Source organism: Phyllobates terribilis, unplaced genomic scaffold, assembly GCF_046119375.1.
Source record: "Phyllobates terribilis strain yellow unplaced genomic scaffold, ASM4611937v1 Scaffold_12__6_contigs__length_324123572, whole genome shotgun sequence".
Taxonomy (NCBI): Eukaryota; Metazoa; Chordata; class Amphibia; order Anura; family Dendrobatidae; genus Phyllobates; species Phyllobates terribilis.
In genome coordinates, this window is record NW_027362772.1 from 42,365,410 (window position 1) to 42,653,767 (window position 288,358).

Sequence of the window (288,358 nt, forward strand, 5' to 3'; positions counted from 1 at the left end):
GTATCAGTTCCCGTGTCTGAGCTGAGTCCTGTCTTTGTCTCCTGCCTTGCGGTATCAGTTCCCGTGTCTGAACTGAGTCCTGTCTGTGTACTCTTGCCTGCTGCCTTTCCTGGAGGCTGTATTTCCAGGCCTGTCTGAACACGCTCCTAGCCTGTTCCTCCCGCCTTCTAGGGGCCGATTACCTAGATCCGTTCCTGTATCTTGTCTGTCCTGTCTGAACACGCTCCTAGCCTGTTCCTCCCGCCTTCTAGGGGCCGATTACCTAGATCCGTTCCTGTATCTTGTCTGTCCTGTCTGAACACGCTCCTTGCCTGTTCGTCCCGCCTCTCTGGGGGCCGATTACCCAGACCTGCTCCTGTATCTTGTCTGTTCTGTCTGAACACGCTCCTTGCCTGTTCGTCCCGCCTCTCTGGGGGCCGTATTCCCAGACCCGCTCCTGTGTCCCGCTCCTGTGTCGGTCTCGTCCGTACACTCAGTTCCAGTCTGTACTCTCTCCTATCTTTCATCTGTCTTTTCTCTATGTCCGTTCCTTTCCTTTTTCTGCAGAGTCTGAACTCGTACCTAACTCCTGCCTGTTGTCTCTGTACTCCCGTTTGTGAGTTTGTGGTCCACTCGCTACTTCACTGCAAGTACCCTGTGGGTGTCTGGCTCTGCCTTTCCCTTCCTGTCTGTTCCGTGTGAACAGAGCCCTGTCCCCCCTACTCAGCCTTGCCTGCTCTGACTCCTTTGCTCACCGCTCCGGCGGTTCTAGCCTGCTCTGACTCATTTGCTCATCGCTCCGGCGGTTCTAGCCTGCTCTGACTCCTTTGCTTACCGCTCCGGCGGTTCTAGTCTGCTCTGACCCTTTTGCTCGCTGCTCCGGCAGTCTCGCTCCACTCTTGCTCACCGCTCCAGGCGGCCTCGTCCTGCTTTACTCTTGCTCACTGCTCCAGCAGTCTCGCTCAGCTTTGATCCTTTGTTCACCGCTCCTGGCGGCCTTGTCCTGCTCTACTCTTGCTCACCACTCCAGGCGGCCTTGTCCTGCCCTGTTCTCGCTCACCTCTCTGGGCGGCCTCACTCTGCTGTGTTTGTCCGCCACATCTGTGGCTCTGTTCCTGAGTCCCAGTGTGTACTGGGTCCTATCCCGCCAGTGTCCCTACCTGCTAGTGCCTCCCTGTCTGCACTCTAGCTGTGCTTGCCTGTACCCCTCTGCCTGTATTGTTCCTGAGTCCCAGTGTGTACTGGGTCCTATCCCGCCTGTGTTCCTACCTGCTAGTGCCTCCCTGTCTGCACTCTAGCTGTGCTTGCCTATACCCCCCTGCCTGCTTACCCGCCTGCCTGCATACCAGTCGTGCCTGCCTATACCCACCAGTCTGTGTGCCAGCCTACCAGTCTGTTCCTGTATTCCCCTGTGTGGGTCAACAGCCGTGTCCGGGGTCTGTCCTGGAGTAGCACCTGGTCCCTTTGCTCGGTTCCTCCTTGGTGCACTGGCGTCGTATGCCGTCGTGCGACCCTGGTCGGATCGGGTGAATACCTAGTTAAGCCCCTCCAGGCATTCACTCTCCGGCACGGTCCAGTGGAATCACTACAATCACACGCACACGCCGCTCAGCCCGGGCGTGTGCATAACAGCATGCTCAGGCCATGGTTCCCGTTGAGCCCCACGGCCTTCGCTCTCTGAGAAGTTTTCCAGCGAATACATGCATTAAAAATAAATAAATAAAATTTATTTTTTTTCTCAGCTGAGTTCCAGGCGAATTACGCACCCGTCCAGATGGATCTATCTGATCTCGTTCCTGCGGATCCGCCACGTTACTATGGGGATCCAAGACAAAGTCGTGCATTTGTGGAGCAATGCATGCTACACTTCAAGTTCTACCCTCTATGTTTTCCCACCGATCGGGTTAAGGTGGCATTCATTATGTCTTACCTGGCGGGTGATGCCTTGGAATGGATCAACCCCCTATATGAAACACAGGATCCGATCCTCCTGGACCTAATGGCCTTCCTGGTGGCCTTTCTAATGGTCTTCGATGATCCTAACCCGGAGGCTCCTGCTGAAGCTTCACCTCCCAATATCCCGGAGCAGCCCCGATGGGTAATGTGTGTGGGTAGCGCAATAGTCCTCCAGCCCAATGAGACTACTGTCCACCCAGAATCTTCACAGGGTGACTACGCTTTCCGGAATACATCTCCCAACCTCAAGAGGCAGTCCAGACGTGCTAGACGTAGAGGCAAGCCGTCACGCCAGGGTCTGTCCTCCCTGAGACCTCCTCACCCCAACCTTGAAGTCCCTACTGAAGCTTCATCTCCCTGTATCCCGGAGAAGCCCCAACGGGTAATGTGCGTGGGTAGTGCTCCGGTTCTCCTGCCCGAAGAGACTTCTGCCCATCCAGACTCCACACAGGAGAACTTCCTGCACCCGGCATCAGATGCTTCACCCACTTTAACCGGTGTGCATGTCCAAGGATGCTCCAAAGCTGTGGTTACCTCTGAGTCTGTGCACCTCTACTACCTGGCGGAGGACCCCCTGTTGCCTCCTGAATCCTCCGGGATACCACTCGATGACAAATGGAGAGAGACTTCTCTACACTCGGTACTCGATACTTTGTCCGCTTCGTCCTGTGAGCCTGACAATCGGTACCCCAAAGTGGTAGTTACCCCCAGTCTCTACACCCCTCCGACCAGGCGGAGGACCTCCAGTTGTCTCCAGAACCCTTCGGGGTGCTACCTGGTAACGAAAGGACAGAGACTCTCCTATACTCTGTACCTGATACCTCGCTCGCTTCGTCCAGTAAGTCCAACCTAGTGTACTCCGAAGCAGAGGTTACTCCCGAGTCTCTACACCCCTCCGACCAGGCGGAGGACCTCCAGTTGTCTCCAGAACCCTTCGGGGTGCTACCTGGTAGCGAAAGGATAGAGACTCTCCTATACTCTGTACCTGATACCTCGCTCGCTTCGTCCAGTGAGTCCAACCTAGTGTACTCCGAAGCAGAGGTTACTCCCGAGTCTCTACACCCCTCCGACCAGGCGCAGGACCTCCAGTTGTCTCCAGAACCCTTCGGGGTGCTACCTGGTAGCGAAAGGACAGAGACTCTCCTTTACTCTGTACCTGATACCTCGCTCGCTTCGTCCAGTGAGTCCAACCTAGTATACTCCGAAGCAGAGGTTAATCCCGAGTCTCTACACCCCTCCGACCAGGCGGAGGACCTCCAGTTGTCTCCAGAACCCTTCGGGGTGCCACCTGGTGGTGAATGGACAGAGACTTTCCTATATCCTGGATCTGATACCTCGCTTGCTTCGTCCAGTGAGTCCGACCTTGTGTACTCTGAAGCAGAGGTTACCCTTGAGTCTCTACACCCCTCTGACCAGGTGGAGGACCTCCAGTTGTCTCCAGAACCCTTCGGGGTGCCACCTGGTGGTGAATGGACAGAGACTTTCCTATACTCGGTACCCGATACCTCGCCTGCTTCCTCCAGTGAGTCCGACCTAGTGTACTCTGAAGCAGATGTTTTCTCTGAGCCTCTGCACTCTTCTGACCCGGCGGAGGACCTCCAGTTGTTTCCTGAATTACCACCAGATAACAAAGAGACAGTGACTTTTCCTCATTATGTACCTGATAACCCGTCTATTTCTTCCTGTGAGCTTGACAAGATGTACCTCGAAGCAGAGATTACCCCCAAGTCTCTGTCCCCCTCCAACCCGGTGAAGGACTTCCAGTTGTCTCCTGTACCCTCTGGGGTGCCACCTGAAAATATGTGGAGAGAGACTTTCTTGTGTGCTGTTCCTGGTACTCCACCCGTTTCGTCTGTTGCTGAGGATGGCTGGATAGGAGGTAGCATCCTAGCTAACCAGATGAGATCAGTTTTTCCTGTGGACAGTGGAAGTGATCTCCTTGAAGTGAACGACTGGTCCTCGAATTCCCTGCGGAAGATTCTGGCAGGCCTGAAGAAGAGGGGGCGTAAGGGGGGGGGTACTGTAACATACCTGGCGGCGTCCTTGCATGGTGGTCCATCTCCCACTGTGCAAGAGCGCGCACTTGATCTCCAGTCCAGAATGTCTCTCTGGCTTCCCTCCATGCTGTCTGTTTGTGTCTGTTTCTGCTGCTTAAGGGCGGCGCCCGATCACTTCCTGCTTTTTGTACCTGCTGTGGGTCACACCCCTTGTGCGTCCTCAGCCTATTGCTGTCTGTCACCTGGTATATAGCTCAGCTGCTCCCATCTATTCCTGCCTGAGCATAGTGTTTCATTCAGTGTGTGCTTTCACTCTGAAGATGCCAGGTCCCGTTCTTTGTCTCCTGTCTTGCGGTATCAGTTCCCGTGTCTGAACTGAGTCCTGTCTATGTCTCCTGCCTTGCGGTATCAGTTCCCGTGTCTGAGCTGAGTCCTGTCTTTGTCTCCTGCCTTGCGGTATCAGTTCCCGTGTCTGAACTGAGTCCTGTCTGTGTACTCTTGCCTGCTGCCTTTCCTGGAGGCTGTATTTCCAGGCCTGTCTGAACACGCTCCTAGCCTGTTCCTCCCGCCTTCTAGGGGCCGATTACCTAGATCCGTTCCTGTATCTTGTCTGTCCTGTCTGAACACGCTCCTAGCCTGTTCCTCCCGCCTTCTAGGGGCCGATTACCTAGATCCGTTCCTGTATCTTGTCTGTCCTGTCTGAACACGCTCCTTGCCTGTTCGTCCCGCCTCTCTGGGGGCCGATTACCCAGACCTGCTCCTGTATCTTGTCTGTTCTGTCTGAACACGCTCCTTGCCTGTTCGTCCCGCCTCTCTGGGGGCCGTATTCCCAGACCCGCTCCTGTGTCCCGCTCCTGTGTCGGTCTCGTCCGTACACTCAGTTCCAGTCTGTACTCTCTCCTATCTTTCATCTGTCTTTTCTCTATGTCCGTTCCTTTCCTTTTTCTGCAGAGTCTGAACTCGTACCTAACTCCTGCCTGTTGTCTCTGTACTCCCGTTTGTGAGTTTGTGGTCCACTCGCTACTTCACTGCAAGTACCCTGTGGGTGTCTGGCTCTGCCTTTCCCTTCCTGTCTGTTCCGTGTGAACAGAGCCCTGTCCCCCCTACTCAGCCTTGCCTGCTCTGACTCCTTTGCTCACCGCTCCGGCGGTTCTAGCCTGCTCTGACTCCTTTGCTCATCGCTCCGGCGGTTCTAGCCTGCTCTGACTCCTTTGCTTACCGCTCCGGCGGTTCTAGTCTGCTCTGACCCTTTTGCTCGCTGCTCCGGCAGTCTCGCTCCACTCTTGCTCACCGCTCCAGGCGGCCTCGTCCTGCTTTACTCTTGCTCACTGCTCCAGCAGTCTCGCTCAGCTTTGATCCTTTGTTCACCGCTCCTGGCGGCCTTGTCCTGCTCTACTCTTGCTCACCACTCCAGGCGGCCTTGTCCTGCCCTGTTCTCGCTCACCTCTCTGGGCGGCCTCACTCTGCTGTGTTTATCCGCCACATCTGTGGCTCTGTTCCTGAGTCCCAGTGTGTACTGGGTCCTATCCCGCCAGTGTCCCTATCTGCTAGTGCCTCCCTGTCTGCACTCTAGCTGTGCTTGCCTGTACCCCTCTGCCTGTATTGTTCCTGAGTCCCAGTGTGTACTGGGTCCTATCCCGCCTGTGTTCCTACCTGCTAGTGCCTCCCTGTCTGCACTCTAGCTGTGCTTGCCTATACCCCCCTGCCTGCTTACCCGCCTGCCTGCATACCAGTCGTGCCTGCCTATACCCACCAGTCTGTGTGCCAGCCTACCAGTCTGTTCCTGTATTCCCCTGTGTGGGTCAACAGCCGTGTCCGGGGTCTGTCCTGGAGTAGCACCTGGCCCCTTTGCTCGGTTCCTCCTTGGTGCACTGGCGTCGTATGCCGTCGTGCGACCCTGGTCGGATCGGGTGAATACCTAGTTAAGCCCCTCCAGGCATTCACTCTCCGGCACGGTCCAGTGTAATCACTACAATCACACGCACACGCCGCTCAGCCCGGGCGTGTGCATAACAGATTTCAGTTTCTAATAACCTGCTAATGCTTATAATTTCAAAAATGACCATTCTTTTGGTCTTTATTAAAATGAAAAGGTTGATCGAAAAGTTTGGGGGATCTAAGAGTGTGGCAACCCAGTAGTCATGATTACTTCGAATTCTGACAATATGAGGGTCATCTTGCAGGTAGTGCAGCAAGAAGGCACTTATGTGTCTTGCGCATCTCGGAGCCCCAAAATTATTTTCGGGCTAGATGCAGCTAAAAATTATTATTAATTTTAAATCTGGTGGAGCTTAGTATAGATGACCTAATAGGATCAGTGCTGCACACTGCTACAAAGCCCAAATTATTTTCCAGTCAAGATACAGATGAACATGATTAGTAATTTTAAATCTTTTGAAGCTTATTATAGATGGCCTAATAGAATCAGTGCTGCACACTGCTACAAAGCCCAAATTATTTTCCAGCCAAGATACAGATAAACATGATTAGTAATTTGAAAGCTTAAAACGGTTGGTAGGGTGATTTTAATCAATCATTAAGCTTTTACTCTCCCCAGGATGACACAGGGGTAGAAAAGTCGTTTCGGATCCATGATTTGTTCATCTTTATGAACGTGAGTCTGTCTACATTATCAGTGGAGAGCCGCGTGCGCTTATCTGTCAGCACACCACCAGCAGCGCTGAACAAACGTTCAGACAGAACGCTGGCTGCGGGGCATGACAAGATCTCCAAGGCGTAAGTGGCTAGCTCCGGCCATTTATCCAGATTGGAAGCCCAAAAAGAGCAAGGGTCCAGTGACACAGTCATGGCTTCAATGTTTACTTGGAGATACTCCTGTACCATCGTCTCTAGGCGTTGACTATGTGTCAGACTTCTTGTCTCCTGTGGCCTTGCAAAGAATGGGCTAAAAAAGTGGTGAAATGATTCCGCAAAATTGATGTTACCAGCAGATACTGTGGTTCTGTTACGGTTTGAGTGCTGAACACTTGACGGTCCCACGGTTGGCAAGTTGGAACTGTGAGATTCACTACGTGCACCACTGGTGTTTTGTGGAAAAGCACATGTAAGATTCTGCAACAGTCTCTGCTGATACTCCTGCATGCGTGCATCCCTTTCTATGGCAGGAATAATTTCTGCAAATTTACTTTTGTACCGCGGATCTAACAGTGTGGCAACCCAGTAGTCAGGATTATTTCTAATTCTCACAATTCGAGGGTCATGTTGCAGGTAGTGCAGCAAGAAGGCACTCATGTGTGTTGCTCATCCAGGAGCACCAAGTCCCTGTTGTGTTGGTGGCGAGGTAACAATCATGCTTCCTTCCTCTGTCCTCTCCCCCCAACCTCGCACAACAGAAATGTGATCAAGGTCTCCCTCATCTGATTAGTCTTCCATCAGTTCGTCCTCCACTTCTTCCTGGGCTCCTGCACCTTCCTCACTAGTTTGGCTGCTACCATGCGCCCTGGTAAAACCATCTCCCCCACCCTCACATGCCTGCCGCCTTGGTGCTGCCGACCGTCTGGACCTTGCAGATGTTAGCCCTTCCGCATACAACTCCTCCTCCTCTACTTCCTCCACCTCCTCTTGTGCCACCACCTGACTCCGAATTCTGTTTAACATGTGCTCCAGCATGTAAATCACTGGAATAGTCATGCTGATAATGGCATCGTCAGCACTAAACATCTTCGTCGCCATTTCAAAACTGTGCAGAAGGGTGCATAGGTCCCTGATCTGAGACCACTCCTCCAGCGTGATTTGCCCCACCTCTGGATCTCGTTGGCCCAGGCTATACGTCAGAACGTATTGCACCAGGGCTTGTCGGTGCTGCCACAGTCGCTGCAACATGTGCAGAGTTGAATTCCACCGGGTAGGCACATCGCATTTTAGACGGTGAAGTGGCAGGCCCAACGACTTCTGTAGAGACGTAAGTCGCTGAGCTGCGGGATGCGAACGGCGGAAGTGAGCACACAGCGACCGTGCCCTCTGCAGAAGGCCATCTAGTCTGGGATAGTGGGCTAAAAATTGCTGGACAACCAGGTTCAACACGTGAGCCATACAAGGCACGTGTGTGACATTGCCCCGGCAAAGGGCCGCACCAAGGTTTGCAGCATTGTCGCACACGGCCTTCCCTGGTTTCAGGTCCAGTGGAGACAACCATTCATGAAATTGGTTCTCCAGAGCTGACCACAACTCCTCAGCTGTGTGACTCACATTTCCCAGACATTTCAAAGTAAAAACCGCCTGATGACGTTGAGCCCTACTGCCAGCATAGTAAGGAGGTGTGCAGGATCCCTTCTGCGCAGTTCGAAAGCTTGTGGCATGACCAGACAGGCTTTGGGTGCAGGTGGAAGACCGAGAGGAGGTTGAGGAGGCAGAAGCAGTGGAGGAACTTTGACATAAAGAGGATTGACGCACAACTCGTGTGGACGGCAAGACTTGGAAAGCAGCCCCTTGTCCTGCTGTCACCATAATTACCCAGTGCCCAGTCAGCGACATGTAACGCCCCTGTCCATGCCTACTCGTCCAAGTGTCTGTGGTGAAATGCATCCTGTCACACACAGAGTTCCTCAAAGAAGCGGTGATGTTGTGTGCGACATGCTGGTGGAGCGCAGGCACACCTTTCTTTGAGAAGTAGTGCCGACTGGGCATCTGGTACTGGGGCACTGCGACGGACATAAGGTCTCGAAAATCCTCTGTGTCCACCAGGCGGAAAGGCAGCATTTCTGTAGCCAAGAGCTTGCAGATGGTGAAATTCAACCTCTTAGCTTTCTCATGGCTAGGAGGAAATGGTCTTTTACTTGTCCACATCTGAGGGACCGAGGGCTGACTATTGTGCTTAGACGGGGTTGATAAGGGTGTCCCCGGCAAACTGCCGGTCTGTGAGGAAGATGCAGGCGGACATGTTAGGTTGCCTTGATCCAAAGGTGGTGCTATCGATGTCGGACAGCGCTTAACACCAGCTGGTGTTACCACCTCCAAAGAAAATGATGACCTGCCAATCACGCTGGCTGTTGCGGGTAAAGAGTTGGCAGGTCTGTGCCCCAAAACAGGTGTGACTGCTGTCCCCCCAGTCACAGAGGATGAAGAGGCCGCGGATGCACAAGATATGGCAGACGGTGGTTGGCCCGGCCGCCTAGGCCGCATTGTAGCACACTGAGCTTCCCACTGCAACTTATGCTTCATGTCCATGTGCTGGTTCATGCATGAAGTACTCAAACTATGTATTTTTTGGCCTCTACTTAGCTTTTGCTGACAAATGTTACAGATAACACGAGTTGGGTCATCTTTATCGATCTGAAAAAAAGCCCAGGTTATGCAAGGCTTAGCACCCATGCGACCTGAAGAGCCACCACGACTTGTGGTGAGAGGCAGAGTTGTGTTTGAGGATGCAGTTGTTGACGTGCTTCCAGTACTACGTCTCTGTCCAGGAAGGCGCAACCTGACCTCGTCATCACTAGCATCTTCCTCCACCTCCTCTGCTGACCTCATCTCTTGGCTGACTGTGGGTTGACAGTAAGTGGGATCTCCAACCTCTTCATCATCACCCTGTGCGTTATCACACCCGTCGTCCTCAGAGCCAACCTGTTCCTGCCCTGACAAAAAACTAAATTTGTCGCTCCAATCAGGTATTTGAGTCTCATCATCGTCTTCCTCATTGTCTCCACCAACAGGAGTTACAGTTTGGGAACGAGGGTCTACATTATGGTCAGAACCTTCTGCGTCTGGTCCTGGATACCACTCATAAAGATTCTGGGCATCAGTGCAGATCATTTCCTCGTCTGGATTCACAGAAGCGCTGGAGTTGACCTCTGATTCCCAGGCTATAGTATGAGTAAACAGCTCTGCAGACTCAACCATCTGTTCTACCTCATACTCAGACGGGCAGCTGGAGATTTGGGAGCTGTGAGGAAGCAAGTGCGATTGGGGTGACACCTTTGAGGACTGGAGTATTTGTGATGTTGAAGTTGATGTGGAGGAGAGCCCACTTAAAGGAGCACTTGATATCCGTTGAAGCACCTGCTGTTTATGTGCCTCATCTGGAATTTGTAGCGATTGCCGTGGCCGTAAGAAAGGGATCTTATCACATTGTCCGCTAAAAGAAGTAGACATTTTAGTTTGGCTGGAAGATGGTCTTTCTTCTGCAGATGTTACTGTTGCTTTAACACCTACCCCACGGACACAACCTTTTTTCCCCTTCCCAACACACCTATTCCCCTTTCCACCAGCAGCAGGCCTTTTTCCACTCATTTTGGTGGTTAACTAATTCACAACTCTGGAGTTGTTTGCACAAAAAAACAATGGATGGGAACCGAGCAGAGCTCAGTGGCCAAACTGTGGTATTAGGCCAAAACTATTGGCTGGGTTAGATGCAGAAAAAAATTATATTCAATTTGCAACCTGATGGAGGTCAGTATAGATGGACTAATAGAACAAGTCCCACACACAGCTAGAAGCCCAAATATTTTTTCAGAGGTAGATGCAGAAAAAAATTGTATTCAGTTTGCAACCTGATGGAGGTCAGTATAGATGGACTAATAGAACAAGTCCTACACACAGCTAGAAACCCAAATATTTTTTCAGAGGTAGATGCAGAAAAAAAATATATTCAGTTTTCAACCTGATGGAGGTCAGTATAGATGGACTAATAGAGAAAGTCCCACACACTGCTAGAAGGCCAAATATTTTTTCAGAGCTAGATGCAGACAAAAAATTATTTTGAATTTGCAACCTGATGGAGGTCAGTATAGATGGACTAATAGAGAAAGTCCCACACACTGCTAGAAGGCCAAATATTTTTTCAGAGCTAGATGCAGAAAAAAATTATATTCAGTTTGCAACCTGATGGAGGTCAGTATAGATGGACAAATAAAAACAAGTCCCACACACAGCTAGAAGCCCAAATATTTTTTCAGAGGTAGATGCAGATAAAAATTATTTTTAATTTGCAACCTGATGGAGGTCAGTATAGATGGACTAATAGAGAAAGTCCCACACACTGCTAGAAGGCCATATATTTTTTCAGAGCTAGATGCAGATATAAATTATTTTTAATTTGCAGCCTGATGGAGGTCAGTATAGATGGACGAATAGAGAAAGTCCCACACACTGCTAGAAGGCCAAATATTTTTTCAGAGCTAGATGCAGATAAAAAATATTTTTAATTTGCAACCTGATGGAGGTCAGTATAGATGGACTAATAGAGAAAGTCCCACACACTGCTAGAAGGCCAAATATTTTTTCAGAGCTAGATGCAGAAAAAAATTATATTCAGTTTGCAACCTGATGGAGGTCAGTATAGATGGACTAATAGAACAAGTCCCACACACAGCTAGAAGCCCAAATATTTTTTCAGAGGTAGATGCAGAAAAAAATTATATTCAGTTTGCAACCTGATGGAGGTCTGTATAGATGAATTAATAGAACAAGTCCCACACACAGCTAGAAGCCCAATATTTTTTCAGAGGTAGATGCAGAAAAAAATTATATTCAGTTTGCAACCTGATGGAGGTCAGTATAGATGGACTAATAGAACAAGTCCCACACACTGCTAGAAGCCCAAATATTTTTTCAGAGCTAGATGCAGAAAAAAATTATATTCAATTTGCAACCTGATGGAGGTCAGTATAGATGGACTAGTAGAATGATGCTATGCCCAAAAGATTTTACTTCACTAGGTGCAGTAAAAAAATTGGTATTCTATACACATGTGGTATATCTTGCAACACAGATAGGCTACTCCACTGACTAACACACTCTGCAATAGGCCAAAAAGGATTAGCTTTGCTAGATTCAGCCAAATGCTGTGAAAAAAACTTGCACAGCACTGGCACAGACCTGCCTGGCAAAAACTGATAGGAACTGATGTAACCTAGTCCTGAAAAGGACTGCAATTACAATTAGTCTTTACTCCCACAATCTATCTATTTAAGAGCACAGACCTGCCTGATAAAAGTCGTAGGAAATGCTGTAACTTAGTCCTTAGTAGGACTGCAATCACAACTATTCCCTACTCCCAAGCTATCTGTAGATTTGTGCGAAAATTGGCTTGAAATTAACAAGGTATAGCGCACACAGCAACAGCGGTGCCGTCTAACACGCAGCTGCAGCAGTGAGAAAATGGTGGCGACGGGGAAAATGGCTTGGTCTTATAGGGCAAGGACATGTGACATACACTGCCAATGACACATGCCCTTGCTTGTGTGAAAAAAAGCACTTCGCTCCGTGTGTGCGCTGCTGATAGGCTGACAGATTGCACCTCCCCACTGTAAATGCAGGAAAGAGAAAAAAAAATGGAGATCTTCATTATTCCTGCAGAGATCCATCCCCTGCCCCTCCCCCCACCCCGCTGTACACTCTAACTAGAGATGAGCGTTGTTCTACTCGAACTGTTCGCCAATCTCAAATTCGAGCTGTTTTGGGCGGTGTTCGAGCCGGTCGGCGAACACGAACAATTTGAGAAAAATTCGGCTGTTCGAGGTTATGTTCGATAACTGTTCGTGCACCAAAATCATAACTGGATTTTTTCTCAGTAATGATGAAAATTAATGTTAATACGCAGTTTGAGTGTACAGCGGGGCGGGGGGAGGGGCAGGGGATGGATCTCTGCAGGAACAATGAAGATCTCCATTTTTTTTCTCTTTCCCGCATTTGCAGTGGGGAGGTGCAATCTGTCAGCCTATCAGCAGCGCACACAAGGAGCGAAGTGCTTTTTTTCACACAAGCAAGGGCATGTGTGATTGGCAGTGTATGTCACATGTCCTTGCCCTATAAGACCAAGCCATTTTCCCCGTCGCCACCATTTTCTCACTGCTGCAGCTGCGTGTTAGACGGCACCGATGTTGCTGTGTGCGCTATACCTTGTTAATTTCAAGCCAATTTTCGCACAAATATACAGATAGCTTGGGAGTAGGGAATAGTTGTGATTGCAGTCCTTTTAAGGACTAGGTTACAGCATTTCCTACGACTTTTATCAGGCAGGTCTGTGCTCTTAAATAGATAGATTGTGGGAGTAAAGACTAATTGTAATTGGAGTCCTTTTCAGGACTAGGTTACATCAGTTCCTATCAGTTTTTGCCAGGCAGGTCTGTGCCAGTGCTGTGCAAGTTTTTTTCACAGCATTTGGCTGAATCTAGCAAAGCTAATCCTTTTTGGCCTATTGCAGAGTGTGTTAGTCAGTGGAGTAGCCTATCTGTGTTGCAAGATATACCACCTGTGTATAGAATACCATTTTTTTTACTGCACCTAGTGAAGTAAAATCTTTTGGGCATAGCATCATTCTATTAGTCCATCTATACTGACCTCCATCAGGTTGCAAACTGAATATAATTTTTTTCTGCATCTAGCTCTGAAAAAATATTTGGGCTTCTAGCAGTGTGTGGGACTTGGTCTATTAGTCCATCTATACTGACCTCCATCAGGTTGCAAATTAAAAATAATTTTTTTCTTCATTTATCTCTGAAAAAATATTTGGGCTTCTAGCAGCGTGTGGGACTTGTTCTATTAGTCCATCTATACTGACCTCCATCAGGTTGCAAATTAAAAATAATTTTTTTCTGCATCTAGCTCTGAAAAAATATTTGGGCTTCTAGCAGTGTGTGGGACTTGGTCTATTAGTCCATCTATACTGACCTCCATCAGGTTGCAAATTGAATAAAAAAATTTTCTGCATCTAGCTCTGAAAAAATATTTGGGCTTCTAGCGGTGTGTGGGACTTGGTCTATTAGTCCATCTATACTGACCTCCATCAGGTTGCAAATTAAAAATAATTTTTTTCTGCATCTAGCTCTGAAAAAATATTTGGGCTTCTAGCAGTGTGTGGGACTTGGTCTATTAGTCCATCTATACTGACCTCCATTAGGTTGCAAATTAAAAATAATTTTTTTCTTCATTTAGCTCTGAAAAAATATTTGGGCTTCTAGCAGTGTGTGGGACTTGTTCTATTAGTCCTTCTATACTGACGTCCAGCAGGTTGCAAATTGAATATAATTTTTTTCTGCATCTAGCTCTGAAAAGATATTTGGGCTTCTAGCGGTGTGTGGGACTTGGTCTATTAGTCCATCTATACTGACCTCCATCAGGTTGCAAATTAAAAATAATTTTTTCGGCATCTAGCTCTGAAAAAATATTTGGGCTTCTAGCAGTGTGTGGGACTTGGTCTATTAGTCCATCTATACTGACCTCCATCAGGTTGCAAATTAAAAATAATTTTTTTCTGCATCTAACCCAGCCAATAGTTTTGGCCTAATACCACAGTTTGGCCACTCAGCTCTGCTCGGTTACCATCCATTGTTTTTTTGTGCAAACAACTCCAGAGTTGTGAATTAGTTAACCACCAAAATGAGTGGAAAAAGGCCTGCTGCTGGTGGAAAGGGGAATAGGCGTGTTGGGAAGGGGAAAAAAGGTTGTGTCCGTTGGGGTAGGTGCAGAAGAAAGACCATCTTCCAGCCAAACTAAAAAGTCTACTTCTTTTAGCGGACAATGTGATAAGATCCTTTTCTTACGGCCACGCCAATCGCTACAAATTCCAGATGAGGCACAAAAACAGCAGGTGCTTCAACGGATATCAAGTGCTCCTTTAAGTGGGCTCTCCTCCACATCAACTTCAACATCACAAATACTCCAGTCCTCAAAGGTGTCACCCAAATCGCACTTGCTTCCTCACAGCTCCCAAATCTCCAGCTGCCCGTCTGAGTATGAGGTAGAACAGATGGTTGAGTCTGCAGAGCTGTTTACTCATACTATAGCCTGGGAATCAGAGGTCGACTCCAGCGCTTCTGTGAATCCAGACGAGGAAATGATCTGCACTGATGCCCAGAATCTTTATGAGTCGGATCAAGGACCAGACGCAGAAGGTTCTGACCATAATGTAGACCCTCATTCCCAAACTGTGACTCCTGTTGGTGGAGACAATGAGGAAGACGATGATAAGACTCAAATACCTGATTGGAGCGACAACTTTAGTTTTTTGTCAGGGCAGGAACAGGTTGGCTCTGAGGACGACGGGTGTGATAACGCACAGGGTGATGATGATGAGGTCGGAGATCCCACTTACTGTCAACCCACAGTCAGCCAAGAGATGAGGTCAGCAGAGGAGGTGGAGGAAGATGCTAGTGACGACGAGGTCAGGTTGCGCCTTCCTGGACAGAGACGTAGTACTGGAAGCACGTCAACAACTGCATCCTCAAACACAACTCTGCCTCTCACCACAAGTCGTGGTGGCTCTTCAGGTCGCATGGGTGCTAAGCCTTGCATAGCCTGGGCATTTTTTCAGATCGATAAAGATGACCCAACTCGTGTTATCTGTAACATTTGTCAGCAAAAGCTAAGTAGAGGCCAAAAAATACATAGTTTGAGTACTTCATGCATGAACCGGCACATGGACATGAAGCATAAGTTGCAGTGGGAAGCTCAGTGTGCTACAATGCGGTCTAGCCGGCCGGGCCAACCACCGTCTGCCATATCTTGTGCATCCGCGGCCTCTTCATCCTCTGTGACTGGGGGGACAGCAGTCACACCTGTTTTGGGGCGCAGACCTGCCACCTCTTTACCCGCAACAGCCAGCGTGATTGGCAGGTCATCATTTTCTTTGGAGGTGGTAACACCAGCTGGTGTTGAGCGCTGTCCGACATCGATAGCACCACCTTTGGATCAAGGCAACCTAACATGTCCGCCTGCATCTTCCTCACAGACCGGCAGTTTGCCGGGGACACCCTTAACAACCCCGTCTAAGCACAATAGCCAGCCCTCGGTCCCTCAGATGTGGACAAGTAAAAGACCATTTCCTCCTAGCCATGAGAAAGCTAAGAGGTTGAATTTCACCATCTGCAAGCTCTTGGCTACAGAAATGCTGCCTTTCCGCCTGGTGGACACAGAGGATTTTCGAGACCTTATGTCCGTCGCAGTGCCCCAGTACCAGATGCCCAGTCGGCACTACTTCTCAAAGAAAGGTGTGCCTGCGCTCCACCAGCATGTCGCACACAACATCACCGCTTCTTTGAGAAACTCTGTGTGTGACAGGGTGCATTTCACCACAGACACTTGGACGAGTAGGCATGGACAGGGGCGTTACATGTCGCTGACTGGGCACTGGGTAACTATGGTGACAGCAGGACAAGGGGCTGCTGTCCAAGTCTTGCCGTCCCCACGAGTTGTGCGTCAATCCTCTTTATGTCAAAGTTCCTCCACTGCTTCTGCCTCCTCAACCTCCTCTCGGTCTTCCACCTGCACCCAAAGCCTGTCTGGTCATGCCACAAGCTTTCTAACTGTGCAGAAGGGATCCTGCACACCTCCTTACTATGCTGGCAGTAGGGCTCAACGTCATCAGGCGGTTTTTACATTGAAATGTCTGGGAAATGTGAGTCACACAGCTGAGGAGTTGTGGTCAGCTCTGGAGAACCAATTTCATGAATGGTTGTCTCCACTGGACCTGAAACCAGGGAAGGCCGTGTGCGACAATGCTGCAAACCTGGGTGCGGCCCTTCGCCGGGGCAATGTCACACACGTGCCTTGTATGGCTCATGTGTTGAACCTGGTTGTCCAGCAATTTTTAGCCCACTATCCCAGACTAGATGGCCTTCTGCAGAGGGCACGGTCGCTGTGTGCTCACTTTCGCCGTTCGCATCCCGCAGCTCAGCGACTTACATCTCTACAGAAGTCGTTGGGCCTGCCACTTCACCGGCTAAAATGCGATGTGCCTACCCGGTGGAATTCAACTCTGCACATGTTGCAGCGACTGTGGCAGCACCGACAAGCCCTGGTGCAATACGTTCTGACATATAGCCTGGGCCAACGAGATTCAGAGGTGGGGCAAATCACGCTGGAGGAGTGGTCTCAGATCAGGGACCTATGCACCCTTCTGCACAGTTTTGAAATGGCGACGAAGATGTTTAGTGCTGACGATGCCATTATCAGCATGACTATTCCGGTGATTTACATGCTGGAGCACATGTTAAACAGAATTCGGAGTCAGGTGGTGGCACAAGAGGAGGTGGAGGAAGTAGAGGAGGAGGAGTTGTATGCGGAAGGGCTAACATCTGCAAGGTCCAGACGGTCGGCAGCACCAAGGCGGCAGGCATGTGAGGGTGGGGGAGATGATTTTACCAGGGCGCATGGTAGCAGCCAAACTAGTGAGGAAGGTGCAGGAGCCCAGGAAGAAGTGGAGGACGAACTGATGGAAGACTCAACAGATGAGGGAGACCTTGATCACATTTCTGTTGTGCGAGGTTGGGGGGAGAGGACAGAGGAAGGAAGCATGATTGTTACCTCGCCACCAACACAACAGGGACTTGGTGCTCCTGGATGCGCAACACACATGAGTGCCTTCTTGCTGCACTACCTGCAACATGACCCTCGAATTGTGAGAATTAGAAATAATCCTGACTACTGGGTTGCCACACTGTTAGATCCCCGGTACAAAAGTAAATTTGCAGAAATTATTCCTGCCATAGAAAGGGATGCACGCATGCAGGAGTATCAGCAGAGACTGTTGCAGAATCTTACATGTGCTTTTCCACAAAATACCAGTGGTGCACGTAGTGAATCTCACAGTTCCAACTTGCCAACCGTGGGACCGTCAAGTGTTCAGCACTCAAACCGTAACAGAACCACAGTATCTGCTGGTAACATCAATTTTGCGGAATCATTTCACCACTTTTTTAGCCCATCCTTTGCAAGGCCACAGGAGACAAGAAGTCTGACACATAGTCAACGCCTAGAGACGATGGTACAGGAGTATCTCCAAGTAAACATTGAAGCCACGACTGTGTCACTGGACCCTTGCTCTTTTTGGGCTTCCAATCTGGATAAATGGCCGGAGCTAGCCACTTACGCCTTGGAGATCTTGTCATGCCCCGCAGCCAGCGTTCTGTCTGAACGTGTGTTCAGCGCTGCTGGTGGTGTGCTGACAGATAAGCGCACGCGGCTCTCCACTGATAATGTAGACAGACTCACGTTCATAAAGATGAACAAATCATGGATCCGAAACGACTTTTCTACCCCTGTGTCATCCTGGGGAGAGTAAAAGCTTGATGATTGGTTAAAATCACCCTACCAACCGTTTTAAGCTTTCAAATTACTAATCATGTTTATCTGTATCTTGACTGGAAAATAATTTGGGCTTTGTAGCAGTGTGCAGCACTGATCCTATTAGGCCATCTATAATAAGCTTCACCAGATTTAAAATTAAAAATAATTTTTAGCTGCATCTAGCCCGGAAAATAATTTTGGGGCTCCGAGATGCGCAAGACACATAAGTGCCTTATTGCTGCACTACCTGCAGCATGACCCTCATATTGTCAGAATTCGAAGTAATCATGACTACTGGGTTGCCACACTCTAAGATCCCCCAAACTTTTCGATCAACCTTTTCATTTTAATAAAGACCAAAAAAATGGTCATTTTTGAAATTATAAGCATTAGCAGGTTGTTAGAAACTGAAATCAAACAGTTTTCAACTCAAAACTTTATTCTAGGTGATGTTACATTTTCACATAGGACCCCTTGTTCGAAAGGAGCTTCTGAACTCTCTCGTCCATTGAATTTGTCAGGTTTTGGATGGTTTCTGCTTCAATTGTTTTGCATGAGGACAGAATACCCTCCCAGAGCTGTTGCTTAGATGTGAACTGCCTCCCGCCATCGTAGACACTCCTTTTAATGATGCTCCAAAGGTTCTGAATGGGGTAGAGGTCAGGGGAGCATGGGGGTCACACCATAAGTTTGTCCCCTTTTATGCCCATATCAGCCAGAGATGCAGATGTTTTATGTGCAGCATGAGATGGTGCATTATCATGCAGAAAAATGATCTTGCTGTGAAATACACGGTTCTTCTTCTTGAACCATGGCAGGAAGTGCTGTTTGAGAAAATCCACATACATTATGGAGTTCATCTTTAGCGCCTTCAGGGATCCTAAAGGGGCCGACAATCTCTCTCCCCATGATTCCAGCCCAAAACATTACTCCACCTCCTCCTTGTTGGCGCTGTAGCCGTGTTTGCGTGGGGTGTCCATCAACCAGCCATCCTCCACTCCATTCATCTGGACCATCGAGCGCTGCACGGCACTCATCCGTGAACAAAACTGTTTTGAAATCAGTCTTCATGTAATGTTTGGCCCACTGGAGCCGTTTCTGCTTGTGTGAAGTGGATAGAGGAGGTCGACAGGATGGCGTATGCACAGCTGCAAACCTCTGAAGGACCCTGCATCTTGTTGTTCGGGGGACGTTGGAGGCACAAGCAGCTTCAAAAACTTGTCTGCTGCTATGACAAGGCTTTTTTGCTGCTGCTCTTTCAACCTGACGTAATTGCCTGTAGGAAAGAGTCCTCAATTTGCCCTTATCAGCACGCACACGTGTGTACTGTGAATCAGCTACATACTTCTTGATTGCCAAGACACTTCATCCTGATCATCGCACAATGTTGATTGTAGTCATGCCTTGACCTAAACACTCCACAATTTGTTGCTTCTCAGCAGCCGACACATCCTTTTTCTTTCCCATTTTGGCAGAAAATGTAGGCTGCTTAATAATGTGAGAGAGCCTTCTTAAGTAGTCTTGCCTTTCATTGGACACACCTGCCAAACTAATTAGCACAGGTGTCTGCAATTGCTTACAGTGATATAAAGAGCCCTGACACACATCACCATCAATGAGTTTAACTGACAAACAAACAAATTCTTCCCTTATCACTCCTAAACACTTTTTGCATAATAATTTGGAACGCGGTGTACATGTGCTTTTCCACAAAACACCAGTGGTTCACGTAGTGAATCTTACAGTTCTAACCTGCCAACCGTGGTCTGTATGGAATTGTTCAATAAAGGGCCCAAAATTAAGATAACATAGATGGGAGAGGTCTCTATGAATAGGAATTCCTAAGTATTTGATACCCTGTGAGGGCCAGGCAAAGGGAAAGTTGGACTGGATGGAATCCTATATGGATTTAGGGAGGGAGACATCGAGGGCCTCAGACTTCGCTGCATTGATTTTAAAATTTTACCATGTAACAAAGTGATCTATTTCAGCCATAACAGCAGGGATGGATATATGTGATTGAGTGATATATACTAGGACATCATCAGCAAATAGAGAGCACTTGTACTCGGTGCCTCCCACCTCAATCCACCTAATATTGGGGTTATGGCGAATTGATGAGAGCAGGTGCTCCGTCACTAGGATGTATAAGAGAGGGGACAGAGGACATCCCTGCCTTGTCCCATTGGTGATTGTGAAAGGTGATGAAAATGTTCTGACGCCCCCCCTGGGCCTTGGGACACCCGGAGCCGGACCCTTTTTGGTGGATGCTGGTGGTTGTAGTCTTCGTGGCGGCGATCCGGTTCCGTGGCTCAGGGCGGTCAAACCAGTGGCGGAACTATTTATGTGGTTTTGATGTTTAAATGTCCGACTACGCCACCCGTGGATTGCGGTCAGAGTGAACCGCCGCTACAGGGCAGACCGCTAAGGCTGGTGTTGTGGGTGCAGCAGAGCGTAGCATAACTCCCCACGGGAGGAGTATAGCCTCAGGGCAGTGTATGCGGAGGATGGGGATGATGGTGCAGGGCAGCAGCAGTAACAACACGGAGTCAGTGATGCAGTTCAGGGCCTTTACTCACAGTTCTTATTATCCAGACTACGTCTGCAGGTAACGGCTGCCCACGTCGTACTGTGCTCACCAGGTGAGGGGCTCAGACAACTCCCAGATAACTTTGGAGCGCTTCACAGGACCCCCTTTGTGTGTCCTTTGTCTGGCCTTTCTTACCAACACTTCTGTCCGGCTGCCTCGGGCCTCCTCTTGGTAAACTTGGCGCCAGTTTCCCTGACCCTATGTGGTGCCTTCCTAGCGGGTGGAGCAAGGGGCTGCGCCACATAAAATGTCAGAGCCTCCGGTTTCTAGCTGAGGGTCGTTTCCTGCCTCCACTAGTTCGGGGACCGGTCTCCCCCTTTGGCCTGACCCCTCCACGCAGGTGGATTCGGGCGTGCGGTGGCGACTCGCCCGTCCGCACCCCTGGGATCCCTTCATTCCTCGTTCCTGGAGCCTTCTCCGCTCCTCTTCCTTCCTTCTCCCTCTTGCAGGCCTGGGCCTCTGTTACTAGGCCCGCCTCCGGAGCAGAGCTCATGCAGAGCCCCTGCTCCCTGCCACTTCTGCTCAGACTTCTCTGCACTGAACTAAGATGGTGCCCACCTTTTATACTCCCTTCTCAATGCACCCAGGAACTGCTTCCTCCCTGCTCCTGCACTGCAGGGTTCCCCTTCCTCAGTGTTCCCTCCCCCCACTCCAGCCAGGGACAGGGACTGTTGTGCCCATCTCAGGGGCATATTGGTCGCCCTGCCCCACGGCAATGTGGTGTAATGCATGCAGGTGTCGGGTCCTGATCCACACTCCATCCTTATCTGAGAGTGAGATATCACACCTCTGGGTGAGGTGCAATACGTCTGTAGCAACCGAGCCCTCGGTGCTACAGTTCCATTTATCTTCAACCTAGGTGACGTATTGTGATACAGGGCCGTGATTTTGGCTATAAAAGGGTCCCCTAGACCCCTAAGCCAAGCTTTTTAAGAGAATCATATATGGCGTGCCAGGAGACTCTATGGAATGCTTTCTCAGCATCCAACGAGAGTATCTACTTACAAATTTTTAACTGCATCTAGCCCAGGAAATACTTTGTGCCTAGTAGCAGTGTCTGCTAGTCAGCGGATTATCCCGGCTGTTAAGCAAGCTACACCACCTGTAGTTTGGACACTTAATTTTTTCAAAGGAAATGCTTCGGGACCACGGGATACTTAGTGAAGAGCATCAGGAGGCACCCCAAGGCATAGGGGCTGGGACTGGCACTAGGATGCCTTTCGGTGGACAGCCGAGCTCGATCCTTATAAAAGCTTTTTAACTGCAGCAGCTTTAGTGGACGCTACTGGAGCTGGAATTACGCGGCTGCTGGCATGAGACTTGCCCTCCAATAGATCCTTGTAAATGGATTTAAAGTGTATTCATTCAAATTAGAGGGACAATTTAAATTAAAAAGCTTAGAGCTGCCTCCACCACAGGGGGGCTCTCTCGACCCACCAGCGGACAGGCACCAGTATTGGGAGAGGGGGGCTGGCCGTCAGGGTTCACCGCGGCTCTGGCACAAACCCGGCGACACGGAGGTGGCACGGGCAGGAGCGGACTGGCCGTCTCGGCTTCTCACTTTTTGGATTTTAGAAGGGCATGACATGCCTATATCTGTGTCTCCCCCTCCTTTTACTCCTCCACCTCTTTTCTTTTCGCATGACTATATGTACTTGTCACTTTTCCATGTGTTAGTTGTGTCTTCTGAGCAGTTTGTCAGCTTTTGGACACCTTTGAAGGTGTTTTCTATGTGTTTCTATGTGTTTTTGTTTGCCTGCCATTGGTTTTAACGGTGTTCGAAGGTGTTCGACGAACAGTTCGACGAACAGTTCGGCGAACACACGGGTGTTCGACGAACCGAACCGAACTCGAACACTACGGGGGTGGCTCAACACTAACTCTAACTGCGTATTAACATTAATTTTCATCATAACTGAGAAAAAATCCAGTTATGATTTTGGTGCACGAACAGTTATCGAACATCACCTCGAACAGCCGAATTTTTCTCAAATCGTTCGTGTTCGCCGAACGGCTCGAACACCGCCCAAAACAGCTCGAATTTGAGATTGGCGAACAGTTCGAGTCGAACAACGCTCATCTCTAATTGCCACTTTTAGAAGAAATTGTGTGACACATTTCGGCACCATTTTTACCCATTGCCCTGTGTGAAAATGTAAAATCTGAGGGTAAAACATTTTTTTGTGGTAAAAATTTAATTATGCTTTTTTCACTGTCCAATGGTACAAATTTAAAAATTAAAAAATACTCACTACTTCCCTAGATGAATTCCTTGAGAGGTGTAGTTTCCAAAATGGGGTCACTTGTGGGGGTTTCGGCATGTCAGCGACTCTTCAAATGTGACATGGTGTCTGCTGCCTATCCCAGCCAACATAGCGCTCCTTTCTCTTCCGAACCCTGCCGTACACCAAAGCAGTGGTTTTCCCCCACATATGGGGTATCGGCGTGTTCATGAGAAATTGCACAACAAATTTCATGGTGCAATTTATCCTGTTACCCTTATGATAATGCAAAATTCGGGAATGAAAAACATTTTTGTGGGAAAAATGTGAAAATTTTATTTTTATGGCTCAATATTATAAACTTCTGTGAAGCAGTTAGGGGTGCAAGGTGCTCACCACAAATCTAGATAAGTTCACTAAGGAGTCTAGTTTCCAAAATGGTGTCAATTGTGGGGGGTTTCTACTGTTTAGGAACATCAGGGGCTCTCCAAACGCAACATGGCGTCTGCTAATTATTCAGACAAATTTTGAATTCAAAAAGTCTAATGGCGCTCCTTCCCTTCCGAACCCTGCAGTGCGCCCAAACAGTGGTTTTCCCTCACATATGGGGTATCAGCGCGCTCAAGAGAAATTGCACAAAAAATTTAAGGGTCCATTTTTTCCTGTTAACCCTGTGAAAATAAAAAAAATTGGGTCTAAAGTAACATTTTTGTGAAAAAAGTTAAATGTTAATTTTTTTCTTCCACATTCCAAAAATTCCTGTGAAGCACCTGAAGGGTTAATAAAGTTCTTGAATGTGGTTTTGAGCACCTTGAGGGGTGCAGTTTTTAGAATGGTGTCACTTTTGGGTATTTTCTGTCATAAAGACCCCTCAAAGTGACTTCAAATATGTTGTGGTCCCTAAAAAAATGTTTTTGTAAATTTTGTTGGAAAAATGAGAAATCGCTGGTCAACTTTTAACCCTTATAGCTCCCTAACAAAAAAAAATTTTGGTTCCAAAATTGTGCTGATGTAAAGTATCATGAAGTACAATATGTCATGAAAAAACAGTCTCAGAATCAGGGGAATCCGTTGAAGCGTTCCAGAGTAATTGCTTCATAAAGTGACAGTGGTCAGAATTGAAAAAATTGGCCCGGTCACGAAGGCAAAAATAGGCTCTGGCGCGAAGTGGTTAAAGTATACTCTGCACCCCATCTTGACTGAAAAAAACAGAAATGTAGAAATGTTTGCAAATTTATTAAAAAAGAAAAACTGAAATATCACATGGTCATAAGTATTCAGAACCTTTGCTCAGACACTCATTTTTTAGTCACATGCTGTTCATTTCCTTGTGATCCTCCTTGAGATGATTTTACTCCTTCATTGGAGTCCAGCTGTCTTTAATTAAACTGATAGGACTTGATTTGGAAAGGCACACACCTGTCTGTATAAGACCTCACAGATCACAGTGCATGTCAGACCAAATGAGATTCATGAAACTGCCCAAAGAGCTCAGAGATAGAATTGTGGCAAAGCACATATCTGGCCAAGGTTTCAAAATAATTTCTGCATTGCTCAAGGTTCCTAAGAGCACAGTGGCCTCCATAATCCTTAAATGGAAGAAGTTTGGGTCCACCAGAAGTCTTCCTAGACCGGGCCGTCCAGCCAAACTGAGCAATCATGGGAGAAGAGCCTTGGTGAGAGAGGTAAAGAAAAACCCCAAGATCACTGTGGCTGAGCTCTAGAGATGCAGTAGAGAGATGGGAGAAAGTTCCACAAAGTCAACTATCACTGCAGCCCTCCACCAGTCGGGCCTTTATGGCAGAATAGCCCAATGGAAGCCTCTCCTCAGTGCAAGACATACAGTAAGAAAGCATAGTGTTTGCTCAAAAACACATGAAGAACTCCCACACTATGAGAAATAAGATTCTCTGGTCTGATGAGACAAAGATAGAACTTTTTGGTGATAATTCTAAGCGGTATGTGTGGTGAAAACCAGGCACTGCTCATCACTTGCCCAATACAATCCCAACAGTGAAACATGGTGGTGGCAGCATCATGATATGGGGGTGTTTTTCAGCTACAGGGACAGGATGACTGGTTGCAATTGAAGTGAACATGAATGCAGCCAAGTACAGATATATACTGGATGAAAACCTACTCCAGAGTGCTATGGACCTCAAACTTGGTGGAAGATTCACCTTACAACAAGACAATGACCCTAAGCACACAGCTAAAATAACAAAGGAGTGGTTTCAGAACAACTCTGTGACCTTTCTTGACTGGCTCAGCCAGAGCTCTAACCTAAACCCAATCAAGCAACTCTGGAGGCACCTGAAAATGTCTGTCCACCAATGTTCTCCGTCTAACCTGACGGAACTGGAGAGGATCTGCAAGGAAGAATGGCAGAGGATCCCCAAATCCAGGTATGAAAAACTTGTTGCATCATTCCCAAGAAGACTCATGGCTGTACTAGCTCAAAAGGGAGCTTCTACTCAATACTAAGCAAAGGGTCTGAATACTTATGACCATGTGATAATATGGTTTTTCTTCTTTAATAAATTTGTAAACATTTCTCATACTTTGCACTGATGAGGGCGAGCAGCCCGAAACACCGTGTCTGCAAATTGAGATTCTGATTAGGCTTTTATCCTAAGTCATATTGCACGACTCGTTAAAGGGTTGATTGTGACATGTAGGATTGCTACTTCCAATAGGTGGCGCTATAGAGAACAAGTCCTCTTTTTCTCTGAAGAGGCAATTTGCATATTAAATTTCCCAGAGGAGCACTGCATGGCGAATAAGCCTCCTTACCTTGTCGTGCCAGAGCTCGTGTGTCACTCTCCATAAGGAGAAACGCTACCCCTTAGACCTCAGTCCAGAGCCTCTCACCTAGCCAAATCAGTTCTCATACTTTGCACTGATGAGGGCCAACAGCCCAAACACCATGTCTGCAAATTGAGATTCTGATTTGGCTTTTATCCTAAGTCATATTGCACGACTCGTAAAAGGTTGATTGTGACTTGTAGGATTGCTACTTCCAATAGGTGGCGCTATAGACTATAAGTCCTCTTTTTCTCTGAAGAGGCAATTTGCATATGAACATTTCTACATTTCTGTGTTTTTTTCCAGTCAAGATGGGGTGCAGAGTGTACTTTAATGAGAAAAAAAATTAACTTTTTAGAATTTACCAAATGGCTGCAATAAAACAAAGAGTGAAAAATTTAAAGGGGTCTAAATACCCACTGTATTATAGTATCCCAGTATACAGAAAAAGTGCAAGAGTGCTTAATTATACAGGTATATACCAGGTGAAAAGATCACAATATTTAAATATAGCTCAGATGACTCATCCTAAAGCTCAGAGGAAAATCTGTATAACAAAACTGCCGTAATCAGCATCCTAATTATCCCACTACACATGTCAGAACAAAAGGCAGGTGAGCAATGTGATTTTGCACATGCACAGTGATGATTGAAGTCACCGTTGCCATCTTGGAAAAGGTTAGTAAGCGCTTTGCCCACGCCTGAACTTATTCAATAGTATGAGACAGATGTGAAATGACATCTCAGTGTGTGAAGGAAGCCAGATATGGATTGCTGCACATTAGATGTTGTTGAAAATGCCATTTTGCTAAAGGGCAAATGTACTGGCATTAGCAGCACCACTCTATAGATAGGCAGGAACGATCCCAAGCTGCAAGGCAAATATTGGAATAACCCAAGAGAATACCTGGGAACCCCCAAGTAGCTTTGACTTATACAACTGAGATTAAAGTATATATGATGAGGGCTGGCTGGATCTAATTAAAGACATAGCACTCAACTCAAAATCCATAAAGGGTACACATTATCTAGAGAAACTGAGCATATAGGGATCAATTCTACAACCCCTGGCAAAAATAATGGAATCAGAGGGCTCAGAGGATGTTCATTCATTGTTTAGTGTTGTTGAAAAAAGGCAGATCACAGACATGGCACAAAACTAAAGTCATTTCAAATGGCAACTTTAGGGCTTTAAGAAACACTAAAAGAAATCAAGATTAAAAATGTGGTACTCAGTAAGGGTAATTTTTTTCAGACCAAGCAGAGGGAAAAAAATATGGAATCACTCAATTCTGAGGAAAGAATTATGGAATCACCCTGTAAATTTTCATTTCCAAAACTAACGCTTGCATCAAATTAGATCTGCTTGATAGTCTGCATCTAAAAAGGAGTGATCACACCCTGGAGAGCTGTTGCACCAAGTGGACTGACATGAATCATGGCTCCAACACGAGAGAAGTCAATTGAAACAAAGGAGAGGATTATCAAACTCTTAAAAGAAGGTAAATCATAACGCAATGTTGCAAAAGATGTTGGTTGTTCACAGTCACCTGTGTCTAAAATCTGTACCAAATACAAACAAGATGGGAAGGTTGTTAATGTCAAACATACTGGTAGACCAAGGAAGATATCAAAGCATCAAGACCGGAAACTTAAAGCAATATGTCTCTAAAACAGGAAATGCACAACAAAACAAATGAGGAACGAATAGGAGGAAACTGTGACCGAACTGTAAGAAACCGCCTAAAGGAAAAGGGATTTACATACAGAAAAGCTAAACATAAGCCATCATTAACACCTAAAAAGAGAAAAACAAGGTTACAATGGGCTAAGGAAAAGCAATCGTGGACTGTGGATGACTGGATGAAAGTCATATTTAATGATGAATTGCAAATCTTCTTTAAGCAAAGTGATGATGCTGGAACTTTTGTTTGGTGCCGTTCCAATGAGATTTATAAAGATGACTGCATGAAGAGAACATGCACATTTCCACAGTCAATGATGATATGGGGCTGTGCATGTCATGTAAAGGCACTGGGGAGATGGCTGTCATTACATCTGCAATAAATGCCCAAGTTTACATTGATATTTTGGACAGTTTTCTTATCCCATCAATTGAAAGGGTGTTTAGGGATGATGACAACATTTTTCAAGATGATAATGCATCCTGCCATAGAGCAAAAAACTGTGAAAACATTCCTTGAAAGAAGACACACAAGGTCAATGTCATGGCCTGCAAATAGTCCAGATCTCAATCCAATTGAAAATCTTTGGTGGAAGTTGAAGAAAATGGTCCATGACAAGGCTGCAACCTGCAAAGCTGATCTGGCAATAGTAATCAGAGAAAGTTGGAGCCAGATTGATGAAGAGTACTGTTTGTCACTCATTAAGTCCATGCCTCAGAGACTGCAAGCTGTTATTAAAGACAAAGGTGGTGCAACAAAATACTAGTGATGTATTGGAGTGTTCTTTTGTGTGTTTGTTTTTCATGATTCCATATTTTTTTCCTCAGAATTGAGTGATTCCATATTTTTTTCCCTCTGCTTGGTGTGAAAAAAATTACCCTTACTGAGTACCACATTTTTAATCTTGATTTCTTTTAGTGTTTCTTAAAGCCTTAAAGTTGCCATTTGAAATGACTTGAGTTTTGTGCCATGCCTGTGATCTGCTTTTTTTCAACAATGTTAAACAACTGAATGAACATCCTCCGAGCCCAGTGATTCCATATTTTTTGCCAGGGGTTGTAATAGCCAAAAGTGAAAACAGTGATATACACGGTGGCTCAGCGGTTAGCTCTGCAGCCTTGCAGCGCTGGGGTCCCAGGTTGAAATCCCACCATGGACACCATCTGCAAGGAGTTTGTATGTTCTCCCTGTGTTTGTGTGGGTTTTCTCTGGGTTCTGCAGTTTCCTCCCACATTCCAAAGACATACTGATAGGGAATCTAGATTGCGAACCCCAATGGGGACAATACACATAATGTCTGTAAAGCGCTGTGGAATTAATGGCGCTATATAAGTAAGTAAAATAAATAAATAAATATACATCCAAAACAGCACTTGCCAGTCCAATCCAAGTATTAACCTGGCCCAAACCTCCTTAGCTTCCTAGATCAGATGAGATCGGGCATTTTCAAGGTGATGTGGCCATAAATAAAATATATTACATAGAATATTTTATTGACAAGCAGTACATTTTGAAAGAATAATGTTCCTTGTATAAGTTGAGTCATCAGAATAATATGTGATGTCCAGTGTACAATAAATATTTATAGAGAAGAATAGATAATTAATAATTTTTAGGGTTATTATAATCACTTAACATACACTGCAGCACTCACAATAAGGGATACTAGTGTGATAAGGACAGGAAAGCATTTCATTATAGGATACAATTAATTTTACACTCCACATTGAGGCCATTGGATCTCAAAGTACTCAATTTCAAAAATACACAACAAATTGCACTTTTATCTCATTTTGGCTGCTTACGCCGTTTTTCTGGAGGATATGTTTAATTGTGGAATGGCTTTATACTTACCCCATTGATTGATTGTCTGAAAACTTATCAGAGTTTCAGTCACAGGAGCGGCGCCGGTTCAGTCCCCCATCTGAGAATACAGAGTGGTGCTCTAGCTGCGACGGGGGCGCGGTTACACACATAGTACAAAATACCCCAAAAGCATAATGCTGGCTGGCACATCAGCACCACAGCCAAGTGTGTGCCGCCACTAGGAAATCACTCCAGTCAACATGAAAAAAGCAAAAGATGAGGAGTTTTAAGGTTTTTTGATAAAATTAAATAACTTTATTAAATACGTGAAAAATCTACAATACAAACAAATATAAAAAGGACACTTTTAGGTGTAAAGGAGAGCTAGGACAGCAGTAGTAACAAGGTCGTCAGAATTCAGGGGGCTGGTCAGGCTAAATGGAAGATAGTAATGACAAATGTAAAGTTTCACAAAAGAAAACACTGAACCCAGACATTAACGGATGGCCGAGGGCTCCTTAGACCAAGTGGTATACATATATCAGAGAAGGAATTGGGGGAGCAAATGGCCAAATAAGTAAAAAGAACCAGTGAAACAGCATCCAATAGATAATAGAGCTCAGTTACATTAGCTCAGACCAGAAACACTCACCCTGAAAAAACAGGACGCCCAAGGAGTGCTAAGTAGAAAAGGCACCACTTCCCAACGCGCGTTTCGCGTGGAGCGTATTCGGCTTTATCCCTTGATAAAGCTGAATGCACTTCACGCGAAACGCGTTTTGAGAGGAGCCTTTTCTACTTAGCACTGCTTAGGCTTCCTGTTTTTTCAGGGTGAGTGTTTCTGGTCTGAGCTAATGTAACTGAGTTCTATTATCTATTGGATTCTGTTTCACAGGTCCTTTTTACTTATTTGGCCATTTGCTCCCCCAATTCCTTCTCTGATATATGTATAACACTTGGTCTAAGGAGCCCTCGGCCATCTGTTAATGTCTGGATTCTGTATTCTCTTTTGTGAATCTTTACATTTGCAACTACTACCTTCCATTTAACCTGACCAGCCCCCTGAATTCTGGCGCCCTTCTTACTACTGCTGTCCTGTCTTAGCTCTCCTTTACACATAAAAGTGTCCTTATTATACTTGTTTGTATTGTAGATTTTTCATGTATTTAATAAAGTTGTTTAATTTTATAAAAAAAACTTAAAACTCCTCATCTTTTGCTCTTTTCATGTGGTAACACACACAATTTCTCAAAACATTATATACATTTCAAAATATTCAAAATCATGGGAAAACCTAAGCTTTAGGAAATTGGATTCACACTCGATCCGCCTCAGATTAATACACTCATCTTTCATTTACATAGTTGCAATGACCAGAAAGACCATGTCTGGTCACTTTTATTTCTCAATGAATGAGAAATATGGTGGAATTGTAATTTTTTTTTTCACCCATTTCACTTTGCTTCGATTTTTTTCACCCAGTTTTAAAGCACATTACTTGGTAATATGAAGGGTGTCTTTCAAAACTAAAACTCATCCTGCAAAAATCAATCCCTTATCAGGCTGTGTTGATGGAAAAATTAAAATGTTATGGATCTTGGAATGAGAGGAAAAAGGAAGAAAGCAAAAAAAAAAAAAATGGCCAAGTCTCCATAGTCTCACAATAGATAGCAGGAATATGATGCACATCTTCTTATCTTCACAGCATAGACAATTGCCTTCAGATGACCCCAAAGATAAAAGTCTAAGGGGGTCAGATCGAGAGACCTTGGTGGCCATTCAACTGGCCCATGATGACCAATCCACTTTCCAGGAAACTGTTCATGTAGGAATGCTTGGACCTGACACCGATAATGTGGTGGTGCACCATCTTGTTGGAAAAAGTCAGGGAACGTTCCATCTTCAGTGCATAAAGAGGGCAATACATCATCATGTAGCAATTTCAGATACCAGTCGCATTGAGGTTTTCATTGATCATGAATGACCCCACTATCTTTGTACCCCATATACCACACCATACCATCAAGATACGAGATGTGCAGCATCTGAAACAACGGATACTGGAAGCCTGTTCTAGCATTTCTTCTGCGGTGTTGCTATCAGTGTGTCAAGAGTGGGAGAAGAAGGTTGCATTGACAGTCCAACACAATGGGCAGCACTTTGAACCAATTTTATAAGTGGTCATAATCTTGTTAAAAACTCATGAAAGAATAAAGTTACGTTAAAACCAAGCACACCATTGTTTTTCTTATTAAATTCTCAATAACGTTGATGTGTCTCATGACCCTCTTCCCATTGAAAAAATGGGTTGGATCCAAAATGGCCGACTTCAAAATGGCCGCCATGGTCATCACCTATCTGGAAAAGTTTCCCCCTCCCATATACTAATGTGCCACAAATAGGAAGTTGAAATCACCAACCATTCCCTTTTAATTTAGGTGTATCCATATAAATGGCCCACCCTATACATTACACATCAGTTGTGCGAGTATTTCCTGTATCTTCTCGTTCTCTGCTCAGGTCATTAGGATGTTCACCTAAGGCTCTTTCTAGTCTTGAGGGGATGGATCTGAAGAAACCTTGTTGGAAATCAGGTGACATAAAAACATAAATGATTGGATTCATGCAACTGTTAACAAAGGCCAGGATGATAACAATAGTGTGTACTATATAATATTGAAAGTCATGCAGTTTATCCCGGCCTGTTAGTGGCCAAATATAATATGGAAACCAGCAGATGAAGAAACACAATATAACAGCAGTGATGATCCTGGAGGATCTCTGAGATCTCAGGGATCTCTTACTTTTTCTAAGTTTGTAGAAAATGGTAACATAACTGGTGAAGATGATGAGAAAAGGGATCACACACATTATGACTAGTCTGATCATTTGAATTGGCTGATATAAGTAAGGGTTATAATGATTAATGGAAAATGAAAATAAACACCATTCATCTATACCACCTACATGGAATCCATATACATAAAACACTAAACCAGCTACAATTAAGCTCAATCCCCAAATGATCGCTGCAGAGATTCTTACCAGTTTACAAGTTCTATGAACTTTGGCCCAAATTGGCCACAGGACGGATACACAGCGGTCAATACTCATGGCCGTCAGGAGAAGAACACTAGAGCTCATGTTAAGATTAAACAGAAACATGTTCAAAATGCAATGTGATACATTTAAGTATAATACATTCCAGTTAATAATTCTCAGAGGGAGAGAAGCACAACACAGGAAGTCCGCGATGGCTAGGTGGAGAAACCACATGGCACTGATTGTGTTCTTCATCCTGAATCCGGCAATCCAGATGACTAATCCATTTCCGATAATCCCCAAAGCAAAAACAATGCTGAATAAGGTAATAACTGTCTTCTGTGTAATGCTATCGCCATAATGGTCATAGAAATTGTCATGTGACCTGAGAAGACAGGAAAGTTTAGACATTATGGAAATGAAGGATTTGTTTGATATATTTCTACCATGTCTAAAGGAGACTTCCAGGTTTTTTCTTTGTAGATCAGTGTGCTTTAGTGAATATAAAGGGGTGTGGCTGCCCTTTGTCTGAGCTGAAAGGTTCATTCTGCCTCACGTCTATGCTTATACTAGGGATTCAGTCTCTCTGCCCTTATCCATATGTATGTCACTTGACAAATGATAAGGTTTTTAATATTAGAGTTAGGACTGTCCCATAAGGGTTGCCTTGATGTGGCAGGATAGCTTTTACATTATTTTGATCAAAATTATGTTAACTAAATACCATTTATTATTTATTGTTATTTTTGCACTGTGCAATCTATCCATTTACTTCCAGTTATTTGGGTATTTTGCTTGTATTTGGTTTTTCTCTGTCTAGTGGCCTTGTGTGAACATGCATTTACATTTTTGCATGCACATCAATTTACGTTTCAGTTCAGACTTCCAGGTTTTTTCCATGTCTAAAGTAGAGTACATTGCTGACATAAAACTAGGAACACCCTAAGAAGCTAGAGGTCAAACCATCATGTTCCTCCATTCTAGAACAGGAGGTCACTGAACTCATTTCTTCTTTTCTTTTATTTCTTTTACTCACTTATACAGCACCATTAATTCAACAGCACATTACAGACACTATAGGCTCTGTCCCCATTGGGGCTCACAATCTAAATTCCCTAAGAGTATATCTTAGAAAAATGTGGGAGGAAACCTGAGGACCCAGAAGAATCCCACACAAACACAGGGAGAACATACAAACTCCTTGCAGATGTTGTCCTTTGTCGTATTTGAACCCAGGAACCTAGCGCTGCAAGGCTGCAGGGCTATCTAGTGATGGGCGAACCCGTGACTGTTTGGGTTCGGCTAATTGAGCCAAAAGCCGAACAGTTTTTTAAAAGTTCAGGTTCGGGTACCAGAGCAGTGCCCGAACCCTGAACACTGACCCCATTCATGTGAATCGGGAACCGAATATCCCTTGTTTCCCACGCTGCCACTTGCGTGACAGCGCAGGAAACACAGGCTCTGTGTAACGGGTCTGGGAGGCGGAACCTCTGAGCTACTATACAAGGGGGCAGTCCTTGTAAGGGAGCGGGTGGCGACCAGGGAAGACGGGCAGGAGGTCACAGCAGGTGACCGGGACAGTCTCTGAGTGAACGGGCTGGAGGTCACGGCAAGTGACCGGGGCAGTCTCTGAATGTACGGGCAGATGGTCACGGCAAGTGACCGGGGCAGTCTCTGGATGAACGGGCAGATGGTCACGGCAAGTGACCGGGGCAGTCTCTGGATGAACGGGCAGATGAGCGCTCCCAGGTGAGCGGGCAGAAGTCTCTGGACAGGAGGGTGGTCACAGCACGTGACGGCAGAGCCTCCAGGTAGGCTAGCAGACTGGCAACAGATGAGTGCTCCCAGGTGAGCGAGCAGGAGTCACTGGACAGGCAGGTGGTCACAGCACGTGACGGCGGAGCCTCCAGGTAGACTAGCAGGCAGGTAGCTGGTGTGTGCTCCCAGGTGAGCGGGCAAGCTGGTCCATAGACAGACTGACAGGAGATGGAAGGCAGACCGTCAGACCTCAGGCAAGCAGGCAGGTGGCTGATGTGCGCTCCCAGGTGAGCAGGCAGGCTGGTCCTTAGACAGACTGACAGGAGTAGTAAGGCAGACCATCGGACCTCAGACTAGCAGGCAGGTAGCAGATAATCAGGCAGGAATCTGGCAGGTAACTGGCAGGTAACTGGCAACGGGACCTGAGGGCTGAAGCAGAGTAGTGAACAGTGCAACAACATTGCTCGGGCACCTCCATTTTGGAGGAGGTGCCTTAAATATCGTGAAGTCCTCCGGCCATTGGCTGGGGACTCCTTAGGACGGCGCGCGCGGCCCCTTTAAGAGGGAGGGAGAGCGCGCGCGCGCGCCCTAAGCACAGTGGACGGGAAGGAGCACGCGATGCCAGCAGAGCGGGAGGAGGACGCCGGGCACGGAACAGGGAGGTGAGGGGAACAGCGTCCCTGCCTAGCAGAGGGCAGGGACGCCGGCGCTACAGTACCCCCCCTTTAGGCCCCCCCTTTTTTAGGCCAGACAGAAATTTAGCTAGGATAAGAGGGGCATGGATGTTCTCCCGGGGCTCCCACGTTCTCTCCTCAGGACCAAACCCCCTCCAATCTACTAGAAAAAAGGTCTTTCCTCTTACCATTTTGGTGGCAAGAATGTTCTCTACCTCAAACTCGTCCTCAGCAGAAACCGGAGCAGGAGGCGTACCTGTAGACTTGGAAAAAGAGTTAAGTACCACAGGTTTGAGGAGAGATACATGGAAGGAGTTAGGGATCCGTAAGTTGGCCGGGAGTTTTAATTTATAGGCCACCGGTTTGATCTGACTGATGACCTCCAGAGGACCGATGAACCGAGGCCCTAACTTGTAAGAAGGTATCTTGAGTCGGACATATTTAGACAAGAGCCAGACTTTATCTCCAGGATGAAATTGTGGAGGATCCAGGCGTTTTTTGTCAGCGTGTCTTTTCATCCGTTCGGACGACTGGAGGAGTGCGGATCGGGTACTCTCCCAAATGGAGGAAAATTTGCTAACGAGAGATTCCGCAGCCGGGTTGTCCACAGAGGTGGAGACAGGAAAAGGAATCTGAGGATGCTGACCGAAGACTACAAAAAACGGGGATTTGGAAGAGGCTTCGCTCTCGTGATTGTTATAGGAGAACTCGGCCCATGGTAGGAGATCCACCCAGTCAGAATGATGGGCATTAACGAAGTGCCGGAGGTAACTGGTCAGGTTCTGATTGATCCGCTCCACTTGACCATTAGACTGAGGGTGGTAAGCGGAAGAGAAGTCCAGGGTGACGTCTAGCAGTTTACAAGTGGCTCTCCAGAAACGTGAGGTGAACTGTACCCCACGATCCGACACGATGTGGAGGGGCAGGCCATGAAGACGGAAGATGTGGCGGATAAAGTCTTTAGCCAGCTCGGGTGCAGACGGGAGACCAGGCAGGGGAATAAAGTGAGCCATCTTGGAAAAGCGGTCAGCGACCACCCAAATGACCGTACAACCAGCAGAGACGGGGAGATCAGTTATGAAGTCCATAGCAATATGCTGCCAGGGGGCAGCAGGCACAGGAAGCGGAAGAAGGCGACCGGCTGGCAGGTGTCTCGGGACTTTGTTGCGGGCGCAGGACACACAGGCAGAAACAAAGTCTATTACGTCCTTGTGCAGGGTAGGCCACCAGTAGTGCCGGGCAATAAGCTGGAGGGTCTTTTTCTGACCGGCGTGGCCAGCTAGTTTAGACGAGTGACCCCAGTGTAGGATCTTCTCCCGATCAGGTACTGATACGAACGTCTTACCGGGAGGGAGACGATTTAGGCTCACGGGAGCCACCTGCATTACTCTGGCGGGATGGATGATATGTTTAGGTTCTTCCTCGAGATCGGACACCAGAAAGGATCGGGACAAGGCATCTGCTTTGACGTTTTTGTCAGCCGGGCGAAAATGAAGAACAAAATCAAAGCGAGCAAAAAACAAGGACCACCGGGCTTGGCGCGGGTTAAGTCTCTGGGCATGCTGGAGGTAAGACAAGTTCTTGTGGTCTGTGTAAATTATTACCAGGTGAAGAGCCCCCTCGAGTAGGTAACGCCACTCCTCCAATGCCAGTTTGATGGCCAATAACTCTCAGTCTCCTATGGAGTAGTTGCGCTCAGAAGAGGAGAAGAGTTTGGAGAAGAAGCCACAAGTTACCATTCTCCCGGAAGATGATTTTTGAGTAAGTACCGCTCCGGCTCCAGAGGAGGAGGCGTCAACTTCCAGGAAGAACTGCTTGTTGCCTTCCGGGCGATGCAGCACCGGGGCGGAAGAGAAGGCCTGTTTTAGGGAAAGAAAGGCCTCCTCTGCTTCGGGCGGCCACTCTTTGGGATTAGTGCCCTTACGGGTGAGCGCGGAAATTGGGGCAGTCCGGGAAGAGAAGTGTGGTATGAAGAGGCGGTAGTAGTTGGCAAAGCCCAGGAATCGCTGAATGGCCTTCAACCCCTCCGGTCGAGGCCATTTCTCGATGGCAGACAGTTTCTCTGGATCCATTCGTAGGCCGGTCTGAGAAATAATGTAGCCCAAAAACGGAAGCGAGGTCTGCTCAAAGAGGCATTTCTCATATTTAGCGAAGAGGTGATTCTGCCTGAGCCTGAGCAGAACCTGACGAACGTCCCTCCGGTGAGTCTGGAGATCCGGAGAGAAGACCAAGATGTCATCCAGGTACACCACTACGCAGGAGTAGAGAAGGTCCCGGAAGATGTCATTGACCAACTCTTGAAAGACGGCAGGAGCGTTACAGAGACCAAAGGGCATTACCAGATATTCATAGTGGCCGTCCCGGGTGTTGAATGCCGTCTTCGATTCATCCCCCTGACGGATACGAACCAGGTTGTACGCCCCACGGAGGTCCAGTTTGGTGAAGATTCTAGCCCCCCTCAGACGATCAAATAACTCCGGAATGAGCGGAAGGGGGTACTTATTCTTCACCGTGATCTGGTTAAGGCCTCTATAGTCTATACAGGGACGGAGAGAGCCGTCCTTCTTTTTGACGAAAAAGAAGCCTGCTCCCGCCGGGGAGGTAGATTTCCGGATGAATCCCCTGGCCAGATTCTCCTCAATATATTCGGACATCGACCGGGTCTCAGCAGTGGATAAAGGATAAATACGCCCACGGGGAGGAGTAGTACCAGGTAACAGGTCGATAGGGCAGTCGTATGGTCTATGAGGAGGTAGTGTCTCTGCTTCCTTTTTATTAAAGACATCAGCATAAGACCAATAAGGAATCGGAAGTCCAGGTAGATTAGCTGGGGTAGGAGAAGGACGGACGGGATGGACGGGAACCAGACAGGTATTATGGCAGTCCTGTCCCCAGCGAAGGACTTCTCCGGTCTGCCAGTCAAGCACGGGTGCATGTCTCTGGAGCCAAGGTAGGCCTAGCAAGAGGGCGTGAGAGAGTCCAGGCAGAACATGAAAGGAGATACTCTCAGAATGCAGCATTCCCACCTGCAGAGTAATGGATTCGGTGATGAGTTGGATGGGGCGTGGTAAGAGACCCCCATCCACGGCAGCAACAGACAAGGGCACAGCCAGAGGTTTCGTGGGGATGCGGTATTTCTCTACCAGGGACTGTGAAATAAGATTCCCGGCTGCTCCAGAGTCAAGTTGGGCTAGTTCGAAATAACGGTTCTCCCCGCAGACGATTGAGACTGACAGCAGCAGAGATGGAGAGGATTTATTCTTGTCTAGGTTGACCTCTCTGAGCGAACCTAGACACAGGCGTTTCCCGACCTCTCCGGGCAGGCACGGATCCGGTGCTCCCTACTGCCACAGTAGAAGCAGCTCCCTTCGGCACGGCGTAAGTCCTGACGGGTTTTGACCATCTTGGTCTGGTCAACCTGCATAGACTCAGGAGAGTGTACCTGGGTAGAGACGGAGGGAGTGACGGGTTTCTGAAAAGTAGGAGCTAGACGTGGAAACCTCCTCTCACGGGTGACCTCTTTGGCACGCTCCTGGAACCGTAGGTCAATCCGGGTGGCAAGAGTTATTAGGTCATCGAGAGTGGTAGGAATTTCCCGACCGGCAAGTTCATCTTTAATACGGCCGGACAGACCCTCCCAGAAGACGGATACCAGAGCGTCGTTATCCCAGACCAGCTCCGAGGCAAGGGTACGGAACCGTATGGCATATTGGCCCACGGTGAGACTTCCCTGACGGAGGCGTAGCAGTGATGATGCGGATGAGGTCTTCCGTCCGGGTTCGTCGAAGACTTTCCGGAAAGCCGTGAGAAAAGCAGGCAAGTTGGACACCAGGGGGTCTCCTCTCTCCCATAGAGGATTTAGCCAGGCCAGGGCCTCCCTGGTGAGATGGGACATGATGAATGCAATTTTGGCCCGGTCGGAGTTAAACTGGTGGGACAATAGTTCAAAGTGCAGGGTGCACTGATTTATGAAGCCCCGAGCCTGGGCGGAGTCGCCTCCGAAGCGAGGAGGTGCAGAAAGCCGGGGTCCGGGGTAGGATACCATGGTATTAGTGGGCAGCGGAGCTGCCGGATTGCGAGACATGGCACTGGCGGAGGTTGCTGGTGGAGCAGTCAGAGTGTCCAGGCGAGTATTGACATTCCGCAGGTGACCCAGGATGGACTCCTGTTGGGACCTTTGACGGGACAGTTCATGACACAGGTCCGAGAGCGAGGGAGCTTGGGTGCCACCGGGTTCCATGGCCCGAGCAAACTGTAACGGGTCTGGGAGGCGGAACCTCTGAGCTACTATACAAGGGGGCAGTCCTTGTAAGGGAGCGGGTGGCGACCAGGGAAGATGGGCAGGAGGTCACAGCAGGTGACCGGGACAGTCTCTGAGTGAACGGGCTGGAGGTCACGGCAATTGACCGGGGCAGTCTCTGAATGTACAGGCAGATGGTCACGGCAAGTGACCGGGGCAGTCTCTGGATGAACGGGCAGATGGTCACGGCAAGTGACCGGGGCAGTCTCTGGATGAACGGGCAGATGAGCGCTCCCAGGTGAGCGGGCAGAAGTCTCTGGACAGGAGGGTGGTCACAGCACGTGACGGCAGAGCCTCCAGGTAGGCTAGCAGACTGGCAACAGATGAGCGCTCCCAGGTGAGCGAGCAGGAGTCACTGGACAGGCAGGTGGTCACAGCACGTGACGGCGGAGCCTCCAGGTAGACTAGCAGGCAGGTAGCTGGTGTGTGCTCCCAGGTGAGCGGGCAAGCTGGTCCATAGACAGACTGACAGGAGATGGAAGGCAGACCGTCGGACCTCAGTCAAGCAGGCAGGTGGCTGATGTGCGCTCCCAGGTGAGCGGGCAGGCTGGTCCTTAGACAGACTGACAGGAGTAGTAAGGCAGACCGTCGGACCTCAGACTAGCAGGCAGGTAGCAGATAATCAGGCAGGAATCTGGCAGGTAACTGGCAGGTAACTGGCAACGGGACCTGAGGGCTGAAGCAGAGTAGTGAACAGTGCAACAACATTGCTCGGGCACCTCCATTTTGGAGGAGGTGCCTTAAATATGGTGAAGTCCTCCGGCCATTGGCCGGGGACTCCTTAGGACGGCGCGTGCGGCCCCTTTAAGAGGGAGGGAGAGCGCGCGCGCGCGCCCTAAGCACAGTGGACGGGAAGGAGCGTGCGCTGCCAGCAGAGCGGGAGGAGGACGCCGGGCACGGAACAGGGAGGTGAGGGGAACAGCGTCCCTGCCTAGCAGAGGGCAGGGACGCCGGCGCTACACTCTGATTGGCGGTAATAGCATTCTTGTGGTCAGAGCGCTGTGGCATTATGCTGACAGGTGTCACCATGATCCCTCAACTGTGACAGTGACCCACGGTAAATAGCTTACAGCGAGTCACAGGCACCGGCTGATGGTACTACTACCACAAATAAAAAATGAAAAAACACCATATACTCACCTTACAGCTAATCCCAGAAGCCCATGATCACCTATAATAAAGTTAAAATAATAAAGAAACCTCATCCACACCTGTTCGCCGCAGTCCAAATAGCGAGGGTCCCACAAAGATCACATGAATAGAATGGCCACATCAGAAAATGTCACCGCTCTATTCAGCAACCGGCAATACACTGACTCAGTGTATTGCCGGCAAATGAGGTCAGCACAAGTCCAGTGATTATTTTCCCATGCTTGCAATGAGTTGAAATGAGTGTTTGCGTGGGTTTCTTCTGGGTTCTCCAGTTTGTCTGATTTATACGCTAGTGTGAGCGAACCCTAAATTTAAAAAAATATTGCCAGCAGATCCTTGACATGAGAAGACACATGCCAGGACTTTGCATGCCACTCCTGCTTTGTGTCATTGCTTTTCACTATCTAATAGATTAAGATCAGAAATGGAACAGTCTCCTCCACTAATCCTCTAATAACATTTAAAATTCACTTATTTTTATTTATGTGTTAATAATAATCACAAAAGCACAATAAATTATAATGTAATTGACTTCTTCTTAATAATGTTCTCAAAATAAAAAAATATATACTATATATGTATGTACAGTACGCGATTGTATGTGTGCAGTGTATACAGTATGCGATTGTATGGGTGCCGTATGTGTACAGTATGTGATTGTATGGATGCACTGTGTACAGTGTGTAATATATAAATATACTCGTAGAAATATATTATACAATCCGTATTTGTGCTGAATGTGTACATCATAGTTAAGAACCAGTTTCCGCTCTTTGAGGTATATTTTTATCATTATAATCTCGTGTGTGATGTCAGTGCATTAAGCAGCCCAGCCATAACTGCAAGAATCAAATAAAACTAAAAATATGTTTAAAAAATCTTCATAAAAAGATCTCCCCATACTAAATATATAATATATAAATAATTAAGGCATCTATTACAAAAAAAAGTTTTTTTGTTTTTTTTAAATCTGTCAAATATGATAACACAATGACCTGTATTAAGTAGGATAAAACTAAAAATGTTGTGCATGATTTTTAAAAAAAAGATTTGTGGTTTTATGGGAATGATGTAGAGATGGGAGGGAAGTCATTCCCCATACCTCCACCTCGGGGAGTGGCTAAGCAAGCTTTAAATGTTCAGTCCTCTTTTTTTTTCTCTGTGCTGTGTTTGGAGAGGCAAGTTCTCCAGACTGGACAGCCATAGCTCAGGAAGGAGCTGAAGGCTGGACATAGCCTGTGTGGGTGAACCACTCACACAAATATGGACTGTGCTATTGTTTATCTTTTGTTTTGCTGTTTTGCCAGTAAGGCCATGTTTATTTTTGCTGGAGTGAGTCATCTTGCCACAGTTGGTGGAGAATGCTGGCAAGATTCCAGGAACACGTGTGCCTGCTATAAGAAACGGTGGATGTCCTGGGTGAAGGCCGCCACTCAGTCAGAGAAGGCTGGCAGCATGGAGGAGCTCATTTAGCATCTGCTGCAGAGCCAACAACAGATGCACCAGCAGCACTTGCAAAGCCAGCAGCAGCACCAGGAGATGGTCAAACTGTTGCTTCAACAGATCCAGTTGCAGCAAAATGTGCAGCAGCAGCAGGAGCAGCAACAGCAGATACAGCTTCTGGCGGATGACATCCAGGACAGGGCAACCGCCTCACCCCCAGGGCCGACTGATGATTCCCATGTCAGGAAGGCGGTAAGATGTGCCATGCAGAAGATAACCCTCGGGGATGATGTGGAAGCATTTTCAGACTGTCTTTCAGAGGGTGGGAGATCGGGAGAGACTTTCACCAGAACAGTGGGCAGAGGTTCTGGCGCCATATTTGTCTGATGAACCCCAAAAGGCATATTATGACTTGTCACTGCAGGATGCCAAGGAATATGCCAAGCTAAAGACACAGCTCTTAGCATGCCTGGGAGTGAATATGGCGGTGATAGCCCAACGAGTCCACCACTGGGCGTATTTCAGCGACAAACCCCCTTGTTCAGAAGTGGTTGCAACGAGAGTCCTCCACTCCAGCCCAGATGGTTAAGTGGGTGGTGATTGAAAGATTTGTGCATTCCCTTCCCAAACCAGGTGGTTGAGAAATCCCTCGGGAAGCCGGATATAGTCACTTTTCCGTACTGGGATACTCAAAAGGGGACAGGTTCACCACTGAATGGGTCTAGAGCCACCACTAGGGGGGTGTCCCACTCCCACTGAAGGTGCCACAAGGACTAGAGTTAAGGATATAGTCTGTTGGCGGTGTCACAACCCTGGACACGTAGCCGCCAGGTGTCATATGTCCCCTGAGCCCATGGACTGCAGCCTATTATGCTTACCCAGCCTGCAGTGTGGACTGTCAACCCAGGAGGTCCATGGTAATCCTCTCAAAGGGAACACTATCACAGGTAGTGGAACTAAAGGGCTACAGAAGTGGGAGGAGGGAGCGGTTATTTGGCAGGTGGGGCAGGACCTACAATAGTTGAGAATTTCCCAGCAACATCCAGGCCAATTAAACCTTCTTAAAATACTCTCCTGAGTTTTCTTGACCCCTAGGTATCCCCCCCAGAACATGTGAACGGGAAATATCCAGTACCCTCCCTCTGTATGGCCCTGGCACTAACAGTTGTTCCACTGCGTTTCTGCCAGCATGTTATATGCTGGGGGTTACCTCTTTTAAAGGGTGTAGTTTTAAGGGAATGACGTAGAGATGGGAGGGAAGTCATTCCCCATACCTCCACCTCAGGGAGAGGCTGAGCAAGCTTTAAATTTTCAGTCCTGTTTTTTTTCTCTGAGTTGTGTTTGGAGAGGCAAGGTTTCCAGACTGGACAACCACAGTTCTGGAAGGAGCTGAAGGCTGGACATAACCTGTGTGGGCGAACCGCAGTCACAAATATGGACTGTGCTATAATTTATCTTTTGTTTTGTTGTTTTGCCAGTAAGGCCATGTTTATTTTTACTGGAGTGCAGAACTTTATGCCGTTGAATAAAGCCTGCAGAGAAAACCCGGATTCCTGAGTCTACTTCCGGAAGCGGCCGAGCGAGTCGTCTTGCCACTTTATATATATATATATATATATATATATATATATATACACTGTGCTCCAAATTATTATGCAAATAATATTTTCTCAGATTTTCCCAATTTACCTATATGAATTGCAGTCATTGTAATTTTCCAGTCAAATAACTATTAGAGTACAATTGAAAGGTTTTTGTACAAACTGCCTATGATAACAGTATATTTTTTAAAAAATAAAACACTCAAACTGCACTCAAAATGCATGTTCCAAATTATTATGCACCGCAGAGTTTTCAACCTTTTCATTTTAATAAAGAACAAAAAAATGGTCATTTTTGAAATTATAAGCATTAGCAGGTTATTACAAACTGAAATCAAACAGTTTTCAACTCAAAACTTTATTCTAGGTGATGTTACATTTGCACATAAGACCCCTTGTTCGAAAGGAGCTTCTGAACTCTCTCGTCCCTTGAATTTGTCAGGTTTTGTATGGTTTCTGCTACAATTAATTTGCATGAGGACAGATTACCCTCCCAGAGCTGTTGCTTAGGTGTGAACTGAATCCTGCCATCATAGACACTCCTTTTGATGATGCTCCAGAGGTTCTCAATGGGGTTAGGGTCAGGGGAGCATGGGGGTCACACCATAAGTTTGTCCCCTTTCATGCCCAAAGCAGCCAGAGATGCAGATGTGTTATGTGCAGCATGAGGCGGTGCATTATCATGCATGAAAATGATCTTGCTGTGGAATGCACGGTTCTTCATCTTGAACCATGACAGGAAGTGCTGTTTGAGAAACTCAACATACATTATGAAGTTCATCTTTACTAGAGATGAGCGTTGTTCTACTCGAACTGTTCGCCAATCTCAAATTCGAGCTGTTTTGGGCAGTGTTCGAGCCGTTCGGCGAACACGAACAATTTGAGAAAAATTCGGCTGTTCGAGGTTATGTTCGATAACTGTTCGTGCACCAAAATCATAACTGGATTTTTTCTCAGTAATGATGAAAATTAATGTTAATACGCAGTTTGAGTGTACAGCGGGGTGGGGGGAGGGGCAGGGGATGGATCTCTGCAGGAACAATGAAGATCTCCATTTTTTTTTCTCTTTCCCGCATTTACAGTGGGGAGGTGCAATCTGTCAGCCTATCAGCAGCGCACACACGGAGCGAAGTGATTTTTTTCACACAAGCAAGGACATGTGTCATTGGCAGTGTATGTCACATGTCCTTGCCCTATAAGACCAAGCCATTTTCCCCGTCGCCACCATTTTCTCACTGCTGCAGCTGCGTGTTAGACGGCACCGCTGTTGCTGTGTGCGCTATACCTTGTTAATTTCAAGCCAATTTTCGCACAAATATACAGATAGCTTGGGAGTAGGGAATAGTTGTGATTGCAGTCCTTTTAAGGACTAGGTTACAGCATTTCCTACGACTTTTATCAGGCAGGTCTGTGCTCTTAAATAGATAGGTTGTGGGAGTAAAGACTAATTGTAATTGGAGTCCTTTTCAGGACTAGGTTACATCAGTTCCTATCGGTTTTTGCCAGGCAGGTCTGTGCCAGTGCTGTGCAAGTTTTTTTCACAGCATTTGGCTGAATCTAGCAAAGCTAATCCTTTTTGGCCTATTGCAGAGTGTGTTAGTCAGTGGAGTAGCCTATCTGTGTTGCAAGATATACCACCTGTGTATAGAATACCAATTTTTTTACTGCACCTAGTGAAGTAAAATCTTTTGGGCATAGCATCATTCTATTAGTCCATCTATACTGACCTCCATCAGGTTGCAAACTGAATCTAATTTTTTTCTGCATCTAGCTCTGAAAAAATATTGGGGTTCTAGCTGTGTGTGCGTCTTGTTCTATTAATCCATCTATACTGACCTCCATCAGGTTGCAAACTGAATATAATTTTTTTCTGCATCTAGCTCTGAAAAAATATTGGGCTTCTAGCTGTGTGTGGGTCTTGTTCTATTAATCCATATATACTGACCTCCATCAGGTTGCAAACTGAATATATTTTTTTCTGCATCTACCTCTGAAAAAATATTGGGCTTCTAGCTGTGTGTGGGACTTGTTGTATTAGTCCATCTATACTGACCTCCATCAGGTTGCAAACTGAATATATTTTTTTCTGCATCTACCTCTGAAAAAATATTGGGCCTCTAGCTGTGTGTGGGTCTTGTTCTATTAATCCATCTATACTGACCTCCATCAGGTTGCAAACTGAATATAATTTTTTTCTGCATCTAGCTCTGAAAAAATATTTGGCCTTCTAGAAGTGTGTCGGACTTTCTCTATTAGTCCATCTATACTGACCTCCATCAGGTTGCAAATTAAAAATAATTTTTATCTGCATCTACAGTACCTCTGAAAAAATATTTGGGCTTCTAGATGTGTGTGGGACTTGTTGTATTAGTCCATCTATACTGACCTCCATCAGGTTGCAAACTGAATATATTTTTATCTGCATCTACCTCTGAAAAAATATTGGGCTTCTAGCTGTGTGTGGGACTTGTTGTATTAGTCCATCAATACTGACCTCCATCAGGTTGCAAACTGAATATATTTTTTTCTGCATCTACCTCTGAAAATATATTGGGCTTCTAGCTGTGTGTGGGTCTTGTTCTATTAATCCATCTATACTGACCTCCATCAGGTTGCAAACTGAATATAATTTTTTTCTGCATCTAGCTCTGAAAAAATATTTGGCCTTCTAGCAGTGTTTGGGACTTGTTCTATTAGTCCACCTATACTGACCTCCATCAGGTTGCAAACTGAATATATTTTTTTCTGCATCTACCTCTGAAAAAATATTGGGCTTCTAGCTGTGTGTGCGACTTGTTGTATTAGTCCATCTATACTGACCTCCATCAGGTTGCAAACTGAATATATTTTTTTCTGCATCTACCTCTGAAAAAATATTGGGCTTCTAGCTGTGTGTGGGTCTTGTTCTATTAATCCATCTATACAGACCTCCATCAGGTTGCAAACTGAATATAATTTTTTTCTGCATCTAGCTCTGAAAAAATATTTGGCCTTCTAGTAGTGTGTCGGACTTTCTCTATTAGTCCATCTATACTGACCTCCATCAGGTTGCAAATTAAAAATAATTTTTATCTGCATCTACAGTACCTCTGAAAAAATATTTGGGCTTCTAGCTGTGTGTGGGACTTGTTGTATTAGTCCATCTATACTGACCTCCATCAGGTTGCAAACTGAATATATTTTTTTCTGCATCTACCTCTGAAAAAATATTGGGCTTCTAGCTGTGTGTGGGACTTGTTGTATTAGTCCATCTATACTGACCTCCATCAGGTTGCAAACTGAATATATTTTTTTCTGCATCTACCTCTGAAAAAATATTGGGCTTCTAGCTGTGTGTGGGTCTTGTTCTATTAATCCATCTATACTGACCTCCATCAGGTTGCAAACTGAATATAATTTTTTTCTGCATCTAGCTCTGAAAAAATATTGGGCTTCTAGCTGTGTGTGGGTCTTGTTCTATTAATCCATCTATACTGACCTCCATCAGGTTGCAATCTGAATATAATTTTTTTCTGCATCTACCTCTGAAAAAATATTGGGCTTCTAGCTGTGTGTGGGTCTTGTTCTATTAATCCATCTATACTGACCTCCATCAGGTTGCAAACTGAATATAATTTTTTTCTGCATCTAGCTCTGAAAAAATATTTGACCTTCTAGCAGTGTGTGGGACTTGTTCTATTAGTCCACCTATACTGACTTCCATCAGGTTGCAAGCTGAATATATTTTTTTCTGCATCTACCTCTGAAAAAATATTGGGCTTCTAGCTGTGTGTGGGACTTGTTGTATTAGTCCATCTATACTGACCTCCATCAGGTTGCAAACTGAATATATTTTTTTCTGCATCTACCTCTGAAAAAATATTGGGCTTCTAGTTGTGTGTGGGTCTTGTTCTATTAATCCATCTATACAGACCTCCATCAGGTTGCAAACTGAAAATATTTTTTTCTGCATCTACCTCTGAAAAAATATTGGGCTTCTAGCTGTGTGTGGGACTTGTTGTATTAGTCCATCTATACTGACCTCCATCAGGTTGCAAATTGAATAAAAAAATTTTCTGCATCTAGCTCTGAAAAAATACTTGGGCTTCTAGCGGTGTGTGGGACTTGGTCTATTAGTCCATCTATACTGACCTCCATCAGGTTGCAAATTAAAAATAATTTTTTTCTGCATCTAACCCAGCCAATAGTTTTGGCCTAATACCACAGTTTGGCCACTCAGCTCTGCTCGGTTACCATCCATTGTTTTTTTGTGCAAACAACTCCAGAGTTGTGAATTAGTTAACCACCAAAATGAGTGGAAAAAGGCCTGCTGCTGGTGGAAAGGGGAATAGGCGTGTTGGGAAGGGGAAAAAAGGTTGTGTCCGTGGGGTAGGTGTTAAAGCAACAGTAACATCTGCAGAAGAAAGACCATCTTCCAGCCAAACTAAAATGTCTACTTCTTTTAGTGGACAATGTGATAAGATCCCTTTCTTACGGCCACGCCAATCGCTACAAATTCCAGATGAGGCACAAAAACAGCAGGTGCTTCAACGGATATCAAGTGCTCCTTTAAGTGGGCTCTCCTCCACATCAACTTCAACATCACAAATACTCCAGTCCTCAAAGGTGTCACCCAAATCGCACTTGCTTCCTCACAGCTCCCAAATCTCCAGCTGCCCGTCTGAGTATGAGGTAGAACAGATGGTTGAGTCTGCAGAGCTCTTTACTCATACTATAGCCTGGGAATCAGAGGTCGACTCCAGCACTTCTGTGAATCCAGACGAGGAAATGATCTGCACTGATGCCCAGAATCTTTATGAGTCGGATCCAGGACCAGACGCAGAAGGTTCTGACCATAATGTAGACCCTCATTCCCAAACTGTAACTCCTGTTGGTGGAGACAATGAGGAAGACGATGATAAGACTCAAATACCTGATTGGAGCGACAACTTTAGTTTTTTGTCAGGGCAGGAACAGGTTGGCTCTGAGGACGACGGGTGTGATAACACACAGGGTGATGATGATGAGGTTGGAGATCCCACTTACTGTCAACCCACAGTCAGCCAAGAGATGAGGTCAGCAGAGGAGGTGGAGGAAGATGCTAGTGACGACGAGGTCAGGTTGCGCCTTCCTGGACAGAGACGTAGTACTGGAAGCACGTCAACAACTGCATCCTCAAACACAACTCTGCCTCTCACCACAAGTCGTGGTGGCTCTTCAGGTCGCATGGGTCCTAAGCCTTGCATAGCCTGGGCATTTTTTCAGATCGATAAAGATGACCCAACTCGTGTTATCTGTAACATTTGTCAGCAAAAGCTAAGTAGAGGCCAAAAAATACATAGTTTGAGTACTTCATGCATGAACCGGCACATGTACATGAAGCATAAGTTGCAGTGGGAAGCTCAGTGTGCTACAATGCGGCCTAGCAGGCCGGGCCAACCACCGTCTGCCATATCTTGTGCATCCGCGGCCTCTTCATCCTCTGTGACTGGGGGGACAGCAGTCATACCTGTTTTGGGGCGCAGACCTGCCACCTCTTTACCCGCAACAGCCAGCGTGATTGGCAGGTCATCATTTTCTTTGGAGGTGGGAACACCAGCTGGTGTTGAGCGCTGTCCGACATCGATAGCACCACCTTTGGATCAAGGCAACCTAACATGTCCGCCTGCATCTTCCTCACAGACCGGCAGTTTGCCGGGGACACCCTTAACAACCCCGTCTAAGCACAATAGCCAGCCCTCGGTCCCTCAGATGTGGACAAGTAAAAGACCATTTCCTCCTAGCCATGAGAAAGCTAAGAGATTGAATTTCACCATCTGCAAGCTCTTGGCTACAGAAATGCTGCCTTTCCGCCTGGTGGACACAGAGGATTTTCGAGACCTTATGTCCGTCGCAGTGCCCCAGTACCAGATGCCCAGTCGGCACTACTTCTCAAAGAAAGGTGTGCCTGCGCTCCACCAGCATGTCGCACACAACATCACCGCTTCTTTGAGAAACTCTGTGTGTGACAGGGTGCATTTCACCACAGACACTTGGACGAGTAGGCATGGACAGGGGCGTTACATGTCGCTGACTGGGCACTGGGTAACTATGGTGACAGCAGGACAAGGGGCTGCTGTCCAAGTCTTGCCGTCCCCACGAGTTGTGCGTCAATCCTCTTTATGTCAAAGTTCCTCCACTGCTTCTGCCTCCTCAACCTCCTCTCGGTCTTCCACCTGCACCCAAAGCCTGTCTGGTCATGCCACAAGCTTTCTAACTGCGCAGAAGGGATCCTGCACACCTCCTTACTATGCTGGCAGTAGGGCTCAACGTCATCAGGCGGTTTTTACATTGAAATGTCTGGGAAATGTGAGTCACACAGCTGAGGAGTTGTGGTCAGCTCTGGAGAACCAATTTCATGAATGGTTGTCTCCACTGGACCTGAAACCAGGGAAGGCCGTGTGCGACAATGCTGCAAACCTGGGTGCGGCCCTTCGCCGGGGCAATGTCACACACGTGCCTTGTATGGCTCACGTGTTGAACCTGGTTGTCCAGCAATTTTTAGCCCACTATCCCAGACTAGATGGCCTTCTGCAGAGGGCACGGTCGCTGTGTGCTCACTTCCGCCGTTCGCATCCCGCAGCTCAGCGACTTACATCTCTACAGAAGTCGTTGGGCCTGCCACTTCACCGGCTAAAATGCAATGTGCCTACCCGGTGGAATTCAACCCTGCATATGTTGCAGCGACTGTGGCAGCACCGACAAGCCCTGGTGCAATACGTTCTGACGTATAGCCTGGGCCAACGAGATTCAGAGGTGGGGCAAATCACGCTGGAGGAGTGGTCTCAGATCAGGGACCTATGCACCCTTCTGCACAGTTTTGAAATGGCGACGAAGATGTTTAGTGCTGACGATGCCATTATCAGCATGACTATTCCGGTGATTTACATGCTGGAGCACATGTTAAACAGAATTCGGAGTCAGGTGGTGGCACAAGAGGAGGTGGAGGAAGTAAAGGAGGAGGAGTTGTATGCGGAAGGGCTAACATCTGCAAGGTCCAGACGGTCGGCAGCACCAAGGCGGCAGGCATGTGAGGGTGGGGGAGATGGTTTTACCAGGGCGCATGGTAGCAGCCAAACTAGTGAGGAAGGTGCAGGAGCCCAGGAAGAAGTGGAGGACGAACTGATGGAAGACTCATCAGATGAGGGAGACCTTGATCACATTTCTGTTGTTCGAGGTTGGGGGGAGAGGAAAGAGGAAGGAAGCATGATTGTTACCTCGCCACCAACACAACAGGGACTTGGTGCTCCTGGATGCGCAACACACATGAGTGCCTTCTTGCTGCACTACCTGCAACATGACCCTCGAATTGTGAGAATTAGAAATAATCCTGACTACTGGGTTGCCACACTGTTAGATCCCCGGTACAAAAGTAAATTTGCAGAAATTATTCCTGCCATAGAAAGGGATGCACGCATGCAGGAGTATCAGCAGAGACTGTTGCAGAATCTTACATGTGCTTTTCCACAAAATACCAGTGGTGCACGTAGTGAATCTCACAGTTCCATCTTGCCAACCGTGGGACCGTCAAGTGTTCAGCACTCAAACCGTAACAGAACCACAGTATCTGCTGGTAACATCAGTTTTGCGGAATCATTTCACCACTTTTTTAGCCCATCCTTTGCAAGGCCACAGGAGACAAGAAGTCTGACACATAGTCAACGCCTAGAGACAATGGTACAGGAGTATCTCCAAGTAAACATTGAAGCCACGACTGTGTCACTGGACCCTTGCTCTTTTTGGGCTTCCAATCTGGATAAATGGCCGGAGCTAGCCACTTACGCCTTGGAGATCTTGTCATGCCCCGCAGCCAGCGTTCTGTCTGAACGTGTGTTCAGCGCTGCTGGTGGTGTGCTGACAGATAAGCGCACGCGGCTCTCCACTGATAATGTAGACAGACTCACGTTCATAAAGATGAACAAATCATGGATCCGAAACGACTTTTCTACCCCTGTGTCATCCTGGGGAGAGTAAAAGCTTGATGATTGGTTAAAATCACCCTACCAACCGTTTTAAGCTTTCAAATTACTAATCATGTTTATCTGTATCTTGACTGGAAAATAATTTGGGCTTTGTAGCAGTGTGCAGCACTGATCCTATCAGGCCATCTATACTAAAGCTTCACCAGATTTAAAATTAAAAATAATTTTTAGCTGCATCTAGCCCGGAAAATAATTTTGGGGCTCCGAGATGCGCAAGACACATAAGTGCCTTCTTGCTGCACTACCTGCAGCATGACCCTCATATTGTCAGAATTCGAAGTAATCATGACTACTGGGTTGCCACACTCTTAGATCCCCCAAACTTTTCGATCAACCTTTTCATTTTAATAAAGACCAAAAAAATGGTCATTTTTGAAATTATAAGCATTAGCAGGTTGTTAGAAACTGAAATCAAACAGTTTTCAACTCAAAACTTTATTCTAGGTGATGTTACATTTTCACATAGGACCCCTTGTTCGAAAGGAGCTTCTGAACTCTCTCGTCCATTGAATTTGTCAGGTTTTGGATGGTTTCTGCTTCAATTGTTTTGCATGAGGACAGAATACCCTCCCAGAGCTGTTGCTTAGATGTGAACTGCCTCCCGCCATCATAGACACTCCTTTTAATGATGCTCCAAAGGTTCTGAATGGGGTAGAGGTCAGGGGAGCATGGGGGTCACACCATAAGTTTGTCCCCTTTTATGCCCATATCAGCCAGAGATGCAGATGTTTTATGTGCAGCATGAGATGGTGCATTATCATGCAGAAAAATGATCTTGCTGTGAAATACACTGTTCTTCTTCTTGAACCATGGCAGGAAGTGCTGTTTGAGAAAATCCACATACATTATGGAGTTCATCTTTAGCGCCTTCAGGGATCCTAAAGGGGCCGACAATCTCTCTCCCCATGATTCCAGCCCAAAACATTACTTCAACTCCTCCTTGTTTGCGCTGTAGCCGTGTTTGCGTGGGGTGTCCATCAACCAGCCATCCTCCACTCCATCCATCTGGACCATCGAGCGCTGCACGGCACTCATCCGTGAACAAAACTGTTTTGAAATCAGTCTTCATGTAATGTTTGGCCCACTGGAGCCGTTTCTGCTTGTGTGAAGTGGATAGAGGAGGTCGACAGGATGGCGTATGCACAGCTGCAAACCTCTGAAGGACCCTGCATCTTGTTGTTCGGGGGACGTTGGAGGCACAAGCAGCTTCAAAAACTTGTCTGCTGCTATGACAAGGCTTTTTTGCCGCTGCTCTTTCAACCTGACGTAATTGCCTGTAGGAAAGAGTCCTCAATTTGCCCTTATCAGCACGCACACGTGTGTACTGTGAATCAGCTACATACTTCTTGATTGCCAAGACACTTCATCCTGATTAGTGTTGAGCCACCCCCGTAGTGTTCGAGTTCGGTTCGGTTCGTCGAACACCCGTGTGTTCGCCGAACTGTTCGTCGAACTGTTCGTCGAACACCTTCGAACACCATTAAAACCAATGGCAGGCAAACAAAAACACATAGAAACACATAGAAAACACCTTCAAAGGTGTCCAAAAGCTGACAAACTGCTCAGAAGACACAACTAACACATGGAAAAGTGACAAGTACATATAGTCATGCAAAAAGAAAAGAGGTGGAGGAGTAAAAGGAGGGGGAGACACAGATATAGGCATGTCATGCCCTTCTAAAATCCAAAAAGTGAGAAGCCGAGACAGCCAGTCCGCTCCTGCCCGTGCCACCTCCGTGTCGCCGGGTTTGTGCCAGAGCCGCGGTGAACCCTGACGGCCAGCCCCCCTCTCCCAATACTGGTGCCTGTCCGCTGGTGGGTCGAGAGAGCCCCCCTGTGGTGGAGGCAGCTCTAAGCTTTTTAATTTAAATTGTCCCTCTAATTTGAATGAATACACTTTAAATCCATTTACAAGGATCTATTGGAGGGCAAGTCTCATGCCAGCAGCCGCGTAATTCCAGCTCCAGTAGCGTCCACTAAAGCTGCTGCAGTTAAAAAGCTTTTATAAGGATCGAGCTCGGCTGTCCAGCGCAAGGCATCCTAGTGCCAGTCCCAGCCCCTATGCCTTGGGGTGCCTCCTGATGCTCTTCACTAAGTATCCCATGGTCCCGAAGCATTTCCTTTGAAAAAATTAAGTGTCCAAACTACAGGTGGTGTAGCTTGCTTAACAGCCGGGATAATCCGCTGACTAGCAGACACTGCTACTAGGCACAAAGTATTTCCTGGGCTAGATGCAGTTAAAAATTTGTAAGTAGATACTCTCGTTGGATGCTGAGAAAGCATTCCATAGAGTCTCCTGGCACGCCATATATGATTCTCTTAAAAACCTTGGGGTAGGGGTCTAGGGGACCCTTTTATAGCCAAAATCACGGCCCTGTATCACAATACGTCACCTAGGCTGAAGATAAATGGAACTGTAGCACCGAGGGCTCGGTTGCTACAGACGTATTGCACCTCACCCAGAGGTGTGATATCTCACTCTCAGATAAAGATGGAGTGTGGATCAGGACCCGACACCTGCATGCATTACACCACATTGCCGTGGGGCAGGGCGAACAATATGCCCTGAGATGGGCACGACAGTCCCTGTCCCTGGCTGGAGTGGTGGGAGGGAACACTGAGGAAGGGGAACCCTGCAGTGCAGGAGCAGGGAGGAAGCAGTTCCTGGGTGCATTGAGAAGGGAGTATAAAAGGTGGGCACCATCTTAGTTCAGTGCAGAGAAGTCTGAGCAGAAGTGGCAGGGAGCAGGGGCTCTGCATGAGCTCTGCTCCGGAGGCGGGCCTAGTAACAGAGGCCCAGGCCTGCAAGAGGGAGAAGGAAGGAAGAGGAGCGGAGAAGGCTCCAGGAACGAGGAATGAAGGGATCCCAGGGGTGCGGACGGGCGAGTCGCCACCGCACGCCCGAATCCACCTGCGTGGTGGATTCGGCCAAAGGGGGAGACCGGTCCCCGAACTAGTGGAGGCAGGAAACGACCCTCAGCTAGAAACCGGAGGCTCTGACATTTTATGTGGCGCAGCCCCTTGCTCCACCCGCTAGGAAGGCACCACATAGGGTCAGGGAAACTGGCGCCAAGTTTACCAAGAGGAGGCCCGAGGCAGCCGGACAGAAGTGTTGGTAAGAAAGGCCAGACAAAGGACACACAAAGGGGGTCCTGTGAAGCGCTCCAAAGTTATCTGGGAGTTGTCTGAGCCCCTCACCTGGTGAGCACAGTACGACGTGGGCAGCCGTTACCTGCAGACGTGGTCTGGATAATAAGAACTGTGAGTAAAGGACCTGAACTGCATCACTGACTCCGTGTCGTTACTGCTGCTGCCCTGCACCATCACCCCCATCCTCCGCATACACTGCCCTGAGGCTATACTCCTCCCGTGGGGAGTTATGCTACGCTCTGCTGCACCCACAACACCAGCCTTAGCGGTCTGCCCTGTAGCGGCGGTTCACTCTGACCGCAATCCACGGGTGGCGTAGTCGGACATTTAAACATCAAAACCACATAAATAGTTCCGCCACTGGTTTGACCGCCCTGAGCCACGGAACCGGATCGCCGCCACGAAGACTACAACCACCAGCATCCACCAAAAAGGGTCCGGCTCCGGGTGTCCCAAGGCCCAGGGGGTGCGTCAGAACATTTTCATCACCTTTCACAATCACCAATGGGACAAGGCAGGGATGTCCTCTGTCCCCTCTCTTATACATCCTAGTGACGGAGCACCTGCTCTCATCAATTCGCCATAACCCCAATATTAGGTGGATTGAGGTGGGAGGCACCGAGTACAAGTGCTCTCTATTTGCTGATGATGTCCTAGTATATATCACTCAATCACATATATCCATCCCTGCTGTTATGGCTGAAATAGATCACTTTGTTACATGGTAAAATTTTAAAATCAATGCAGCGAAGTCTGAGGCCCTCGATGTCTCCCTCCCTAAATCCATATAGGATTCCATCCAGTCCAACTTTCCCTTTGCCTGGCCCTCACAGGGTATCAAATACTTAGGAATTCCTATTCATAGAGACCTCTCCCATCTATGTTATCTTAATTTTGGGCCCTTTATTGAACAATTCCATACAGACCACGGTTGGCAAGTTAGAACTGTAAGATTCACTACGTGAACCACTGGTGTTTTGTGGAAAAGCACATGTACACCGCGTTCCAAATTATTATGCAAAAAGTGTTTAGGAGTGATAAGGGAAGAATTTGTTTGTTTGTCAGTTAAACTCATTGATGGTGATGTGTGTCAGGGCTCTTTATATCACTGTAAGCAATTGCAGACACCTGTGCTAATTAGTTTGGCAGGTGTGTCCAATGAAAGGCAAGACTACTTAAGAAGGCTCTCTCACATTATTAAACAGCCTACATTTTCTGCCAAAATGGGAAAGAAAAAGGATGTGTCGGCTGCTGAGAAGCAACAAATTGTGGAGTGTTTAGGTCAAGGCATGACTACAATCAACATTGTGCGATGATCAGGATGAAGTGTCTTGGCAATCAAGAAGTATGTAGCTGATTCACAGTACACACGTGTGCGTGCTGATAAGGGCAAATTGAGGACTCTTTCCTACAGGCAATTACGTCAGGTTGAAAGAGCAGCGGCAAAAAAGCCTTGTCATAGCAGCAGACACGTTTTTGAAGCTGCTTGTGCCTCCAACGTCCCCCGAACAACAAGATGCAGGGTCCTTCAGAGGTTTGCAGCTGTGCATACGCCATCCTGTCGACCTCCTCTATCCACTTCACACAAGCAGAAACGGCTCCAGTGGGCCAAACATTACATGAAGACTGATTTCAAAACTGTTTTGTTCACGGATGAGTGCCGTGCAGCGCTCGATGGTCCAGATGAATGGAGTGGAGGATGGCTGGTTGATGGACACCCCACGCAAACACGGCTACAGCGCCAACAAGGAGGAGGTGGAGTAATGTTTTGGGCTGGAATCATGGGGAGAGAGATTGTCGGCCCCTTTAGGATCCCTGAAGGCGCTAAAGATGAACTCCATAATGTATGTGGATTTTCTCAAACAGCACTTCCTGCCATGGTTCAAGAAGAAGAACCGTGTATTTCACAGCAAGATCATTTTTCTGCATGATAATGCACCATCTCATGCTGCACATAAAACATCTGCATCTCTGGCTGATATGGGCATAAAAGGGGACAAACTTATGGTGTGACCCCCATGCTCCCCTGACTTCTACCCCATTCAGAACCTTTGGAGCATCATTAAAAGGAGTGTCTATGATGGCGGGAGGCAGTTCACATCTAAGCAACAGCTCTGGGAGGGTATTCTGTCCTCATGCAAAACAATTGAAGCAGAAACCATCCAAAACCTGACAAATTCAATGGACGAGAGAGTTCAGAAGCTCCTTTCGAACAAGGGGTCCTATGTGAAAATGTAACATCACCTAGAATAAAGTTTTGAGTTGAAAACTGTTTGATTTCAGTTTCTAACAACCTGCTAATGCTTATAATTTCAAAAATGACAATTTTTTTGGTCTTTATTAAAATGAAAAGGTTGATCGAAAAGTTTGGGGGATCTAAGAGTGTGGCAACCCAGTAGTCATGATTACTTCGAATTCTGACAATATGAGGGTCATGCTGCAGGTAGTGCAGCAAGAAGGCACTTATGTGTCTTGCGCATCTCGGAGCCCCAAAATTATTTTCCGGGCTAGATGCAGCTAAAAATTATTTTTAATTTTAAATCTGGTGAAGCTTATTATAGATGGCCTAATAGGATCAGTGCTGCACACTGCTACAAAGCCCAAATTATTTTCAGGTCAAGATACAGATAAACATGATTAGTAATTTGAAAGCTTAAAACGGTTGGTAGGGTGATTTTAACCAATCATCAAGCTTTTACTCTCCCCAGGATGACACAGGGGTAGAAAAGTCGTTTCGGATCCATGATTTGTTCATCTTTATGAACGTGAGTCTGTCTACATTATCAGTGGAGAGCCGCGTGCGCTTATCCGTCAGCACACCACCAGCAGCGCTGAACACACGTTCAGACAGAACGCTGGCTGCGGGGCATGACAAGATCTCCAAGGCGTAAGTGGCTAGCTCCGGCCATTTATCCAGATTGGAAGCCCAAAAAGAGCAAGGGTCCAGTGACACAGTCGTGGCTTCAATGTTTACTTGGAGATACTCCTGTACCATCGTCTCTAGGCGTTGACTATGTGTCAGACTTCTTGTCTCCTGTGGCCTTGCAAAGGATGGGCTAAAAAAGTGGTGAAATGATTCCGCAAAATTGATGTTACCAGCAGATACTGTGGTTCTGTTACGGTTTGAGTGCTGAACACTTGACGGTTCCACGGTTGGCAAGTTGGAACTGTGAGATTCACTACGTGCACCACTGGTATTTTGTGGAAAAGCACATGTAAGATTCTGCAACAGTCTCTGCTGATACTCCTGCATGCGTGCATCCCTTTCTATGGCAGGAATAATTTCTGCAAATTTACTTTTGTACCGGGGATCTAACAGTGTGGCAACCCAGTAGTCAGGATTATTTCTAATTCTCACAATTCGAGGGTCATGTTGCAGGTAGTGCAGCAAGAAGGCACTCATGTGTGTTGCGCATCCAGGAGCACCAAGTCCCTGTTGTGTTGGTGGCGAGGTAACAATCATGCTTCCTTCCTCTGTCCTCTCCCCCCAACCTCGCACAACAGAAATGTGATCAAGGTCTCCCTCATCTGATGAGTCTTCCATCAGTTCGTCCTCCACTTCTTCCTGGGCTCCTGCACCTTCCTCACTAGTTTGGCTGCTACCATGCGCCCTGGTTAAACCATCTCCCCCACCCTCACATGCCTGCCGCCTTGGTGCTGCCGACCGTCTGGACCTTGCAGATGTTAGCCCTTCCGCATACAACTCCTCCTCCTCTACTTCCTCCACCTCCTCTTGTGCCACCACCTGACTCCGAATTCTGTTTAACATGTGCTCCAGCATGTAAATCACCGGAATAGTCATGCTGATAATGGCATCGTCAGCACTAAACATCTTCGTCGCCATTTCAAAACTGTGCAGAAGGGTGCATAGGTCCCTGATCTGAGACCACTCCTCCAGCGTGATTTGCCCCACCTCTGAATCTCGTTGGCCCAGGCTATACGTCAGAACGTATTGCACCAGGGCTTGTCGGTGCTGCCACAGTCGCTGCAACATGTGCAGAGTTGAATTCCACCGGGTAGGCACATCGCATTTTAGCCGGTGAAGTGGCAGGCCCAACGACTTCTGTAGAGATGTAAGTCGCTGAGCTGCGGGATGCGAACGGCGGAAGTGAGCACACAGCGACCGTGCCCTCTGCAGAAGGCCATCTAGTCTGGGATAGTGGGCTAAAAATTGCTGGACAACCAGGTTCAACACATGAGCCATACAAGGCACGTGTGTGACATTGCCCCGGCGAAGGGCCGCACCCAGGTTTGCAGCATTGTCGCACACGGCCTTCCCTGGTTTCAGGTCCAGTGGAGACAACCATTCATGAAATTGGTTCTCCAGAGCTGACCACAACTCCTCAGCTGTGTGACTCACATTTCCCAGACATTTCAATGTAAAAACCGCCTGATGACGTTGAGCCCTACTGCCAGCATAGTAAGGAGGTGTGCAGGATCCCTTCTGCGCAGTTAGAAAGCTTGTGGCATGACCAGACAGGCTTTGGGTGCAGGTGGAAGACCGAGAGGAGGTTGAGGAGGCAGAAGCAGTGGAGGAAAAATGACATAAAGAGGATTGACGCACAACTCGTGGGGACGGCAAGACTTGGACAGCAGCCCCTTGTCCTGCTGTCACCATAGTTACCCAGTGCCCAGTCAGCGACATGTAACGCCCCTGTCCATGCCTACTCGTCCAAGTGTCTGTGGTGAAATGCACCCTGTCACACACAGAGTTTCTCAAAGAAGCGGTGATGTTGTGTGCGACATGCTGGTGGAGCGCAGGCACACCTTTCTTTGAGAAGTAGTGCCGACTGGGCATCTGGTACTGGGGCACTGCGACGGACATAAGGTCTCGAAAATCCTCTGTGTCCACCAGGCGGAAAGGCAGCATTTCTGTAGCCAAGAGCTTGCAGATGGTGAAATTCAACCTCTTAGCTTTCTCATGGCTAGGAGGAAATGGTATTTTACTTGTCCACATCTGAAGGACCGAGGGCTGGCTATTGTGCTTAGACGGGGTTGATAAGGGTGTCCCCGGCAAACTGCCGGTCTGTGAGGAAGATGCCGGCGGACATGTTAGGTTGCCTTGATCCAAAGGTGGTGCTATCGATGTCGGACAGCGCTCAAGACCAGCTGGTGTTACCACCTCCAAAGAAAATGATGACCTGCCAATCACGCTGGCTGTTGCGGGTAAAGAGGTGGCAGGTCTGCGCCCCAAAACAGGTGTGACTGCTGTCCCCTCAGTCACAGAGGATGAAGAGGCCGCGGATGCACAAGATATGGCAGACGGTGGTTGGCCCGGCCGGCTAGACCACATTGTAGCACACTGAGCTTCCCACTGCAACTTATGCTTCATGTCCATGTGCCGGTTCATGCATGAAGTACTCAAACTTTGTATTTTTTGGCCTCTACTTAGCTTTTGCTGACAAATGTTACAGATAACACGAGTTGGGTCATCTTTATCGATCTGAAAAAATGCCCAGGCTATGCAAGGCTTAGCACCCATGCGACCTGAAGAGCCACCACGACTTGTGGTGAGAGGCAGAGTTGTGTTTGAGGATGCAGTTGTTGACATGCTTCCAGTACTACGTCTCTGTCCAGGAAGGCGCAACCTGACCTCGTCGTCTCTAGCATCTTCCTCCACCTCCTCTGCTGACCTCATCTCTTGGCTGACTGTGGGTTGACAGTAAGTGGGATCTCCGACCTCATCATCATCACCCTGTGCGTTATCACACCCATCGTCCTCAGAGCCAACCTGTTCCTGCCCTGACAAAAAACTAAAGTTGTCGCTCCAATCAGGTATTTGAGTCTTATCATCGTCTTCCTCATTGTCTCCACCAACAGGAGTTACAGTTTGGGAATGAGGGTCTACATTATGGTCAGAACCTTCTGCGTCTGGTCCTGGATCCGACTCATAAAGATTCTGGGCATCAGTGCAGATCATTTCCTCGTCTGGATTCACAGAAGCGCTGGAGTCGACCTCTGATTCCCAGGCTATAGTATGAGTAAACAGCTCTGCAGACTCAACCATCTGTTCTACCTCATACTCAGACGGGCAGCTGGAGATTTGGGAGCTGTGAGGAAGCAAGTGCGATTTGGGTGACAACTTTGAGGACTGGAGTATTTGTGATGTTGAAGTTGATGTGGAGGAGAGCCCACTTAAAGGAGCACTTGATATCCGTTGAAGCACCTGCTGTTTTTGTGCCTCATCTGGAATTTGTAGCGATTGGTGTGGCCGTAAGAAAGGGATCTTATCACATTGTCCGCTAAAAGAAGTAGACATTTTAGTTTGGCTGGAAGATGGTCTTTCTTCTGCACCTACCCCACGGACACAACCTTTTTTCCCCTTCCCAACACGCCTATTCCCCTTTCCACCAGCAGCAGGCCTTTTTCCACTCATTTTGGTGGTTAACTAATTCACAACTCTGGAGTTGTTTGCACAAAAAAACAATGGATGGTAACCGAGCAGAGCTGAGTGGCCAAACTGTGGTATTAGGCCAAAACTATTGGCTGGGTTAGATGCAGAAAAAAATTATTTTTAATTTGCAACCTGATGGAGGTCAGTATAGATGGACTAATAGACCAAGTCCCACACACCGCTAGAAGCCCAAGTATTTTTTCAGAGCTAGATGCAGAAAATTTTTTTATTCAATTTGCAACCTGATGGAGGTCAGTATAGATGGACTAATAGACCAAGTCCCACACACTGCTAGAAGCCCAAATATTTTTTCAGAGCTAGATGCAGAAAAAAATTATTTTTAATTTGCAACCTGATGGAGGTCAGTATAGATGGACTAATAGACCAAGTCCCACACACTGCTAGAAGCCCAAATATTTTTTCAGAGCTAGATGCAGAAAAAAATTATTTTTAATTTGCAACCTGATGGAGGTCAGTATAGATGGACTAATAGACCAAGTCCCACACACTGCTAGAAGCCCAAATATTTTTTCAGAGCTAGATGCAGAAAAAAATTATTTTTAATTTGCAACCTGATGGAGGTCAGTATAGATGGACTAATAGACCAAGTCCCACACACTGCTAGAAGCCCAAATATTTTTTCAGAGCTAGATGCAGAAACAAATTATTTTTAATTTGCAACCTGATGGAGGTCAGTATAGATGGACTAATAGACCAAGTCCCACACACTGCTAGAAGCCCAAATATTTTTTCAGAGCTAGATGCAGAAAAAAATTATTTTTAATTTGCAACCTGATGGAGGTCAGTATAGATGGACTAATAGAACAAGTCCCACACGCTGCTAGAAGCAGAAATATTTTTTCAGAGCTAAATGAAGAAAAAAATTATTTTTAATTTGCAACCTGATGGAGGTCAGTATAGATGGACTAATAGACCAAGTCCCACACACCGCTAGAAGCCCAAATATTTTTTCAGAGCTAGATGCAGAAAAAAATTATATTCAATTTGCAACCTGCTGGACGTCAGTATAGAAGGACTAATAGAACAAGTCCCACACACTGCTAGAAGCCCAAATATTTTTTCAGAGCTAAATGATGAAAAAAATTATTTTTAATTTGCAACCCGATGGAGGTCAGTATAGATGGACTAATAGAGCAAGTCCCACACACTGCTAGAAGCCCAAATATTTTTTCAGAGCTAGATGCAGAAAAAAATTATTTTTAATTTGCAACCTGATGGAGGTCAGTATAGATGGACTAATAGACCAAGTCCCACACACCGCTAGAAGCCCAAATATTTTTTCAGAGCTAGATGCAGAAATTTTTTTTATTCAATTTGCAACCTGATGGAGGTCAGTATAGATGGACTAATAGACCAAGTCCCACACACTGCTAGAAGCCCAAATATTTTTTCAGAGCTAGATGAAGAAAAAAATTATTTTTAATTTGCAACCTGATGGAGGTCAGTATAGATGGACTAATAGACCAAGTCACACACACTGCTAGAAGCCCAAATATTTTTTCAGAGTTAGATGCAGAAAAAAATTATTTTTAATTTGCAACCTGATGGAGGTCAGTATAGATGGACTAATAGAACAAGTCCCACACGCTGCTAGAAGCCCAAATATTTTTTCATAGATAAATGAAGAAAAAAATTATTTTTAATTTGCAACCTGATGGAGGTCAGTATAGATGGACTAATAGACCAAGTCCCACACACTGCTAGAAGCCCAAATATTTTTTCAGAGCTAGATGCAGAAAAAAATTATTTTTAATTTGCAACCTGATGGAGGTCAGTATAGATGGACTAATAGACCAAGTCCCACACACTGCTAGAAGCCCAAATATATTTTCAGAGCTAGATGCAGAAAAAAATTATTTTTAATTTGCAACCTGATGGAGGTCAGTATAGATGGACTAATATACCAAGTCCCACACACCGCTAGAAGCCCAAATATTTTTTCAGAGCTAGATGCAGAAAAAAATTATATTCAATTTGCAACCTGCTGGACGTCAGTATAGAAGGACTAATAGAAGAAGTCCCACACACTGCTAGAAGCCCAAATATTTTTTCAGAGCTAAATGAAGAAAAAAATTATTTTTAATTTGCAACCTGATGGAGGTCAGTATAGATGGACTAATAGACCAAGTCCCACACACTGCTAGAAGCCCAAATATTTTTTCAGAGCTAGATGCAGAAAAAAATTATTTTTAATTTGCAACCTGATGGAGGTCAGTATAGATGGACTAATAGACCAAGTCCCACACACCGCTAGAAGCCCAAATATTTTTTCAGAGCTAGATGCAGAAATTTTTTTTATTCAATTTGCAACCTGATGGAGGTCAGTATAGATGGACTAATAGACCAAGTCCCACACACTGCTAGAAGCCCAAATATTTTTTCAGAGCTAGATGCAGAAAAAAATTATTTTTAATTTGCAACCTGATGGAGGTCAGTATAGATGGACTAATAGACCAAGTCCCACACACTGCTAGAAGCCCAAATATTTTTTCAGAGCTAGATGCAGAAAAAAATTATTTTTAATTTGCAACCTGATGGAGGTCAGTATAGATGGACTAATAGAACAAGTCCCACACGCTGCTAGAAGCCCAAATATTTTTTCAGAGATAAATGAAGAAAAAAGATATTTTTAATTTGCAACCTGATGGAGGTCAGTATAGATGGACTAATAGACCAAGTCCCACACACTGCTAGAAGCCCAAATATTTTTTCAGAGCTTGATGCAGAAAAAAATTATTTTTAATTTGCAACCTGATGGAGGTCAGTATAGATGGACTAATAGACCAAGTCCCACACACCGCTAGAAGCCCAAATATTTTTTCAGAGCTAGATGCAGAAAAAAATTATATTCAGTTTGCAACCTGATGGAGGTCAGTATAGATGGACTAATAGAATGATGCTATGCCCAAAAGATTTTACTTCACTAGGTGCAGTAAAAAAATTGGTATTCTATACACAGGTGGTATATCTTGCAACACAGATAGGCTACTCCACTGACTAACACACTCTGCAATAGGCCAAAAAGGGTTAGCTTTGCTAGATTCAACCAAATGCTGTGAAAAAAACTTGCACAGCACTGGCACAGACCTGCCTGGCAAAAACTGATAGGAACTGATGTAACCTAGTCCTGAAAAGGACTCCAATTACAATTAGTCTTTACTCCCACAATCTATCTATTTAAGAGCACAGACCTGCCTGATAAAAGTCGTAGGAAATGCTGTAACCTAGTCCTTAAAAGGACTGCAATCACAACTATTCCCTACTCCCAAGCTATCTGTATATTTGTGCGAAAATTGTCTTGAAATTAACAAGGTATATCGCACACAGCAACAGCGGTGCCGTCTAACACGCAGCTGCAGCAGTGAGAAAATGGTGGCGACGGGGAAAATGGCTTGGTCTTATAGGGCAAGGACATGTGACATACACTGCCAATCACACATGCCCTTGCTTGTGTGAAAAAAAGCACTTCGCTCCGTGTGTGCGCTGCTGATAGGCTGACAGATTGCACCTCCCCACTGCAAATGCGGGAAAGAGAAAAAAAAATGGAGATCTTCATTGTTCCTGCAGAGATCCATCCCCTGCCCCTCCCCCCGCCCCGCTGTACACTCAAACTGCGTATTAACATTAATTTTCATCATTACTGAGAAAAAATCCAGTTATGATTTTGGTGCACGAACAGTTATCGAACATAACCTCGAACAGCCGAATTTTTCTCAAATTGTTCGTGTTCGCCGACCGGCTCGAACACCGCCCAAAACAGGTCGAATTTGAGATTGGCAAACAGTTCGAGTAGAACAACGCTCATCTCTAATCCTGATCATCGCACAATGTTGATTGTAGTCATGCCTTGACCTAAACACTCCACAATTTGTTGCTTCTCAGCAGCCGACACATCCTTTTTCTTTCCCATTTTGGCAGAAAATGTAGGCTGCTTAATAATGTGAGAGAGCCTTCTTAAGTAGTCTTGCCTTTCATTGGACACACCTGCCAAACTAATTAGCACAGGTGTCTGCAATTGCTTACAGTGATATAAAGAGCCCTGACACACATCACCATCAATGAGTTTAACTGACAAACAAACAAATTCTTCCCTTATCACTCCTAAACACTTTTTGCATAATAATTTGGAACGCAGTGTACATGTGCTTTTCCACAAAACACCAGCGGTTCACGTAGTGAATCTTACAGTTCTAACTTGCCAACCGTGGTCTGTATGGAGCTGTTCAATAAAGGGCCCAAAATTAAGATAACATAGATGGGAGAGGTCTCTATGAATAGGAATTCCTAAGTATTTGATACCCTGTGAGGGACAGGCAAAGGGAAAGTTGGACTGGATGGAATCCTATATGGATTTGGGGAGGGAGACATCGAGGGCCTCAGACTTCGCTGCATTGATTTTAAAATTTGACCATGTAACAAAGTGATCTATTTCAGCCATAAAAGCAGGGATGGATATATGTGATTGAGTGATATATATTAGGACATCATCAGCAAATAGAGAGCACTTGTACTCGGTGCCTCCCACCTCAATCCACCTAATATTGGGGTTATGGCGAATTGATGAGAGCAGGTGCTCTGTCACTAGGATGTATAAGAGAGGGGACAGAGGACATCCCTGCCTTGTCCCATTGGTGATTGTGAAAGGTGATGAAAATGTTCTGACGCACCCCCTGGGCCTTGGGACACCCGGAGCCGGACCCTTTTTGGTGGATGCTGGTGGTTGTAGTCTTCGTGGCGGCGACCCGGTTCCGTGGCTCAGGGCGGTCAAACCAGTGGCGGAACTATTTATGTGGTTTTGATGTTTAAATGTCCGACTACGCCACCCGTGGATTGCGGTCAGAGTGAACCGCTGCTACAGGGCAGACCGCTGAGGCTGGTGTTGTGGGTGCAGCAGAGCGTAGCATAACTCCCCACAGGAGGAGTATAGCCTCAGGGCAGTGTATGCGGAGGATGGGGGTGATGGTGCAGGGCAGCAGCAGTAACGACACGGAGTCAGTGATGCAGTCCAGGGCCTTTACTCACAGTTCTTATTATCCAGACCACGTCTGCAGGTAACGGCTGCCCTCGTCGTACTGTGCTCACCAGGTGAGGGGCTCAGACAGCTCCCAGATAACTTTGGAGCACTTCACAGGACCCCCTTTGTGTGTCCTATGTCTGGCCTTTCTTACCAACACTTCTGTCCGGCTGCCTCGGGCCTCTTCTTGGTAAACTTGGCGCCAATTTCCCTGACCCTATGTGGTGCCTTCCTAGCGGGTGTAGCGAGGGGCTGCGCCACATAAAATGTCAGAGCCTCCGGTTTCTAGCTGAGGGTCGTTTCCTGCCTCCACTAGTTCGGGGACCGGTCTCCCCCTTTGGCCTGACCCCTCCACGCAGGTGGATTCTGGCGTGCGGTGGCGACTCGCCCGTCCGCACCCCTGGGATCCCTTCATTCCTCGTTCCTGGAGCCTTCTCCGCTCCTCTTCCTTCCTTCTCCCTCTTCCAGGCCTGGGCCTCTGTTACTAGGCCCGCCTCCGGAGCAGAGCTCATGCAGAGCCCCTGCTCCCTGCCACTTCTGCTCAGACTTCTCTGCACTGAACTAAGATGGTGCCCACCTTTTATACTCCCTTCTCAATGCACCCAGGAACTGCTTCCTCCCTGCTCCTGCACTACAGGGTTCCCCTTCCTCAGTGTTCCCTCCCTCCACTCCAGCCAGGGACAGGGACTGTCGTGCCCATCTCAGGGGCATATTGGTCGCCCTGCCCCACGGCAATGTGGTGTAATGCATGCAGGTGTCGGGTCCTGATCCACACTCCATCCTTACCTGAGAGTGAGATATCACACCTCTGGGTGAGGTGCAATACTTCTGTAGCAACCGAGCCCTCAGGGTGCTACAGTTCCATTTATCTTCAGCCTAGGTGACGTATTGCGATACAGGGCCGTGATTTTGGCTATAAAAGGGTCCCCTAGACCCCTACCCCAAGCTTTTTAAGAGAATCATATATGGCGTGCCAGGAGACTCTATGGAATGCTTTCTCAGCATCCAACGAGAGTATCTAATTACAAATTTTTAACTGCATCTAGCCCAGGAAATACTTTGTGCCTAGTAGCAGTGTCTGCTAGTCAGCGGATTATCCCGGCCGTTAAGCAAGCTACACCACCTGTAGTTTAGACACTTAATTTTTTCAAAGGAAATGATTCGGGACCATGGGATACTTAGTGAAGAGCATCAGGAGGCACCCCAAGGCATAGGGGCTGGGACTGACAGTAGGATGCCTTGTGGTGGACAGCCGAGCTCGATCCTTATAAAAGCTTTTTAACTGCAGCAGCTTTAGTGGACGCTACTGGAGCTGGAATTACGCGGCTGCTGGCATGAGACTTGCCCTCCAATAGATCCTTGTAAATGGATTTAAAGTGTATTCATTCAAATTAGAGAGACAATTTAAATTAAAAAGCTTAGAGCTGCCTCCACCACAGGGGGGCTCGCTCGACCCACCAGCGGACAGGCACCAGTATTGGGAGAGGGGGGCTGGCCGTCAGGGTTCACCGCGGCTCTGGCACAAACCCGGCGACACGGAGGTGGCACGGGCAGGAGCGGACTGAACGTGTCGGCTTCTCACTTTTTGGATTTTAGAAGGGCATGACATGCCTATATCTGTGTCTCCCCCTCCTTTTACTCCTCCACCTCTTTTATTTTCGCATGACTATATGTACTTGTCACTTTTCCATGTGTTAGTTATGTCTTCTGAGCAGTTTGTCAGCTTTTGGACACCTTTGAAGGTGTTTTCTATGTGTTTCTATGTGTTTTTGTTTGCCTGCCATTGGTTTTAACGGTGTTCGAAGGTGTTCGACGAACAGTTCGACGAACAGTTCGGCGAACACACGGGTGTTCGACGAACCGAACCGAACTCGAACACTACGGGGGTGGCTCAACACTAATCTTTACCCCTTCAGGGATCCTAAAGTGGCCGACAATCTCTGTCCCCATGATTCTAGCCCAAAACATTACTCCACCTCCTCTTTGTTGGCGCCTTAGCCGTGTTTGAATGGGGTGTCCATCAACCAGCCATCCTCCACTCCATCAATCTGGACCATCGAGCGTTGCACAGCACTCATCGGTGAACAAAACAGTTCGATGGTCTAGATGGATGGAGTGGGCATAAAAGGGGACAAACTTATGGTGTGGCTGCCATGCTCCCCTGACCTTAACCCCATTGAGAACCTCTGGAGCATCATCAAAAGGAGTATCTATGATGGCGGGAGGCAGTTCACATCTAAGCAACAGCTCTGGGAGGGTATTCTCTCCTCATGCAAAACAATTGTAGCAGAAACCACCCAAAACCTGACAAATTCAATGGACGAGAGAGTTCAGAAGCTCCTTTCGAACAAGGGGTCCTATGTGCAAATGTAACATCACCTAGAATAAAGTTTTGAGTTGAAAACTGTTTGATTTCAGTTTGTAATATCCTGCTAATGCTTATAATTTCAAAAATGACCATTTTTTTGTTCTTTATTAAAATGAAAAGGTTGAAAACTCTGCTTTGCATAATAATTTGGAACATGCATTTTGAGTGCAGTTTGAGTGTTTTATTTTTTTAAAAACATACTGTTATCATAGGCAGTTTATACAAAAAACATTCAATTGTACACTAATAGTTATTTGACTGGAAAATTACAATGACTGCAATTCATATAGGTAATTTGGGAAAATCTGAGAAAATATTATTTGCATAATAATTTGGAACACTGTGTATATATATTTATATACAATTTTTCACCTACCTGATAATTTACCTCCTGCTCACATGCTATCGCTCTGTTGCTCTATTTGTTTCGGGAATTATGCACTTGCTCTGTGGTGATGACATGTAGTACTACACATGTGCACATGACTGATACAGCCAATCAATGGCCTCAGTAGACTCATGCCTACAGTATATGTAGACATCACTACTTATTGGCTGAATCATCATGTGCACACGTGCAGTATACAGCCTCATCACTGCAGGGGAAGTTCATAAGACCTTAAAGAAGTTGTCCGATACTTTTTTAATTTGCCCAATGTATTCAGCATGTGGGCATAAGCATATTTGTAAATACCTTCTGTTGCTGATAAAACATGTGAGCAGCGCTATCGGTAGCCGCTCACAGGCATCACGTGCCCCCCTCTAATGTCACTATATGTGAGGCGTGACTCAGCGCTGGGGTCCCCGCGGTGACTGCTGGGTTGTGGGCTGGGCTATTCCCCGCGTCACACCCAGCATCAACTGCGCACTTTCCCAATGAATGGGGAGAGGGAGAGAGCGCGGTGAACGCTGGGTGTGATGCAGGGAAATAACCCTGCCCACAACCCAGCAGCCACCGGTGGAACGCGGAAGAGGGACCCTCGGCTGCAGCCTGGACTTGTCGTGATGTCAGTGGATGTCAGCGCCTGCTGCAGCCAGGGGTTAAGTGATGCCTGTGAGCGGCCATTGATAGCGCCGCTCACAGGCATTATCTGTAACACAAGGTATTTACAGAGATACTTATGCTGAATACATTGGGCAACTTAAAAAAAGTACCAGACAACCCCTTTAACAGGAGAAATGATGAATTAACCAAATTTTCCAGCATTTTGGTAGGAATAATCGCACTGCAGGTAGAGCTGATTTATCCTTATTAATATTGATGTAATCGGAGCAGAGGATCGGATATAGATGTGAATGGAATCTGCATTGATATTTAATGAGAAATAAAGAATTAGGAAAATAAACTTACCAATTGTAGTCCAGAGTTGCATTATATGTGGTCAGATTATCATCATCAGTGTCCATTCTGAGGATTTGCCTACAAGAAAAATAAATAATAATAATACAACAGACTGTTATTTATTCATCATGTCATTTTAATAAAGGACCACTCAAGCGGTTTTAGTTTTTGTCATTGTTTTTTCTGTTAGCCATCAATATTGTGTGTAGAAAGTGTATTACAAAAATTACCAGTCATTGTCTTTTGCTGCTTTCATCATTCCTTACCTCATTCTGAGTCTCATAGACTAACACTTAAAAAATTACCTCCGGTCCACACAGAAGATGCTGAGTGAACAGGCAGGTCAGAAATACGGACACATAATGGAGTAGACTGGAAAAGTGCTGTAAATGGCAGAAGATGACAACTGGTAAGTATTGCAATACACGTTTTGAACACATTACTGATGGCTAAAAGAGGGAACAATAAATAAAACCTCAGAGTGGTCTTTAATCACATTTGTATCCACCTTACATAACGGGGAAATTTATAGTTCTATAAAGCCGCTGGAGTAAGATTAGCTGCACCCTCATCTTGGTTCTTGGTAACTGACAGTTTAAAAAACATTACAGTAAAAGATAATGCCTTACCAACACCAAGTCAGATTGCTAATGCACTGCAGGATTCAGCAAGCCTCTATGATAAAGGTGGGGGCAGCACATGTGCAGAATACTGATGCAGACAGCCACTCACTAACCTACCAATTCATGGAGGGGGTGGCAGTGTAGTATTATACATGCACACCAATACAATTTGCTTAGGACGCCAGTCACACAGATATGTGTGATGCACAGTGTCTGGCTTGCAGCCTATTGATGACGCCCATACTATTAGATCAGGCGGGTTGCCCAGCACTATATACGTGCACCCCCACAGGACAGACGCCCCAATTCACCCAGCCAACAGTAAAGAGGCCTGGTCGCTGTCTATTTGCATGGTAAATTACATAGCCACAGTAAATTGGGAGTTTGCAGCCAGTACTTGGGTGGATGGAAATAAAAATTTACAATAGAGATATTTTATCATTAGACCCCTTTAAGAAGTTATGCAAATATAAAATCACTTGGAAATAGATATGTAGTAAATTATTGCCCCCCAATTTACTTTGGCTATGTAATTTACCATGCAAATAGTCAGTGTGTCTGAAACTCTTAACACATCAGGATGACAATCAGTGTCAGATATTAAAAGTAAAACACCCCTGTAGTTTGTGTGCTAAATAGACATAATTTTTAAAAAAAAATTCTTATTCCTATCAGGCTTTGAACTCCAGAACACTGTAGCTTGAAAGGCTGATGCCTTCCCATTGCACTATCCAGTCAAGTGATAAAAGCTGGCAGCTTTTCTTGTCTTATGACATCAACCATGAAAATACTCAGGGTGACTAAAAGTCATTGTGATGCTGTTTCTGATGTTTGAAGAAAGTCACACATCAGACTCACACATCAAAATCAAACATCATTTCAATTTGGCTTGCTTGCAGTCTGTGCATAAGTCCCAATGAGTTTTACACAAGTTTGCACTGAAAATCATAAAACCAAATAGAATTATTATCTTTCAACAACTGAGTTTATAGGTTAGTGCACTGGCTTTGGGACATAGAATTTTGGGTTCAAGTCCCATCAGCGAACAGTTACTTTTTTTTTATTATTATTATAGTTGTAAAAGTCACTCGTCAAAGTCACTCGTCAAAGTCACTCGTCGGAATCACTCGTTGGAATCATTTGTCAGAATCACTCATCAAAATCACTCGTCAGAATCACTCGTCAGAATCACTTGTCAAAATCACTTGTCAGAATCACTCATCAAAATCACTTGTCAAAATCATTTGTCAGAATCACTCATCAAAATCACTTATCAAAATCACTTGTCAGAATCACTCATCAAAATCACTCATCAAAATCAGTTCTCAGACAGGGTAGTTAGCCTCAAACTGACATCATTCTGATGTTTGATTTTGATATCTGATCATGTCCTAAAATGGACACTGTAGTAATGTGACCAGTGGTATGTGTTTTATGCATTTAACGTGTATGTGTATAATCCATGTACAATCTAATGTGTTGTGATAATGTATAGAATAGCAGGGAAAATGTGAAAACCCAATGACAGTGTATAAAGATGAGTGTTTTAAAGATAAAAGGGAACATGGATCATTAGTAATAGATTGCAAAGAGATAAGAAACAGTTAATGTTAAGTACAAACCCACAGATGGGAGAGGCATATTATAAATAAAAGGAGAGGTGCTTCCTGAGGATGTGTGGTTAGTAGTGGAAGGTTGGAGCAAGTTCTTCGAGGAGTTCAAGTGAAGTGGGCTGCTAGGACCAACAATGACATACCACTGAGGGCAGTTGGTTGCCATACAACTCTTCCATGCGTATCCAATCCTTGGACCTGGAACCTAGAGATTGGCGTAGGGGCCATAGGGCATGTTGCACAAGCAGGCATGCAGGGGAAGATGTACATGGATCCTCAAAGGCGGAGGATGATAGAATCTGGGTGCACTGCCATTGGTAAAGAGGGATGCCTTGAGGTAGTGCAGGCACCAGGAGAAGGGATGCTCTATCAGGAATGAGTGCTAGTGTTGAAGTTATGTCCGGTACCTAAGGGAAAGACTGTAACCTTTTGTGCCCTTTCCCACATGCTCCACTATTATGACTGTGAATTGTTTTGTAAAAGTTTGACTGTTGAAAAGCACTTGGTGTCCCCTGGATTGTGTGCAGCAGATCCAGGAGATCCACAATTGAGTGTGATTCCCCCCCACACCTAACAGCACACTGGGACTGGGACACAATTTTCTTGTAGGGTGCCAGAACGTGCATGAGCCACAGCAGCTTGCCCATGACTACATCGCTCGGGCACCTTACAAATGCGCAGTTTGGGGTTCTGGGAGGAGTTGGATGGTGCCAACAGTTTCCCAGTAAGAAAGAAAATCTCATAAGGAGCAAATTACTGTTATAATATATTGCTGCTCTATAAAAAATAGAAACCTAATAAAAAAGTGTGAACTGGTTCCAGGTGCTGTAACCATAAAATATATAAAGAAATAACTCTGCAGAACTCCATATAGACCAAGATACGTCTTAACAATGAAAATATTAAATCTAAACATTTACAAGAAACGGAGGTGTTTAGTGCATAAATTGTCCAATTCATGTGTGCCCATCAACTGCGGCAAGGTAACCTCCCTCTGATGGGTAACTGCTCTACCCTACATTCCACTTTTGGGCTACAAGCTTACAACTAAATGGACAAACATGTCTTCTTCTGGGCTAATAGCTCAAAAGTGGCATGTAGGATAGAGCAGTTACCAAACAGAGGGAGGTTACCTTGCCGCGGTTGATGGGCGCACATGAATAGGCCAATTTATGCTCTAAAAACCTTTGTTTACACAATTTATCAACCACACCACATGATATGTTTAATATAGGTCTTTTCAGGGTACCTCCTATCTGACACAGGACACAATAGCAGTAGGGGCCTTTAGGGACAGCTACCTTTGAGTGGGGGCAAAATATCGCATTATATTAGGTTGTCAACCTCCGCAGTTTGGAAGGGAATTGAAGTGGGATGAATTAGATCACAAACACCCTTCCTCTTATTGACCCCTTTTGTTGTTTTTTAAATTATCCCTGCAATTGTACTATTGGCATCTTTATGTTGTATGTGTATACCTAATTTTAGTGCAACTTAAAATAAAATATGTTTTATGGGTTTTTTGAATTTGTTGTTTATATAGAATTGGACCCTATATTTCTATACAATATCTTGGTTGGTTTTAAACAACTTCTTTGCTATTTTTATCCAAAACTAGCAGAAATAAAGTGATAATTTGCCTATTGAAGTGTATTTTTTCTTTTAATTAAAAAAATATGCACATTTTGTATTTGGAAAATAATAAATATCTTCTAACTGTGGAGAAAGATTCTTTACCAGAAAGAGGAATATAATTATGGGAAGCCATTGGGGCACATTTCACTTACTTCCAGATAATCCTGTGAATACAGTTAGGGGCGAGCAGAGATGACAATCACACCCAAGCCCCGGAGCACAAAAAGCCCTGTACCACGTAAGGATGCATCAGTATTGTGATTGGCACATGAGAGCTGGGTGAACGTGGTGCAGATTTTGTATTGGCACCCAAGGTGAAGTTGAGAAAAACTCCCAAAATTTGATCTAAGTAAATTGGTGTTTAGTATTGCACCTCTGCCCTGTTAACATTGATAACACTGTGCTACACTACCAGATACAGCCCAATCTAAATCTCGAAGGAAACAGACAAGTTTCAGGACAACCCTTTTCATTATGCATATTAGAAGAAGAGTGATCTCTTACCGGCTACTTTTGAAGCGAAGGTATTTTAGAACGTTCCCCTTTTCCTCCACGGCTAAAGTTGTCACAGTGTTACTGAGAATGATTGCAGTACAATATTGTTTGCTCGGTTATCAGTCTCTGATGGGAGTGTATCATATGGCCGCACATCCATATCTGAGTTAGTGTGACTTATTGTGTGATTAGATGATCAGATACTGAAACGGCTGAAGCCCTTAATGTGGAAAAATAGAAAATCAAGATTTAAAGTGAATGGACACAAAGTGAAATAAGAAGAAACAAGAACAAGGAATGCCACCACTCTATCGATAGTCAGTCTGTCCATGCCCTCTGTCAGCCTCCACCGATTGGTTACAGATGGACCTAACGTTATCTCAATAGCAGCAGAAGACAAAAGTCACCGGATTTAGAGAGAAAAACTGTGGAATCAGTTGTGCAAAGTATTTTAGAAACATTTTGGGAATTTAATATTGAAAAAGTATGGAGTATATTGTACTTTATGGCGATGACCTGCTCCTATTTGTTGACGCACACTCTTTGTAAGGGAGACGACTGCAGTTACACGTTGACTTTTTATAACTTCTCTTTTGTTTTACACAATTCTCCTCTTCCCAAAAAAAGACCAACTAAAAATCTCCAAGGACAAAGCCCACTATAAAAGTGACCAGGGGTGATAAGAATACTGAAGCTATAATCCCATTTCAATCATTGTGCCCTGTTTGGCAGGGGATTATATAGATCTACAGTGTACAGCTGTAACCAGACACTTTTGCAGCAAGCAGAAGGGAGGGGGCTGAGGGACAGTGAGTGACAAAACCCCCCACCAGCAGCTGTGTAGCTGCTACAGGGAGGTCCCCTGTAAACCCCAGCCATGCGGCATATCCTTTGTGTCAGGCAAGTATAATTGAATACCAAGTTATGGGAATACGATACATCCCAGTGATATACCAAATAGATTTTGGAATCTCTCGAACATGAAGAATGTCACCCTAGCTTCCATCACAATCTAGCGTGCAGGGATAGGGAGATACATGGCACAGCCTTTCAGAAACCTCTAGGGCCCCTGTGTTTGGTCTCGATGCATAGCAGGGCTCCGGCTGGATCCGATGACACCAGAACCAGCTCCCTATGACCGTCCATTAAGAAAGTATAGCCCATGTTAGTTTTTGTAGTTTTTAGATGAGAGAGACCAGGGCTGGAGATTTAGGTCAATCAAGGGGGCAGGAGGGGGAGTGACCCAGAGGGGTTAAGAGTTCCAGCAGCCCTAGCTCTGTGTCTTTTTTCCCTGGGAGGTAGTGACGACATGTTGTGTGGGAGAAGTACTGCAACAAAGGGGACCACCAGCCTCTCATGTGGCAGCCCCTCCCTCACAAGCCAGGCCTTTCATCTGACTAGTAACTGACTCTTAATATCTGCTTGTATCTTTTGTACCACTACTATTGAGTTTGCATCTCTGACCATTATGTATGTATAACCCTTATGTATATAGTGTATTGTCTAGTGTGCCCTTAAGGAGATTAAATATATAATTTATCCTTGGGGTGCTCTTTTATCTCGATCCACAAACTCTCATGTCCATTGTTCAGTCCAACGAACACGCTACCTGGTTTCTGGCCCAATATAATCCACCGATCCTAGTGGGAATGATATCTAATAGAAACTGGTGGCATCTCTTCCAAGCTGACAAGGTTCTGCTTCACTGGGGCTTGTGAAGGGGCCTCTCAGCCTTTCAGGGGTGTGAGTGAGTGGAGTGCCATGTCAGTGACTGAGTGGGCTACATCTTCTCACTCACGGTACCTTTCTGTACCTTTGTGGAAAGGGGATGTCTGTGTAGAACTGTATCAATCTGACCTTGCGCATCCCCGAGGGGGTGTGCAACGTCACATTGGTGCAAAGGGCAGATCCGTATCACGTGCTGACGTAATTGTGATATCAGGTGGGTGGCGAGGTGTGGATTCGTCACATGTGGTGGCAGCAGTGGGATTCTGCAGGATCTCTCTGGAGCCATTGTTCACAAGGGGCAATTGCAATAAGCCGCAGTATTGGTAAGTTGTATATGTGTGTCCTATTGTGCATCAATTATATCAGGTGCACAAAAAAATCAGTCCTCTGTAACACTCGCTGCTTGTGAGGAAGTCATAGATTCACTTAATTTACTTTTAGCGATATTAGTTGTTGCTTCTATATGAATGTGATATGATAACCACAGTGATCAATCACTTCCAGCTCTATCTCTTTCTCTTTCTCTATAGATTGTTGGCAACAAATGATTATCCGCAGCCATGTAATGTGTAAGTGCCAGCTAATAGCCAGGCATTAAGCATGTCTTTTGTGGCCCATTGAGTCAATTGTTCTGAATAGGTGAATTTGACTTTTGCCTGTTCCACTCATCTCTCTTAATTATCATACCACATGGTAACATAATGTAGAATTTATAATACATAAAAAAAATCATTTTCACACTGTTTGTTTAAATAGCCAAAGTTAACATCATTTGATGACTCATTTAATTTTTGCCATTTTTTATTTTTGCATTATAACATTTCTATAATTGTATAATACTGATACATTTCATACATTTTCTTGTGCAATTTTTGCTTTTTCCATTTATCAAATACATTTCAGGTTACAGGCATAAAAGATTATATGTGTTAGAAAATTTTTCCATGAGTGCAAAAAAGAGCGCAACATCTACACGTAATGTCATATTCTCATAGTGCAGGATACGTCCCATCTCAGGACCAACATCTATATTGGAATTTGGGGTCCCCCATTCTGTGAATAATTGATAAATGACTTAGATGATATCACCTCTATAAGAAACACAACTTTGAAGAATAAGTTTAATATCCAGAGACACATTACTATACCGATCGACATTATTACAATTTTTCTTTCTTATTGTGATCATAACAATTTTATTATCGAGACACAGTGAAATACGTCGTACATTTACTCATACAACTTTTATAGCAAATACTTCCCAGGTTACAGATATATAAGATTATATTAGTAATTAGTAAGACGTTTTAACATCAATGTTACAAAGAAACAACATATATACTTGTAAGGTTCTCACGGCACAGGACACATTCTACCTATTGTGCACCTTTCTATATTGGAATCTGCTGTCCACCATCTTGTGATTGATGTATAAATGTCTGAGATTATATTACCGCTGAAAAAAACAGCTGTCCTGTACCCCAAAAAAATGAGGGTGGAGTAACGATCCACCCGCCTCGGTTAACTAATTAAATGCCGCTTTATTTTTTGTTGTTTTATTTTGAATGGGGCAAAGAGGTGGTGGTTTGAACTTTTATATTTTTAATTTTTTTTAATCTTTTTTAAAAACATTTTTTTTTTGCTTTCCATCTGTTTCAGTAGTCTCCTTAGGAGACTTGATGCTGCGATCTTCTGATCACTTGATCAGTGGCTTCAACCCTGCTATGTGTACCAGAAATGCTCATCTGCTATGAACGCCGACCACTGGGCAGCACTCATAGCAGATCAGCAATGGCAAGAATGGGGGTCTTCTGCAGACCCCCGATTGTCATGCCAATCCATCAGCCCCCCCGTGATCAAATAACAGGGGTTCCGATGGACGGAGTTAGTGATGCAATTGTGTTAAATGCAGCTGAACAGATGCGGGCTCAGAGCCAGAGCCCACGTCAAAGAAGAGGAGGTGATCTATGATGTACGAATACATTGTATGTCATAAAGGGGTTTCTCATCCTACTACAATTGACACAGCTCAAACAGGGAAAATAGCTCTTGTATGGTTTGCTTGTAAGGAGAGATTGAGTTTGTGCCTTTAAAGAGCCAATATCAGAATAAAGTAAGAGGGGGGATTTTAAACTCATCAATATCAGGCAAAAATCTGCCTGGCATAGGCCAAAGCCATCTTACAATTTTGGCAATTTCATTGTTTTCCTCAATATAAGTTAATGAGATATAAAGTCTAATAAAGTGGTGCGATCAATGCACATTGATTTCTCTTTCCACTTTTTCAGTAGGATTATAGGAAAGACACCTATCTAACATCCCAACATCCCTCATAATCCGAACCTCGCACCTCCATCTAAAAGACTTCTCTCGTGCTGCACCAGTTCTCAGGAATGCACTACCCCAGGCGATCCGACTGATGCCTAGCCCCCAAATCTTCAAGCGTGCTTTAAAAATCCATCTCTTTAAACAAGCCTACCACCTTAACTACTCAGTAAACTAACTTTTCCCTGTTCCCTCCTTCTAAATATTATTCAGAATCTGCTCCCTACTATTCATCTGTCTCCACACCCTCCATGCACACGATAACTGCACTAAATATTTGATTCTTGCACTTAAACATATGGGGTGATAACCGGATCATGCAGCTTTATATGAAAATCCCTATTTATTATAATTGCTAGACCTGAAATAACAAGCACTTTTCACCTATTGAGTGCCCCCATTTCCTTGTAGAATGTAAGCTTGCGAGCTGGGACCTCACTCCTAATGTAACTGTTTAAACTGTCTTAACTTGTATTGAATTTATTGTCTGTACATTTCCCCGCTTAATTGTAAACTGCTGTGGATTATGTTGGCGCTATATAAATAAAAAATATTATTATTATTATTATCTTTAAATGTATCTGTTATGGTCAAATATTATGCATCTCTATCAACTTTTTACACTAACTATTCTATTGACTTATAATAATTCACTATATCATAAGGATTCAACAATTTTTCTAATATGATGACTTTCAAATTTTAATAGTTTGTTCTTATATAATTATGTAGTTAGTTTACTCATATTTTGTGACACCAAGATATAAGAACTATATCTCAATTCTGATAAGGAACCAGTCAAGAGGAGGAAAACATCATCTATGTATCTCCACCACCTCAAAACATGAGCTATGTGGTGGGACACATATATTGATCAATGTGATAGGCAATATTATGCATTCATATATACATATTTGTGCGAAGTTCACACCTTAGGGTTTGTACCCTTTGACCATTATCTTTTGGTCATTTATAAGTAGGTAATCTTGAGCTAGCTAGATAGCTGCTGCACACACCCTTTATGAGTGACCATTGTATGAGCGCATATCTCTGTTTATACATCAATTTTATTCATTTTTACTCTTATGTATGTTGTTTATTTAAATAAAATGGCACTTTTGTCTAATTTTAGCAACTTATTCCATTTTCTGTAGGATAGATGTAATTGTGGAGTGCTCTTATAATTACCCAATTGATTGAATTTCTGCAGACTTATCAGTTTGGAAAGAACAACACCTTTAAAGAGAAACTGCCTTCAGAAAAAAATGCTATTAACCTGCAGATATGGAGTTAATCTGCATGTTAATTGCAGATCAATCCACTCATCTTTAATTGACATAGTTGCAATAACCCGGGAGATCATGTCTGGTCAGTTTTATTCCTCAATTAATATGAAATATAGTGAAATTGCAATTTTTATTTCACCCATTTAACTTTACTTGGATTTTTTCCCACCCATTTTTAAGCACATTACATGGTAAAATATAGGGCATTTTTCAAAACTAAAACTCATTCTGCAAATATTAATACTTCATCAGGCTGTGTTGATGGAAAAATAAAATGTTATGGATCTTGGAATGAGAGGAAGAAGGAAAGAAAGCAAAAAAATAGCCAAATCTTCAAATTCTCACTTGCTAGAGATAACAGGATTATATATTACACATCAGTAGTGTGAGTATTTCCTGTATTTTTTCGATGTCTGCTCAGGTCATTAGAATTTTCACCTAAGGCTCTTTCTAGCCTGTAGGGGATGGATCTGAAGAATCCTTGTTGGAAATCAGGTGACATGAAAACATAAATGATTGGATTCATGCAACTGTTAACATAAGCCAGGATGATAACAATAGTATGTACTGTATAATATTGAAAGTCATGCAGCTTATCCCGGTCTGTTAGTGGCCAGATGTAATATGGAAACCAGCAGATGAAGAAACACAATATAACAGCGGTGATGATCCTTGAGGATCTCTGAGATCTTCGGGATCTCTTACTTTTTCTAAGTTTGTAGAAGATGGTAACATAACTGGTGAAGATGATGAGAAAAGGGATTACACACATTATGAGTAGTCTGATCAGCTGAATCGGCTGATATAAGTCAGGGTTATAATAATTTATGAAATATAAATAAAAGCACCATTCATCTAAACCACCTACATAGATTCCATATACGTAAAACACTAAACCAGTTACAATTAGGCTCATACCCCAAATGATCGCTGCAGTGACGTTCACTAGTTTACAAGTTCTATGAACTTTGGCCCAAATTGGCCACATAACGGATACCCAGCGGTCAATACTCATGGCCATCAGGAGTAGAACACTTGTGGTCACGTTTAGATTAAACAGAAACATGTTCAAAATGCAATATGATAAATTTATGAAAAACATATTCCAGTTAACAATTCTCAGTGGGAGAGAAGCACAACACAGGAAGTCCGCGATGGCCAGGTGGAGGAACCACACCGCACTGATTGTGTTCTTCATCCTGAATCCGGCAATCCAGATGACTAACCCATTACCGATAATCCCGAGAACAAAAACAATGCTGAATAAGGTAATAACCGTCTTCTGTGTAATGCTATCACTATAATGGTCATAGAAATTGTCAGGTGACCTGAGAAGATATTAAAGGGTAGACATTATGGAAATGAAGGATTTGTTTCATGAATTAAAACCATTTCTAGAGGGGATATTCTCACCATTCTAGAAAAAGAGGTCAGTGAACACATTTGTTGTTTGACTTTATTTGCCCAGAAAAACCCTTGGAACCTTTTGAAATTACAGTAAGAAAATGTGGGAAGGGTTATAAGTAATGATCAGTGAGCATGCTTGCCACTGCTCGGTACTCGCCCGAACATCTCAGTACTCGAGATGCTCGGAGCTCGCCGAGTACTTGCGCGATGCTCGGGCAGGAGCTCGGGTCCCCATCCTGCATGTTTGGCGCTATTTAGAGCACCAATCATCCAGGGAATGTCTGCCACTCACTGTAGTGTCACTGCCATGGTGGTTGTGGCATTACAGTGATTTCCCAAATTGATGGGAACAGTGCCCACAGTGAAACATGAAAAGCCGGGAATTCATTAGGGGCATACACTGGTACCCGACAATTTAGAACAGAAAGAATAGAGCATCACACATAGATTAGATAGATAGAAACATGTCAGTCACATATATAATAAGTACAGTAACAGTGTTGGTAAGTATATTGTTATTTAGTGTTAAAATAAAGGATTTATTAAAAAAAAAATAACAGTGTTTTCATGCACCCGTTTCTTTAAAAAAGCCGGCCGGCAATTGATCAGCAGCATACACCGGCACACGACAATTTAGAACAGAAAGAATAGAGCATCACACATAGATTAGATAGACAGAAACATGTCAGTCATATATATAATAAGTACAGTGATAGTGTTGGTTACTGTACTTGTCATTTAGTGTTAAAATAAAGGATTTATTAAAAAAAAAAATTGGCGTATTGTTCCCCGTAATTTTAGTCTCTAGTGGAGGTTAAGCAGATGGCTGGGGCAGATGTTTGAAGCCTAGGAAGGGGGTAATACCCACGGAGATTCCCAGGCTACTAATATCAGCCCCCAGCTCAATACCTAGCTTTTACCAGCTATTAAAATGGGGGACCGAAAAAAAAAATGGCAGAAGACATTGGCTTCAGCTGGAATGGGCGTGATGGTAAATATGGTTTAATTTAGAACATTAAAGAATTGTGTGTTTATTTCAATTAATGGACTTTATTCTGGGAGTTAGAGTTTTTTTTTTACTTTGACTATGGGGTTAGTAATGGGGGTGTCTTATAGACGCCTCTCCATTACTAATCTGGGCTTGATGTCAGCTGGCATTATAAGCTGACATCAACCCTAGCCCTATTACCCCACTGCCACCGCTACAGGGCAGTGGGAAGAGCGAGGCTAAGTGCCAGAATTGGCACATCCTATGGATGCGCCAATTCTGGAGCGGCTGACAGCTGGTGTTTCTAGCCTGGGAGGGGGCCAATATTCATGGCACCCTTCCTGGGCTATTAATATCAGCCCCCAGCTGTCTGTCTAGCCTTTGGTAGCTATTAAAATAGGGGGGACCCCATGTCATTTTTTTGGGGGTCCCCCATTTTAATAGCTAGTAAAGGCTAGGTATTCAGCTAGGGGCTGATATTAGTAGCCTGGGAACCTCCGTGGGTATTACCCCCTTCCCAGGCTTCAAACATCTGCCCCAGCTGTCTGCTTAACCTCCGCTAGAGACTAAAATTACGGGGAGCCCCACGCCAATTTTTTTTAAAATAAATCCTTTATTTTAACACTAATTGACAAATACAGTAATCAGCACTATCACTGTACTTATTATATATGTGACTGACATGTTTCTATCTATCTAATCTATGTGTGATGATCTATTCTTTCTGGTACCGATGTATGCCGCTGATGAATTGCCAGCCGGCTTTTTTAAAGAGACGGGTGCATGAAAATCGGAGGGCACTGGTGTGTTCCAATTGCCCTGCTATGTTTTTCATGCACCCTCCTATATACTCTGCCTGCCTGTCTGCCTATTTATTCTACCTGCCTGACATTTAATTGAACACCGTTCCCATCGATTTGGGCAATTTGAAGACCCTCTGCAGACCGCCGGGGGGACCGCCATAAAAATGCTCGAGTTTCCCATAGACTTACATTGGGCTCGTTGCTCGGGTCCAGCACCCGAGTATTCCAATTTGCTCGACCCAAGCTTCGAGCACCCGAGCATTTTAGTTCTTGCTCATTACTAGTTATAAGTAGAGATGAGCAAATATGTTCGACGAACAATCGCAAGTTTCAAATTCAGCACGGATATGGCACATTTGGATTCATGTTCGAGTTACCTAGCTATTGCGCAAAAATCGGCCCCAAACATGAATATGGCATGAACATCCCTGGTTTCCCATGCTGTCATCTTTGTGACATTGCAGGAATCAAGGGCTGTGCCTGGCAGTAATATTGCTACCGTCAGTAACAGAGCTGCAGGGATCATGCTGTTAGCGTGATCCCCACAGCTGTGACAGTGACCCATGGGAATCAGGGGCTGTGACCGGCAGTAAGATCGTTACCATCGATAACAGTGCTGTGGGGATCATGCTGTCAGCCGTCTGCGTGATCTCCGCAGCTGTGACAGTCACCAGCGGTAAAAAGCTTACCACGGGTGACAGGCGCCGACTGATGGGACTTGTACCCCATCATCCGGCACCCTTTGTCACTGTACAAAAGCGCCGCTGACGGGAGAAGTAATCACTCATCAGCGCGCTTGCACAGTGAAAGTGAAAGTAAAAAGTTAATATAAATAATTATTTAAATAAAAATAATAAACACATCATACTCACTTATCACTTGCCTGTATATTAAGCCCAATGTTCTCATCCCCTGTAAAAACTAAAAACTAAAAAAACACCATATTCTGACCTTACAGCTAATCCCCGAAGCCATGGTCACCTGCAAAAATTGTAAAATAATAAACCAACCTCATCATCACTTATCCGCCACAGTCCAGGTACCGAGTGTCCCACGATGATCTCAGTGATAGCACGGTCACATCCAGAGATGTGACCATCCTATCCGGTGTCCTATCTGACAGGAGCACTTGCTCCTGCAGTGTATCAAGAGAAGCTGCTGACTGGGGTCACCAAAGTTCAAACAGCTGATGATCAGCTCAAAGCTCCAGCGATCTCACTTACGGCATTAGTGCTGTGGGGGAATATTCCCATGCAGCACTTAATGCTGTAAGTGACCTCAGCCGTTGCAGCACTGTACTATACACTGACAGGAGTGATTACACTTCTGTCAATGTATACAGTGCTGTCTTCTACAACAGTGATTGCTGATGTCACTGCTGTAAAAGTGACCCGGATCACAGTAGAACACTCAGATTACATCATGACATTGGACAGGTGAGGGATATGTTTTTTTTTTGTTTTTTTTTTACAGAAGATCGAGGGATTCGGGACTGGGTGTGTAATAAATATATGATTAAAACCATGTGGAATTTTATTTAAATGAAAGACTTTATTCTAGCCATGTCTTTATTGAAAAAGCATTGTAAACCTTTGCTACGGGGATAGTAATGGGACATCTTATTAACGCCTCTCCATTACTAACCTGGGCTTCATGTCAGCCGCCAATACAAGGCTGACATGAACCCCCACCCTTTATACGCCATTTGCCACCAATACAAAGCAGTGGTAAGAACAATGCTAAGCCTCAGAATTGGCACATCTTATGGATTCACAATTTCTGGGTCCACTGAGGGCTGATATTAGTAGCATCAGAGAGGGCCAGGATCCATGGCCCCTTCCCTGACTATTAATATCAGCTCACAGCTGTCTGTTTAGCCTTTGCTGGTTAGATTTTAAAGAGGGACCTTAAGTCAATTTTTTTCTGGGGTCCCCTGTAATCTAGCAAGTAAAGGCTAAGCAAACAGCTGTGATCTGTTGCTAAAAGCCAGGGAACGTCTTTGGCTTATGGCCCCCTCCCCGACTACTAATAACAGCTTCCAGTGGTCTGCTTTCCTTCTGCTCTTTACGAAAATCATGCAGGAGCCCACGCCATTTTTTTTTGTACTTCTTCATTTTATTTAATTTATAAGCATTGTTTTGTATGCTATGTAAACTCACCCGCTGCATGTCAATTTCTGTAGCGGAGGCACAAGTCTCCGCTGCAGATTTTGACCGATTGAACTGTAATTAGATGCAGTGGATCTGCATGTACTTACAAAACAAATGTGGCATTAGACTGCACTGTTTTGGATGCAGTGAAAATAGTCACCCCTGATCTGATGGTAATCCAAGGCTTAGGGTATGTGCACATGATCCAGACAAGCAGCTCTTTGGACACAGTATACTTTATGCTGCTTCTAAAGTGCTGTGTTCTATTGAACGCAGGTGAATCTGCATGTGTTCATTGAACCATGCGATTCACCACATTCAATACATTGTACTGATCAGATTTCTCTTGCGGAAACCAGCGACTCCGCAAGAGAAATTGACATGGTGCGGTCTTAAAAGACGTGCTGCATGTCCGTGTTCATGGGTGATCCAAATGCACAGGTGAACACGTTGTGGACATGCGATTTCAAGAAATCCCATCGAGTATTCTGTAACATCTGGTGCTGTGGATTTGACGTTGCATAAGCATGCAGTATCCAAACCGCAGAGGCTCCTGATCGTGTGCACATACCCTTAAAGCGATGTCCCACATTTTTCTGCTTTTCTTATGCTAATTTTCTGCTGAGTTTTACAGTACCAGCAAAGTCTATGAGGGTCTAGAAATATCATGCACACATCTTGTTTTTTTTATCAGGATTTTTTGCTTTGCATGTTTTTTGCAGAATAGGGTTATGTTCACACATTGCGTTTTTGCCGCGATTTTACAGCAATATTGATTTGTTTTGTTGCCTGCTTTTTTGCCACAATTTTTCACGCTCTTTAATCTTGATTATGATGCGTTTTTTCAGAGTATTCAATGCACAGAGAATTGACATGTAGAAGATTATTTTCTATTTTGGCTTTTGATGCATTTTGCCTGCGTTTTTCAGCCATTGAATGCAATGAAAAAACGCACAGAGAATTGGCATGCTGAAGATTATTTTCTGCACCAAATCTGCAAGTCAAAGATACTCAACGTGTGAATGACAATTCACGTTTCTCATTCACCTTGCTGCAGAGTTTTTGATGCATTTTTGCATGCATTTTTATTTGAGTTTTGGAGCTAAATAAAGATATTTGAAAAAAGAAAAGTGGTACATCGCTTTAAGGGTATGTGCACACGATCAGGACCATGTTAATTTCTCTTGTTGAGTCGATAGTTTCCGCAGGAGAAATCTGATCAGTACAATGTACTGAATGTGGTGAATCGCATGGTTCAATGAACATATGTGGATTCACCTGCATTCAATAGAATGCAGCGCTTTGGATGCAGGATAAAGTATTCTGCATCTAAAATGCTGCCTGTCTGGATTATGTGCACATACCCTAACCCTTGGATTACCATCGGACCAGGGGTGAGTATTTCCACTGCATCCAAAATGTGGCATTCTAATGCCCCATTTGTTTTGTCAGTACATGCGGATCCATTGCATGTAATGACATTTCAAATCATCAAAATATGCAGCAGAGACTTGCGTCTCCACTACAGAACTTGACATACTGCGATTGAGTTTAATCAGCGTTAAAAACAATCACAGTGAGCATGGGATTTCTTATAAATGAAATAAAGTGAAGAATTTTAAAAAAAAAAGGCATGGGCTCCTGCATGATTTTCGTAAACAGCAGAAGGAAAGCAGACTGCTCGGAGCTGTTATTAGTAGCAGGGGAGAGGGCCATTAGCCAAAGATGTGACCTGGCTTTTAATAAGATCTCACAGGTGTTTGCCTTTAAAATCTAACCAGCAAAGGCTAAACAGACAGCTATGAGCTGATATTAATAGTCAGGGAAAGGTCAATGGATCCTGGCCCCCTCTGAGGCTAATAATATCAGCCCTCAGCGGACCCAGAAATGGCGCATCTATATGATGCGCCAATTCTGGCTCTTATCCTTGCTCTTCCCATTGCCATTCAGCGGTGGCGAGTGGGGTAATAGGGTTGGGGTTCATGTCAGCCTTGTATTGGCGGCTGACATGAAGCCCAGGTTAGTAATGGAGAGGCGTTTATAAGACATTCCCATTACTAACCCTTTAGCAAAGGTTTACGATGCTTTTTCAAAAAAGGCACCTCCAGAATAAAGTCTTTTATTTAAATAAGATTCCACATGATTTTAATAATGCTTTGATTACATGCCCAGTCCCCGAATCCCTGGATCTTCCGTAAAAAAACAAAAATATAAAACAACCATGTTCCTCACCTGTCCGCCATCATGCTGTAATCCAAGTATCCCACGGTGATCTGGGTCACTTCTACAGCAGTGACATCAGTAATCACTAATGTCACTGTTGTAGAAGACAGCACTGTATACACTGACAGGAGTGTAATCACTCCTGTCAGTGTATAGTGCTGCGCTGCTGCTGGGGCTGAGGTCACTTGAGGTTAAACAGCTGATGATCAGCTGAGAGCTCCAATGATCTCACTTACGAAATTAGAGCTGTGTGAGAAAATTCCCCCAAAGCACTAAAGCAGTAAGTGAGATCACTGGAGCTCTCAGATGACCATCAGATGTTTGAACCCAGTCAGCAGCATCTCGCGATACACTGCAGGAGCCATAGAGCCAGTGTCAGTGTATTGCTGGCTGCCGGATAGAACAGTCACATCTCTGGATGTGGCCGTGCTATCACTGAGATTGTTGAGAGACACTGGGTATATGGACTGCGGCAAACAGGTGAGGATGAGGTTGGTTTATTTTACCTTTATTGCCGGTGACCATGGCTTTGGGGATTAGCTGTAAGGTGAGTATATGGTGTTTTTTTATTTTTTACAGGGGACGAGAACATCGAGATCAAGGTGCAGGTGAGTGATAGTTGAGTATGATGTGTTTATTATTTTTATTAAAATAATTATTTATTTTAACTTTTTTTTTACTTTCACTGTGCAAGCGCGCTGATGAGAGATTTCTTCTCCCATCAGTGGCGCTTGTGTACAATGACAGTGTGACACCCCAGGGGTCTGGTTGCCACAGTAATAGACATATTATGTCTGAGAGCAAGTGGGAGGTTTCTCTGGTCAGGAGCCCTAAACATGCAACACGGTCCGCCCAGACCTGGGAGGGGAGGAATCTGCCCTTTTAAACTGGGTCTGGGGCGGGATTAGAACAGTCAGAGTGAAGCTGCAGACAGAGTCAGAGCCTGGAGAGGGAAAGGAAGAACTAGGAGCTCTGTAGGAGCAGTAGCAGAAGTCCAGGGGCTGGAGCTGAGCAGAGTTCGCCCTGGACAAGGACACTAAAACCGGACACAGGAGTCCGAGGCTGTGGGGACTGATCTACACCCAGCAGCAGAAACCAGCCGGCAGGGGATTCCAGGTCCTCTGGCCATAGAAGCCCGGAGGCTCAGTCACAGAGAAGGGACCAGCGCCGCCATCCAGGAGCGGAGGCTAACAGAAGGCCCCAAGTCACCAGCCATACGGGTTAGCACCACACGGTATACTCAGGGACGTGGGCTACTTGTAACCGCTGACAGCAAAGTAGCCAGGAAGAGTGCAGATAAACGGGGAGGCCTACAACTCCACCTGGCCAGGGGAACTCCTGCTTGCTCGCAGACTGACCAGGCCCCTTATACTAGCCAGTACTCCCGGGAGGGTCTGCCTTGTACCATCAGTAAAGACCCTGAACTGCACCTCCCGTCTCTGTGATTCCTTGCCGCTCCTGCACCATTAGCACTGGGACCCTCAGACCATCACTCCCATCATCTCTCACATTAGCTGCCCTGAGGCAATACTCCTCCCGTGGGGAGTTATCCCATACTTGGCTGCGCAACCAACATCGGCCACAGTGGTCGGCAGCGCAGCGGCGGTCCCCACTGACCGCAATCCACAGGTGGCGTAGTCGGACACTTATTACAACGTTTAGACTGCCACTGGTTTGACCACCCTGGGCACGGACCGGGTCACTGCCACGGAGAACTACAACCCCCAGCGATCCGGCTCCGGGTATTCCCCCTGCACAGCAGCAGCAGCACAGGCCCAGGGGGCGCGTCAACTTTGGCGTAGTCGGCAGGATTTCGTGCCCGCAACCACCGGGTACTGCGTGCCTGAAGAAGAGACTTTTATACTTACCTGTGGTGAAGTTTCCCGCCGTCCGGAGCCGATTCCCGCCATCAGACGCCATCTTGGACCGTTTCCCGCCGTCTTCTGCCTTCTTCCTGCCATCCGCAGCTGCTTCCCGCCTTCGGACGCCATCTTCGGGACGCCGCACGGGAAGAAGAGGGGCGTGGACGCCGAAAGCGCGCGAGATCCGAAGCTCCGCCCCACGCTCCGTCCCACGCTCTGACGCTGCGCAAGGTCCTGGAAGGAAGGAAGAGCGACGCTGACGTCATCGGAGCGCGACGCCAGGTCCTCAACCCCGACGATCGACTGCGGAGCCGCGGCCTACGGAAGAAGAGCATCGCAAGGTAGGCCACGGTCCACTAGGGGGGAAGGAGGATGTCGGACACCGAGGGGAGCTCCACTGCCACATCCACCGCCAGCGCAACCGCTGCAGCAGTCATGCCATTCACCATGCCCTATATCCCGGGGGCACCCTGGCTACCCCAGTACTCAGGGGAGTCACATACTCTAAATGACTTTAGAGAAAGACTGGATAGCCTCTTCCAGGTGTACCCCCTCACAGAAGAGCAAAAAGTGAGCATCCTGGTGGCTCAATTAATCGGGGCAGCCCAAAGGGAGGTAAAGTCCTGGCCACCTGGGAGGAAGAGGACTGTCAGAGACATACTAACTCGGCTGAAAGACACATTTGACACCCGCACCTCAGCCGAAATAAAGCTCAGATTTTACGGGTGTAAACAGCGGGCACATGAGAGTATAAGAGACTATGCTCTAAACCTACAAGAGGCCCTGAGAGCCATTAAGCAGGCAGACCCTGACAGCGTGGGAAATGAAGATAAGCTGTTGACTGAACAATTTATTGAGGGTCTACTGTGCAATGCCCACCAAACCCAGTTGCGGGCAATGGCCTTACAGGACCCTGACCTGGACTTTGCACAGTTCAAGGACAGAGCCATCCGGGTGCTCCGAGAACTGGCACCAGGTGGCGCTGTGACCCACAGGCGCCCTGCTATCACTTACCACCAGGAGACGGCGCCCTTGTCTGCAGGGCCTGTGGGAGCTGATGCGCAGGCTTTAAACAGTGACCCGGCTACAGACCTGCACCATCAGGTCCATGAGCTGACTAAGAGCGTTGCCGCGCTAACCAGAACTGTGCAGTCTTTACAGGTCTCTTCTGCAGGAAAGATCCAGCTGGCATCCGGACCGGAGGACGTCCCGTGGCGCCGACTGAGGAGGACCCCACCGGCCAGAGGAAGGCCCAGCGACAGATACAACGAGGACGGACGACCCATCTGCCGCCGCTGCAATCAACCCGGACATGTGGCAAGGTACTGTCATTTAAACGGGCACAACCTGGGGTAGAGGGCCAACTACCAGGCATAAGACCATCAGGCCCATCAAACTGGTGTGATAAATACGTAGGGGGACGTCCAATCTTGCCTGTGGTACTGGATGGCATTCCTATGAGTGCCCTATTAGACACCGGGTCACAGGTCACCACCATCCCGTACGTGCTCTTCAAGCAGTACTGGAATGACTCGGACATAACCCGCTACCCAGATGACGACCTGAGTATCATCGCCAGCAATGGTCAGCCCGTGCCGCAGGTGGGATTCAAAGAGGTGACCATTAAGATCGGTAAAGTCGAACTGGCGGCACAAGGACTGATTATAGTGGACATAGACCGTCATGAGAGTCACCCTAGAATAACCTTGGGAACTAATGTGATTGAAAATTGTCTTGCAGAGGTGATTCTCATTTTACAGCAGGTTGCCAAGAACGCCAGTTCCGGCCAGCAGCGTGTGCTCCAAAAAGAGATCCGGGCACTGATGAAGCGGCAACAGGTGGAACTATCTGGTGGTGAGATAGGTAGCGTGAGAATGTGTGACCCGTTCCCTATTGCCATGCCCCCAAAAAGGGAGATGATGATTTGGTGCTGGGCAGCTATTGGTCTAAGAGGTAGAGACTACCAAGCAGTGGTAGAACCCGTCTACTCAGACAGTAGGCCCACCATTTTGACAGCACGGGGGGTGGTCGATGTACGCCATGGGAGGGTGCCCGTTCGCATCATAAATATCGGGGAGAGAGAAGTACACCTGCCCCGGTATGCCTCGCTAGCCAAATTGTTCACCATAAACCAGAATTCTGTACAGGCCGTGGAACCCTTGCCTCCATCTCAACCAGAGGAAGGTAACGGCTCTAAGAAACCAATGGAGGACTGGTGTCAGCAACTGCATTTGGGTACTGACTCCACTCCCTCACACCAGAAACAGGGAGTCTATCGGGTGGTTCGAGAGTACGAGAGAGTGTTTAGTAAACACCCGCTAGACTTCGGGCGAGTAAAGGTGGTAGAACACCACATCCCCACGGGAGACCATCCTCCCATAAAGGAGAGATACCGACCCGTACCCCCTGCACACTACCAACACGCCAAGGGGATGCTTAGAGACATGAAGGAGGCTGGGGTAATCAGGGACAGCTGTAGCCCCTGGGCAGCTCCACTAGTCTTAGTGAAAAAGAAAGACAACACTATGAGAATGTGTGTAGACTACAGGAAGGTCAACCGTATCACACACAAAGATGCGTACCCGTTACCAAGGATAGAAGAGTCCTTAGCTGAATTAAAATCTGCTAACTTCTTCTCTACTTTGGATCTCACTAGCGGGTACTGGCAGGTTCCTGTAGCAGAGGCGGACCGGGAGAAGACCGCATTCACCACCCCGATGGGTCTCAGCGAATTTAACTGTATGCCGTTCGGGCTCTGCAACGCACCAGGAACCTTCCAACGGTTGATGGAATGCTGTCTGGGACATCGGAACTTCGAGACGGTCCTGTTATACCTGGACGATGTCATCGTCTATTCCAAGACCTACGAGGACCACCTGAAACACCTGGCAGAAGTGTTTGAAGCTCTGGCAAACTACGGCCTAAAGGTAAAACCCTCCAAGTGTCACCTCCTGAAACCAAAGGTGCAGTACCTGGGACACGTGGTGAGTGCTGACGGAGTGGCTCCCGACCCTGATAAGATCACCGTAATTAAGGACTGGCCAAGACCCTCCAGCATAAAGGAAGTGCGGCAGTTCCTCGGGTTGGTAGGCTACTACCGAAGATTCATTCCCAGTTTCACCAAAATGGCAGCCCCTATGCAGGACCTCCTGATAGGTCAATCTCGGAAAGCCAAAAACCAGAAGCCGCCCTTCAGGTGGTAAAAGCTGGAAGAGGAGTCCTTCTGCCAGCTGAAGATGCCCCTCACGGGGGATGAAATCCTGGCATATCCAGACTACAGCCAGCCCTTTATCCTCCACACGGACGCAAGCAACATCGGGCTAGGAGCCGTACTGTCCCAGATCCAGCAAGGGAAAGAACGGGTAATCGCTTACGCCAGCCGAAAGCTACGGCCCACGGAGAGGAACCCTGAGAATTATAGCTCATTCAAGCTGGAGTTCCTGGCAGTAGTGTGGGCAGTGACCGAACGTTTCAAGCATTACCTTGCCTCCTCCAAATTCACTGTGTACACGGATAACAACCCGTTGACACACCTGGACACTGCAAGGCTCGGTGCCCTGGAACAGAGATGGATGGCCCGCCTGTCCAACTTTGAATTCACCATCAAATACCGGGCAGGACGCTCAAATGCCAACGCGGATGCCCTGTCTAGAATGCCGAACTTACCGGACGTAGGGGAAGATCCAGAAGATCTGGAAGAAGTTGAGCTCCCTGCGTTCCACCGTCATGGGATTACCCTGTATTCCCACCGTGTGAAGGACAGGCGCTCCGTGACGTTCAATCTCTTGCCCCACTACAACTGGGCGGAGACGCAAGACAGTGATCCCGCAGTCCATTTGGTGAAGGAAATGCTGACCCAGGCCGATGCCCCTCTTGATCCAGATGCTCCGGAGGAGACCAAGCAACTGTGGAAGGAGAAAAGTAAGCTGTTCCTCTACAGGGAGAAGCTGTGCCGGAGAATGGTTAACTCTCGAACACATGAGTTGACCTGGCAGGTAGTGGTCCCAAGACGAGACGCGGCTATGGTTCTGGAGGCATACCACAACGGAGCAGGGCATTTCGGATGGAAGAGGCTGGAGTTCTTCTTGCGTGAATGGTTCTACTGGGTAGGCATGAGAGGAGCCATCGAAAGGTGGTGCAGAGACTGTGGCCCGTGCCACCTGAGAAGAAAAGACCGTGCCAGCCAGAAGACTCCCTTGCAGCCCATCATCACCAGACAGCCACTGGAACTGGTAGCCCTGGACCATGTGAAACTGGCTCCAAGCAGATCTGGGTATGTCTACGCCCTCACAATTGTAGATCATTACTCCCGGTTCCTGGTGGTGGTCCCGGTCAAGGACTTAACGGCTCAAACAGCAGCTAGAGCCTTCCAGCAGCACTTCTGCCGTCCACACGGGTACCCGGACCAAGTGTTGACAGACCAAGGACCAACCTTCGAAGCGGAGGTCTTCCAGGAGTTCTGCAACCTGTATGGCTGCAAGAAGATAAGAACAACGCCCTATCACCCTCAAACCAATGGACTCTGCGAGAAGATGAACCAGGTGGTGATAGATCTGCTAAGAACATTGCCCCTGGAAGAACGCAGTCTGTGGCCTGAGAAACTGCCCGATCTGGTGGACCTGTATAACCACATCCCTGTAGGTTCCACCAACTGTACCCCGGCTTACCTAATGAGAGCAAGACCTGGTAAGCTGCCTATTGACCTAGATATGGGAGTCCTGACGCCTGAGGACACCTCGCCAGAGGCAGACTGGGATACAGAACGGCAGCAGCAGTATCGGAAAGTACAGGAGAGCGTCGAGCGAAGTCTGTCTCAAGCTAGAGAAAGGCAAGAGAAGGCTTATAACCAGTATGCTCCCGCTGTTCCCCTGGTACCTGGAGAGCAGGTCTTGAAGAGGAAGAGGCGGCTCCACAAGTTGGACGACCAGTGGGAGAAGGACCCGTACACCGTACTGCCATCAAGCCATGAGAACCCAAAAATCTGCGTAATCAGTAAGGATGGAGGAGAAACCACAGCCATTGTCTCCAGAGACCACCTGAAGAAGTGTCCCGAGCAGCTGCAAAGCCCTGAAGAAGATCAAGGAAACCCTCAACCCGCAGAGGAAAGGGAAGAAATGATCAGTACCGTACTCGGAGACTTCCCCCGGTCTTGGACACAAGTAAACGGCGCTGTCGTAGTACCCGCCCTCACCTTTCTCCAGCCAGCCCCGCAAGTGCCTACAGAGGAACCGGTAGAGCTGGAAGAGCAGCCGGCCCAAGAGGCAGAAGAGTCCACACCAGCAGTACAGGAGGATCAACCCTCTGCTAGTAATGAGCCTGCCGTACCCCTAGTGAGCCAAAGAGTGCGCAGAAAGCTGCCCAGCTTGCCCATAACACCTCCTACACCCTGTAGTGCAGAACCAGTTAGTGAGCTCCGTAGGTCCACTAGAGTCACTAGAGGTCAGATGCCCGCTCGCTGGAGAATCTAAATCAATGCACTGTAAAGTTGACTGTTTATTGAAAAATGTTTATGGTTTATGTTTGTTGCCTGTTACTAATTATGTTTCTCAGTTACCCTGCAGATTTATTTGGACTAACAGGTTATGGACACTGGATAACCGGAACAGTTTTGTAGATAGTTGCACCTTGGTGCCTCTTGCGAAGACGGCCGCGGAAGAGAAAACCTGTCTGGCGTGGCCTCCTTGCGGCCCAAAGTAGTTAGTCTACCCTTGCAGCCACGCCCAAGGACAACGCAAGGGGTTTGCTTTGGACAGGTCCCCTATTCTGTGCCAAGACTTCGCCTTGTTGGGTGATATGGACGCCCGGTCACGGAAACGCCGTGACCTCTACAGACTAAAGCTTCTTGTAAATATGTTGTCTTGTTATTGTTATACCTTGTATTTATGTTTCTTCAAAAATGTGTTTAGTCCCGGAGTACTAAAATTTACTAGGGGGGAATGTGACACCCCAGGGGTCTGGTTGCCACAGTAATAGAGATATTATGTCTGAGAGCAAGTGGGAGGTTTCTCTGGTCAGGAGCCCTAAACATGCAACACGGTCCGCCCAGACCTGGGAGGGGAGGAATCTGCCCTTTTAAACTGGGTCTGGGGCGGGATTAGAGCAGTCAGAGTGAAGCTGCAGACAGAGTCAGAGCCTGGAGAGGGAAAGGAAGAACTAGGAGCTCTGTAGGAGCAGTAGCAGAAGTCCAGGGGCTGGAGCTGAGCAGAGTTTGCCCTGGACAAGGACACTAAAACCGGACACAGGAGTCCGAGGCTGTGGGGACTGATCTACACACAGCAGCAGAAACCAGCCGGCAGGGGATTCCAGGTCCTCTGGCCATAGAAGCCCGGAGGCTCAGTCACAGAGAAGGGACCAGCGCTGCCATCCAGGAGCGGAGGCTAACAGAAGGCCCCAAGTCACCAGCCATACGGGTGAGCACCACACGGTATACTCAGGGACGTGGGCTACTTGTAACCGCTGACAGCAAGGTAGCCAGGAAGAGTGCAGATAAACGGGGAGGCCTACAACTCCACCTGGCCAGGGGAACTCCTGCTTGCTCGCAGACTGACCAGGCCCCTTATACTAGCCAGTACTCCCGGGAGGGTCTGCCTTGTACCATCAGTAAAGACCCTGAACTGCACCTTCCGTCTCTGTGATTCCTTGCCGCTCCTGCACCATTAGCACTGGGACCCTCAGACCATCACTCCCATCATCTCTCACATTAGCTGCCCTGAGGCAATACTCCTCCCGTGGGGAGTTATCCCATACTCGGCTGTGCAACCAACATCGGCCTCAGTGGTCGGCAGCGCAGCGGCGGTCCCCACTGACCGCAATCCACAGGTGGCGTAGTCGGACACTTATTACAACGTTTAGACTGCCACTGGTTTGACCACCCTGGGCACGGACCGGGTCACCGCCACGGAGAACTACAACCCCCAGCGATCCGGCTCCGGGTATTCCCCCTGCACAGCAGCAGCAGCACAGGCCCAGGGGGCGCGTCAACAGGAGGCGCCTAATGATGGGGGTAGTAATCCCATCAGCCGGTGCCTATCACCCATGGTAAGCTTTTTACTGCTGCTGACTGTCACTGCTGACAGCATGATCCCCGCAGCGTTGTTACAGGCGGTAGCGATATTACCGCCGGTCACAGCCCCTGATTTCCCCCCTCACGCAGATGACAGTGTGGGAAACCAGGGAAGTTCGGGGCCATGTTCATGTTTGCGTTCATGATCGGGTGCTCGAACACGAACATTTTTTTGATGAATCCGAACATCAAAACATTTGCCTATCTCTAGTCATAAGACTAATCTGCAACACATATGACCGTACATCCATGAGTCCAGATTGTTATATAAGAGCTTTTACTTACAAATCTCTCAATTCTAAACTTTAAGCAAACTTTAAAGATTTTACAATATAAGGTTTCGCTCACAAATGCGTTTAAAAATCCGTCCTATTCTAATCTAGGACAGTGGATGATTTTTTTTTCCCTTGTCATCCATGTGCTGTCCATGTGCAATCCATTTTTTTACTCGGCAACTATTATTCTTTTACAGGACCATTTACAGTTTCCTATGCTACAAAATTATAATGTATCCGTAAAAATCAGATGTCATACTGATGGTCCATATGGCATGCATTTTTTTTTCATACAGCATGCAGCTGAGAGAAATATGTAGATCTGCACTGCCTCATTGAATAACATTGGTCCTAGTGCAATCCAATTTTTTTACTGGATTGCATTTGTCTGATTTATACGCTAGTGTGAGCGAACCCTAAATTTAATAAAATATTGCCAGCAGGTCCTTGACAGGCTGCAATACACAACACAACCACTCGGTGACCACATGAGAAGACACATAACACAGACACCTTCCAGAGCTACCAGTATTTCACATGCCACTCCTGCTTTATGCCATTGCTTTCCACTATCTAATAGATTAATATCAGAAATTAAATAGTCCCCCCCACTATCCACTAATTCTCTAATAATATTTAAAATTCAGTGTAAATGTGTACAGTATATGATTGTACGAGTGCTGTGTGTACAGTGTGTGATTGTACGAGTGCTGTGTGTACAGTGTGTGATTGTATGGGTGCAGTGTGTGTACAATATCTAATTGTATGGGTGCTGTGTGTACAGTGTGTGTTTGTATGGGTGCAGTGTGTGTACAATATCTGATTGTATGGGTGCTGTGTGTACAGTGTGTGTTTGTATGGGTGCAGTGTGTGTACAGTATCTGATTGTATGGGTGCTGTGTGTACAGTGTGTAAGTGTAAATATATAAATATAAATGTGTATGTACCCTAATTAATATTTATTATGCATTTCTTAGTTGTGTTGACTGTGTACATCACAGTTAGGAACCAGTTTGAGATACATTTTTATCATTATAATCTCATGAGTTATGTTGGTATATTAAACAGCCCAACCATAACTGCAAGAATCAAATGTATATAGTATGCAATTGTATGGGTGCACTGTGTGTATAGTATGTGATTGTATGTGTGCATTGACATCTCAAGAGAAATAAAGAGAAATAAACAAAATAAATAAAGGAAAATAAACTTACCAATTGTAGTCAAGAGTTGCATTAAATGTGGTCAGATTATCATCAGCAGTGTCCATTCTTAGGATTTACCTACAAGAAAAATAAATAATAATAGTACAATAGACTGTTATTTAATCATCATGTCATTTTAATAAAGGACCACTCAAGAGGTTTTAGTATTTTTCATTGTTTCCTCTGTTTACCATCAGTATTGTGTGTAGAAAGTGTATTACAAAAATTACCAGTCACAGTCTTTTGCTGCTTCCATCATTCCTTATCTCATACTGAGTCTAATAGACTAACACTGAAAAAATTACCTCCGGTCCACACAGAAGACGCTGAGTGAACAGGCAGGTCAGAACTACGGTAACATGATGATGGAGTAGACTGGAGCAGCCCTGTAAACGGCAGAAGATGATGACTGGTAAATATTGTAATACACTTTTTGAACACATTACTAATGGCTAACACAGGAAACACTGGAAAATCTCAGAGCGGTCCTTTAATCACATTTGTCTCCACCTTACATTATGGGGAAATTTATACTTATATAAAGCCGCTTGAGTAAGTTGTGCTGCACGCTCATCTTGATACTTGGTAACTGACAGTTTACAAAGTTAAACAAAGTTTTGGAAAATGTATAGATTATCAGTATTTTATTATTTTATATGGAGGGCAGAGACAGTTTGATACAAATTTACCTATATTGTGTGACACAAATATAGCTCCAAGGAAAAGTTGAATCCCACCACTGATAAAGACTAGAATTGAGCCACCCCAATAGTGTTCGAGTTCGGTTCGATTCGTCGAACACCAGTATGTTCGTCGAACTGTTCGTCGAACACCGTTAAAACCAATGGCAGGCAAACAAAAACACATAGAAACACATAGAAAACACATAGAAAACACTTCAAAGGTGTCCAAAAGCTGACAAATTGCTCAGAAGACACAACTAACACATCGAAAAGTGACAAGTACATATAGTCATGCGAAAAGAAAAGAGGTGGAGGAGTAAAAGGAGGGGGAGACACAGATATAGGCATGTCATGCCCTTCTAAAATCAAGAAAGGCTGGAGTAAAAATCTAAAATCAGCCTACCAACACCCAGACGTCGTGACAAGAAAATTAAAAAAATAAATATCTTTAGGTAGAATGGCGGTTCCATTCAGAACACTTTCCTTACGAGACGTAGTGGTATCCCCGTTGTGAGTTGTGCCAAAAACGGAGCCCAATACATTCGGACTAATCCACCATTTGTCATATCCAAGGGGCAGGTCCGCAAACGACAACACCGATGCGGAACCAAGTACAGTAGTATATACTGTACATCCTTTGACAAGGCAATCAGGCGGATCAAGAAGTTGGGAAGGGTTACCCTAATGGCCAAAACAGACATTGTTGCGGCATTCCGGTTACTTACTACCTTTGCCTCTGAATAGTGTCCACCTATTGGGCTGCTTCTGGGAAGGAGCATACTATTTATATCGCTGTTTGCCCATGGGGTGTTCCAGATCCTGCTCACTATTTGAGGCGTTTAATTGCTTCCTCGAATGGGTTGTAATGGACGTTTCTAAGGGGGCACATATCCATTACCTCGACAACTTCTTATGCCTGGGCCCAAAAGATTCGCCACAGTGTGAATACACGCGTAGTCCACCTGTGAGAAGGAGAGAGCTGGAGGGAGAGCGGACATCACAGAGCCGAGGGGTTAGATGGAGAACGAAAGAAGGAAAGAGGGCGAGGGAGGTAAGGGAGTACAGTGGAAGGCCGACCTGAGCTCCCCCATATTCCTGCTGGGCGGGGAACAGCCCTGGGAAGAAAAGCCACTTGTGCATCCCTTTGATGTTACAGGCGCGAGCGGGCAGAGGGACTATGCTGGAGTGCGAAGCCGACACGACCAGTCCGTTCCTGCCCGTGCGACCTCCGTGTTGCCGGATTTGTGCCAGAGCCGCGGTGGACCCTGACGGCCAGCCCCCCTCTCCCAATACTGGTGCCTGTCCGCTGGTGGGTCGAGCGAACCCCCCTCTGGTGGAGGCAGGTCTAATCTTTTTAATTTAAATTGTCTCTCTAATTTGAATGAGTACACTTTAAATCCTTTTACAAGGCTCTATTGAAGGGCAAGTCTCATGCCAGCAGTAATTCCAGCTCCAGTAGCGTCCACTAAAGCTGCTGCAGCTAAAAAGCTTTTATAAGGATCGAGCTTTGCGGTCCACCGCAAGGCGTCCTACCGCAAATCCCAGCCACTGTGCCTTGGGGTGCCTCCCCGATGCTCTTCACTGAGTGTCCCAGGGGCCCGCACCATTTCCTTTGAAAAAATTTAGTGTCCAAACTACAGGTGGTGTAGCTTGCTTAACAGCTGGGATAATCCACTGACTAGCAGACACTGCTACTAGGCACAAAGTATTTCCTGAGCTAGATGCAGTTAAAAATTTGTAATTAGATACTCTCGTTGGATGCTGAGAAAGCATTCCATAGAGTCTCCTGGCACGTCATATATTATTCTCTTAAAAAGCTTGGGGTAGGGGTCTAGGGGACCCTTTTATAGGCAAAATCACGGCCCTGTATCGCAATACGTCACCTAGGGTAAAGATAAATAGAACATTTTCATCACCTTTCATAATCATCAATGGGACAAGGCAGGGATGTCCTCTGTCCCCTCTCTTATACATCCTAGTGACGGAGCACCTGCTCTCATCAATTCGCCATAACCCCAACATTAGGTGGATTGAGGTGGGAGGCACCGAGTACAAGTGCTCTGCATTTGCTGATGATGTCCTAGTATATACCACTCAATCACATTTATCCATCCCTGCTGTTATGGCTGAAATAGATCACTTTGTTACATGGTCAAATTTTAAAATCAATGCAGCGAAGTCTGAGGCCCTCGATGTCTCCCTCCCCAAATCCATACAGGATTCCATCCAGTCCAACTTTCCCTTTGCCTGTCCCTCACAGGGTATCAAATACTTAGGAATTCCTATTCATAGAGACCTCTGCCGTCAATATTATCTTAATTTTGGGCCCTTTATTGAAAAAATCCATACAGACCACGGTTGGCAACTAAGAACTGTAAGATTCACTACGTGAACCACTGGTGTTTTGTGGAAAAGCACAGGTACACTGTGTTCCAAATTATTATGCAAAAAGTGTTGAGGAGTGATAAGGTAAGAATTTTTTTGTTTGTCAGTTAAACTCATTGATGGTGATGTGTGTCAGGGCTCTTTATATCACTGTAAGCAATTGCAGACACCTGTGCTAATTAGTTTGGCAGGTGTGTCCAATGAAAGGCAAGACTACTTAAGAAGGCTGTCCCACATTATTAAGCAGCCTACATTTTCTGCCAAAATGGGAAAGAAAAAGGAAGTGTCGGCTGCTGAGAAGCAACAAATTGTGGAATGTTTAATTCAAGGCATGACTACAATCAACAGTGCCAAGACACTTCATCCTGATCATCGCACAATCAAGAAGTATGTAGCTGATTCACAGTACACACGCGTGCGTGCTGATAAGGGAAAATTGAGGACTCTTTCCTACAGGAAATCACATCAGGTTAAAAGAGCAGCGGCAAAAAAGCCTTGTCATAGCAGCAGACAAGTTTTTGAAGCTGCTGGTACCTCCAACGTCCCCCGAACAAAAAGATGCAGTGTCCTTCAGAGGTTTGCAGCTGTGCGTAAGCAATCCTTTTGACCTCCTCTATCCACTGGACACAAGCAGAAACGGCTCCAGTGGGCCAAACAATACATGAAGACTGACTTCAAAACTGTTTTGTTCACCGATGAGTGCCGTGCAACGCTCAATGGTCCAGATGGATGGAGTGGAGGATGGCTGGTTGATGGACAACCCATGCAAACACGGCTACGGTGCCAACAAGGAGGAGGTGGAGTAATGTTTTGGGCTGGAATCATGGGGAGAGAGATTGTCGGCCCCTTTAGGATCCCTGAAGTGGTAAAGATGAACTCCATACTGTATGTGGAGTTTCTCAAACAGCACTTCCTGCCATGGTTCAAGAAGAAGAACCGTGTATTCCGCAGCAATATAATTTTCATGCATGGTAATGCACCCTCTCATGCTGCACATAACACATCTGCATCTCTGGCTGATATGGGCATAAAAGGGGACAAACTTATGGTGTGACCCCCATGCTCCCCTGACCTCAACCCCATTGAGAACCTCTGGAGCATCATCAAAAGGAGTGTCTATGATGGCAGGAGGCAGTTCACATCTAAGCAACAGCTCTGGGAGGGTTTTCTGTCCTCATGCAGAACAATTGAAGCAGAAACCATCGAAAACCTGACAAATTCAATGGACGATAGAGTTCAGAAGCTCCTTTCAAACAAGGGATCCTATGTGCAAATGTAACATCACCTTGAATAAAGTTTTGAGTTGAAAACTGTTTGATTTCAGTTTCTAATAACCTGCTAATGCTTATAATTTCAAAAATGACAATTTTTTTGTTCTTTATTAAAATGAAAAGGTTGATCGATGAGTGTGGGGGATCTAAGAGTGTGGCAACCCAGTAGTCAGGATTATTTCGAATTCAGACAATCTGGGGGTCATGTTGCAGGTAGTGCAGCAAGAAGGCACTCATGTGTCTTGCGCATCTTGCAGCCCCAAAATAATTTTCCGGGCTAGATGCATCTAAAAATTATTATTATTTTGAAAGCTGGTGGAGCTTAGTATAGATGGCCTAATAGAATCAGTACTGCAAACTGCTACAAGGCCCAAATTATTTTCCAGCCAAGATACAGATAAACATGATTTGTAATTTTAAATCTGGTGGAGTTTAGTATAGATGGCCTAATAGAATCAGTACTACACACTGCTACAAGGCCCAAATTATTTTCTAGCCAAGATACAGATAAATATGATTAGTTATTTGAAAGCTTAAAACGGTTGGTGAGGTGATTTTAACCAATCATCAAGCTTTTACTCTCCCCAGGATGACACAGGGGCAGAAAAGTCATCTCGGATCCATGATTTGTTCATCTTTATGAACGTGAGTCTGTCTACATTATCAGTGGAGAGTCGCGTGCGCTTATCTGTCAGCACACCACCAGGAGCGCTGAAAACACGTTCAGACAGAACGCTGGCTGCGGGGCATGACAAGATCTCCAAGGCGTAAGTGGTGAGCTCCGGCCATTTATCCAGATTGGAAGCCCAAAAAGAGCATGGGTCCAGTGACACAGTCATGGCTTCAATGTTTACTTGGAGATACTCCTGTACCATCGTCTGTAGGCGTTGACTATGTGTCAGACTTCTTGTCTCCTGTGGCCTTGCAAAGGATGGGCTTAAAAGTGGTGAAATGATTCTGCAAAATTGATGTTACCAGCAGATACTGTGTTTCTGTTATGTTTTGAGTGCTGAACACTCGACGGTCCCATGGTTGGCAATTTGGAACTGTAAGATTCACTACGTGCATCACTAGTGTTTTGGTGAAAAGCACATGAAAGATTCTGCAACAGTCTCTACTGATACTCCTGCATGCGTGCATCTCTTTCTTCTCTTTAAATTCGAGGGTCATGTTGCATGTAGTGCAGCAAGAATGCACTCATGTGTCTTGCGCATACAGGAGGACCAAGTCCCTGTTGTGATGGTGGCGAGGTAACAATCATTCTTCCTTCCTCTGCCCTCTCCCTCCAACCTTGCACAACAGAAATGTGATCAAGGTCTCCCTCATCTGATGAGTCTTCCATCAGTTCGTCCTCCACTTCTTCCTGGGCTCCTGCACCTTTCTCACTAGTTTGGCTGCTACCATGCGCCCTGGTAAAACCATCTCCCCCACCCTCACATGCCTGCCGCCTTGGTGCTGCCGACCGTCTGGACCTTGCAGATGTTAGCCCTTCCGCATACAACTTCTCCTCCTCTACTTCCTAGACCTCCTTTGTGCCACCACTTGACTCCGAATTCTGTTTAACATGTGCTCCAGCATGTAAATCACCGGAATAGTCATGCTGATAATGGCATCGTCAGCACTAAACATCTTCATCGCCATTTCAAAACTGTGCAGAAGGGTGCATAGGTCCCTGATCTGAGACCACTTCTCCAGCGTGATTTGCCCCACCTCTGGATCTCGTTGGCCCAGGCTATACGTCAGAATGTATTGCACCAGGGCTTGTCGGTGCTGCCACAGTCGCTGCAACATGTGCAGAGTTGAAATCCACCGGGTAGGCACATCGCATTTTAGCCGGTGAAGTGGCAGGCCCAACGACTTCTGTAGAGATGTAAGTCGCTGAGCTGCGGGATGTGAACGGCGGAAGTGAGCACACAGCGACCGTGCCCTCTGCAGAAGGCAATCTAGTCCGGGATAGTGGGCTAAAAATTGCTGGACAAACAGGTTCAACATGTGAGCCATACAAGGCACGTGTGTGACATTGCCCGGAGAAGGGCCGCACCTGTTATGATCTGCTACAAGCACTAAGGAAAGAAAGGAGATCTGTCCCTACAATAGAACTAAGCTAGATCCCTACGAAGTAACGGGGAACCTGATCCTGCAATCAGACCCGCTAAAGTCCTCGGCTAGTCTGTACGAAGACTTATAGATGCAAGGGAGGGATGCCTACAAGAACTAGGGACTGGGATAAAGTTGGACACCTCCTAGCAGAAATTGTAGCAGTAAAAGACAAACACACAACATAGAACATAAAGATCCGAAGACCTAGCTAAACTGACTGAGAAAGGTAACTAAGCACCAGGCTAACTTAAGAGAAGAAATTACAATGAGGTCCAGCAAGGCCAGGAGGGCAGAGCAGGATTAAATAGGCAAAAAAGGTCATGTGACCAGCAAGATAGAAAAAACCTAACAGTTAACTACCTGAAGCACCTTAAAGGGCCCTACAAACTTGGGACCCAATTTTTTAGAAGGAATCCTCAACCGCAGATTCTTAGAGGACAACCAAACCATGTCACCAATAGCAAACAAAACCTCTTGCCATTTCCTATCAAAGTACCTCTTAGATTTTTTGTTAGCCTCCTGAAGATTACCACGCACATCCGTCCAAACTCTCTCAAAATCACCGGTAAAACTCTCCTCCTCAGGCACAGCCGATACCAATTGGGAGAATGACCCAAAAGACGGATGTCTCCCAGAACACAAAAAAAAGGCAAACAACCAGCAGAAGAGGATTTATGGTTGTTAAGAGCAAACTCAGCAAATGGCAGAAACTCAGACCACCCCTCCTGATTGTCTGTCACAAAACAACGCAAGAACTGCTCAACATCCTGAATCTTCCTTTCTGTCTGGCCATTAGACTCAGGATGATATCCGGATGAAAACGACAAATGAACTCCCAACCTGTCACAAAAAGCACGCCAAAAACGAGCCACGAACTGAGGTACCCTATCCGAAACAATGTCAGTAGGAACGCCATGTAGTCTGACAATTTCCTTGACAAAGGCCTTAGCAAGTGTTTTAGCGCAGGGCAGTTTGATGAAAGGAACCAAGTGACACATCTTGCTAAAATAGTCCACGACCACCCAGATGACTGTGAAACCCTCAGAGGGGGGAAGGTCAGTAATAAAGTCCATAGCCAGATGTGTCCAACGTGCACTAGGAACCTCCAGAGGGCAAAGCAACCCCGCTGCAGGAGTATGTGAAGACTTAGATCTAGCACACACCGTACATTGACGCACCCAGTTAATGACTTCCTTCTGCCCTCCAGGCCACCAAAAACTGCGACCAACAAGTCTCTTGATCTCAGAAATTCCTGGATGACCTGCCAACCGAGACTCATGACACTCAACAAACAAATCTCTCCTAAAGGTCCTAGGCACAAACAACCTCCCATGGGGAGTGTTAGATGGGGCATTTTCCTGTGCTTTAAGAAACTCATCTTCCAAAACGGAGTCCAATGCAGCAATCACAACACCTTCTTGTAAAATGCTCCCCTCCTCCTCAGCACCGACCATGGGAGAAAAGCTGAGAGAAAAATCATCAGCTTTAACATTCTTGGTACCCGGGATGTAAGTAACGGAAAAATTAAACCGCGAGAAAAAAAGTGCCCACCTAGCCTGACGGGCAATCAAGCGCTTGGCAGCATCAAGATAGATCAGATTTTTATGATCAGTGAAAACCTGAATGGGAAATTCAGCACCTTCAAAGAGATGACGCCAGTGTTCAAATGCGAGTTTAATAGCCAGCAATCCCCGATTACCAATATCGTAATTAAGTTCAGTCTCAGAATTTTTTTTTTTAAAAAAAGCATAGGGATGTACTCCATCCTTGTTTTTCTGAGACAACACCCCACCGACCCCCACCGAAGAAGCATCAACCTCAACCAAAAACGGTTTAGTCACATCAGGCTGCATAAGGATGGGAGCAGAGCTGAACCTCTCCTTTAGAAACACAAAAGCTTCAATGGCCTCAGTAGTCCACTGAACCGCATTAGCACCTTTCCTGGTGAGATCGGTCAGTGGTTTGACAATAATAGAAAATTTTTTAATGAATTTTCTGTAATAATTGGCGAAACACAAAAACCTCTGTATCGATTTCAAACCAATAGGCCTAGGCCATTCCTGAACCGCCTGAACCTTCACAGGGCCCAAAAAATGAATTCTCTGTACAGCGAACTCACATTTCTCCAGTTTAGCAAAAAGCGAATGGTCAATTAATAACTGAAATACCTCACGTACGCTCCGCCAATGAGACTCCAGATCCGGTGAATAAATCAAAATGTCATCCAAATACAAGACCACATTTTTGCCGATCAAAGGTCTAAGGATGTCATTAATAAGATTCTGAAAAAATGCTGGAGCATTGGTAAGACCAAAAGCCATAACCAGGTTCTCAAAATGACCCACAGGAGTGTTAAAAGCAGTCTTCCATTCATCACCCTTCTTCATGCGCAACAAATTGTATGCCCCCGGAGATCAATTTTAGAGAACCACTTGGCCCCCACTAACTGGTTAAACAAATCAGGAATCAATGGCAGTGGGTAAGGATTGCGTACAGTAATTTTATTAATCTCACGAAAATCCAGACAAGGACGTAAACCGCCGTCCTTTTTTTTTAACAAAAAAAATCCAACAGCCACAGGAGACTTGGAAGGCCTAATGTGACCGGCGGCCAAGCTTGTCTGTATGTATTCCTCTAAAGCCTTTCTCTCCGGAATAGTAAGATTAAATAAACGACTTTTAGGAAGAGTCGCTCCAGGGACAAATTCAATGGTACAATCATAGTCTCTATGGGGAGGCATAATTTGTGACTCCTCCTCAGAAAAAACTCTTCAAAAATCCTGAATAGGTACAGGTAATTCCCCTTTTTCCACCGCAGCAATACGTCCATTACAACACTTGTCATAACACATAGGGCTCCAGGACTTAATTTCATTGGTAGACAGTACAGGATTGTGCAATTTTAACCAGGGTAACCCCAAAATTACTGAAGAAGGCAAATTATTTAATACCACCAAATCCAAATTTTCTTGGTGAATACCATTAATAGTGAGGGGAAATTCACAGACCTTGTGAGTAACACTCTTCAAGGGGGAGCCATCGACAGAAACCACAGCAATAGGGGATGACAAAGGTTTGGGTTTTATTTTAAGTTTTTCCAAGAATCCCCCATCAATCACATTCAGAGTAGAACCACAATCCACAAATATCCGAAATTCAATTAATTCTTCCTGAGCAGTAGTAGTAGCAGAAAGAAATACCCCCTTAGTATTTAAACAGGCAATACGGGCGTAACTGACCTTTTTTTTTTTCTTTGTTCATAAGAAACACACAGTTCTTAATAAAATGGTGAGATTTCCCGCAATAAAAGCACAAAACTTCAGAAGATCTGCAGTCTTTTTCCTGAGAGCGGGGTGCCTTCGCCCCAATCTCCATCGGCTCTCCAATGTCAGTACAGACCCTCTCAGGACTTGGAGCTGACATGGCAGAGGATTTACTTTCATTAACCCTTGCAAGCAGTCTCCTGTCCACCCGTATAGCTAATTGCATTGCCTCCTGCAAGTTTCCAGGTGTGGGATAAGCAATCAGCAAATCCTTAACCCTTTCACCTAGCCCCGCAAGAAACAAACTTTTCAAAGCTGAATCGTTCCACCGCACCTGGGCAGACCACCGACGGAAGTGAGAACAATATTTTTCCACATTACCTGTTCCCTGCCTCAAACGTCTCAATTCAGGCTCAGCTGATGAGACACGATCAGGATCACTATACAACAAACCCAAAGCAGAAAAAAAACTATCCACTGATCTTAAGCATGGATCACTAGTTTGGAGAGAAAAGGCCCATCCCTGAGGTTCTTTGCGTAAAAGTGACATTATGAACCCTATGCGCTGTGATTCATCACCAGAGGATCTGTGTCTCAAACGAAAATACAATAAACAAGAATTTTTAAAGGAAAAAAATTCATTTTGATCACCAAAAAATAAATCAGGCAAACGTACATTTGGCTCCACAAAATGTTCTCCAGAACAGCTACTCACGTGTTGTTGGAGCTCGGCCACCTCCAGAGAGAGTCCCTGCAGGCATTGAGCCAAATCCTAAACCAACACCATGATGGAAACTGGAAGTCTTTCCTTAGAGATATTTTTTTTGCTGGACTTACTGTTATGATCTGCTACAAGCACTAAGGAAAGAAAGGAGATCTGTCCCTACAATCGAACTAAGCTAGATCCCTACGAAGTAACGGGGAACCTGATCCTGCAATCAGACCCGCTAAAGTCCTCGGCTAGTCTGTACGAAGACCTATAGATGCAAGGGAGGGATCCCTACAAGAACTAGGGACTAGGATAAAGTTGGACACCTCCTAGCAGAAATTGTAGCAGTAAAAGACAAACACACAACATAGAACATAAAGGTCCAAAGACCTTGCTAAACTGACTGAGAAAGGTAATTAAGCACCAGGCTAACTTAAGAGTAGAAACTACAATGAAGTCCAGCAAGGCCAGGAGGGCGGAGCAGGATTAAATAGGCAAAAAAGGTCATGTGACCAGCAAGATAGAAAAAACCTAACAGGAGAGTTCTAACAGCACCCAGGTTTGCAGCATTGTCGCACACGGCCTTCCCTGATTTCAGGTCCAGTGGATACAACCATTCATGAAACTGGTTCTTCAGAGCTAACCACAACTCCTCAGCTGTGTGACTCACATTTCCCAGACATTTCAAAGTAAAAACCGCCTGATGACGTTGAGCCCTGCTGCCAGCATAGTAAGGAGGAGTGCAGGATCCCTTCTGCGCAGTTAGAAAGCTTGTGGCATGACCAGACAGGCTTTGGGTGCAGGTGGAGGACTGAGAGGAGGTTGAGGAGGCAGAAGCAGTGGAGGAACTTTGAGATAAAGGGGATTGACGCACAACTCGTGGGGACGGCATGACTTGGACAGCAGCCCCTTGTCCTGCTGTCACCATAGTTACCCAGTGTCCAGTCAGCGACATGTAATGCCCCTGTCCATGCCTACTCGTCCAAGTGTCTGTGGTGAAATGCACCCTGTCACACACAGAGTTTCTCAAAGTAGCGGTGATGTTGTGTGCGACATGCTGGTGTAGCGCAGGCACACCTTTCTTTGAGAAGTAGTGCTGACTGGGCATCTGGTACTGGGGCACTGCAACGGACATAAGGTCTCAAAAATCCTCTGTGTCCACTAGGCGGAAAGGCAGCATTTCAGTAGCCAAGAGCTTGCAGATGGTGAGATTCAGCCTCTTAGCTTTCTCATGGCTAGGAGGAAATGGTCTTTTACTTGTCCACATCTGAGGGACCGAGGGCTGGCTGTTGTGCTTAGACGGGGTTGAGAAGGGTGTCCCCGGCAAACTGCCCGTCTGTGACGAAGATGCAGGTGGACCTGTTAGGTTGCCTTGATCCAAAGGTGGTGCTATCGATGTCGGACAGCGCTGAACACCAGCTGGTATTTCCACCTCCAAAGAAAATGATGACCTGCCAATCACGCTGGCTGTTGCTGGTAAAGAGGTGGCAGGTCTGCGTCCCAAAACAGGTGTGACTGCTGTCCCCCCAGTCACAGAGGATGAAGAGTCTGCGGATGCACAAGATGTGGCAGACGGTGGTTGGCCCAGCCGGCTAGGCGGCATTGCAGCACAGTGAGCTTCCCACTGCAACTAATGCTTCATATCCATGTGCCGGTTCATGCATGAAGTACTCAAACTATGTATTTTTTGGCCTCTACTTAGCTTTTGCTGACAAATGTTACAGATAACACGAGTTGGGTCATCTTTATCGATCTGAAAAAATTCCCAGGCTATGCAAGGCTTAGCACCCATGCGACCTGAAGAGCCACCACGACTTGTGGTCAGAGGCAGAGTTGTGTTTGAGGATGCAGTTGTTGACGTGCTTCCAGTACTACGTCTCTGTCCAGGAAGGCGCAACCTGACCTCGTCGTCACTAGCATCTTCCTCCACCTCCTCTGCTGACCTCATCAACTGGCTGACTGTGGGTTGACAGTAAGTGGGATCTCCAACCTCGTCATCATCACCCTGTGTGTTATCACACCCGTCGTCCTCAGAGCCAACCTCTTCCTGCCCTGACAAAATACTAAAGTTTTCGCTCCAATCAGGTATTTGAGTCTCATCATAATCTTCCTCATTGTCTCCACCAACAGGAGTTACAGTTTGGGAACGAGGGTCTACATTATGATTAGAACATTCTGCGTCTGGTCCTGAATCCGACTCATAAAGATTCTGGGCATCAGTGTAAATCATTTCCTCGTCTGGATTCACAGAAGCTCTGGTGCCGACCTCTGATTCCCAGGTTATAGTATGAGTAAACAGCTCTGCAGACTCAACCATCTGTTCTACCCCATACTCAGACGGGCAGCTGGAGACTTGGGAGCTGTGAGGAAGCAAGTGCGATTGGGGTGACACGTCTGAGGACTGGAGTATTTGTGATGTTGAAGTTGAGGTGGAGGAGAGCCCACTTAAAGGAGCACTTGATATCCGTTGAAGCACCTGCTGTTTTTGTGCCTCATCTGGAATTTGTAGCGATTGGCGTGGCCGTAAGAAAGGGATCTTATCACATTGTCCGCTAAAAGAAGTAGACATCTTAGTTTGGCTGAAAGATGGTCTTTCTTCTGCAGATGTTACTGTTGCTTTAACACCTACCCCACTGACACAACTTTTTTTTTCCTTCACAACATGCCTATTCCCCTTTCCACCAGCAGCAGCCCTTTTTCCAATCATTTTGGTGGTTAACTAATTCACAACTCTGGAGTTGATTGCATAAAAAGCAATGGATGGGAACCGAACAGAGCTGAGTGGCAAAACTGTGGTATTAGCCCAAAAGTATTGGCTGGGTTAGATGCAGAAAAAAATTATATTGAATTTGCAACCTGGTGGAGGTTAGTATAGATTGACTAATAGAACAAGTCCCACACACTGCTACAAGAAGAAATATTTTTTCAGAGCTAGATGCAGATAAAAATTATTTTGAATTTGCAACCAGGTGGAGGTTAGTATAGATGGACTAATAGAACAAGTCCCACACACTGCTACAAGCTGAAATATTTTTTTAGAGGTTGATGCAGAAAAAAATTATACTGTATTTGCAACCTGGTGGAGGTTAGTATAGATGGACTAACAGAACAAGTCTCATACGCTGCTAAAAGACAAAATATTTTTTTAGAGCTAGACGCAGAAAAAAATTGTATTGAATTTGCAACCTGGTGGAGGTTAGTATAGATGGACTAATAGAACAAGTCCCACACACTGCTATAAGCCGAAATATTTTTTCAGAGCTAGATGCAGAAAAAAATTATATTGAATTTGCAACCTGGTGGAGGTTAGTATAAATGGACTAATAGAACAAGTCCCACACACTGCTACAAGGCAAAATATTTTTTCAGAGCTAAATGCAGAAAAAAATTATATTGAATTTGCAACCTGGTGGAGGTTAGTATAGATGTACTTGTAGAATGATGCTATGCCCAAAAGGTTTTACTTCACTAGGTGCAGTAAAAAAAATTGTATTCTATTCACAGGTGGTGTAGCTTGCAACACAGATAGGCTACTCCACTGACTAACACTCTCTGCAAGAGGCCAAAAAGGATTTGCTTTGCTAGCTTCAGCCAAATGCTGTGAAAAAAACTTGCACAGCGCTGGCCCCGACCTGCCTGGCAAAAAGTGATAGGAACTGATGTAACCTAGCCCTCAAAAGGACTGCAATCACAATTAGTCTTTACTCCCAACCTATCTATTTTAGAGCACCGACCTGCCTACTAAAAGTCGTAGGAAATTATGTAACCTTGTCCTTAAAAGGGCTGCATTCACAACTATTCCCTACTTCCAAGCTATCTGTAAATTTGTGCGAAAATTGGCTTGAAATTAACAAAGTATAGCACACACAGCAACAGCGGTGCCGTCTAACACGCAGCTGCAGCAGTGAGAAAATGGTGGCGACGGGGAAAATGGCTGGGTCTTATAGGGCAAGGACATGTGACATACACTGCCAATGACACATGCACTTGCTTGTGTGAAAAAAAGCAGTTCGCTCCGTGTGTGCGCTGCTGATAGGCTGACAGATTGCACCTCCCCACTGTTAATGCAGGAAAGAGAAAAAAAAATAGAGATCTTCATTATTTTTGCAGAGATCCATCCCCTGCCCCTCCCCCCGCCCTGCTGTACACTTAAACTGCGTATTAACATTAATTTTCAGCATTACTGAGAAAAAATCCAGTTATGATTTTGGTGCACGAACAGTTATTGAACATAACCTCGAACAGCCAAATTTTTTTCAAATTGTTCGTGTTCGCTGAACGGCTCGAACACCGCCCAAAACAGCTCGAATTTGAAACACGGTGGAATTCAACTCTGCACATGTTGCAGCGACTGTGGCAGCACTGACAAGCCCTGGTGCAACACGTTCTGAGGTATAGCCTGGGCCAACGAGATCCAGAGGTGGGGCAAATCACGCTGCAGGAGTGGTCTCAGATCAGGGACGTATGAAGTTGATGCGCCCCCTGGGCCGTGGGGTACCCGGAGCTGGGCCGGTAGAAGCTGGGGGTTGTAGTCATTGTGGCGGTGACCCGGTCCGTGACCCAGGGCGGTCAATCCAAGGGTAATTTGTATATATAGGTTTTATAATGTCCGACTACACCACCTGTGGAGTGCGGCCAAAGGGGCCGCCGCTGCGGAACATTCCTCTGCAGCTGGTGGTTTTGCAGCAATGGTATTATTGCTCACCATAGGAAGAGCGTAGCTTCAGGGCAGTGTGGGTGGATGATGGTGGTTGTAGTGCAGGGAGTCAGTAATGAACACAGAGTCCGTGTGATGCAATCCCAAGATCTTTACTCACAGTTGTTGCAGTCCAGATTACAGGTACCAGAGCAATCTCCCCCGTCATGCTGTGCGTACTCAGTGAGGGGTTCAGTCCACCCCCAGATAGCTCCGGAGTACTTAGCAGGACCCCCTTCTGTGTGTCCTTTCTCTGGCCTTCTCCCTGCACCTCACACACAGTGACACTTCTATCTGGTATCCTCGGGCCTTGGCGGGCGACGTGCGTTCCGTCCCCTGGGTCCTATGTGGCTACCTTCTTAGTGAGACTGGTGTGGACTTTGTCCTGCTGTACATGAATTGCTGCAGCCTCCGGTTTCTATTTGAGCCTTGCTGTTTCTCCACTAGTTGAGGGACCGGTTCCCCTTATCTGGCCTGACCCCTCTACCTCCTGGTAGCAGCGGGCATACGGGTGGCCTTCTGCACGGCCATACCCCTAAGGTCCCTTCGGTTCCTGGAGCCTTCCTGCTCCAACTCCTCTCTTCTCTCCTTCAGTCCTGGGCCTCCCAGGCAAGGCCCACCTCCGGAGCAGAGCTCATGCAGAGCCTCTGCTCCTGTCACTTCTCCTTCTCTGACTGGCTTGCTCTTTCTAAGATGGCTTCCTTTTTATACTCTCCCTGTCATGTGCTCCCCTAAGCTGCTTTCTCCACCCACAACCACTACATAGGACCCTCCCGCCAGCTAGGGACCTGGGACTGTGCTCTCCCTTAGGAGCAAACTCGCCCTACCCCCTCTGCGGGTATGTGTTGGATGCAGGTGTCAGGGTCCCGAGCCATTCTCCTTCCTTACCTGAGCGTGAGATACCACACCTCTGGGTGAGATGCAGTACCTCTGTGGCGACTGAACCCTCAGGGGCACCACACACCGTTCTGCACAGTTTTGAAATGGCGACAAAGATGTTTAATGCTGACGATGCCATTATCAGCATGACTATTCCGGTGATTTACATGCTGGATCACACGTTAAACAGAATTCAGAGTCAGTTGGTGGGACAAGAGGAGGTGGAGGAAGTAGAGGAGGAGTCGTATGCGGAAGTGATAACATCTCCAAGGTCCAGACGGTCGGCAGCACCAAGGCGGCAGGCATGGGAGGGTGGGGGAGAGGGATTAACCAGGGCGCATGGTAGCCGCCAAACTGTTGAGGAAGGTGCAGGAGCCAAGGAAGAAGTGGAGGACGAAATGGCGATGGGCATGGAAGACTCATCAGATGAGGGAGACCTTGATCACATTTCTGTTGTGTGAGGTTGGGGGGAGAGGGCAGAGGAAGGAAGCATGATTGTTACCTTGCTACCAACACAACAAGGACTTGGTCCTCCTGGATGCGCAAGACACATGAGTGCCTTCTTGCTGCACTACCTGCAACATGACCCTTGGATTGTCAGAATTCGAAGTAATCCCAACTACTGGGTTGCCAGTGCCACACTCTTAGATCCCCGGTACAAAAGTAAATTTGCCAAAATAATTCCTGCCATAGAAAGGGATTCACTCATGCAAGAGTATCAGCAGAGGCTGTTGCAGAATCTTACATGTGCTTTTCCACAAAAACACCAGTGGTGCACGAAGTGAATCTCACAGTTCTAACTTGCAAACCGTGGGACTGTCGAGTCTTCATCACTCAAACCGTAACAGTAACACAGTATCTGCTGGTAACAGCAATTTTGTGGAATCGTTTCACCACTTTTTTAGCCCATCCTTTGCAAGGCCACAGGAGACAAGAAGTCTGACACAAAGTCAACGCCTAGAGAGGATGGTACAGGAGTATCTCCAAGTGAACATCGAAGCCATGACTGTGTCACTGGACCCTTGCTCATTTTGGGATTCCAATCTGGAAAAATGTCCGGAGCTCGCCACTCACGCCTTGGAGATCTTGTCATGCCCCGCAGCCAGCGTTCTGTCTGAATGTGTGTTCAGCGCTGCTGGTGGTGTGCTGACAAATAAGCGCACGCGGCTGTCCACTGAGAATGTAGACAGACTCACGTTCATAAAGATGAACAAATCATGGATCCGCAAGGACTTTTCTACCCCTGTGTCATCCTGGGGAGAGTAAAAGCTTGAGGATTTGGTAAAATCACCTCACCAACCGTTTTAAGCAACTCTGGGGCAATTGATGCCACTTAAGTGGTGTCTGTGCCACAATTTTTGGAAAAAATGGAGACTCTTTTTGGAGTCCCCTTGCTGTGTTTTACGTGATGTTGGCATCGTCAATTCCAGGTGGATGGGTCGCATCGTCAATTCCAGGTGGGTTGGGCCCACCCCCCCTTTTTAACTGTAAGAAACTACATACACTATGGCTTGAGGTAGCACAGATGGTTGAATCTGAAGAGCTGTTTACTCAGAGGTCTGCTCCAAAGCTTCAGTGTCTGCTAGTCAGCGTAGAATTTTTAACTGCATCTAGCCTAGGCAATACTTTGGGCTTAGTAGCCCAGCTGCGAAGCAAGCTGCACTTCCTGTGTATCTAATAAGAATTTTTAAATGCATCTAGCCTAGGCAGACTGTTGGGACCCCCAACCAAACCCAGACGCTAAGCTCCCCTACCGCCCCGCTTTCCTTGACAACACAATAATGTAAATCTTACAACTGGATGGGTGAGGATTGGTCACAGCTTTATTAACTCTTTATTAGTGTTGAGCGATACCTTCCGATATCGGGAAATATCGGATCGGACTGGATCGGATTGATACGCGAAAAGTATCGGATATCGCCAATTCCGATACCGGAAACCAATGCAAGTCAATGGGACAGAAATATCGGAATGAAAATAAACCCTTTCTTTCCTTGTAGGTTAATTCTCCATGAAGGAAAACAACTAAGAATAATGTAGAATGTATTGGGGGAGGTGGGGAAAACAATAAAGGCATAGAGGTTTAGCCCAATCAAATGGAATAGCAGGAATTAATATTTTTTTTAAGAGTTTCTGAGTTATGGAAATATTGACTATGTTAAGTATTTTTATATTTTGTCAGATATTTATGTTTCACTACTTCCATGCTCTTCACCTTCTTTTTTACTTCTCCCACACTTTCCCCTTCATCATCCTCAGCATCAGCATCTTTTTCATCAACTTCTTCTTCACCTTCTTCAACTTCTTCTTCTTCACCTTCTTCGTATTATTCTTTTTTTTACATTCTTCATATTATTCTTCTTCAACTATTATTCTTCTTCATATTCTACTTCTTCATCTTCTTCATATTCTTCTTCTTCATCATATTCTTATTTGTGACAGGCATTCCTGTAGTTGTTATCTATAAAAGTTTGAACATTACACCTTTTGTTCTGCCCGTCACAAAAGATTTACAACGGGATTTGTCCGCGTTTAGTTTGGCCTGCAGCAGCAGGACTTTTCCAGGGGCACCACGAGGAGGAACGGACTCACCCCCATACACTGCTTAGTCATCTTCTGCTTATAATTTAGATATTATCTTTTGCTCTGATTTTTAGTCTTATGCTTAATGTTCTTCCGCTTTTTGTTCTGCAGCTTCTTGTACTTCTGCTTCTTGGTTTTCTGTCTCTTGTTCTTCTGTTTCTTGGTGGTTGTCTTCTTCTTCTTTGTCCTCTTGGTCAACTTCTTCAGGGTCATCTTCTTGGTCTTCTTCGGGGTGGACTTCAGGGTCGTCATCTTCAGGGTCGTCGTCTTCGGGGTCCTCGTCTTCTTCGGGGTGGTCTTCAGGGTCCTCGTGTTCAGGATCGTCGTCTTCGGGGTCCTCGTCTTCTTCGGGGTCGTCTTCAGGGTCCTCGTCTTCAGGGTCCTCGTCTTCAGGGTCCTCGTCTTCGGGGTCCTCGTCTTCTTCGGGTTGGTCTTCAGGGTCATTGTCTTCAGGGTCCTCGTCTTCGGGGTCCTCGTCTTCTTTGGGGTGGTCTTCAGGGTCCTCGTCTTCAGGGTCCTCGTCAGGGAGATCCAGAGTGATTACCAAAAACCATTTCAAAAAGCTTGAACTTGGAAATGTAGCAGAAGGTACAAGAAGGCTGAGGAACTGCTGAGAACCAGCTGATGGTACTGGAACCCGGATGGGTAGCAGAAGGTACAAGAGCCAATGGAACTACTGAGGACCAGCTGACAGTACTGGAACTCGGTTACTAAGCAGGAGGTACCTGTGCCAGAAAGCACTACCAAGGACCAGCAGACGTTGGAGGAAATTGGATAGCGAGAAGGAGGCACCTGAGCCAAAGGCACTGCCGGGAACCAGCTGATGGTACTGGAACCCGGATGGGTAGCAGAAGGTACCCATGTAAAAAAAAGTTGCAAGGCCACGAGCCGGCCGCAGTTACCGAAACCCACAGTCCTACAGGGGGTGCTTGTCTTATTGGAACTATGGAACCAGCCTTCATTGCCAGATCCCGCAGCCAACATAGGAGTCACCTAAACTGCAGGCACCATAGAGTTGGCTAACCCGACTGCAACATGACAGGACAACGCATTGGAGGCAAAGTGACGTTGACACTACCCGGAAACAGCTGGCGTGCTGGAACCAGGCTGGGCAGGAGGGAGTACCCGTGCCAAAGACACTGCCGAGAACCAGCTGACTGTACTGGAACCCGGATGGGTAGTAGAAGGTACAAGAGCAAATGGAACTACCGAGGACCAGCTGACGGTACTGGAACCCGGAAGGGTAGCAGAAGGTACAAGAGCCAATGGAACTACCGAGGACCAGCTGACGGTACAGGTACTCGGTTACTAAGCAGGAGGTACCTGTGCCAGAAAGCACTACCAAGGACCAGCAGACGTTGGTGGAACTTGGATACCGAGAAGGAGGCACCTAAGCCAAAGGCATTGCCGAGAACCAGCTGACGGTACAGGAACCCGGATGGGTAGAAGAAGGTACCCATGTAAAAAAAAGTTGCAAGGCCATGAGCCGGCCGCAGTTACCAAAACCCCCAGTCCTACAAGGGGTGCTTGTCTTATTTGCACTATGGAACCAGCCTCCATTGCCAGATCCCGCAGCCCACATAGGAGTCACCTAAACTGCAGGCACCATAGAGTCGGGTAACCCGACCGCAACACGACAGGACAACGCATTGGAGGCAAAGTGACGTTGACACTACCTGGAAACAGCTGGCGTGCTGGAACCAGGCTGGGCAGGAGGGAGTACCCGTGCCAAAGACACTGCTGGGAAACAGCTGGCGGTGCTGGAACCCAGGGTAAATACTAAAAACAGAGTGGAGCCAGAGGCGTAATTGGAGCAACATTAAAATCTGTAGTAGTGTGAATGTGGACAGAGCAGGAGAATTTGCCGGACACACAGCTGGGGATCAGCTGACGTTACTGAACCCCAATAACACTGGAGCAAGCGTTGACTGTGCAGACGGCACTTCTGAGCAGCAACTAGCAGTATTGGAGCCCTGGGTGAATACTAAAAACAGCGGAGCCAGAGGTGTAATTGGAGCAAGTTTTAAATCAATAGTAAAGTGGATGTGGACAAAGCAGGAGAATTTGCCGGACACACAGCTGGCGATCAGCTGACGTTACTGAACCCCAATAACACTGGAGCAAGCGTTGACTGTGCAGACGGCACTTCTGAGCAGCAACTAGCGGTATTGGAGCCCTGGGTAAATACAAAAAACAGAGGAGCCAGAGGTGTAATTGGAGCAAGTTTTAAATCAGTAATACAGTGGATGTGGACAAAGCAGGAGAACTTGCCGGACAAACAGCTGGGGAACAGCTGACGTTACTGTACCCCAATAACATGGCAGCAAGTGTTGACTGTGCAGACATCACTTCTGAGCGCCAACTGGCAGTGTTGGAGCTCAGGGATAATACTGAAAACAGAGGAGCCAAAGGTGTAATTGGAGCTACTTTTAAATCTGTAGTAGTGTGAATGTGGACAGAGCAGGAGAAATTGTCATCCGCACAGCAGGGGAACAGCTGACGTTACTGAACCCCAATAACACGGCAGCAAGTGTTGACTGTGCAGACGTCACTTCTGAGCGCCAACTGGCTGTGTTGAAGCTCAGGGATGATACTGAAAACAGAGGAGCCAGAGGTGTAATTGGAGCAACTTCAAAATCTGTAGTAGTGTGAATGTGGACAGAGCAGGAGAAATAGCCGTCCGCTCAACAGGGGAAGAGCAGACGTTACTGAACCCCAATAACATGGCAGCAAGTGATGACTGTGCAAATGTCACTTCTGAGCGCCAACTGGCAGTGTTGGAGCTCAGGGATAATACTGAAAACAGAGTAGCCAGAGGTGTAATTGGAGAAATTTTAAAATCAGTAGTAGTGAGAATGTGGACAGAGCAGGAGAAATTGCCGTCCGCACAGCAGGGGAACAGCTGACGTTACTGAACCCCAATAACACGGCAGCAAGTGTTGACTGTGCAGACGTCACTTCCGAGCGCCAACTGGCGGTGTTGGAGCTCAGGTATAATACTGAAAACAGAGGAGCCAAAGGTGTATTTGGAGTAACTTTAAAATGTGTAGTAGTGAGAATGTGGCCAGAGCAGGAGAAATTGCCGTCCACAAAGCAGGGGAACAGCTGACGTTACTGAACCCCAATAACATGGCAGCAAGTGTTGACTGTGCAGACATCTCTTCCGAGCGCCAGCTGGTGGTGTTGGAGCTCAGGGATAATACTGAAAACAGAGGAGCCAGAGGTGTAATTGGAGCAACTTTAAAATCTGTAGTAGTGAGAATGTGGACGGAGCAGGAGTAATTGCCGTGTGCACAGCAGGGGAACAGCTGACGTTACTGAACCCCAATAACACGGCAGCAAGTGTTGACTGTGCAGACGTCACTTCCGAGTGCCAACTGGCAGTGTTGGAGCTCAGGGATAATACTGAAAACAGAGGAGCCAGAGGTGTAATTGGAGCAACTTTAAAATCTGTAGTAGTGAGAATGTGGACGGAGCAGGAGAAATTGCCGTCCGCACAGCAGGGGAACAGCTGACGTTACTGAACCCCAATAACACGGCAGCAAGTGTTGACTGTGCAGACATCACTTCCGAGCGCCAACTGGTGGTGTTAGAGCTCAGGGATAATACTGAAAACAGAGGAGCCAGAGGTGTAATTGGAGCAACTTTAAAATCTGTAGTAGTGTGAATGTGGACGGAGCAGGAGAAACTGCCGTCCGCACAGCAGGGGAACAGATGACGTTACTGAACCCCAATAACACGGCAGCAAGTTTTAACTGTGCAGACGTCAATTCTGAGGGCAAACTGGCGGTGTTGGAGCTCAGGGATAATACTGAAAACAGAGGAGCCAGAGGTGTAATTGCAGCAACTTTAAAATCTGTAGTAGTGAGAATGTGGACAGAGCAGGAGAAATTGCCATCCGCACAGCAGGGGAACAGCTGACATTACTGAACCCCAATAACACGGCAGCAAGTGTTGACTGTGCAGATGTCACTTCCGAGCGCCAACTGGCGGTGTTGGAGCTCCGGGATAATACTGAAAACAGAGGAGCCAAAGGTGTAATTGGAGCAACTTTAAAATCTGTAGTAGTGAGAATGTGGACAGAGCAGGAGAAATTGCCGTCCACACAGAAGGGGAACAGCTGACGTTACTGAACACCAATAACACGGCAGCAAGTGTTGACTGTGCAGACAGCTCTTCTGAGCGCCAACTGGCGGTGTTGGAGCTCAGGGATAATACTGAAAACAGAGGAGCCAGAGGTGTAATTGGAGCAACTTTAAAATCTGTAGTAGTGTGAATGTGGACAGAGCAGGAGAAATAGCTGTCCGCACAGCAGGAGAAGAGCTGACGTTACTGAACCCCAATAACACGGCAGCAAGTGATGACTGTGTAGATGTCACTTCTGAGCGCCAACTGGCAGTGTTGGAGCTCAGGGATAATACTGAAAACAGAGGAGCCAGAGATGTAATTGGAGCAACTTTAAAATCTGTAGTAGTGAGAATGTGGACAGAGAAGGAGAAATTGACGTACGCACAGCAGGGGAAAAGCAGACGTTACTGAACCCCAATAACACGGCAGCAAGTGTTGACTGTGCAGACGTCACTTCCGAGCGCCAACTGTCGGTGTTGGAGTTTAGGTACAATACTGAAAAAAGAGGAGCCAGAGGTGTAATTGGAGCAACTTTAAAATCTGTAGTAGTGTGAATGTGGACAGAGCAGGAGAAAAAGCTGTCCGCACAGCAGGAGAAGAGCTGACGTTACTGAACCCCAATAACACGGCAGCAAGTGATGACTGTGCAGATGTCACTTCTGAGCGCCAACTGGCGGTGTTGGAGCTCAGGGATAATACTGAAAACAGAGGAGCCAGAGGTGTAATTGGAGCAACTTTAAAATCTGTAGTAGTGTGAATGTGGACAGAGCAGGAGAAATAGCCGTCCGCACAGTAGGAGAAGAGGTGACGTTACTGAACCCCAAGTAACACGGCAGCAAGTGATGACTGTGCAGATGTCACTTCGGAGCACCAACTGGCAGTGTTGGAGCTCAGGGATAATACTGAAAACAGAGGAGCCAGAGGTGTAATTGGATCAACTTTAAAATCTGTAGTAGTGAGAATGTGGACAGAGAAGGAGAAATTGACGTACGCACAGCAGGGGAAAAGCTGACGTTACTGAACCCCAATAACACGGCAGCAAGTGTTGACTGTGCAGACGTCACTTCCGAGCGCCAACTGGCGGTGTTGGAGCTTAGGTACAATACTGAAAAAAGAGGAGCCAGAGGTGTAATTGGAGCAACTTTAAAATCTGAAGTAGTGTGAATGTGGACAGAGCAGGAGAAATTGCCGTCCGCACAGGAGGGGAACAGTTGACATTACTGAACCCCAATAACACGGCAGCAAGTGTTGACTGTGCAAACATCACTTCCGAGCGCCAACTGGTGGTGTTGGAGCTCAGGGATAATACTGAAAACAGAGGAGCCAGAGGTGTAATTGGAGCAACTTTAAAATCTGTAGTAGTGTGAATGTGGACGGAGCAGGAGAAACTGCCGTCCGCACAGCAGGGGAACAGATGACGTTACTGAACCCCAATAACACGGCAGCAAGTTTTAACTGTGCAGACGTCACTTCTGAGGGCCAACTGGCGGTGTTGGAGCTCAGGGATAATACTGAAAACAGAGGAGCCAGAGGTGTAATTGGAGCAACTTTAAAATCTGTAGTAGTGTGAATGTGGACGGAGCAGGAGAAACTGCCATCCGCACAGCAGGGGAACAGATGACGTTACTGAACCCCAATAACACGGCAGCAAGTTTTAACTGTGCAGACGTCACTTCTGAGGGCCAACTGGCGGTGTTGGAGCTCAGGGATAATACTGAAAACAGAGGAGCCAGAGGTGTAATTGCAGCAACTTTAAAATCTGTAGTAGTGAGAATGTGGACAGAGCAGGAGAAATTGCCGTCCGCACAGCAGGGGAACAGCTGACATTACTGAACCCCAATAACACGGCAGCAAGTGTTGACTGTGCAGATGTCACTTCCGAGCGCCAACTGGCGGTGTTGGAGCTCCGTGATAATACTGAAAACAGAGGAGCCAGAGGTGTAATTGGAGCAACTTTAAAATCTGTAGTAGTGTGAATGTGGACAGAGCAGGAGAAATAGCTGTCCGCACAGCAGGAGAAGAACTGACGTTACTGAACCCCAATAACACGGCAGCAAGTGATGACTGTGCAGATGTCACTTCTGAGCGCCAACTGGCAGTGTTGGAGCTCAGGGATAATACTGAAAACAGAGGAGCCAGAGGTGTAATTGGAGCGACTTTAAAATCTGTAGTAGTGAGAATGTGGACAGAGAAGGAGAAATTGACGTACGCACAGCAGGGGAAAAGCTGACGTTACTGAACCCCAATAACACGGCAGCAAGTGTTGACTGTGCAGACGTCACTTCCGAGCACCAACTGGCGGTGTTGGAGCTTAGGTACAATACTGAAAAAAGAGGAGCCAGAGGTGTAATTGGAGCAACTTTAAAATCTGTAGTAGTGTGAATGTGGACAGAGCAGGAGAAAAAGCTGTCCGCACAGCAGGAGAAGAGCTGACGTTACTGAACCCCAATAACACGGCAGCAAGTGATGACTGTGCAGATGTCACTTCTGAGCGCCAACTGGCGGTGTTGGAGCTCAGGGATAATACTGAAAACAGAGGAGCCAGAGGTGTAATTGGAGCAACTTTAAAATCTGTAGTAGTGTGAATGTGGACAGAGCAGGAGAAATAGCCGTCCGCACAGCAGGAGAAGAGCTGACGTTACTGAACCCCAAATAACACGGCAGCAAGTGATGACTGTGCAGATGTCACTTCTGAACACTAACTGGCAGTGTTGGAGCTCAGGGATAATACTGAAAACAGAGGAGCCAGAGGTGTAATTGGAGCAACTTTAAAATCTGTAGTAGTGAGAATGTGGACAGAGAAGGAGAAATTGACATACGCACAGCAGGGGAAAAGCTGACGTTACTGAACCCCAATAACACGGCAGCAAGTGTTGACTGTGCAGACGTCACTTCCGAGCGCCAACTGGCGGTGTTGGAGCTTAGGTACAATACTGAAAAAAGAGGAGCCAGAGGTGTAATTGGAGCAACTTTAAAATCTGTCGTAGTGTGAATGTGGACAGAGCAGGAGAAATTGCCGTCCGCACAGGAGGGGTACAGTTGACATTACTGAACCCCAATAACACGGCAGCAAGTGTTGACTGTGCAGACGTCACTTTTGAGCGTCAACTGGCGGTGTTGAAGGTTAGGGATAATACTGAAAACAGAGGAGCCAAAGGTGTATTTGGAGTAACTTTAAAATATGTAGTAGTGGGAATGTGGACAGAGCAGGAGAAATTGCCATCCGCACAGCAGGGGAACAGCTGACGTTACTGAACCCCAATAACACGGCAGCAAGTGTTGACTGTGCAGACATCACTTCCGAGCTCCAACTGGTGGTGTTGGAGCTCAGGGATAATACTGAAAACAGAGGAGCCAGAGGTGTAATTGGAGCAACTTTAAAATCTGTAGTAGTGAGAATGTGGACAGAGCAGGAGTAATTGCCGTCCGCACAGCAGGGGAACAGCTGACGTTACTGAACCCCAATTACACGGCAGCAAGTGTTGACTGTGCAGACGTCACTTCTGAGGGCCAACTGGCGGTGTTGGGGCTCAGGGATAATACTGAAAACAGAGGAGCCAGAGGTTTAATTGCAGCAACTTTAAAATCTGTAGTAGTGAGAATGTGGACAGAGCAGGAGAAATTGCCCACCGCACAGCAGGGGAACAGCTGACGTTACTGAACCCTAATAACACGGCAGCAAGTGTTGACTGTGCAGACGTCACTTCCGAGAGCCAACTGGCGGTGTTGGAGCTCAGGGATAATACTGAAAACAGAGGAGCCAGAGGTGTCATTGGAGCAACTTTAAAATCTGTAGTAGTGAGAATGTGGACAGAGCAGGAGAAATTGCCTTCCGCACAGAAGGGGAACAGCTGACGTTACTGAACACCAATAAAACGGCAGCAAGTTGTCACGGGTGTGTCGCCACGAAGATCGTCACGATTACACAGCCTGACTTCTCGCAGCTGAGTTTTTGGTACTTTGTGTTTTTCGGCAGTGAGGGAGTTAACTCTCTCTCTCTCTGTGCTAGACGAGGTCCAGCCTCGCCCAGCTGCAATCAATGCTGCTGTAGTGGGACTCCTTCAAATGCCTGCCGGTCTGTTAGGGAAGTGTCGGTGAAAGCATTTCATGCAGACTAACAGAGCGGATCGTGGTATTTGGAGTTTCAGAGCTAAGTGCATTTGGAGTGTTTTTTCCCTTCCTCGCTTTATCATTTATCTCCTTTCCCGTTGGTGTTCCCTCTGTTGTAGTTGTGTAGTTTTTGTATGCAAGGTGGTTTTGGTTTTACCCTTGTACTGTCTCGTTCATCTAAGTACTGGCTAAGGGGCATATTAGACCTTCATCTTCACCGGTGGCCGCGGGGTTCTTCTTTGTTAAGAAGAAAGATGGAGGCCTACGCCCTTGCCTGGATTTCCGTGAACTTAATCGGATTACGGTCCGAGATCCGTATCCGCTCCCACTTATTCCTGATCTCTTTAATCAGATCGTGGGCGCCAAATGGTTCTCTAAGTTGGATCTCAGGGGGGCGTACAATCTGATTAGGATGAAGGAGGGGGATGAGTGGAAGACGGCGTTTAACACTCCAGAGGGGCATTATGAGAACCTTGTCATGCCATTCGGTCTGACTAATGCCCCGGCGGTGTTCCAACACTTTGTTAATGACATTTTTCGCCGCCTGGTGGGACAGTTTGTTGTCATATATCTGGATGATATCTTAATTTACTCACCGGATCTGGTGTCTCATCAGGAGCATGTTAGTCAGGTGTTACAGATCTTGCGGGATAATAAACTGTATGCCAAATGGGAAAAGTGTGTGTTCGCCGTACAGGAACTCCAGTTTTTGGGCTTCCTGGTTTCAGCGTCCAGTTTTCGTATGGACCCTGGAAAAGTGCGGGCAGTTCTTGAGTGGGATCGGCCAGAGAATCTTAAGGCACTACAACGTTTCCTGGGGTTTGCTAATTATTACCGGAAGTTCATTTGTAATTTCTCGTCCATGGTTAAGCCTCTCACAGACATGACTAAAAAGGGGACGGATTTTTCTAGGTGGTCTGACAAGGCTTGTCAAGCATTCTCCTCCTTGAAAAAATGTTTGCCTCGGCACCCATACTCACTCAACCTGATGCGTCACAGCCATTCATTGTAGAGGTAGACGCTTCCGAGGTAGGGGTGGGAGCAGTATTGTCACAAGGTTCGTCCCCTGGTAAGTGGCATCCGTGCGCCTTTTTCTCTAAAAAATTGTCGTCCGCTGAGAGGAATTACGATGTCGGCAATAGGGAACTTTTGGCCATTAAGTTAGCTTTTGAGGAGTGGCGCCATTTTTTAGAGGGGGCAGTCCATCCGGTCACCGTCATCACCGATCACAAGAACCTGCTATATCTGGAGTCCGCGAAACGTCTGAATCCCAGACAATCTAGGTGGTCATTGTTTTTTACCAGGTTTAATTTTGTCATTACATATCATCCTGGGTCAAAAAATGTAAAGGTGGATGCCTTATCTCGTAGTTTCCCTGGGGCCAGGAATACGGACGACCCGATTCCTATCCTTCAGGAGGGGGTAGTGGTTTCGGCAGTATGCTCTGAGCTTGAGGAGGAGGTATTGGAGGCTCAGGGGGACGCCCCTGTTGGACCTCCGGGGAGACTGTTTGTTCCAGATCAGTTGCGACAAAAGGTGATCGAGGCACACCATAACTCAGTTTTTGCAGGACACCCGGGGAGTAAAGCAACTGTGGATCTCCTTACGCGTCGGTTTTGGTGGCCTAACTTACATAAGGAGGTGGTAACTTTTGTCGTGTCCTGTGGGGTTTGTGCACGCTCTAAGACCTCACATACCCGTCCGTCTGGGGCCCTCTTACCTTTGAAGATCCCGGAGCGTCCTTGGACTCATCTGTCTATGGACTTTATTACGGACCTCCCTCCGTCTTCGGGTAAAACAGTCATACTCGTTGTAGTGGACAGGTTCAGCAAGATGGCACATTTTATCGCTCTTCCTAATGCTAAAACTCTTGCGCAGGTGTTCATTGGGGAGATTGTGAGGCTTCACGGGGTACCCTCCGAGGTGGTGTCAGATCGGGGGTCTCAGTTTGTGTCCAAATTCTGGAAGGCGTTTTGTACACGGCGGGGGATGCATTTATCGTTCTCATCGGCTTTTCATCCTCAGACCAATGGTCAGACGGAACGTATGAACCAGAGCTTGGAGACATATCTCCGGTGTTTTGTGTCAGAGAACCAGGAGGACTGGGCTTCTTTCTTACCTCTGGCAGAGTTTGCTCCTAAAAATAGGCGGAGCGAGTCCACTGGTAAGTCCCCGTTTTTTGGGGCATATGGTTTTCACCCCCAGTTTTGTACTTTCAGTAGGGGGGGCTCTTCGGGGGTTCCTGAGGAGGAACGATTTTCCTCATCACTCGCTTCAGTATGGAGAGGGGTGCTGAAGAATCTGAATACTATGGGGAACCGATACAAACGTATGGCTGATAGGAGGAGAGTGTCTGGTCCGGACCTAAGTGTGAACGATCGGGTATGGTTGTCTACCAGGAATATAAAACTTAAGGTTCCCTCCTGGAAACTGGGTCCCAGGTTCATCGGGCCATACAGGATCAGTTCTATAATTAATCCGGTGGCATTCCGTCTTGACCTCCCCCCTACGTTTAAAATTCACAACGTGTTCCACAGATCGTTGCTTAAGAGGTATGTGGCGCCGGTGGTACCGTCACCTTTACCTCCCCCTCCAGTGGTGGTCAATGGTAACTGGGAGTTCCAGGTATCGAGGGTCATCGATTCACGCTTTAATCGCCGGTCCCTTCAGTACCTGGTTCATTGGAAGGGGTATGGTCCTGAGGAGAGGATGTGGGTTCCTGCGTCGGATATTAGCGCAGACCGATTAGTTCGGGCCTTCCACACGACTCACCCGGATAAACCTGGCCCTGAGGGTCCGGAGGCCCCTCGTAGAAGGGGGGGTACTGTCACGGGTGTGTCACCACGAAGATCGTCACGATTACACAGCCTGACTTCTCGCAGCTGAGTTTTTGGTGCTTTGTGTTTTTCGGCAGTGAGGGAGTTAACTCTCTCTCTCTCTGTGCTAGACGAGGTCCAGCCTCGCCCAGCTGCAATCAATGCTGCTGTAGTGGGACTCCTTCAAATGCCTGCCGGTCTGTTAGGGAAGTGTCGGTGAAAGCATTTCATGCAGACTAACAGAGCGGATCGTGGTATTTGGAGTTTCAGAGCTAAGTGCATTTGGAGTGTTTTTTCCCTTCCTCGCTTTATCATTTATCTCCTTTCCCGTTGGTGTTCCCTCTGTTGTAGTTGTGTAGTTTTTGTATGCAAGGTGGTTTTGGTTTTACCCTTGTACTGTCTCGTTCGTCTAAGTACTGAGTGTGGGCATATTATTACCTGTCCCCTTTTGTTGTGATCAGGGGTCCTTCTCAGGACTAGATTACTTAGGTGCAGGGATCCTCAGGAGGTAGGGGTTACGCTGGCGGCCTGGACCTCTGTACCTTTAACAGTACCTCCAGGTAGAGGGATTAGACAGGGCCCCAGCTTAGGGTCAGCTTAGGCCCCCTACCTCCAGTACACAGAGACAGCGTGACACAAGTGTTGACTGTGCAGACAGCACTTCTGAGCACCAACTGGCGGTGTTGGAGCTCAGGGATAATACTGAAAACAGAGGAGCCAGAGGTGTAATTGGAGCAACTTAAAAATCTGTAGCAGTGAGAATGTGGACAGAGCAGGAGAAATTACCGTCCGCACTGCAGGGGAACAGCTGACGTTACTGAACCCCAGTAACACGGCAGCAAGTGTTGACTGTGCAGACGTCACTTCTGAGCGCCAACTGGCGGTGTTGGAGCTCAGTAATTATACTGAAAACAGAGGAGCCAGAGGTGTAATTTGAGCAACTTTAAAATCTGTAGTAGTGAGAATGTGGACAGAGCAGGAGAAATTGCCGTCCGCACAGCAGGGGAACAGCAGACGTTACTGAACCCCAATAACACGGCAGCAAGTGTTGACTGTGCAGATGTCACTTTCGAGCACCAACTGGTGGTGTTGGAGCTCAGGGATTACAGTTCATGTTGTAGAAACATGAACACAACAGGAGACCTGGATACTATTGCCAACCAATTATTTATACTGGAAGAGGACTGGCAAATTCATGAGAGATCCAGGCCTTGTTCATTTTGAGAAAAGTAAGCCGGTCAACGTTATCGGAGGATAGTCGCATGCAACGGTCTGTTAGTACACCACCTGCAGCACTAAAGACGCGTTCCGATAATACACTAGTAGGAGGGAAAGCTAGCACCTCCAATGCATACTGGCTAAGCTGTGGCCATGTATCCAGCTTACAGACCCAAAACTTGAAGGGAGAAGAGCCGTCTGGGAGTACACTGAGAGGGCAAGACATGTAGTCTGTCACCATCTGACGGAAACGTTGCCTCCTGCTGACTGGAGCCGTCTGTGATGCTGTAGACTTTTGTGGTGGCGGGGACACAAAACTTTGCCACATTTCGGCCATACTGGTCTTGCCTTGTGCTGAGGTGCTGCTTCTGCTCCCTCTTTGTGCAGAGCTTCTTCCACTGCCTTGACGCACTGAGCTGCTTTGTAAAGCACTAGAAGCACTGCTATGGGTTGGAATGGAGAACATGATGGAATGCACCAGTGCGTCTTGGTACTCCCGCATTTTACGCTTCCGGTTCAATGGTCTTATGAGGCTTTGTAAGTTGTCCCAGTAGCGAGGATCTAGGAGGTTGGACACCCAATAATCAGCCATGTTGAGAATGTGGACGATGCGGCGGTCGTTTCTCAGGCACTGCAGCATGAAATCAACCATGTGCTGCAGACTGCCAACTGGCCAAGAAACGCTGTCCTCTGCTTGAGGCGTGATCTCTACCTGCTCTGCATCACCCCACCCTCGCTCTAGATACTGACTACTAGAGCATTGTGTACCTCCCTCCTCTGGACAGATGTCTTCCTCCTCCATTGACTCCTCCTCATCCTCCTCACAAAGTGTCCACTGCCAAGGCCTTTGTGAGGAACCACGTTGCGCAGACTGTAGAGAAGCAGATGGCATTTGGGACTCCTCATCCTCCACCTCTTCCAAAACCTCCTCCCTTAGTGCTTGCAGTGTTTTTTCAAGCAGGCTGATAAGGGGGATAGTCATGCTGACTAGTGCATCATCTGCACTCGCCATCTGCGTGGAATAATCGAAGGTACGCAAAACGTGGCAAATGTCCTTCATAGAGGCCCACTCAGTGGTGGTGAAGTGTGAACGGCGCGCACTGCGACCTGTTTGCGCCTGCTGCAGCTGGTACTCCATTACTGTTGCCTGCTGCTCACACAACCTCTCCAACATATGTAACATTGAATTCCACCTGGTGGGTAGGTCACATATGATGCGATGTTCCGGAAGATGTAATCGGTGCTGCAATGCGCGATCTTGCGTTGCTGGAACGCCGCAAGTGAGCGCACTCTATTCGGACCTTGTGAAGCAGTGCATCACGATCCGGATAGTCCCTCAAAAAACTCTGCACAACCAAGTTGAGCACATGTGCCAGACATGGGATGTGAGTGAGGTTTCCTAGGCCCAGAGCTGCCACCAGATTTCGGCCATTGTCACACACTACCATGCCTGGCTGGAGATTCACTGGCACAAACCACACGTCGCTCTGCTGCTTGATGGCATTCCAGAGCTCCTGAGCTGTGAGGCTTCGATTCCCAAAGAAATTAATTTTAATACAGCCTGTTGACGTTTGGCCACGGCTTTGCTCATATCGGTCATCATAACAGGTAACCATTCACGGGTCGATGTGGAGGTAGACCGTGACGGCTCCTGCAGCACTGATTCAGGGGAACTGGAGTATGAGGAGGAGTCAATGTGTACAGACTGGATTCCTGCAATCCTTGGAGTTGGCAGAACACGTACAGCGCCACTCTCAAGATCTGTACCCGGCTCTACAACATTTACCCAATGGGCAGTGAGGGAAAGGTATCGTCCCTGTCCATGCTTACTGGTCCATGCATCGGTGGTCAGGTGGACCTTGCAACTGATGGCGTTTTGTAGCGCATGTTTAATTTTTCCCTCCACATGCTGTTGCATGGCAGGGACGGCTTGACAGCTGAAATAAAAGCGGCTGGGCACGTTGTATTGTGGGACTGCCAATGCCATAAAGTTACGGAAGGTGTCAGTCTCCACCAGCCTGAATGATAGCATTTCAAGGGCCAGTAGTTTACCAATGCCAGCATTCAGAGCCTGTGCTCCGGGGTGGTTTGCCGAGTATGGGCGCCTTTTCTCCCATGCCTGTGCTAACGATGGCTGTAGACTGGCCTGGGAGTGTGAGGATGACAGGGAAAGTGGTGCTGTGGGTGGAATTACACTGTGTCTCTGTACAACAGTGCCAGAGATTCTTCCATGGCAATCCTGTGAAGAAGCCGAACCAGCTGTGTGTGAGCTGGAGGAAGAGGCTACAACACGAGCTGAAGAGGTGGTAGGTGGCGCTGTAGGTTGGCCTAGGTCTTCAGTGTGTTTTTGTAACTTCACCACGTGCTTGGTCCGCACATGTTTCCACATATTTGTGGTATTGAGGTTGCTGACACTTTTCCCTCTTTTCACCTTCTGATTACACAGCTTGCATTTGACAAAGCAAATGTCATCTGCAACTGTGTCAAAAAAGGACCAGGCACTGCAAGTCATGGGAGCGCCCGCTTTGGATTTTGGAAGAGCCATGCTCCTAATGGGTGCCGAAGTGGAGGCTACAGGCAACCAAGTCTGCCCCCTCCCTCTCCCTCCTTTTTGGGCCATTCGAGGAATCTCTTCCTCAGAGCTGCTCCCACCACCTTCCTGTCCCTCACGCCATGATGGGTCAAGGACCTCATCATCTACATCACCCTCTTCAAACAACTGCTTCTCCTGGGTAGTCTCGACAGCACAGTATGCACCAGAAAATGGCACCAGAGTCTCATCATCAGATGCGTACTGAGGTGTGCTGCTGACCATAGGCACTGGCCCACCCGCCTCTTCAGATTCAGAGAGACAAAACGGTTGTGCATCACTGCATACTACCTCTTCTTCAAATTCTCGAATTCTGCTTGGCTGGCCCCCTATTTCCAAGCCAAGAGATTTAGAGAAGAGAAGTAGAGATGGCTCCTGTCCAGGGCTCTCTGACTGCCTGGCCAATTTGGCAGGTGGTGAAGAGACAGATGGGTGCTCTTCAGTGCTCAGGACCTGAGAGGATCTGGAACTAATTGAAGTCGATGCATTAGCTGCCATCCATCCGACAACAGCTTCAATTTGGTACTCCCGCAGCAGTGGGGTACGGCTAGCTCCTACAAAGCTGCGCATAAAGGACTGTTCCCTGGTAAAACTGGGGGATGCTGAGTCACTGGTGCCCGCAGCAGGCACAGAATCCTCACGTCCTCTCCCTGCAGAAACTCCACGCCCACGCCCACGACCACATGCCTTACTCCCTGCCTTCTTCATCTTGGTGGACTGATAAAGAAAGGTAGAAAAGTACTAAGAGCTTAGTGTGCTTATTCCTGAACAGCTGCTAACAGGTATAAGAAACACTAATTTTATAAAGTGTGGACTAGACTTTAATTTGAGCTAATGTGGCCTACACAACTGTAAAGTGGAGTGTTTGGTGAACTTTATTTAGGTTTTTTTTTGTCACAAAAAGACACTGGATGTTCCCAAAGATATAATACCGATAGTATCACAAACTTTTTGTAGCTATTACAATGTAGGAAGGTAACCTACAATGCAATAGATGAGGCTGCAAAATATTGGCTAATACTAATCTGGCTGGGGCTGCAGGGCACAATGCTGCAGAAAGGCTCCTCTAACTACTCCTATATAGTGTGTTTGGAACCAATTTAGCTGAATACGGATGGAACCACCACACTAATAGGAGATATCAGGAAAAATTATGAATTGGCAAAAAATAACAATGTATGAGGCAGTGACACACACTGAGTGCACTACAACCAGACGTGGCTGAAGCACACACTACAGGGTGAGCTGCACTCACACACACAGACCGTGCAGACAGCGGTGAACAGTGCAGATGCAGAGCACTGTGCACTAGCGCTGCAAGACCCCAAAAAAATCTCTATCTACTCCTATATAGTGTGTTTGGAACTAATTTAGCTGAATACGGATGGAACCACCACACTAATAGGAGATATCAGGAAAAATTATGAATTGGCAGAAAAGGACAATGTATGAGACAGTGACACACACTGAGTGCACTACAACCAGATGTGGCTGAAGCACACACTGCAGGGTGAGCTGCACTCACACACACAGACCTTGCAGACAGCGGTGAACAGCACAGAGAACTGTGCACTAGCGCTGCAAGGCACTGCGATTTATAAAGTAACTTGCGTAAAGCAGAATAGACCAAATAGGTAGCTAAAACTGTCCCTCAGAACAACAGCGTCCTATCCCTAACTGAATTCACAGCAGAGTGAGCTGAAAATGGCGGCGGCGGCTTTTATAGTGCATCATAACATCATTTCAGCAGCCAATCACAGCCATGCCATTAGTTAAGATGCCTACATGACTAACAGGATGTGCCCACACTTCTTAGGGTCCTCATTGGCTGAATAAAATGAAACTGGCTCATTGCATTATGGGAACTTCCGATTCCAGTATACGATATTGCAAAAGTATCGGAATTCCGATACCGCGAATATCGGCCGATACCCGATATTTCAGTATCGGAATGCTCAACACTACTCTTTATACTCATTCCATTAGAAAGGCATTTTATTTATAAAATTATTCAGTTTGTTGCAGCATGCCCTGGTTCTCCACACTGGCAAGTTGGCCAACAAGTGTAACTCTCCAACATATCCTTTCTATTTCCAGGCCACGGAGGATCCTGCGTACTCGTATGCAGGACTCTGACCCCCATCCATCACTCTTAACGCTTGTTCCACTCCGTCCTGGAGTGCTGACAGGAATATGTCCAGTCCAATATCCATTAAGTGAACACCGTCGGACCGTATGAGGCCTGCTTTATCTCCTTCCAGTTGTCGGTGTTATATCACTACACCGCCTCTGTCTCTTCTAAATTTTGCTATCTGAATATTTATTACCCGCCTTGTCCGTTCGATGGCCGTGATGTCTTGCGCACCTTGCCATACCGCTATCGGCGCAATCTCTGACCATACTATAGTTAGTTTTGTGAAAAATTCTCTGAAGCGCTCAGTGTCTAGTTTCATTATTGTCATTAGTTATGCGCTCTTGTGATGACCTAGGTCGTTTCCCCCGGCCTGTATAACTAAAATGACCAGACCTCTTGCCTCTCTCCCTACCTTTATTACCTCCATTAGTACCTTTGGCCATAGCAGGCCTCTAATACCTCTCCATTTGAAATATGTGTTATGAAACTCTAATTTCCTCCCGCCTGGGTGGACTTTCACCCTTTTTTCTGCCCAATATATATACGAGTGGCCAATCACCCACACTGTTGGCTTAGCGTCACCTGTAAAAGAAACAAATCACGTTAGGATAACAAGTCCGGTCTTATGTATCTCGCCAAACACGTGGATCGCCATCTCCCTATCCTCTGAACTTCCGTTTCTGACAGTCCTGCTCTTGCTGCTTCTGTGGCCGCGCCTATGCGGAATCAGTGTGTCCTGTAATCTTTGGGGTGGTTCCCTGCCGATGTTATGCATTTTTTAAATATAGCTTGGAACTGGTATCTTGATAATGGCATTCCATCAATGTGTGATAGGAAGAAATTACTTTGTGATCTGATGGTTATATATGTTTTTACTATTGTTACCCAACTCAGTGTACCATTTGTGGGTTGTAGAAGTACCCAAGTGCCCCTGCCCGCTGGAACTGTTTTCGATTGGCGTATGCGTAGACGTATTGCATTATTGGCTATGACTACGTCCTGGTGTAATAAGCCTCCACTGGTGGTAATTTTGGATTGAGGGACTAATTCGCTTATGCATAGCGCCCCGAACAAGGCGACCGCAAATGCAGTAGACAGTAGTGTTGCTTCAAATTGTGAGTGTCATGTTAAGGATGTTAGGCATATGATGTGAGAAATCAGTTTCAGTGACACGGGACGGGACGTCTACACTCCTGACTTGGCTGACCCCTTTTCCACCCTTTTATGGATTGTCTGTTGATGAATCTCTTTGTCACATCTCCCCAATTCAGTAGTTGGAAGTGAAATGCTACTCCGGTCAGACACCGCTGCTCTGACGCCCCTGATATGCCCCTCATCATTAGCTGGTGGAGAAATTCTATGGTGACTTGTAATCTGGCTTGTTCACATTGGTCAACCCGTCTGCCTGCTACTAGTCGTGTCCACTCTTCCCATGCCTTACCGTATGTTTGCCACGTTGACGGGGCCACTGCCGCTCTGATTAATGGCATCAACTATTCGCCACTAGATCCCATAGGGAGGGTGGGCAACTGTTGCCCGATGGGTGGGCATTGGGGAGGAGATCTGTGAAAATCTGCCAATTGAATTGTGATAAAGCGTTAGCAGCAGCTTTAGACCCCTCAGCATCGTGGCTAGCGCGGACCCATACATTGTGTTTTAGGCACAGGAATGCTAGCCGGCGTAGTAGGCCTGGCACTGGGAGAGACGATGATGCCATCTTATTAATGCAGTGCGCTAGGCTGGTGTTTTTTGTTATGAAGCGTATATTTTTGTTAGCCAGGCGCGTGCCCCATATTTCTATTGCTACCACTATTGGAAAGAAAAATTATTTTCCGGGCTAGATGCAGCTAAAAATTATTATTAATTTCAAAGCTGGTGGAGCTGGTATAGATGGCCTAATAGAATGAGTACCACACACTGCTACTATGCCCAAAATTATTTTCCAGACAACATGCAGCTAAAAATTATTAGTAATTTGAAAGCTGGTGGAGCTTAGTATAGATGGCCTAATAGAATGAGTACCACACACTGCTAATATGCCCAAAATTATTTTACAGGCAAGATGCAGCTAAAAATTATTACTAATTTGAAAACTGGTGGAGCTTAGTATAGATGGCCTAATAGAATGAGTTCCACACACTGCTAATATGCCCAAAATTATTTTACAGGCAAGATGCAGCTAAAAATTATTATTAATTTCAAAGCTGGTGGAGCTTGGTATAGATGGCCTAATAAATTGAGTACCACAAACTACTAAGCCCAAAATTATTTTCCAGGCAAGATGTAGCTAAAAATTATCAGTAATTTGAAAGCTGGTGGATCTTAGTATAGATGGCCTAATAGAATTAGTACCACACACTGCTAATATGCCCAAAATGATTTTACAGGCAAGATGCAGCTAAATATTAAAATTAATTTCAAAGCTGGTGGAGCTTGGTATAGATCGCCTAAAACAATGAGTACCACACACTACTACTAGGCCAAAAATTATTTTCCAGGCAAGATGCAGCTAAAAATTATTAGAAATTTGAAAGCTGGTGGAGCTTAGTATAGATGGCCTAATAGCATGAGTACCACACGCTGCTAATATGCCCACATTTATTTTACAGGCAAGATGCAGCTAAAAATTATTAGTAATTTGAAAGCTGGTGGAGCTTAGTATAGATGGCCTAATAGAATGAGTACCACACACTGCTAATATGCCCAAAATTATTTTACAGGCAAGATGCAGCTAAAAATTAATATCAATTTCAAAGCTGGTGGAGCTTGGTATAGATGGCCTAATACAATGTGTACCACACACTACTGCAAGGCCCAAAATTATTTTCCAGGCAAGATGCAGCTAAAATGTACTAGTAATTTGAAAGTTGGTGGAGCTTAGTATAGATGGCCTAATAGAATAAGTACCACACACTGCTACTATACCCAAAATTATTTTCCAGACAAGATGCAGCTAAAAATTATTTGTAATTTGAAAGCTGGTGGAGCTTGGTTTAGATGGCCTAATACAATGAGTACCACACACTGCTACTATGCCCCAAATTATTTAACAGGAAAGATGCAGTTAAAAATTATTAGTAATTTGCCAGCTGGTGGCGCTTAATATAGATGGACTAAGAATAAGTCACACACACTGCTACAAGCCCAAAATTATTTTCCGAGCTAGATGCAAATAAAAATTATGTGTAATTTGCAAGCTGGAGCAGCTTAGTATAGATGGACTAAGAATAAGTCCCACACACTGCTACAAGCCCAAAATTATTTGCCTAGCTAGATGCAGCTAAAAATTATTTGTAATTTTCAAGCTGGTGGAGCTTAGTATAGATGGTCTAATAGAATGAGTTCCACACACTGCTAATATGCCCAAAATTATTTTACAGGCAAGATGCAGCTAAAAATTATTATTAATTTCAAAGCTGGTGGAGCTTGGTATAGATGGCCTAATACAATGAGTACCACACACTACTACTAGGCCCAAAATTATTTTCCAGGCAAGAAGAAGCTAAAAATTATTAGTAATTTGAAAGCTGGTGGAGCTTAGTATAGATGGCCTAATAGAATGAGTACCACACACTGCTAATATGCCCAAAATTATTTTACAGGCAAGATGCAGCTAAAAATTATTAGAAATTTGAAAGCTGGTGGAGCTTAGTATAGATGGCCTAATAGAATGAGTACCTCAAACTACTACTAGGCCCAAAATTATTTTACAGGCAAGATGTAGCTAAAAATTATTATTAATTTCAAAGCTGGTGGAGCTTAGTATAGATGGCCTAATAGAATGAGTACCACACACTGCTAATATGCCCAAAATGATTTTACAGGCAAGATGCAGCTAAAAATTATTATTAATTTCAAAGCTGGTGGAGCTTGGTTTAGATGGCCTAATACAATGAGTACCACACACTACTACTATGCCCCAAATTATTTTACAGGAAAGATGCAGTTAAAAATTATTAGTAATTTGAAAGCTGGTGGAGCTTAGTATAGATGGACTAAGAATAGGTCCCACACACTGCTACAAGCCCAAAATTATTTTACGAGCTAGATGCAGATAAAAATTATTTGTAATTTGCAAGCTGGTGGAGCTTAATATAGATGGACTAAGAATAAGTCACACACACTGCTACAAGCCCAAAATTATTTGCCTAGCTAAATGCAGATGAAAATTATTTGTAATTTGCAATCTGGTGGAGCTTAGTATAGATGGACAAAGAATAAGTCCCACACACTGCTACAAGTCCAAAATTATTTTCCGAGCTAGATGCAGATAAAAATTATTTGTAATTTGCAAGCTGGTGGAGCTTAGTATAGATGGCCTAATAGAATGATGCTATGCCCAAAAGGTTTTACAAGGCTAGGTGCAGTAAAATAAATTGTAATCTATACACAGGTGGTGTAGCTTGCAACGCAGATACGCTACTCCACTGAATAACACACAAAGCAAGAGGCCAAAAGGGATTTGCATAACTAGATTTATGCTAGATTCAAATGCTGTGAAAAACACTTGCACAGCACTGGCACAGACCTGCCTGGCAAAAAGTCCTAGGAAATGATGTAACCTAGTTTTCAAAAGGACTGCAATTACAATTAGTCCCTACTCCCAACCTATCTATTTAAGAGCACAGACCTGCCTGCTAAGAGTCGTAGGAAATGCTGGAACCCAGTCCTCAAAAGGACTGCAATCACAACTTTTCCCTACTCCCAAGCTATCTGTATATTTCTGAGAAAATTGGCTTGAAATTAACACTGAAAGTATAGCGCACACAGCAACAGCGGTGCTGTCTAACACACAGCTGCAGCAGTGAGAAAATGGTGCCGACGGGGAAAATGGCTGGGTCTTATAGGGCAAGGACATGTGACTTACACAGCTTATGACACATGCCCTTGCTTGTGTGAAAAAAAGCACTTCGCTCCGTGTGTGACCTGCTGATAGGCTGACAGATTGCACCTAGCCACTGTAAATGCGGGAAAGAGAAAAAAAAATGGAGATCTTCATTATTTATGCAGAGATCCATCCCCTGCCCCTCCCCCCGCCCCACTGTACACTCAAACTGCGTATTAACATTGATTATCAGCATTACTGTGAAAAAATCCAGTTCTGATTTTGCTGCACGAACAGTTATTGAACATAACCTCGAACAGCCGGATTTTTTTCAAATCGTTCGTGTTCGCCGAACGGCTCGAACACCGCTCAAAACAGCTCAAATTTGAGATTGGCGAACAGTTCAAGTCGAACACCGCTCATCTCTAATAAAGACACCATTTTCTGTTGTGTAATGACTAGTGATGAGCGAATGTATTAGCATCTGCTCGGTACTCACCCAAGCATCACTGTGCTTGATGAGCTCGGCGATCGACAAGTTTTTCCGGGTTGCTTGGGCGGGAACTTGGGTACCCTCCCTGCATGTTTGATGCTATTTAGAGAGCCAATGAACATACAGGGATTGCCTGCCATGCACTGTAATGCCGCAGCCATGTTGGTTGTGACATTACAGTGATTGGCTGGCCGCACAGCATCATCAGGTGTATATAAGACCTGGTGCCGCCATGATTGTCACAGTCTACCCCGGAGTCAGGCAAAGTAGGGAGAGGTGCTGCTGCGTCAGGGAGATATTTTCTTGTTTATAGTTAGTATAGGTATTCCACAACATATATTTATATCCATCTGAACTAACATTCCTTCTGAGGACTAATCCAACTGCACATAATCCGTGCTAGGCAGGCAGTGTCTGTTGCAGACTGCAGTGTAAGATACAGCACAAGAGGGTCCATTGAATGTCCTGTCTGCTGCTGCTGTAATAATTATACATATTTCTAGACACAGAAAGGAATTTTTTTTTATCTTAATCCTGGTTATTTGCTGAAAAAGCAATCCAGAGTACACCATTTTTCTGTTAACTGCAGAATCAAACCAGATCTGTTCCATATTTCAGCGATAAAAATCCAGAAATTTGAACTGAGCTTAGAAAATATTGTCCTCTTTTTTCCATTCTGTTGCAGTGTGTCAGTGAAGCTATTCACACCAGATCTCCATGTAGAATAGTATTAGTAAATTACAGACCTACAATTTAAAGCCGCAGTTCTCTGTCAGTCATATCACCTAAAAGACTTTTCAAAAATTATATATTTCTTCCATTTTCATTCCGATGCAGTGTGTCAGTGAAGCTATTCACACTAGGTCTCCATGTAGAATAATATTAGTAAATTACAGGCCTACAATTTAAAGCCGTGGTTCTCTGTCAGAGATATGACTGGAAAGACTTAAAAAATCATACATTTCTTCCATTTTCATTCCGTTGCAGTGTGTCGGTGAAGCTATTCACACTAGGTGTTCGTGTAGAATAATATTAGTAAATTACAGGCCTACAATTTAAAGTCGTGGTTCTCTGTCAGACATATCACCTAAAAGACTGTTCAAAAATCATACATTTCTTCCATTTTTATTCCTTTGCAGTGTGTCGTTGAATCCATTCACACTAGGTCTCCGTGTAGAATAATATTAGTAAATTACAGGCCTACAATTTAAAGCCATGGTTCTCTGTCAGACATATCACCGAAAAAACTTCAAAAATCAAACTTTCCTTTCATTTTCATTCCGTTGCAGTGTAACGGTGAAGCTATTCACATTACTTCTCTGTGTAGAATAATATTAGTAAATTACAGGCCTGCTATTTAAAATCGCGATTCTCTGTAAGATGTATCACATATACAGTGGGGAAGAAAACTATTTAGTCAGCCACCAATTGTACAAGTTCTCCCACTTAAAAGATGAGAGAGGCCTGTAATTGACATCATAGGAAGACCTCAACTATGAGATACAAAATGAGAAAACAAATCCTGAAAATCACAATGTCTGATTTGGAAATAATTTTTTTTCAAGTTTTGGTGGAAAATAAGTATTTGGTCAATTACAAACAAGCAAGATTTCTGGCTCTCACAGACCTGTAACTTCTTCTTTTAGAGGCTCCTCTGTCCTCCACTCATTACCTGTATTACTGGCACCTGTTTGAACTTGTTATCAGTATAAATGACACCTGTCCGTAACCTCATACAGTCACACTCCAAACTCCACTATGGTGAAGACCAAAGAGCTGTTGAAGAACACCAGAAACAAAATTGTAGCCCTATACTAGGCTGGAAAGACTGAATCTGCAATAGTCAAGCAGCTTGGTGTGAAGAAATCATCTGTGGGAGCAATAATTAGAAAATGGAAGACATACAAGACCACTGATAATCTCCCTTGATCTGGGGCTCCACACAATATCTCACCCCGTGGGGTCAAAATGATCTCTAGAACAGTGAGCAAAAATCACAGAACCACACGGGGGGACCTAGTGAATGACCTGCAGAGAGCTGGGACCAATGTTACACAGGCTACCATCAGTTACACACTACGCCGCCAGGGACTCAGATCTTGCAGTTCCAGACGGGTCCCCCTGCATAAGCCACTACATGTCTGGGCCCGTCTGATGTTTGCTAGAGAGCATTTGGATAATCCAGAAGAGTATTGGGAGAATTTCATATGGTCAGATGAAACCAAAGTAGAACTGTTTGGTAGAAACATAACTCAGCGTGTTTGGAGGAGAAATAATGCAGAGTTGCATTCAAAGAACACCATACCTACTGTGAAGCATGGGGGTGGTAACATCATGCTTTAGGGCTTTTCTCTGCCAATTGACCAGGATAACTGATACGTGTACATGAAAGAATTTTAAGGCCATATATCGTGAGATAATGATTGCAAACCTCCTTCCATCAGCAAGGGCATTGAAGATGAAACTTGGCTGGGTCTTTCAGCATGACAATGATCCAAGCACACCACTAGGGCAATGAAGGAGTGGCTTTGTAAGAAGCATTTCAAGGTCTTGGAGTGGCCTAGCCAGTCTCCAGATCTAAACCCTATAGAAAACCTTTGGAGGGAGTTGAAAGTCTGTGTTGCCCAGTGACAGCCCCAAAACATCACTGCTCTAGAGGAGATCTGCATGGGGGAATGGGCCAACATACTAGCAACACTGTGTGCCAACCTTGTGAAGACTTACAGAAAATGTTTGACCTCTGTCATTGCCAACAAAGGATATATAATAAAGTATTGAGATGAACTTTTGTAATTGACCAAATACTTATTTTCCACCAAAAATTTTTAAAAAAATATTTCCAAATCAGACAATGTGGTTTTCAGGATATGCTTTCAAATTTTGAATCTCAAAGTTAAGGTCTACCTATAATGTTAATTACAGGCCTGTCTCATCTTTTTAAGTGGGAGAACTTGCACAATTGGTGGCTGACTAAATACTTTTTTTCCCCATTGTAACTGTGTTCCAAAATCAGCCATTTCTCATGAACGTGGAAAATTTTGTCCTCCATTTAAAATGGGCAAGGTGCATGGCAAGAGAAGGGGAAGTGGATGTGATGGTGATGTTGCATGCAGAGAACGAGGATGTTGCCGTAGGCAAGGTGAAATTGTGCCACAACAAACACCAACATCTTGTCGCTCGATCTTTCTGTCCCTATAACTAGGGGATCGCAGAGCACCACTATTGAACACAGAGTAGTGTGATAAGGTTATTGGTTGGATAGCAGATAATGCTTCCAGTCACTTGGCCACCACCACCACCACCACCCTGTCTTCCACACGGTCAAGTCTCAGTAGCCGTGATTCTGGACCGCATATTCCTCTCCCTGATCCTCCTTCCTCCCACCATGCCGAGTGCCTTGAGACAACTGATGCCACACTTGGACACTCAGAAGAGCTGTTCACTTTTCCATTTTTAGATTCGGGCCTCTCGCAAGGCTAGCTTTAAGTGAGTCAAGAGGAGAACGCGTGTAGCAATGCTAAAATATTTGAGCAGCCACGGTCACACGAAGGTAATGGTGGGAAAGTGCAATCACTGCCGCAAGAGGTGGATAATGATAATGAGACACAATTGCCAGAAAGTCAGGAGGAGGACCAGGGTGCGAAAGTGGAAGACGAGGTGGTGGATAATAAAGTAACTGATCCAACCTGGCAGGGGAACACACAGAGCGATGTCAGCAGCACACAGGAGGAGGTAGGTGTAGCACCACAAAAGGCAGGAAGAAGCAGTGTGGTGGCCACAGACACAAGGCAGGAAAGCGTTGCTCGTAACGCCAACATGACGGAAGTTGCCAGTACAACTGTTAGGTCTTCCCGAGTCTGGTTATTTCTTAAAGAGTCTGCAGAAAACCCCAAAAAGGCCATTTTGGACCACCTGCCAGGCTAGCATCAGCAGGAGTAGCAAAACTAGCAGCCTGACCACCAAAATGATCAGGCACATAGCATCTTAGCACCTGACTAAGTGAGCCGAACGCAAGATTCTGGCAACAGTGTCTGCAGGTGACACCACTGCTTGTTCCGCTTTTGTGCGTGCACGTCAGTCCGCTGTCCATGGCGATTGCTAAGATGCATCCCGCCCTGCACCTGTTGTTGCACACTCTCAAGTAGCATCATCCGCAAGCACGTCCACGTTCTTGTCCTAGCACAGTGTTCAGTTGTCCATACCCCAGTCCTTGGAACGCAAGCGCAAATACGCAGCCAACGCCCCACAGTCCACACTACTAAATTCACACATTTTGCGAATGCTTGCACTCTAAATGTTGCCTTTTAGGCTCGTGGAGACGGAAGCTTTTCGCAATCTGATGGCGGTGGCCTTCCTTCGGTACTCGGTCCATAGCCCCCACTATTTCTCCTGGTGTGCCATCCCCACATTACATGAGCACGTGTCCCACAATATTGGTCGTGCCCTCAAAAACGCAGTTACTGGGAAAGTCCACCTAACCACAGACACGTGGACAAGTGCTTGTGGGTAGGGACAGTAAATCTCGCTGACGGCACATTGGGTTAATATAGTTGAAGCCGGGACCCAGTCTGACCTTGGGACGGAACGCGTCCTCCCAACGAAGAGGATTGCGGGCCCTGGGTCAATAAGGGTTGCCCCCAAATTCTACAGCTCCTGCACCTCCTACTCCTCCTCTTCAGCATCCATCTCCGAAATGACCACTTCAATCGCAAACTGGAAGCACTGCAGCACTGTCTCAGCCAAGCGGCAACCGGCTGTGCTGAAACTAATATGTTTATGTGACAAACCACACAACGCTGAAGAGTTACTGACAGCTCTTAAAGAGCAGGCAAATCTGTAGCTGACACCACTGCCTCTACAGCCAGGAATAGTCGTGAGTGACAGTGGCTGGAATCTGGTGGTGGCTCTAAAGCAAGGCGAGCTCTGACACGTACCTTGCCTGGCCCATGTGCTTAACCTAGTAGTTCAGCGATTTCTCAAAACCCTCTCGGATCTGTTGGATCTGCTTGTCAAAGTACACCGCCTGTGTGCCCATTTTAGAAAGTCAGCTACAGCTTCCGCCGCCCTTGCCGTGCTTCAGCAGTGTTGCAGCTTCAAGCTTACTGACTGATCTGCGTTGGAACTCTACATTGCAGACGTTGGGAAGCATTTGTGAGCAGAAGAGGGCAGTTGTTGACTACCAGCATCAACAAGGCTGTCTGTATTCAGGGCAGACTCCACACATAAAACCTCAGGAGTGGACATGGATGTCAGACATCTGTACCATCCTCCCAAACTTTGAGGACTCCACCAAGATGGTGAGCAGCGATGATGCCATAATTAGCGTCACCATTCCGCTTCTCTGTCTTCTGAAACGCTCTCTGCTTTCAATTATAGAGGATGCATTGCAGGCAGAGCACAATGAGATGGAGCAAGGAACCATACAGGGTGATTACACACAGCCTAGCCTCATCTCATCCCAACATGGATTAGGTGACAATGAGAAAGAGGAGGAGGATGAAGAACCGGAGCTAGTTTCCTGCACTATAGACGGTAGTACCTGCACAACTGTCATAATATCTGTTCAGTGTGGATGGTCTGAGGGCAGGGAGGAGGAGGAAGAGTAGGAGGATGAGGAGGACAGCATGGTCAGTTGTCCTCTTGGTGAGGACATGGAAGTCTTGCCTCTTTGCAGTCTGGCACACATGGCTGAGTTTATGTTACGCTGCCTTTCCCGTGACCCTCACGTTGTCCAAATTTTGGGCGACAGTCATTACTGGTTGGTGACGCTTCTAGACCCACACTACAGGGAGAACTTTCTGTCTCTTATTCCCTTGCAGGAAAGGCCGAATAAAATGGTCCTTGTTGCGGAATTATTTAAAAAATTCCCATTTGAAAACACTGGCGGCAAAGGTCACAGTTAGTTGAACAACCAAGGAGTACAAGTGATAAAGTCAAAAATGCAATCCAGCACAGGCAGTGGAACACTGTCAAAGTTATGGGACAGTTTACTCAGATCCTCCCATCGCACAGGCCCTGAGACACGGGATACTCTCACAAGGAGTGCAAAGTTTCGGAACATGCTGAGGGAGAACCTTGCCGACCGTATCAACATCCTCCGTGATTCCTCAGTGCCTTAAAATTATTGGGTATCCAAGCTGGACACGTGGCATGAACTGGCACTCTGCGGCTTGGAGTTCCTGGCCTACCCTGCCACTAGCATTTTGTCACAGCGGGATTTTAGTGCCGCTGGTGGAATTTTAACCAATAGGCGCATTCGCCTGTCAACTGAAAATGCTGACAGGCTGACTCTTATAAAAATGAACAAGAGCTGGTTTAGGCCAGACTGTTCAACACCACCAAATGGTAGCAACGTAACATAAACTCAAATACTGTGGGTTTTTTGGGGGAGATTTAACTATATTCCCATGCACCTCTGTCTTCACACCCAGACATCGGTATACGCTTCCTGATTTTGTCTATTTTCTCTTGTTCTCCTCCTTCTCCGCATCCTCATCCTCCACCAAGATATCACCACCATATGTACCATATCATCATATCCACGTCTCTTGCAAGGGGCATTGGAGTTCCTCAAATTTTTGTCAGCCGTTGCTTCACTGCTTAGGCAAAAAGTATGGGAGACACACTTCCCAATAATGGGAACATTGTTTTCAGGAGGCCCTCAGACCTCTACGTCTCTTGCAAGGGAAATTGAAGTTCCTCCAAATTTTTGGCAGCCATTGCTTCACTACATAAGCAAACAGTATGGGAGACACACTTCCTAATAATGGGAACATTGTTTTCAGGAGGCCCTCAGACCTCTTCGTCTCTTGCAAGGGGCATTGGATTCTTCCAAATTTTTGGCAGCCATTGCTTCACTAGATAGGCAAACAGTATGGGACACACACTTCCTAATAATGGGAGCATTTTTTGCAGGAGGCCCTCCGACCTCTACGTCTCTTGCAAGGGGCAATGGGGTTCCTCCAAATTTTTGCAGCCGTTGCTTCACTGCAAAGGCAAACAGTATGGGAGACACACTTCCTAATAATAGAAACATTGTTTTCAGGAGGCCCTCCGACCTCCACGTCTCTTGCAAAGGGCGTTGGAGTTCCTCCAAATTTTCGGCAACCGTTGCATTCACTGCTTACCCTTTAACTGTATAGCAAACTCTCTCCTTTCTAATGGGAACATGTTGTTACTGTTGCCCTGCTCTATGTGTCTTTAAATTGTTAGTGGGGTTTTTCCCAAATTTTGGCTGCCCTTGCAGTCACAGCATGGGCATTAACACTATAGGAGACGGGCTCCTTTATACTGGGAACATTTTTTTACTGAGACTCACCTCTATGTATCTTCAAAGGGGTATTTTATTGCGTCCAATTTTTTGGTAGCCCTTGCAGTCACTGCATATGCAATAACAGTATAGGAGACCAACTTGTTAATAATGGAAACTACAAAGCACAGCTCTCTAATGGCTCTCTAACAATAGCAAGGACCAACTGCTGGCCATATAATAACAGCAAAAAACACCTGATGACCCTATAAAAATAAGCTTTGTGACTTTCAGAGTCCTTCCATCATAAATGAAACAGGATGTGTCTGATGATGTGTCACACACCACATGGCCAGATAAGGTTGTAAAATGTTACAATGACATTTCCCGGTGAATGCATTTGTCTTAAAAAAAACGTAAAATATAATAAATAAATAAAAACACGGTAGGATCTTTGTTTAGTATAAAATCCAAACTCGCCAATGAAACCTCAATGTAATCACGTTGTTCAGCTCCTGCACCTTCTCTTCCAGTTCAGCCTCCATCTCCAAAATGACCACATCAGTCAAAAGCTGAAAGCACTGCAGCACTGCCTTGGCCAAGCGGCAACAGGCTATGCTGAAGATAACATGCTTAATGCTTAGGTGATAAACCTCCCACTGCTGCAGAGTTGTTGAAAGCTGTAATACAGCAGTCTGATCTGTGTCTCTCACCACTGAACATACAGCCAGGCATGGTTGTGTGTGACAATGGGCGGAACCTGGAGACAGTGAAATGACAGTCAGAATATATACGGTTTTCCTCTATGCCAGTCCTTTCACTGAGTTAAAGAGTATGGCTGTTGTGAAATACAACTCCCACTGAGATCATGCAGTTTCAAACTGAAAAACATTGGGCCCAGCAGAATATTTGATTCTGAGGGCTCACCTTTCTCCCCCCTCTCAAGAGCCCCATAGCTGCTGCAAAGTTTGTGCTATCATGAACTTTCCTGATTGAGAAGCCAGGGTCCACCCGAGGATTCTCTGGTGGGACCGTCCAACACTGCAGTCATGGCTAAGAAAAGTGTCTGGGAACATTCCCGGACACTCTATGTCTGCTTTTTTACTGAGGTGGAAACCCATGCAAACACAGGGAGAACATACAGAATCCTTGCAGATGTTGTCCTTGCCTGGATTTGAACCCAGGATCCCAGCGCTGCAAGGCTTCAGTGTTAACCACTGAGCTAATGTGCTGCCGTTCACCCTTTGATATCTAACAGGCTGGAGAAACTTGCATCTACTGCCACTCTATCTTCAGCTCCTTTGTGAGAAACTAATGTATTTGGGCAGCCACTCAGTCTACCAAATAAAATTCCTGGGAATGAAATTGGGGATGGCTTTGCAACTGGTTCTAGGGGCAGTGCTAATACCATGGCATCATACCATAGGTCACTGGAAATATTCCAGGCTGGAAGGAGGCAAGTACATTCCCACAGAAAAGTATCAGCAGTAATGTTCAGGGACCCTTGCTTGTGGAAGGCAAGGATGACACTGGGAGAAATACTGGCGGCTGGGGAAGGAGTATGGACACCTGGCCGCCGCCGCCATGAGTTTGTGGACAGCTTCCACCTCCACAAACCTAAAAGGTCACATTTCAAATGCTAACAGCTGCCCATAAATCTGGCATTTTAGTATTGCGGCCTGTGGGTGGGTGGCTGGCTGCATACTTGTGCTTGCATTCCAAGTAACAGAAAATTAGCTGATCGTGGCCTCTATCATCATCACGAGTCATGATCTCGGCACTATGAACTCTCCTGATGGAGAAGCCAGGGCCCACCAGAGGAGTCTCCAATTCTCTGGTGGGCCCGACCGACCTTGCCGAGAAGCAGGCCTGGCAAAGAAATGTGTTTAGGAAGGTTCCCAGCACTCTATGGCTGCATTTTCAATGTTGACTGGCTCCATGCCATCCCTGGCCACATTCACCTGTCCACGTGTTTGTAGTTAGGCGATACTTCCCACCTAAGTACACTGGGGAGGGCACGGTTAATGTTGTGGGACCCGTGCTTGTGGAAGGCGGAGACAACACCAGGAGAAATAGTGGCGGCTGGGAACCGAGTATGGACACCCGGCCACCGCTGCAATGAGGTTGTGAAAATCTTCCACCTCCACAAGCCTAAAAGGCCACATTTCAAGTGCAAGCAGCTGTCAAAAATTTGGCAGTATAGTATTGCAGCTTGTGGGTGGGTAGCTGGCTGCATTTTGCGCTTGCATTCCAAGGAATCGGGTAGGTACAACTGAACACTGCACTGGGACAAGGACGTGGACTATGATTGTTGCAAGTCTGCAATGACAGGTGCATGGTGGGAGTCATCTTCGCATGCGCCAAGGATCACTTATGATTGTCACACTTTTAGGCAGTGACCTGGGAGTCAAAGGTGCTTCCAGGGGTCTTCCCCATGCTGTTCCCATATCTTTTCAGCACTGTATGCATGTGTCTGATGATGTGTCACACACCACATGGCCAGATAAGGTTGTAAAATGTTAAAATGATATTTCCCAGTGAATGCATTTGTCTTGGTTGAAAGCAATGCAAAACTGCAAAAATGCATCAAAAAACGCTACGTGTGAACATAGCCCAAGGTGTGGAGGAGCATTTTTGTTTTTGGTTATTAATTTTGCCTTGTATACAAGTCATTTCACTGGAAAGGATGTTCTTTAACATATTTCCCAGGAAAATCCATTTTGGTTTTGTTTTTGCATGTTTTATTGTGAGTCCGTAAAAGTGGCGTAATACCTTTGACAACGTTGTTGACAGCAGTGACCTGGGAGTTAAAATGCTTCCATGGGTCTTCCCCATGCTGTTCCTATGTCATTTGAGCACTGTTCCCATCGATTTGGGAAATTTTTAGGCCCTCTGCAGACCGCCGCAGGGAGGCGCCAGAAAATGCTCGAGTTTCCCATAGACTTACATTGGTCTCATTACTTGGACCGATCACTCGAGTATTCCAATTTGCTCAACTCAAACAACGAGTACTCAAGCATTTTAGTGCTCGCTCATCACTAGTAATGACTAATTACAGTTATGTCATTATCACTCTTTGCACAAGACCTAATACCCAAACCAATCAGGTCAATATCTTCTTGAAGATGCCATAAAGGGAATCTGTGAGCACAATCCTCTCCCCAAACTGTCTATATGGCCATCTTTCCCTCTGAAAAGAAATGAAAAGACACAATAAAACCATATATGTTAGGATGTGGACTGTCTTACTGTTATGTTCTGCTACCAGAGCTAAGGAAAGAGAGGAGATCTGTCCCTACGATAGAACTCAGTTGAATCCCTACGATGTAACAGGGAACCTGATCCTGCGATCAGACCTGCTAAAGTCCTAAGCTAGTCTGTACGGAGACCTATAGATGTGGGGAAGGAATCCCTACAAGTACTAAGGACTGGGAGGAAAATGGGACACCTCCTAACAGAAATAGTAGCAGACAGACGAACAAACAAAATATATAGAACAAAGAGGTCCGTAGACCAAGCAAACTAACAGAGTTAGAAACAGAGCACAGGCTAGCTAGAAAGTAGTTATACAATGAAGTCCAGCAAAGCCAGAAGGGCGGAGCAGGATTAAATAGACCAACGAGGTCATGTGACCAGCAAAGGAAAAAACCTAAGAGCAAGGTTCTAACAGTACCCCCCCTTCTAAGAGGATCCTCCGGATCCCCTAGGACCAGGCTTATCAGGAAATCTCCTGTGAAACGCTCTGATAAGTCTGGACGCGGAAACATCATCTGACCTCACCCAAGAGTTATCCTCGGGTCCGAAACCTTTCCAGGCCACCAGATACTGCAAACTACCTCTATACCGTCTAGAGTTAAGGATGCGAGAAATTTCATATTCCCCGTCCTCCACCATCGGAGGAACAGAGGCAGAGGCGTCACCATCTGACACAACAGCTTTTTTTAACAGAGAGACATGAAATACCGGATTAATTCTCCAGGAGGTAGGAACCTCCAACCTAACAGCAGATTGGTTGACAACCTGAAGCACCTTAAAGGGCCCTACAAACTTGGGACCCAATTTCTTAGAAGGAATCCTCAACCGCAGATTCCTAGAGGACAACCAAACCATGTCACCAACAGCGAACAAAACCTCCTGTCGTTTCCTATCAAAGTAGTCTTTAGATTTTCTGTTGGCCTCCTGAAGATTACCACGCACATCCGTCCAAACTCTCTCCAAATCACCGGAAAAATTCTCCTCCTCAGGCACGGCAGATCCCAACTTGGAGAACGACCCAAACGACGGAAGTCTCCCAGAACAACAAAAAAAAGGCGAACAACCAGCAGAAGAAGATGTATGATTGTTCAGAGCAAATTCAGCAAGTGGCAGAAACTCAGACCACCCCTCTTGATTGTCTGCCACAAAACAACGCAAGAACTGCTCAACATCCTGGTTTTTCCTTTCTGTCTGGCCATTAGATTCAGGATGATATCCGGACGAGAACGACAAATGAACTCCCAACTAGAGATGAGCGTTGTTCTACTCGAACTGTTCGCCAATCTCAAATTCGAGCTGTTTTGGGCGGTGTTCGAGCCGTTCGGCGAACACGAACAATTTGAGAAAAATTCGGCTGTTCGAGGTTATGTTCGATAACTGTTCGTGCACCAAAATCATAACTGGATTTTTTCTCAGTAATGATGAAAATTAATGTTAATACGCAGTTTGAGTGTACAGCAGGGTGGGGGGAGGGGCAGGGGATGGATCTCTGCAGGAACAATGAAGATCTCCACTTTTTTTTCTCTTTCCCGCATTTGCAGTGGGGAGGTGCAATCTGTCAGCCTATCAGCAGCGCACACACGGAGCGAAGTGCTTTTTTTCACACAAGCAAGGGCATGTGTCATTGGCAGTGTATGTCACATGTCCTTGCCCTATAAGACCAAGCCATTTTCCCCGTCGCCACCATTTTCTCACTGCTGCAGCTGCGTGTTAGACGGCACCGCTGTTGCTGTGTGCGCTATACCTTGTTAATTTCAAGCCAATTTTCGCACAAATATACAGATAGCTTGGGAGTAGGGAATAGTTGTGATTGCAGTCCTTTTAAGGACTAGGTTACAGCATTTCCTACGACTTTTATCAGGGAGGTCTGTGCTCTTAAATAGATAGGTTGTGGGAGTAAAGACTAATTGTAATTGGAGTCCTTTTCAGGACTAGGTTACATGAGTTCCTATCAGTTTTTGCCAGGCAGATCTGTGCCAGTGCTGTGCAAGTTTTTTTCACAGCATTTGGCTGAATCTAGCAAAGCTAATCCTTTTTGGCCTATTGCAGAGTGTGTTAGTCAGTGGAGTAGCCTATCTGTGTTGCAAGATATAACACCTGTGTATAGAATACCAATTTTTTTACTGCACCTAGTGAAGTAAAATCTTTTGGGCATAGCATCATTCTATTAGTCCATCTATACTGACCTCCATCAGGTTGCAAACTGAATATAATTTTTTTCTGCATCTAGCTCTGAAAAAATATTTGGGCTTCTAGCAGTGTGTGGGACTTGGTCTATTAGTCCATCTATACTGACCTCCATCAGGTTGCAAATTAAAAATAATTTTTTTCTTCATTTAGCTCTGAAAAAATATTTGGGCTTCTAGCAGTGTGTGGGACTTGTTCTATTAGTCCTTCTATACTGACCTCCAGCAGGTTGCAAATTGAATATAATTTTTTTCTGCATCTAGCTCTGAAAAAATAGTTGGGCTTCTAGCGGTGTGTGGGACTTGGTCTATTAGTCCATCTATACTGACCTCCATCAGGTTGCAAATTAAAAATAATTTTTTTCTGCATCTAGCTCTGAAAAAATATTTGGGCTTCTAGCAGTGTGTGGGAATTGGTCTATTAGTCCATCTATACTGACCTCCATCAGGTTGCAAATTAAAAATAATTTTTTTCTGCATCTAGCTCTGAAAAAATAGTTGGGCTTCTAGCGGTGTGTGGGACTTGGTCTATTAGTCCATCTATACTGACCTCCATCAGGTTGCAAATTAAAAATAATTTTTTTCTGCATCTAGCTCTGAAAAAATATTTGGGCTTCTAGCAGTGTGTGGGACTTGGTCTATTAGTCCATCTATACTGACCTCCATCAGGTTGCAAATTAAAAATAATTTTTATCTGCATCTACAGTACCTCTGAAAAAATATTTGGGCTTCTAGCAGTGTGTGGGACTATTTGTATTAGTCCATCTATACTGACCTCCATCAGGTTGCAAATTCAAAATAATTTTTTTCTGCATCTAACCCAGCCAATAGTTTTGGCCTAATACCACAGTTTGGCCACTCAGCTCTGCTCGGTTACCATCCATTGTTTTTTTGTGCAAACAACTCCAGAGTTGTGAATTAGTTAACCACCAAAATGAGTGGAAAAAGGCCTGCTGCTGGTGGAAAGGGGAATAGGCGTGTTGGGAAGGGGAAAAAAGGTTGTGTCCGTGGGGTAGGTGTTAAAGCAACAGTAACATCTGCAGAAGAAAGACCATCTTCCAGCCAAACTAAAATGTCTACTTCTTTTAGCGGACAATGTGATAAGATCCCTTTCTTACGGCCACGCCAATCGCTACAAATTCCAGATGAGGCACAAAAGCAGCAGGTGCTTCAACGGATATCAAGTGCTCCTTTAAGTGGGCTCTCCTCCACATCAACTTCAACATCACAAATACTCCAGTCCTCAAAGGTGTCACCCAAATCGCACTTGCTTCCTCACAGCTCCCAAATCTCCAGCTGCCCGTCTGAGTATGAGGTAGAACAGATGGTTGAGTCTGCAGAGCTGTTTACTCATACTATAGCCTGGGAATCAGAGGTCGACTCCAGCGCTTCTGTGAATCCAGACGAGGAAATGATCTGCACTGATGCCCAGAATCTTTATGAGTCGGATCCAGGACCAGACGCAGAAGGTTCTGACCATAATGTAGACCCTCATTCCCAAACTGTAACTCCTGTTGGTGGAGACAATGAGGAAGACGATGATAAGACTCAAATACCTGATTGGAGCGACAACTTTAGTTTTTTGTCAGGGCAGGAACAGGTTGGCTCTGAGGACGACGGGTGTGATAACGCACAGGGTGATGATGATGAGGTCGGAGATCCCACTTACTGTCAACCCACAGTCAGCCAAGAGATGAGGTCAGCAGAGGAGGTGGAGGAAGATGCTAGTGACGACGAGGTCAGGTTGCGCCTTCCTGGACAGAGACATAGTACTGGAAGCACGTCAACAACTGCATTCTCAAACACAACTCTGCCTCTCACCACAAGTCGTGGTGGCTCTTCAGGTCGCATGGGTGCTAAGCCTTGCATAGCCTGGGCATTTTTTCAGATCGATAAAGATGACCCAACTCGTGTTATCTGTAACATTTGTCAGCAAAAGCTAAGTAGAGGCCAAAAAATACATAGTTTGAGTACTTCATGCATGAACCGGCACATGGACATGAAGCATAAGTTGCAGTGGGAAGCTCAGTGTGCTACAATGCGGCCTAGCCGGCCGGGCCAATCACCGTCTGCCATATCTTGTGCATCCGCGGCCTCTTCATCCTCTGTGACTGGGGAAACAGCAGTCACACCTGTTTTGGGGCGCAGACCTGCCACCTCTTTACCCGCAACAGCCAGCGTGATTGGCAGGTCATCATTTTCTTTGGAGGTGGTAACACCAGCTGGTGTTGAGCGCTGTCCGACATCGATAGCACCACCTTTGGATCAAGGCAACTTAACATGTCCGCCTGCATCTTCCTCACAGACCGGCAGTTTGCCGGGGACACCCTTATCAACCCCGTCTAAGCACAATAGCCAGCCCTCGGTCCCTCAGATGTGGACAAGTAAAAGACCATTTCCTCCTAGCCATGAGAAAGCTAAGAGGTTGAATTTCACCATCTGCAAGCTCTTGGCTACAGAAATGTTTACACAGAGGATTTTCGAGAAATTATGTCCGTCGCAGTGCCCCAGTACCAGATGCCCAGTCGGCACTACTTCTCAAAGAAAGGTGTGCCTGCGCTCCACCAGCATGTCGCACACAACATCACCTCTTCTTTGAGAAACTCTGTGTGTGACAGGGTGCATTTCACCACAGACACTTGGACGAGTAGGCATGGACAGGGGCGTTACATGTCGCTGACTGGGCACTGGGTAACTATGGTGACAGCAGGACAAGGGGCTGCTGTCCAAGTCTTTCCGTCCCCACGAGTTGTGCGTCAATCCTCTTTATGTCAAAGTTCCTCCACTGCTTCTGCCTCCTCAACCTCCTCTCGGTCTTCCACCTGCACCCATAGCCTGTCTGGTCATGCCACAAGCTTTCTAACTGCGCAGAAGGGATCCTGCACACCTCCTTACTATGCTGGCAGTAGGGCTCAACGTCATCAGGCGGTTTTTACATTGAAATGTCTGGGAAATGTGAGTCACACAGCTGAGGAGTTGTGGTCAGCTCTGGAGAACCAATTTCATGAATGGTTGTCTCCACTGGACCTGAAACCAGGGAAGGCCGTGTGCGACAATGCTGCAAACCTGGGTGCGGCCCTTCACCGGGGCAATGTCACACAGGTGCCTTGTATGGCTCACGTGTTGAACCTGGTTGTCCAGCAATTTTTAGCCCACTATCCCAGACTACATGGCCTTCTGCAGAGGGCACGGTCGCTGTGTGCTCACTTCCGCCATTCGCATCCCGCAGCTCAGCGACTTACATCTCTACAGAAGTCGTTGGGCCTGCCACTTCACCGGCTAAAATGCGATGTGCCTACGCGGTGGAATTCAACTCTGCACATGTTGCAGCGACTGTGGCAGCACCGACAAGCCCTGGTGCAATACGTTCTGACGTATAGCCTGGGCCAACGAGATTCAGAGGTGGGGCAAATCACGCTGGAGGAGTGGTCTCAGATCAGGGACCTATGCACCCTTCTGCACAGTTTTGAAATGGCGACGAAGATGTTTAGTGCTGACGATGCCATTATCAGCATGACTATTCCGGTGATTTACATGCTGGAGCACATGTTAAACAGAATTCGGAGTCAGGTGGTGGCACAAGAAGAGGTGGAGGAAGTAGAGGAGGAGGAGTTGTATGCGGAAGGGCTAACATCTGCAAGGTCCAGACGGTCGGCAGCACCAAGGCGGCAGGCATGTGAGGGTGGGGGAGATGGTTTTACCAGGGCGCATGGTAGCAGCCAAACTAGTGAGGAAGGTGCAGGAGCCCAGGAAGAAGTGGAGGACGAACTGATGGAAGACTCATCAGATGAGGGAGACCTTGATCACATTTCTGTTTTGCGAGGTTGGGGGGAGAGGACAGAGGAAGGAAGCATGATTGTTACCTCGCCACCAACACAACAGGGACTTGGTGCTCCTGGATGCGCAACACACATGAGTGCCTTCTTGCTGCACTACCTGCAACATGACCCTCGAATTGTGAGAATTAGAAATAATCCTGACTACTGGGTTGCCACACTGTTAGATCCCCGCTACAAAAGTAAATTTGCAGAAATTATTCCTGCCATAGAAAGGGATGCACGCATGCAGGAGTATCAGCAGAGACTGTTGCAGAATCTTACATGTGCTTTTCCACAAAATACCAGTGGTGCACGTAGTGAATCTCACAGTTCCAACTTGCCAACCGTGGGACCGTCAAGTGTTCAGCACTCAAACCGTAACAGAACCACAGTATCTGCTGGTAACATCAATTTTGCGGAATCATTTCACCACTTTTTTAGCCCATCCTTTGCAAGGCCACAGGAGACAAGAAGTCTGACACATAGTCAACGCCTAGAGACGATGGTACAGGAGTATCTCCAAGTAAACATTGAAGCCACGACTGTGTCACTGGACCCTTGCTCTTTTTGGGCTTCCAATCTGGATAAATGGCTGGAGCTAGCCACTTACGCCTTGGAGATCTTGTCATGCCCCGCAGCCAGCGTTCTGTCTGAACGTGTGTTCAGCGCTGCTGGTGGTGTGCTGACAGATAAGCGCACGCGGCTCTCCACTGATAATGTAGACAGACTCACGTTCATAAAGATGAACAAATCATGGATCCAAAACGACTTTTCTACCCCTGTTTCATCCTGGGGAGAGTAAAAGCTTGATGATTGGTTAAAATCACCCTACCAACCGTTTTAAGCTTTCAAATTACTAATCATGTTTATCTGTATCTTGACTGGAAAATAATTTGGGCTTTGTAGCAGTGTGCAGCACTGATCCTATTAGGCCATCTATACTAAAGCTTCACCAGATTTAAAATTAAAAATAATTTTTAGCTGCATCTAGCCCGGAAAATAATTTTGGGGCTCCGATATGCGCAAGGCACATAAGTGCCTTCTTGCTGCACTACCTGCAGCATGACCCTCATATTGTCAGAATTCGAAGTAATCATGACTACTGGGTTGCCACACTCTTAGATCCCCCAAACTTTTCGATCAACCTTTTCATTTTAATAAAGACCAAAAAAATGGTCATTTTTGAAATTATAAGCATTAGCAGGTTGTTAGAAACTGAAATCAAACAGTTTTCAACTCAAAACTTTATTCTAGGTGATGTTACATTTTCACATAGGACCCCTTGTTCGAAAGGAGCTTCTGAACTCTCTCGTCCATTGAATTTGTCAGGTTTTGGATGGTTTCTGCTTCAATTGTTTTGCATGAGGACAGAATACCCTCCCAGAGCTGTTGCTTAGATGTGAACTGCCTCCCGCCATCATAGACACTCCTTTTAATGATGCTCCAAAGGTTCTGAATGGGGTAGAGGTCAGGGGAGCATGGGGGTCACACCATAAGTTTGTCCCCTTTTATGCCCATATCAGCCAGAGATGCAGATGTTTTATGTGCAGCATGAGATGGTGCATTATCATGCAGAAAAATGATCTTGCTGTGAAATACACGGTTCTTCTTCTTGAACCATGGCAGGAAGTGCTGTTTGAGAAAATCCACATACATTATGGAGTTCATCTTTAGCGCCTTCAGGGATCCTAAAGGGGCCGACAATCTCTCTCCCCATGATTCCAGCCCAAAACATTACTCCACCTCCTCCTTGTTGGCGCTGTAGCCGTGTTTGCGTGGGGTGTCCATCAACCAGCCATCCTCCACTCCATCCATCTGGACCATCGAGCGCTGCACGGCACTCATCCGTGAACAAAACAGTTTTGAAATCAGTCTTCATGTAATGTTTGGCCCACTGGAGCCGTTTCTGCTTGTGTGAAGTGGATAGAGGAGGTCGACAGGATGGCGCATGCACAGCTGCAAACCTCTGAAGGACCCTGCATCTTGTTGTTCGGGGGACGTTGGAGGCACAAGCAGCTTCAAAAACTTGTCTGCTGCTATGACAAGGCTTTTTTGCCGCTGCTCTTTCAACCTGACGTAATTGCCTGTAGGAAAGAGTCCTCAATTTGCCCTTATCAGCAGGCACACGTGTGTACTGTGAATCAGCTACATACTTCTTGATTGCCAAGACACTTCATCCTGATCATCGCACAATGTTGATTGTAGTCATGCCTTGACCTAAACACTCCACAATTTGTTGCTTCTCAGCAGCCGACACATCCTTTTTCTTTCCCATTTTGGCAGAAAATGTAGGCTGCTTAATAATGTGAGAGAGCCTTCTTAAGTAGTCTTGCCTTTCATTGGACACACCTGCCAAACTAATTAGCACAGGTGTCTGCAATTGCTTACAGTGATATAAAGAGCCCTGACACACATCACCATCAATGAGTTTAACTGACAAACAAACAAATTCTTCCCTTATCACTCCTAAACACTTTTTGTATAATAATTTGGAACGCAGTGTACATGTGCTTTTCCACAAAACACCAGTGGTTCACGTAGTGAATCTTACAGTTCTAACATGCCAACCGTGGTCTGTATGGAGTTGTTCAATAAAGGGCCCAAAATTAAGATAACATAGATGGGAGAGGTCTCTATGAATAGGAATTCCTAAGTATTTGATTCCCTGTGAGGGCCAGGCAAAGGGAAAGTTGGACTGGATGGAATCCTATATGGATTTGGGGAGGGAGACATCGAGGGCCTCAGACTTCGCTGCATTGATTTTAAAATTTTACCATGTAACAAAGTGATCTATTTCAGCCATAACAGCCTGGATGGATATATGTGATTGAGTGATATATACTAGGACATCATCAGCAAATGGAGAGCACTTGTACTCGGTGCCTCCCACCTCAATCCACCTAATATTGGGGTTATGGCGAATTGATGAGAGCAGGTGCTCCGTCACTAGGATGTATAAGAGAGGGGACAGAGGACATCACTGCCTTGTCCCATTGGTGATTGTGAAAGGTGATGAAAATGTTCTGACGCACCCCCTGGGCCTTGGGACACCCGGAGCCGGACCCTTTTTGGTGGATGCTGGTGGTTGTAGTCTTCGTGGCGGCGACCCAGTTCCGTGGCTCAGGGCGGTCAAACCAGTGGCGGAACTATTTATGTGGTTTTCATGTTTAAATGTCCTACTACGCCACCCGTGGATTGCGGTCAGAGTGAACCGCCGCTACAGGGCAGACCACTGAGGCTGGTGTTGTGGGTGCAGCAGAGCGTAGCATAACTCCCCACGGGAGGAGTATAGCCTCAGGGCAGTGTATGCGGAGGATGGGGGTGATGGTGCAGGGCAGCAGCAGTAACGACACGGAGTCAGTGATGCAGTTCAGGGCCTTTACTCACAGTTCTTATTATCCAGACCACGTCTGCAGGTAACGGCTGCCCACGTCGTACTGTGCTCACCAGGAGAGGGGCTCAGACAACTCCCAGATAACTTTGGAGCACTTCACAGGACCCCCTTTGTGTGTCCTTTGTCTGGCCTTTCTTACCAACACTTCTGTCCGGCTGCCTCGGGCCTCCTCTTGGTAAACTTGGCGCCAGTTTCCCTGACCCTATGTGGTGCCTTCCTAGCGGGTGTAGCGAGGGGCTGCGCCACATAAAATGTCAGAGCCTCCGGTTTCTAGCTGAGGGTCGTTTCCTGCCTCCACTAGTTCGGGGACCGGTCTCCCCCTTTGGCCTGACCCCTCCACGCAGGTGGATTCGGGCGTGCGGTGGCGACTCGCCCGTCCGCACCCCTGGGATCCCTTCATTCCTCGTTCCTGGAGCCTTCTCCGCTCCTCTTCCTTCCTTCTCCCTCTTCCAGGCCTGGGCCTCTGTTACTAGGCCCGCCTCCGGAGCAGAGCTCATGCAGAGCCCCTGCTCCCTGCCACTTCTGCTCAGACTTCTCTGCACTGAACTAAGATGGTGCCCACCTTTTATACTCCCTTCTCAATGCACCCAGGAACTGCTTCCTCCCTGCTCCTGCACTACAGGGTTCCCCTTCCTCAGTGTTCCCTCCCCCCACTCCAGCCAGGGACAGGGACTGTCGTGCCCATCTCAGGGGCATATTGGTCGCCCTGCCCCACGGCAATGTGGTGTAATGCATGCAGGTGTCGGGTCCTGATCCACACTCCATCCTTACCTGAGAGTGAGATATCACACCTCTGGGTGAGGTGCAATACGTCTGTAGCAACCGAGCCCTCAGGGTGCTACAGTTCCATTTATCTTCAGCCTAGGTGACGTATTGCGATACAGGGCCATGATTTTGGCTATAAAAGGGTCCCCTAGACCCCTACCCCAAGCTTTTAAAGAGAATCATATATGGCGTGCCAGGAGACTCTATGGAATGCTTTCTCAGCATCCAACGAGAGTATCTAATTACAAATTTTTAACTGCATCTAGCCCAGGAAATACTTTGTGCCTAGTAGCAGTGTCTGCTAGTGAGCGGATTATCCCGGCTGTTAAGCAAGCTGCACCACCTGTAGTTTAGACACTTAATTTTTTCAAAGGAAATGCTTCGGGACCATGGGATACTTAGTGAAGAGCATCAGGAGGCACCCCAAGGCATAGGGGCTGGGACTGGCAGTAGGATGCCTTGCGGTGGACAGCCGAGCTCGATCCTTATAAAAGCTTTTTAACTGCAGCAGCTTTAGTGGATGCTACTGGAGCTGGAATTACCGCGGCTGCTGGCATGAGACTTGCCCTCCAATAGATCCTTGTAAATGGATTTAAAGTGTATTCATTCAAATTAGAGAGACAATTTAAATTAAAAAGCTTAGAGCTGCCTCCACCACAGGGGGGCTCGCTCGACCCACCAGCGGACAGGCACTAGTATTGGGAGAGGGGGGCTGGCCGTCAGGGTTCACCGCGGCTCTGGCACAAACCCGGCGACACGGAGGTGGCACGGGCAGGAGCGGACTGGCCGTGTCGGCTTCTCACTTTTTGGATTTTAGAAGGGCATGACATGCCTATATCTGTGTCTCCCCCTCCTTTTACTCCTCCACCTCTTTTATTTTCGCATGACTATATGTACTTGTCACTTTTCCATGTGTTAGTTATGTCTTCTGAGCAGTTTGTCAGCTTTTGGACACCTTTGAAGGTGTTTTCTATGTGTTTCTATGTGTTTTTGTTTGCCTGCCATTGGTTTTAACGGTGTTCGAAGGTGTTCGACGAACAGTTCGACGAACAGTTCGGCGAACACACGGGTGTTCGACGAACCGAACCGAACTCGAACACTACGGGGGTGGCTCAACACTACTCCCAACCTGTCACAAAAGGCACGCCAAAAACGAGCCACGAACTGAAGACCCCTATCAGAAACAATGTCAGTAGGAACGCCATGAAGTCTGACAATTTCCTTGACAAAGGCCTTAGCGAGAGTTTTAGCGCAGGGCAGTTTGACGAAGGGAACCAAGTGACACATCTTGCTAAAACGGTCCACGACCACCCAGATGACAGTAAAACCCTCAGAGGGGGGAAGGTCAGTTATAAAGTCCATAGCCAAATGTGTCCAAGGAGCACTGGGAACCTCCAAAGGACAAAGCAACCCCACAGCAGGAGTATGTGATGACTTAGATCTAGCACATATAGTACATTGACGCACCCACTTAATGACTTCCTTCTGCCATCCAGGCCACCAAAAACTGCGACCCACCAGTCTCTTGGTCTCAGAGATTCCGGGATGACCTGCCAACCGAGATTCGTGACACTTAACAAACAAATCTCTCCTAAAGGTCCCAGGCACAAACAACCTCCCATGAGGAGTGTTAGATGGGGCATTCTCCTGTGCTTTAAGAATCTCATCTTCCAAAACGGAGTCCAAAGCAGCTATCACAACACCTTCTTGTAAAATGTTCTCCTCTTTCTCAGCACCGACTATGGGAGAAAAACTGCGAGACAAGGCATCCGCCTTAAAATTCTTAGTACCAGGGATGTAAGTAACGGAGAAATTAAACCGCGAGAAAAACTGTGCCCACCTAGCCTGATGGGCATTCAGGCGCTTGGCAGCATCAAGATATATCAGATTTTTATGATCCGTAAGAACCTGAACGGGAAATTCCGCACCTTCCAAGAAGTGGCGCCAGTGTTCAAATGCGAGTTTAATAGCCAATAATTCCCGATTACCAATATCGTAATTCAGTTCAGTCTCTGAAAATTTTTTTGAAAAAAAGGCACAGGGATGTAATCCATCCCCGTTATCCTGAGACAATACTGCGCCAACCCCCACCGAAGAAGCATCAACCTCAACCAAAAACGGCTTAGTCACATCAGGCTGCATAAGGATAGGAGCAGAGGTGAACCTCTCCTTGAGATACACAAAAGCTTCAATGGCCTCAGAAGACCACTGAACCGCATCAGCACCTTTCCTGGTGAGATCGGTCAGAGGTTTGACAATACTAGAAATTTTTTTTATGAATTTTCTGTAATAATTGGCGAAACCTAAAAACCTCTGTATCGATTTCAAACCAATAGGCCTAGGCCATTCCTGTACAGCTTGAACTTTAACCGGGTCCATCTCAAAACCTTCGCTGGAGATAATGTAACCCAAAAAACTAATTCTCTGTACAGCGAAATCACATTTCTCCAGCTTAGCAATAGGCGAATTGTCCATTAACAATTGTAATACCTCACATACGCTCCGCCAATGAGACTCCAGATCCGGCGAATAAATCAAAATGTCATCCAAATACACAACCACATTTTTGCCGATCAAAGGTCTAAGGATGTCATTAATAAGGTTCTGAAAAAATGCAGGAGCATTAGTAAGACCAAAAGGCATAACCAGATTCTCAAAATGACCCACAGGAGTGTTAAAAGCAGTCTTCCATTCATCACCCTCCTTCATGCGCAACAGATTGTATGCCCCCTTAAGGTCAATTTTAGAGAACCACTTGGCCCCCATTAACTGGTTAAACAGATCAGGAATCAATGGCAGTGGGTAAGGATTGCGTACAGTAATTTTGTTAATCTCACGAAAATCCAGACAAGGACGTAAACCGCCGTCCTTTTTTTTTACAAAAAAAAAATCCAACCGCCACAGGAGACTTAGAGGGCCTAATGTGACCGGCGGCCAAACTTGTCTATATGTATTCATCCAAAGCCTTCCTCTCAGGAATAGTAAGGTTAAATAAACGACTTTTAGGAAGAGTCGCTCCAGGGACAAATTCAATAGAACAATCATAGTCTCTATGGGGAGGCAAAACCTGCGATTCCTTCTCAGAAAAAACTCTCCAAAAATCCTGAATAGGAACAGGCAATTCTCCCCTATCCAAAGCTGCAATACGCCCGTTACAACACTTGTCATAACATTTATGGCTCCAGGCTTTAATTTCATTGGTAGACCAATCCAGTACAGGATTGTGAAATTTTAACCAGGGCAATCCCAATATTACTGGAGAAGGCAAGTTATTCAAAACTACCAAATCCAATTTCTCATGGTGAACACCATTAATAGTGAGAGGAAATTCACAGACCTTGAGAGTAATATTCTTCAAAGGGGAACCATCCACAGAAACCACAGCAATGGTTGATGATAAAGGTTCGGGTTTTAAATTGAGTCTTTCCAAGAATCAATTACATTCAGAGTAGAACCAGAATCAACAAACACCCGAAATTCCATTAATTTTTCCTGAGCAATCGTGGAAGCAGCTAAAAATACACCCTTGGAATTTAAACAGGCAATACGGGCATGACTGACCATTTTTTTTTCTTTCTTCATACGAAGCTCACAGCCTTTAATCAAATGACCAGATTTTCCGCAATAGAAACACAAGCCTTCAGAAAATCGACGGTCTTTTTCTTGAGAGCGAGGTGCCACCGATCCAATCTCCATCGGTTCACCACTGTTAGTACACACATTCTCATAACCAGAAACTGACATAGCAGAGGATTTGCTCTCATTAACCCTTGCACGCAGTCTCCTATCCACCCGTATAGCTAATTGCATAGCCTGTTGCAAATCTTCAGGTGTAGGATAAGCAATTAGCAGGTCTTTAACCCTTTCATTGAGCCCAGCAAGAAATAGACTTTTCAGAGCAGAATCGTTCCACCCTGTTTGAGTAGACCAACGACGGAAATGAGTACAATATTTTTCCACATTACCTGATCCCTGTCTCAAACGTCTTAACTCAGTCTCAGCTGATGCGACACAGTCAGGATCATCATATAATAGCCCCAAAGCAGAAAAAAAACTATCCACTGATCTGAAGCATGTATCACTAGGTTGCAAAGAAAAGGCCCACTCCTGAGGCTCTTTGCGCAAAAGTGACATTATGAACCCTATGCGCTGGGATTCATCCCCAGAGGACTTGGGTCTCAAACGAAAATACAATAAGCAAGCATTTTTAAATGAAAAAAATTCTCGGTGTTCACCAAAAAATAAATCCGGCAAACATACCTTAGGCTCCAAGAAATGTGCTCCAGGACAGTTACTCACGTGCTGACGGAGCTCAGTCACCTCCAAAGAGAGTCCCTGCAGGCGATGAGCCAAATCCTGAACCGACACCATGATGGAACAGAAAAATCTTTCCTTAGAGAATTTTCAGGCTGGACTTACTGTTATGTTCTGCTACCAGAGCTATGGAAAGAGAGGAGATCTGTCCCTACGATGGAACTCAGCTGAATCCCTACGATGTAACAGGGAACCTGATCCTGCGATCAGACCTGCTAAAGTCCTAAGCTAGTCTGTACGGAGACCTATAGATGTGGGGAAGGAATCCCTACAAGTACTAAGGACTGGGAGGAAAATGGGACACCTCCTAACAGAAATAGTAGCAGACAGACGAACAAACAAAATATATAGAACAAAGAGGTCCGTAGACCAAGCAAACTAACAGAGTTAGATACAGAGCACAGGCTAGCTAGAAAGTAGTTATACAATGAAGTCCAGCAAAGCCAGAAGGGCGGAGCAGGATTAAATAGACCAACGAGGTCATGTGACCAGCAAAGGAAAAAACCTAAGAGCAAGGTTCTACCACTTACCCCTTCTCTAACCTGAAGACAACCGCCGTATGCATATGTGTAATGTGACCATTGATATGCGTTTTAGGCATTTTATGTGTATGTGTATAATCGATATACAGTACAATGTGTTGTAGTATTGTATAGAATAGCAGGGAAAATGTGGAAACCCCATGATATTGTATAAACATGAGTGTTTTATAGGTAAAAGGGAACATGGATCATTAGTAATAGATTGCAAAGAGATAAGGAACAGTTAATGTTAGGTACAAACCCACAGATCGGAGGGTCATAGTGTTAATAAAAGGAAAGGTACTTCCTGGGGATGTGTGGTTAGTAGTGGAAGGTTTGAGCAAGTTATTTGGGGAGTTCAAGTGAAGTGGGCTGCTAGGGCCAACATGGGCCTACCACTGAGGGCAATGGATTGCCATACAACTCTTCCATATTTATCCATTCCTTGAGCCCGGGACCTCGAGATTGTCGTAGGGGCCATAGGGCACATCGCACATGCAGGCTTGCAGGGGAAGATGGACATGGAGCCTCAAAGGCGGAGGATGATGGAATCCGGGTGCACTGCCATTGGTAAAAAGGGATCCCTAGAAATAGTGAAGACACCAGGAGAAGGGATGCTCTATTGGGTATGAGTGCTAGGGCTAAAGTTATATCCGGTACCTAAGGGAAAGACTGTAACCTGTTGTGCCCTATCCCACTTGCTCCACTGTTATGACTGTGGACTGTTTTGTTAAAGTTGACTGTTGAAAAGCACTTGGTGTACCCTTGATTGTGTGCAGCAGATCGAGAAGATGCACAAGTGAGTGTGATGGATCACACACCTAATAGCACACTGGGACTTTGACACAATTTTCCTGTAGGGTGCCAGAGCATGCTTGGCCCTGACTACCTTGCTCAGGCACCTTACAAATACACAGTTTGGGGATCTGGGTGAAAACAGATTCATAGTAAGAAAAGTAAGAATGAAAATCTCATAAGGAGCAAAATACTGTTGTAATATAATGCTGTTCTATAAAAAATAGAAACCTAATAAAAAAGTTGATAGATAGATGAAAGATACAGTAGATAAAGATACAGTAGAGAAGTTAAAAAGGACAGTATATTTCTCTGGTCATACCCTACAGTGGATCTGTTTTACTTACTGTTACTGATGTCCAATTAAGGTACATTGTATATCTATAGGAATCTAAACTCTGATACTGCATCTATTCAGATGATGTGTGTGTCTTATCTACACAATTTGTCAACAGCACCACCTGACATGTTGAATATATGTATTTTAATGGTAACGCCTATCTGACACAGGACACAGCAGCTATAGGGACATATAGGGACAGCTGCCGTTGAGAGGGGGCACCACATCGCATTATATTAGGGTGCCAACCTCCGCGGTTTGGAAGGGAATTGAAGTAGGACCAATTAGTCCACCACCACCCTTCCTGCTATTGACCCTGTGTGATATTTTTTTTAGATTATCCCTGCAATTGTACTATTTGCATCTTTATTCAATTTATAATAAAAGATAAGTTTTATGTTTTTTTTTTAATTTATTGTTTATATATAATTCGACCCTATATTTATATAAAATACTTTGGTTGGTTTGTAACAACTTCTTTGGGACAAAAACTGCAAACTAGCAGAAATGAAGTGATAATTTGCCTAATGTAGTGTATTTTTTCATTTAATTGAAAAATATGCACGTTTTGTATTTGGAAAATAATAAATATCTTCTAACCGTGCAGAAAGTTTCTTTACCAGAAAGAGGCATGTAATTATGGGAAGCCGTTGGATCACATTTCAGTTACTCCCAGATAATCCTGTGAATGCAATTAGGGGCATGAAGAGGTGGCAATCACACCCAAGCTCCGGTGCAGAAAAAGCCCTGTACCATGTAAGGATGCAACAGTATTGTAATTGGCAAATGAGAGCTGTGGGAATTTGGTGAGAATTTTGATATTGGAACCCATGGTGAAGTTGAGAAAAACTCTCAAAATTTAATCTAAGTGAAATGGTGCTTGGTATTGCACCTCTGCCCTGTTCACATTTATAACACTGTGCTACACTACCAGATACAGCCCAATCTGAATCTGGAAGGAAACAGCCATATTTCTGGACAACCCTTTTAATTGTCCTTATTAGGAGAAGAGTGATCTCTTACCTGCTGCTTCTGAAGAGATGGTGTTGTAGAACGTTCCCCGTCTCCTCCACGGCTAAAGTTGTCACAATGTTACCGAATGATTGCAGACGATATTGTTTGCTCGGTTATCAGTCTCTGATGGGAGTGTATCTCATGGCAGTACATCGTTATCTGAAATAGCGTGACTTATTGTGTGACTAGATGATCAGATACTGAAATGATTGAAGCCCATAATGTGGTGAAATAACTGCAAGATTTAAAGTGAATGGACACAAAGCGAAACAAGAAGAAACAAGAACAAGGAATGCCTCCGCTCTATCGATAGTCAATCTGTCCATGACCTCAATCAGCCACCAACCATTGGTTACAGATGGACCTAATGTCATCTCCAGAGCAGCAGGAGACAAAAGTCACCTGTTGTGGAGATAAAAAACTGTGGAATCGGTTGTGCAAAGTATTATAGAGACTTTTTGGGAATTCAGTATTGGAAAAGGAAGAAGCAAATTGCACTTTATTCCGATGACCAGCTCCTATTCGTTGACTCGCACACTTTATAAGGGAGATGACTGCAGTTCAGCCGCAGCATTGGAAAGTCGTGTATGTGCATCCAATTGTGCATCAATCCAGACTATTATATCAGGTGTACAAAAAAAAAGTCCTATATAACACTCGCGGCTTGTGAGGAAGTCATAGATTTATTTAATTTACTTTTACTGATATTAGTTGTAGCTTCTGTATGAATGCAACATAATAACCTCAGCGATCAATTACTTCCATCTCTGTCTATCTCTCTCTCTTGCTTTCTTTCTCTCTCTATAGATTTTTGTCCACGAATGATCATCCGCAGTCATGTAATATGTAACGACCGACTAATGGCCAGGCATTAAACATGTTTTTTGTGGCCCATTGAGTCCATTATTGTGAACAGGTAAATAGGACTTTTGCCTGTTCCACTCATCTCTCTTAATTATCATATCACATGGTAACATAATATAGAATTTATACTACTTAAAAAAAAAACATTTTCACACTGTATGTTGAAAATGCTGAAGTTAACATTTTTTGATGACTTATTATTTTTTACTTTTTATTTTTGCATTTTAACATTTCTTTAATTGTAACATATTGATAAATGTCATACATTTGTTCATGCAATTTTTTTTTACATTTATCAAATACATTTCTGTTAACAGGCATATAAGATTAAATATGGTAGAACATAGTAACATAAGTGCAGAAAAGAATACAACATATATATGTGTCGTACTCTCATGGTGCAGGACATGTCCCACCTCGAGACCAACATTTATATTGGAATTTGGGGTCCCTTATCCTGAGAATAACTTATAAATGTCTGAGATGATATTACCTCTATAAGAAACACAACTTTGAAGAATAAGTTTAATATCCAGAGAGACATTACAATGCCGATCGACATTATTACAGTTTTTCTTTATTTCTGTATTTATAATAGTTTTATTATTGGAGCAAAGTGAAATACGTTGTACATTTACTCATGCAACTTTTGGACAAGCAACAGTTGGAATTACGATCTATCCGCCGCAGTTTACTAATTAAATGCCGCTGTCTATCTCTGACAGCGCCATTTAACTAATTCCACTCATCAGCGCGAACGTCACATGATCGCTGGGCGCCAATAAGTTGGAATTACAATCCGAGGTCTGTAGGAGACCCCTATGGTTGTCTTAGCCAATTTGCTATGAGTGCCTCCCAGAGGTTGATGTGCATAACAGATGAGCATTTTTGTTACACATAGAAGAAACTGTAGAGGCTCAGAAAGAAAACATCGGGAGGCATTGCACTTAAAAGCTTGGTAGGGAAGAGCGAAGTGCACATGCACAGGTATGAGCTTGAACTACAAAGGCACAAGATTCATAATTAACTATAGAAGACAGGGGTGCATCATCCACATCAATCAAGGCAGGATGATGGCGATTCTGCCTCTAGAGGAGGCACAGAACCCAAACCACTGTTGACTATCAGACTGTACACCGGACAATGCTTAATAGCATGTTGCGCTGGAAACGTAAAAAGGCATTTTTTGAAAATGCATAGTGAGTTGAAGGCTTATATACAGGTTGATTGACTATGGTAATAGAACAGTTAAAGGTGGCAGCTTTATTTTTTTTGGGGAATTCCTTTAAGGTCTCACACTCACGCTGATGTCAGTGGGGTGAACAGAGTTCATTGGCTATGATCTCCGCTCTTCTTATTCCCGTCACCTCAAATCACTGAGATGCGCTATCATGCGCTGCTCAGTGTCTCTGCTGTATGTCAGGCTGAATGGTCGCACGATGCAACCATTCAGCAAGGCATCCAGATGTAGCAGGGCTCGACTTATCGCAGGATAAATGAATTATCTTCTCGTCGGACAGATGAGGAATATGGTGGTTTATTTATTTTTTTCTTTTACAGGGCATGTGGACTTCAATAGATTAACTTATCATCTGACAGGTGAGGAATATATTTGTTTATTTTTCCTTTTTCCATAATAAATGGGTAAAAGAGGGAAAGGGAATATTTATTTCAATAAAGGAATCTTTGTCATTATTTCAAATAAAGGACTTTTTTCTGTTTTTTTTAATTTAAAATATGACTATGGTGTTAGTAATGGGGGAGTCTTAAAGATGCCTCTCCATTACTAACCCCTGGGTTTGATGTCAGGTGCCAATACAAAGCTGACATCAACCCCAATACTATTACCCCACTTGCCAATGCTCTAGGGCAAGTGGGAAGAGTGAAGGCTAGTGTTATGAATGCTTCATTTCTGGGGTGGCTGAGAGATGATGTTTTTAGTCTGCGAGGGTGCCAATATCCATGGCCCCTTCCTGGCCTATTAATATCAGCTAGCAGCTGTCTGCTTAGCCTTTGCTGGTAATTAATTATAGGGGAGACCCCATGTCATTTTTTTGGGGGTCCCCCATTTTAATAACCACTAAAGGCTAGGTATACAGCTGTTAGCTGATAGTAATAGCCTGGGAAGCTTTATGTGTATTAGCACCTTACAAGCAGCCCCCATCAGTCGGCTTTCCCCCAGCTGGTTAATAAAAATTATGGGGACCCTATACCATATTTTCCTTTATTTATTGCTTAAATACATGTAGAGTAAGCTACACACCAAAGCACTGATTATATATCTAACTCACATCTATCTATCTTTCTATCTATATATCTATCTATCTATCTATCTCTCTATCTATCTATCTATCTATCTAGTTATGCTTTTAGCAATATTTTATTTGAAAATTATCTTTAAAATGACATGGAGAATTACTCTATGTAAAAGCTAATGTTAGAATCGCATTCCATATGGATTGCATTCGCATGTCATTCGGATGTTATTTGGAAGCTAGATTAAAGCAAATCATATTGTACTTGCGTGACACTTACATTACACTCATCTGACTTTCCAGGAACAACATAGGATCATTTTTTTTTAACTGTGATTGGTATAAGCCCTAAATATTGATCAGTGATGGCCCAGGTACTGACGTACTGACCACCACTGTACAATGTATGATAATTCGCAACGCAAAGTGATGTTGTCGCACTGTATGATGTTTCAGAAATGGTAAAAGGATAAGTTTTTTTTTCATTATAGAAATCTCAAATTGAATCTCAAAGTCTGTCAATTCATAATACACTGCAAATTTCAGGAAAGTTGACTCAAACTCGATCCTCCGCAGATTGAGCCACTCATCTCTAATTGCTACAATTGAAATGATCTGGGGAATTATGCTGCCAGAGCCCTTTTAATTTTTTATGAATTCTGTAAAAACATAACCCTAAGAAATAAGGTGGAATTGCATTTTTTTTCACTGTTTCACTTCACTTGTGATTTTTTTCCATCACAATATATGATAAAATGAAGGGTGTCTTTTAAAACTACAACTCATCTGGTGAAAGTCAATCCCTCATTAGGTTGTGTTAATGGGAAAATAAAAGGTTATGGATCTTAGAATTAGAAGATCAAGGAAGTAAAACAAAAAAAGGAAAATGGCCAAGTTTCCAAGAGGTTCAGAGGTCTCACATTCATTAGATAACAGGAAGATATATTATGCATCAGTAGTGCGAGTATTTCCTGTATCTTCTCGTTCTCTGCTCAGGTCATTAGGATGGTCACCTAAGGCTCTCTCTAGTCTGGAGGGGATGGATCTGAAGAAACCTTGTTGGAAATCAGGTGACATAAAAACATAAATGATTGGATTAATGCAACTGTTAAAACAAGCCAGGCTGGTAATGATAGTCTGTACAATTAAGAATAGACTATAACGTATATTATACCAGGGTGTTAGCGGCAAGATGTAATATGGAAACCAGCAGATGAAGAAACACAATATAACAGCGGTGATGATCCTGGAGGATCTCTGAGATCTCTGGGATCTCTTACTTTTTTTAAGTCTGAAGAATATGGTGACATAAGTGGAGAAGATGATGAGAAAAGGGATCACAAACATTATAATTAATCTGATCAGCTGCATAGGCTGATATAACTCATGATTTTCACCAAATATGGCAAATATGTTAAACACAAATAGACACCATTCAGTGAGATCATCAATATGGTATTGATATACATGATACACTAAACCAGATACAATTAGGCTCAACCCCCAGATGATCGCTGCAGTGATTATCACCAGTTTATAAGTTCTATGAACTTTTGCCCAAAATGGCCACATGACGGATACCCAGCGGTCAATACTCATGGCCGTCAGGAGAAGAACACTGGCGGTCAAGTTTAGATTAAACAGAACAACGTTCACTTTGCAATATGTCAAATTTATCATTTGCGAGAAAACTACAGCCCACTCGGCAATTCTCAGAGGCAGAGAAGCACAGCAAAAGAAGTCCGCGATGGCTAGGTTCAGGAACCACATGGCACTGATTGTGTTCTTCATCCTGAATCCGGCAATCCAGATGACTAATCCATTACCGATAATCCCGAGAGCAAAAACAATGCTGTATAATGTAATTGCCACTGTCTGTATAATGCTATCATAATAATAAAAATAAAAATCATCTGTTTTGTCGTATTGGTCAGGTGACCTGAGAAGAAATAACAGGGTAGACATTAGGGAGGTGAAGAACTTATAGCTTAATAAATGTATTCCTTGTATACAACATTGTACATGGAGGATGGGAGTTCAAGACAATGTATGATCCCACTGTGATCCTAGAGGTCACACCATCATATCCCCACATTCTAGAACAGGAGGTCACAGGACTCATTGTTCCTTGTGACCTTATTTGCCCAGAAAAAACCCTAGAAACCTTCCATAATTCCAGTAAGTAAATGTATGTAGTGTTATAAGACTAAACTGCAATACATATGGCCGTACATCCATGAGTTCGGAGTGATATATAATAGCTCATACATACAGATGTCTCCGTTCCTAACTTTCTGCAACCTTTAAAGATTGTAAAATTCATTTGTAATAGAATATTGCACCAGGTCAGCAAATCCCTTACAGCAGCAATACACATCACAACCACTGGGTGTATCTGGTATGTAACTGTCTACCAAGAAAAAAGAGGAAGGGTAGGCACAACTAAAAATTAAATAAAATCTTTATTCCGTGTAGGTTATAAAATTAAAATACACATTCTGATGGTTGGAAAGCACCTGACATGTTTCTAATCAGAAAGTATAACATGGCATTGTGGAAACACATATTCAAAGGAAATATCTTTTAATCACGTGACACAACTATTGCAATTATGCAAGTATCAGACTGAACATTAAGCATGATTAATACAAATACAAAAAGAAAAAAAAATTTAGTAAATTGATTCAATGCAAAAAAATATATGTAACTGCCTTCTTCAATAAATAAACAAAACGTTATTTTTATAATTCTTTCCTTTAGGTCGTTTAGTGTTTCATTTGATCACTCAAAATGCTTCTCTCATATAAAGTTTTTGCCAGCTACCTCCTCTAGCTAGGAATTTAACTCTTCAACATCAAATAATGTTAAGGTATCAGAATTTCTATCATGATTGCCCAAAAAAGTGTTTTACAGCTCCTGAGTGAGTTGTGTTTTTATCAATGATGTTATGAAGATGTTCTGCTATTCTCTTTTTTAATTTACAACTGTTACGTCCAACACATTTTATATTACAGATATTACATTCAGTGCAGTCATTCTGTCCACTGAACATGAACATGTATGATGTTTCCCCCACTATGTTTTACGGTTGGGATGGTGTTCTTGAGGTTGTACTCATCCTTCTTCCTCCAAACACAGCGAGTGGAGTTGATACCAAAAAGTTCTATTTTGCTCTCATCTGACCACATGACCTTCTCCCTTGCCTCCTCTGTATCATCCAGATAGTAATTGACAAACTTCAAATGGGCCTGGTCATGTGCTGGTATGAGCAGGGGGACATTGCATTCCCTGCAGGATTTTGATCCATGACAGCATACTGTGCTACTATCAATAATGTTTGAGACTGTTGTCCGAACTCTCTTCAGGTTATTGACCAGGTCATCCTCTGTAGTTCTGGGTTGATTCCTGACCTTCCTCAGAATCATCCTTATCCCATGAGGCGAGATATTGCTTGGAGCCCCAGACCGAGGAAGATTGACAGTCATCTTGTGATTCTTCTAATTTCTAATAATTGTGCCAACAGTTGTTGCTTGCCTACTGTCCTGTAGCCAATCCCAGCCTTGTGCAGATCTACAATTTTGTTCCTGGTGTACTTTGACAGCTTTCTGGTCTTGGCCATGGTGGATAGGTTGGAGTGTGATTGAGTTGGTGTGAGGACAGGTGTCTTTTATACAGTTAATGAGTTCAAACAGATTCAATTAATAATAGTAATGAGTGTAGAGTAGGAGGGCTTCTTAAAGAAAAACTAACAGGTCTCTGAGAGCCAGAATTCTTGCTGGTTGGTAGGTGATCAAATACTTATGTCATGCAATAAAATCCACTTTAACTATTTAAAAATAATATAATGTGATTTTCTGGATTTTTTTTAGATTCTGTCTTTTACAGTTAAAGTGTACCTACGATAAAAATTACAGACATCTCCATTCTTTGTAGGTGAGAAAACTTGCAAAATTGACAATGTGTACAATACATATATTCCCCACTGTATATGTTTTTCTAGTGTTTACCTTTTTAACCTATGACTCCCATGCTTAGTGCTTTGATTTTCATAATCTTTTTGATGGACTCACAATATGAATCCTGTCCTCAAATCAATATTGCATTTAAACCTATATATGCTTTATTCGTGATCACTGTTATAGCAATATGCAGTGTTGTTGTTTGAAATTAATGGAAGTGTTTGGTGGATTTAGCCATGATGTCTCTAGCGGTAGGGAGTTGAAAGAGTCAATGACACACCTAGAAAAGATTTCCAAACAAGAACTACAAACTTGGTGGAATCAGAACACTTTCACCTCATACATTGACATACAAATCACATACCCCTAGGCTTAAGGATCAAAATGATCCTCACATATATTCTCTCAGGCCAATTCCTAAATGAATTAAATAATATATTATCTAAATTATTTTTGGATATGACAAACCACATTGGAAAAGAAGAGGACGAATGCCTTAAGTTGTTACAAAATGAAATGGATATTATCCAATCAACGTTAAGCAGCCAGTCCTCATCAGAATATACAGATCTACACTCAAAGTTACATAATAATAAAGCTGAACTGGAAGACATTATTATGGTCAACAAAAAGAGAACATTTTGTAGAGATGCCATGGGCTATAAACACAATCAGGTTTACCAGTGGAAATGTTGGAAATGAAAAAATACCCAAAATAAAACTTCTAAACCCTTACTCAAGGGCATGCGCTTTGAAGAAGAGAACATTTATTGATCCAGACTCGTTAAAGGAGCACTCTGGGGAGATAAAAAAACTTGAAAAATTGTACTGTCCCTGCCCTCATAAACTATAAAGATGAGATGCCAGTGAAGTTCTATTGTCTTTATAACAATTGTAATTCAGTGTGACAGTAGATGTTCCTCACTGCTCCCCCCTCCTTCTTGGATGTTATGTCACATAGCAGTGTGAAGCTCCCCACTGTGAAGAACAGCCAGTCCAAGAAGAATGGACCTGGGAGAAACAGCTAATATCAGAAGACTGGATAATAGTAAAAGCATGGAGATGCACACTGATATAAGGCAAGAAGGAAGGGGTGAGGAGTGAAGAGCAGCTCCATTCATGCCAACCCACGGATAATGTTTGTTTGTCTACATTCGTAGGTGGAGCATGGTGGAGTTGTGGAATGATCCTGACTTTTAGTAGCAGCCAGTCCCCTGATAATATTTCCTTATCTGCAGTCTGATAAGAGTAGACATGGCATGGGAGTGGGCTGCCTCGTGGCATCTAGTAGCAGCCATCCCCCTGATAATGTCTAGAGATGAGCGTTGTTCGACTCGAATTGTTCGCCAATCTCAAATTCGAGCTGTTTTGGGCGGTGTTCGAGCCGTTCGGCGAACACGAACGATTTGAGAAAAATTCGGCTGTTCGAGGTTATGTTCGATAACTGTTCGTGCACCAAAATCATAACTGGATTTTTTCTCAGTAATGATGAAAATTAATGTTAATACACAGTTTGAGTGTACAGCGGGGTGGGGGGAGGGGCAGGGGATGGATCTCTGCAGGAATAATGAAGATCTCCAATTTTTTTTCTCTTTCCCGCATTTACAGTGGGGAGGTGCAATCTGTCAGCCTATCAGCAGCGCACACACGGAGCGAAGTGCTTTTTTTCACACAAGCAAGGGCATGTGTCATTGGCAGTGTATGTCACATGTCCTTGCCCTATAAGACCAAGCCATTTTCCCCGTCGCCACCATTTTCTCACTGCTGCAGCTGCGTGTTAGACAGCACCGCTGTTGCTGTGTGCGCTATACCTTGTTAATTTCAAGCCAATTTTCGCACAAATCTACAGATAGCTTGGGAGTAGGGAATAGTTGTGATTTCAGTCCTTTTAAGGACTAGGTTACAGCATTTCCTACGAATTTTATCAGGCAGGTCTGTGCTCTTAAATAGATAGATTGTGGGAGTAAAGACTAATTGTAATTGCAGTCCTTTTCAGGACTAGGTTACATCAGTTCCTATCAGTTTTTGCCAGGCAGGTCTGTGCCAGTGCTGTGCAAGTTTTTTTCACAGCATTTGGCTGAATCTAGCAAAGCTAATCCTTTTTGGCCTATTGCAGAGTGTGTTAGTCAGCGGAGTAGCCTATCTGTGTTGCAAGATATACCACCTGTGTATAGAATACCAATTTTTTACTGCGCCTAGTGAAGTAAAATCTTTTGGGCATAGCATCATTCTATTAGTCCATCTATACTGACCTCCATCAGGTTGCAAATTGAATATAATTTTTTTCTGCATCTAGCTCTGAAAAAATATTTGGGCTTCTAGCAGTGTGTGGGACTTGTTCTATTAATCCATCTATACTGACCTCCATCAGGTTGCAAACTGAATATAATTTTTTTCTGCATCTAGCTCTGAAAAAATATTTGGCCTTCTAGCAGTGTGTGGGACTTGTTCTATTAGTCCATCTATACTGACCTCCATCACGCTGCAAATTCAAAATAATTTTTTGTCTGCATCTAGCTCTGAAAAAATATTTGGCCTTCTAGCAGTGTGTGGGACTTTCTCTATTAGTCCATCTATACTGACCTCCATCAGGTTGCAAATTAAAAATAATTTTTATCTGCATCTACCACTGAAAAAATATTTGTGCTTCTAGCTGTGTGTGGGACTTGTTCTATTAGTCGATCTATACTGACCTCCATCAGGTTGCAAACTGAATATAATTTTTTTCTGCATCTAACTCTGAAAAAATATTTGGCCTTCTAGCAGTGTGTGGGACTTTCTCTATTAGTCCATCTATACTGACCTCCATCAGGTTGCAAATTAAAAATAATTTTTATCTGCATCTAGCTCTGAAAAAAATATTTGGCCTTCTAGCAGTGTGTGGGACTTTCTCTATTATTCCATCTATACTGACCTCCATCAGGTTGCAAATTAAAAATAATTTTTTGTCTGCATCTAGCTCTGAAAAAATATTTGGCCTTCTAGCAGTGTGTGGGACTTTCTCTATTAGTCCATCTATACTGACCTCCATCAGGTTGCAAACTGAATATATTTTTTTTCTGCATCTACCTCTGAAAAATTTTGGGCTTCTAGCTGTGTGTGGGACTTGTTCTATTAATCCATCTATACAGACCTTCATCAGGTTGCAAACTGAATATAATTTTTTTCTGCATCTAGCTCTGAAAAAATATTTGGGCTTCTAGCTGTGTGTGGGACTTGTTCCATTAGTCCATCTATACTGACCTCCATCAGGTTGCAAATTGAATATAATTTTTTTCTGCATCTAACCTAGCCAATAGTTTTGGCCTAATACCACAGTTTGGCCACTCAGCTCTGCTCGGTTCCCATCCATTGTTTTTTTGTGCAAACAACTCCAGAGTTGTGAATTAGTTAACCACCAAAATGAGTGGAAAAAGGCCTGCTGCTGGTGGAAAGGGGAATAGGCGTGTTGGGAAGGGGAAAAAAGGTTGAGTCCGTGGGGTAGGTGTTAAAGCAACAGTAACATCTGCAGAAGAAAGACCATCTTCCAGCCAAACTAAAATGTCTACTTCTTTTAGCGGACAATGTGATAAGATCCCTTTCTTACGGCCACGCCAATCGCTACAAATTCCAGATGAGGCACAAAAACAGCAGGTGCTTCAACGGATATCAAGTGCTCCTTTAAATGGGCTCTCCTCCACATCAACTTCAACATCACAAATACTCCAGTCCTCAAAGGTGTCACCCCAATCACACTTGCTTCCTCACAGCTCCCAAATCTCCAGCTGCCCGTCTGAGTATGAGGTAGAACAGATGGTTGAGTCTGCAGAGCTGTTTACTCATACTATAGCCTGGGAATCAGAGGTCGACTCCAGCGCTTCTGTGAATCCAGACGAGGAAATGATCTGCACTGATGCCCAGAATCTTTATGAGTCGGATCCAGGACCAGACGCAGAAGGTTCTGACCATAATGTAGACCCTCATTCCCAAACTGTAACTCCTGTTGGTGGAGACAATGAGGAAGACGATGATGAGACTCAAATACCTGATTGGAGCAACAACTTTAGTTTTTTGTCAGGGCAGGAAAAGGTTGGCTCTGAGGACGACTGGTGTGATAACGCACAGGGTGATGATGATGAGGTTGGAGATCCCACTTACTGTCAACCCACAGTCAGCCAAGAGATGAGGTCATCAGAGGAGGTGGAGGAAGATGCTAGTGACGACGAGTTCAGGTTGCGCCTTCCTGGACAGAGACGTAGTACTGGAAGCACGTCAACAACTGCATCCTCAAACACAACTCTGCCTCTCACCACAAGTCGTGGTGGCTCTTCAGGTCGCATGGGTGCTACGCCTTGCATAGCCTGGGCATTTTTTCAGATCGATAAAGATGACCCAACTCGTGTTATCTGTAACATTTGTCAGCAAAAGCTAAGTAGAAGCCAAAAAATACATAGTTTGAGTACTTCATGCATGAACCGGCACATGGACATGAAGCATAAGTTGCAGTGGGAAGCTCAGTGTGCTACAATGCGGCCTAGCCGGCCGGGCCAGCCACAGTCTGCCATATCTTGTGCATCCGCGGCCTCTTCATCCTCTGTGACTGGGGGGACAGCAGTCAGACCTGTTTTGGGGCGTAGACCTGCCACCTCTTTACCCGCAACAGCCAGCGTGATTGGCAGGTCATCATTTTCTTTGGAGGTGGTAACACCAGCTGGTGTTGAGCGCTGTCCGACTTCGATAGCACCACCTTTGGATCAAGGAAAACCTAACATGTCCGCCTGCATCTTCCTCACAGACCGGCAGTTTGCCGGGGACACCCTTATCAACCCCGTCTAAGCACAATAGCCAGCCCTCGGTCCCTCAGATGTGGACAAGTAAAAGATCATTTCCTCCTAGCCATGAGAAAGCTAAGAGGTTGAATTTCACCATCTGCAAGCTCTTGGCTACAGAAATGCTGCCTTTCCGCCTGGTGGACACAGAGGATTTTCGAGACCTTATGTCCGTCGCAGTGCCCCAGTACCAGATGCCCAGTCGGCACTACTTCTCAAAGAAAGGTGTGCCTGCGCTCCACCAGCATGTCGCACACAACATCACCGCTTCTTTGAGAAACTCTGTGTGTGACAGGGTGCATTTCACCACAGACACTTGGACGAGTAGGCATGGACAGGGGCGTTACATGTCGCTGACTGGGCACTGGGTAACTATGGTGACAGCAGGACAAGGGGCTGCTGTCCAAGTCTTGCCGTCCCCACGAGTTGTGCGTCAATCCTCTTTATGTCAAAGTTCCTCCACTGCTTCTGCCTCCTCAACCTCCTCTCGGTCTTCCACCTGCACCCAAAGCCTGTCTGGTCATGCCACAAGCTTTCTAACTGCGCAGAAGGGATCCTGCACACCTCCTTACTATGCTGGCAGTAGGGCTCAATGTCATCAGGCGGTTTTTACATTGAAATGTCTGGGAAATGTGAGTCACACAGCTGAGGAGTTGTGGTCAGCTCTGGAGAACCAATTTCAAGAATGGTTGTCTCCACTGGACCTGAAACCAGGGAAGGCCGTGTGCGACAATGCTGCAAACCTGGGTGCGGCCCTTCGCCGGGGCAATGTCACACACGTGCCTTGTATGGCTCACGTGTTGAACCTGGTTGTCCAGCAATTTTTAGCCCACTATCCCAGACTAGATGGCCTTCTGCAGAGGGCACGGTCGCTGTGTGCTCACTTCTGCCGTTCGCATCCCGCAGCTCAGCGACTTACATCTCTACAGAAGTCGTTGGGCCTGCCACTTCACCGGCTAAAATGCGATGTGCCTACCCGGTGGAATTCAACTCTGCACATGTTGCAGCGACTGTGGCAGCACCGACAAGCCCTGGTGCAATACGTTCTGACGTATAGCCTGGGCAAACGAGATTCAGAGGTGGGGCAAATCACGCTGGAGGAGTGGTCTCAGATCAGGGACCTATGCACCCTTCTGCACAGGTTTGAAATGGCGACGAAGATGTTTAGTGCTGACGATGCCATTATCAGCATGACTATTCCGGTGATTTACATGCTGGAGCACATGTTAAACAGAATTCGGAGTCAGGTGGTGGCACAAGAGGAGGTGGAGGAAGTAGAGGAGGAGGAGTTGTATGCGGAAGGGCTAACATCTGCAAGGTCCATACGGTCGGCAGCACCAGGGCGGCAGGCATGTGAGGGTGGGGGAGATGATTTTACCAGGGCGCATGGTAGCAGCCAAACTAGTGAGGAAGGTGCAGGAGCCCAGGAAGAAGTGGAGGACGAACTGATGGAAGACTCATCAGATGAGGGAGACCTTGATCACATTTCTGTTGTGCGAGGTTGGGGGGAGAGGACAGAGGAAGGAAGCATGATTGTTACCTCGCCACCAACACAACAGGGACTTGGTGCTCCTGGATGCGCAACACACATGAGTGCCTTCTTGCTGCACTACCTGCAACATGACCCTCGAATTGTGAGAATTAGAAATAATCCTGACTACTGGGTTGCCACACTGTTAGATCCCCGGTACAAAAGTAAATTTGCAGAAATTATTCCTGCCATAGAAAGGGATGCACGCATGCAGGAGTATCAGCAGAGACTGTTGCAGAATCTTACATGTGCTTTTCCACAAAATACCAGTGGTGCACGTAGTGAATCTCAAAGTTCCAACTTGCCAACCGTGGGACCGTCAAGTGTTCAGCACTCAAACCGTAACAGAACCACAGTATCTGCTGGTAACATCAATTTTGCGGAATCATTTCACCACTTTTTTAGCCCATCCTTTGCAAGGCCACAGGAGACAAGAAGTCTGACACATAGTCAACGCCTAGAGACGATGGTACAGGAGTATCTCCAAGTAAACATTGAAGCCACGACTGTGTCACTGGACCCTTGCTCTTTTTGGGCTTCCAATCTGGATAAATGGCCGGAGCTAGCCACTTACGCCTTGGAGATCTTGTCATGCCCCGCAGCCAGCGTTCTGTCTGAACGTGTGTTCAGCGCTGCTGGTGGTGTGCTGACAGATAAGCGCACGCGGCTCTCCACTGATAATGTAGACAGACTCACGTTCATAAAGATGAACAAATCATGGATCCGAAACGACTTTTCTACCCCTGTGTCATCCTGGGGAGAGTAAAAGCTTGATGATTGGTTAAAATCACCCTACCAACCGTTTTAAGCTTTCAAATTACTAATCATGTTTATCTGTATCTTGACTGGAAAATAATTTGGGCTTTGTAGCAGTGTGCAGCACTGATCCTATTAGGCCATCTATACTAAAGCTTCACCAGATTTAAAATTAAAAATAATTTTTAGCTGCATCTAGCCCGGAAAATAATTTTGGGGCTCCGAGATGCGCAAGGCACATAAGTGCCTTCTTGCTGCACTACCTGCAGCATGACCCTCATATTGTCAGAATTCGAAGTAATCATGACTACTGGGTTGCCACACTCTTAGATCCCCCAAACTTTTCGATCAACCTTTTCATTTTAATAAAGACCAAAAAAATGGTCATTTTTGAAATTATAAGCATTAGCAGGTTGTTAGAAACTGAAATCAAACAGTTTTCAACTCAAAACTTTATTCTAGGTGATGTTACATTTTCACATAGGACCCCTTGTTCGAAAGGAGCTTCTGAACTCTCTCGTCCATTGAATTTGTCAGGTTTTGGATGGTTTCTGCTTCAATTGTTTTGCATGAGGACAGAATACCCTCCCAGAGCTGTTGCTTAGATGTGAACTGCCTCCCGCCATCATAGACACTCCTTTTAATGATGCTCCAAAGGTTCTGAATGGGGTAGAGGTCAGGGGAGCATGGGGGTCACACCATAAGTTTGTCCCCTTTTATGCCCATATCAGCCAGAGATGCAGATGTTTTATGTGCAGCATGAGATGGTGCATTATCATGCAGAAAAATGATCTTGCTGTGAAATACACGGTTCTTCTTCTTGAACCATGGCAGGAAGTGCTGTTTGAGAAAATCCACATACATTATGGAGTTCATCTTTAGCGCCTTCAGGGATCCTAAAGGGGCCGACAATCTCTCTCCCCATGATTCCAGCCCAAAACATTACTCCACCTCCTCCTTGTTGGCGCTGTAGCCGTGTTTGCGTGGGGTGTCCATCAACCAGCCATCCTCCACTCCATCCATCTGGACCATCGAGCGCTGCACAGCACTCATCCGTGAACAAAACAGTTTTGAAATCAGTCTTCATGTAATGTTTGGCCCACTGGAGCCGTTTCTGCTTGTGTGAAGTGGATAGAGGAGGTCGACAGGATGGCGCATGCACAGCTGCAAACCTCTGAAGGACCCTGCATCTTGTTGTTCGGGGGACGTTGGAGGCACAAGCAGCTTCAAAAACTTGTCTGCTGCTATGACAAGGCTTTTTTGCCTCTGCTCTTTCAACCTGACGTAATTGCCTGTAGGAAAGAGTCCTCAATTTGCCCTTATCAGCACGCACACGTGTGTACTGTGAATCAGCTACATACTTCTTGATTGCCAGGACACTTCATCCTGATCATCGCACAATGTTGATTGTAGTCATGCCTTGACCTAAACACTCCACAATTTGTTGCTTCTCAGCAGCCAACACATCCTTTTTCTTTCCCATTTTGGCAGAAAATGTAGGCTGCTTAATAATGGGAGAGAGCCTTCTTAAGTAGTCTTGCCTTTCATTGGACACACCTGCCAAACTAATTAGCACAGGTGTCTGCAATTGCTTACAGTGATATAAAGAGCCCTGACACACATCACCATCAATGAGTTTAACTGACAAACAAACAAATTCTTCCCTTATCACTCCTAAACACTTTTTGTATAATAATTTGGAACGCAGTGTACATGTGCTTTTCCACAAAACACCAGTGGTTCACGTAGTGAATCTTACAGTTCTAACTTGCCAACCGTGGTCTGTATGGAGTTGTTCAATAAAGGGCCCAAAATTAAGATAACATAGATGGGAGAGGTCTCTATGAATAGGAATTCCTAAGTATTTGATACCCTGTGAGGGCCAGGCAAAGGGAAAGTTGGACTGGATGGAATCCTATATGGATTTGGGGAGGGAGACATCGAGGGCCTCAGACTTCGCTGCATTGATTTTAAAATTTTACCATGTAACAAAGTGATCTATTTCAGCCATAACAGCATGGATGGATATATGTGATTGAGTGATATATACTAGGACATCATCAGCAAATAGAGAGCACTTGTACTCGGTGCCTCCCACCTCAATCCACCTAATATTGGGGTTATGGCGAATTGATGAGAGCAGGTGCTCCGTCACTAGGATGTATAAGAGAGGGGACAGAGGACATCACTGCCTTGTCCCATTGGTGATTGTGAAAGGTGATGAAAATGTTCTGACGCACCCCCTGGGCCTTGGGACACCGGGAGCCGGACCCTTTTTGGTGGATGCTGGTGGTTGTAGTCTTCGTGGCGGCGACCCAGTTCCGTGGCTCAGGGCGGTCAAACCAGTGGCGGAACTATTTATGTGGATTTCATGTTTAAATGTCCGACTACGCCACCCGTGGATTGCGGTCAGAGTGAACCGCCGCTACAGGGCAGACCACTGAGGCTGGTGTTGTGGGTGCAGCAGAGCGTAGCATAACTCCCCACGGGAGGAGTATAGCCTCAGGGCAGTGTATGCGGAGGATGGGGGTGATGGTGCAGGGCAGCAGCAGTAACGATACGGAGTCAGTGATGCAGTTCAGGGCCTTTACTCACAGTTCTTATTATCCAGACTACGTCTGCAGGTAACGGCTGCCCACGTCGTACTGTGCTCACCAGGTGAGGGGCTCAGACAACTCCCAGATAACTTTGGAGCACTTCACAGGACCCCCTTTGTGTGTCCTTTGTCTGGCCTTTCTTACCAACACTTCTGTCCGGCTGCCTCGGGCCTCCTCTTGGTAAACTTGGCGCCAGTTTCCCTGACCCTATGTGGTGCCTTCCTAGCGGGTGTAGCGAGGGGCTGCGCCACATAAAATGTCAGAGCCTCCGGTTTCTAGCTGAGGGTCATTTCCTGCCTCCACTAGTTCGGGGACCGGTCTCCCCCTTTGGCCTGACCCCTCCACGCAGGTGGATTCTGGCGTGCGGTGGCGACTCGCCCGTCCGCACCCCTGGGATCCCTTCATTCCTCGTTCCTGGAGCCTTCTCCGCTCCTCTTCCTTCCTTCTCCCTCTTCCAGGCCTGGGCCTCTGTTACTAGGCCCGCCTCGGAGCAGAGCTCATGCAGAGCCCCTGCTCCCTGCCACTTCTGCTCAGACTTCTCTGCACTGAACTAAGATGGTGCCCACCTTTTATACTCCTTTTTCAATGCACCCAGGAACTGCTTCCTCCCTGCTCCTGCACTACAGGGTTCCCCTTCCTCAGTGTTCCCTCCCCCCACTCCAGCCAGGTACAGGGACTGTCGTGCCCATCTCAGGGGCATATTGGTCGCCCTGCCCCACGGCAATATGGTGTAATGCATGCAGGTGTCGGGTCCTGATCCACACTCCATCCTTACCTGAGAGTGAGATATCACACCTCTGGGTGAGGTGCAATACGTCTTTAGCAACCGAGCCCTCAGGGTGCTACAGTTCCATTTATCTTCAGCCTAGGTGACGTATTGCGATACAGGGCCGTGATTTTGGCTATAAAAGGGTCCCCTAGACCCCTACCCCAAGCTTTTTAAGAGAATCATATATGGCGTGCCAGGAGACTCTATGGAATGCTTTCTCAGCATCCAACGAGAGTATCTAATTACAAATTTTTAACTGCATCTAGCCCAGGAAATACTTTGTGCCTAGTAGCAGTGTCTGCTAGTAAGCGGATTATCCCGGCTGTTAAGCAAGCTGCACCACCTGTAGTTTAGACACTTAATTTTTTCAAAGGAAATGCTTCGGGACCATGGGATACTTAGTGAAGAGCATCAGGAGGCACCCCAAGGCATAGGGGCTGGGACTGGCAGTAGGATGCCTTGCGGTGGACAGCCGAGCTCGATCCTTATAAAAGCTTTTTAACTGCAGCAGCTTTAGTGGACGCTACTGGAGCTGGAATTACCGCGGCTGCTGGCATGAGACTTGCCCTCCAATAGATCCTTGTAAATGGATTTAAAGTGTATTCATTCAAATTAGAGAGACAATTTAAATTAAAAAGCTTAGAGCTGCCTCCACCACAGGGGGGCTCGCTCGACCCACCAGCGGACAGGCACCAGTATTGGGAGAGGGGGGCTGGCCGTCAGGGTTCACCGCGGCTCTGGCACAAACCCGGCGACACGGAGGTGGCACGGGCAGGAGCGGACTGGCCGTGTCGGCTTCTCACTTTTTGGATTTTAGAAGGGCATGACATGCCTATATCTGTGTCTCCCCCTCCTTTTACTCCTCCACCTCTTTTATTTTCGCATGACTATATGTACTTGTCACTTTTCCATGTGTTAGTTATGTCTTCTGAGCAGTTTGTCAGCTTTTGGACACCTTTGAAGGTGTTTTCTATGTGTTTCTATGTGTTTTTGTTTGCCTGCCATTGGTTTTAACGGTGTTCGAAGGTGTTCGACGAACAGTTCGACGAACAGTTCGGCGAACACACGGGTGTTCGACGAACCGAACCGAACTCGAACACTACGGGGGTGGTTCAACACTACTCGCCACTCACGCCTTGGAGAACTTGTCATGCCATGCAGCCAGCGTTCTCTCTGAACGTGTGTTCAGCGCTGCTGGTGGTGTGCTGACAGATAAGCGCACGCGGCTGTCCACTGAGAATGTAGACAGACTCACGTTCATAAAGATGTACAAATCATGGATTCGCAAGGACATTTCTACCCCTGTGTCATCCTTGAGAGACTAAAAGCTTGGGGGTTTGGTAAAATCACCTCACCAACCGGTTTAAGCAACAATGGGGCAATTGATGCCACTTAACCCTAGAACGCATGACCATAAAAATCTACACTTTCACATACCTGGGGCCCTTTAGGCCCGTGTGCAAATAACATGGAATAACTCAAACTCAAATGACAAACAACTATATACATGAAGAATACCTAGAGTTTCAAAATTCTAACTAAAGCAATCTTGCAGAAAATAGAAAACAATTAACTGGGCGGGCCTGCAAGGCCACAGGTATGCGTTCTAGGGTTAAGTGGTGTCTGTGCCACAATTTTGGGAGTCCCCTTGCTGTGTCTTACGTGACGTTGGCATCGTCAATTCCAGGTGGGTTGGGTCGCACCCCCCCCTTTTAACTGTAAGAAACTACATACACTATGGCTTGGGGTAACACAGATGGTTGAGTCTGAAGAGCTGTTTACTCAGAGGTCTGCTCCAAATCTTCAGTGTCTGCTAGTCAGCGTAGAATTTTTAACTGCATCTAGCCTAGGCAATACTTTGGGCGTAGTAGCCCAGCTGCGAAGCAAGCTGCACCGCCTGTGTATCTAATAAGAATTTTTAAATGAATCTAGCCTAGGCAGACTGTGGGGACCCCCAACCAAACCCAGATGCTCAGCCCCCCTACCGCCCCCCTTTCATGGACAATACAATAATGTAACTCTTACAACTGGATGGGTGAGGATCGGTCACAGCTTTATTAACTATTTATACTCATTCCATTAGAAAGGCATTTTATTTCTAAAATAATTCAGCTTGTTGCAGCATGCCCTGGGTCCCCACTCCGGCAAGTTGGCCAACAAGTGTAACTCTCCAACATGTCCTTTCTATTTCCAGGCCACGGAGGATCCAGCGTACTCGTATGCAGGACTCTGACCCCCACCCATCACTCTTAACGCTTGTTCCACTCCGTCCTGGAGTCCTGACAGGAATATGTCCAGTCCAATATCTATTAAGTGAACACCGTCGGGCCGTATGAGGCCTGCTTTATCTCCTTCCAGTTGTCGGTGTCGTATCACTACACCGCCTCTGTCTCTTCTAAATTTTGCCATCCGAATATTTATTACCCGCCTTGTCCATTCGATGGCCGTGATGTCTCGCGAACCTTGCCATACCGCTATCGGCACAATCTCTGACCATACTATAGCTAATTTTGTGAAAAATTCTCTGAAGCGCTCAGTGTCTAGTTTCATTATTGCCATTAGTTATGCGCTCTTGTGATGACCTAGGTTGTTTCCCCCGGCCTGTATAACTAAGATAACCGGACCTCTTGCCTCTCTCCCTACCTTGATTACCTCCATTAGTACCTGTGGCCATAGCAGGCCTCTAATACATCTCCAGTTGAAATATGTGTTATGAAACTCTAATTTCCTCCCGCCTGGGCGGACTTTCGCCCTTTTTTGTGCCCAATATATATACGAGTGGCCTATCACTCACACTGTTGGCTTAGCGTCACCTGTAAAAGAAACAAACCACGTTAGGATAACAAGTCCGGTCTTATGTATCTCGCCAAACACGTGGATCGCCATCTCCCTATCCTCTGAACTTCCGTTTCTGACAGTCCTGCTATTGCTGCTTCCGTGGCCGCACCTATGCGGAATGAGTTTGTCCCGTAATCTTTGGGGTGGCTCCCTGCCGATGTTATGCATTTATTAAATATAGCTTGGAACAGGTATCTTGATAATGGCGTTCCATCAATGTGTGATAGGAAGAAATTACTTTGTGATCTGATGGTTAGATATGTTTTTACTATTGTTACCCGACTCAGTGTACCGTTTGTGGGTTGTAGAAGTACTCAAGTACCCCTGCCCGCTGGAACCGTTTTCGATTGGTGTATGCGTAGACATATTGCATTATTGGCTATGACTACGTCCTGGTGTAATAAGCCTCCACTGGTGATAATTTTGGAATGAAGGACTAATTCGCTTATACATAGCGCCCCGAAGAAGGCGATCACAAATGCAGTAGACATTAGTGTTGCTTCAAATTGTGAGTGTCATGTTAATGGTGTTAGGGATAAGATGTGAGAAATCAGTTTTAGTGACACGGGACGGGACGTCTACATTCCTGACTCGGCTGACCCCTTTTCCACCCTTTTATGGATTGTCTGATGATGAATCTTTGTCACATCTCCCCAATTCAGTAGTTGGAAGTGAAATGCTACTCCGGTCAGACACCGCTCCGCTGACGCCCCTGATATGCCCCTCATCATTAGCTGGTGGAGAAATTCTATGGTGACTTGTGATCTGGCTTGTTCACATTGGTCAACCCGTCTGCCTGCTACTAGTCGTGTCCACTCTTCCCATGCCTTACCGTATGCTTGCCACGTTGACGGGGCAACTGACGCTCTGATTAATGGCATCAACTATTCGCCACTAGATCCCATAGGGAGGGTGGGCAACTGTTGCCCAATGGGTGGGCGTTGTGGAAGAGCTCTGTGAAAATCTGCCAATTGAATTGTTATAAAGCGTTAGCAGCAGCTTTATACCCCTCAGCATAGTGGCTAGCGCGGACCCATACATTGTGTTTTAGGCACAGGAATGCTAGCCTGCGCAGTAGGCCTAGCACTGGTAGAGACGATGATGCCATCTTATTAATGCAGTGCGCTAGGCTGGTGTTTTGTGTTATGAAGCGAATATTTTTGTTAGCCAGGCGCGCGCCCCATATTTCTATTGCTACCACTATTGGGAAAAATTATTTTCAGGGCTAGATGCAGCTAAAAATTATTATTAATTTCAAAGCTGGTGGAGCTTGGTATAGATGGCCTAATACAATGAGTCCCACACACTGCTAGAAGCCCAAATATTTTTTCAGAGCTAGATGCAGATAAAAATTATTTTTAATTTGCAACCTGATGGAGGTCAGTATAGATGGACTAATAGAACAATTCCCACTCACTGCTAGAAGCCCAAATATTTTTTCAAAGCTAGATGCAGATAAAAATTATTTTTAATTTGCAACCTGATGGAGGTCAGTATAGATGAACTAACAGACCCAGTCCCACACACTGCTAGAAGCCCAAATATTTTTTCATAGCTAGATGCAGAAAAAGAATTATATTCAATTTGCAGCTTGATGGAGGTCAGTATGGATGGACTAAGAGAGAAAGTCCCACACACTGCTAGAAGGCCAAATATTTTTTCAGAGGTAGATGCAGATAAAAATTATTTTTAATTTGCAGCCTGATGGAGGTCAGTATAGATGGACTAATAGAGAAAGTCCCACACACTGCTAGAGGGCCAAATATTTTTTCAGAGCTAGATGTAGATAAAAATTATTTTTAATTTGCAACCTGATGGAGGTCAGTATAGATGGACTAATAGAGAATGTCCCACACACTGCTAGAAGGCCAAATATTTTTTCAGAGCTAGATGCAGAAAAAAATTATATTCAGTTTGCAACCTGATGGAGGTCAGTATAGATGGACTAATAGAACAAGTCCCACACACAGCTAGAAGGCCAAATATTTTTTCAGAGGTAGATGCAGATAAAAATTATTTTTAATTTGCAGCCTGATGGAGGTCAGTATAGATGGACTAATAGAGAAAATCCCACACACTGCTAGAAGGCCAAATATTTTTTAAGAGCTAGATGCAGACAAAAAATTATTTTGAATTTGCAACCTGATGGAGGTCAGTATAGATGGACTAATAGAGAAAGTCCCACACACAGCTAGAAGCCCAAATATTTTTTCAGAGGCAGATGCAGATAAAAATTATTTTTAATTTGCAGTCTGATGGAGGTCAGTATAGATGGACTAATAGAGAAAGTCCCACACATTGCAAGAAGGCCAAATATTTTTTCAGAGCTAGATGCAGACAAAAAATTATTTTGAATTTGCAACCTGATGGAGGTCAGTATAGATGGACTAATAGATAAAGTCCCACACACTGCTAGAAGGCCAAATATTTTTTCAGAGCTAGATGCAGATAAAAATTATTTTTAATTTGCAATCTGATGGAGGTAAGTATAGATGGACTAACAGAGAAAGTCCCACACACTGCTTCAAGGCCAAATATTTTTTCAGAGCTAGATGCAGATAAAAATTATTTTTAATTTGCAACCTGATGGAGGTAAGTATTGATGGACTAATAGAGAAAGTCCCACACACTCCTAGAAGGCCAAATATTTTTTCAGAGCTAGATGCAGAAAAAAATTATATTCAGTTTGCAACCTGATGGAGGTCAGTATAGATGGACTAATAGAACAAGTCCCACACACAGCTAGAAGGCCAAATATTTTTTCAGAGGTAGATGCAGATAAAAATTATTTTTAATTTGCAGCCTGAGGGAAAAATGCAAAGTACTACATCTGGGCAATAAAAATGAAAAAAGCATATACAGAATGGGAGGAATAGAGCTAAGCAACAGTACATGTGAAAAAGACTTAGGTATACTAATAGATCATAGACTGAACATGAGTCAACAGTGTGATGCAGCAGCAAAAAAGGCAAATACAATTCTGGGATGTATTAACAGAAGCATACAGTCTAGATCACGTGAAGTCATTATCGGTCTTTACTCCTCTTTGGTCAGACCTCATCTGGAATACTGTGTACAGTTTTGGGCACCACATTTTAAAAAAGACATAGACAAACTGGAGCAAGTTCAGAGAAGAGCGACCAGAATGGTGACTGGTCTGCAAACCATGTCCTATGAGGAACGGTTGCAGGATTTGGGAATGTTTAGCTTGCAAAAAAGAAGAATGAGAGGAGACTTAATAGCTGTCTACAAATATGTCAAGGGCTGTCACATTGTAGAAGGATCATCTTTATTCTCATTTGCACAAGGAAAGACTAGAAGCAATGGGATGAAACTAAATGGGAGGAGACACAGATTAGATATTAGAAAATTTTTTTTGACAGTTAGGGTGATTAATGAGTGGAACAGGCTGCCACGAGAGGTGGTGAGTTCCCCTTCAATGGACGTCTTCAAACAGAGGCTGGACAGACATCTGTCTGAGATGATCTAGTGAATCCTGCTTTGAGCAGGGGGTTGGACCAGAAGACCCAGGAGGTCCCTTCCAACTCTACCATTCTATGATTCTATGATTCTATGATTCTATGATGGAGGTCAGTATAGATGGACTAATAGAGAAAGTCCCACACACTGCTAGAAGGCCAAATATTTTTTCAGAGCTAGATGCAGACAAAAATTATTTTGAATTTGCAACCTGATGGAGGTCAGTATAGATGGACTAATAGAGAAAGTCCCACACACTGCTAGAAGGCCAAATATTTTTTCAGAGCTAGATGCAGATAAAAATTATTTTTAATTTGCAACCTGATGGAGGTCAGTATAGATGGACTAATAGAGAAAGTCCCACACACTGCTAGAAGGCCAAATATTTTTTCAGAGATAGATGCAGAAAAAAATTATATTCAGTTCGCAACCTGATGGAGGTCAGTATAGATGGACTAATAGAACAAGTCCCACACACAGCTAGAAGGCCAAATATTTTTTCAGAGCTAGATGCAGACAAAAAATTATTTTTAATTTGCAGCGTGATGGAGGTCAGTATAGATGGACTAATAGAACAAGTCCCACACACTGCTAGAAGGCCAAATATATTTTCAGAGCTAGATTTAGAAAAAAATTATATTCAGTTTGCAACCTGATGGAGGTCAGTATAGATGGACTAATAGAACAAGTCCCACACACTGCTAGAAGCCCAAATATTTTTTCAGAGCTAGATGCAGAAAAACATTATATTCAATTTGCAATCTGATGGATGTCAGTATAGATGGACTAATAGAATGATGCTATGCCCAAAAGATTTTACTTCACTAGGTGCAGTAAAAAAATTGGTATTCTATACACAAGTGGTATATCTTGCAACACAGATAGGCTACTCCACTGACTAACACACTCTGCAATAGGCCAAAAAGGATTAGCTTTGCTAGATTCAGCCAAATGCTGTGAAAAAAACTTGCACAGCACTGGCACAGACCTGCCTGGCAAAAACTGATAGGAACTGATGTAACCTAGTCCTGAAAAGGACTGCAATTACAATTAGTCTTTACTCCCACAATCTATCTATTTAAGAGCACAGACCTGCCTGATAAAAGTCGTAGGAAATGCTGTAACCTAGTCCTTAAAAGGACTGCAATCACAACTATTCCCTACTCCCAAGCTATCTGTAGATTTGTGCGAAAATTGCCTTGAAATTAACAAGGTATAGCGCACACAGCAACAGCGGTGCCGTCTAACACGCAGCTGCAGCAGTGAGAAAATGGTGGCGACGGGGAAAATGGCTTGGTCTTATAGGGCAAGGACATGTGACATACACTGCCAATGACACATGCCCTTGCTTGTGTGAAAAAAAGCACTTCGCTCCGTGTGTGCGCTGCTGATAGGCTGACAGATTGCACCTCCCCACTGTAAATGCGGGAAAGAGAAAAAAAAATGTAGATCTTCATTATTCCTGCAGAGATCCATCCCCTGCCCCTCCCCCTACCCCGTTGTACACTCAATCTGCGTATTAACATTAATTTTCATCATTACTGAGAAAAAATCCAGTTATGATTTTGGTGCACGAACAGTTATCGAACATAACCTCGAACAGCCGAATTTTTCTCAAATCGTTCGTGTTCGCCGAACGGCTCGAACACCGCCCAAAACAGCTCGAATTTGAGATTGGCGAACAGTCCGAGTCGAACAACGCTCATCTCTACTGCCTGGCAAAAACTGATAGGAACTGATGTAACCTAGTCCTGAAACGGACTGCAATTACAATTAGTCTTTACTCCCACAATCTATCTGTTTAAGAGCACAGACCTGCCTGATAAAAGTCATAGGAAATGCTGTAACCTAGTCCTTAAAAGGACTGCAATCACAACTATTCCCTACTCCCAAGCTATCTGTAGATTTGTACGAAAATTGGCTTGAAATTAACAAGGTATAGCGCACACAGCAACAGCGGTGCCGTCTAACACGCAGCTGCAGCAGTGAGAAAATGGTGGCGACGGGGAAAATGGCTTGGTCTTATACGGCAAGGACATGTGACATACACTGCCAATGACACATGCCCTTGCTTGTGTGAAAAAAAGCACTTCGCTCCGTGTGTGCGCTGCTGATAGGCTGACAGATTGCACCTCCCCACTGCAAATGCGGGAAAGAGAAAAAAAAATGGAGATCTTCATTGTTCCTGCAGAGATCCATCCCCTGCCCCTCCCCCCGCCCCGCTGTACACTCAAACTGCGTATTAACATTAATTTTCATCATTACTGAGAAAAAATCCAGTTATGATTTTGGTGCACGAACAGTTATCGAACATAACCTCGAACAGCCGAATTTTTCTCAAATCGTTCGTGTTCGCCGAACGGCTCGAACACCACCCAAAACAGCTCGAATTTGACATTGGCAAACAGTTCGAGTAGAACAACGCTCATCTCTACTGAGGACATTTGCTGTTTATTCAGTTTGCTTTTAGCTTGGGTGAGATCCTCTTCTAATATGTGAGACTCAGGAGATTTTCGGACTGACTTCCAGCCTTTTGAAGTGACTGTGTGGAGCCTGTTGTCATGGATACAGAACTAGCAGCGGCCATTTTGCTTTATTCTTACACTGCCCTGATAACATAGTGGACCAGGGGCGGCTGGAAATCTCCTTTCGTGTGCTCTTTTCAAATTATACCAACTGTATATGCTCTCTCCATGATTGAACTAACCCGTAGAGGTGCTGTCTCATCTCTGCTTGTCCCTGCCTGCCTGAGGAGCGACAGTGTATATCCTGCAGCCAGTGTGGTGATGTCACCTGCTGTCAACTCCCGGTGGCATTCCTGGCGTTGGTGCAGGGACCTACTGTGAGGTCTGACATCGAAGATCTCAGTGTCCAAGGGGGTCCTGGTGAAGGAGGAGCTGCTGCCTTTTAAGCTGTGAGGCGGCCCCCAGAACCTGGAGACAAGGACTCGCTGAGGTGTTCCATGTTGGTGCTTTGTGGATGGGAGACATATTGCCAACTCTCCTATACTGTGCCTATAAATCGAGTCAGATTAAACTGAAGCTGGTCTGCTTATTATCTGAAGTAATAGCCTTGTTGTCTCTGTCTTTATAACTAGAGATGAGCGGCGTTCGACTAGAACTGTGCGCCAATCTCAAATTCGAGCTGTTTTGGGCGATGTTCGAGTTGTTCGACGAACCCGAACGATTTGCAAAAAATTCGGCTGTTCGAGGTTATGTTCGATAACTGTTCGTGCACTAAAAGCGTGTCCTGCATGTCTGGCGCTATTTAGAGCACCAATCATGCAGGGATTGTCTGCCACTCACTGTAATGCCACAGCCATGGTGGTTGTGGCATTACAGTGATTGCCCAAATCGATGGGAACAGTGCTCACAGTGAAACATGAAAAGCCGGCAATTCAGCAGCGGAATACACCGGTACCCGACAATTTAGAACCGAAAGAATAGAGCTTCACACATAGATTAGATAGATATAAACATGTCAGCCACATATATACGAAGTACAGTGACAGTGCTGCTTACTGTACTTGTCATTTAGTATAAAGGATTTATCAAAAAAGATAATAGTGTTTTCATGCACCGTCTCTTTAAAAAAGCCGGCCGGCAATTCAGCATCTGTACCCGACAATTTATAACAGACAGACTAGAGCTTCACACATAGATTAGATAGATAGAAACATGTCAGTCACATATATATGAAGTACAGTGACAGTGTTGATTACTGTACTTGTCATTTAGTGTAAAGGATTTATTAAAAAAAATAATAGTGTTTTCAAGCACCGGCTCTTTAAAAAAGCCGGCTGGCAATTCATCATCTGTACCCGACAATTTAGAATAGAAGGAATAGAGAATCACACATAGATTAGATAGATAGAAACATGTCAGTCACATATATATGAAGTACAGTGACAGTGTTGCTTACTGTACTTGTCATTTAGTGTAAAGGATTTATTAAAAAAAATAATAGTGTTTTCATGCACTGTCTCTTTAAAAAAGCCGGCCGGCAATTCAGCATCTGTACACGACAATTTAGAATAGAAGGAATAGAGAATCACACATAGATTAGATAGATAGAAACATGTCAGTCACATATATATGAAGTACAGTGACAGTGTTGATTACTGTACTTGTCATTTAGTGTTAAAATAAAGGATTTATTTAAAAAAAAATTGGCGTGGGGTTCCCCTTAATTTTAGTCTCTAGCGGAGGTTAAGCAGACAGCTGGGGCAGATGTTTGAAGCCTGGGAAGGGGGTAATACCCACGGAGCTTCCCAGGCTACTAATATCAGCCCCCAGCGGAATACCTAGCCTTTACTAGCTATTAAAATGGGGGACCCCCCCAAAAAATGACGTGGGGTCCCCCCTATTTTAATAGCTAGCAAAGGCTAGGCAGACAGTTGGGGGCTGATATTAATAGCCCAGGAAGGGAGCCATGAATATTGGCCCCCTCCCAGGCTAGAAACACCAGCCGTCAGCTGCCCCAGAAATGGCGCATTCATAGGATGCGCCAATTCTGGCACTTAGCCTCGCTCTTCCACGCTGCCCTGGTGCGGTGGCAGGGGGTAATAGGGTTGGGGTTGATGTCAGCTTATAATGCCAGCTGACATCAAGCCCAGGTTAGTAATGGAGAGGCGTCTATAAGACACCCCCATTACTAACCCCATAGTCAAAGTTAAAAAAACACAAACACCCAGAATAAAGTCCTTTAATTGAAATAAAGACACATTCCTTTATTGTTCTAAATTAAACCATACTTACCGTCACGCCCATTCCAGCTGAAGCCAACGATCTCCTGCAATAAAAGAAAAATAATAAAGCAACCTCATCCTTACCTTTCCATGGTTCCCACGACAGCTTCAGCTCTGCTACATCGAGATGACAGACTGGACCGCAGCAGAACGCTGCCATCCAGCCTGTCATCCCGCAGACACTGAGAAGCGCAGGCATGCTTGCGCTTTGCAGTGTCTGGCTGTGACGGCATAAAGATGAGACGAGTTCATGTCCAATGAACTCAGCGCACCTCATGCACGTCACTGACAGCGTGGGAGAATTCTCACGCTGTAGCGCTGAGTGCAGGAGAATTTTCCCACGCTGTCAGTGACGTGCATGAGGTGAGCTGAGATCATTGGACATGAATGAGCACACCTCATGCACGTCACTGACAGCGTTGGAAAATTCTCCTGCACTCAGCGCTACAGCGTGAGAATTCTCCCACGCTGTCAGTGACGTGCATGAGGTGAGCTCATTCATGTCCAATGAACTCAGCTGACCTCATGTACGTCACTGACAGCGTGGGAGAATTCTCACGCTGAAGGGCTGAGTGCACGAGAATTCTCCCACGCTGTCAGTGACGTGCATGAGGTGCGCCGAGTTCATTGGACATGAACTCGTCTCATCTTTATGCCGTCACAGCCAGACACTGCAGAGCGCAAGCATGCCTGCGCTTCTCAGTGTCCGCGGGATGACAGGCTGGATGGCAGCGTTCTGCTGCCGTCCAGCCTGTCATCTCGATGTAGCAGAGTTGAAGCTGTCGTGGGAACCATGGAAAGGTAAGGATGAGGTTGCTTAATTATTTTTACTTTTTTTGCAGAAGACATTGGCTTCAGCTGGAATGGGCGTGACGGTAAGTATGGTTTAATTTAGAACAATAAAGAATTGTGTGTTTATTTCAATTAAAGGACTTTTTTCTGGGTGTTTGTGTTTTTTTTAAATACTTTACTAGAAATTCATGGCGGTCATGTCTAATATTGGCGTGACCCCATGAATTTCGGGCTTAGGGCCAGCTGATAATGCCAAGCTGGCCCTAACCCCTTTATTACCCAGTGAGCCACCGCACCAGGGCCCTGGATGAGTTAGGTACAGTGCCAGAAGATGGCGCTTCTATGAACGCGCCATTTTCTGGGGTGGCTGCGGACTGCATTTTGCAGCGGGGGGGACCCAGAAAGCTTGGGCCTCCCTGCGCTGCAGATTCCAGCCCCCAGCTGCCTAGTTGTACCTGGCTGGACACAAAAATAGGGCGAAGCCCCACGTATTTTTTTTTTTAATTATTTCATGAAATTCATGAAATAATTAAGAAAAAAAGGGCTTCCCTATATTGTTGTGTCCGGCCAGGTACAAATAGGCAGCTGGTGGTTGGGGGCAGCCCGTTCCTGCCTGCTGTACCTGGCTGGACACAAATATAGGGCGAAGCCCCACGTCAATTTTTTTTTAAATTTTTTCATGAAACAAGATGGTGGCCCGATTCTAACGCATCGGGTATTCTAGAATATGTATGCGGCAGACCCGGCGCAATCAGCAGAGCGGTGTTTAAATTTGGCGCCAAAATCGCTGACTGGTCGCGGCCAGCAACCGCGACCAATCAGCAAAGCGGTGTTGAAATTTGGCGGCTATATCGCTGATTGGTCACGGCCGGCGGTCGCGACTAATCAGCAGAGCGGGGTTTAAATTTTGCGCCAATAATGCTGATTGGTCGCGGTCGCGACCAATCAGCAAAGCGGTGTTTACCTTTTTTGTCAATAATGCTGATTGGTTGCCGTCGCAACCAATCAGCAAAGCGGTGTTTAAATTTGGCGCCAATAATGGTGATTGGTCACGACCGCGACCATTCAGCAGAGCGGTGTTTAAATTTGGCGGCAACAATGTTGATTAGTCGCGGCCGGCGGTCGGGACCAATCAGCAGAGCAGGGTTTAAATTTGGCGCCAAAATCGCTAATTGGTCGCGGCCGGCAACTGTGACCAATCAGCAGAGCGGGGTTTAAATTTTGCGCCAATACTGCTGATTTGTCGTGGCCGGCAACCGTGACCAATCAGCCGAGCAGGGTTTAAATTTGGCGCCAATACTGCTGATTGGTCGCAGCCGGCAACCGTGACCAATCAGCCGAGCAGGGTTTAAATTTGGCGCCAATACTGCTGATTGGTCGCGGCCGGCAACCGTGACCAATCAGCCGAGCAGGGTTTAAATTTGGCGCCAATACTGCTGATTGGTCGCAGACGGCGACCGCGATCAATCAGCAGAGCGGTGTTTAAATTTGGCGCCAATAATGCTGATTAGTCGCGGCCGGCATCCGCGACCAATTAGCAGAGCGGGGTTTAAATTTGGTGCCAATCTCGCTGATTGGTCGCGGCTGGAGTCCGCGACCAATCAGCAGAGCGTTGTTTAAATTTGGCGCCAATCTCACTGATTGGACGCGTCTGGGGTCCGCGACCAATCAGCGGAGCGTTGTTTAAATTTGGCGCCAAGCTCGCTGATTGTTCGCGGCCGCTATTTAAATGTGGCGCCCAAATCGGTGATTGGTCGCGGGCAGTGTCCGCGACCAATCAGCAGAGCGGTGTTTAACTTTAGCGCCAAGATCACTGATTGGTCGCGTGCGGAGAGCGCGACCAATCAGCGAATCGTATTGGTGAGGACCGGGGAGCGCCGCTGCCTGGTTGGATACTTCTGCTGCGAGAACCCGGGACATGAGCGACTGGTCGCAGCAGAAGTATCCCGACCCGCAGCGCAGCTCCCCGGTCCTCCCTTGACACCCTAGCCGCTGATGTCCCCACAGTATCCGCATGGTGTTACAAAGATTCGGACATCTGTGTTAAAAATCGCTGATTGGTCGCTGGCGCTGCCAGCGACCAATCACCGATTTGGGCGCCAAATTTAAATATAGGCCGCAACCAATCACCGATCTTGGCTCCACATTTAAACACCGCTGTGCTGATTAGTCGCCGACGCTGGGCGCGACCAATCACCGATTTTGGCGCCACATTTAAATAGCGTCCGCGACCAATCAGTACAGCGGTGTTTAAATGTGGAGCCAAGATGGGTGATTGGTCGCGGCCGATATTTAAATTTGGCGCCCAAATCGGTGATTGGTCGCGGGCAGCGCCAGTGACCAATCAGCGATTTTTAACACAAATGTCCGGACCTTTGTAACACCATGCGGATATTGTGGGGAGATCAGCAGCTAGGGTGTGAAGGGAGGACCGGGGAGCGGCGCTGCGGGTCGGGATACTTCTGCTGCGAGCGCCCGCTCATGTCCCGGGTTCTCGGAGCGGAAGTATCCGCACAGGCAGCGCCGCTGACATCCATGCGGCTAGGGTGTAAAGGGAGGACCGGGGAGCGGTGCTGACATCCAATTGGTCGCGGCCGCTATTTAAATGTGCCGCACAAATCGGTGATTGGTCGCCGTCTTGACCGCGACCAATCACTGATCTTGCCGCCAAAGTTAAACACTACTGTGCTGATTGGTCGCGGACGCTGCCCGCGACCAATCACCGATTTGTGCGCCAAATTTAAATATCAGCCACATGCACGTCACTGACAGCGTGGGAAAATTCTCCTGCACTCAGCGCGAGAATTCTCCCACGCTGTCAGTGACGTACATGAGGTGAGGCGAGTTCATTGTCGGCTCATCTGGATGCCGTCACAGTCAGACACTGAGGAGCGCAAGCATGCCTGCGCTTCTCAGTGTGTGCGGCATGGCAAGCTGGATGGCAGCGTTCTGCTGCGGTCCAGCCTGTCATCTCGATGTAGCAGAGCTGAAGCTGTCGTGGGAACCATGGAAAGGTAAGGATGAGGTTGCTTTATTATTTTTCTTTTATTGCAGGAGATCGTTGGCTTCAGCTGGAATGGGCGTGGTGGTAAGTATGGTTTAATTTAGAACAATAAAGGAATGTGTCTTTATTTCAATTAAAGGACTTTATTCTGGGTGTTTGTGTTTTTTTTAACTTTGACTATGGGGTTAGTAATGGGGGTGTCTTATAGACGCCTCTCCATTACTAACCTGGGCTTGATGTCAGCTGGCATTATAAGCTGACATGAACCCCAGCCCTATTACCCCTGCCACCGCTACAGGGCAGCGTGGAAGAGCGAGGCTAAGTGCCAGAATTGGCGCATCCTATGAATGCGCCATTTCTGGGGCGGCTGACGGCTGGTGTTTCTAGCCTGGGAGGGGCCCAATATTCATGGCTCCCTTCCTGGGCTATTAATATCAGCCCCCAGCTGTCTGCCTAGCCTTTGCTAGCTATTAAATTAGGGGGGACCCCACGTCATTTTTTTGGGGGGGTCCCCCATTTTAATAGCTAGTAAAGGCTAGTTATTCAGCTGGGGGCTGATATTAGTAGCCTGGGAAGCTCCGTGGGTATTACCCCCTTCCCAGGCTTCAAACATCTGCCCCAGCCGTCAGCTTAACCTCCGCTAGAGACTAAAATTAAGGGGAACCCCACGCCAATTTTTTTTAATAATAAATCCTTTATTTTAATACTAAATGACAAGTACAGTAAGCAACACTATCACTGTACTTCATATATATGTGACTGACATGTTTCTATCTATCTAATCTATGTGTGAAGCTCTATTCTGTCTGTTATAAATTGTCGGGTACAGATGCTGAATTGCCGGCCGGCTTTTTTAAAGAGACGGTGCACGAAAACACTATTATATTTTTTAATAAATCCTTTACACTAAATGACAAGTACAGTAAGCAACACTGTCACTGTGCTTCTTATATGTGTGACTGACATGTTTCTATCTATCTAATCTATGTGTGATGCTCTATTCCTTCTTGTCTAATTTGTCGAGTACCGGTGTATGCTGCTGCTGAATTGCCGGCCGGCTTTTTTAAAGAAAGGGTCTTCTGAGCAGTTTGTCAGCTTTTGGACACCTTTGAAGGTGTTTTCTATGTGTTTCTATGTGTTTTTGTTTGCCTGCCATTGGTTTTAACGGTGTTCGACGGTGTTCTAAGGTGTTCGACGAACAGTTCTTCGAACATCCCGGTGTTCGAGGAACCGAACCGAACCCGAACACTACAGAGGTGGCTCAACACTATTTATAACTCCTCTCTGAGTCCAATAGAACTGTTCTCTATTGAAGCAGCTGCTCACAACTTCATTAACTATTCAGAGATTATTAACACTTTGTGTCCCTAGTGAAATCCTATTTTGTGGCACTGGAAGGGGAGATTGGACTCTTTGACTTCTGGACCTCTGCAATCAAGACTGACCTCTCATTTAAGCATTGAAATAGGTTTTTGTACTATGCAAAGTTGGTCCCTTCTTCCTTTCCCTTCATTCTTGACTTTCCTTGACTCTCCTCTTTTCCTCCCTTTCTCTAGGTATTCATTGTCACTGTGATATTTTCTCTCATTGCTCCCATAACTTGATATCCTGCCTCTGCCTGGTGCTAGTAACTCTCCCTTTCTCTTTGTCTACTGCTAGGATAGATACTCTCTCTCCGCACACATTAGTTAGTGACATACTGGTCTACATCAATAATAATACCTGGTAGTACTCCTTAGGACCATGGCGTCCCATAAGTTGAGACCAGAAAAAGCAAAACTCATGGGTAAAGACGCTGTTCAGTCAGAATCCTCACAGAGGGATTGTTCCAGATCCCCCACAAAAAATACTGATAATGACTCGTGGTCATGTTCCCAAAATCTGAAGTTAGACGACTCCACGGCTTTGGTGGTTGATCCTCCACAGCAGAGGAGAGACAAAAGAAAAGAATTAACATCTAACTTTCCAATTACCAGGGAAACCTCTGATTCAGAGGAGGAGTCATCTCCTATTACTGGCCCAGCCAAGCAGAGGATGAGGATGGAAAGTCCTAACAAATCGGACAACTGCGACCCCCTTCTCAAATTTGATTGGTCCCAACCAATAGATCAGACTTTCTTTAAGGGCATCTTTGCAGCCTTTAGGGAATCCGTTCGTATTGACTTTGACTCTCTTTATGATAAGCTCCAAAAATCTATTGATTCGGTAAATCTTAGGACAGATAAAAATGAGTCCAAAATTTTTAACTTGGGAGAAATGAGTAATAAATTAGAGACGGAAAACCGTCACCTTAGAGAGGAATTACAGGGTGTTAAGAATAAACTCACTGACTTGGAGGATCGTAATAGAAGGCTGAATCTGAAGTTTAGAGCCATACCAGAAACAGTTAAAAATGACCAGTTGGCTGCCTACATTAAGGATTTGGTAAGGGCAGCTACCCCATCCTTGTCTGACTTAGATCTGACCCTGATAAGAGTACATCATCTTCCAAAGCCCAAGCATCTCCAACCCGAAACCCCCAGAGACATCATTGCTAAATTCCAGTTCTATCACACAAAAGACCAACTAATGGAGTACCTTCGCCGCAAGAGGTCCCTCCCAAAACCTTATAACTCTGATAAGATATTTTCAGACTTGTCTAGGGAAACTATGATGCAACGCAAAAATTTTTTAAAAATTACTGACACACTACGTAATAGTCAGATTCAGTACAAATGGGGATTTAATCACACAAAAGTTCTTTTCTTTTATCAAGGGAAGAACTATGGTGTCTCAGAAACTGAAAATGGGAAAAAAATTCTTGGGGATCTGGGGATCATCACCTGATGAACTATATCTATCATTAGGCTGATGCAATCTTCCGAAACTTTAGCTCCATATAGGAGGTATCCATCGAAATTTATTCCCTCCTTGATGGGATTTCACAGTAATTTGATAGACTCGGACTTGATCTGAGACTAAGTTTTCTTTACTTGTTTAGTACAATTCAGTATAGTTTGACGTTAGGTAAAATTTAGATATTCCTTGTTATTCTTTCATTCTTTACTTATGTTTAAAGGAAAACTAATGACAGTAATCTCTCATTTTAAATTGAGTCTTTTTTCTTATCTCAACAAACTTGGTCATGTCACTTAAATTCTTGGTCAACAATGTTAAAGGCCTGAACTCTTCCCAACGGCACTTTTATACCTGGAAGATGATTAAAGACTACAAAGCTGATGTAGTGGCCTTACAGGAAACCAAATTTTCCTCTACTAATCAACCTAGATTTTCACACAAGGACTTCCAAAATATATTTCTCGCAAATAATCCAAAAAAAAAATGAGGCGTTGCCATCTTGATTAAAAATTCTGTTACATTCGAAAAAATTTCTCGTATAGATGACCCAAATGGGAGGTTTATAATCTTAACCTGTAAACTAAATCACCAACTTTTTACCCTAGTGAATGTCTATGTACCTAACTGTGAACAAATCATCTTTCTTAACAGAATTTTGCGAAAAATTGACCAGCATATAAGGGGTGAATTGATAATTTTTGGTAATTTTAATATAGTCCCTAATTCCTCCCTTGATTCTTCTAACAAATCAAGGCAACACTCTTTATGCTTGGATCCTTGGATAATAAAATCTGGATTGTATGATGTCTTTAGATGCATCCATTCGTCATCTATGGAGTTCACACATTTCTTGGGTACTCATAATTAATATGCCAGACTAGATTTAGTCCTCACAAATATCTTCTCTCTCCACAAATTCAAATGTATCTCTATAGGCCCCAGAATATGGTCTGACCACTCCCCGGTAGTATTTGAGGTTGAGACACTATGCAATACCTCCGCACAACGACTTTGGAGAAATAATAGCTTCCTCTATAACCATCCAGTTTATAAAAAAGAAATAGAAACCACTATCCAAAACTATTTTAAAGACAATGATATTGATAACATATCAATATTTACATTATGGTCTGCTTTCAAGGCAGTACTCAGTGGAAAGCGTATTCAATTAAATTCACAACTAGCTAAAACTAACAGAGACAAAACAAAAAATTTGGTCAACGATATACATAGTTTGGAACAAAAACAAGTTTCCAACCCCTCCCTAGACTATTCTGCTAACATCCTCCAACTTAGAATGAATCTCAAATCAATGTTAACAAGTGAATATGACAAAATGGTACAAACAACCAAATCTAAATACTACTTCTCCGCAGATAGACCGTATAAATTATTTGCTGCTAAGGTTAAACACTTTAAATTGAAGTCTAGAATAAATGAGATTAAAGACCCCTCCGGTCGTTTAGTAAAACATCCACAAGATATGGTTAACTCAGACTTTTATAAAGCACTATATAATTTAAGAGAAAACTCTACCTCAACCCAGCCCTCTGACATGGAGATTGATGGTTACTTAACCAAACTTAACTTGCCATCTTTAAACGATCAAGATCTGCAAGACTTAAACCTACCATACTCATTCCAAGAAATATCAGGAGTAATTAAAGATCTTAAAATAGGTAAATCGCCGGGCTTCCAAAAGGAGTTGTATAAATCATTTAAAAATTTACTGCATCCTTTTCTTACCAGATTATCTAATCAATCTGCTCAGCAGGGATTTCTTCCGCATGACCTGTTGGAAGATATTGTCACTATTATTCCCAAAAATATAGGAGACCCCTTAGATACAAAGAACTACAGGCCTATCTCCCTCCTAAATTCTGATACAAAAATTCTGGCAAAATTGGTTGCGGATAGACTGAATTCACATATCGGTAAATTAATCCACAACGACCAGACTGGATATATTCCTGGCCGAACCACTGCTGACGCCACAAGAAGAGCTATAGATCTAATAACCCTGGTTGAACGCTCAAAACTACCATCAGCCTTCCTAGCTCTAGATTCAGAGAAGGCTTTCGACAGAGTCTACTGGCCTTTTCTCTTTGGTACTCTGCAAAAATTCGGCCTTCACGGGAACATTTTTAGGTCTATTAAATCAATGTACCTCAATTAGTCTGCTCGAATCTACTCAAATAACACTCTTTGTCAAAAGTTTAGCCTTTCTAATGGCACTAGTCAGGGGTGCCCCCTCTCACCCATCCTTTTTGCTCTCTTTATTGAGCCCTTTGCGGCCTTGATCAGGGAAAATATTAATATTAAAGGCATCCCTATTGATACCGAAAAAACCAAAATAGCCCTGTATGCAGATGATATTTTGCTTACCATTTCGCACCCTCTTAAATCTTTGAGACATGTAACATCATCAATCAAAGAATTTTCAAACCTCTCACTTTATAAAGTAAATAAATCATAGATTTTAATTTAGATTGTACCCTACTGGCCTACCTTAAAGAAGAATTTGAATACACTTGGGAAGAAAGAGAAATCTCTTATTTGGGAATCCTCATAACTAAGCCCTCAACTGACATAGTCCAGGAGAATCTCTCTAACCTACTTAAAACCTTTCACCAGGACTACTTGCGCCTAACTAAACTTGAGATCTCCTGGCTAGGCAGAATTGAGGCATTTAAAATGCTTCTCCTTCCCAAGTTCTTATATATAATTAGGTCTATTCCTGTCTTTATTCCTAACATCTGGTCCCAAAAATTCCAAACCCAATTGCTGAAGTAAATTTGGAACAAGAAGAAACCAAGAATATTTAGGATATCTTTGGAAAAGCATAAGGGGATGGGAGGGTTGGGAGTCCCCAATCTCTATAATTATTACTTAGCTTTAATACTTAAACTTTCACGGGGATGGTTGTTAGACTCAGATATATTAGCCTAGACTTTTATAGAAAAATCAATCGTTAAAACAAAGCAAATGTCGGCATTAATACTAGCTCATCTAATTGAACCCTCCAGGCCTCCTCCAAACTATCCCACTCTGAGGGCTGCTATTTTGGCATGGAGAAATCTTGTAAATAAATCCCCTGACCGAACTAGCCCGACACCAATAAAAAATATTCTTCTCACAGTACTGGAAATTTTAATACCAAAACTCAATCTATCGACGTGGTTGGATAGGGGAGTACTGTATGTAGATGATATTATGCAAAACGACTCTTTAGTGTCTTTCTATTATCTTCAATCAAAGTTCTCTCTTCCTAGAGATGAGAGAACAAGTTGGAGATCTATAGCTAACTATTTTGGAAATTCTTCTCCCACTCTTTCTCTCCCACAAATGGTACAAGACCTTATAAATTCTCCAAACAAGACCCAACTTTGGAAATCAAACATACTGTATTCTATGAAATCCTCAATGAGGAGACAGACATTCCAGACCACTCATTCGTAGGGGCATGGGAACAAGAATTGAATCTCAAAATAGATTTGCAAAAACTAAAAAAAACATTTGCTATTACGTACTCCAATACTGCTTCTGCCACAATTCATGAATCTTACTTTAAAATGCTATCTCGGTGGTATTGGACCCCAGTCAAGCTCCATTGTATTAATCCGGTAAACTCACCAAATTGCTGGAGAGCCTGTAACAACCCAGGTACTTTATCCCATATATTTTGGAGCTGCCCAAAATTGGTAAACTTCTGGCTAGGAAATAAACAACTCATAACAGATATCACCGGTTTGAGAATTGACATTACTCCTCAGCTTGCTTTTTATCCATAGGCATAGAAGACTTTCCCAAACAGCTGCGTTACATAATTTCACACATACTCTTGACAGCAAAACTCATCATAGCTTCCAGATGGAAAAGTGATGACCCACCAACTTTAATACACTTGATAGAAAGAGTGACGCAACATAGCATTTTTGAATATAATGCTGCTTTTAGGATTAACTCCTTCTCAAAATACTTAGAACGTTGGGATCTTTGGACCTCGAAATACTCTCCCATGTTATCAAACACAGCCTAGGTGACATGCCTAGGTTCGTTATTAGCTCATCTTCGCTTTTGTGACAATCTTAATTTGAGATGATGAGGATTATGCTCAGTTTGACTTGGATTTGATTTTGGATTTTCTACTCTACTTTGCTTTAAAATACTGTCTTCATTTTATCAACCTCAACAACATTGTATGCTAATATACGAGAATCTTTTAGTTTTTATATATGTTCCCATGTGTTATGGGAATTGCAAACTGTTGTACTCTAAATGTGAAACCCAATGTTTCTGTTTAAATATGTCTGTTCCCCTTCCCCCCTCCCTCTTTTATTTATATACCCCCTCCTCCCATTCTTTCCGTTTTATGGAGAATTTCAATAAAAATATTTAAATACAGAGCAGCAGAAGACAAAAGACACCAGATGTGGAGAGAAAAAGTGCGGAATCGGTTGTGTAAAGTATTTTAGAGACTTTTCGGGAAATCAATATTGGAAAAGGAAGGAGCCTATTGTACTTTATGTCGATGACCTGCTCCTATTTGTGGACACGCACACTTTGTAAGGAAGGTGGCTGCAGTTATATGTCAGCTTTTTATAACTTGTCTTTGTTTTTTAAACACAATTCTCCTCTTCCCCCCAAAAAAATTAACCAAAAATCTCTAAGAACCAAGCTCAATCTAAAAAGTCAACAGTGGCAATTGCTATAGGCTGCAGTATTGGTAAGCTGTGTTTGCTCGTCCAATTATGTATTAATTGAGACCAATATATCAGGTGCATAAAAAAATCAGTCCTCTGTAACACTCAGCTTGTTAGACAATCATAGATTTATTTAATTTATTTTATCAATATGAGATGCTGCTTCTGTATGAATGCAATATATATTTATTTATAGTGGAAAAAATTCTCACAAAGATGCAACATAAGATAGAAGAATAATATCAACTTCCAAATTTATCCTACCGCCCTTAGTCTGTTGTCATCTCGGTGGGCTTTTAACAGCTTTATCATAAACCATAATATATGGGTCTACTCCTGCTGTTTTACTTTGTTTTATAAATATCATTAGTACTGATGAGTGAGCAGTAAAATGCTCGGGTCGAGCACATTGGAATACTCGGGTGCTCGACCAGAGCAACGAGCCCAATGTAAGTCTATGGGAAACAAAAGCATTTTTCTGGCGGTCCCTCCCGGCGGTCTGCAGAAGGTCAAAAGTTGACCAAATCGATGGGAACATTGCTCAATTAAACATCAGGCAGGCAGTATATATAGGCAGACAGGCAGGCAGGGTATATAGGAGGGTGCAAGAAAAACATAGCAGGGCACTTGGAACACACTAGCGCCCTCTGATTTTCATTCACCCGTCTCTTTAAAAAAGCCGGCCGGCAATTCAGCAGCGGCATACACTGGTACCTGACAATTTAGAACAGAAAGAATAAAGCATCACACATAGATTAGATAGATAGAAACATGTCAGTCACATATATATAAGTACAGTGACAGTGTTGGTTACTGTACTTGTTATTTAGTGTTAAAATAATGGATTTATTAAAAAAAAATAATAGTGTGTTTGTCTCTTTAAAAAAGTCGGCCAGCAATTCAACAGTGGCATATATCGGTACCCGACAATTTAGAACAGAAAGTATAGAGCATCACACATAGATTAGATAGATAGAAACATGTCAGTCACATATATAATAAGTGCAGTGACAGTGTTGGTTGCTGTACTTGTCATTTAATGTTAAAATAAAGGATTTATTAAAAAAAAAAATTGTCGTGGGGTTCCCCGTAATTTTAGTCTCTAGCAGAGGTTAAGCAGATTGCTGGGGCAGATGTTTGAAGCCTGGGAAGGGGGTAATACCCACGGAACTTCCCAGGCTACTAATATCAGTCTCCAGCTGAATACTTAGCCTTTACTAGCTATTATAATGGGGGACCCAAAAGAAAATGATGTGGGGTCCTCCCTACTTTAATAGCTAGCAAAGGCTAGGCAGACAGATGGGGGCTGATATTAATAGGAAGGGTGCCATGAATATTGGCCCCCTGCCAGGCTAGAAACACCAGCCATCAGCCGCCCCAGAAATGGGGCATCCATAGGATGTGCCAATTCTGGCACGCTCTTCCCACTGCCCTGTAGTGGTGGCAGTGGGGTAATAGGGCTAGGGTTGATGTCAGCTTATAATGCCAGCTGACATCAAGCCCAGGTTACTAATGGAGAGGCGTCTATAAGACACTAGAGATGAGCGTTGTTCTACTCGAACTGTTCGCCAATCTCAAATTCGAGCTGTTTTGGGCGGTGTTCGAGCCGGTCGGCGAACACGAACAATTTGAGAAAAATTCGGCTGTTCGAGGTTATGTTCGATAACTGTTCGTGCACCAAAATCATAACTGGATTTTTTCTCAGTAATGATGAAAATTAATGTTAATACGCAGTTTGAGTGTACAGCGGGGCGGGGGGAGGGGCAGGGGATGGATCTCTGCAGGAACAATGAAGATCTCCATTTTTTTTTCTCTTTCCCGCATTTGCAGTGGGGAGGTGCAATCTGTCAGCCTATCAGCAGCGCACACACGGAGCGAAGTGCTTTTTTTCACACAAGCAAGGGCATGTGTGATTGGCAGTGTATGTCACATGTCCTTGCCCTATAAGACCAAGCCATTTTCCCCGTCGCCACCATTTTCTCACTGCTGCAGCTGCGTGTTAGACGGCACCGCTGTTGCTGTGTGCGCTATACCTTGTTAATTTCAAGCCAATTTTCGCACAAATATACAGACAGCTTGGGAGTAGGGAATAGTTGTGATTGCAGTCCTTTTAAGGACTAGGTTACAGCATTTCCTACGACTTTTATCAGGCAGGTCTGTGCTCTTAAATAGATAGATTGTGGGAGTAAAGACTAATTGTAATTGGAGTCCTTTTCAGGACTAGGTTACATCAGTTCCTATCAGTTTTTGCCAGGCAGGTCTGTGCCAGTGCTGTGCAAGTTTTTTTCACAGCATTTGGCTGAATCTAGCAAAGCTAATCCTTTTTGGCCTATTGCAGAGTGTGTTAGTCAGTGGAGTAGCCTATCTGTGTTGCAAGATATACCACCTGTGTATAGAATACCAATTTTTTTACTGCACCTAGTGAAGTAAAATCTTTTGGGCATAGCATCATTCTATTAGTCCATCTATACTGACCTCCATCAGGTTGCAAACTGAATATAATTTTTTTCTGCATCTAGCTCTGAAAAAATATTTGGGCTTCTAGCAGTGTGTGGGACTTGGTCTATTAGTCCATCTATACTGACCTCCATCAGGTTGCAAATTAAAAATAATTTTTTTCTTCATTTAGCTCTGAAAAAATATTTGGGCTTCTAGCAGTGTGTGGGACTTGTTCTATTAGTCCTTCTATACTGACCTCCAGCAGGTTGCAAATTGAATATAATTTTTTTCTGCATCTAGCTCTGAAAAAATATTTGGGCTTCTAGCGGTGTGTGGGACTTGGTCTATTAGTCCATCTATACTGACCTCCATCAGGTTGCAAATTAAAAATAATTTTTTTCTGCATCTAGCTCTGAAAAAATATTTGGGCTTCTAGCAGTGTGTGGGACTTGGTCTATTAGTCCATCTATACTGACCTCCATCAGGTTGCAAATTAAAAATAATTTTTTTCTTCATTTATCTCTGAAAAAATATTTGGGCTTCTAGCAGCGTGTGGGACTTGTTCTATTAGTCCATCTATACTGACCTCCATCAGGTTGCAAATTAAAAATAATTTTTTTCTGCATCTAGCTCTGAAAAAATATTTGGGCTTCTAGCAGTGTGTGGGACTTGGTCTATTAGTCCATCTATACTGACCTCCATCAGGTTGCAAATTAAAAATAATTTTTTTCTGCATCTAGCTCTGAAAAAATATTTGGGCTTCTAGCAGTGTGTGGGACTTGGTCTATTAGTCCATCTATACTGACCTCCATCAGGTTGCAAATTGAATAAAAAAATTTTCTGCATCTAGCTCTGAAAAAATATTTGGGCTTCTAGCGGTGTGTGAGACTTGGTCTATTAGTCCATCTATACTGACCTCCATCAGGTTGCAAATTAAAAATAATTTTTTTCTGCATCTAGCTCTGAAAAAATATTTGGGCTTCTAGCAGTGTGTGGGACTTGGTCTATTAGTCCATCTATACTGAACTCCATCAGGTTGCAAATTAAAAATAATTTTTTTCTTCATTTAGCTCTGAAAAAATATTTGGGCTTCTAGCAGTGTGTGGGACTTGTTCTATTAGTCCTTCTATACTGACGTCCAGCAGGTTGCAAATTGAATATAATTTTTTTCTGCATCTAGCTCTGAAAAAATATTTGGGCTTCTAGCGGTGTGTGGGACTTGGTCTATTAGTCCATCTATACTGACCTCCATCAGGTTGCAAATTAAAAATAATTTTTTTCTGCATCTAGCTCTGAAAAAATATTTGGGCTTCTAGCAGTGTGTGGGACTTGGTCTATTAGTCCATCTATACTGACCTCCATCAGGTTGCAAATTAAAAATAATTTTTTTCTGCATCTAGCTCTGAAAAAATATTTGGGCTTCTAGCAGTGTGTGGGACTTGGTCTATTAGTCCTTCTATACTGACGTCCAGCAGGTTGCAAATTGAATATAATTTTTTTCTGCATCTAGCTCTGAAAAAATATTTGGGCTTCTAGCGGTGTGTGGGACTTGGTCTATTAGTCCATCTATACTGACCTCCATCAGGTTGCAAATTAAAAATAATTTTTTTCTGCATCTAGCTCTGAAAAAATATTTGGGCTTCTAGCAGTGTGTGGGACTTGGTCTATTAGTCCATCTATACTGACCTCCATCAGGTTGCAAATTAAAAATAATTTTTTTCTGCATCTAGCTCTGAAAAAATATTTGGGCTTCTAGCAGTGTGTGGGACTTGGTCTATTAGTCCATCTATACTGACCTCCATCAGGTTGCAAATTAAAAATAATTTTTTTCTTCATTTAGCTCTGAAAAAATATTTGGGCTTCTAGCAGTGTGTGGGACTTGTTCTATTAGTCCTTCTATACTGACCTCCAGCAGGTTGCAAATTGAATATAATTTTTTTCTGCATCAAGCTCTGAAAAAATATTTGGGCTTCTAGCGGTGTGTGGGACTTGGTCTATTAGTCCATCTATACTGACCTCCATCAGGTTGCAAATTAAAAATAATTTTTTTCTGCATCTAGCTCTGAAAAAATATTTGGGCTTCTAGCGGTGTGTGGGACTTGGTCTATTAGTCCATCTATACTGACCTCCATCAGGTTGCAAATTAAAAATAATTTTTTTCTGCATCTAACCCAGCCAATAGTTTTGGCCTAATACCACAGTTTGGCCACTCAGCTCTGCTCGGTTACCATCCATTGTTTTTTTGTGCAAACAACTCCAGAGTTGTGAATTAGTTAACCACCAAAATGAGTGGAAAAAGGCCTGCTGCTGGTGGAAAGGGGAATAGGCGTGTTGGGAAGGGGAAAAAAGGTTGTGTCCGTGGGGTAGGTGCAGAAGAAAGACCATCTTCCAGCCAAACTAAAATGTCTACTTCTTTTAGCGGACAATGTGATAAGATCCCTTTCTTACGGCCACGCCAATCGCTACAAATTCCAGATGAGGCACAAAAACAGCAGGTGCTTCAACGGATATCAAGTGCTCCTTTAAGTGGGCTCTCCTCTACATCAACTTCAACATCACAAATACTCCAGTCCTCAAAGGTGTCACCCAAATCGCACTTGCTTCCTCACAGCTCCCAAATCTCCAGCTGCCCGTCTGAGTATGAGGTAGAACAGATGGTTGAGTCTGCAGAGCTGTTTACTCATACTATAGCCTGGAAATCAGAGGTCGACTCCAGCGCTTCTGTGAATCCAGACGAGGAAATGATCTGCACTGATGCCCAGAATCTTTATGAGTCGGATCCAGGACCAGACGCAGAAGGTTCTGACCATAATGTAGACCCTCATTCCCAAACTGTAACTCCTGTTGGTGGAGACAATGAGGAAGACGATGATAAGACTCAAATACCTGATTGGAGCGACAACTTTAGTTTTTTGTCAGGGCAGGAACAGGTTGGCTCTGAGGACGACGGGTGTGATAACGCACAGGGTGATGATGATGAGGTCGGAGATCCCACTTACTGTCAACCCACAGTCAGCCAAGAGATGAGGTCAGCAGAGGAGGTGGAGGAAGATGCTAGTGACGACGAGGTCAGGTTGCGCCTTCCTGGACAGAGACGTAGTACTGGAAGCACGTCAACAACTGCATCCTCAAACACAACTCTGCCTCTCACCACAAGTCGTGGTGGCTCTTCAGGTCGCATGGGTGCTAAGCCTTGCATAGCCTGGGCATTTTTTCAGATCGATAAAGATGACCCAACTCGTGTTATCTGTAACATTTGTCAGCAAAAGCTAAGTAGAGGCCAAAAAATACATAGTTTGAGTACTTCATGCATGAACCGGCACATGGACATGAAGCATAAGTTGCAGTGGGAAGCTCAGTGTGCTACAATGCGGTCTAGCCGGCCGGGCCAACCACCGTCTGCCATATCTTGTGCATCCGCGGCCTCTTCATCCTCTGTGACTGGGGGGACAGCAGTCACACCTGTTTTGGGGCGCAGACCTGCCACCTCTTTACCCGCAACAGCCAGCGTGATTGGCAGGTCATCATTTTCTTTGGAGGTGGTAACACCAGCTGGTCTTGAGCGCTGTCCGACATCGATAGCACCACCTTTGGATCAAGGCAACCTAACATGTCCGCCTGCATCTTCCTCACAGACCGGCAGTTTGCCGGGGACACCCTTATCAACCCCGTCTAAGCACAATAGCCAGCCCTCGGTCCCTCAGATGTGGACAAGTAAAAGACCATTTCCTCCTAGCCATGAGAAAGCTAAGAGGTTGAATTTCACCATCTGCAAGCTCTTGGCTACAGAAATGCTGCCTTTCCGCCTGGTGGACACAGAGGATTTTCGAGACCTTATGTCCGTCGCAGTGCCCCAGTACCAGATGCCCAGTCGGCACTACTTCTCAAAGAAAGGTGTGCCTGCGCTCCACCAGCATGTCGCACACAACATCACCGCTTCTTTGAGAAACTCTGTGTGTGACAGGGTGCATTTCACCACAGACACTTGGACGAGTAGGCATGGACAGGGGCGTTACATGTCGCTGACTGGGCACTGGGTAACTATGGTGACAGCAGGACAAGGGGCTGCTGTCCAAGTCTTGCCGTCCCCACGAGTTGTGCGTCAATCCTCTTTATGTCATTTTTCCTCCACTGCTTCTGCCTCCTCAACCTCCTCTCGGTCTTCCACCTGCACCCAAAGCCTGTCTGGTCATGCCACAAGCTTTCTAACTGCGCAGAAGGGATCCTGCACACCTCCTTACTATGCTGGCAGTAGGGCTCAACGTCATCAGGCGGTTTTTACATTGAAATGTCTGGGAAATGTGAGTCACACAGCTGAGGAGTTGTGGTCAGCTCTGGAGAACCAATTTCATGAATGGTTGTCTCCACTGGACCTGAAACCAGGGAAGGCCGTGTGCGACAATGCTGCAAACCTGGGTGCGGCCCTTCGCCGGGGCAATGTCACACACGTGCCTTGTATGGCTCACGTGTTGAACCTGGTTGTCCAGCAATTTTTAGCCCACTATCCCAGACTAGATGGCCTTCTGCAGAGGGCACGGTCGCTGTGTGCTCACTTCCGCCGTTCGCATCCCGCAGCTCAGCGACTTACATCTCTACAGAAGTCGTTGGGCCTGCCACTTCACCGGCTAAAATGCGATGTGCCTACCCGGTGGAATTCAACTCTGCACATGTTGCAGCGACTGTGGCAGCACCGACAAGCCCTGGTGCAATACGTTCTGACGTATAGCCTGGGCCAACGAGATTCAGAGGTGGGGCAAATCACGCTGGAGGAGTGGTCTCAGATCAGGGACCTATACACCCTTCTGCACAGTTTTGAAATGGCGACGAAGATGTTTAGTGCTGACGATGCCATTATCAGCATGACTATTCCGGTGATTTACATGCTGGAGCACATGTTAAACAGAATTCGGAGTCAGGTGGTGGCACAAGAGGAGGTGGAGGAAATAGAGGAGGAGGAGTTGTATGCGGAAGGGCTAACATCTGCAAGGTCCAGACGGTCGGCAGCACCAAGGCGGCAGGCATGTGAGGGTGGGGGAGATGATTTTACCAGGGCGCATGGTAGCAGCCAAACTAGTGAGGAAGGTGCAGGAGCCCAGGAAGAAGTGGAGGACGAACTGATGGAAGACTCATCAGATGAGGGAGACCTTGATCACATTTCTGTTGTGCGAGGTTGGGGGGAGAGGACAGAGGAAGGAAGCATGATTGCTACCTCGCCACCAACACAACAGGGACTTGGTGCTCCTGGATGCGCAACACACATGAGTGCCTTCTTGCTGCACTACCTGCAACATGACCCTCGAATTGTGAGAATTAGAAATAATCCTGACTACTGGGTTGCCACACTGTTAGATCCCCGGTACAAAAGTAAATTTGCAGAAATTATTCCTGCCATAGAAAGGGATGCACGCATGCAGGAGTATCAGCAGAGACTGTTGCAGAATCTTACATGTGCTTTTCCACAAAATACCAGTGGTGCACGTAGTGAATCTCACAGTTCCAACTTGCCAACCGTGGGACCGTCAAGTGTTCAGCACTCAAACCGTAACAGAACCACAGTATCTGCTGGTAACATCAATTTTGCGGAATCATTTCACCACTTTTTTAGCCCATCCTTTGCAAGGCCACAGGAGACAAGAAGTCTGACACATAGTCAACGCCTAGAGACGATGGTACAGGAGTATCTCCAAGTAAACATTGAAGCCACGACTGTGTCACTGGACCCTTGCTCTTTTTGGGCTTCCAATCTGGATAAATGGCCGGAGCTAGCCACTTACGCCTTGGAGATCTTGTCATGCCCCGCAGCCAGCGTTCTGTCTGAACGTGTGTTCAGCGCTGCTGGTGGTGTGCTGACAGATAAGCGCACGCGGCTCTCCACTGATAATGTAGACAGACTCACGTTCATAAAGATGAACAAATCATGGATCTGAAACGACTTTTCTACCCCTGTGTCATCCTGGGGAGAGTAAAAGCTTGATGATTGGTTAAAATCACCCTACCAACCGTTTTAAGCTTTCAAATTACTAATCATGTTTATCTGTATCTTGACTGGAAAATAATTTGGGCTTTGTAGCAGTGTGCAGCACTGATCCTATTAGGCCATCTATAATAAGCTTCACCAGATTTAAAATTAAAAATAATTTTTAGCTGCATCTAGCCCGGAAAATAATTTTGGGGCTCCGAGATGCGCAAGACACATAAGTGCCTTCTTGCTGCACTACCTGCAGCATGACCCTCATATTGTCAGAATTCGAAGTAATCATGACTACTGGGTTGCCACACTCTTAGATCCCCCAAACTTTTCGATCAACCTTTTCATTTTAATAAAGACCAAAAAAATGGTCATTTTTGAAATTATAAGCATTAGCAGGTTGTTAGAAACTGAAATCAAACAGTTTTCAACTCAAAACTTTATTCTAGGTGATGTTACATTTTCACATAGGACCCCTTGTTCGAAAGGAGCTTCTGAACTCTCTCGTCCATTGAATTTGTCCGGTTTTGGATGGTTTCTGCTTCAATTGTTTTGCATGAGGACAGAATACCCTCCCAGAGCTGTTGCTTAGATGTGAACTGCCTCCCGCCATCATAGACACTCCTTTTAATGATGCTCCAAAGGTTCTGAATGGGGTAGAGGTCAGGGGAGCATGGGGGTCACACCATAAGTTTGTCCCCTTTTATGCCCATATCAGCCAGAGATGCAGATGTTTTATGTGCAGCATGAGATGGTGCATTATCATGCAGAAAAATGATCTTGCTGTGAAATACACGGTTCTTCTTCTTGAACCATGGCAGGAAGTGCTGTTTGAGAAAATCCACATACATTATGGAGTTCATCTTTAGCGCCTTCAGGGATCCTAAAGGGGCCGACAATCTCTCTCCCCATCATTCCAGCCCAAAACATTACTCCACCTCCTCCTTGTTGGCGCTGTAGCCGTGTTTGCGTGGGGTGTCCATCAACCAGCCATCCTCCACTCCATTCATCTGGACCATCGAGCGCTGCACGGCACTCATCCGTGAACAAAACAGTTTTGAAATCAGTCTTCATGTAATGTTTGGCCCACTGGAGCCGTTTCTGCTTGTGTGAAGTGGATAGAGGAGGTCGACAGGATGGCATATGCACAGCTGCAAACCTCTGAAGGACCCTGCATCTTGTTGTTCGGGGGACGTTGGAGGCACAAGCAGCTTCAAAAACTTGTCTGCTGCTATGACAAGGCTTTTTTGCCGCTGCTGTTTCAACCTGACGTAATTGCCTGTAGGAAAGAGTCCTCAATTTGCCCTTATCAGCACGCACACGTGTGTACTGTGAATCAGCTACATACTTCTTGATTGCCAAGACACTTCATCCTGATCATCGCACAATGTTGATTGTAGTCATGCCTTGACCTAAACACTCCACAATTTGTTGCTTCTCAGCAGCCGACACATCCTTTTTCTTTCCCATTTTGGCAGAAAATGTAGGCTGCTTAATAATGTGAGAGAGCCTTCTTAAGTAGTCTTGCCTTTCATTGGACACACCTGCCAAACTAATTAGCACAGGTGTCTGCAATTGCTTACAGTGATATAAAGAGCCCTGACACACATCACCATCAATGAGTTTAACTGACAAACAAACAAATTCTTCCCTTATCACTCCTAAACACTTTTTGCATAATAATTTGGAACGCGGTGTACATGTGCTTTTCCACAAAACACCAGTGGTTCAGGTAGTGAATCTTACAGTTCTAACATGCCAACCGTGGTCTGTATGGAATTGTTCAATAAAGGGCCCAAAATTAAGATAACATAGATGGGAGAGGTCTCTATGAATAGGAATTCCTAAGTATTTGATACCCTGTGAGGGCCAGGCAAAGGGAAAGTTGGACTGGATGGAATCCTATATGGATTTAGGGAGGGAGACATCGAGGGCCTCAGACTTCGCTGCATTGATTTTAAAATTTTACCATGTAACAAAGTGATCTATTTCAGCCATAACAGCAGGGATGGATATATGTGATTGAGTGATATATACTAGGACATCATCAGCAAATAGAGAGCACTTGTACTCGGTGCCTCCCACCTCAATCCACCTAATATTGGGGTTATGGCGAATTGATGAGAGCAGGTGCTCCGTCACTAGGATGTATAAGAGAGGGGACAGAGGACATCCCTGCCTTGTCCCATTGGTGACTGTGAAAGGTGATGAAAATGTTCTGACGCACCCCCTGGGCCTTGGGACACCCGGAGTGGAACCCTTTTTGGTGGATGCTGGTGGTTGTAGTCTTCGTGGCGGCGATCCGGTTCCGTGGCTCAGGGCGGTCAAACCAGTGGCGGAACTATTTATGTGGTTTTGATGTTTAAATGTCCGACTACGCCACCCGTGGATTGCGGTCAGAGTGAACCGCCGCTACAGGGAAGACCGCTAAGGCTGGTGTTGTGGGTGCAGCAGAGCGTAGCATAACTCCCCACGGGAGGAGTATAGCCTCAGGGCAGTGTATGCGGAGGATGGGGGTGATGGTGCAGGGCAGCAGCAGTAACGACACGGAGTCAGTGATGCAGTTCAGGGCCTTTACTCACAGTTCTTATTATCCAGACCACGTCTGCAGGTAACGGCTGCCCACGTCGTACTGTGCTCACCAGGTGAGGGGCTCAGACAACTCCCAGATAACTTTGGAGCGCTTCACAGGACCCCCTTTGTGTGTCCTTTGTCTGGCCTTTCTTACCAACACTTCTGTCCGGCTGCCTCGGGCCTCCTCTTGGTAAACTTGGCGCCAGTTTCCCTGACCCTATGTGGTGCCTTCCTAGCGGGTGGAGCAAGGGGCTGCGCCACATAAAATGTCAGAGCCTCCGGTTTCTAGCTGAGGGTCGTTTCCTGCCTCCACTAGTTCGGGGACCGGTCTCCCCCTTTGGCCTGACCCCTCCACGCAGGTGGATTCGGGCGTGCGGTGGCGACTCGCCCGTCCGCACCCCTGGGATCCCTTCATTCCTCGTTCCTGGAGCCTTCTCCGCTCCTCTTCCTTCCTTCTCCCTCTTGCAGGCCTGGGCCTCTGTTACTAGGCCCGCCTCCGGAGCAGAGCTCATGCAGAGCCCCTGCTCCCTGCCACTTCTGCTCAGACTTCTCTGCACTGAACTAAGATGGTGCCCACCTTTTATACTCCCTTCTCAATGCACCCAGGAACTGCTTCCTCCCTGCTCCTGCACTGCAGGGTTCCCCTTCCTCAGTGTTCCCTCCCCCCACTCCAGCCAGGGACAGGGACTGTCGTGCCCATCTCAGGGGCATATTGGTCGCCCTGCCCCACGGCAATGTGGTGTAATGCATGCAGGTGTCGGGTCCTGATCCACACTCCATCCTTATCTGAGAGTGAGATATCACACCTCTGGGTGAGGTGCAATACGTCTGTAGCAACCGAGCCCTCGGTGCTACAGTTCCATTTATCTTCAGCCTAGGTGACGTATTGTGATACAGGGCCGTGATTTTGGCTATAAAAGTGTCCCCTAGACCCCTACCCCAAGCTTTTTAAGAGAATCATATATGGCGTGCCAGGAGACTCTATGGAATGCTTTCTCAGCATCCAACGAGAGTATCTACTTACAAATTTTTAACTGCATCTAGCCCAGGAAATACTTTGTGCCTAGTAGCAGTGTCTGCTAGTCAGCGGATTATCCCGGCTGTTAAGCAAGCTACACCACCTGTAGTTTGGACACTTAATTTTTTCAAAGGAAATGCTTCGGGACCACGGGATACTTAGTGAAGAGCATCAGGAGGCACCCCAAGGCATAGGGGCTGGGACTGGCACTAGGATGCCTTGCGGTGGACAGCCGAGCTCGATCCTTATAAAAGCTTTTTAACTGCAGCAGCTTTAGTGGACGCTACTGGAGCTGGAATTACGCGGCTGCTGGCATGAGACTTGCCCTCCAATAGATCCTTGTAAATGGATTTAAAGTGTATTCATTCAAATTAGAGGGACAATTTAAATTAAAAAGCTTAGAGCTGCCTCCACCACAGGGGGGCTCTCTCGACCCACCAGCGGACAGGCACCAGTATTGGGAGAGGGGGGCTGGCCGTCAGGGTTCACCGCGGCTCTGGCACAAACCCGGCGACACGGAGGTGGCACGGGCAGGAGCGGACTGGCCGTCTCGGCTTCTCACTTTTTGGATTTTAGAAGGGCATGACATGCCTATATCTGTGTCTCCCCCTCCTTTTACTCCTCCACCTCTTTTCTTTTCGCATGACTATATGTACTTGTCACTTTTCCATGTGTTAGTTGTGTCTTCTGAGCAGTTTGTCAGCTTTTGGACACGTTTGAAGGTGTTTTCTATGTGTTTCTATGTGTTTTTGTTTGCCTGCCATTGGTTTTAACGGTGTTCGAAGGTGTTCGACGAACAGTTCGACGAACAGTTCGGCGAACACACGGGTGTTCGACGAACCGAACCGAACTCGAACACTACGGGGGTGGCTCAACACTATAAGACACCCCCATTACTAACTTCATAGTGTAAGTAAAATGTAAAATAAAAACACCCACACCCAGAATAAAATCCTTTAATTGAAATAAAGACATAATACTTTAACCCCTTAAGCCCCGCGGGTGGTTTGCACGTTAATGACCGGGCAAATTTTTACAATTCTGACCACTGTCACTTTATGAGGTAATTACTCTGGAACGCTTCAACGGATCCCCCTGATTCTGAGAATGTTTTTTCGTGACATATTGTACTTCATGATTGTGGAAAAATTTCTTCGATATCACTTGCGTTTATTTGTGAAAAAAACGGAAATTTGGCGAAAATTTTGAAAATTTTGCGATTTTCAAAATTTGAATTTTTAAGCCCTGAAATCAGAGCGATATGTCACACAAAAGAGTTAATAAATAACATTTCCCACATGTCTACTTTACATCAGCACAATTTTGGAACCAAATTTTTTTTTTGTTAGGGAGCTAAAAGGGTTAAAAGTTGACCAGCGATTTCTCATTTTTCCAACAAAATTTATAAAACCATTTTTTTAGGGACCACATCACATTTGAAGTCACTTGGAGAGGTCTTTATGACAGAAAATACCAAAAAGTGACACCATTCTAAGAACTGCACCCCTCAAGGTGCTCAAAACCACATTCAAGAACTTTATTAACCCTTCAGGTGCTTCACAGGAATTTTTTGAATGTGGAAGAAAAAAATGAACATTTAACTTTTTTCGCAAAAATGTTACTTTAGACCCAATTTTTTTTATTTTCACAGGGGTAACAAGAAAAAATGGACCCCAAAATTTGTTGTGCAATTTCCCCTGGGCACGCAGATACCCAATATTTGGGGAAGAAACACTGTTTGGGCGCACGGCAGGGCTCGGAAGGGAAGGAGCGCCATTTGACTTTTTGATTGTAAAATTTGCTTGAATAATTAGCAGACGCCATGTTCTGTTTGGAGAGCCCCTGTGTGCGCAAACTTTGGAGCTACCCCACAAGTGACCCCATTTTGGAAACTAGACCCCCCAAGGCACCTTTCTAGATGCATAGTGAGCACTTGGAACCCCCAGGTGCTTCACAAATTGATTCGTAAAAATGAAAAAGTGAAAAAAAAAACACTTTTTCATTTTTACGAATCAATTTGTGAAGCACCTGGGGGTTCCAAGTGCTCACTATGCATCTAGATAGGTGCCTTGGGGGGTCTAGTTTCCAAAATGGGGTCACTTGTGGGGGAGCTCCAATGTTTGGGCACACAGGGACTCTCTAAATGCAACATGGTATCCGCTAACAAATTGAATGGAAAATCGGCTCAAATTGTTAGCGGACACCACATTGCGTTTGGAGAGCCCCTCTGTGCCCAAACTTTGGAGCTCCCCCACAAGTGACCCCATTTTGGAAACTAGACCCCCGAAGGCACCTTTCTAGATGCATAGTGAGCACTTGGAACCCCCAGGTGCTTCACAAATTGATTCGTAATAATGAAAAAGTGAAAAAAAAAACACTTTTTCATTTTTACGAATCAATTTGTGAAGCACCTAGGGGTTCCAAGTGCTCACTATGCATCTAGATAGGTGCCTTGGGGGGTCTAGTTTCCAAAATGGGGTCACTTGTGGGGGAGCTCCAATGCTTGGGCACACAGGGACTCTCTAAATGCAACATGGTATCCGCTAACAAATTGAATGGAAAATCGGCTCAAATTGTTAGCGGACACCACATTGCGTTTGGAGAGCCCCTCTGTGCCCAAACTTTGGAGCTCCCCCACAAGTGACCCCATTTTGGAAACTAGACCCCCAAAGGCACCTTTATAGATGCATAGTGAGCACTTGGAACCCCCAGGTGCTTCACAAATTGATTCGTAAAAATGAAAAAGTGAAAAAAAAAACACTTTTTCATTTTTACGAATCAATTTGTGAAGCACCTGGGGTTCAAAGTGCTCACTATGCATCTAGAAAGGTGCCTTGGGGGGTCTAGTTTCCAAAATGGGGTCACTTGTGGGGGAGCTCCAAAGTTTGGGCACAGAGGGGCTCTCCAAACGCAATGTGGTGTCCGCTAACAATTTGAGCCGATTTTCCATTCAATTTGTTAGCGGATACCATGTTGCATTTAGAGAGTCCCTGTGTGCCCAAACATTGGAGCTCCCCCACAAGTGACCCCATTTTGGAAACTAGACCCCCCAAGGCACCTTTCTAGATGCATAGTGAGCACTTGGAAACCCCAGGTGCTTCACAAATTGATTCGTAATAATGAAAAAGTGAAAAAAAAAACACTTTTTCATTTTTATGAATCAATTTGTGAAGCACCTGGGGTTCCAAGTGCTCACTATGCATCTAGATAGGTGCCTTCTGGGGTCTAGTTTCCAAAATGGGGTCACTTGTGGGGGAGCTCCAATGTTTGGGCACACAGGGACTCTCCAAATGCAACATGATATCCGCTAACAATTTGAGCCGACAATTTGTTAGCGGATATCATGTTGCATTTGGAGAGTCCCTGTGTGCCCAAACATTGGAGCTCCCCCACAAGTGACCCCATTTTGGAAACTAGACCCCCCAAGGCACCTATCTAGATGCATAGTGAGCACTTGGAACCCCAGGTGCTTCACAAATTGATTCATAAAAATGAAAAGTGTTTTTTTTTTCACTTTTTCATTATTACGAATCAATTTGTGAAGCACCTGGGGGTTCCAAGTGCTCACTATGCATCTAGAAAGGTGCGTTGGGGGTCTAGTTTCCAAAATGGGGTCACTTGTGGGGGAGCTCCAAAGTTTGGGCACAGAGGGGCTCACCAAATGCAATGTGGTGTCCGCTAACAATTTGAGCCGATTTTCCATTCAATTTGTTAGCGGATACCATGTTGCATTTAGAGAGTCCCTGTGTGCCCAAACATTGGAGCTCCCCCACAAGTGACCCCATTTTGGAAACTAGACCCCCCAAGGCACCTTTCTAGATGCATAGTGAGCACTTGGAACCCCAGGTGCTTCACAAATTGATTCATAAAAATGAAAAAGTGTTTTTTTTTTCACTTTTTCATTTTTACGAATCAATTTATGAAGCACCTGGGGGTTCCAAGTGCTTACTATGTATCTAGATAGGTGCCTTGGGGGGTCTAGTTTCCAAAATGGGGTCACTTCTGGGGGAGCTCCAATGTTTGGGCACACAGGGGCTCTCCAAACACAACATGGCGTCCGCTAACAATTTGAGCCGATTTTCCATTCAATTTGTTAGCGGACACCATGTCGCGTTTGGAGAGCCCGTGATGTGCCTAAACAGTGGAGCTCCCCCACAAGTGTCCCCATTTTGGAAACTATACCCCTCAATGATTTTATTAAGGTGTATAGTGAACATTTTGAACCCAGAGGTACGGCACAGAATTTGTTTACATTAGGTCATCATATTGAATAAGTTGTCATTATTCTTGAGCGCAAGTGCTCGCTACTTGAGTTTGCATCGGGTACTCAGGTATGCACCATGTACAGCGTGTGCTTGAGTGACATGCTCGAGTCCCTGCTCCGCATGTTTCACGGTTATTAGACACCCAAAAAAAACATGCGGGGATCGCTCGTGCATGGCAGGCAATCCCCGTAAAGTTTTTTGGCCGCGAAGCATATGGGGCAGAGACTCGAGCATGTCACTCAAATACCCACGATACTCAATGCATACCAGAGCACCCGATGCAAACTCAAATAGCGAGCACTTGCTCTCAACACTAGTCACCATATCGTCATCTTTTTTTCTTACTTTTATAAAAAATCCCAACCCCAGCCCTAGCCCTAGCACAACCCTAGCCCTAGCACAACCCTAGCCCTAGCACAACCCTAGCCCCAGCACAACCCTAGCCCCAGCACAACCCTAGCCCCAGCACAACCCTAGCCCCAAACCCAGCCCTAACCCTAGCCCAATCCTAACCCAAGAGTTTATTTTTGACGCCGTTCCTTGTGCGGTATAAGTGATTAGACGACTTTATTCTTCGGGTCGGTGTGATTACAGCAATGCCAGAATCATATGGGGTTTTTATGACTGACAGCTGTCACACACTAAAAGACGCATTTTTTGTAAAATCTAGTTTTTGCATCGCCATATTTTGAGAGCTATAATTTTTCCAGATTTTGGCAGACAGTCATGTGACGGCTCGTTTTTTGCGGGATGACTTGACGTTGTTATTGGTGCCATTTTCAGGCACGTCACATTTTTTGATCGCTTTCTATTCCGATTTTTGGGAGGCAGAATAAACAAAAACCAACAATTCAGGAATTGCTTTTTTTTTTTTTTTATTCTGTTCCGCGTGTGGTAAAATTGATGAGGTAGCTTTATTCTTTGGGTCAGTACGTTTACAGCGGTACCACACTTGTATCATTTTTCTATGTTTTGGCGCTTATACACAATAAAAGCTATTTAATAGAAAAAAATATTTTTTAGCATTGCTTTATTCTGAGAGCTATAACTTTTTTATTTTTTGGCTGATGGAGCTGAATGGTGGCTTGTTTTTTGCGGGACGAGATGATGTTTTCAGTGGTATCATTTTTATTTATATGCGTCTTTTTGATCGCGTGTTATTCCACTTTTTGTTTGGCGGTATGGTGATAAAGCATTGTTTTTTGCTTCGTTTTTTTTTTTTTTTTTTTTTTACCGTGTTCACTGAAGGGGTTAACTAGTGGGACAGTTTTATAGGTCAGGTTGTTCCGGACGCGGCGATACCAAATATGTGTACTTTTATTGTTTTTTTTTTATTTTTTTTATAATAATATTTATTGATGGGTACATTATATTTTTATTTTTGGTGTATTATTTTTTTTATTTTTTTATAATATTTTTGCACATTTTTTTTTTTTTTTTCCACTTTCGCACAGTTTATACACTTCATTACTTTGTCCCACTCTGGGACTTTCACTTTTTTTTTTCTGATCGCCTGCATGGCACAGGAATGGAGCACCATCCCTATGCCATGAAGGCTGTCAGAAGTGCACAGTGTGAAGATTGCTTGGAGATGCACTGCGCATGTCCAAGCAATCTTCCTGCTCTCTGGTGACCCGGATGTTGTCATGACGACATCGGGTCGTCATGGCAACACCCGGGAAGCCGCTGCAGACTGCGCTGGAAGCCGGAAGAGGAGGTGAGTATCGCCGATCACCTCCCCTTGCCCCCGCAATGCCGCGATCGATTTCGATCGACTTCGATCGCAGCATAGCGGGGGTTAATGTGCTGGGAGCGGGGCAGGACCGCTCCCTGCACATAGTACCGGGTGTCAGTTGTGACAATCAGCTGACACCCGGCGGCGATCGCGCCCGCACAGCCTGTGTGCGCGCGCGATCGCGATGACGTACTAATACGGGTCTGGGTCTTAAGTCCCAGGGCACAGACGCGTATTAGTACGTCAGATGTTATTAAGGGGTTAATGTTCTAAATTAAACTCTACTTACCGTCACCCCCATTCCAGCTGAAGCCAATGATCTTCTGCAATAAAATTAAAATAATAAACCAACCTCATCCTTACCTTTCCATGGTTCCCAGGATGGCTTCAGCTCTGCTACATTGACATGACAGGCTGGATCGTAGCAGAACTCTGCAATCCAGCTTGCCATGTCGCAAACACTGAGAAGCTCCTCAGCGAAGCTTCTCAGTGTCTGGCTGTGATGGCATCCAGATGAGCCGAGTTCATGTCCAATGAACTCAGCTCACCTCATGCACGTCACTGACACCGTGGGAGAATTCTCCTTCGCGTGCGATGCCAGCAAATGACGTCACCGCTCGAGCAGGAGAATTCTCCCACGCTGGGACGGCATTGAAATGGCAGGCTGGATGGTAGCTGAATGCTGCCATCCAGCATGCCATCCTTCAGAGACACTGCAGAGAGGCATGCCTGCGCTCCGCAGTGTCTCTGAAGGATGGCATGCAGTAATAATACAGACATTTGAGAGTGCCAAATATTATACACCATTTAAGGTATGGCAGTTGTGCGTTCAAACCTATTCATAGTTGGTCGCTGACCAATAGCATATCTGTGAACAATGTTGTCAGAGTATTATGCCACTTTTTCGGACTGACAACAAAACATACAAAAACAAAGCTAAAATGAATTTTCCTGGAAAAAATGATAAGAAACATTCTTTCTAGGGTAATGACTTGTATATAAGGAAAAAGAAATGAAAAAAAAAGTTATGCACTGTGGAAGAGATTTATGCGACCAGAATGAACACTAATCTTGAGCTAATGATACCACATAGCAGCACCTGTCCCTATTGTAAATGCATCTAACAGTGATATCAATAGGGAATAGAATACATTTTTATTTTTTTTCAGTAGCACGCAGTACAATGCAATAATACCTGGCTGTGTTTTGTGGAACCAATTGACACTTGGTCGCTGACAAATACCATACTATTAGGTGATTGCCTAAAACTGTGGCCATCAGATGAAATCCCATATGACTTTCCTAATAATACAGCAATTTTTGTGAGTGTGTCAAATATTACACTCCATTTAAAGTATTGCAGTTTTAGATTCACAGTTGGTCACTGACAAATAGCATATCTGTGAATAATGTTGTCAGAGTATTACGCTACTTTTACGGACTGACAAAAAAACATACCAAAAACAAGCTAAAATGAAAAAAATAGTAAGAAACATTCTTTCCAGGGTAATGATTTGTATATAAGACCAAAGAAATACTAAAAAAAAGTTATGGACTGTGGAAAACATTCATGCAACCAGAATGAACACTCATCTGGAGCTGATGATACCACCTAGCAGCACCTGTCTCTATTGTAAATGCATCTAACAGCATTATCGATTGGGAATAGAATAGATTTTACATTTTTTTGGGCAGCAGCATGCAGAATAAGGCAATAAATAATACCTGTCTGGATCGGTGTAATACGCTATCCATACTGCAACAACTCACCTGTAAACGAATTTCAGATAAGTGAGGTAATATTAAAGAATATAGAATCTATTTTAATTGTCCTTCCCATTATTAAAGAGTGGTTCTCCTGTCCTGTTATTGTGTATATGCAGCAATTTCAAAGGCTGACAAAAATTAGGACTCACTCCCATACACATATGAAGAGACGTAAATAAAAAAAAAATTACATTTAAAGAAACAGCAGGAACTTTAGTATAAAAACCAGACACGCCAATGTAACCTCAATATAATCACGTTGTACAACTCCTGCAACTCCTCCTTTTCGGCCTCCATCTCTGAAATGACCACATCAGTTGCAAAAGCTGGAAGAACTGCAGCACTGCCTCAGCCAAGCCAAGTGCTGAAGATAATATGCTTAGGTGACAAACCGCACACCGCTGCAAAGTTGTTGAAAGCTGTAAAAGAGCAGGCAGATCTGTCGCTCTCACTGCTGAACATACAGCAAAGCATGGTCATATGTGACAATGGCCGGAACCTGGTGGATAAATGACAGCTGAAGTAGATATGATATGACATTCCTTTCATCCAACCTAAAGAATATGACTGTAGTGAAATACAACTTTCACCGAGAAGCAACCCTGGCAGAGAAAAGTCTGTGTGAAGGTTCCCAGATACTCTGTGGCTGCTTTTTTACTGTGGATTGGCTCCAGCAATCTATAAGACTTAAAGTCTGCAATCTGGCACCTTGGCAATGCCCAATTCTGTTCTCCCTCTGATATCTAATAAACAAGTCATGCTGGAGAAACTTGCACCTACTGCCACTCAGTGTCTTCAGCTCCTTTGTGAGAAACTAATGTTTGGGCAGCCACTCAAACTACCAAATAAAATTTCTGAGAAGGAAATTGTGGATGGCTTCGCTTTTGGTACTGGGAGAAGTACCAAACCATTGCGTGTCATAATTCACTGGAAATATTCCAGGCTGGTTGGAGACAAGCTCATTACCACAGAAAAGTTCCATCAAGCAAAGGAGATGGTGGCCTCTATCATCATGAAGAATTTATTCATTGTCTAGAAAACCGACCACTGCTGCTGTCTACCTTGTGAACATTGTGTTGACGCTTGATTGACCCAGGACCTGCAATCCTCTGCGTCGGGTAGATGTGTTCCGTCCCATGGTCCGACCAGTGTGCTGTCAGTAAGATGTACCATCCCTGGCCACAAGCACTTGTCCATGTGTCTGTGGTTAGGTGGTCCTTCCCAGTAACTGCATTGGTGAGGGTACGGGTAATGGTCTGAGACCCATGCTTGTATAAGGCGGGAATGGCACACTGGAAGAAATAGTGGCGGTAGAGGACTGAGTACCGAGGGACAGCCACCGCCATGAGGTTGTGGAAATCTTCCACATCCACGAGTCTAAAAATCAGTATTTCTAGTGCAAGCAGCCGAGAAATGTGGCAGTTTAGCATTATGGCCTGTGGGTGGATGGCTGTGCATTTGCGCTTGCATTCCAAGGACTGGGTTAAGGACAACTGACGCTGCGCTGGGACAAAGATGTGGACGTGGTTGCAGACGTTAATGATTGCATGTGTACAATGACAGGTGCAGAGTGGGAGGCATCTTTGCCTGCTTCATGGATGGAGGCATGCACTTACAACAGGGGAAGAGGCAGTGGTGTCACCCGCAGATACTGTTTCTGGACCCTGGCATTCATCCCATCGACTTCATCGTCCACCACATCATCTTTTACTTCCGCACCCTGGTTCTCCTCGTGACATTCTGTCCATTGTGTCTCATCATCATCCACCTCTTGCGACAGTAATTGCACTTTCCCACCATCTATTTCAGGTGACCACGGCTTCTCAAATATTTGGGCATCGCTACATGCGATCTTCAGTTGCCCCGCTTGAAGCGGACCGAACCTGGGCGAGAATCTATAAATGTAAAGATAAACAGAACAGCTGTTCGGAGATTCCAAGAGCGGTATGAGTTGTCTCTGGACACTCAGCATGATGGGAGGAAGGAGAATCAGGGTGAGGAATATGCTGACTCCAAGAAAAAAAATCTCCCAGATCTGCACATTCCTCAAACAAGAATCTGCAAAAACACTAGTGCATGCCCTCATCATCTCCTGCCTCGACTACGGCAATCTCCTGCTCTGTGGCCTCCCTTCTAACACTCTCGCACCCCCCCCAATTTATCCTAAACTCTGCTGCCTGACTAATCCATCTGTGCCCCGGCTATTCTCTGGCGTCTCTTCTCTGTAAATCCCTTCAGTGGCTCCCCATTGCCCAGATACTAGAGTTCAAAACCCTAACCTTGAAAAGCAAAGCCTTCCACAATCTGTCTCCTCCATACATCTGTGACCTAGTCTCCTGGTACTTGCCTGTATGCAACTTCCAGTCCTCACAAGATCTCCTTCTTTACTCCCCTCTGATCTCCTCTTCCCACAATCACATGCAAGATTTCTCCCATGTATCCCCCCTTCTCTGGAGCTCTCCAGCCCAACATATCAAACTCTCACCTACTGATGAAACCTTCAAAAGGAACCTGAAGTCCCACCTCTTCCAACCAGCATACAACCTGCAGTAACCCTCTCTCCACCATACCGCTGCATGACCATCTCTACACTCACCTACTGTATCCTCACCCATCCCTTGTAGACTGTAAGCCCTTGTGGGTAGTGTCCTCTCTCCTCCTGTACCAGTCACCGTCACGTTTTTGTTCAAGATTTTTGCAATTGTTTTTACTATATATACCCCTTTTTCACATGTAATGTGCTCTAATAATAAATAATAATAATATTATTGTGGTCCAGACTCACGTGAGGAAGACAGGGTGGTGGTGGCTGCAAACTCACTGGAAGCATTATTTATTTATCTGCTATCCAATCAATAACCTTTTCATACTGGTCTGGCTTCAATAGTGGTATTCCGATGCCCCTTAGAATGTGGGACAGGAAGCTAGATCGACATGATGTGGGTGCTTGTTGTGCTCCCTCAGCAGGCTCAGTTTCATCTTGGCCACGGCCTCGGCATCTGGAGTTTAATATTTGTCACACTATCAAAAATGTCTTTATTATTATCGCAGTAATAAAGGGTCACGTCTGATGACCACGGTTTTAGGCAATGACCTGGAAGTCAGAGACGCTTCCAGGGGTCTTCCCTTGCTGTTCCCATGTCTTTTCAGCACTGTATGGATGTGTCTGATCATGTCTCACACATGACATGGCCAGATATGGTAGTAACTAGTGTTGAGCAAGCACTAAAATGCTCGGGTGCTCGAAGCTCGGGCCGAGCTCGCCGTGATACTCGGGTGCTCGACCCGAGCAATGAGCCCAATTATAGTCTATGGGAGACCCGAGCATTTTTGCGGCGGCACCCCCGGCAGTCTTTTAAAAGCCTAACAAGTGCCCAAAATGATAGTGACAGTGCTCAAACGACATGGGGACAGCATGAGGATTGACCCAGGAAGCATTTCTGACCCCCAGGTCACTGCTGTCAACAACGTGGTCAGAGGTATTAAGCCACTTTTAAGGGCTCACAATAAAACGTTCAAAAACGAAACTGAAACTGCTTTCCTGTGAAATATGTTAAGGAAGTTCCTTTCCAGGGTAAAGACTTGTGTATAAGGTAAAATAAATACCCCCCCCCAAAAAAAAATACTCCTCCACACCTTGGGCTATGTTCACAAGTAGCATTTTCTATGCGTTTTTGCACTTTTGTATTGCTTTCAACCGTGACAAGTGCATTCACCGGGAAATGTAATTTTAACATTTTTCAACCTTATCTGGCCATGTGCTGTGTGACACATGCATACAGTGCTGAAAAGACATGAGAATAGCATGGGGAAGACCCCTGGAAGCATCTCTGACACCCAGGTCACTGCCTAAAAGTGTGCCCATCAGAAGTCATCCTTGCCACATCAGAAGGTGCGGACTTGCAACTATCCCCGTGCAAGTTCTTGTCCCAGGGCACTGTTCAATTGTATCTCCCCCATTCCTTGCAATGCAAGTGCAAATATGCAATCAACCACCCACCCACCCCCAGGCTGCAATACAATACTGCTTGCTTGCACTTGAAATTGGGCCTTTTGGGCATGTGGAGGCGGAATCTGGCCACCACGTCATGGCTGCGTTGGCGGCCTGGAATCCATACTCAGTCCCCAGCCGCCTGGCGGCCGGGTGTCCATACTCGGTCCCCAGCCGCCCCATGGCCGTGTGTCCACACACGGTCCCCAGCCACCTGGGGGCAGCCGGGTATCCATAAACGGTCCCCAGCCACCCCTATTTCTCCTTAGAACATCCCCCCAAACACTTTTCTTAGCCCGGCCTGCTTTAGGGCAGCATTGGACGAGCCCACCAGAGAACCAGACTCCTCTGGTGGGCCCTGGCTTCTCCATCAGGGCAGTTGAGAGTGCCAAGGTGAGGACCATGATGATGATAATACAAGTTAGCATCTGTTTTGTTTTCTTGTAATGTAAGCGTAAGTGTGCAGCCTGCCACCCACCCACCTCCAGGCTGCAATACCATTCTGCTTGCCTGCTTGCACTTGAAATTGGGCCTTTTAGGCACGTGGAGGTGGAATCTGGCCACCATGTCATGGCTGCATTGGCGGCCGGGTGTCCATACTCAGTACCCAGCTGGCCGGCGGCCGGGTGTTCATACTCGGTCCCCAGCCGCCCCGTGGCCGGGTGTCCATAAACGGTCCCCAGCCGCCCCTATTTCTCCTTGGAACATCCCCCCACACACTTTTCTTATCCTGGCATGCTTTAGGGCAGCATTGGACGAGCCCATCAGAGAACCAGACTCCTCCGGTGGGCCCTGGCTTCTCCATCAGGGGAGTTGAGAGTGCCAAGGTGAGGACCATGATGATGATAATACAAGTTAGCATCTGCTTTGTTTTCTTGGAATGCAAGCGTAAGTGTGCAGCCTGCCACCCACCCACCCCCAGGCTGCAATGCCATACTGCTAGCTTGCACTTGAAATGGGACCTTTTAGTTTGGAGGAGGCCGAAGCTGGCCACTACCTCATGGCTGCTTTGGAAGCGAGGTGTCCATACTCAGTCCCCAGCCGCCCCTCTTTGTCCCATTGTGTCTTATACATAAGAAAAAGCAAGCATACCAAAACATTACCTGTGCCCTCCCCAGTGCATTTAGTGGGAAGGACAGCCTATTCCGTTGTAGTGTGTGCATGCCGAACCCCTGTTCATGGTACATGCGAAGATGCCTCCCACCCTGCACCTGTCGCTGCAGACTTGCAACTATCCCCGTTCAAGTCCTTGTCCCAGGGAAGTGTTCAATTGTACCTCTCCCATTCCTTGCAATGCAAGTGCAAATATGCAGCCAACCACCCACTCACCCCCAGGCATACCATACTGCTTGCTTGCACTTGAAATTGGGCCTTTTAGGCATGTAGAGGTGGAATCTGGCCACCATGTCATGGCTGCGATGGCGGCCTGGAATACATACTCAGTCCCCAGCCGCCCGGCGGCCGGGTGTCCACACTCGGTCCCCAGCCGCCAGGGGGTGGCCAGGTGTCCATACTCAGTCCCCGCCACCCCGCTGCCGGGTGTCCACACACGGTCCCCAGCCGCGTGGGGGAAGCCGGGTGTCCATAAACGGTCCCCAGCTGCCCCTATTTCTCCTTGAAACATCCCCCCACACAGTTTTCTTAGCCCGGCATGCTTAAGGGCAGCATTGAACAAGCCCACGAGAGAACTAGACTCCTCCGGTGGGCCCTTGCTTCTCTATCAGTGGAGTTGAGAGTGCCAAGGTGAGGAACATGATGATGATGATACAAGTTAGCATCTGCTTTGTTTTCTTGGAATGTAAGCGCATGTACAGTACAGACCAAAAGTTTGGACACACCTTCTCATTTAAAGATTTGTCTGTATTTTCATGACTAGAAAAATTGTACATTCACACTGAAGACATCAAAGCTATGAATTAACACTTGTGGAATTATATACTTAACAAAAAAGTGTGAAACAACTGAAAATATGTCTTATATTCTAGGTTCTTCAAAGTAGCCACCTTTTGCTTTGATGACTGCTTTGCACACTCTTGGCATTCTCTTGATGAGCTTCAAGAGGTAGTCACCGGAAATAGTCTTCCAACAATCTTGAAGGAGTTCCTAGAGATGCTTAGCACTTGTTGGCTCTTTTGGCTTCACTCTGCGGTCCAGCTCATCCCAAACCATCTTGATTGGGATCAGGTCTGGTGACTGTGGAGGCCAGGTCATCTGGCGTAGCACCCCATCACTCTCCTTCTTGGTCAAATAGCCCTTACACAGCCTGAAGGTGTGTTTGGGGTCATTGTCCAGTTGAAAAATTAATGATGGTCCAACTAAACGCAAACCTGATGGAATAGCATGCCGCTGCAAGATGCTGTGCTAGCCATGATGGTTCAGTATGCCTTCAATTTTGAATAAATCCCCAACAGTGTCACCAGCAAAGCACCCACACACCATCACACCTCCTCTTCCATGCTTCACGGTGGGAACCAGGCATGTAAATTCCATCCGTTCACCTTATCTGCGTCGTACAAAGACACGGTGGTTGGAACCAAAGATCTCAAATTTGGACTCATCAGACCAAAGCTCAGATTTCCATTGGTCTAATGTCCATTCCTTGTGTCTTTTAGCCCAAACAAGTCTCTTCTGCTTGTTTTCTGTCCTTAGCAGTGGTTTCCTAGCAGCTATTTTACCATGAAGGCCTGGTGCACAAAGTCTCCTCTTAACAGTTGTTGTAGAGATGTGTCTGCTGCTAGAACTCTGTGTGGCATTTACCTGGTCTCTAATCTGAGCTGCTGTTAACCTTTGATTTCTGAGGCTGGTGACACGATAAACTTATCCTCAGAAGCAGAGGTGACTCTTGGTCTTCCTTTCCTGGGGCGGTCCTCATGTGAGCCAGTTTCTTTGTAGCGCTTGATGGTTTTTGCAACTGCACTTGGGGACACTTTCAAAGTTTGCCCAATTTTTCGGACTGACTGACCTTCATTTCTTAAAGTAATGATGGGCACTCAGTTTTCTTTACTATGCTGCTTTTTTCTTGCCATAATACAAATCCTAACAGTCCATTCAGTCGGACTATCAGCTGTGTATCCACCAGACTTCTGCACAACACAACTGATGGTCCCAACCCCACTTATAAGGCAAGAAATCCCACTTATTAAACCTGACAATGCACACCTGTGAAGTGAAAACCATTTCCGGTGACTACCTCTTGAAGCTCATCAAGAGAATGCCAAGAGTGTGCAAAGCAGTCATCAAAGCAAAAGGTGGCTACTTTGAAGAACCTAGAATATAAGACATATTTTCAGTTGTTTCACACGTTTTTGTTAAGTATATAATTCCACATGTGTTAATTCATAGTTTTTTTGCCTTCAGTGTGAATTTTCATAGTGTTGAAAATAAAGAAAAATCTTTAAATGAGAAGTTGTGTCTAAACTTTTGGTTTGTACTGTATGTAGTAGCGGCTAGGCCTGAGGTGGTCGGCGTTTTGGCGCATATCCTACCTCCTCCGAAGATTACTGGATGTTTTCCTGCTACTATCCCAGTTCTATGACTCCCATTAAAACAAAGCTTCAGGTGATAAATTATGGATGAGGCAGTGGCAAAGAAGAAATAGCAGGAGGAACAGGGACCATTCACATCAATATCAGGCCAGTCAACAACATATGTCCTGTAGAATATGTTTCAGTAACAAAAAGGAGTGGTTCCGCTACACAGTTATAGGGCATACAGTGAGTGCAATGCTTACCAAAAATTTAAGGCACTCCAATGCCCCTTGGAAATGACATGGAGGTCAGAGGGCCTTAACTAAACCGTATTTTCCATTTATAGCAACTGGGTCTCCTGTACACTGTTGATCTAAGCAGTGAATGGAAGGCTTTCCAAAAATGATGAAGAACTGCAATGCCCCTTGAAACCGACGTGGATTAAAGCGTACTAAAAACCTTCTACCCATTATTGGGGAGTGGGTCTTCCTTAGTTTTCGCCTTTGCATTGAAAATCAAAAGCTGACTAAAATTAGGAGGAAATGCAATGCCCGTTGGAAGAGTTGCAGAGGTTAGAGGTAATTATAAACAACATTTCAATGCCCCTTGGAAGAGCTGTGGAGTTCAAAGTAGCTTGAGAAGACGATTTTAATGCCCCTTTGAAGAGACGTGGAGGTCACAGTAGCTTAACAAGATGGTTTTAATGCCCCTCGGAAAAGTGGTGGAGGTCGCAGTAACTTAACAAGATGGTTTTAATGCCCCTTTGAAGAGATGTGGAGGTCACAGTAGCTTAACAAGATGGTTTTAATGCCCATTGGAAAAGTGGCGAAGGTCTCAGTAGCTTAACAAGACGGTCTTAATGCCCCTAACAAGAGCCATACAGTACAGCATCTTAAAAACATTATTCCTATTATTGGGCAGTGTGTTTCCCATAGTCTTTGCTTATGCCTTTCAAGCAAAAGCTGCCAAAAATTAGGACAGAGGAACTTGCAATGCCCCTTACAAGAGCCATGCAGTACAGCATATTACAAACACTATTACCACTATTAGGGATTGTGTCTTCCATAGTCTTTGCTTATGCCTTCCAAGCAAAAGCTGCCAAAAATTAGGATGTAGGAACTTGCAATGCACCTTACAAAAACCATGCAGTACAGCATATTACAAACATTATTCCCATTATTGGGGAGTGAGTCTCCCAAAGTCTTTGCTTATGACTTCCAAGTAAAGGCTGCCAAAAATTAGGACAGAGGAACTTGCAATGTCCCTTACAAGAGCCATGCAGTACAGCATATTACAAACATTATGCCCATTATTGGGGAGTGTGTCTCCCATAGTCTTTGCTTATGCCTTCCAAGCAAATCCTGCCAAAAATTAGGATGGAGGAACTTGCAATGCCCTTTACAAGAGCCATGCAATATAGCATATTACAAATATTATTCCCATTATTGGGGAGTGTGTCTTCCATAGTCTTCGCTTATGCCTTCCAAGCAAAAGCTGCCAAAAATTAGGACGGAGGAACTTGTAATGCCCCTTACAAGAGCCATGCAGTACAGCATATTACAAACATTATTCCCATTATTGGGGAGTGTGTCTCCCATAGTCTTTGATTATGCCTTCCAAGCTAAAGCTGCCAAAAATTAGAACGGAGGAACTTGCAATGCCCCTTACAAGAGCCATGCAGTACAGCATATTGCAAACATTATTCCCATTATTGGGGAGTGGGTCTCCCATAGTCTTTGCTTATGCCTTCCAAGCAAAAGCTGCCAAGAATTAGGAGGAAATGCAATGCCCGTTCGAAGAGTTGTGGAGGTTAGAGTTAATTAAAAACAACATTTCAATGCCCCTTGGAAGAGCTGTGGAGTTCAGAGTGGTTTAACAAGACGCTTTTAATGCCCCTCGGAAAATTGGTGGAGGTCACAGTATCTTAAGAAGACGCTTTTAATGCCCCTCGGAAAACTGGTGGAAGTCACAGTAGCTTAACAAGACGCTTTTAATGCCCCTCAGAAGAGACGTGGAGGTCCCAGTGGCTTAACAAGACGGTTTTAATGCCCCTTAGAAAAGTTGTGGAGGTCCCAGTAGCTTAACAAGACGCTTTTAATGCCGCTCGGAAAACTGGTCGAGGTCCCAGTAGCTTAACAAGACGCTTTTAATGCCCCTTGGAAAAGTGGTGGAGGTCACAGTAGCTTAATAAGACGCTTTTAATGCCCCTCGGAAAACTGGTGGAGGTCACAGTAGCTTAACAAGACGCTTTTAATCCCCCTCAGAAGAGACGTGGAGGTCCCAGTGGCTTAACAAGACGGTTTTAATGCCCCTCGGAAAAGTGGTGGAGGTCCCAGTAGCTTAACAAGATGCTTTTAATGCCCCTCGGAAAAGTGGTGGAGGTCCCAGTAGCTTAACAAGACGCTTTTAATGCCCCTTGGAAAAGTGGTGGAGGTCCCAGTAGCTTAATAAGACGCTTTTAATGCCCCTCGGAAAAGTGGTGGAGGTCTCAGTAGCTTAACAAGACGGTTTAAATGCCCCTCGGAAAAGTGGTGTAGGTCCCAGAAGCTTAACAAGACGCTTTTTATGCCCCTCAGAAAAGTGGTGGAGGTCCCAGTAGCTTAACAAGACACTTTTAATGTCCCTCGGAAAAGAGGAGGTGATCCCAGTAGCTTAACAAGACGCTTTTAATGCCACTTACAAGAGCCATACATTACAGCATCTTAAAAATATTATTCCCATTACTGGGTAGTGTGTCTCCCACAGTCATTGCTTATGCCTTCCATGCAAAAGCTGCCCAAAAATTTGGATGGAGGAATTTGCAATGCCCTTTACAAGAGCCATGCAGTATAGCATATTACAAATATTATTCCCATTATTGGGGAGTGTGTCTTCCATAGTCTTTGCTTATGCCTTCCAAGCAAAAACTGCCAAAAATTAGGATGGAGGAACTTGCAATGCCCCTTAAAAGAGCCATGCAGTACAGCATATTACAAACATTATTCCCATTATTGGGGACTGTGTTTCCCATAGTCTTTGCTTATGCCTTCCAAGCAAAAGCTGCCAAAAATTAGGACGGAGGAACTTGCAATGCCCCTTACAAGAGCGATGCAGTACAGCATATTACAAACATTATTCCCATTATTGGGGAGTGGGTCTACCATAGTCTTTGCTTATGCCTTCCAAACAAAAGCTGCCAAGAATTAGGAGGAAATGCAATGCCCGTTCGAAGAGTCGTGGAGGTTAGAGTTAATTAAAAACAACATTTCAATGCCCCTTGGAAGAGCTGTGGAGTTCAGAGTGGTTTAACAAGATGCTTTTAATGCCCCTCGGAAAAGTGGTGGAGGTCCCAGTAGATTAACAAGACGCTATTAATGCCCCTCAGAAAAGTGGTGGAGGTCCCAGTAGCTTAATAAGATGCTTTTAATGCCCCTCGGAAAACTGGTGGAGGTGACAGTAGCTTAACAAGACCCTTTTAATGCCCCTCAGAAGAGACGTGGAGGTCCCAGTAGCTTAACAAGACTCTTTTAATGCCCCTCGGAAAAGTGGTGGAGGTCCCAGTAGCTTAACAAGACGCTTTTAAAGCCCCTCGGAAAAGTGGTGGATGTCGCAGTAGCTTAACAAGACGCTTTTATTGCCCCTCAGAAAAGTGGTGGAGGTCCCAGTAGCTTAAAAAGACGCTTTTAATGTCCCTCGGAAAAGTCGAGGTGATCCCAGTAGCTTAACAAGACGCTTTTAATGCCCCTTACAAAAGCCATACATTACAGCATCTTAAAAATATTATTCCCATTACTGGGTTGTGTGTCTCCCATAGTGTTTGCTTATGCCTTTCAAGCAAAAGCTGCCAAAAATTAGGATGGAGGAACTTGCAATTCCCCTTACAAGAGCCATGCAGTACAGCATGTGACAAATATTATTCCCATTATTGGGGAGTGTGTCTTCCATAGTCTTTGCTTATGCCTTCCATGCAGAAGCTGCCAAAAATTAGGACGAAGGATCTTGCAATGCCCCTTACAAGAGCCATGCAGTACAGCATATTACAAACATTATTCCCATTATTGGGGAGTGGATCTCCCATAGTCTTTGCTTATGCCTTTCAAACAAAAGCTGCCTAAAATTAGGACGGAGGAACTTGCAATGCCCCTTACAAGAGCCATGCAGTACAGCATATTACAAACATTATTCCCATTATTGGGGAGTGTGTTTCCCATAGTCTTTGCTTATGCCTTCCAAGCAAAAGCTGCCAAAAATTAGGACGGAGGAACTTGCATTGCCCCTTACAAGAGCCATGCAGTACTGCATATTACAAACATTATTCCCATTATTGGGGAGTGGGTCTCCCATAGTCTTTGCTTATGCCTTCCAAGCAAAAGCTGCCAAGAATTAGGAGGAAATGCAATGCCCGTTCGAAGAGTCGTGGAGGTTAGAGTTAATTAAAAACAACATTTCAATGCCCCTTGGAAGAGCTGTGGAGTTCAGAGTGGTTTAACAAGATGGTTTTAATGCCCCTCGGAAAAGTGGTGGAGGTCCCAGTAGCTTAACAAGACGCTATTAATGCCCCTCAGAAAAGTGGTGGAGGTCACAGTAGCTTATTAAGACGCTTTTAATGCCCCTTGGGAAACTGGTGGAAGTCACAGTAGGTTAACAAGACGCTTTTAATGCCCCTCAGAAGAGATGTGGAGGTCCCAGTGGCTTAACAAGACTCTTTTAATGCCCCTCGGAAAAGTGTTGAAGGTGACAGTAGCTTAACAAGATTCTTTTAATGCCCCTCGGAAAAGTGGTGGAGGTCCCAGTAGCTTAACAAGACGCTTTTAATGCCCCTCGGAAAAGTGGTGGAGGTCCCAGTAGCTTAACAAGATGCTTTTAATGTCCCTCAGAAAAGTGTTGGAGGTCTCAGTAGCTTAAAAAGATGGTTTCAATGACCCTCGGAAAAGTAGTGGAGGTCCCAGAGGCATAACAAGACGCTTTTTATGCCCCTCAGAAAAGTGGTGGAGGTCCCAGTAGCTTAAAAAGACGCTTTTAATGTCCCTCGGAAAAGTGGAGGTGATCCCAGTAGCTTAACAAGACACTTTTAATGCCCCTTACAAGAGCCATACATTACAGCATCTTAAAAATATCATTCCCATTACTGGGTAGTGGGACTCCTATAGTCTTTGCTTATGCCTTCCAAGCAAAAGCTGCCAAAAATTAGGATGGAGGAACTTGCAATGCCCCTTACAAGGGCCATGCAGTACAGCATATTACAAATATTATTCCTATTATTGGGGAGTGTGTCTTCCATAGTCTTTGCTTATGCCTTCCATGCAAAAGCTGCCAAAAATTAGGATGGAGGAACTTGCAATGCCCCTAACAAGAGCCATGCAGTACAGCATATTACAAACATTATTCCCATTATTGGGGAGTGGATCTCCCATAGTCTTTGCTTATGCCTTCCAAACAAAAGCTACCAAAAATTAGGACAGAGGAACTTGCAATGCCCCTTACAAGAGCCATGCAGTACAGCATATTACAAACATTATGCCCGTTATTGTGGAGTGTGTCTCCCATAGTCTTTGCTTATGCCTTCCAAGCAAAAGCTGCCAAGAATTAGGACGGAGGAACTTGCAATGTCCGTTCGAAGAGTCGTGGAGGTTAGAATTAATAAAAACAACATTTCAATGCCCCTTGGAAGAGCTGTGGAGTTCAGAGTGGTTTAACAAGATGCTTTTAATGCCCCTCGGAAAAGTGGTGGAGGTCCCAGTAGCTTAACAAGACGCTATTAATGCCCCTTGGAAAAGTGGTGGAGGTCACAGAAGCTAAATAAGACGCTTTTAATGCCCCTCGGAAAAGTGGTGGAGGTCACAGTAGCTTAACAAAACGCTTTTAATGCCCATCAGAAGAGACGTGGAGGTTCCAGTGGCTTAACAAGACAGTTTTAATGCCCCACGGAAAAGTGGTGGAGGTCCCAGTAGCTTAACATGACTCTTTTAATGCCCCTCTGAAAAGTGGTGGAGGTCCCAGTAGCTTAACAAGATGCTTTTAATGCCCCTCGGAAAAGTGGTGGAGGTCCCAGTAGCTTAACAAGATGGTTTCAATGCCCCTCGGAAAAGTGGTGGAGGTCCCAGAAGCATAACAAGATGCTTTTTATGCCCCTCAGAAAAGTGGTGGAGGTCCCAGTAGCTTAAAAAGACGCTTTTAATGTCCCTCGGAAAAGTCGAGGTGATCCCAGTAGCTTAACAAGATGCTATTAATGCCCCTCAGAAAAGTGGTGGAGGTCACAGTAGCTTAATAAGACATAGTAACATACATAGTAACATAGTTTGTAAAGCCTAATAAAGACTTGCGTCCATCAAGTTCGACTTGTTAGTTCTGTAAAGTTGATCCAGAGGAGAGCAAAAACCCCAAATGATTTAGCCAATCTTCACCTGAGGAAAAATTCCCTCCCGACTCTGAAACAAACAGAATAAATCCCTGTATCAACCTACTATTTTATTTTATTTTTAAGTATACGCTGAAATCTGCCTGGTATCTAGAAATGCATCCAGTCCCCTCTTGAACTGGTTTAATGAATCTGACATTACCGTCTCCTCACTCAGTGAATTCCATATTCTCACTGCTCTTACCGTAAAGAACCCCTTCCTATGCTGGTGCTGGAACCTTTTCTCTTTCAGTCTTAGTGAATGCCCTCTTGTTACCGTAATATCCCTCCTTTTGAACAAATCCCGGGCAAGGTCTCTATACTGTCCCCTAACATATTTGTACACATTTATTATGTCCCCCCTCAACCTTCTCTTTTCCAGGCTGAATAGTCCTAGTTTTGCCAACCTCTCTGGGTATTGCAGTCCCTCCATTCCCTTTATTAATTTTGTTGCCCTCCTTTGTACCTTTTCAAGCTCATTTATATCCTTTCTATATATTGGGGCACATAACTGAGAACAGTATTCCAAGTGTGGTCTGACCAGTGCTTTGTACAGTGGAAGAACAATGTTCTCATCCTTTGCAGCTATACCTCTTCTGATACATCCCATCACCTTGTTTGCCCTTACAGCAGCCGCCTGACTTTGGGCACTCCAATTTAGTTTGCTATCAATCAAGATGCCCAAGTCCTTCTCCATCTCAGAATGCCCCAATGATTTCCCATTCAGTGAGTACTGGTGACTTCCATTTTTCCTTCCCATATGTATGACCTTACATTTCTCCTCATTAAACCTCATTTGCCATTTAATGCTCCACCTACCCAGCTTATCCAAATCCCTCTGTAGGTCTGCACTGTCCTCTTTTGTATTAATTGTTTTACATAACTTTGTGTCATCTGCAAATATTGATATTTTACTATTTATCCCATTGACTATGTCGTTAATAAAGATATTAAATAACATTGGGCCTAGTACACACCCCTGTGGTACCCCACTAGTGACGCTTACCCAATCTGTGTATATTCCATTTATAACCACCCTCTGCCTTCTATCCTTTAGCCAGTTATCTACCCACTTGCAGACATTTTCCCCCAGCCCGATCATTCTCATTTTGTATACCAACCTATTATGTGGCACGCAATCGAACGCTTTTGAGAAGTCGAGATACACGACATCCACTGGTTCCCCCTGATCTACTCGAGAGCTAACCTCCTCGTAGAAGTCAATCAGGTTTGTTTGGCAGGAGCGATTCCTCATGAATCCATGTTGGTTCGGGATTAAAAGATTATTAGCATCAAGATGCTCCGTAATTGCCTCTTTAATGAAGCTTTCAAAAATTTTGCCCACAACGGACGTCAGACTCACCGGCCGATAGTTTCCGGCGTCACTTTTTGCTCCCTTTTTGAATATTGGCACTACATTCGCCTGTCGCCAATCAAGTGGTACAGACCCAGTCTCAACAGAGTCCTTAAATATAAGATATAACGGTCTGTCTATCACATTACTTAGTTCCCTTAGTACCCGTGGATGTATGCCATCAGGTCCTGGTGATTTGTTTATTTTAATGTTACTGAGGCGTTTCTGTACCCCAGCTTGGGTTAGATTAGTCATACTTAGAGGAGGATTAAGCTTGTCACTTCTCATTTCTCCTGTTAGTTCTATTTCCTTTGTGAAAGTTGTCGAAAAAAAATTATTTAATAGATTAGCTTTATCCTCATCTTTCTTTATGATTTTGCCTTCTTCACTTTTTATCGGTCCAATATTATCCGATTTAATCCTTTTACTATTTATATACGTAAAGAACAGTTTGGGATTTGATCTACTTTCCCTAGCAATACGTCTCTCTGTTTCCTCCTTCGCTATTTTTATTTGTTTTTTACAGGTTCTCGTTTTTTCCTTGTAACACATTAGTGCCTCCTTGCTGTTTTCCTGTTTTAATCTCTTGAATGCCTCTTTTTTGCTATTTAACGCCCCTTTTACGTTCTTGTTCAACCATATTGGTTTCCTCTTATTTCTGGCCCTTTTATTCCCATACGGTATATACCTCTCGCACTGAGTATTCAGAATTCTTTTGAAGGTTTCCCATTTACTATTCGTATTTCTATGATTAAGAACTTTGTCCCAGTCAATAAGTTGAAGGTTTTCTATCAGCTGATCAAACTTCGCCCTCCTAAAGTTTAATGTTTTTGTTGTTCCCTTATTGATAACCCTACTGAAGGGCATTTTGAAGTCGATAATATTATGATCGCTATTACCTAGGTGCCTATTTGTACCTCAGTTATTCTATCAGGCCTATTAGTCAATATTAAGTCCAACACGGCCTTCCCTCTCGTTGGTTCCTGCACTAGTTGGGAGAGATAATTATCCTTAATATTTGTCAAGAACCTTTTTCCTTTCTGAGATCTACAGGTTTCTGTTTCCCAGTCAATATCCGGGTGGTTGAAGTCCCCCATTACAATCACTTCATTATGTTTTGCTACTTTGTCTATTTGTCCTAATAGCAGATTCTCATTCTCCTCTGTTATATTTGGTGGCTTATAGCAGACCCCCAGTAATATTTTATTATTATTTTTTGTCCCCTCTATCTCTACCCACATGGACTCGACCCCCTCTTCTCCCTCTCCTATATCTTCCCTTAGTCTGGGCTTTAGACATGACTTTACATATAAGCAGACTCCTCCGCCTTTCCCCTGTTTCCGGTCCCTTCTAAATAAACTATAATCTAATAAATTTACCGCCCAGTCATAGCTATCGTCTAGCCAAGTCTCTGTTATACCTACGATGTCATACCTCTACTCCGATATAAGCGCCCGCAGCTCATGCGCCTTATTGGTCAGGCTTCTTGCGTTGGTCAGCATGCAAGATAAAACTTTGGGGTTATTTAGCATCCTATTCTTCTCTAACGATCTAACTGTACTATCCCCACCCCCCTCTCCACCCTCATTATATTCACTTCTCCCCTTCCCCCTTGCTTGCCTCACATCCCACCTATTTCCTTGGTTCCCCCCCCCGTCTCTAGTTTAAAAACTCCTCCAACCTATTAGTTATCTTCTTCCCCAGCATGGCTGCACCCTCCCCATTGAGGTGCAGCCCGTCCCTACGGTAGAGCCTGTAGCCGACCGTGAAGTCGGCCCAGTTCTCCAAGAACCCAAACCCTTCTGCCTTGCACCAACTCTTTAGCCACTTATTCACCTCCCTAACTTCCCGTTGGCGCTCCTGTGTGGCTCGCGGGATTGGTAGTATTTCTGAGAAAACTACCTTGGAGGTCCTTGCCCTAAGCTTCCTACCTAGGTCCCTGAAATCATTTTTAAGGACCCTCCATCTACCACTCACTTTGTCATTGGTGCCGATGTGGACCATGACCGCTGGGTCTTCGCCAGCCCCACCCAGTAACCTGTCAACCCGATCCGCGATGTGCCGGACTCGAGCGCCAGGGAGGCAGCACACCGTTTGGCGATCCCGGTCTTTGTGACAGATTGCCCTGTCTGTCCCCCTAATAATAGAGTCACTCACTACCAGAACCTGTCTTGCCTGCCCTACACTTCCCAAGACGCTTTTAATGCCCCTCGGAAAACTGGTGGAGGTCACAGTAGCTTAACAAGACGCTTTTAATGCCCCTCAGAAGAGACGTGGAGGTACCAGTGGCTTAACAAGACAGTTTTAATGCCCCTCGGAAAAGTGGTGGAGGTCCCAGTAGCTTAACAAGACTCTTTTAATGCCCCTCAGAAAAGTGGTGGAGGTCCCAGTAGCTTAACAAGACACTTTTAATGCCCATCGGAAAAGTGGTGGAGGTCCCAGTAGCTTAACAAGACGCTTTTAATGTCCCTCGGAAAAGTGGAGGGGATCCCAGTAGCTTAACAAGACGCTTTTAATGCCCCTTACAAAAGCCATTCATTACAGCATATTACCAATATTATTCCCATTACTGGGTAGTGGGTCTCCCATAGTCTTTGCTTATGCCTTCCAAGCAAAAGCTGCCAAATATTAGGATGGAGGAACTTGCAATGCCCCTTACAAGAGCCATGCAGTACAGCATATTACAAATATTATTCCCATTATTGTGGAGTGCGTCTTCCATAGTCTTTGCTTATGCCTTCCATGCAAAAGCTGCCAAAAATTAGGACGGAGGAACTTGCAATGCCCCTTACAAGAGCCATTCAGTACAGCATATTACAAACATTATTCCCATTATTGGGGAGTGGATCTCCCATAGTCTTTGCTTATGCCTTCCAAACAAAAGCTGCCAAAAATTAGGACGGAGGAACTTGCAATGCCCCTTACAAGAGCCATGCAGTACAGCATATTACAATCATTATGCCCATTATTGTGGAGTGTGTCTCCCATAGTCTTTGCTTATGCCTTCCAAGCAAAAGCTGCCAAGAATTAGGACGGAGGAGCTTGCAATGCCCGTTCGAAGAGTCGTGGAGGTTAGAGTTAATTAAAAACAACATTTCAAAGCCCCTTGGAAGAGCTGTGGAGTTCAGCGTGGTTTAACAAGACGCTTTTAATGCCCCTCGGAAAAGTGGTCGAGGTCCCAGTAGCTTAACAAGACGCTTTTAATGCCCCTCGGAAAAGTGGTGGAGGTCACAGTAGCTTAATAAGACGCTTTTAATGCCCCTCGGAAAACTGGTGGAGGTCACAGTAGCTTAACAAGATGCTTTTAATGCCCCTCAGAAGAGACGTGGAGGTCCCAGTGGCTTATCAAGACGGTTTTAATGCCCCACCGAAAAGTGGTGGAGGTCCCAGTAGCTTAACAAGACGCTTTTAATGCCCCTCGGAAAAGTGGTGGAGGTCTCAGTAGCTTAACAAGATTTTTTCAATGCTCCTCGGAAAAGTGGTGGAGGTCCCAGTAGCTTAGCAAGACACTTTTTATGTCCCTCGGAAAAGTGGTTGAGGTCCCAGTAGCTTAACAAGATGCTTTTAATGCCCCTCGGAAAAGTGGAGGTGATTCCAGTAGCTTAACAAGACTCTTTTAATGCCCCTCAGAAAAGTGGTGAAGGTTGCAGTAGCTTAACAAGACGCTTTTAGTGCCCCTTACAAGAGCCATACAGTACAGCATCTTAAAAATATTATTACCATTATTGGGGGGTGGGTCTCCCACAGTCTTTGCTTATGCTTTCCAAGCAAAAGCTGATAAAAATAAGGATGGAGGAACTTTCAATAATGGCAACACGGACCACGGTTACCCTGGTGATGTAATGGTGATGGAGGCTGAGGATAAGGAGAAAAATATAAATCAGCCGAAATGAGGAAGCGTATACCGATGTGTGGGTGTGAAGCGTTGCATGTGAATACACCTCCCGAAATAACACAGTGGATTTGACTTTATGTTACTCTGCTGTCATTTGATGGTGATGAGAAGTCTGGCCCAATCCAGCCCTTATTCATTTTGATAAGGGTCAGCTTGTCAGCATTGTCAGTTGACAGGCGAGTGGGCTTATCAGTTATAATTCCCTCAGCGGCACTAAAAACATGCTCCGATAACACGCTAGCGACAGGGCAGGCCAGAACCTCCAAGGCTTACAGAGCGAGTTCATTCCAAGTGTCCAGCTTGGATACCCAATATTTAAAAGGCACAGAGGAATCACAGAGGACGCTGGTACGGTCGGCAAGGTACTCCCTCACCATCTTTTGAAACTTTCCACTCCTTGTGAGAGTACCCCACGCCTCAGGGCCTTTAAGCTGGGCAGGTATCCGAAAACTGTCCCAGAATGTTGACAGTGTTCCTCTGCCTCTGCTGGATTGGAGTTGCCTCTCTCTCGCTTGTACGCCTTGGTTGGTCAACGAACTATGACCTCTGCCGCTAGCGTGTTCAGAGGGGAATTTTTTTAACAGTTCTGCAAAAAGGGCCTTCTGGTACTGCCCCATTTTTGTAGACCTCTCCACCTCAGGAATAAGAGAGTGAAAGTTCTCCTTGTAGCGGGGGTCTAAAAGTGTCACCATCCAGTAATGACTGTCACCCAACATTTTGACAACGTGAGGGTCACGGTTAAGGCAGCGAAGCATAAAGTCAGCCATGCGTGCCAGACTGGAATCGGGCAAGACTTCTGTGTCCTCACTAAGATGACGACTTACCATGCTCTCCTCCTCCTCCCCCTCTCCTCAGGCAACCTACGATGAACCGACGATATGACAGTTGTACAGGTACTACCGTCTACAGCGCATGATGCAAGCTCCTGTTCTTCCTACTCCTCCTCCTCCTCCTCTCCCTCATTGTCCCCCAATGCACATTGGGATGAGCTGAGGGTAGGCTGTGTGTAATCTGCTGCTACTGCTTCTTCATCCATCTCATCATACTTTGGCTGCAATGCCTCCTCTTTAATTCTCTGCAGAGAGCGTTGCAAAAGACAGACAAGTGGAATGCTGATGCTAATGATGGCGTCATCGCCACTCACCATCTTGGTGGACTCCTCAAAGTTTGTCAAGATGGTACATATGTCAGACATCCATGTCAACTTCTGCGGTCTTATGTGTGGTGTCTGACCTGAATATCGACGGACTTGTTGCAGCTGGTACTCCACCACTGTTCTCTTCTGCTCACAAAACCTTCGCAACATGTGGAGGGTAGAGTTCCAACGTGTGTGGACATCACACACGAGTTGGTGTGACGGAAGCTGCAAATGCTGCTGCAGCACAGCAAGGGCGGTGGTGGAAGCTGTAGCCGACTTCTGAAAATGAGCTGACAGCCGGCATACTTTGACGAGCAGATCTGGCAACTCAGGGTACGATTTAAGAAACCGCTGAACCAGGAGGTTAAGCACATGAGCCAGGCATGGTACGTGTGTGATCTCGTCTCACCTCAGAGCCGCCACTAGGTTACGGCCATTGACACACGACCATGCCTGGATGTAGGTTCAGCGGTCTCAGCCACAGATCTGCCTGCTCTTTCACAGCTGTCCACAACTCACAAGCATTGTGAGGTTTCTCACCTAAGCTTATGAGTTTCAGCACAGTCTGTTGCCGCTTGGCGGAGGCAGTACTGCAGTGCTTCCAGCTTGTTACTGAAGTGGCGATATCTGAGATGGAGGCTGAACATGAGGAGGAGGAGGATGATGATGCAAAGGAGCTGTACACTTTGGGGGCAACTCTGACTGACATAGGGCCCGCAATCCTCGGTGTGGGGAGGAAGTGTTCCGTCCCAAGGTCCGACTGGGTCCCGGCTTCCACTATGTTTACCCAGTGTGCCGTCAGGGAGATGTACCGTCCGTGGCCATAAGCACTTCTCCACGTGTCTGTTGTCAGGTGGACTCTCCCAGAAACTGCGTTATTGAGGGCACGGCAGATATTTTGGGATACGAGCTTGTGTAGTGCGGTGATGGCACACCGGGCAAAATAGTGTCGGCTGGGGACCGAGTACCAAGGGACGGCCACTGCCATAAGTTTGCAGAAGGATTCCATCTCCACCAGCCTTAAAGGCAGCATTTCCAACGCAAGCAGTCGTGAAAAGTGCGAATTTAGGACTGTGGCCAGTGGGGCATTAGCTGCGAATTTCCGCTTTCATTCAAAGATCTGGGATATGGACAATTGAATGCTGCGGTGGGACGTGGACGTGGACGTTGATGCTGTTTCTTGAGAAACTGCCATAACAAGTGAAGACTGAGAGGAGGGGGCATCTTTGCATGCAGTAGGGACAGGGGATTGCCTTGCACACACAACAGGGGGTTGTATTCCATGCACAACAGAGGATGAAGCAGTGGTGACACCCGCTGACACTGGTCGTGGACCCTGGGGTTCGCCCCACAAAGTTGGGTGCTTTGCTGCCATGTGCCAAATCATGCCGGTGGTGGTCAGGCTGGTAGTTTTGTCACCCCTGCTGATGCTGGCATGACAGGTGGTACAAATTGCCTTTTTGGGGTTTTCAGCAGAGTTTTAAAAAAAATTCCAGACGCTGGAAGACCTACCAGTTGTACTGGCAACGTCCCCCGTGTTGGTGTTACGGGGAACTGTTGCCCACCTTCTGTGTGCGGCCACCACAATGCTTCTTCCTGTCTGTTGGGGTACTCTGCTTCCCTCACCCTGTGTGCTGCTGGCCTCGCTCTGCATGTCTTCCTGCCACGTTGGGTCAGTTACTAGATCATCCACCACCTACTCCTCTTCCACTTGTGCATCACGATCCTTCTTCTCACTTCCTGGCAATTGTGTCTCGTCATCGTCCACCTCTTGTGACAAATTGCCAGCGTCGACTTCCTGTGGCCGTGGCTGTTCAAATATTTGGGCATCGCTACATGGGATCTCCTCTTCCACCACTTCAAGCAGAGCAGGCGAGGGACATAAATCTGGAAATGGACCAGTGAACGGCTCTTCAGAGTGTCCAAGTGTGGGATCAGTTGCCGTCTGACGACACTCGGCCTGGTGGGAGGAAGGAGCATCAGGGTGAGGAGGAGTATGCATTCGAGACTCACGGCTACTAAGAGTTGATCGTGTGAAAGACAGACCGAATGTGGTGGTGCTCAGGTAACTGGAAGTATTACCTGCTATCCAATTAATATCCTGTTCACACTGATCAGTTCGCAATACTGGTGTTGCTCTGTGCTTCCCTAGTAATTCGGTCAAGGAGTGGGAGCGAGAAGATGTGGCTGTTAGTTGTGGTACATTTTCACCTTGGCCACGGCCCTGTCCTGTGCACGCACCATCACCAGTACGTTCAGTTCCACGTCCCTTGCCACGCGCTTTGCCCATTGTAAAGGAAGTAAAACACTTACACTTGCACTATCAATGGAAAAAGGGCAATAAAAAGTAGATTAGAACTGTGAAAGAGGAAAACCACAGTTCTATTTCTCTGGCCTACACCCGACTCTTTTAAACAAATTGAACAATCAGGGAGAAACTATTACTGTTTGGAAAAAATACCAAAAGCTGAATAATAGAGATTTTTTTACTGTGGAATGGCAAAACCACAGTTCTTATTTACTGGGGTATACCAGAAAATTTTAAATATATATATATATATATATATATGCAGCTAAACAGTGAGCGACAAACTCAAACTGTTTTTTTTTAGGTAAAAATGGCCCAAAAGTGGATAATACAGAGATTTGACCCGTGGAACTGCAAAACCACACTTGTATTTCTCAGGCCTACACCAGACTATTTTCAACAGATATATTTGTGTCTGAACAATCAGGAAACACTACTGTTTTTCTTTACGGCAAAAAATGCAAAAAAGCAGGATAATACAGAGATTTGACCCGTGGAACTGCAAAACCACATTTGTATTTCTCGGGCCTACACCAGACTATTTTCAACAGATATATTTGTGTCTGAAAAATCAGGGAGACACTATTATTTTTTTTTTTATGGCAAAAAATGCCAAAAGCAGGATAATAGAGATTTTTTACCGTGGAGCAGCAAAACCACAGTTATAATTTACTGGTGTATACCAGACTATTTTCAACAGATATATTTGTGTCTGAACAATCAGGAGACACTGCGACTGTTTTTCTTTACGGCAAAAAATGCCAAAAGCAGGATAATAGAGATTTTTTAGCGTGGAACAGCAAAACCACAGTTATAATTTACTGGTGTATTCCAGACTATTTCCAACAGATATATTTGTGTCTGAACAATCAGTAGACACTACTACTGTTTTTATTTACGGCAAAAAATGGCAAAAGCAGGATAATACAGAGATTTGACACATGGAACTGCAAAACTACACTTCTATTTCTCGGGCCTACACCAGACTATTTTCAACAGATATATTTGTCTCTGTAAAATCAGGGAGACACTATTAGTTTTTTTTTACGACAAAAAATGCCAAAAGCAGGATAATAGAGATTTTTAACCGTGGAACAGCAAAACCACAGTTATAATTTACTGGTATATACCAGACTTTTTTAAATATATATATTTGCGGCTGAACAGTGAGCGACACACTCAAACTGATTTTTTTTAGATACAAATGGCCCAAAACTGGATAACACAGAGGTTTGAACCGTGGAACTGCAAAACCACTCTGCTATTTCTCTAGCCTACACCAGACTATTTTCAACAGATATGTTTGTGTCTGAAAAATCAGGGAGACACTATTATTTTTTTTTTATGGCAAAAATTCCAAAAGCAGGATAATAGAGATTTTTTACCGTGGAGCAGCAAAAAAACAGTTATAATTTACTGGTGTATACCAGACTATTTTCAACAGATATATTTGTGTCTGAACAATCAGGAGACACTATTACTGTTTTTCTTTATGGCAAAAAATATCAAAAGCAGGATAATAGAGATTTTTTACCGTGGAACATCAAAACCACAGTTATAATTTACTGGTGTATACCAGACTATTTTCAACAGATATATTTGTGTCTGAACAATCAGGAGACACTGCGACTGTTTTTCTTTACGGCAAAAAATGCCAAAAGCAGGATAATAGAGATTTTTTAGCGTGGAACAGCAAAACCACAGTTATAATTTACTGGTGTATTCCAGACTATTTTCAACAGATATATTTGTGTCTGAACAATCAGTAGACACTACTACTGTTTTTATTTACGGCAAAAAATGGCAAAAGCAGGATAATACAGAGATTTGACCCATGGAACTGCAAAACTACACTTCTATTTCTCGGGCCTACACCAGACTATTTTCAACAGATATATTTGTCTCTGAAAAATCAGGGAGACACTATTAGTTTTTTTTTACAACAAAAAATGCCAAAAGCAGGATAATAGAGATTTTTAACCGTGGAACAGCAAAACCACAGTTATAATTTACTGGTGTATACCAGACTTTTTTAAATATATATATTTGCGGCTGAACAGTGAGCGACACACTCAAACTGATTTTTTTAGATACAAATGGCCCAAAACTGAATAATACAGAGGTTTGAACCGTGAAACCGCAAAACCACTCTGCTATTTCTCTAGCCTACACCAGACTATTTTCAACAGATATGTTTGTGTCTGAAAAATCAAAGAGACACTTTTTTTTTTTCGGGGGGGGGGGGGGGACACCAAAAGGTTAATAAGACGGGTATTTGTACATTGTGAAGGAGGAAAAAAAAAGTCGATGTAGATGAAAAGAAAAGGATTTTTCCGGCCCCCCGAGACCTGGAGCTAAGTCCAGCAATTTCAGCAACCGGAGCATACAGGACTGTAATGCAGCATTTGCTGGTATAACCACTGTGTCTCCTATACAGCCTGCCTGCCTGATATCTGGGATGGATATTAGTCCTGAGAAGGACTGTTTGTTTGATCTGGCAGTCTTTACAGACCCTACACTAACTATTTCACAGGATATATCTCTCCCTAAATCAGCAGCGCTGTCCCTAAACTGTCTGATCCTGAGCGACTGTGTCCAAGATGGCGGCGCCGGGTTTTAAATTCTCGAGGTGACGCTGTGCGGCCAGCCAATAACTGTAATGCCCACAAACAACATGGCTGCGGCATTACAGTGACTGGCTGGCAATCCCTGCATGTTCATTGGCTCTGTAAAGAGCATCAAACATGAAGGGCTGAGACCCGAGCTCCCGCCCAAGTAAACCGGAAATACTCGGTGCTCGCCGAACATCCCGAGTAGCGTGATGCTTGGGCGAGTACCGAGTAGTGTTGAACATGCTTGCTCAACACTAGTAGTGAAATGTTAAAATTACATTTACCAGTGAATATATTTTTCGCCATTGAAACCAATGCAAAAGTGCAAAAACACATCAAAAACATTACGTTTGAACATAGCCCAAGGTGTAGAGGAGCATTTTTGTTTTTGATTATTTATTTTGCCTTATATGCAGTGGGGAAAAAAAGTATTTAGTCAGCCACCAATTATTCAAGTTATCCCAATTAAAAAGATGAGAGAGGCCTGTAATTGACATCATAGGTAAACCTCAACTATGTGATACAAAATGAAAAAACAAATCCTGAAAATCTGATTTGGAAAAATTTTTTTTCAAATTTTGGTGGAAAATAAATATTTTGTCAATTACAAACAAGTAAGATTTCTGGCTCTCACAGACCTTTAACTTCTTCTTTAAGAGGCTCCTCTGTCCTCCACACATTACCTGTAGTATTGGCACCTGTTTGAACTAGTTATCACTATGAAAGACACCTGTATAAAACCTCAAACAGTCACACTCCAAACTCTACTATGGAAGACATACAAGACCACTGATAATCTCCCACGATCTGGGGCTCCACACAAGCTCTCACCCCCTGGGGACATACTGATCTCAAGAAGGGTGAGAAAAAATCCCAGAACCACATAGGGGGAACTAGTGAATGACCTGCAGAGAGCTGGGACCAACGTTACACAGGCTACCATAAGTAACACACTACGCCGCCAGGGACTCAGATCCTGCTTAAGCTATTACATGTCTGGGCCCATCTGAAGTTTGTTGGAGAGCATTTGGATGATCCAGAAGAGTATTGGGAGAATGTAATATGGTCAGAGGAAACCAAAGTAGAACTGTTTGGTAGAAACACAACTTGGCATGTTTGGAGGAGAAAGAATGCTGAGTTGCATCCAAAGAACACAATACCTACTATGAAGCATGGGGGTGGCAACATCATGCTTCGGGGCTGCTTCTCTGCCAAGAGACCAGGGCGACTGATCCTTGTACCTGAAAGAATGAATGGGGCCATGTATCATGAGATTTTGAGTGCAAACCTCCTTCCATCAGCAAGGGCATTGAAGATGAAATGTGGCTTGATCTTTAAGCATGACAATAATCCCAAGCACACCACCCTGGCAATGAAGGAGTGGATTCAAAAGAAGCATTTCAAGGTCCTGGAGTGGCCTAGCCAGTCTCTAGATCTAAACCCTATAGAAAACCTGTAACGGGTCTGGGAGGCGGAACCTCTGAGCTACTATACAAGGGGGCGGTCCTTGTAAGGGAGCGGGTGGCGACCAGGCAGGCAGTCACAGCAGGTGACCGGGACAGTCTCTGGATGAACGGGCAAGAGGTCACGGCAAGTAACCGGGGCAGTCTCTGGGTAAAGGGTTGGTACGACCTGTGGCGGCTGATGGTAGACGTGAGCTCCCAGGTGAGCAGGCGAGAGTCTCTGGATAAACGGGTGGTCACAGCATGTGACGGCGGAGCCTCCAGGAAGACCAACAGACAGGCGGCAGATGAGCGCTCCCAGGTGAGCGGGCAGGAGTCTCTGGACAGGCGGGTGGTCACAGCACGTGACAGCAGAGCCTCCAGGTAGGCTAGCAGACAGGCAGCAGATGAGCACTCCCAGGTGAGCGGGCAGGAGTCTCTGGACAGGCGGGTGGTCACAGCACGTGACGGCGGAGCCTCCAGGTAGGCTAGCAGGCAGGTAGCAGATGTGCGCTCCCAGGTGAGCGGGCAAGCTGGTCCATAGACAGACCGACAGGAGCTGGAAGGCAGACCGTCGGACCCCAGGCAAGCAGGCAGGTAGCAGATGTGCGCTCCCAGGTGAGCGGGCACGCTGGTCCTTAGACAGACTGACAGGAGTTGGAAGGCAGACCGTCGGACCTCAGGCTAGCAGGCAGGCAGCAGAATATCAGGCAGGAATAAGACAGCAAGCTGGCAGGAATCTGGCAGGTAACTGGCAGGTAACTGGCAACGGGACCTGAGGGCTGAAGCAGAGTAGTGAACAGTGCAACAACATTGCTCGGGCACCTCCATTTTGGAGGAGGTGCCTTATATATGGTGAAGTCCTCCGGCCATTGGCCGGGGACTCCTTAGGACGGCGCGCGCGGCCCCTTTAAGAGGGAGGGAGCGCGCACGCGCGCGCCCTAAGCACTGTGGCCGGGAAGGAGCGCGCGCTGCCAGCAGAGCGGGAGGAGGACGCCGGGCTCGGAGCAGAGGGGTGAGGGGAACAGCGTCCCTGCCTAGCAGAGGGCAGGGACGCCGGCGCTACAGTACCCCCCCCTTTAGGCCCCCCCTTTTTTAGGCCAGACAGAAATTTAGCAAGGATAAGAGGGGCATGGATGTTCTCCCGGGGCTCCCACGTTCTCTCCTCAGGACCAAACCCCTTCCAATCTACTAGAAAAAAGGTCTTTCCTCTTACCCTTTTGGTGGCAAGAATGTTCTCTACCTCAAACTCGTCTTCAGCAGAAACCGGAGCAGGAGGCGTACCTGTAGACTTGGAAAAAGAGTTAAGTACCACAGGTTTGAGGAGAGATACATGGAAGGAGTTAGGGATCCGTAAGTTGGCCGGGAGTTTCAATTTATAGGCCACCGGGTTGGTCTGACTGATGACCTCCAGAGGGCCAATGAACCGAGGCCCTAACTTGTAAGAAGGTATCTTGAGTCGGACATATTTAGATGAGAGCCAGACTTTATCTCCGGGACGAAATTGTGGAGGATCCAGGCGTTTTTTGTCAGCGTGTCTTTTCATCCGCTCGGACGACTGAAGGAGTGCGGATCGGGTACTCTCCCAAATGGAGGAAAATTTGCTAACAAGAGATTCCGCAGCCGGGTTGTCCACAGAGGTGGGGACAGGAAAAGGAATCCGAGGATGCTGACCGAAGACTACAAAAAACGGGGATTTGGAGGAGGATTCGCTCTCGTGATTGTTGTAAGAGAACTCGGCCCATGGTAGGAGATCCACCCAGTCAGAATGGTGGGCATTAACGAAGTGCCGGAGGTAACTGGTCAGGTTCTGATTGATCCACTCCACTTGACCATTGGACTGTGGGTGGTAAGCAGAAGAAAAGTCCAGGGTGACGTCTAGCAGTTTACAAGTGGCTCTCCAGAAGCGTGAGGTGAACTGTACCCCACGATCCAACACGATGTGGAGGGGCAGGCCATGAAGACGAAAGATGTGACGAATAAAGTCTTTAGCTAGCTCGGGTGCAGACGGGAGGCCTGGCAGGGGAACGAAATGAGCCATCTTGGAGAAGCGGTCAGCGACCACCCAAATGACCGTACAACCGTCAGAGACTGGGAGGTCAGTTATAAAGTCCATTGCTATATGCTGCCAGGGGGCAGCAGGTACAGAAAGCGGAAGGAGGCGACCGGCTGGCAGATGTCTCGGAACCTTCTTGCGGGCGCAGGACACACAGGCAGAAACAAAGTCTATTACGTCCTTGTGCAGGGTAGGCCACCAGTAGTGCCGGGTAATAAGCTGGAGGGTCTTTTTCTGACCGGCGTGGCCAGCTAGTTTAGACGAATGACCCCAGTGAAGGATCTTCTCCCGATCAGGTACCGATACGAACGTCTTTCCGGGAGGGAGACGATTTAGACTCACGGGAGCCACCTGCATTACTCTGGCGGGATCGATGATGTGTTTCGGATCTTCCTCTAGATCAGACACCAGAAAGGATCGAGACAAGGCGTCCGCCTTGACGTTTTTGTCAGCCGGGCGAAAATGAAGAACAAAATCAAAGCGAGCAAAAAACAAGGACCACCGGGCTTGGCGCGGGTTAAGTCTCTGGGCATGCTGGAGGTAAGCCAAGTTCTTGTGGTCAGTGTAAATTATTACCGGGTGAAGAGCCCCCTCGAGCAGGTAACGCCACTCCTCCAATGCCAGTTTGATGGCCAATAACTCTCGGTCTCCTATGGAATAATTGCGCTCTGAGGAGGAGAAGAGTTTAGAGAAGAAGCCGCAAGTTAACATCCTCCCGGAAGATGATTTTTGAGTAAGTACCGCTCCGGCTCCAGAGGAGGAGGCGTCAACTTCCAGGAAGAACTGCTTGTTGCCCTCCGGGCGATGCAGCCCCGGGGCGGAAGAGAAGGCCTGTTTTAAGGAAAGAAAGGCCTCCTCTGCTTCGGGCGGCCACTCTTTGGGATTAGTACCCTTACGGGTGAGCGCGGAAATTGGGGCAGTCCGGGAAGAGAAGTGTGGTATGAAGAGGCGGTAGTAGTTGGCGAAGCCCAGGAACCGCTGAATGGCCTTCAACCCCTCCGGTCGAGGCCATTTCTCGATGGCAGACAGTTTCTCTGGATCCATTCGTAGGCCAGTCTGAGAAATAATGTAGCCCAAAAACGGAAGCGAGGTCTGCTCAAAGAGGCACTTCTCGTATTTAGCGAAGAGGTGATTCTGCCTGAGCCTGAGCAGGACCTGACGAACGTCCCTCCGGTGAGTCTGGAGATCCGGAGAGAAGACCAAGATGTCGTCCAGGTACACCACTACGCAGGAGTAGAGAAGGTCCCGGAAGATGTCGTTGACCAACTCTTGAAAGATGGCAGGAGCGTTACAGAGACCAAAGGGCATTACCAGATATTCATAGTGGCCGTCCCGGGTGTTGAATGCCGTCTTCCATTCATCCCCCTGACGGATACGGACCAGGTTGTACGCCCCACGGAGGTCCAGTTTGGTGAAGATTCTAGCCCCCCTCAGACGATCAAATAACTCCGGAATGAGCGGAAGGGGGTACTTATTTTTCACCGTGATCTGGTTAAGGCCTCTATAGTCTATACAGGGACGGAGAGAGCCGTCCTTCTTTTTGACAAAAAAGAAGCCTGCTCCCGCCGGGGAGGTAGATTTCCGGATGAATCCCCTGGCCAGATTCTCCTCAATATATTCGGACATCGACCGGGTCTCAGCAGCGGATAATGGATAAATACGCCCACGGGGAGGAGTAGTACTGGGTAACAGGTCGATAGGACAGTCGTATGGTCTATGAGGTGGTTGTGTCTCTGCCTCCTTTTTATTAAAGACATCAGCATAAGACCAATAAGGAATCGGAAGTCCAGGTAGATTAGCTGGGGTAGGAGAAGGACGGACGGGATGGACGGGAACCAGACAGGTCTTATGGCAGTCCTGTCCCCAGCGAAGGACTTCTCCGGTCTGCCAGTCAAGCACGGGTGCATGTCTCTGGAGCCAAGGTAGGCCTAGCAAGAGGGCGTGAGAGAGTCCAGGCAGAACATGAAAGGAGATACTCTCAGAATGCAGCATTCCCACCTGCAGAGTAATGGATTCGGTGATGAGTTGGATGGGGCGTGGTAAGAGGCCCCCATCCACGGCAGCAACAGTCAAGGGTACAGCCAGAGGTTTGGTGGGGATGCGGTATTTCTCTACCAGGGACTATGAAATAAGATTCCCGGCTGCTACAGAGTCAAGTTGGGCTACTTCGAAATAACGGTTCTCCCCGCAGACGATTGAGACTGACAACAGCAGAGATGGAGAGGATTTATTCTTGTCTAGGTCGACCTCTCTGAGCGAACCTAGACACAGGCGTTTCCCGACTTCTCCGGGCAGGCACGGATCCGGTGCTCCTTACTGCCACAGTAGAAGCAGCTCCCCTCGGCACGGCGTAAGTCCTGACGGGTTTTGACCATCTTGGTCTGGTCGACCTGCATAGGCTCAGGAGAGTGTACCTGGGGAGAGACGGAGGGAGTGACGGGTTTCTGAAAAGTAGGAGCTAGACGTGGAAACCTCCTCTCACGGGTGACCTCTTTGGCACGCTCCTGGAACCGTAGGTCAATCCGGGTGGCAAGAGTTATTAGGTCATCGAGAGTGGTAGGAATGTCCCGACCGGCAAGTTCATCTTTAATACGGCCGGACAGACCCTCCCAGAAGACGGATACCAGAGCGTCGTTATCCCAGGCCAGCTCCGAGGCAAGGGTACGGAACCGTATGGCATATTGGCCCACGGTGAGACTTCCCTGACGGAGGCGTAGCAGTGATGATGCGGATGAGGTCCTCCGTCCGGGTTCGTCGAAGACTTTCCGGAAAGCCGTGAGAAAGGCAGGCAAGTCGGACACCAGGGGGTCTCCTCTCTCCCATAGAGGATTTAGCCAGGACAGGGCCTCCCCGGTGAGATGGGACATGATGAAGGCAATTTTGGCCCGGTCGGAGTTAAACTGGTGGGACAGGAGTTCAAAGTGCAGGGTGCAGTGATTTATGAATCCCCGAGCCTGGGCGGAGTCGCCTCCGAAGCGAGGAGGTGCAGAAAGCCGGGGTCCGGGGTAGGATACCATGGTATTAGTGGGCAGCGGAGCTGCCGGATTGCGAGTCATGGCACTGGCGGTGGTTGCTGGCGGAGCAGTCAGAGTGTCCAGGCGAGAATTGACATTCCGCAGGTGACCCAGGATGGACTCCTGTTGGGATCTCTGACGGGACAGGTCATGACACAGGTCCGAGAGCGAGGGAGCTTGGGTGCCACCGGGTTCCATGGCCCGAGCAAACTGTAACGGGTCTGGGAGGCGGAACCTCTGAGCTACTATACAAGGGGGCGGTCCTTGTATGGGAGCAGGTGGCGACCAGGCAGGCAGTCACAGCAGGTGACCGGGACAGTCTCTGGATGAACGGGCCGGAGGTCACGGCAAGTGACCGGGGCAGTCTCTGGGTAAAGGGTTGGTATGACCTGTGGCGGCTGATGGTAGACGTGAGCTCCCAGGTGAGCAGGCGAGAGTCTCTGGATAAACGGGTGGTCACAGCATGTGACGGCAGAGCCTCCAGGAAGACCAACAGACAGGCGGCAGATGAGCGCTCCCAGGTGAGCGGGCAGGAGTCTCTGGACAGGCGGGTGGTCACAGCACGTGACAGCAGAGCCTCCAGGTAGGCTAGCAGACAGGCAGCAGATGAGCGCTCCCAGGTGAGCGGGCAGGAGTCTCTGGACAGGCGGGTGGTCACAGCACGTGACGGCGGAGTCTCCAGGTAGGCTAGCAGGCAGGTAGCAGATGTGCGCTCCCAGGTGAGCGGGCAAGCTGGTCCATAGACAGACTGACAGGAGCTGGAAGGCAGACCGTCGGACCTCAGGCAAGCAGGCAGGTAGCAGATGTGTGCTCCCAGGTGAGCGGGCAAGCTGGTCCTTAGACAGACTGACAGGAGTTGGAAGGCAGACCGTCGGACCTCAGGCTAGCAGGCAGGCAGCAGAATATCAGGCAGGAATAAGACAGCAAGCTGGCAGGAATCTGGCAGGTAACTGGCAGGTAACTGGCAACGGGACCTGAGGGCTGAAGCAGAGTAGTGAACAGTGCAACAACATTGCTCGGGCACCTCCATTTTGGAGGAGGTGCCTTATATATGGTGAAGTCCTCTGGCCATTGGCCGGGGACGCCTTAGGACGGCGCGCGCGGCCCCTTTAAGAGGGAGGGAGCGCGTGCGCTCCCTAAGCACAGTGGCCGGGAAGGAGCGCGCGCTGCCAGCAGAGCGGGAGGAGGACGCCGGGCTTGGAGCAGAGAGGTGAGGGAACAGCGTCCCTGCCTAGCAGAGGGCAGGGACGCCGGCGCTACAAAACCTTTGGAGGGAGATGAAACTCAGTGTTGCCCAGCGACAGCCCCAAAACATCACTGCACTAGAGGAGATCTGCATTCAGGAATGGGCCAACATACCAGCAACAGAGTGTGCCAACCTTGTGAAGACTTACAGAAAAGGTTTGACCTCTGTCATTGCCAACAAAGTATATATAACAAAGTATTGAGATGAACTTTTGTAATTGACCAAATACTTATTTTCCACCAAAATTTGATTTTTTTTTTTACCTACCTATGATGTCAAGTACAGGCCTATCTCATCTTTTTAAGTGGGAGAACTTGCAGAACTGGTGGCAGACTAAATACTTTTTTGCCCCACTGTGCAAGTCGATACCCTGGAAAGTATGTTCCTTAACTTTTTTTCCAGGAAAATCTATTTTGCTTTCGTTTTTGTATGTTTTATTGTGAGTCTGTAAAAGAGGCGTAATACTCTGACAACATTTTTCACAGCAGTGACCTGAGAGTCAGAAATGCTTCCAGGAGTCTTCCCCATGCTGTTCCCATGTCATTTAAGCACTTTTCCCATAAATTTGGCTAATTTTTAGGCCCTCTGCAGAACTCTCGGGAGGGTGGGGGGCGCCAGAAAAATGCTTGAGTTTTCCATAGACTTACATTGGGCTCATTTGCTCGGGTCGAGCATCCGAGTATTCCAATTTGCTCAACCCAAACAGCGAGCACTCGAGCATTTTAGTGCTCGCTCATCACTAGTGAGCAGTGAGATATTTATAAGAAGAGCAGAAAATAAAAAAGGGACAATAAATTTGCAGAGAATAAAATCTCAATAAATTAATTTTCCTAGGAAAAATTATATGTGAACAGGTGAATTGGAATTTTGCGCTGTGGAATGTAGAATAAATACTATATAAAAAAATAACAATTTTCACACTGTATGTTTAAATAGCCAAAGTTAACATCATTTGATAACTCTTTTTATTTTAGCCATTTTTTATTTTTGCATTATAACATTTCAATAATTGCAACTTACCGATAAATTAATACATTTGCTTGTGCAATTTCTTTTTGACGTTTGTCAAATACATTTCAGGTTACAGATATATAAAATTATATTTAGTAGAACATTTTAGCATGAGAGCAAAAAAAATACATCATATATCCGTAATGTTATATTCTAATAGTGCAGGATACGTCCCATCTCAGGACCAACATCTATATTGGAATTTGGGGTCCCCCATCCTGTGAATAATATAAATGTCTGAGATGATATCACCTCTATAATAAACACAACTTTGAAGAAAAAGTTTAATATCCAGAGAGACAGTACAATGCTGTCATTAACACATTTTTTTTTTGTGTTTATAACATTTTTAGTATTGGACCAGAATGAAATATGTCATACATTTACTTATGCAATTTCTGTAACAAATACTTCTCAAATTACAGACATATAAGAAATAAGACACTGAATAAGAAGTGAATGGTGAAAGATTAACGCAAATGTGTTACCAGAAAGTAACCTGCTGTTAAGAGTAGAGGGCGTCTGTCACTCCAAAACGCTAACTAAACCTCGAGTTTATAAGGTATTTAGCCTCTGCATAATGCATGCCTGTTTTATTGTTGTTATTAGGTTTATTGGCTTTTTTTATTTCGCAGAAAAATGGGGGGGTTTTGGTGAACCCTTGTTTTGGTCAAAGAACTCAGTGCACTATTACATATTATTCATTTTCATACTAAGAATCGTCTTTTCTTGATTGTCAGCTCTCATCACTGGCTCCTGTCTGCAGCCGCGGTCACAGTGTCATTGCTGGCTCTGATCACTGGCTCCTGTCTGCATCCACGGTCACAGTGTCATTGCCGGCTCTCATCACTGGCTCCCCTCGTTCAGCCATGGTCACAGTTTCATTGCCGGCTCTCTTCACTGGCTCCTGTCTGCAGCCACAGTCACAGTGTCATTGATGCCTCTGATCACTGGCTCCTGTCTGCAGCCACGGTCACAGTGTCATTGTCGGCTCTGATCACTAGCTTCTATCTACAGCCGCGGTCACAATGTCATTGCCGGGTCTCATCACTGGCTCCTATCTACAGCCACGGTCACAATGTCATTGCCGGCTCTCATCACTGGCTCCTGTCTGCAGCCATGGTCACAGTTTCATTGCCAGCTCTGATCACTGGCTCCTATCTACAGCCGCGGTCACAATGTCATTGTCGGCTCTCATCACTGGCTCCTGTCTGCAGCCATGGTCACAGTTTCATTGCCGGCTCTCTTCACTGGCTCCTGTCTGCAGCCACAGACACAGTGTCATTGACGGCTCTGATCACTGGCTCCTGTCTGCAGCCACGGTCACAGTGTCATTGCCAGCTCTCATCACTGGCTCCTGTCTGCAGCCACGGTCACAGTGTCATTGTTGGCTCTGATCACTGGCTCCTGTCTGCAGCCATGGTCACAGTGTCATTGCCGGCTCTCATGACTGGCTTCTGTCTGCAGCCGCGGTCACAGTGTCATTGCCGGCTCTGATCACTGGCTCCTGTCTGCAGCCGCGATCACAGTGTCATTGCTGGCTCTCATCACTGGCTCCTGTTGGCAGCCGCGGTCATAGTTTTATTGCCGGCTCTGATCACTGGCTCCTGTGTGCAGCCGCTGTCACAGTGTCATTGCTGGCTCTCATCACTGGCTCCTGTCTGCATCCACGGTCACAGTCTGATTGCCAGCTCTCATCACTGGCTCCTGTCTGCAGCCACGGTCACATTGTCATTGCGGGCTCTCAACACTGACTCTTTTCTGCAGCCGTGGTTACAGTGTCATTGCCGGCTCTCTTCACTGGCTCCTGTCTGCACCCACAGTCACAGTGTCATTGACGGCTCTGATCACTGGCTCCTGTCTGCAGCCACGGTCACAGTGTCATTGCCATCTCTCATCACTGGCTCCTGTCTGCAGCCACGGTCACAGTGTCATTGTCGGCTCTGATCACTGGCTCCTGTCTGCAGCCATGGTCACAGTGTCATTGCCGGCTCTCATGACTGGCTTCTGTCTGCAGCCGCGGTCACAGTGTCATTGCTGGCTCTCATCACTGGCTCCTGTCTGCAGCCACGGTCACAGTGTCATTGCTGGCTCTCATCACTGGCTCCTGTTGGCAGCCGCGGTCATAGTTTTATTGCCGGCTCTGATCACTGGCTCCTGTGTGCAGCCGCTGTCACAGTGTCATTGCTGGCTCTCATCACTGGCTCCTGTCTGCATCCACGGTCACAGTCTGATTGCCAGCTCTCATCACTGGCTCCTGTCTGCAGCCACGGTCACATTGTCATTGCGGGCTCTCAACACTGACTCTTTTCTGCAGCCGTGGTCACAGTGTCATTGCTGGCTCTCATCACAGGCTCCTGTCTGCAGCTGCGGTCACAGTGTCATTGCCGGCTTTCATTATTTGCTCCTGTCTGCAGTTGCAGTCACAGTGTCATTGCCCGTTCTCATCACTGGCTCCTGTCTGCAGCTGCGGTCACAGTGACATTGCCGGCTCTGATCACTGGCTCCTGTCTGCAGCCACAGTCACAGTGTCATTGCCGGCTTTCATCACTGGCTCCTGACTGCAGCTGTGGTCACAGTGTCATTGCCGGCTCTGATCACTGACTCTTGTCTGCATTTGCGGTCACAGTGACATTGCCGGCTCTGATCACTGGCTCCAGTCTGCAGCCACAGTCACAGTGTCATTGTCGGCTCTCATTTCTGGCTCCTGTTTGCAGTTGCGGTCACAGTGACATTGCCAGCTCTCATCACTGTCTCCTGTCTGTAGCTGCGGTCAAAGTGACATTGCCGGCTCTGATCACTGGCTCCTGTCTGCAGCCACAGTCACAGTGTCATTGCCGGCTCTCATCACTGGCCCCTGTCTGCAGCTGTGGTCACAATGACATTGCCAGCTCTCATCACTGGCTCCTGTCTGCAGTTGCGATCACAGTGTCATTGCCGGCTCTCATCACTGGCTCCTGTCTGCAGCTGCGGTCACAGTGTCATTGCCAGCTCTCATCTCTAGCTCCTCTCTGCAGTTGCGGTCACAGTGACTTTGCCGGCTCTCATCACTGGCTCCTTTCTGCAGCTGTGTTCACAGTGACATTGCCGGATCTGATCAATGGCTCCTGTCTGCAGCCACAGCCACAGTGTCATTGTCGGCTCTCATCACTGGCTCCTGACTTCAGCTGTGGTCACAGTGACATTGCCGGCTCTCATCACTGGCTCCTGTCTGCAGTTGCGGTCACCGTGTCATTGCCAGCTCTCATCTCTGGCTCCTGTCTGCAGTTGTGATCACAGTGTCATTGCCGGCTCTCATCACTGGCTCCTGTCTGCAGCTGCGGTCACAGTGTCATTGCCAGCTCTCATCTCTAGCTCCTGTCTGCAGTTGCGGTCACAGTGTCAAAGCTGATCAATACTTCACTTGAACCCCAAAATAGTAAAGTATTGTGAATCAGGGGCAACACTCCATGACTAATAAAATAGTTACTTACCCATATTAGAGAAAGGAAGGATGAAAGTGTCCCACGCAACCCCGACGCTTGTTTCACTTTATCAAGGGAGGACTCCCTTGATAAAGTGGAAAGCGAAACGCGCGTTAAGGATGTACACTATTCCTTCACCATCTATATGAATGACTCTGTAGACATACAGTACAGACCAAAAGTTTGGACACACCTTCTCATTTAAAGATTTTTCTGTATTTTCATGACTTTGAAAATTGTTCATTCACACTGAAGGCATCAAAACTATGAATTAACACATGTGGAATTATATACTTAACAAAGAAGTGTGAAACAACTAAAAATATGTCTTATATTCTAGGTTCTTCAAAGTAGCCACCTTTGGCTTTGATGACTGCTTTGCATACTCTTGGCATTCTCTTGATGAGCTTCAAGAGGTAGTCACTAGTGTTGAGTGAGTATGTTTTGTTAACCCTTTCGCCGAGTATGCTCAGGCCGAGCTCTGAGTATTTATAGCTGCTCGGTGATAAGGTTAAATCGCTCCCATGTGCATGATTTGCGACTGTTTGACAGTTATATTACATGTGAGGAATGTCTATTTCTTAAACATTGCTCACATGTAATAAAGCTGTCAAACAGTTGCAAATCATGCACATGGGAGCGATTTAACCTTATCACCGAGCAGCTAAAAAATACTCGGGGCTCGGCCCGAGCATACTCGAACAGAACATACTCGCTCAACCTTAGTAGTCACTGAAAATGACTGAAAATGGTCTTCCAACAATCTTGAAGGAGTTCCCAGAGATGCTTACCACTTGTTGGCCCTTTTGCCTTCACTCTGCGGTCTAGCTTACCACACACCATCTCGATTGGGTTCAGGTCTGGTGACTGTGGAGGCTAGGTCATCTGGCGTAGCACCCCATCACACTCTCCTTCTTAGTCAAATAGCCCTTACTCAGCCTGGAGGTGTGTTTGGGGTCATTGTCCTGTTGAAAAATAAATGATGGTCCAACTAAACGCAAACCGGATGGAATAGCATGCTGCTGCAAGATGCTGTGGTAGCCATGCTGGTTTAGTATGCCTTCAATTTTGAACAAATCTCCAACAGTGTCACCAGAAAAGCACCCCCACACCATCACACCTCCTCCTCCATGCTTCACAGTGGGAAGCAGGTGTGTAGAGTCCATCCGTTCACCTTTTCTGCATCGCACAAAGACACGGTGGTTGGAACCAAAGATCTCAAATTTGGACTCATCAGACCAAAGCACAGATTTCAACTGGTCTAATGTCCATACTTTGTGTTCTTTAGCCCAAACAAGTCTCTTCTACTTGTTGCCTGTCCTTAGCAGTGGTTTCCTAGCAACTATTTTACCATGAAGGCCTGCTGCACAAAATCTCCTCTTAACAGTTGTTGTAGAGATGTGTCTGCTGCTAGAACTCTGTGTAGCATTGACCTGGTGTCTAAAATGAGCTGCAGTTAACCTGCGATTTCTGAGGCTAGTGACTCGGATAAACTTATCCTCAGAAGCAGAGGTGACTCTTGGTCTTGCTTTCCGGAGGCAGTCCTCATGTGAGCCAGTTTCTTTGTAGCGCTTGATGGTTTTTGCAACTGCACTTGGGGAAAAATTCAAAGTTTGCCCAATTTTTCGGACTGACTGACCCTCATTTCTTAAAGCAATGATGGCCACTGGTTTTTCTTTACGTAGCTGCTTTTTTCTTGCCATAATACAAATTCTAACAGTCTATTCAGTCTGTCAGCTGTGTATCCACTTGACTTCTGCACAACACAACTAATGGTCCCAACCCCATTTATAAGGCAAGAAATCCCACTTATAAAACCTGACAGGGCACACCGGTGAAGTGAAAACAATTTCCGGTGACTACCTCTTGAAGCTCATCAAGAGAATGCCAAAAGTGTGCAAAGCAGTAATCAAAGCAAAAGGTGGCTACTTTGAAGAACCTAGAATATAAGACATATTTTAAGCTGTTTCACACTTTTTTGTTAAGTATATAATTCCACATGTGTTAATTCATAGTTTTGATGCCTTCAGTGTGAATGTACAATTTTCAAAGTCATGAAAATACAGAAAAATCTTTAAATGAGAAGGTGGTCTGTACTGTATACTATCAAAAACTTGTTTGACAAGGGTGTCTTCATTACTTTTTTGCCGCTGAACGATTTACGATTGTCCTTGGGTGAGACTTTCCCACGCTGTGCATGTTTTTTCCTCCTTTATTTTAAGACCTCTTGTTGATGCTTGGCAAATATATATTTTAATCATTATATCAATAAAATATTGGTTTTTATTCTATTTGGTGGTTCATGATTACTCCAATTACTCCAATTCTCTTCTTGTCTATAAGGTATGATAATCCGTAAGATGTCATTCCTAGATGGCATAATGAGAAAGCCGAAGAGGTCAAAGAAAAAAAAAATAGCTTGTTCTTGGATGCTTCAACAGTGTGGGAAATGGTGCCAGACAAGTTTTATTTTTTATTTTTCTTTAATTTATTTTGTGAGCTGCGAATCAAATCTAAAAGTATTTGAGACACTGCGAATTTCAGGAAATTTATCGGAAGCTTTATCTTCTCCAGATCGATACGCTCATCTCTAATCACATTGATTGTAAAGATCTGGGGTATCCTGTGGCAAGAGCACTTTTATTCGTCAATGTATGCCATACAATGTCCAAGGAACTATGGAGGACTTGCAATTTTTTTTTTCAACACTTCAAAAAATTAGAAATTAGTCTGTGTTTAAAGGAGCATAAAATGTTATGGCTCTTGGAATGAGGGGAGAAAAAAGAGAAAGTGGAAACAATTAAAAATGGCCAAGTGTGCACAAGTTAGGAGATTTCAGATACAGTAGATAACAGGAATATAATGTACACATCAATTGTGCGAGAATTTCATATATTATTTTGTTGGTTGCCTAGATCATTAGGATGTTCACCTAAGGCTCTTTCGAGCCTGGAGGGGATGGATCTCAAGAAACCATGCTGGAAATCTCGTCCCATGAAAGCAGAAATTATTGGATTGATGCAACTGTTGAGGTAAGCTAGGATGGTAATAATAGTCTGCACAATAGGGAATATAATGCTATATTCATAATATATGTATGTTAGTGGGAAGATGTAATATGGAAGCCAGCAGATGAAGAAACACAATATAACAGCGGTGATGATCCTGGAGGATCTCCGAGATCTCTGGAATCTCTTACTCTTTCTAAGTTTGTAGAAAATGGTGACATAACTGGTGAAGATGATGAGAAAAGGGATCACAAACATTATAATTAATATGATCAGCTGAATGGTCTGATGTAACTCTGAATTGTAAGGATGTGTATAATAATAATTATTCACACACCATTCACATAGATCACCTACACGGTATCTATACAAGATATACACTAAACCAGTTAAAATTAAGCTCAACCCCCAAATGATCGCTGCAGAGATTCTCACCAGTTTACCAGTTCTGTGAACTTTAGCCCAAATTGGCCACATGACGGATACCCAGCGGTCAATACTCATGGCCTTCAGGAAAAGAACACTGGTGGCCATGTTTAAAGTAAACAGAAACATGTTCAATATGCAATATGCAAAATCTGGGGCATATGCGAAAACTGCAGCCAACTCAGCAATTCTCAGAGGGAGAGAAGCACAGCACAGGAGGTCCGCGATGGCCAGGTGGAGGAACCACGCGGCACTGATTGTCTTCTTCTTCCTGAATCCGGCAATCCAGATGACTAATCCATTACTGATAATCCCCAGAGAAAAAACAATGCTGTATAATGTAATTGCCATTTTCTGTATAATGTTCAGATAATAAAATAACTTGTAAAGTAATTTGTCAGATGACCTGAAAAGACAGGATGGGGTGGGGTAGACATTAGGGACATGAGGAATTTGTAGTTCCTTAAATGCCTACCTTGTTTACAAGGGGGTAAATGGAGGATGAGGGCTGATATCCATGTGTGGTCAAAATGTGGATTTAGAGGTCATGCCACCATATTGTCTCTTGTAGAACAGGAGGTCACAGGATGCATTGATCCTCTTGGCTTTTTTGCCCAGAAAGACCCTAGGAACCTTTTGAAAATCTAATAAAAAAGTGGGAAGAGTTATGAAGCTAATCTACAATACATGAGTCTAGAGTGATATATAAGAGCTCGTACCCACAGATGTCTCCATTCTGAACTTTCCACACATTTTTCATTTATTTTAAAATATGATATTAATATTTTTCTTTCAATGATGACATGCTGTATTGCACATGTGCACATGACTACTGATATCAATCAGTAGTGATTAGTTATGGGCGAGCACAAAAATGCTCGGGTGCTCGATGCTCGGGTTGAGCAAATTGGAATGCTCGGGTGCTCGATCCGAGCAACGACCCCAATGTAAGTCAAAGGGAAACTCAAGAATTTTTCTGGTGGCTCCCCCCGGCGGTCTTCAGAGGGCCTAAAAATTGCCCAAATCGATGGGAACAGTGCTCAAATGACATGGGAACAGCATGGGGAAGACCCCTGGAAGCATTTCTAACTCCCAGGTCACTGCTGTCAACAACGTTGTCAGAGGTATTACGCCACTTTTACGGACTCACAATAAAACATGCAAAAACGAAACAAAAATGGATTTTCCTGGGAAATATGTTAAGGAACATCCTTTCCAGGGTAATGACTTGTATATAAGGCAAAATAAATAATCAAAACCAAAAGTACTCCTCCACACCTTGGGCTATGTTCGCACGTAGCGTTTTTGATGCGTTTTTACACTTTCGCAATGCTTTCAACCAGGACAAATGCATTCACTGGAAAATATCATTTTAACATTTTACAACCTTATCTGGCCATGTGGTGTGTGACACATCCTCAGACACATGCATTCAGTGCTGAAAAGATATGGGAACAGCATGTGGAAGACCCCTGGAAGCATCTCTGACTCCCAGGTCACTGCGACGGCCGGGTGTCCATACTCGATCCCCAGCCACCACTATTTCTCCCGGTATTGTCTCTGCCTTCCAAAAGCATGGGTCCCACAACATTACCTGTGCCCTCCCCAGTTCACTTACTGGGAAGGACCACATAACCACAAACACGTGATCAAGTGATTTGGCCAGGGACGGTACGGAGCCAGTCCACATAAAAAATGCAGCCATAGAATGTCCGGGAACCTTCCCACACTCTTTTGTTAGCCAGGGCTGCTGCTCAGCAGGGTTGGATGGGTCCACCTGAGAATCTGTGGGTGGGCCCTGGCTTCTCCATCAGGAGAGTTCATGATAGGCTCAAACTTTGCAGCTGCTATGGGGCTCTATAAAATTATAGGGTATGCAGTGAGTTCAATGGCTGACAAAATTTAGGAAAAACCCCAGTAACAATTTGAGGACACAAAGAGCAGGGCCACAGTAACGAGTACGACAAGCTCCCAATAGAAAGGAGATGGTCTGCTATACAGTTATAGGGTATGCAGTGAGTCCAACGGCTGACAAAATTTAGGAAAAACCCCAGTAACAATTTAAAGACACATAGAGCAGGGCCACAGTAACGAGTACGACATGTTCCCATTAGAAAGAAAAGGGTCTGCTATACAGTTATAGGGTATGCAGTGAGTCCAACGGCTGAAAAAATTTAAGAAAAACCCCACTAGGAACTTAAAGACACATAGAGCAGGCCCACAGTAATGAGTATGACATGTTACCATTAGAAAGGAAAGGGTCTGCTCTACAGTTATAGGGTATGTAGTGAATGCAACGGCTGACAAAATTTAGGAAAAACCCTACCAACAATTTAAGGACACATACAGCTGGGCTACAGTGACGACATGTTCCCATTAGAAAGGAGAGGTTCTGCTATACAGCTATTGGGTATGCAAGAGAGTCCAACAGATGACCAAATTTAGGAAAAACCCCACTAAGAATTTAAAGACACATAGAGCAGGGCCACAGTAATGAGTACGACATCTTCCCATTAGAGAGGAGAGGGTCAGCTATACAGTTATAGGGTATGCAGTGAATCCAATGGCTGACAAAATTTAGGAAAAACCCCACTAACAATTTAGAGACACATAGAGAAGGGCCACAGTAACGAGTATGACCTGTTCCAATTAGAAAGGAGAGGGTGTGCTATACAGTTATAGGGTATGCAGTGAGTCCAACGGCTGAAAAAAATTAGGAAAAACCACACTAAGAACTTAAAGATGTTATGATCTGCAACATGAACTAAGGAAAGATAGGGGAAGGCTGTCCCTACAGTAAGACTAAGCTGAATTCCTACGATGTAGCGAGTTGCCTTTTCCTAGCGAACAGACCCACCTTAGTCCTCGGCTAGTCTGAATGAAGACCTATAGCATAAAGGGCGGGGTCCCTAAAGAACTAAGGACTGGGACAAAAAATTGGACACCTCCTAAACAGAGAAGTAGTTGCAGAACGAAAAAAAGACAAACTGACAAAAGGTACTAGAGGTCCTAGAAGGACCAAGCGAACTGACAGAGAAAGGCACTGAAGCACCTGGCTAGAGAAACAGTCAAACACTGAAGTCCAGCACAGCCAAAAGGGCAGAGCTGGAATATAAAGGCAGATGGTCACGTGACCGCAAAATACAAGATGGAAAAAACAAACAGGAGGGTTCTAACAGTATCCCCTCTTTCATGAGGATCCTCCGGATCCTCCGTGCCTAAACCTATCCGGAAACCTCCTGTGGAAAGCTTTAGCAAGCCTAGGAGCAGAGACATCATCCATCCTTACCCAGGAGTAGTCTTCGGGACCGAAACCCTTCCAGGAGACAAGATACTGTAATCTCCCTCTATGCCATTTAGAATTCAAGATACAAGAAATTTCATATTTGTCATCTTCCATCACAGGAGGAACTGTGACAGTGGTGTCCCTATCAGATACATCAGCCTTTTTCAACAAGGAAACATGAAACACAGAATTAATCTTCAAGGAAGTAGGGACATCCAAACTAACAGCAGACGGGTTAACAACCTGAAGCACTTTAAATGGACCCACAAACTTAGGACCCAGTTTTTTAGAAGGAATCCTCAACCACAGGTTCTTCGAGGACAACCAAACCATGTCACCCACAGTAAACAAAACCTCCTTACGTTTCCTGTCAAAATACTTCTTGGACTTCTTGTTAGCCTCTTGAAGGTTGCAACGTACATTAGTCCAAACTCTCTCCAAATCACTGGAAAAATTCTCCTCCTCCGGCACCATTGACCCCAATTTGGAGAGTGAACCAAAAGACGGATGTCTCCCAGTACAACAACAAAAAAGAAGAGCACCAAGCAGAGGAGGATGTATGATTGTTAAGAGCAAATTCTGCGAGAGGCAGAAACTCAGACCACACTTCTCTTGATTGTTCACCACAAAACAACGCAAAAACTGTTCAACATCCTGGTTCTTTCTTTCAGTCTGTCCATTAGAGTCAGGATGATAACCAGAAAAAAATGCCAAATGGACTCCCAACCTGTCACAGAAAGCACACCAAAAGCGAGCCACAAACAGAGGTCCTCTATCAGAAACAATATCTGTGGGAACGCCATGGAGCTTGACAATCTCCTTAACAAACGCCTTAGCGAGTGTCTTGGCGCAGGGCAACTTAATGAATGGAACCAAATGACACATCTTAATAAAATGGTCCACGACCACCCAGATGACAGTAAAACCCTCGGTCACAGGAAGATCAGTAATAAAATCCATTGTGAAATGCGTCCAAAGCACACTAGGAACCTCCAGAGGGCAAAACAAACCCGCAGCAGGAGTATGTGAAGCCTTTGACCTGGCACACACAGTACATTGACGCACCCACTTAAAGACTTCCTTCTGCTATCCAGGCCACCAAAAACTGCGACTGATAAGTCTCTTCGTTTCTGAAATTCCTGGATGACCTGCCAACCGAGACTCATGACACTCCACAAACAAATCTCTCCTAAAGGCTCTAGGCACGAGCAACCTCCCATGGGGAGTGTTAGATGGAGCATCATCTTGAGCTTTCAGAATCCCATTCTCCAGCACGGAGTCCAATGCCACCACCACAACTACTTTCTGCAAAATGCTTTCCTCCTCCTCGGCACCGACCATAGGAGAGAAGCTGCGAGATAAAGCATCGGCTTTAACATTCTTAGTACCAGGGATATAGGTAACAGAAAAATGAAACCGAGAAAAAAAAAAGTGCCCACCTAGCTTGACGGGAATTCATGCGCATGGCAGCATCCAGATGGATCAAATTCTTATGATCTGTGAAAACCTAAATAGGAAATCTAGCGCCTTCCAAAAAATGACGCCAATGTTCAAATGCGAGTTTTATAGCCTGCAACTCCCGATTTCCAACATCATAATTAAGTTCGGTTTCCGAAAATGTTTTCGAAAAGAAGGCACAAGGATGTACTCCACCCTTTTTCTCCTGAGACAAAACTGCTCCAACCCCCACCGATGAAGCATCGACCTCGACCAAAAAAGGCTTGGTCTCATCAGGCTGCATAAGGATAGGGGCAGAACTGAAACTCTCCTTGATATACTCAAACGCTTCAGTGGCCTCAGTAGTCCACTGGGCCATATTCGCACCTTTCCTGGTGAGATCGGTTAGAGGTTTAACAATTACAGAAAAATTCTTAATGAAGTTGCTGTAATAATTGGCAAAACTCAAAAATCTCTGTATAGATTTCAAACCAATAGGCCTAGGCCATTCCTGCACATCCTGAACCTTCACAGGGTCCATCTCAAAGCCCTCGCTGGAGAAAATGTAGATCAAAAAACTAATTTTCTGCACAGCGAACTCACATTTCTCCAGCTTAGCAAAGAGTGAATTATCACTCAATAACTGCAAAACTTCACGTACACTCTGCCAATGGGACTCTAGATCTTGTGAATAAATCAAAATGTCATCCAAATAAACAACCACATTCTTACCAATCAAAGGTCTCAGGATGTCCTTTATAAGGTTCTGAAAAAATGCAGGTGCATTGGTAAGACCAAAAGGCATCACCAGATTCTCAAAGTGACCTACCGGAGTGTTAAAGGCAGTTTTCCATTCATCACCCTCCTTCACTCGTAACAAATTGTATGCCCCACGGAGATCAATTTTAGAGAACCACTTGGCCCCCACTAACTGATTAAACAAGTCAGGAATTAACGGCAATGGGTAGGAATTGCGTACGGTAATCTTATTATTTTCACGAAAATCCAGACATGGACGAAAACCCCTGTCCTTTTTTTTAACAAAGAAAAATCCAACTGCCACAGGCGATTTAGAAGGTCTAATGTGACCAGCAGCCAGGCTAGTCTGTATGTACTCATCCAAGGCCTTTCTTTCAGGGATTGTCAGATTAAACAAGCAACTCTTGGGAAGAGTAGTTCCCGGAACAAACTCAATGGCGCAATCATAATCCCTATGAGGAGGTAAAGCTTGCAACTTCTCCTCCGAAAAAACCCTCCAAAAATCTTGAATAGGTACAGGTAAATCCCCTTTTTCCACCGTCGTAATGCGACCATTACAACATTTATCATAGCACGTCGGACTCCAAGACTTAATCACATTAGTAGACCAGTCCAGTAAAGGATTGTGCAGTTTTAACCAAGGCAATCCTAGAACAACCGGAGAGGGTCAATTATCTAAAACAACCAAGTCCAAAATTTCTTGGTGAACTCCATTGATAGTGAGGGGAAATGCAGCAACCTTGTGAGTAATGCATTTTAAGGGAGTGTTATCAATTGCAATCACAGAAATAGGTGATGATAATGGTTTGGAGATTTTCTAATTAGGTCCAATTAGGTCCAAAAAAGCAAAAAATGAAAATTGCTAATTTGGCAAGTAATAGGTTAAGGTTTTAAAAAAAAACCTTTATCAATCACATTAAGTGTAGAACCACAATCCACAAATGCCTGAAATTCAATCAAATCTCCCTGCAAAGTAGTACTCCCAGAAGAAATACTCCTGCAGAGCATAAACAAGCTATATGGGCGTAACTGACCTTTTTTTTCTTTACTTAAACGAAGCTCACAATACTTGGTCAAATGGTCAGCTTTATCACAATAAAGACTCAATCCCTTGGCGAACCTCTGGTCTGTTTCCTGAGAGCGGAGTGACATCGCCCCAACCTCCATTGGTTCTCCGCCATCTGAACAGATTTTCTGGGGACTGGGAACTGACATTACAGGAGTCTTTAACTCATTCTGCCCGAACCTCAGCCTCCTGTCCACACGAACAGCTAATTGCATGGCATCCTGCAAAGTCTCAGGTGCAGGGAATGCAGTTAGCAGATCCTTAACCCTTTCACTCAGACCAGCAAGAAATAAACATTTCAGCACAGGATTATTTCTTTTAACTTCTGAGGCCCATCTCCTGAAGTGTGTGCAATAATTTTCAACATCACCTGACCCCTGATTCAAACGCCTGAGTTCTGCCTCAGCAGATGAGATTCAATCAGGATCGTCATATAATAGCCTCATAGCAGAAAAAAATTCTTCAACAGACCTTAAACATGGATCATTAGGTTGGAGAGAAAAGGCCCACCCCTGTGGTTCATTGCGCAAAAGTGACATAATAAAATCAATGCGCTCTGATTCATTCCCAGAGGACCTTGGTCTCAAACGAAATGATAACAAACAAGCATTTTTAATGGAAAAAAAATCTTGCTGTTTACCATAAAAAACATCAGGCAGTCCTACCTTAGGTTCGACAAAATGCGCTCCTGGACAGCTACTCACGTGTTGATGAAGCTCGGCCACCTCCAGAGACAATCCCTGCAGGCGTTGATCCAAATCCTGGATGGAAACCATGCTGATCCCCGAATTTCTTTCCTTTTAGATTTTTGGGCTGGACTTACTGTTATGATCTGCAACATGAACTAAGGAAAGATAGGGAAAGGCTGTCTCTACAGTAAGTCTAAGCTGAATCTCTACTATGTAGCAGGCTGCCTGTTCCTAGCGAACACACCTTAGTCCTCGGCTAGTCTGAAAGAAGACCTATAGCATAAAAGGAGGGGTCCCTAAAAGAACTAAGGACTGGGACAAAAAATAGGACACCTCCTAAACAGAGAAGTAGTTGCAGAACACAAAAAAGACAAACTGACCTAAGGTACTAGAGGTCCCAGTAGGACCAAGCGATCTGACAGAGAAAGGCACTGAAGCACCTGGCTAGAGAAACAGTCAAACACTAAAGTCCAGCACAGCCAAAAGGGCAGAGCTGGAATATAAAGTCAGATGGTCACGTGACCGCAAAGCACAAGATGCAAAAAACAAACAGGAGGGTTCTAACAAAAGACACATAGAGCAGGGCCACAGTAACGACATGTTCCCATTAGAAAGGAGAGGGTCTGCTATACAGTTATATTGTATGCATTGAGTCCAACGGCTTATCAAATTTAAGAAAAACCCCACTAAGAATTAAAAGACACATAGAGCAGGACCACAGTAAAGAGTCCGACATGTTCCCATTAGAAAGGAAAGGGTCTGCTATACAGTTTTAGGGTATGCAGTGAGTCCAACGGCTGACCAAATTTAGGAAAGACCCCACTAACAATTTAAAGACACATAAAGCAGGGTCACAGTAATGACAAATTCCCATTAGAAAGCAGAGGGTCTCCCATACTGTTTGTTTATGCAGTGAAGCAACGGCTGGCAAAATTTTGGAGGAACTCCAATGCCCCTTGAAAGAGACGTAGAGGGCCTCATGAAAAATGTTCCCATTATTAGGAAGTGGGTCTCCCATAGTGTTGACCTATGCAGTGAATGCAAGGGCTGAAAAAAATTGGGAATCCCCCTTGGAAAAGACGTAGAGAGTCTCATAAAAAAATGTTCCCATTTGAAAGGAGCGGGTCTCCTATATTTGTAATGCCCATGCACTAAGTGTATGGGTTGACAAACATTTACCCCTGGGGGGTATACATGAACATACTGTATAAAAAAATTTTTTTACGGGCATCATAAACACACTTTAAAAAATTATGTGGGTGTTGCATCACGTACCACGGTCACCCTGGTGTTATAGTCGTGATGGAGGATGAGGATGAGATGAAGGAGGAGGACAAGAGCAAATAGCCCAAATCAGGAAGCATATACCCATGTGTGTGTGTGAAAAGGTGCATGGGAATACACCTCCCAGAAAAAGACATTGAATTTGAGTTTATGTTACGGTGCTATCATTCGGTGGTGTTGAGAAGTCTGGCCCATTCTAGCCCTTGTTCATTTTTATAAGAGTCAGCCTGTCAGCATTTTCAGTTGACAGGCGGATGTGCTTATCAGTTATAATTCCACCAGCGGCACTAAAAACCTGCTCTGATAGAATGCTAGTGGCAGGGCAGGCCAGGACCTCCAAGTCGAAGAGAGACAGTTCATTCCACATATCCAGCTTGGATCCCCAATAATTATAAGGCATAGAAGAACGCATGTTGGTACGATCGGCAAGGCACTCCCTCAGCATCATCCCAAACTTTGCACTTTTTATGAGAGTACCCCACGCCTCATGGCCTGTGTGATGTGAGGGGCTGAGAAAATTCTCCCAGAACTTTGACAGTGTTCCCCTGCCTCTGCTGGATTGGAGTCTTGTCTCTCTCACCTGTAGTCCTTGGTTGTCCAACGAACTATGACCTCTGACGCCAGCATTTTCAGAAGGTAATTTTTTTAATAGTTCCGCAACAAGGGCCTTCTGGTACATCCCCATTTTTGTAGACCTGTCCGCCTCAGGAATAAGAGATATAAAGTTCTCCTTGTAGCGTGGGTCTAGAAGTGTCACAAACCAGTAATGACTGTTACCCAAAATTTTGAGAATGCGATGGTCACGGGAAAGGCAGCGTAACATAAACTCAGCCATGCGTGCCAGACTGCTAACAGGCAAGACTTCGTGTCCTCACCAAGAGGACGAATGACCATGCTCTCCTCCTCCTCCTCCTCTCTGTCCTCAGGCCATCCATGCTGAACAGACGGTATGACAGTTGTGCAGGTAGTACCGTCTATAGCGCATGAAACTAGCTCCTCTTCTGTCTCCTCTTCTGTGTCCTCTTCCTCATTGTCCCCCAGAAGCAGAGTTTGTTCAGCTCTCCACTGGCAGAGCTAAGCTCCAGGGCAGGATAGAGGGGTTTTATGAGGTAGATGTTGCTGGTGCTGTGTACTGCCGGGCTGGTGATGGCGCAGCAATAATTCCAGGACACAGTGGGGTGCAGTCTTCAAGGTTTACTCACAGTTGTTCAAGACTCCAGGTTACAATGGCCAGTGTGTAACCTCCCACGTCATCCTGTGTTCACCTGGGAAGGGGTCCAGCAATCTCCCAAGGTTTCTCAGGAATACTTAAAGGGACCCCATTCTGTGTGCCTTCCTCGGTTGTCTTCCTGCACTGGCTCTCACCCTCCTGCCCTGCGCCTAACAACCAGTGTCCTAAGCTGGTAGCCTTGAATTTTGGCGGGCAACGTGCAGTCCCCTGAATCCTATGCGTCCATCTTTTTGGCGATATAGCTGTGGTAGTGAGCAACTGCACCCTGAAAGTACTGGAGGTAGACAGAGCTATTACAAAAACAGGCCAGACAAATAAGGAGATGTGCCTGAATACTAAAATAGACCACGTGGCAAAAGGTTCAGAGAGTGATGGCCTAATCGAGTATAGTCATAGTCATAACATACCAGAGGGGAAGGGGGGATCCTGTCCTCCTGGGCCTCTCTCCTCTCCTTCTGAGCAGAGATTCTGCAGAGCTCCTGCTTCCACTCTTTCTCCTCTCAGACCGAACTCTCTCCACAAACTGACTTCACTCCTCCAAGATGGTTCCCTTTTTATACTCCTTCTCAAAGTGCTCTCCTATTCTGCTTCCTCCACCAACACCTACTACATGGTTCCCCCTCTTTTGGTCCCCCCCACTTCCAACCAGGGACAGGGCTCAGCATAAGCCAGTGCATCTTGCCCCGCCTGCTGGTCTGGAATGGTGTAGTGTTGGATTCAGGTGGGTGGGACCCGGGCAGTACTCCAGCCTTACCTGAGAGTGGGATACCACACCACTCGTTGTGATGCATTACCTTTGTGGCGACTGAACCCGCAGGGGCGCCACAATGGCGTCATCACCACTCATCATCTTGGTGGAGTCCTCAAACTTTTGGAGGATGGTACATATGTCTGACATCCATGTCCACTCGTTAGGTCTTATGTGTAGAATCTGAACTGAATACCAACGGACTTGTTGATGCTGGTACTCAACAACTGTCCTCTTCAGCTCACAAATTATTCCCAACATCTGCAGTGTGTGATGTTCCCACTCATTGGAACTCTACATCAGTCTGTGAGCCGGAAGCTGCAAACACCTCTGAAACACAGCAAGGGTGGCGGAAGGTGTAGGTGACTTTCTGAAATGGGCACACAGGCAGATTTGGCAGCTCCGGGTAGGATTTGAGAAATCACTGAACCACGAGGTTAAGCACATGGGAAAGGCATGTTATGTGTGTGAGCTCGCCTCGCCTCAGAGCCGCCACCAGGTTCCTGCCATTGTAACAAACGACCATGCCTTGCTGTAGATTCAGCAGTGTGAGCCACAGATCTAACTGCTCTTTCTGAGCTGTCCACAACTCTTCAGCATTGTGCCGTTTGTCAACCTAATCATATTAGCTTCAACACAGCCTGTTGCCGCTTGTCCGAGGCAGTGCTGCAGTGCTTCTAGCTTGTGACTGATGTGGTCATTTCAGAGATGGAGGCTGAAGAGGAAGAGGAGGCTGAGGAGGATGAGGTGCAGGATCTGTAGACTGTAGGGGCAACCCTGATTGACCTAGGACCTGCGATCCTTGGCGTCGGGAGGACGTGTTCGTCCCAAGGTCCGACTTGGTCCCGGCTTCCACTATGTTAACCCAGTATGCCATCAGCGAGATGTACCATCCTTGCCCACAAGCACTTGTCCACGTTTCCGTGGTTAGGTGGACTTTCCCGGTAACTGCGTTGTTGAGGGCACGGCTAATGTTTTGGGACATGTGTAATGTGAGGACCGAGGAACGGCCGCCGCTATCAGGATGCGGAATGCTTCCATCTCCACGAGCCTAAAAGGCAACATTTCAAGCGCAAGCAGTCGCAAAATGTGGGAGTTTAGTATTGTGGCATGTGGGGCGTTGGCTGTGTATTTGCGCTTGCATTCCAAATACAGGGGTATGGACAACTGAATGCTGCGCTGGGACAAAGACATGCTTCCTGATGCTGCTACTTGAGAGTGTGCAATGACAAGTGCAGGGCAGGAGGCATCTTCGCATCTCCCATGGACAGGGGATTGGCTTGCATGTACAAGAGCGGAAGAAGCAGTGGTGCCACCCCCAGACACTGTTCCTGGACCATGGGGTTTGGCCCACAAAGTCGAGTGCTTTGCTGCCATGTGCCTGATCATGCTGGTGGTGGTTAGGCTGGTCATTTTGCCACCTCTGCTGATGCTGGCCTGGCAGGTGGTGCAAATGGTCTTTTTGGGTTATTGGCAGAGTCTTTAAAAAGCAACCAGACATGGGAAGACCTAACAGTTGTATTGGCAACTTCCTTCGTGTTGGTGTGACGGGGAACGGTTGCCTGCCTTCTGTCTGTGGCCACCACACTGCTTCTTCCTGTCTGTTGGGGTGCTCTGTCTCCCTCCCCTTGTGTGTTGCTGTACTTGCTCTGCATGTCCTCCTGCCAGGTTGGGTCAGTTACTATATCATCCACTACCTCGTCTTCCACTTCTGCACCCTGGTCCTCCTCCTGACTTTCTGGTAATTGTGCCTCAACATCGTCCACCTCTTGTGACACTTTCCCACTGTCGCCATCGTGTGACTTTGGCTGCTCAAATATTTGGGCATCACTACATGCGATCTCCTCTTGCCCCGCTACAAGTGGACCGGGCGAGAGGCCCGAATCTATAAATGGAAAAGTGAACAGCTCTTCAGAGTGTCCCAGTGTGGGATCAATTGTCTCTGGGCGCTCGGCATGGTGGGAGGAAGGAGGTTCAGGGTGAGGAATATGCGGTCCAGACTCACAGCTACTGAGACTTGACCGTATGAAAGACAAGGTGGTGGTGGTAGTGGTGGCTAAGTGATTAAGCATTATCTGCTAACCAACCAATAACCTTTTCACACTGCTCTGTGTTCAATAGTGGTGTTCTGTGGTCCCCTATTAATTGGGACAGGAAAGTCTAGCGAGAAGATGTGGATGTTTGTTGTGGCACAATTTCAGCTTGCCCACAGCCTTGGCCTCTGCATGCACCATCACCATCACGTCCAGTTCCCCGTCCCTTGCCCCTGCCTTGCCCATTTTAAATGGAGGACAATATCTTCCATGATCCCTACAAATGACTGAATTTGGAGTGAACTAATATGTGATCTGTGTGATGGACAATCCACAGTTTTAAATACCTGACCTGTAGGTAACTATTTTGAACAGCAAACTGGTGTCAATAGCTTCACTGACACACTGAAACAAATTTTTAATGGAGACCAGAAATGGCAGTATTTTCTGAAAACTTTTGTGTGATCCGTGTGATGGAGAAAACACAGTTTTAAATACCTGGCCTGTAGGTACCTGTTTTGAACAGCAAACCAGTGTCAAAAACTTTGCTGACACACTGAAAAAAAATAATTTCATTTTTATTCTTTCATGACATTTTCTTCCGTTTGAAAACTTTATTTTATTCCATGGACTTCAGGCCATGATAAGCTTTTATCTTATAGTGAATTATTTTAAAAATATTGTTTTAAGGGCTCTTAATTGGTGCCTAGGGCAGCATTACTATAAATACATGATATGGCTATGAGGTGAAACTGCAATTCATATGAACTTATATCCAGATACACAAAAACTTTTGCTTACCAGTGATGAGCGAGCATGCTCGCTACTGCTCGGTACTCGCCTGAGCATCTCACTCTTCGAGATGCTTGGCGACTATTTCTACAATGCTCGGGCTTGAGCTTGAGTCCCCGCCCTGCATGTTTGGCACTGTTTTAACAGCAAATAAACATGCAGGGATTGCCTGCCACTCACTGTAATGCCGCAGCCATGTTGGTGTTGGCATTACAATGATTGGTTGGCCCCATAGTGTCATCGTGTCTATATCAATCCCGGTGACCCTATGCTTGTCAAACTCTACCCTTTGGACAGGCAGAGTAGTGAGAGGTGCTGCTGAGCTAGGGAGAGAATTGGAGATTTAATAGTGAAGTATTAGGTATTCCACAACTATATATACACACCTGAACTAGCAGTCCATCTAAGGACTAATCCAGCTGCATATATTATTACTGGTTATAGCAGGAGTTAGGCAGGCAGAGTTTGTAGAGAGTGTAACAAGCAGAATAAGGTCCATAGCCCTACATATCAGGGATATTTTTTTTTTTTGCTCACAATCCTGATTATTTGCTTAAAAAGCAATATAGTATGCCATTTGCTTGTTAGCAGAATACAGAAAGATTTGTTTGATTGTATTTGCATTGCTGTATTGTAGAAGCAGAGAAATTTCTCCATCATCACACGTGATCTGATACTACTGCCATAATAATTGTGACATTTTTTGGAGCGTGACAAATATTACACTCCAGTTAAAGTCTGCCAGTTGTGTGTTGTTCAGCCTATTCACACTTGGTCGCTAACCAATACCATATCTGTAAGGCCACAGCCGAAATCCGTAGTCATCAGACGTGATCCGGTATTACTGTGGCAATAATCGTCACATTTTTTGGAGCGTGCCAAATATTACACTCCAGTTAAAGTCTGCCATTTGTGTGTTGTTAATTTATAACAACACTGCCAAAAAACCGTGGTCATCAGACGTGATCCGATATTACTGCCGTAATAATCGTCATATTTTTTGGAGTGTGCCAAATATTACACTCCATTTAAAATGGGCAAGGCACATGGCAAGGGACGGGGAAGTGGACGTGATGCAGATGGTGCACTCAGAGGCTGAGGCCATGGGCAAGATGAAACTGTGCCTGCTTAGAGAGCACAACAAACACCCACATCATGTTGAACTACCTTACTGTCTTAATTTCTAGGGGATCACGGAACACCACTCTTGAAGCCAGAGCAGTGTGAAAAGGTTTTTGGTTGGATAGCAGATAATGCTTGTAGTCAGTTTGCCACCAGCACAACCCTGTTATCCACATGGTGCAGTCTCAATAGCTGTGAGTCTGGATCACATACTCCTCACCCTGATCCTCCTTCCTCCCACCATGCTGAGTGCCCAGAGACAAGTGATTCCACACTTGGACACTCTGAAGAGCTGTTCACTTTTCCATTTACAGATTTGGGCCTCTTGCCCGGCCCGCTTCAAACAGGGAAAGATAGAATCTCATGTAGTGATGCCCAAATATCTGAGCAGCCATGGTGGCACAAAGGTGATGATGGAAAAGTGCAATTACTGTTGCAAGAGCTGGATGATGATGATGATGAGATACAATTGCCAGATATTCAGGAGGAGGACCAGGGTGCGGAAGTGGAAGACAAGGTGGTTTACGATGAAGTCACTGATCCAACCTGGTAAGGTGACATGCATAGTGTAAATGGCAGAACAGAGGGGGAGGGAGGCATAGCACCACAACATGCCGGAACGAGCAGTGGGGTGGCCACAGACATAAGGCGGGCAACTCTTCCCGGAACACCAATATGAGGGAAGTTGAAGTCCAACTGTTCGGTCTTCCAGAGTCTGTCTCTTTTTTAAAGACTCTGAAGATAACCTCCAAAAGGTCATTTGCAACATCTGCCATGCCAGCATCAGCAGGGGCAGCAAAACTATCGGCCTGACCACCACCAGCATGTTCAGGCACATGACAGTTCATGTTCAGGCACATGTCAGAAACAGTGTCTGCAGATGACACCAGTGCATGCACGCCAATCCCCTGTCCATGGTGCAGGTGAAGATGCCTCCCGCCCTCCACCTGTCATTGCACATATGCAACCTCCACCATCAGCAACCATGTCCACGTCTTTGTCCCAGTGCAGCGTTCAGTTGTCACTACCCCAATTCTTTGAATGCAAGCACAAATACGCAGCCTACCACCCACAGTCCGCAGCACTAAACTGCCAAATTTCTCGACTGCTTGTACTTGAAATGTTGCCTTTTAGGCTCGTGGAGAAGGAATCTTTCTGTAACCTCATGGTGGCGGCCATCCCTTGGTACTCTGTCCACAGCCACCGCTATTTCTCCAGGTGTGCCATAACCACCTTACACAGGCACGTATTCCAGAACATTACCCGTGCCCTCAACAACGCAGTTACTGGGAAGGTCCACCTAAACACGAACACAATTCAAGGAAAAAGGGAGAAAAATCCTCCAGTGAAAAATATATAATGAAATGTAAAGTCTTTATTAATCCATCAGGAGTCGATAAAAACATGCAGACATCACATAGACATCAATGGAACACAGACCAACGAATTTCAGCAGAATGCCTTAACCAAGGACACATGGACAAGTGCTTGTGGCCAGGGATGGTACAGCTCAATGACGGCATACTAGGTTATATAGGTCCTCCCAATGCTGAGGATTGCAGGCCCTGGGTCAATCAGGGTTGCCCCCACATTCTACAGCTCCTGTACCTCTTCCTCCTCTTCAGCCTCCATCTCCGAAAGGACCATAACAGTCAGAAGCTAGAAGCATTGCAGCATTGCCACGGCCAAGAAGCAACAGGCTGTGCTGAAGATAATGAGCTTAGGGGACAAACCGCACACAACTGCAGAGTTGTTGACAGCTGTAAAAGAGAAGACAATGGCTGGGAGCCTGGTGATGGCTCTGAAGATAGGCAAGCTCGCACACATACCATGCCTAGCTCATGTGCTCAACCTAGTGGTTCAGTGGTTTCTCAAAACCTACTCGGATCTGCCTGAACTGCTTGTGAAAGTATGTCACATGAGTTCCCATTTCTGAAAGTCACCTACAGCTTCCGCTGGCCTCACCCTGCTTCAGCAGCGTTTGAAGCTTCCGGCTCACCTTCTGATGTGCGATGTCACCACGCATTGGAACTCAGCGTTGCATATCTTGGGAAGGATTTTTAAGAAGCAGAGTGCAGTTGGTGAGTACCAGCTTCAACACGCCGGTCGGTATTCAGGTCAGCCTCCGTACATAAGAGCTGATGAGTGGGCATGGATGTCTGACTTATGTCCTCCAAAACATTGAGGACTCCACCAAGATGGTGAGCTGCGATGACGCCATAATTAGCATCACCATCCCGCTTCTCTGTCTACTGAAACGTTCTCTGCTCACAATTAAAGAGGAGGCATTGCAGGCAGAGCGCGATGAGATGGAGCAAGGAACCATACAGGCTGATGCCACACATCCCAGACCATCTCATCTCAGTGCAGATTGGGTGATAATGAGGAGGAGGAGGAAGAGTAGGAGGAACTACCAGGATGAGGAATATTTTACATCTCTCCTTCCTGTGGCGGAGGGGTCTAATAAAATGTTGCAGTACCAGAAGGCCCTTGATGAGGAATTATTCAATAATTCTCCATCTGAAAATGCTGGCAGCAGAGGTCACATTCCCTTGGACAACCAAAGAGTACAGGCAAGGGAGACACAAATACAATGCAGCAGAGTAAGGGTAACACTGTCAAAGTTGTGGGACAGTTTTCTCAGACCCTCCCATCACCCAGGCCCTGATGCGAGGGGTACTTTGACAAGGAAGGAAAAGTTTTGGAAGATGCTGATGGAATACCTTGCCGACCATACCAACGTCCTCCGTGATTCCTCTGTGCCTTATAACTATTGGTTATCCAAGCTAGACACGTGGCATGAACTGGCCCTGTACGCCTTGGAGGTCCTGGCCTGCCCTGCCGCCAGCGCTTTTTCAGAGTGCGTTTTTAGTGTCACCGGGAGCCTTATAACTGATTGGCGCATCCGCCTGTAAACTGAAAATGCTGACAGGCTGACTTATAAAAATGAACAAGGGCTGGATTGGCCCAAACTTCTTAACACTACCGGATGATAGCAGCGAAACATAAAGTCAAATCCAGTGTTTTTTGGGGGGGCTTTTTTCCCATGCACCTCTCCACACCCAGAATGGGTATACACTTCCTGATTTTTGTCTACTTTCTGTTCTGCTCATCCTCCATCACCATATCCCCAGGGTGACTGTGATGCAACACCCACATAATTTGATAAAGGGTTTTTATGATGCCCGTAGGAATTGTTTTTAGAGGCCTACCTCTATCATTCAGTATGTTATACAGTATGTTCGTGTATACACCCAAGGATTAAATGTTTTTCAGCTCATGTACTTAGTGCATGGGCATTACCACTATAGGAGACCCACTGCTTAATAATAGGAACAATTTTTTTTATTAAGGACCACCTCTATGTCTCTTTAAAGGGGTATTATAGTGCGTCCAAATTTGTGGCAGCCCTTGCAGTCGCTGCATGGGCATTACCACTATAGGAGACCTACTTCTTAATAATGGGAATATTTTTTTTATTGAGAACCTCCTCTATGTCTCTTCAAAAGGGTATTGGAGTGCATTCAAATTTTTAGCAGCCCTTGCAGTCAATGCATGGGCATTACCAGTATAGGAGACCCACTTCTTTATAATATAAACATTTTTTTTAAATGAGGCTCTCCTCTACGTCTCTTCAAAGGGGTATTGGAGTGTGTCCTTGCAGTCATTGCATACTCAATAAAAGTATAGGAGACGCACACCTTAATAATGGGAACAAGAAGGCATAGTCAGCTAGTGGCCCTCAAACAGTAGTGGGGGACAACTGTTGGCCCTTTAATAATAGTAAGGTCCACCTGATAGCTTTGTAAAAATAGGCGTTGTGACTTTCACAGTCCCTCCTTTATAAATGAATCAGGGTGTGTCTGATCATGTCTCACACACCACATGGAAAGATAAGGTAGTAAACTGTTAAGCTTACATTTACCAGTGAATGTATTTTTCACCATTGAAAGCAATGCAAAAGTGCAAAAATGCATCAAAAACACTACGTGTGAACATAGCCCATGGTGTGTAGGAGCATTTTTCTTTGGTCTATTTTGACTTATATACAAGTCATTACCTTGGAAAGAATGCTCCTTAACATTTTTTTCCAGGAAAATCCATTTTGGCTTTGTTTTTGTATGTTTTATTGTGAGTCCGTAAAAGTAGTGTAATACTCTGACAACATTGCTCACAGCAGTGACTTGAGAATCAGAGATGCTTCCAGGGGTCTTCTCCATGCTGTTCCCAGATCATTTGAGCACTGTTTCCATTGATATGGCCAATTTATGGACCCCCTATAATCATCCGGGGGAGGGGGCGCTGTAAAAATGCATGAGTTTCCCATTGACTTACATTGGGCTTGTTGCTTTGGTAGAGTAACCGAGCGTTACGATTTGCTCGTTCCGAGCAACGAGCACCGAGCATTTTAATGCTCTCTCATCACTAGTGCTTACAGATACGTCTATCATTAAGGAGGTGGTCCATTACATTGCTTAATGCCCCCATCGATTTACACTTTTAACTAGGTATTTTTGTAAATACCTTCTGTTTCCGTATGTGCTTGTTAACGTCACTATCTCTGACCACTCAGTCTGCATTACGTGACTCTGACTGCGGCTGCTGCTGTCATCAGTTAATTTCACACGCATCCTCTTGAATTACTGGGGTGTGGGCGATGTTTCACCACACATGAAAATCCAATATCTACCTTTTTAACTTCACTCAAATTTTAAGTATTCTAACTTCATAAATGGAACCTGCAGAATTATTAACCATAGCTTGGCTTTAGGATAGAAGTCAAGTTTAATATTTTCTAAAATTCCCTGTCATTTTCGAAAAAGTATAGTTACAAGATTATTGCCAGAGACAAGACTAGTCCGGAGCTGCCCCGGTCAGTTTTTCCCAGTGCAGCTGCAGGTCACTGACAAGACTTCCCCATTTTTTTAACCAGATGACCCCTGGAAAAGAAAACATCTAAAGCACCTTAGTAAGGACATACTCAGATGTGAAGACTAGTTTGGCTGTGGATGTAGTAGATCTGGCATGTCTGCTGCATTCTATAGGATCTTTAGCTAAAATAAATATAAAAAACTGTCATTTACCTCTGTGTCTTCCCAATAAATGAATGCAGTAAGAAAGTCAATGTCCGGCTCTGGTCACATCTGTGTTATTATACAGGAGCCACAATGTAGAGCCGAATCCTCTGCCCCACAGACACCACTGATACCTGATGGACGAAACTGATGTGTAGAGGAGTTTGATGGATTAACCAGAGTTTCCATCATTTTGGTAGGAATAATCACACTGCAGGTAGAGCTGATTTATCCCTATGAATATTGATGTAATTGGGGACAGAGGCTCGGATATAGATGTGAATGGAGTCTGCACTGATGTCTCATGAGAAATAAAGAAATGTAAATTTACCCGTCTCTGTAGTGCAGAGTTATATTAGACTAGCTTTTACCCACGGCTTCGCTCGCATGGAATTTTGTCTACCACATTAAGTTTTGTGACAGATCATTTTAATAGTAAAAAAAAATAATCTTAATAGTAAAAAAAAAATAATCTTAATAGTAAAAAAAAATAATCTTATTTAGTTACTCGTACACCCAAAATTTCAGATGTCTAACTTCAAAACTGACGGATTCCATACAATCTTTGAACCCCTATAATATTAAGAGGGAAACTCTTGAGGGTGGAATTATCAAAATTCCTTTCTTAGTGGTCATTTAAGCTATAATAGAACCTATCTGCAAATTTCAAGATGCTAAGTTCAGTGGTTTCGGCTGTGCGTTGACCGCTAGGTGTGTCAGTCAATCAGGTTTACAGTTTTATATAATCTTCGCCTGTATGGTGTGTTTATAAAAAGTAGCCCTATGTCCTTCCCCAGGCTTGAAATTATCCATATCAAATTTCATCACAAACGGATTACTAAACACTGATTAATAAACAGGACGGACTGAAGTTACTTGCGTTTAATATTGTTCGTGTTAGTAAAGAATTAGTATGTAATTGGAATAATGGACATCTGCAGGTAATTTATCTATGTGTTTTTACTGCAATATACTCCTGTAAACTATGTTATTTGATTTCTTTCGTTCAGCGAAAATATGTAGATTTTGCGATTTAGAAACACGTGAGCAAGCTACGTATAGCTGACCGTGGGAAAAACAGGGCGTGCCTAAATGTATCCCCGCTACCTTCAAAGTTTGCCCTTGCGATTTATTGATGGTCATTGAAAATGCAACTTTAAGTGGGAACTGCAAACGTTTGAAATTAAAGGGTAAGTTATTGGGTATTATTGGGATGCGTGGTATAAGAATATTTTCACCCTTAGCTTCTCCAGTTAAAATTGTGGCCTTTACAATGTGCCTGCCTAGTTCAGTGACTCGCAATCTAGTGCCATTACATAATCTCGGGCGTCCAAGTTAACAAAACGGGTATACCGACCTTTAATTCGAGCTTATGAGATGGGACCCCGGATAGCTCCAAAGAGTTAAGAAACTCCACGGGGTAGCTCGTACAGTCTTCAGATGACATGACTGTGTCAATTGAGTTGTAGATTGTTGCATCGCTGGTTACTTGGTTCAAGATAATTTTATTGATTTTCGCAACTGTTTCATTTCTTGGTGCTAGTATAGTTCTTTCACATAGCCAATTTTCATCGTGGATGTTTTGTTGCAAATTTGGAAAAACTTGAGCAATAAGTGCGTCTTCCGAATCCACAACAAGACAAAATTGGTTAGTGAATAGAACCATACCTTCTTCGTCAGTTTCGATTCGACCTTCACCGATCTCGAGCAGTTTCTCAGCGTACGCGCCCGACTCTAGATCACTGAATAACTGGACACGCATGTTGGAGGTAAGGTGCAGCTTTTTAACTTTGGTCCATAAATATGAGGATTTCAGACATGCGTTAATTTCGTCTGCTGCAGTGCCTCACTCGATGACAGGCAAAGTTTGCCTAAAGTCCCCAGCCAATAAAACAACCACACCACCCATTATTGTTTGTTTACTGTGTAAGTCTTGTAGACAATGATCAAGAGCTTTGATGGCTCGTTTGTATGACATTGTGCACTTGTCCCACACGATTAGTTTGCACTGTTGCAACAGGAGGCCACGGGCGCTGCTCTTGCTGATATTACACGATGGGGTTTCTTCGTTCACCAGATTAAGAGGTAATGACTGAATGTGCCGTCTGTCCACCGCTTAGCAATGTTGCAGCGATTCCAGAGGAATCCACAGCTAATGCAACGTTATGACCACTACAAATTTTTGCTAAAAGTAAATTAAGCAAGAAAGTTTTTCCTGTACCACCCGGGGCATCAAGGACAAAAGTCCGCCTTCACCATTCTCAACTCGTCCTACTATTTTGTGATAAATCTCTCTTTGATCAGGTAGCAAACGTGGCTCAGTTTCGCAAACGTGACCGTCTAACTGGTTGGTATCATAGCTTAGCTCTTTTATCAACTCGTTCGACAGCTCTCCTCTACGCCGTGGTGAGGGTAGACCAAAATAGGACAATTTCTTTCCAGAAATTATTAATATTTTGTCCTCGATAAGCCTCAACACCTCATTGAAACAGAGATCATCGTTAACGTGATCCATTCTTTCAAATCTGTGCATGATATCCTCTGATAACGCAGTTTTATACTTGTGCCAAAGTTGTAGAGGATTGGATAAACCTCAAGTGCATATCAATATGTCAAACAGCTCTCTTATTTGCGCCGGGGAGCGACATAGCACGGCCTCTTCTAAGGTGGTATCCCAGTGGTTATCATCTTCCAACAACCCCATCTTCTCACACACCTGCCGAAAAGTTGCAAGTTCTTGACCTTCAAATGTTTTTAAATCCGAGAAGTTGGTTGGACCCCTTATT

The 288,358-nt window shown here is 45.6% G+C and overlaps 4 protein-coding genes across 4 annotated transcripts; all 4 read right to left on the reverse strand.

Moving 5' to 3' along the window:
- Positions 1-30,227: 30,227 nt before the first annotated feature.
- On the reverse strand, positions 30,228-73,900 carry LOC141173021 (N-formyl peptide receptor 2-like). The gene is made up of 3 exons (XM_073657648.1): positions 73,697-73,900; positions 69,331-69,399; positions 30,228-32,489 (listed from the first exon to the last, which is right to left on the reverse strand). Exons 2-3 carry the CDS (start codon positions 69,384-69,386, stop codon positions 31,532-31,534), a joined length of 1,014 nt encoding a protein of 337 aa, XP_073513749.1. The 5' UTR covers positions 69,387-69,399; positions 73,697-73,900; the 3' UTR covers positions 30,228-31,531.
- Positions 73,901-76,212: 2,312 nt separating this feature from the next.
- LOC141172011 (formyl peptide receptor 2-like) lies at positions 76,213-165,676 on the reverse strand. Its single transcript, XM_073655775.1, has 3 exons — positions 165,545-165,676; positions 97,012-97,080; positions 76,213-80,354 (listed from the first exon to the last, which is right to left on the reverse strand). Exons 2-3 carry the CDS (start codon positions 97,065-97,067, stop codon positions 79,397-79,399), a joined length of 1,014 nt encoding a protein of 337 aa, XP_073511876.1. The 5' UTR covers positions 97,068-97,080; positions 165,545-165,676; the 3' UTR covers positions 76,213-79,396.
- A 910-nt stretch (positions 165,677-166,586) lies between these two features.
- On the reverse strand, positions 166,587-172,273 carry LOC141171677 (N-formyl peptide receptor 3-like). Its single transcript, XM_073655339.1, has 2 exons — positions 172,248-172,273; positions 166,587-170,593 (listed from the first exon to the last, which is right to left on the reverse strand). The coding sequence occupies exons 1-2, from the start codon at positions 172,271-172,273 to the stop codon at positions 169,600-169,602; spliced, it is 1,020 nt and encodes a 339-aa protein (XP_073511440.1). The 3' UTR covers positions 166,587-169,599.
- Positions 172,274-265,504: 93,231 nt separating this feature from the next.
- LOC141173022 (chemerin-like receptor 1) lies at positions 265,505-266,401 on the reverse strand. Its single transcript, XM_073657649.1, has one exon. It carries the CDS (start codon positions 266,399-266,401, stop codon positions 265,505-265,507), a length of 897 nt encoding a protein of 298 aa, XP_073513750.1.
- Positions 266,402-288,358: the final 21,957 nt, after the last annotated feature.

Excerpts from the sequence above, each read along its gene's own strand:
- LOC141173022 (XM_073657649.1), bottom strand. The coding sequence starts at position 266,401 with ATGGCAATTACATTATACAGCATTGTTTTTTCTCTGGGGATTATCAGT.
- LOC141172011 (XM_073655775.1), bottom strand. The coding sequence starts at position 97,067 with ATGGACACTGCTGATGATAATCTGACCACATTTAATGCAACTCTTGAC. Across the intron at positions 80,355-97,011 it reads GCAACTCTTGACTACAATTG|GTCACCTGACAATTTCTATG; the intron begins GTAAGTTTATTT and ends ATATCTTCTCAG.
- LOC141173021 (XM_073657648.1), bottom strand. The coding sequence starts at position 69,386 with ATGGACACTGATGATGATAATCTGACCACATATAATGCAACTCTGGAC. Across the intron at positions 32,490-69,330 it reads GCAACTCTGGACTACAATTG|GTCACATGACAATTTCTATG; the intron begins GTAAGTTTATTT and ends CTGTCTTCTCAG.
- LOC141171677 (XM_073655339.1), bottom strand. The coding sequence starts at position 172,273 with ATGGCCAAGACCAGAAAGCTGTCAAA. Across the intron at positions 170,594-172,247 it reads AAGACCAGAAAGCTGTCAAA|GTCACCTGACCAATACGACA; the intron begins GTACACCAGGAA and ends ATTTCTTCTCAG.